Source organism: Orcinus orca, chromosome 6, assembly GCF_937001465.1.
Source record: "Orcinus orca chromosome 6, mOrcOrc1.1, whole genome shotgun sequence".
Classification (NCBI taxonomy): Eukaryota; Metazoa; Chordata; class Mammalia; order Artiodactyla; family Delphinidae; genus Orcinus; species Orcinus orca.
The window spans coordinates 33,313,800-33,602,157 of record NC_064564.1 but is presented as its reverse complement, the minus strand read 5'-3'; the positions used below and the strand labels follow the sequence as shown (position 1 = coordinate 33,602,157).

The following is a 288,358-nucleotide window of genomic DNA, read 5'->3' as shown; positions in this document are numbered from 1 at the left end:
GAGAAGATGCTCAACATCACTAACCATCAGTGAAATGTAAATCAAAACTACAATGAGCGGGCTTCCCTGGTGGCGCAGTGGTTGAGAGTCCGCCTGCCGATGCAGGGGACACGGGTTCGTGCCCCGGTCCAGGAGGATCCCACATGCCGCAGAGCGGCTGGGCCCGTGAGCCATGACCGCTGAGCCTGCGTGTCCGGAGACTGTGCTCTGCAACGGGAGAGGCCACGACAGTGAGAGGCCCACGTACCACAAAAAAAAAAAAAAAAAAAAAAAAACTACAATGAGATATCACTTCACACCCATTAGCACACCTACTACTACTACTACCAAAAAAAAAAAAAGGAAACAAGTGGTGAGGATGTGGAGAAACTGGAATCCCCGTGCACTGTTGGGAATATAAAATGGTGCAGCTGTGGTCCATGTGTTACCGTGAAAAACAAACGATGGGGTTTGGAGAGCTTCCAGTTCATGAACACACTGATGTGCTGGGAGCGGGGCACACCTGGAGGAGTCGTGAAAGCTCCAAACCATTTCCCACATACCTTGTCCTATGCATTTCTTCCCTTTGGCTGTTCCTGAGTTGTACGCTTCATAATAAACTGGCAATAGAGAGTAAAGCACTTCCCTGAGTTCTGTGAGCCATGCTAGCAAATTATTAAACCCGAGAAAGGGGGTGTGGAGACCCCAGATTGATGATTAGTTGGTCAGAAGCACCATTCACAACCTGGGACTTGGGTTTGGCATCTGAAGTAGGGGGCAGTCTTGGGGAACTAAGCCCTTAACCTGTGGGGTCTGTGCTAACTCTGGGTACTTAGAGTCTGCATTTAATTGTAGGACCCCTAGTTGGTGTCCAAAGAGTTGGAGAATCGCTTAATGTGAGGGAAAGATCCCACACATTTGGCATCAGAAGTGCTCTGTGTATAGAGGAAACAGGTTTCCTTTTACTATCTGAAAGAACTGAAAGCAGGGTCTCAAAGACATATTTGTGCACCCATGTTCATAACAGGATTATACACAAACAGCCAGGAGGTAGAAGCAATCCAAGTGTCCACTGACAGACGAATGGATAAACAAAATGCGGTATATCCATATGATGCAATATTATTTAGTCTTAAAAAGGAAAGAAATTTGGACACATGCTGCAACATGGATGAAACTTGATGATATTATCCTAAGCGAAATAAGCCAGCTACTGAAAGATAAATATTGTGGGATTCTACTTTTATGAGGTACCTACAGTAGTCACATTCACAGAGAAAGAAAGTAGAATGGTGGTTGCCAGGAGCTGGGGAAAGGGAGGAATGGGGAATTATTGTTTAATGGGTATAGAGTTTCAGTTTTGCAACATGAAAAAGTTCTGGAGATTGGCTACACAACAGTGCACATATACTTAACACTACTGAAGTGTACACTTAGAAACGGTTAAGATGGTAAATTTTATGTTATGTGTATTTTACAATTAAAATTTTTTTAATTTTAAATAAATTGAAACATGTCAACAGAATCATTCCTTCATTTGCTGCCCTGTCCATCTGGCTCAGCTTCTATAAACTTAGAAAGTCAGAGCTGGCAGGGATTTGGAGACATAGTTCCATTTTAAAGATTAAAAAATGGAGGCGACAGTGGCAAGGTGACCTGTGAAGGTCTTGGTATGTTAGCAGTGAAGACAAGACTAGAAAGAAGAGCTCCTGACTGGCCCCCTCCAGACTGGGGCCCTACCCTGCACCACGACCCCGATGGGGACAGTCCGTTTCTTGATGGAGATGATAGTAACTCTCATCCAAACCGGGGTTCCTTCCCACACACCACTGGTCTGGGGGGTCAGGCAAGCCCAGGAAAAAAATGTACCTTGGTTAAAGTCCATATGATCTGAATTTCAAAGCCCCTGAACAAACCTGGAAGGAGAAGAGGAGAGAAATACGACCAACTTAAATGCTGACAGGGCACACTGAGTATTGTTTTTTCCATTGAGTTATTTTGTAATTTTTCCCAACATGAGCCTTGAAAGGAATATTACCCTTCAAGGCAGACTGAATAAATGACCTACTGTTTTTCTGCCTGTCTACAATAATATCACAGTATGAGGTATGCATATAAATTATTTTTTATTTTACTTTGATGATTGGGAAAAGATACCAATATATAAGATCAAATCAAAGCTAGCAAATAACTCTACTGGCAGTTAAGTGGCTGATTTTATTAAAATAAAGACATGTCTGTTTAAACCAAAAAAATGTTGCCGCTGGCACTCTGCTTTGCCTGGGACCTTTGAAATTAAGGCCAAGGTGCTGATAAGCACCCTCACAGCATCGGCCTCCTTTGAAGCACTCGCAGTACCTGGAACAGCACACGGATGTGCGGTCCACGCAAGTGCCTTGGAAACAATCCCTTTCACCAGTGGTTTATTTTGAGAAGATGCACTTTCAGCTGGTAAGGCTTTGCCCGGATACATTTCTCAGGGCTGATGATGGCTCCTCGTGCAGCACATGATGTAGATTCTCTTTGCATTTTGCAGACATTCCTGTTGTGCCTTAACCAGGGGTGAGCGCCACAACCAAAACAGCTGGGAATATTCCCTCATTCCCCGCAGTCTGCAAGCCAGTCTGCAATTCTGCCCCAGGTTCTAGCCCTTCAAATCCTGAGGGATGTTTTCTTCGTCCACAGGTTGCTTAGGTTTTAACTGGCTGTTTAAAGTTAAAAAGGAATATCTCAAGCCCCCTGCCATGCTGAAAGGAGAATAAAAAAGAGTGAAAATAAATTCCATAGATGGTACAACCAACAGTTACTGAAATCTTTACAAATACAGTCAACTTAATTTTTTTTGATAACTTGGCTGTTTCTTTTTCTTTATTTTATTGAAGTATAGGTGATTTACAATGCAGTCAGCTTAATTTGAAGGGAATTATTGAGCCCCCTGTTTTACTTCCTCAAATTTGTGTATTGATCGATGAGAATTAACCCTCTTATTTACAAATCTGTGGGGGCAGAAAAAGAGCAGATCAAGTCTAATAGAGAAACTTGGAGAAAAAATAAGCCCTTGGTTATTACTTGAATAAACTATACAGTATTATCCTAAAATAGTGTCCCACCTCTGAGGCCCCAAAATGCCTTTCAAAAGTATCTTAGTCACTCCTCCCAATATCCTTAGCACATGGTGCTTCAATGGAACACAGATTTAGTGAGGCCCATTCACAAAAGGAAGACACACAACTTAAGGGCTTTTCTGAGAGGAGGAAACAGAAAACTAGATCTCAACCCTTTGAATTTTCATTACATGGCCCCATGGTCCACATGAAAGAGTATGTCATAAAAAGAGATGAACTGAATGATTTAAGTAAATTTTATCCTAGAAACTGTAAAGTCAAAACACCTCCTGCTCTTTCACTTATAACAGATTAATCAGGCTTTTAAAAATTCATATTTTACTAAAATGAGTTCATTTAAAAATCCCACTTACCAAATATTTAACCCTACAAAGTTTAATACAGAGAAAATGTAGTCTCCACCTACTAACATTCCAATGTAGGCAACGGATACGTTCTGCAGAAAAAGAGAGGATTAATGATTTTAAAAGTAAAGGCTTTAGGGGGAAAACTCATACATATAGTGAAACCTGAAACTAAATATTTTAGTTACTTTTCAAAGAGACTCGCATATAGCAGGGGTTCATGGAATATTGAATAAGTGGATAAAAACCATTACATATGGCTTTATAAAGAAAATGAAATAAACTACAGCACCATAATCACAGAAACTGCATTATCCATACCCTCTTCCAGTTAATACATAGGAAGAAGATGTAAGAGTTGGGTTGTAATCAGCTTTCCAGATTTCATCTCTTTACCATCATTGGGTAGTGAATTTTAATCATATTAGTCCTAAACTTGAACAAACTAAGACATCTGATAAATTACAAGCAGTACTCTGTCCAGTGTATTCTCAGAGGCCCTTGGGCAGCCAACACAGAAGTCTACTGTTGAAGCACTCACTCACGGTAGGAGTTCACGTGAACAGAAACACAAAGCAACTGCAGAACAGAATTTAGACCACCTCCACCCTCCTGTTCATTAGTGTGTGTTCAAATGCATGTACACACACGCAGCATACACACGAGTCCCAGAGTTAATCACCTTATAACTGAGCATAGATCTAGGCCAAAAACAGTTCTTCACAAGAATTCCCTTTCTTAGTCAGCAAGGTTCTCCCAGAAAACCAAACTGTAGATCACAAGGTATCTTAGCACAGAAATTTGGGTTTTTTTTCAGCTATTTCACTTGGTTTTCCCAGACCATCCCTTCCCACCATTCCCAATTTAAGTCATAATTTGTCTCTTCTTTTTAAATGAGCAAGTCTTCCCTCTTTTTGTGGATTAGGAGATTAGAAGACGTAAGGAGGGATTACCCAGGCACAGCTGAAAATATCACAAGCCTTCATTCTTACTACAGCACGGATAATAACAACAATAAAATCAGTCAATTCCCCAATTTGGTTGTGCATTTCAAGGCTTCAACCACTTACCTTGATGGCTCCAACCACCGCCGTCGTCAGGGCCGAATTGTAATAGCTGCACAAAAGTGTGGAGTACATCAACAGAAACCTGGGGCAACGAAGAAAACACTTGAGTGTGCCTTACTGGTCTGGGTAATAAACAGATTAAGAAGAGCCAGTAAGTGACCCACACAGGCATTTTAAACAAATAAAAAAGAAAAACACACCATAAAGATTAAAAAATACCTACATCTTAAAACATCTCAATAATTCGATATTTTCAGGAAAATGGTCCAGTCGTGCATTAGCCAAACTGTCTACCTTAGGTGTCCTTTTCATTTTGTCTGTGCATTTTCCATCAGTGTTTCCACAAAAAGGGGATAAGGACAATGAGATTCTTTTAATGATCTGAAATCTTTCGTTTAACAGATGTTACAACAGTGGGTTTCAGTCCTCTCTGTGCATCAGAATCACCTGGTGCACTTTTAACACCATGATGCCCGGCAGAGGGTCTCCAACTGGTTTGAGGTGGGGACCCAGCCATATGCCATATCAAAGCTCTATGGATGACTCTAATGTGCAGCCAGTTCTGAGAACCACTGGTGTTAGCAGGGAAAACCAGCTGAATGATTGCTAGCTTTGGACAAAGAAGATTTAAATAATGGATTCCACATGCCAGTGGTACTCCTGTACCTTATTACTAAAGTTAATCTGACAGGCATTCAACACTGACCAGTATATGGGCACTTGTCAACAAAATGACTACAGAATCATGACCAAACACCAGATAAGAAAATATACATATACACAGGAATGTAGAATTCAATCAGAGATAAAGAAATATATTCATTTCACTCAAGTAGTAACGAAAATTAGCTGTAACCTAGGTGGGGTGCAAAATTTCATCCACTGGAATCAGGTGATTAAATGTTGAAAGAGGTTACAATAAAAACTGGTTGAGAATGAGACTGGAAAGATACTGAGAGAGCGTAAGATGTATTGGATTTTAAAGCTAAACACCAGTTAGAAGGCATGAGCTTGGGAATTGTACTTTAAGAAAGGGCTCAGCCCCTAAGCATTAGGGAGACTCCCCCTGGGGCAATTTAGCACCCAGTCGCAGGTCCAGGACCAAACTTCTGATTGTTAATAACAGAATCTAGATCACAAACAGTAACCGTTTTTGTCCTGAGTTATGTTCATTACCCGGGATGATAGAGAAAAAATATTAGAGATAACATACATCAAGCTGAGGAATAAACTCAATTACAAACAAATTCTGTAATCTTCAAAATAATGTCTGTCTTTGTTATTAAGGTAATTACAATAATTTGGCAAGTTAGAGAATCCAACATCTTGGTCTTTGTGGCTTGTATTTAAAATGTGCAATTGATATTAAATTTGCAATTTTCACTTGAATGGGATAAGAAAATCTAAGTCTGTACACAGTATTCAAATGTTTAAAAGAAGCTGATTTACCACATTGCCAAGTTTGATTTATTAGATTTCAAAGAGTTGCTAGGCTTGTAAAGCAATCTGGCCTATCAGCTTCTCTAGGGCCTTATTAAGGCTTGGAATTGCTGGAAAAATCAGGTAAATTACATTTGTAAATCACATTTTAAATGTTTAATTTTTTTAAATTCACTAAGTTGTAAACAAGACTGATTTACAGTAAATTATTTAGGAGATTTCAATCAGTTAAACTTGGGTTAACAAACCATTAATCAAATAATGAAAGTAAATATTCTTATGTTAGTATAAAAATTACTAGCTTTATAAATAGAGCAAGAATATTTATAAATTGGCTTAAGAAAATCTAAGTTTTTTTAAAATTTTTACAATTTTAATAAATTCAACATTAATTCAGAGTCCCAGGGAACTATAAATAATCCAACTTATGCATAAAATGAAAAGATTAAAAAACTCAACCTGGTGTTACTTGGTGCCTGCTCTGCTGGGCCTGGGTAGTAAGAGTATATAAACCCACAGCATCTGCCCTGAAGGAGCTAAGAGTCTAATAAAATAACAGAGATCACAACTCCCAGGAGGGGCCCAACCCAATTTCCAGGACACAGAAAAGCTTCCTGCAGGCTTCCTAAACTGGAGCGCAGCCTTAAACTTAGACAGTCATGAATATCCTTTATGTCCTATTTTTGCTTAAAATTTCCTACTCCAGGGTTTCCAGTCATGCAATGTTTTCTTCATTCCACATTTTAGCGAAACCACCTTGGCCAATATCCATCTAGCATGAGTGTGGGCCACTAGGACACTCACCCACCAGCTGGGCTGAGCGAGGGGAGGAGTCCCTGTCTCCAGCCTCCTGGGGGAGTTTGAATTAGCGGCAGTCCTCCTAAGTGACAGATGGCATCTGACACAGGAACAGCCACTTTCTGCAGACAGAAAGGCTGCACTTCTTAGTATACCACCTGGGTGTCCCCAGAGAGGGTAACTATAAAATGACGAGGATCAAAGGAGTGTATTAAAACTTTTTCTAAGAAAAATGATTTATTTCTATACGCAAATATGCACCTACACTGTCCTTTGGCTAAGACCAAGGTTCTGAATTAAAAGACCCTCCATTAACTCAATGCAAAGGAAACCACTTTTAACACCAAAAATGTCAACCTCCACATGACAGTTTTGATTTTAGCATCTGTGAATTAATAAAATGTAAAGATATTTAAAAGCACTGCTGAATTCTCAGTACATTTCTGCCATTACGTACTTATAAAATCGTACTTATCATCTGTGTACATTTGAAAAATAATGGCACATACAAAAGATACACATTTATTCAGACAACAGATACCAGCTGGTGTTTTGGCTTGTAGGGCCCCAAGGGATGGAGGTACCCATGTGAAAACCCCTGAACCAGAACCCTTGCTCAAAGGTTTCTTCCTGTTTCTGAAAAATAACACAAAAAATAACTGATTAACCCAAAGTTGGACGGCACACTCGTGGGAGTCACAGGCAGAACTCAAATGGCCTTGTTTACAACTTGTTGCTGGTTACCATTCCATGTACATGCACACATAGAAGTCCAACACAAATGTTCAAATAATAAAATGTTACTTTTACACTCCTTCCACCAACCACAATTGTACCCAAGCACATGACTCTCTTATTTCAGATTTCAAAGAATTTCAAGTAATCTCATCTTGCCCATCTCTGGTAAGAACTCTCTCCTACCCCAGACCTCAGTGGTGTGCCAGGGAAGCCAAAGTCATGGGATAAATATGATCTATTTTCCTGGAGCATCGATTTTACGCTACAATGTGGTTTGTTGGGAAATGATGGAAATATCTACACTCTTTGAAGGTTCTGTCACTCCTGTGTCCAAGCAATCAGCAGAATCCTATTTTGTCTTGGACCCTACATCTTGGCAGGATCAGTGAAGGTTCAAAGAATAGAACATTTTTTATGCTGTGAGTAGGGAAAATTGATACATTTGTGTTTCTATTAAGGAATATATTACTGCTTCAGTGAGATCAAAGAGGCTGCTACTAGGGCAGAAACAGATTAGGATAATTGCCTCCAGGGCTTAGGGGCTGGTGCCAGATGCTGGTGTGAATGAACCAGAACCTGTCACTTCTCGGCAAGATTAAAAAGAACAGCAGAGCTAGCTTTTTAAAATCTAGTTTGTCAACTTAAATTTCAGTCTTATTTTACCTCTACCTGCATTAAATTATCGTGGCTCCCACAATCCAGTCTACCTGCCTGATGCAATTTCACTTCATCATATGCTTTATTTACAAACTCTTGATTACAAATAGCATTTCTTAAAGCTGAATCATTCACCATGACTCAGAAGAAAAGTCTGCTCTTTTCGCCATTCCACTGGCTTCTTAACATACAGTTCTAAAGTGTTATAATTTTTAAATTATATTTTCAACTCCGGATAGAGGGTTGGTGGTCAGAGAAAGCAAGTTTGAAATGCAAACTTGAAAGCAGTGAAAATAAGAAAGAAGCTGAGAGAGAGTTCTCTGGAGTCAAGGGTTGGAACACGCACATGTTAGTCCTGAGGCTCCCTGAGCATGAACCGAAGAGAAGGGACAGCCAGTTCCGGTTGTTCTGAAAGGCAAGGATATGCTCAGAAGCTTACAATGGTTTCTATTACTGCAAAGAAGCAAGTGACCTAATCATCGTGTCCTCTGAGTGAGAAACTGTAAGAAAGCAGGATTCTGAAAAATGCACCATGCCAAAATGGAAGTTTCCTTCTAGAGCAGTTTCAGAATTAAAACATGGTGGTTGAAGATGAAGCAGACATAACAGAAGAAAAACTATTGAAGTCATGGGCTATAGGCAGAACCAAATCTGTCTGGGGTGAAAAAGGACAGCCAAACTGAACAGGCTGGGCTCAGAAATAGAAATATTAACAACAAAAACAATAGTTAACACTTACTGAACATTTTCTATATGTCTACACTAAGGGCTCTTTACTCATTCAATCCACATAACCTTATAAATTAGCTACATTACATCATTGTTCCCATTTTAAAGATAAGGAAATTGAGGCTCAGAGAGGGTAAATAACTTGTCCAAGGGCCCAGAGCTAAAAAGTGGCAAAGCCAGGATTCAAATCTAGGCCATCTGATTCCAGAGCACAGGCACCTGTTAGAATGATGCCATGATTTTAGTGTCCTCAAAAGACCCACTTAAAAAACTGAGACCTACCTAGTTTTTACCCTTAAAGTTGTAGAATCTGAAATATTAATGTTTTCATCATTTACTGATTTATTTTTAATTACTATGCCTTTATGACATTTTTACATGCAAAATGACTACTGATAAAATACTGATTAAGAACTTTTATCAAGAGAGTATTTGTTTTCTAGGAAGCACATTATTAATTGGAAAAAAAGGCATGTAGTTGTAGATCAATAGCGTCAAGATTCTGACAAAGAAGCCCCAGAAGTGCCAGCTCAGGCACTGCCCACCCCACCACTCACTGCAGACAGCTGACGTCAAAGGGTTTACTTCTTGGGACTTCCCTGGTGGCACAGTAGTTAAGAATCCGCCTGCCAATACAGGGGGCACAGGTTCGAGCCCTGGTCCGGGAAGATCCCACATGCCGTGGAGCAACAAAGCCCATGCGCCACAACTACTGAGCCTGCGTGCCACAACTACTGAGGCCCGCGTGCTCTAGGGCCCACGTGCTGCAACTACTGAAACCCACGTGCCTAGAGCCCGTGCTCTGCAACAAGAGAAGCTACCACAATGAGAAGCCCACGCATCACAAAGAAGGGTAGCTCCCACTCACCACAACTAGAGAAAGCCCGCACATAGCAAAGAAGACCCAATGCAGCCAAAAATAAAATTTTTAAAAATAATAATTAAAAAAAAGGTTTACTTCTTGATTTCCTTCATGGAATGGTTAAATAGTAAAGTGCAAGTGAAAAAAACAGACAAAACAAAACAAAAATATTATCAAGTTTATAATGACATGAGATAAAACTAAAACTTGGCTCTGCTGTTCACAGGTGAACATGGGCTTAGGCAAGGAAACGTGCTGGTCTGAGTTTGTGTGATATGGGTTGATTTTTTTTTAATTGTAATGGGGGGAAAAGGATGATTTCACAAAGGGTAACTCACAAACACAAATTAGTAGATTTTTTTCAAAGTTATATGTTCTCAGTCAACAACTGGGAAAACTACAAATATCTTACTACACTTAGGCATCCAACAATGGCTGCCTAAGTACTGACAGCACTTAGTACTCACCCACTGCCAAACAACCAATGCCCGAAAGAACACATTATTTGAGAGACTATTGGTTTTGAAAGAGGCACAAGAGATTGCCTAATATCCCCCCTTTGGAAAAGGGAGAAACTGGGTACAGAGTGATAAGGGGATTTGAGCCAGGCAGGCATCAGAGCAGCAGACAATAGGTACAGGATCAGGGTGCTTCAGGGCAGAGGCCATTGCAAAACAGCACTGTCTGTAAACTGAGCCCTGGGCCAAACCCCAAGTGAGAAGGGACACTAGCCCACTGAGGCCAGACCCTCAAAAAGGCCAGAGTGGTCCAGGCCAGGGGCACACCTGGCTACCAACTAGACTAAAAACAATTTGTCCCTGCAGGGAAGTTTCTCAAATTCCAATTTTCAGTCCACAGGACTGATAAAGATTAAATAATATGCTCACAAATCACAGGTCACCAAATACACAAGAAAGCAAACCATAATGATACTCACAAACTACATATTTAGTCAACCAACGACATATTTAGATTCTCAAGAACTGCAGATATTGGAATCATCAGATGCAGAATACAGAATAGCTATGTGTGTAATATCTAAAGAAATAAAAGGTACAGTCTCAAAGATGACCCACAAAAGAATGTTAAGAATGAACAGACAAGTTTGAAAACAAACTGTGGAACTTTTACAAATAAAGTAAAAATTGTTAAAATCAAAAACTCCAGCAGGGAGGGGCAAGATAGGGGTAGGGGATTAAGAGGTACAAAGTACTATGTATAAAATAAGTAAGGTACAAGGATATACAGTACAACACAGGGCATATAACCAATATTTTATAATAACTCTAAATGGAATATAACCTTTAAAAACTGTGAATCACTATGTGGTATACCTGAAACACATACTACTGTACATCAGCTATACCTCAATAAAAAATAAATTTAAAAAAAACCTCCAAAAAACAGGTTAAACATTAAATCAGACACAGCTAAAGAGAGAATTACTGAACTTGAGGATATACATAAATATTTTTACTGATGTGATTACGTTACTGCAACTAAGATCAAGTTTAAGAATTGAAGAGTGTTGATCAAAGACTCATGAATTGTCTTAGTTCATTTACACACAATGAAAATTAAAGTACTAGTAATGTAAAAAAATAAGGGGGAATTCATCTTTCTTCACAGGAAAAATCTTTTGACAAATAATTCCAAGACAGTCATTCAAAAACCCTTTCTTATGGGATAAGACATAGGTGCTTGTGTATACATGGAGCCCAGTCCAGGAAGGATACTCCAAACAGCAGTTGCTTCTGGAGAGGAAAACTGCAGTGTCACAAGGCAGGGAAGAAGGGAAGGTGGCTTATGTTCCCTATGCATCCTTTTGCAGCTTTTGTATTATTTACTAGTTTTATGTATTATCTATTCATGAAAAGGACTTTACAAGTTTGGGGAACATATAAAAAGACAAACTGCATGGCCACTCAACAGGAAGCTATACCTAAGGAAAATTTTAAGAACAAAAGCCTAAAATTATTGGGCAATATAATGGCCTGGGCATCTCTCCTCAGAAAACACCCTGAATATAACAGGTACAACACTATAGAAAATGGTTATTTCCAAATATTTATGTGAGGTGAGAACCTTGGGAACCTTGGGACATTGTGACAAAGACAAAAAACACATTTGAATTTGATAGGGCTGCTGATTTTATTTCAAACTAACTTTCAGAAATCAATATGCAACATCATATTTTGCAGGTCACATTTAGCATGGGTCCCAATCCACTCCTCTGCTGCAGTGCCACTTTTCAGCAGAAGTTGGAGAAGCAAAAAGGGATTTTGACAGAGCAGACGGAATGTATATTTTGATTTGACTTGTTAAGAGATACCATAGACCAAAGCTTCTTCTTATCTATGGCTTCTTACCCCAAAAAACAGGAAAGAAGAAACTGTATGATAAATAGAACATTCTTCCATTGGTTGAATTCAGTAGCCTATTATCAAAAAGAAAGAAAACTAATGGTTAGATTAATAATACTGGTTTTACCAGTGTGTACACTCTAGTACAAATTCCAGTTTCGCAAACAGAAAATACAGTTTCAAAAATCCTGGGTAATACTAGCTGTGTGACATTGGGCTAATTATTTTTCCTCCCTGAACCTCAGGCTCATTTTACAAATGGGGATTATTTTTTTAAAAACTTCCTCAGAAGGTCAATGTGAGGATTTAATGAAATTGTTTAGAAACTTACGGGTGGCAAGAACAAAATGACAGCTATTATTGCTGTGGCTATCATTAAATCTTTACTAATTTGTAGTCATAAAATCAGCGTTGTGTTTTTAATAAATAATCTTAAAAGAAAGCTTATTATAAATTTAATAATGCTGGCAAGACTAAGAAAACTTAAAGAATTTGCACAAGAGGAAAAAAAAAGAGAATTCCCTGGCGGTCCAGTGGTTAGGACACAGAGCTTTCACTGCCAGGGACCAGTTCCATCCCTGGTTGGGGAACTAAGAGCAGCCAAAAAAAAAAAAAAATTTGCAAATGCTTAGGATGTATCATGAACAAATAAACTATTGTGTGCTATTTACAAAGCAATCAAGTAATTGGGGTAGAGGAGCTGGTAGACAGAGAAGTTTAAGACAGCTTCTGCTCTTAGGTGAGAAAATAAAAACCCTTTTCAGGTAACAATAAAAAGGAGTATTTTATTCATGATTTGTCCCTTGCCTGCGTCCAAAAATGACTTTACGGTGACTCAAGACTATATGTAAGTACATGCTGAATAACATGATTAAATATAAATTCTATTCACTTTCTATTAAGCAATACCTTGTTAGCCAAGTTTTAGTAACTTTGTAGATTTAAAACTATTTAAATCTTTCTTAAGTTTATAGTTCAAATTTTTAAACCAATTAAAATGGAATTCTCTTCTCTGATTACACTTTACTGTCACTGTTTCATTAGTAACACTTTGACCACCTCTTATGAAAAAATACGCATTAAATGTTGATAACTGCCAAACATGGTTGATGGGTACATGGGATTTGTTATACTATTCTCTTTCCTTCTGAACAGGTTTGAAAGTTTTCATAATAAAACTTTCTTTTTAACACTTACTTGTGCAATAAAAAATATAATAAATATAAATCTGTCTTACTGGCAAGCCCCAAGCTGATCAAAGGGTCATAAAACATCCAGGACAGTTTATACCAAGACAGTCAAAGATCAAAACCAAACAGAAACTTATGGAAAACATTCTGTGTCTGAAAAATTAAATAAGATTGTGAATAAGAGAAAAGCATATGCCCCAAACTTCAAACCAAAGGTAGGAAAACACTTATTTACTCAAAGAACTGGGAGTATTTATGAAAACAGTATACAAAAACTATATATTCTTGATACCACATAAACCACTGAGAGCTATGTAGTAATTTTCATAAAAATACTTGGATTCATTGCCAGCCTAAATTTTGATAGATTTTAGTTTTATTTTATTTCTTTAATAATCATGAGGCTCTGCTGGTGGCATTTTAAAAAGTCATGTGGCATGACATTTATTTGAAAACATAGAAAGTAAAGATGAGTAACAATATTAAGTACTTCCTCCTTTAGACTCACTATTGCTATGAAAATATGTTGGAGTGTGAATCTTTTTCATTTTTCATTAATGTGTTTTTTCATCAGAAAAAAGTCCTATTATTTATCCCTATTCATCAACTGCAACATGCTAAATGTACCTTGAACTTATTGCAATGATTCAAATAACTAAAGAAAGTTCACCCACTATTTTCCAGGGGCCTAATTTGTTAACAAGAGGAGCTGGCATTACTGACTTTGTCAATCACAGATAGAATCAAGGTGCTATTACCAGATCTGCTGACTGTGTTAAGTCGATGACTGTGTAAGTCCAAGGTCCAAGAGTGAACCCCCAGTACAGTGAGTCACACACACGAGTCTTAACACAATCTCTGACCCCCTACAGTCAACCGGGAATAATGACTCATCAAAGTACTCCTTCCATTAACAAGAGAAGTTAACCTTTCACTCGAATTCCTCAATTAACTTTCAATACAATCAAACCAAACTTGGCAAATAAAATGCAATTTTATATTGCAGACTAACACACCTAATTATGTAAGTTCACTACTTTTCTGTATTTGGTTCACAGTCTAAAATGGATTCAGCCATGGTTAAAAGTGACCAACTGGAAGAAATTCATAGTGATTCAATGAACACAGAGCAAAACAACATTAGTAGTGAAAAATCTTACTATTTTTTCCTACAGAGTTTTAAAAATTACTGATTACAGTGTTATCTCTTTTGGCATCTCTTATCATATAATAATTTTAAATTAGAGCCAAATTTTTAACTTTATGGTTTTCGTATCTTTGTCATCTTATAGAAAGCCTTCTCTTACAGTCTCTTACAGAAAATAAATATATTTTTCTGATTATAATTTTTCTTATAAACTTTTAAATTAAATCCATATATTTAGCTCTGATCCATCTGAAATTTCAGTGAATAGTTATCATTGCTGGGGCTCTCAGGTAACTATAGTAACTTCTGTTCGAAATCTTAAGAGACTGATCAAATGGAAGAGGCTAGATGGGTAAATACTGAGATATTCCAGCATCGAAAGCCAGAATAGGAGCATAATATTCTCCTAGAACACCAGGATTGAGTAAGTTAAGGTAAATGTTAGGCCTCTTATACTTTCTAAGCTATAAGTGATAGGTTATAGTTTTTATCATATGTGAAGGAAAGAAACAAACACTTTTCATATACTGATACAAATTAAAAAACTGAGGGGCTTCCCTGGTGGTGCAGTGGTTGGGAATCTGCCTGACAATGCAGGGGACACAGGTTCGAGCCCTGGTCCGGGAAGATCCCACATACCACAGAGCAACTAAGCCCGTGCACCACAACTACTGAGCCTGTGCTCTGGAGCCTGTGAGCCACAACTACTGAAGCCTGTGTGCCACAGCTACTGAAGCCCATGAGCCAAGAGCCAGTGGCCCGCAACAAGAGAAGCCACCGCAATGAGAAGCCTGCACACTGCAAGGAAGAATAGCCCCCGCTCACTGCAACTAGAGAAAGCCTGTGCGCAGCAACAAAGACCCAACGCAGCCAAAAATAAAAAAATAAAAATTTTTTTTTAAATTGAGATTACAGCAGATGATGTGTTTCTAGAGCCAGACAGCCTCCTGGATCAATCACTTACTGTCTTTGGAAAGTTTTTTAAACACTGTGCCCTAGATTCCTTGTCTATAAAATGGGGATAATAATAGTACCTTCTCCTCAAGCTACTGTGGGAATGCAACGAGACAGTTCATGTAGAATACTTCAAACAATGTCTGATAGAATAATTCCTCAATAATTATTAGCTATTTTTACTATTACTTGAGAAAGTATAATAATTCTGCATGGTAATCATTATAAGCAGGTGGCAACTTCTGAAAGCACCATGCTATAAGTTTGTAAGTCAACGATTTAAATGTGGACATACATATTCCTATTGAAATGCTGTTATAAATTATTAACATAATACATGTAGTCTATTTTCAAAAGGTACCTAAAATTCAGTTTCTGGTCACTACGCCATTTATAACATTGTTCCCATAGGGAAATATGCTTTTAGTTTCAATCAGGTGTTCTAAGAGTTCCTAGAAGTTTCTAGATTTCTATTTCTAGAAATAAATATATATCTGAAAGGCTATGAAGTACCAGAATCTCAGAACAGATAAACTCCAGAGACTCAAAAGAAAAACTCATTTTTATGATAATGAAAAGAGACAAGCCGGTAGGACGTTGAGGGCTCAAAATTTCACCTTGTTTATGTAATGCTGCTGACACTAAATTGGTTTAATTGATGGCAGCTGAAAAATAAATAATGTGCTTTTAAATATTCTGCCCTGTTCATCATTGCTAGAGGTATACGGGGTGCTTGCTTTAACTTCCAATATTCTGAACTAACAGTGAGGCCCAGGTTCACACACTGAGACCCCTTTAATCAAAACTGGGGTTTCTTGGTAGTTTTCAATATAAACATATGGAAATGGATGTTTACCCCTGGGGACATTGCTGCTAAGCCGGTCAACCTTTCTCTTGTTCTGAGAAAGGAACTGTACAAGGGAGAAAGTATAGTTCTGAGAAAGAACAACGAGCCCTGACATTCACCCCAGGAGTCCCCGGAATCTGAAAGCTTCTAAAGTCATTCAAACCCCTAAAAGGTGACAAATGGGATTGACGCTCAACCCGTGTGCACCACACAACCATGCTGACTGTTAAATACAGAAATGCTGTCAACGTCTGCCGCTGGGGTGGGGGCGAAGGTGGGGGACTGTGAACCCCACCCCCTGCCCAGCAACAACAACAGGGTTAATGAAGGTTAATGCCCAGCCCATAGTGTGGAGGGGGACGTCTGTGGGAGAGGCCAGAGGCCACACTAGATCAGGATTTTGCCCAGCACACCTCGTTTCTCACATGAACTTAAAGTGGTTTGTCTGGTAACTTTCTGAGCCCGCACATTTCAAGGTAGCCATGTGGATGTTATGGGGTGAACATTCACTCTTCCTAAGAGATACCCACCCCCCAACTGGGCCTCCCATCCTTCTACTAACTTATCATTTTATTTGTCTCTGACAGGTGTACAGCAGATAAGGTGAACAGGGCAAATACCTAAAGAACAAAACCTTCTCAAAATTCAAATGTAGATCCTGGAATATTTAGAGGCAAATGTCATGATGTCTGGGATTTACTTTAAAATATTCCGGGGGCGGGGGGAAAGTGAGAGCAGATGAGGATAGATGAAATAAGAAGGGTGAAACGCCAAAAAGTGTTGAAGTTGTGTGATAGGTACATGAGAGTTCATTAAATTATTCTATTTTGTGTGTATTTTTCCAAATGTCCATAACAAGGGTAATAAATAAGTAAATCCATTTTTTAAAACTATCAAAATCCCCTTCAAAGTTAACTAGCTTTCTCAGGATCCCCATGCCAACAAAGGGGAAAGTGAGACTCAAACTCAGATTTTTGTTGTTGTTTTGCAAAAAGCTTCAAGACCAGAGTTTTTTTGACTACTTCCTGCTACTCCCCACAGTTCTAAAGATAAATGCCAAGAAAAGGAAAGCGTCAAAGGTATTACTGGGCGTACCAAACATCTTGCTTTCGGAAATCCTAGTTACCTTTATACACTTTTTATTTCAGTAAGTACCACAGGTTAAATATTAAAATTTTAAACACTGCTAAGTAAGAATGAATGACTGTCATCAGCTCACCTGTCGAAGGTCTCCAGTAGAGACACTAATGATAAGAGTTGGGATAATCATGAAGCAGGCATTGTAGAAAAGCACTCCATATTTTCCTAACTCCTGCAAAAACCAAGAAAACTCCACTCAATTTCAGAAATATGAAGCATCAGACTTCCTGGAGCCATTTATTTTATTTTATTTTCCCCTGAAGCTAATTATACAACCATGTACTTATGCAGAGTTAGAACATGCATTCTGACCAGCTCTGTATTGGAATATTTTCAGCAAATTTCTGATGTAAAATGCTTCATTTCAAGTGTACTGTGATTTCCAAAAAAAAATTTGCTTTATCCAAAAAATGACAGATAAAGTGGATGGAGATGGATGGACTCCGAGGTTCCATCCATCTCTGACATTCTAATTGTTCTTTTTTTAAAAGCATGCTATTCAAAATGGGAAATGTGAAACAAAGTAAACAGCATTGACAATATTAATATAAACAGAACTCCTTAAAAACATCTGCTCTTTCTATTAAGGAACAGCAGGGTTAAAACACCAGGTATCTTGTTTTCCAAGCTTGCATAAATTTAATTTTCGTTAGAGGCTACACCCGCCACTTTCCATACAGGGTGACACACTGTGATTCTCAAAAGACAGCAAAACCAGTTTTGTAAAACTGCCACCATTAAAAACCAAATGGTAGTGCAGAAAAATACAGCGCAGATAAAAAACAGCTCATAGGAATAAGCCTGTCCATCAGAGAGAACACCCTCACTCAACACAAAGAACTTGGAACAAAGAAACATATGCCTGGCCCATCATCCAGAGCTTCCTGCACAGCCTGGGGAGGGGGCGGGGCGTGGTGAGGGCTGGGAGCTCTGACCTGAGGGCAGCCACAAGGAAGGAAAGCTCATACGCCCACCCGCCCCTCGTGACAGGACCTTATAAATTATCCATTCCAATCATCTCATTCCACAGATGAGGAAACTGAGGTTTGGAGAAGTGAAGGTTCCAGGTCACAATAACCAGTCAGCAGCAAAACTTGAATCTGTAACCCACATCTCCAGACTCTCCAACTACAGCTGCTTTCAGAATACTCCTGACTTCCCATTGGTCACTGATGATGATGGTAAAAAAACTTCTTCTAATTTTAATTTGCCTTTCGAAATAATCCCCTTTCTATATAGTATTCTGACTTTGCATCTAAAATAGTGCCCATTTTTCCCTTCCTACCTAATTTTCACCCAAACTTTGCAAGACAAGGAGTAACAAGAACCTATGCAGACGAGATAATTAAAAAGAAATTAGTAATCTGTAGATCATAACATGTAAATTAAATTACATGTCATCTTTACAAGTTCATTTTTTCATGTAATTTCAGTGGCCAGATGACAAAGCCTAAAAGCTAAAGGAGTGAAGATCTGGTACCTTTGGGTCCATTTTCTGTTTGGTATAAACACCATTCGCTGCTGTGAAGATATCATTCAGGAATACAAAAATATAGCCTTCCAAGTTAAAAGCAAGGTCAGAACTGGGAGGGAGAACACAGAGGAGTATGATTATTCAGAAACTCACAACTTGGCCTCAGACACTCTCTGTTTCATCTTTCCTAATCAAATCCATTTGTGATGCTAGTAATTACCTTTTCTCTGGCATATTTTCCCCCTGTATGGTGATGAATGGTTAATTCTTCTGCCCTGTCCCCAGACAAAAACAAAACCAGGCCTTCAAGAGGCTTAAACTTAATCACAACCGCTTAAAACCAGAGGGACATTAACCATCTTCCTTTGACTGCAAAGCCATTCTTTTGCTAACTGGTAAAGAGGAATGATTTGTTCAACCCACCTGTGGCTTACTGTAGTAAATAGGGCCTTCCCCAGAGTACAGCCCTCTGGGGACAGCTGAGCAGTGACATGGTAAAGGGGTCAAATGAGGAACTGACACCTCCATCTGGTCCCCACTCACGTCATCCACTAGCACCCCCACTATCCTGTCCATCAAAAAGGCAAGGCAGGGATCCATTCCTTCTCTGCAACTCCTCTAAGGCCCCTTTCTTCCCATTCTTTGAAGCATCTTCTCTTCAGTTTCCATTTTAAATAAATAACACTAGTATAAAAATGTTTGGGGGGAATATGGCAAAGGGAGGAGAGAGTGAACAACAGCTAAGCCCAGATGTGATGCATTCACCTGCACTTGACCTTGCAAACAGTACCACACCCATGTCCAAATTCATAAGTATATACTGTCAAGAAGGTTTCCTTTACCCTCTTTGGGTCAGTGTCTGGGGGCCTGTGAATTTAACTGACAACAGACAGAATAACGGGGGAAAAAAATACAAATTGTTTTAAATATTTTACATGTACAGGAGTTCACAGAAAAGAAATGAAACTCAAAGAAGTGGTCAGACTCTGGGGCTTAGATACCATTTTAACAAAAAAGAGGGTTTGGGTGTTAAGGAACATATAAATTGTGGGAAAGGGACTAGGAAATACATAGGGGAAACTAATGGAAGATAAGGGTTATTTTAATAAGGTTTGTTTATGCAGATTCATCTAGATGCTAACTCTCTGTCTCTGGTGATAAGAATTGCTTTCCTATTTCAAGTACAGGACCAAGGGACACCTTCACAAAGGCAAGTTTATGGTCTACTTTTAGGCAGAAAAGGGAGGGCAGAGAACTCTTCCCACATCTATTGATTCTCAATTGCCTTCAACTCAAAATAATGTTTATGCCAAAGTGGCATATATTGGAGTGGCATATCCTTATCCCCTTCAGTATCAAAATAAGATTATTTCTAACCAAAGCGAAGGAAATAGGCAAAAATTGCATCAAAATCTGAATGCAAATTAAACCAGATTTTGCTTGAGGCTTCCACTGGCATTATTTACCTACAAATATATTTGTGAGAATATAAATTAATTTTAGATCATCATAAATCATAATTCTCTGGCTCAATCACAATAGAATCTCTGAAAATAAGGGTTTTCCAGATCTTTCCTACTCACATTCAGCTCAGTGTTAAGAAGTGTCTGCCATTCCCTAAGATGGCAAAGAGATGAATGAGCAAAAAAGTGAGGTACCTTTCCATCCAGAGGAATGGAAAGGAAGTGTTACTCACTTCCTCAGGGAGCCTAAGGGGAATTCTTGGAGTTTTCAGGTCTCCTACTTGAGGGGGCCAGGAATTCCCAACATCATTTGTTTAGGCCAGTAGTGAAAGCACAGACGTTTGATAAGAATTTACTTGTGTTATAAATGGGAGCAGATTCATGGTCAACCCGTGTGATTGTCATTTAGGGCTGTTCGCAGACATTATATTTCAACTTTTGCTGGCCATGTGACTTGCTTTGGCAAATACAATGTAAGAAGAAGTAACACGTCACTTCCGGGGGAAAGCTTGGAGAGCCAGCAGACAATTCCCCACATGCCTTCTTCCCTTCTGGATGAGCAAGGAAACCCCCTTTAAGGCAGAGGTTCCATCCCCCTGGGTCCCTAAGTAGCTACAATGGGCAGAGCACTCCCACAGCATTCACTGATGTTAGTATGCATCCGGAGTGTGAGCAGAATATACCTGGTATGTTAAACAACCACGATGTAGGGGTTATTTGTTACAGCTGCCTAAACTGGCTCATCTGTTACCTGCATTTGATGAGTTAATTTGAGTGAGAGCAGAGAAGGGTGCGGTGACAGCTGGGCTGCAGCTAAGAACTGTGCTTGTTACCCACAGGGATATTTTCCATTCTGTGGGTGCTGAGGAAGGGGAAAGCCGAGAATTACTATTCCAAGCTGGCTCTTGGGTAAAAGGTAGATGTTTTGGGAAACACTACTTACCCTTTCAGCTCACTAGAGTATCACCTATGAGCTGAATTCCTACTGACTGCTTCTGGAGATGTGCTTTCATACACACAGGGTCTGACGTGCCATGCTTCATCAAAGACTTACATTTTTATAAACCAATTTTTGTACAAGTCTTCAACTGGCTCTAAGTTAGTGGTTTTCAAACTGAGCTCCAAGAAACCTAGAAGAGAGGCGTCCCTGGGGAGACCTCAGCCCTGTGGGAGGAAGGCACTTTTAACAGAGCACCTCCCTTTTTTAGCTACTTCACGCATATGTTTTGTTTGAACAAAAGTCTTCATGATCAAAACAGGCTCTAAGTGTAGCTGCTTAATGTCCGTACCAGCACCATATCAGGCATGAAACACAGCACTGAAACCAAACAGGCCAGCTTTAAGGGGGATGAGCTCAGCCACAGCTAGAATTGGAGAAGAGGAAGTTACAGATAAAAAAGGCAAATAATGAACCCTGGTCTAGGTGAGGGACGAAACACATTTATAACAATAATAAACACCATTATTATTGCTAATATCTGTCACCAGCTGGCATGCTATATCTTTAATCAATTTCTTTTGCTTATTATCTGTTTCCACCAACCTGAATGAAAGCTCCATGGAGGCAAGGATTGTTCTCGGTCTTGTTAACTGCTGGACTCCTCAGCACATAGAATGATGCCTGGCATATAGTAAATGCTTCAGCATGTTTTTGTTGAACTTGACCACGAACTAGTGTAAATCCTGGTTTATTATTATCTCATTTAATTCTCATAGTGATGCTATTAGGTGGATGATATTCTAATCTGCACTTCACGGTCAAAATAACTGGGGCACAGAGAGGTTAAATAGCTTGTCCTTGGTTATAGAGCCAGTAAGTGAGGAGACTAGAATAGGGTTCCAGACATCCTGGCTCTGTAGCCCACACCTTATTTAATTTGCAATTAATGATCCAGAACTCTTGTTTCTAAATGAGTTAATGAAACTAGTTTAACTGAAATTCCTCCAACTTTTTCTTTCTTCCTTTCATTCACATAGGTTTTTCTTTTCTATTACAGTCGTCCCTCCATATCCACGGGGGACTAGTTCCAGTACCCCACACCCCCACGCCCTCTACATGCAGGTACCCAAATCTACGGATGCTCAAGTCCCTTATATAAAATGATGTGCAGCGTCTGCATATAACCTACATACATCCTCCCATATACTTTAAATCATCTCTAGATTACTTATAACACCTAATACAAGGTAAATGCTATGTAAGTAGTTGCCAGTGCACAGCAAATCCAAGTTTTGCTTTGGGGAATCTTCTGGTATTTAAAAAATATATATTTTCGATCCATGGTTGGTTGAATCCACAGATGCAGAAGGCTTGGACACACAGGGCCAACTGTATCCTTTATACCTTATAAATGAGGAAACTGAGGCACAGAGAGGCTAAGAAATAGCTGACAGAAGTTAAGTTTCAAACCAAGGAAGGTAACTGCACACATGCTTTAACCACTATGCTATAAAAGGAGTCCGAGCGCCTGCTTTCAAATGCAAACTTGGAGTCCTTATTCCTGGTCAGGTATATTAATGAATAAGATAGTAGTCATGCACTGGTATTGGCTCATGTCCCAAACATTTAATGAGAGTATTCCATCCTTGGAAATATTGACCAATAAGGCATCACAGGATGATAAAACAAATCAGCTTACAAGGGCTTTATAAATCTGTTATTCTTCTTAGTCAAATGCCTAAGAACTTTTCAAAATTCTTTGTAAAATTTTTATATTGAAGACAAACATTCAGTAATAAAAGTATACAGTTTACTCCTTTTATGGAGAAAAGCTGTATTAATACCTTGTAATGCTCACTCTATATGTTTCTCAGAAATGTTCTGGCCAACTTGGAACCCAGTTTGACTTTCACAGGAACACATGGGGATTCCACTAACATCAACAGATTTGTCTCTTGGCTGCTCAATTCAACTGCAGCCAGATGGAAAATGAAAAATGAGGAGGGGGCCAGGCCTATTGTCAAAGACACAAAGGAGTTATTGAGCAGAAATAGTCCAAAGTCTTACCCAGCTGCTATGAAAGCACCAAGAATGATGGCAAAGACACTGACAATGATGTTCAAGGAATACTGTTTCCTGTAATAAATAAATAGTGGATGGATAGATAGGTAGGCAGACAGATGGATAGATGGATAGATAGATAGATAGATAAGGAAAGGAGGAGGAGAGGAAAAAATATAGATTATATTTTTAAATAAACTGCAAATAGACATTGTTAACAGTTTTATAGCTAAAATCTAATGGACAATGCTTTATGTAAAAAGAGTACTAAAGGTACCTTAAATGGATTAGGAAATCAGACCAAATTTACTTTATTTCTTAAGTAGTTGTCTTAATCTAATTACAAATGTATTTCTCTGTTCTCACTAGAAAGACGCTGGGACAAAATGCAGAAGAGCTCCTGCTGGTGGGTCTAGTTGGTATGTACTTTTATCAAGCATCCAAAGATTAAGATAAAATTCAATAGTAAAACTTAAAACATTGGGCCATCATCCAAATTTCATCATTAAATTGTCTCCACAGCAAAATCAAGAATCACCTTTTTAGATGTCAGCCTGAGTATCTTTATGAGAAATTTTTAAACCAACATTATAAAAATTAATTTATTCTGATGTTACATCATAATTACTGCATCAGAATGAATTTCCCTGATTTTCTGCTACTCCTATTCTATACTATATACGTGGACAACTTTTCCTCTACATTCCAAAATCAGTGTATATTCCATCTGGCTCAGGAAACAGATTTACATCTGTTTTGGGGTTGTTGGGGTTTTTTTTTTTTTTATAATTTTTGACCACACACACATTTTATTTATCTAATGTAAAATTATAATTGTTTTTAAAAAACACTCATTACATTCTTAGGGAATCATGGAAATAGGAGACTGCTTTTAAGTGAACAAACCATTTGCCCTTAAGTTATTGCTACTAGCACTTCAAATCAACTATTTGAAAAGATGACTAGATGTTGAGAATTTGCTAGGTAAAAATAATGTGGGGGTGTGGGGAGAGGACACCAGAGGAGAAGAAGAAAAACAAAAATCACCCGAGTATGATGGTTTCCAGGAGTAAAGTAAGTGGAATGGTAAATTTCCTGAGCACGGTGAACATCGGCAAGCTGTCAGGAAAAGATTCAAGTATAATATCATCAGACACCAGGTACTTTTTTAATGTCTTACATTTTTAATTAAGCCCATTAATTTTCCAAATTAAATATAAGGAATTAACCTTAATTATCACACATGCTACTAATAAGTCATATTAAATAATAAAAAGAAATGGAGATTTAATAATTTCATGCCACTTTTACTTACTAGCAATTCAAAACATCATACTATCCAACGACTACAAAGTTTGTGCTAAAAGATTATATACAATGTGAACCAATACAGCCTTTGACAAATCAGGTTGGGACTACGTACGGACAGTCATTAAACGGTCCTAACCTAGGACCTAATTACTTCTTGCTGGGAAACTTACCCTAAGATAATAACCCAAAGGAAAGAAAAAAATCGTGTGCACAAACATGTTCATTGCAGTACTGTCTTTGGGAAAAACATCAGAAACCACCTGAATATCAGACAAGGCAATGATTAAATAAATTATGATAAATCCACTTGAGGGAACATTATACATTAATTCTATAATATAAAACGTTACCACTCTTCGAAAACGAATGTTAAATAAATCAAGGAGGTGACAAAACTATGTAGAGTCTGCAACTGTAATAAAATACATTCTGTATATGGAAAAAGACTGAAAGTGAGTATTTAAAATAGTATGTTAGAGGATAAAATTATGGGTAATTTTTCCCTAAAACTTTATGTAATGAGACCACATTCATTGCCTTTCAAAAATACTTATGAACCTTTCACCCACTCTCAAAACCCAGAGATTCCAGGACACAGTTCAATGCACAGCCACAGACTGCCAGGGCTGGAAAAACCCACCTCCATCTGCTTCCAATGTGACCCTGAGAAGATGGTGACCAAAGAAAGGAAAGCCAGAACCACAGCGTCTGGGGGGTGGGGTGGGCAGCTCCTCCTGACCAGACCTGAGGAGGGGTTTCACACTACAACCAGAGAGCAGTGCAGAAAGAATTTTCAGGAACTTCACTTAAAAATGTCTTATAAGACTGGTCTGAACTGCCTTTTTCAAAGCAAGACAAAAAAAAAAAAAAAAGTCTTATTATTTTCCATTAAATTCAAAAAGTATTTTTAGATGATGCCTTTTAAAAGCAGATAAGGGGAATTCCCTGGCAGTACAGTGGTTAGGACTCTGCGCTCTCAGTGCCGAGGGCCTGAGTTCAATCCCTGGTCGGGGAACTAAGATCCCATAAGCCATGCAGCATAGCCAAGAAGAAAAAAATAATAAAAAAATAAAAGCAGACAAGGATACTTAATGGTAAAAAGCTGAATGTTCTTCCCCCTAAGATCAGGAATAAGACCACTCTCACCACTACATCTATTCCGCATGGTAGTTGAGGTTCTAGATGGGACAATTAGGCCAAAAAAAAAAAAAAGTATACAGTTTGGAAAAAAGAAAAGAAAGTTGTCTCTATTTTCAGATGATATATACAGAGAAAATCCTAGAAATCCATTAAAAAATATTATTAGAACAAATGAAGTAAGTGTGCAGGAAACAAAATGAATATACAAAAATCAACTGTACTTCCATACACTAGCAATGAGCAATCCAAAAAGGAAATTAACAATTCCATTTATGATAGCATCAAAAAGAACAAAATTCTTAGGAATAACGTAACAAAACCAGTGTAAGAATTGTAATACACTACAAACTACAAAATATTGTTAAAAGGTGAAAGAAGATTAAACAGAAAGACACTCCATGTTATGGATCAGAGGCTTAATGTTGTTAAAATGGAAATACTTCCCAAATAAATCTATAGACTCAACGCAGTCCTATCAAAATTTCAGCTGGCTTTTTTTCCCCCAGAAATTGACAAACTAATTCTATAATCAATGTGGAAATGCAAGAAAACCAGAAAGCCAAAACAATCTTGAAAAAGAAGAACAAAGTTGGTGGACCCAATTTCAAAACTCACTACAAAGCTACAATTATCAGTATTATCTAGTACTAGTTTAAAGATAAACATTTAATCAAAGCAATAAGGTTGAGAATCAAGAAATAAATCTTTCCAATTACGGTCAATTAATTTTCAACAAGGGTGCCAAGACAATACAATGGGGAAAGAACAGTCTTTTCAATAAATAATGCTGAAACAACTCAACATTCACATGCAAAAGCATGATTTTGGACCCCTACCTCACACTATATAGAAAAAATTATGTAAAAATATATCAAAGACCTAAATGTAGGAGCCAAAACTATAAAACTCTTAGATGAAAGAATAGGATTATATCTTCATGACCCTGGGTCAGGCAAAATTCTCTTAGACACAATACCAAAAGCACAAGCAACAATAACAAATATAAATATATCAGACTTCCCCAAAATGTAAAACTTTTATAAATAGATAAACAACATGTGATAGATATATACAATAGAATACTATACAGTCTTACTAAGGAATGAAATTCTGATACATGCTACAACATGGATGAAACAAAAACATTATGCTAACTGAAATAAACTGGACATAAAAGGACAAATATTGTATGATTCCATTTGTATGAAATATCTAGAACAGGCAAATTCATAGACACAGCAAGTAAAATAGAGCTTACCAGGGCCAGGGGGATGGGGGAATGGGGCATTCGGTTTAATGGGTACAGAATTTCTGTTTGGGATGATGAAAAATTTCTGGAAATAGATAGTGGTGACGGTTGCTCAAGATCGTGAATATACTTAATGACACTTAACTGTCCACTGAAAAATAGTTAAAATGGTGAGTTTTATGTTATGTATATTTTACCTTAATTATTAATTGAATTTTTAAAAACTTAGAACTTTTGTGCTTCAAAGTACACCATCAAGAGAGTAAAAAGACAATCCACAGAATAGGAGAAAATTTTGCAATCATATATATAATAAAGGACCTGTATCTAGAATACCTAAAGACTTAAAACTCAATAATTAAAAGATAAATAACCCTGTTAAAAAATGCGCAAAGGACTTGAATAGACATTACTCCAAAGAAGCTATATAAATGACCAATAAGCACATAAAAAGATGGTCAATATCATTAATCATCAGGGAAATGCAAATCAGAACCACAATAAGATACGACATCACAACCACTACGATAGCTATAATCAAAAAGATAGACAATAACAAATTTGGCAAGAATGTACAGAAATTGTAACCCTCGTACACTGCTGGTGGGAAAGTAAAATGGCACAGCCACTTTGGAAAACAACTTGGCAGTTCCTCAAAATGTTAAACACAGAATGGCCATACCCCCAGCAATCCTACTCCTAGGTATAGACCTAATCAATAGCAATTCTGTTCTTCCACTTCATCAGGCCAAAAATCATGAAGGCATCCTGGTCTTTTTCTCATACCCTACATCAGGATACTGTGTTAGCCCTTTCTTCTAAATATATCCAGCACCCAGACTATGACCTCAACCTCACACTAAAAATAACCAGGGGATCCTTGGATAAATGGCAGGAAAAGTCCAAATAAATCTGGGACATCATGTACCAGGAAGCAAGGAAGTAATCAAAGACTACTGGGCCTCTAGAACATAGGAGTCAACTCAAAGAGGCTCCCACTGACCTGAGATGATATAATTTGAACATGAAAAGAAGTATTTATATAATGAATTAAAACATTAAGTAAATGAAACAAATAGAATAATGGAACAGAATAGAGAGCCCAGAAATATACCCACACAAATATAGTCAACTAATCTTTGACGAAGGAGCAAATACAATTCAATGGAGATAGACTAGCCTTTTCAACAAATGGTGCTCAAACAACTGGACATCTACACGTAAAAAAACCTGAATCTAGACACAGGCCTTATACCTTTCACAAAAATTAAGTTCAAAATGGATCATATACCTAAATGTAAAACATAAACTTCTGGAAGATAATGTAGGAGAAAATCTAGATGGCCTTGGGTTTGGCAATGAGTTTTTAGATACAACACCAAAAGCACAATCTGTGAAAGAAAAAAATGATGGTGGAACTTCATTAAAATTAAAACTTCTGCTCTGAAAGACAGTGTTAAGAGAATGAAAAGACAAGACATAGACTGAGAGAAAATATTTGCAAAATGCACATCTCATGAGGGACTTGTTTCAAATAAATGAAAATGCATGAGTTAATAATGATGGTAAAAAACAAAACAAACAATAAACAACAACTCACTATTGAAGGTGACAGGACACTAATTTATTACTCTGAACATTTATAAATAAAGCTTTATCCTGCCTTTCCTGTTTGATATGGTGAATGAAAGTTTGTATTTATTGAGGAAGTTTAGACAATTAATGTAGAACGGGTGATATAGTTAGAAAATCATCATTTTTCAATTTGAAATGAAATAATGGATCTAGACAATGATCATCAATAGAGACTAAAACCATTAGGGGAAAAATTGATGGGAAACATTCTAATGAAGGGACCAGACTGACCCCTTAAAATCATTAAAAGTGGAACTGATCCATTAAATATCATTAAAGGTGGGATAAAACATGTATCCCATGAGGTGATGCAGTAGAAGGAACCCAACATCACCAATAAACTGATGTTGCCTGAAAAATTGAATCTGAATCTGATCAAGCCTCTAGGACCAACTACCAGTTTATGGAAAACAGGGGAGAGAGAGAAACATACTACATGACACCACGTATAAGCAATCTTCCTTCCTTCCTCCTCAGTCTCACTTGCTGAAAGCCCCCACAGCACCCAAGAAGCCTTCATCTTACCTCTTCTGCTATGCATGTAGAGAAGTGTTGAAGAACACTTGTAATAAAGATGTTTGTAAGATCACTAAAACAAGAAGGCCTCATCTGCGAGGCAGAGACCCCCAGTGCGGCTGGGCAGCTATGAGGGTAACTGAAGGCATCCCCACGCTGCAGGTGGGCTCAGAGACAGGGCAAGAGGATATGTAGCAACACAGCAATAGCACCTACCACAGGGAGTTTTAATACAAATTTAAGACAACTAAGGAAAATTGACGGTCCTAATCCCAGAAGGAAACAACAAAACAACTAAAATACGTAACTAAAAACAGTATTGGACATTTTGTTTTTCACAACAACCACAATCTGTCCTTTCCAAACAAGAGTGAAAGGCAACAGGCCTAATTTCACATTTCTCAGTTTTATATGTACTTTCTCCTTCTGGTCTACCTCCTACCTGCCACTTTTCTTCTCTCCCTATACAAACAGGTTTGCTTCCATTTCTGTCACCCTTTGGTCAGACTTTATTTTCCCATTATTCACATCTTTTTCATAAGGTTTGTCACCCTAATGTGTGTTCATTAGTCTACATATTTCACACCACGTTTTCCAATTTATAGGATGACTTGGTCTTTGTACACTTCTATTTTCATTTTTGCAGTGACTTAACAGAGTAGTCAAAGGACCATAAAATAAATGCAAATGCAGATTTCAGAAGTATATATCACATACGTGAAAATAACGTCTGTCATTTATTTTTCCTTGTACCAAGGCTGACCTACACCAAATCTGACAGAATATTCCTGCTTTTATAAAACTGTGATGAAACCAAAAGTTACACAGAACCATATTCGTATAAATGAATCTTCCTGAATAAATCAAACCTTCTCTATCTTGATTTCTATAGATCTCACATTCTATCTTCAGACTTGAACATAAAGAAAAATATATCAGCTTTTTAACATTTCTAAAGCATTATCAAATTAAATTCAAAACTCTACCTTATTTTCTTAAATTATGGAATATTATTGTCTTCTATATGTAGCCCAAGCAATATCTTGAAAAATCAAAGCTGGTCTTTGTGACACTAAAAGCAAACGAGTGAAGACTCCGATCAACCATTATCCTGCACTCTACCTTAATTTACTTGTGCTTGATAATCCACTTATGTGGTTTCCAATGTAGAGGAGAGGCAGAGGAAACAGCTTCAATGAAAAAAGAAAGAATATTTGGTTAGTACTCCAATAACATTTTCTTTCATATATAAAAATGGTGACATTCACTCCGCATCAGTAAGCAAATCATTCTGAGTTCCTTTCCTTGCAATGACTATATTTTCCAGAATCCAGAACACATCATGACTTTCTCCATGTGATCAAAAAATAGGTAGGAAGTGATATCCATAATCATGGTGGTGGTGTGGAGGCTGGATAGAAATGGAAATCTTGACTTTGCCCACATTAGTAGACTATTTCCCTAAAAGAAAGCTCTGAACAAGCACCTCTCTTAGGTGGAGACCGCCAGCCAGGTTGGTGAGTTGAGGATGGGTGTTTATCGCTTATAAACTATATAAATATAGTTTATGAATGAGATTCAGAAGGCCATTGAAAAAGTGTGCAAACTTCTGTTATCTATGCACTTTTCTGGACAAAGGCAAAGGTCTATATCCCATTGATGTGTCACACAGTTGGTGACACTTTCAAAAAGTTGTGTATACTGGCCACATTACTTTGGAGTTACTTTATTTGCTTTAAAGGCCTAGAATAATTAAATATCTACCAAGGTTAAACAATGTAGCTTGTACTTGAATTAGGTTTACCGAGCTCTGAGCTCCTGAATTATTTTCTGATTGTTAAGAGAAATATTATTCAGAACACACTGAAAAAGAGACAAAATGTAACACCTAGTCTTCCATAAACGAAAAAAAAATCCCTTCATAAGCTCATATGATAACTTTTAAGAACTTTTTAACTAATATAATACTCCATAGCTATCAAGATGAGTCCAACATTTCTTTTTCCACTAAAAAGACACTAAGCGTGCAACTCAGATATCTTTTGAAAGATTTTTTTTTTTTTTGCGGTACGCGGGCCTCTCACTGTTGTAGCTTCTCCCGTTGCGGAACACAGGCTCCGGACGCGCAGGCTCAGCAGCCATGGCTCACAGGCCCAGCCGCTCCGCGGCATGTGGGATCTTCCTGGACCAGGGCACGAATCCGTGTCCCCTGCATCGGCAGGTGGACTCTCAACCACTGAGCCACCAGGGAAGCCCCTTTTGAAAGATTTTTAAATACTATGTGTCATCTGCAAAAAAGTTACAGAATTTCTTTATTAGGAAATTTGCTCAAGAAACATAAGCAAGATAATAGATCCAGGACCTTCCCTTTTATTCATCAACATTGTAAATGAAAAATGTTTGGGCCTGCCATATCAGTAAACAAAGGATGTTGCAGCCTGATGGCTTGATAGCCACTACAGCCCCCCTGAAAGTGAGCCCTAAGGGAACTCAGGATGGAGACAAACGGGCTGCCCACTGCCAAGCCCTCACTGCCAAGCCCTCAGTCACTGCAGTCACCCCCATGGTGCACCCTGAGGAGACTCAGGATGGAAAGGAAGAGGATACTGGTCCCAGATAGCTAAGGTCACATCAAAGGAGTCATTTCAATGAGCCAAGACTCTTGCATCTTCCCATACATAGAAAAGCACTAAATTCATTAGCTTGAGATACTATCTGGCTTTCTTTAACTAACAGTAATCTTCTGAAGTTCCAACTACCTGGTCTTTTTTGCAAAAACTCCTGTATATGCTGGCCCTTCCCTCACCTCTTTAGAGCAGTCCCTCAGAGCCACCTGACCTATCTGAGAGACTGTCTCCTGGGCTTAAGTCCTTGTTTTGTCCTCAAAATAAAACATAATTCTCAACTTTTACGTTGCACATTTTTTTTTCAGTCAACAACATTCTGGTTAACAGTGTACAACTGACTCAACAATCACACAGCTGGCAATATTACAACTTTAGAGGTTCTTAGGTGTTGAAGAGAATCAGTTGCCCCTATTTCCATATACAATTCAAAATAAAGACAGTACTGACTTCTAGTTTCTGGTAACCACGGGCTAAATTATTTGTGCTAATTCCCCTGCTGATTAATCAATGCATTAATTAATCAACTTTACAATTTGATAAGTTAGATATGCCTGTTTTGAATTCCAGGGGAACACTAAAAGAACTGAAACAGAGGAGTTCCACGGTGCACAATTAAACACTATAATTCACCAGTAAGATTTAACTAATTTAAAATTTTAGGCACCTATGGGAATTCCCTGGCAGTCCAGTGGTTAGGGCTATGCAATTCCACTGCAAGGGGCACGGGTTCTATCTCTGGTCGAGAAACTAAGATCCCAAATGCTGCGAGGTGCAATAAAAAAAAAAAAATTAGGCACCTAATCATACAGCCTCAAAATACATAAAACAAAACAAAAAACCTGGCAGAAATACCAAGAGAAATAGACAAATCCATAATCAGACATAATGGCTGTAGCAATATCTCTCTTCTCACATACTCTTAAAATGTGACTTTGACACTCCCTTCCATCCAGAGGTAGTGTCTATGTCCCTACAGCAAAAGGCAACTGGAACACAGAAAAAAGGCATCTCAAAAAAACCTACAGCAAACAATACACTTCATGACGAAATATTAAAAGTTTCCCCTTTAAGATCAGACAAAAATGCCATTTCCATTTCTATCAACATTGCACTGTAGGTCCTGTGCCATACGGTATGGCAAGTAAAAGAAGTGAAAGTTAGAATGTTGCAGATACAAAGACAATATACAAAAGAAAGATAAAAATATGTACCTGAGAAGTGGAATATGTCCTGCCATATCAGTAAACAAAGGATGTCACAGTCACCAGCCATTGCAGCCACCACCTTTGCAGCCACAGCCTATGGTGAGCTGGTGAGCCCTGAGGAAACTCAGGTTATGAAAACACAGGATACTGGCCCCAGATAGCTGAGGTGCATCTCAAAGGAATGATTTCAGTGAGCCCAGACTCTTGCATCTTCCCATATATAGAAAAGCTCTAAATTCCTTAAGTTGACATATCCGGTTTTCTTTAATTAACAATAATCTTTTGATGTTCAGACCACCTGCCCTTTGTTGCAAAACTCCTATATGTCCTGGCTCCTCACCTCACCTCCTCAGAGCACTTCTCTCACAGTTACTTGAGATGCTGCCTCCCAGGCTTGAAGTACTAAAAGTTCCCGCCGTATAAAACATAACTCTCAACTTTCACATTGTGAATAATTTTTTAGTGGATATACTTCTAACTTTCCAAATAATCTGGGGGTGTTTTGGCCGTGCCACGCAGCATGCAGGATCTTAGTTCCCTGACCAGGGATCAAACCTGTGCCCCCTGCAATGGAAGCGTGGAGTCCTAACCACCGGACCGCCAGGGAATTCCCCTGTTTTTAAAAGATACATGCAATAGCAAAAAAAAAAAAAAAAAGATGTACCTCAGAACAAATCTAACAAAAACTGTTAGAACTCTATAGAGAAAATTATAAAACTTTACTGAGGGCAGTTAAAGAAGGGGTATGCATACCATGTACATGGATTGAAAGATTCAATACTTTAAAGATGTCAACTCATTCCAAATTGCTTTAGAGCTTCAATGCAATTCCAGTCAAAATCCCAAAAGGTTATTTTTCATGAAACTTGAAACCTGCTTCTAATATTCACATAAAAATGTGAAGAACCAAGAACTTAGGAGGAAAGACTTGCTCTACCAGATAGCAAGACTCTGCATAAAGCAATAGTGATTACGACTGTGAGGTAATGGTGCAGAAACACAAATAGACAAATGAAAAAGCATGGAGAGCTCAGAAATATATGTGAACAATAGTACCATGATATAAGTGGCACAATATTAAGGATAAACTTTTCAGTTGAGTCTGCGACAAATGAAAAAATAAATGAAATTGTACCATTACCTCACACCATCCACAAAAATCAACTCCAAGCAGATTAAAAACCTAACTCTGAAAAACAATATATCTTTTATCTAGAAAAATATCTTCATAACCTCAGAGTAGGGAAGAATTTCCTAAATAAGAAAAATAGTGATTAATTATTAAGGAAAAGACTGATAAAATTTAACTCTTTTAAAATTAAGATTCCTTTTCATGATAAGGAATACATGATAAAGGAATACAAGATAAATACATAATAAAGAAAATAAAAAGATATGAAACAGAGCGGGGAAATATATTTGTAATGCTGTATATAACTAACAAGAGGACTATCATTAATATATTTTTTAAAACTCCTACACAAATCAGTAAGAAAAAGACATCAACCCAACAGAAAAATGGGCAAAAGTCTTGAACAAGTATTTCACAAAAGAGGATATCCAAATGGGCACTAAAAAATGAAAAGGCTCTCAACCTCATTAATAAACAGGGAAATGCAAATAAAAGCCAAGAAGATGTCATTATGCACCCACCAGATCAGCACAATTTAAAACGACTGGCATACCAAGGATTGGCAAGAATGAGGAGCAATAGGGACCTTCATGCACTTTTGTCAGGAGTAGGAACTGGTACAACCACTTGGGGGAAGAGTTTGCCATTATCTACTCAAGTTGACAATATGCTCACCCGAGGAGTCAGCAGTTTCACTTCTTGATAAGCTTCCCAAAAAAACTCACGCACATGTGCTGTTTCGGACTGAATTGTATCTGCTCGAAATTCACATTTTGAACCCCTAGCCCCCAGGTGACTGCATGCGAAGATAGGGCCTTTAAGGAGGTAAGTAAGGTTAAATGAGGTGATAAATGTGGGGTCCTAATACAATAGGACTTGTGTCCTGATAAGAAGAGGAGGAGACACCAGGAGTGCATAGGCACAGAGTAAAGGCCACATGAGGTCACAGTGAGAAGGCAGCTATCTATATGCCAAGGAGAGAACTCTCATCAGAAACCAACCCTGTTGGCACCTTGATCTTGGACTTGCAGCCTCCGGAAGTGTGAGAAAATAAATTTCTGTTAAGCCACCTAGTCTGTGGTATTTTGTTATGGGAGCCTTAGGTGACTAATACTTGTGCACCAAGATCCAGCTATCAGTATGTTCAGAACAGTACTTTTTATTTTTCTAGGGCCCAAACTAGAAACAACCCCAACTACCATAAACAGTAAAACAGATAAATAAATTGTAATATATTTATACAATGAAAATAAAAGAATACGGCTACACACAACAATGTGGATGAATCTTACCAGCATAATATTAAGTGAAAGAAGCAACATACAAAAGAATATATAGAGTTTGATTCTCTTTATATAACATCCAAAAATAGGCAAACCTAAACGACATAATTCAAGGATACATACAAATTTAGAAAACTTACAAAGAAAGCAAGAAAATTATTAATACAAAAGTCAGAATAGTGGGTAAAGAAGGATTTTGTGATCCCATCTCATGACGTAGGTAATGATCACAAGGGTAATTAGTCATTCAACTACACAGTCATGCATGATGCCTTTTTTCCTATGTGTAGATCATATTTCACAATTGTTCAAAGTATTTAAAAATTATATCATAAGCTAAGTGTAAGCAAGCCCAACAATATTCTGATTTTACTTTTGATGACTGGGTTAATATCTTTCCTATACTTCAATATTTTGTTTTTCTCTTTTTGTGGATGTCCCTGATTATTGATGCAGTAGGCGTGTGCTTAGTCGACCTGATGAATAATCCAGAGCTAGATGCCAGGGTTTTTCCAGGCCTGAGAGACATGGCAGTGAACAAACCATGTGAGGTCCTCACTCTCTAGGAACTGCAGTCTGATTTAACCTCCCTAAATCAAAAAATGTCACCATGATCGATTTGATACCACCTGTCGTATGGGATTGCTCTAGGAATTAAATGTCTGGCCTCATGCATGTCACCCAGCAACTGTACAATAAAAGTTAGTTCCGGGCTTCCCTGGTGGCGCAGTGGTTGAGAGTCCGCCTGCCGATGCAGGGGACACGGGTTTGTGCCCCGGTCCGGGAAGATCCCACATGCCGCGGGGCGGCTGGGCCCGTGAGCCATGGGCGCTGAGCCTGTGCGTCCGGAGCCTGTACTCCGCAACGGGAGAGGCCACAACCGTGAGAGAGGCCCGCGTACCGCAAAAAAAAAAAAAAGTTCCATTCCACATTCCCAGGAAGGAATGGCAGTTCTCATGTTTCTAGTTCCACCGTGGAAAAAAAACTACGTATATCAAAATGTGTTTATTCATCATTCTACTCACAACTGTTATCAATCCAAGCTAAAAATGAAAATTTAAAACAGGGATCAACAAATTGGGAGGGGCCAAGAGATAAATCTAACCCGTCTTTTATGTATGCAAATAGTTTTATTAGAACACAACTACACCGATTCATTTATATATGTATCATCTACAGCTGCTTTCATGGTACAGAGCTGAAGAGCTGCAGCAGAGATGGTCTGGCCCACAGAGCCGAATTATTTGCTATCTGGTCGTTTACCAGATAAGCTTGCCAATTCCTATTAGAAAGCTTTGTCATTTCAGAAGACACATAGTATTTATTTAATATCAGCTAAGCACATACTTTTACTATTATTATGTTACATTAGTGGACCACTGAATGATATGAAATCTTTATTAAGAAGTTTCTACCCATTGCCAGCAGGAAGCACATGTGTATAGAAACGGACCTGTACTCTTAAGATCACTTTGTAATTCTATAGCATTTCTACGTCTTCCATCACAGCTATATGTACTTTCCATCACATACCTTAATAGGAATTTTCTTGTCAAAATCAGGGAAGTGAATTACTTTATTTAGCTTGGACACATATAGTATCATTATGGTAACTGCCATCTAAAGAAAAGGGAAGAGAAAAACTTCAGCAGAATATCTGGAAAGACTATTTGAGGTACAAACACATCATCAAAAGAAAAGAGATTCACCAAAAATATATACATATCTGAAAAGTCCATTTTCTATGTTCCAAAAAACCTATTATTCCTTGAAATATTAAAATTGTTTTTCTTGCCACCGTATAGATTGCACCAGAACTATAGGCAAAAAGTATAACATCAAATATAACGTATATATGATATCTCAAGGGGCTCAAGGAACGACAACAGTGGGAAAAAGGAACGGTGTCCCCAAAACTGACCAGAGTGACCACAGTCGGTGAGGCTGCTTGTTGATCCTAGACCATCCTTCCTATGTCCTGAGCATGTGGTCACCTTACCCCAGAAAGTAAGTGTGGGGATGAAAGGAAGGGGGAAGGGAGGCAAACTCCACACATAAACATATTTTGTAAAGTATAATATTTCTATAACACAAAAGTCAAATTAAGAGGAAAACCAACTTTAAAAGGGATTTATTTTTCTCTCCAATCTAGCCGGTGTTGCAAAAACATCTCATTCAAATGCTATTAATCTGGATTACACCAGGTATATCAGAAATACTCCAGATTATTATTATAAAATAAAAAGTTTTAATATCATCTTTCTACACACATTTTAGAACTTACTTTTCTCCACATTAGGATGCAAAAATTTAAGGTCTCCTTCAAAATGATTATCATCCTAAACCTTGAGCCTGAGTGTACAAACTTAATACTTATAATAGATTTATATAACACAAGCCCACCCTGAATTATAATTGTAGTTTGTATATATGACTTACTTTATAATTCTTACAGAAATATACCAACACTTGTTTAAAATATTCTGCAATTCAGACTTTTACAATTTGGTCTGCTGGCTTCTTCCCCCACAAATTGCAAATCATAAACGTTTTTACCTTAATTGAGTACAATCCAGTGAATTTATTTGCCTTGGGCATTACAAAGGGCACATTACCACATATTATTGATCTTTTAAAGTACTTTTTAACATATTTTCACACTGAACCATAAAGATATAAATTTTTTGACCTTAAGGAAAGATATTGTTCCCTCATGATTTTTGTCTCCCTAAAATGATGTGCAAAGAGTACCTTATTAGCAAAACATTTAACTAGAATAATGTTTAATCATATAAATTCCAGATTCACAATTTAAAATTTAGTTAACAGATACAATTTTTATAATTTTAAGTTTTTCTCCTTATAGACTAAAGGAAAACGAAAACAAAAAAACTTTGGTGCCTGTGTTACCACGTGCCTACTAGAAATCATCAGCATATGACCAAAAAAGTAAAAAAGCCACAAATTAACGGAAAATTTCAGAAACAGCCAAATGGGGTAAGTTTGAAAGTTTATCCAAGTTTATCCTTACACTTGAGAACAAACATCACAAACTTCAGGAAGGAAAGTGCAAACATGTTTTGTTTGGCCTGTAGAGAGTTTTATGAAAATATGAATCTGTTGCCACCATTTACAAATTAGGGGGTTTGATGTAAAAATTAGATTTCTCTGATCCCTAGTGGGCCTCACCTCATCTCCCTAACCTTTCTCTTCTCAGGCACAGTGGCTTAAACTGTGCACACTCATCTGTTACCCAGCAGACCTTGGAGGCTTTCAGTCTGCTGCCCCCTTGCTTTAGAGTAATTAAATTCTATTAAGGAAGTTAAAATTAGTTGCTTTTTCCTACAAATACAACTGCTCCTAAATTGTAAAATGAAATAAGATGTGTGTCACTACTTCATGTTGTTTCACCAAAAGTACCATGGTCCTCTGCCAGCTGAACAAATTCGTAAATCACAGTCTTAAACAAAAGCACTTAAAATTTCATGATGTGTACTGACAACTAATTAAGAGGGTAATTTTTTTTTTCACTTACCTGTCCAATTCCAAGAACAATTGGTGATGGGAAACTACAAAAAATATAGAATAACAAATAATATTAGCAACTGATAAAAAAAGTTGAAGACAATATACAACACATAATGATAGGAGTTATTAAAAAGTCTTAGACTTTTTTTTCAGTCTTAGTGAAATTGTCAAATTTGTTCATTTCTTTTCCATTTTTTAAACTGATCATTGCTAAACTTGGCAAACTTCTATTGCCCCTTGAGGCAGACTGTCATATTAACAAACAACACAATTGTATATGTAGAAAGCTAAAGTAATCTGGCGATAAATTACTAGAAATAATAAATAACTTTAGCAAGGTTACTGGATACAAGATGAACACACGAAAAAAATCATTTCTATGTCTATATATCATAAAAACACAAAGAACATAAAATTTTAAAGGTATTCATTTACAATAGCACCCAAAAAACATCAAATAACACTAACTGGGTATTTTATGGTAATAAGGAATTATTTTTACTTTTTTTAGGCATGAAATAATATTGGGGTGGTAGGTTTTTTTTTTAACAAAAAAGTCCCTCTTATCTTTCAGAAATTCATATTGAAATGCATATGACAATACATTTTTAATTTGCTTCAAAATAATCTTGGGGGAGAGGTTGGGATTGAGAGGAGGAGTGATATAAATTTAACAAGGTTGTTGAAACTGGATGATGGCTACATGGAGATCCATTATACGGTTTTCCTTTCTTCAAAATAATATACCCAGGTACAAATCTAATAAAAGATTTCCAAGAAATACCTCTACATAGAAAACTATAAATCAATATTTAAAAAATTAAAGAAGCCCTAAATAAATTTCATGGATTAGAATCAATATTGCCGTGAACCATTATCCACACACTGACCTATAAAATCAAATCTCTCTGTAAAAACACGAGCAGGTATTTTGTGGAAACTGACAAACTGATCCTAAGACTGAATGCAAAGGCAAAAAGCAAACATGATCCAAGATAATCCTGAAGAAAAACAAAGTTGGAGGAATGACTCTACTGGATGCCAGGATTCTTTTATTTATTTATTTTTGGCTGCACCACACTGCATGCAGGGATCCTAGTTTCCCGACCAGGGACTGAACCTGTGCCCCGCAGTGGAAGCACGGAGCCCTAACCACTGGACAACCAGTGGAGTCCCCAGGATTCATTTTAAAGTTACAATAAATGAGAGAGTGCAGTATTTGCACAATGATAGTCTAACAGGACAAAGCAAGAGAACACAGATGGGGACAGATACATAGCTTTATGGAAACCTGATTCATGACAAAGATGACCATGCAAGCAGTAGGGAAATGGCCCTAGGTAACTGGAATCAGAATCTTAACCCCTACCTCATACCATACTTAACAAGGCAGCACATCACTTCACCAGGCTCACTCATTTTCCAGCCCTTCACTGGCTCCCAGTCATTCTCTCAGGCCGCTAAAAAAGGGGGAATATCACCTAAAAAACCACCACCACCACCACCAACAGCAACACCTCAGCCCTCAATCTGTATGTCAAAGGGAAACATACCTATTTCAGATAGGGTAAGAAAAGAATAAAGAACCAACCTACCTTATCAGAGAAAACTGAATAACTGTCTGGACAGCACCACTGTGAGAATAAAATGAACTCTAATGGATGCCAGATGTGCCACCCAGACACCCTCTTCTGGACTGAAGCACTCATTCTCCAGTCGCTCAAGAGCAACCTCAGCTGAAGAAAGCTGCCTTGCCAATAGCACCCCCACTCCCTGAGAGCAGCCTGTGTTCCAAGCCTGTGTGTCTGTGCAGGGGTATAAAAGCCAGGGGCTTTCACCCCAATTCAAGACAACTCTGTAGAGCCCTTCCAGCTCCAGAGGGCCTGGGATCAGGCTTTGTTGTGATAAAGCACAGCCCAGCTTCTCCCTCTACCTAATCCTGCTTCCCTCACTCCCCAACAGGGGTGGGTCCCAAGAGCTCCACCCAGTATACTTCCCCTGTACCTGAGAGTCTCTTTGCCCAGTAATACAACCTGCAACATGAAGCAAAATAATAAAACCACAACATAAACAAACAACAACAACAAAAGGCTTACAGAAGGAAGACAAAGAGATCAGCCTAGAAGAGAATATAACACAGAGAGAGAAGGCACCCTTTGTAATTGCTTCCAGCTACGGAACACCTTAATAAGAAGATATCAATAAAACAAGAGCTCAAAATTGAGATAACAAAGCAATCAAGTGAGATGAAAAGGGGACCTACAGATCTAAGGAAAGCAACTGAGGATCAAAACAACATAACTGGGGGCTTCCCTGGTGGCGCTGTGGTTGAGAATCTGCCTGTCAATGCAGGGACACGGGTTCGAGCCCTGGTCTGGGAGGATCCCACATGCCACAGAGCAACTAGGCCCGTGAGCCACAACTACTGAGCCTGCGCGTCTGCAGCCTGTGCTCTGCAACAACAGAGGCCGCGATAGTGAGAGGCCCGTGCACTGCAATGAAGAGTGGCCCCCGCTTGCCACAACTAGAGAAAGCCCTCGCATAGAAACGAAGACCCAACACAGCAAAAATAAATTAATTAACAAACTCCTACCCTCAACATCTTCTTTAAAAAAAAAACAACATAACTGGGGGAGGACCTTCAAGATGGTGGAGGAATAAGACGTGGAGATCAACTTCCTCCCCACAAATACATCAAAAATACATCTACATGTGGAACAACTCATACAGAACACCTACTGAATGCTGGCAGAAGACCTCAGACTTCCCAAAAGGCAAGAAAATCCCCACACACCTGGGTAGGGCAAAAGAAAAAAGAAAAAACAGAGACAAAAGAATAGGGACAGGACCTGCACCAGTGGGAGGGAGCTGTGAAGGAGGAAAAGTTTCCACACACTAGGAACGACCTTCACTGGTGGGGATGGGGGGTGGGGGTGGGGGGAAGCTTCGCAGCCAGGGAGGAGAGCGCAGCAACAGGGATGCAGAGGGCAAAGCGGAGAGATTCCTGCACAGAGGATCAGGGCCGACCAGCACTCACCAGCCTGAGAGGCTTGTCTGCTCACCTGCAGGGGCGGGTGGGGGCTGAGAGCTGAGGCTCAGGATTCGGGGCTTAGATCGCAGGTAGAGGACCGGGGTTGGCGGCGTGAACACAGCCTGAAGGGGGCTAGTATGCCACGGCTAGCCAGGAGGGAGTCCGGGAAAAAGGCTGGACTTGCCTAAGAGGCAAGAGACCATTGTTTCCGGGTACGGGATTAGAGGGGATTCCCTGCCTGTCTGCCCACAGAGGGCAGAGCACCGCCTAAACAAGCTCCAGGGAAAGGCGCAAGCCACAGCTATCAGCGTGGACACCTGACACGGACATGAAACGCCAACGCTGCTACTGCAGCCACCAAGAAGCCTGTGTGCAAGCACAGGTCACTATCCACACCTCCCCTCCGGGAGCCTGTGCAGCCCACCACTGCCAGAGTAGTTACAATGTCACGCTGTTACAATGTCAAGCCGGCCTCTGCCGCTTCAGGCTCACCCCACGTTCCGTACCCCACCCTCCCCACAACCTGAGTGAGCCAGAGCCCCCTAATCAGCCGCTCCTTTAACCTCCTCCTGTCTGAGGGAAGAAAAGACGCCCTCAGATGACCTCTACGCAGAGGCGGGGCCAAATCCAAAGCTGAGCCCCAGGAGCTGTGCAAACAAAGAAGAGAAAGGGAAATCTCTCCCAGCAGCCTCAGGAGCAGCAGATTAAATCTCCACAATCAACTTGATGTACCCTGCATCTCTGGAATACCTGAATAGACAACGAATCATCCCAAAATTGAGGTGGTGGACTTTAGGAGCAACTGTACACTTGGGGTTTGCTGTATGTGAATGACTGATTTCTGATTTTTATGATTATCTTAATTTAGTTTTTAATGCTTGTTATAATTGGTGGATTTGTTTATTGGTTTGGTTGCTCTCTTTCTTTTTTTATTACCTTCTTAATTTTAATAATTTTTTATTTTAATAACTTTATTAATTTATTTTTTTCTTGATTGCTTGCTTTTTTTCCTCCCTTTTCTTCTGAGCCATGTGGCTGACACTTGGTACTCCAGCCAGGTCTCAGGACTGAGCCTCTGAGGTGGGAGAGCCAAGTTCAGGACATTGACCCACCAGAGATCTCCTGGCCCCACAGGATATCAATGGGCAAGAGCTCCCCCAGAGATCTCCATCTCAACGCAAAGACCCAGTTCCACTCAACGACTAGCAAGCTCCAGTGCTGGACACCCCATGCCAAACAACTAGCAAGACATGAACACAACCCTACCCATTAGCAGAGAGGCTGCCTAAAATCATACTAAGTTCACAGATACCCCAAAACACACCACCGGACGTGGTCCTGCCCACCAGAAAGACAAGATCCAGCCTCATCCACCAGAACACAGGCACCAGTCGCCTTCACAAGGAAGCCTCAAGGAGCCACTGAACCAACCTTACCCACTGGGGGCAGACACCAAAAACTACAGGAACTACGAAACTGCAGCCTGCAAAAAGGAGACACCAAATGCAGTAAGTTAAGCAAAATGAGAAGACAGAGAAATAGGCAGCAGATGAAGGACCGAAGTAAAAATCCACCAGACCAAACAAAGGAAGAGGAAATAGGCAGTGTACCTGAAAAAGAATTCAGAGTGATGATAGTAAATACGATCCAAAATCTTGGAAATAGAACGGAGAAAATACAAGAAACGTTTCACAAGGACCTAGAAGAAGTAAAGAGCAAACAAACAATAATGAACAACACAATAAATGAAATTAAAAACACTCTAAAAGGAATCAATAGTACAATAAGTGAGGCAGAAGAATGGATAAGTGACCTGGAAGATAAAACAATGGAAATAACTACCACAGAGCAGAATAAAGAAAAAGGAATTTAAAGAATTGAGAACAGTCTCAGAGACCTCGGAGACAACATTAAACACACCAACATTCAAATTATAGGGGCCCCAGAAGAAGAAGAGAAAAAGAAAGGGACTGAGAAAATATTTTGAAGAGATTATAGTTGAAAACTTCCCTAATATGGGAAAGGAAAGAGTCAGTCAAGTCCAGGAAGTTCAGAGAGTCCCATACAGGATAAATCCAAGGAGAAACATGCCAAGACACATATTAATCAAACCATCAAAAATTAAATACAAAGAAAAATATTAAAAGCAGCAAGGGAAAAGCAACAAATAACATACAAGGGAATCCCCATAAGGTTAACAGCTGATCGTTCAGCAGAAACTCTGCAAGCCAGAAGGGAGTGGCAGGACATATTTAAAGTGATGAAAGGGAAAAACCAACAACCAAGATTACTCTACCCAGCAAGGATCTCATTCAGATTCAATGGAGAAATTAAAACCTTTACAGACAAGCAAAAGCTAAGAGAATCAATCACCACCAAACCAGCTTTACAACAAATGCTAAAGGAACTTCTCTAGGCAGGAAACACACGAGAAGGAAAAGACCTACAAAAACAAACCCAAAACAATTAAGAAAATGGTAATAGGAATATATATACTGATAATTACCTTAAATGTAAATGGATTAAATGCTCCAACCAAAAGACATAGACCAGCTGAATGGATACAAAAACAAGATCCGTATATATGCTGTCTACAAGAGACCCACTTCAGACCTAGGGACACATACAGACTGAAAGTGAGGGGATGGAAAAAGATATTCCATGCAAATGGAAATCAAAAGAAAGGTGAAGTAGCAATACTCATATCAGATAAAATAGACTTTAAAATAAAGACTGTTACAAGACACAAGGAAGGACACTACGTAATGATCAAGGGATCATTCCAAGAAGAAGATATGAGAATTATAAATATATATGCACCCAACATAGGAGCACCTCAATACATAAGGCAAACGCTAACAGCCATAAAAGGGGAAATCGACAGTAACATACTAATAGTAGGGGACTTTAACACCCCACTTTCACCAATGGACAGATCATCCAAAATGAAAATAAAAACAGAAACACAAGCTTTAAATGACACATTAGACCAGATGGACTTAATTGATACTTATAGGACATTCCATCCAAAAACAACAGAATACACTTTCTTCTCAAGAGCACATGGAACATTCTCCAGGATAGATCATATCTTGGCTCACAAATCAAGCCTTGGTAAATTTAGGAAAACTGAAATCGTATCTAGTATCTTTTCTGACCACAATGCTGTGAGACTACATATTAATTACAGGAAAAAATCTGTAAAATATACAAACACATGGAGGCTAACAATACACTACTAAATAACCAGGAGATCACTGAAGAAATCAAGAGGAAATCAAAAAATACCTAGAAACAAGTGACAATGAAAACACGGTGACACAAAACCTATGGGATGCCGCAAAAGCAGTTCTAAGAGGGGAGTTTATAGCAATACAATCCTACCTCAAGAGACAAGAAACATCTCAAATAAACAACCTAATTTTAAACCTAAAGCAATTAGAGAAAGAAGAACAAAAAAACCCCAAAGTTAGCAAAAGGAAAGAAAACATAAAGATCAGATCAGAAATGAATGAAAAAGAAATGAAGGAAACAATAGCAAAGATCAATGAAACTACAAGCTGGTTCTTTGAGAAGATAAAGAAAATTGATAAACCATTAGCCAGATTCATCAAGAAAAACAGGGAGAAGACTCAATAGAATTAGAAATGAAAAAGGAGAAGTAACAACTGACACTGCAGAAATACAAAGGATCATGAGAGATTAGTACAAGAAACTATATGCCAATAAAATGGAAAACCTGGAAGAAATGGACAAATTCTTAGAAAAGCACAACCTTCTGAGACTGAATCAGGAAGAAATAGTAAATATGAACAGACCAATCACAAGTAATGAAATTGAAACTGTGATTAAAAATCTTCCAACAAACAAAAGCCCAGGACCAGAAGGCTTCACAGGCAAATTCTATCAAACATTTAGAGAAGAGCTAACATCTATCCTTCTCAAACTCTTTCAAAATATAGCAGAGGGCGGAACACTCCCAAACTCATTCTACAAGACCACCATCACCCTGATACCAAAAACAGACAAAGATGTCACAAAGAAAGGAAACTACAGGCCAATATCACTGATGAGATAGATGCAAAAATCCTCAACAAAATACTAGCAAACAGAATCCAACAGCACATTAAAAGGATGATCAAGTGGGGTTTATCCCAGGAATGCAAGGATTCTTCAATATACACAAATCAATCAATGTGATACACACCATAGTAACAAACTGAAGGTAAAAACCATATGATAATCTGAATAGATGCAGAAAAGGCTTTTGGCAAAATTCAACACTCATTTATGATAAAAACCATCCAGAAAGTAGGCACAGAGGGAACTTACCTCAACATAATAAAGGCCATATATGACAAACCCACAGCCAACATTGTTCTAAATGGTGAAAAAGTGAAACCATTTTCTCTAAGAGCAGGAACAAGACACGACTTCCCACTCTCACCACTATTATTCAACATAGTTTTGGAAGTTTCAGCCACAGCAATCAGAGAAGAAAAAGAAATAAAAGGAATCCAAATCAGAAAAGATGAAGCAAAGCTGTCACTGTTTGCAGATGACATGATATTATATGTAGAGAATCCTAAAGATGCTACCAGAAAACTACCTGAGCTAATCAATGAGCTTGATAAAGTAGCAGGATACAAAATTAATGCACAGAAATCTCTTGCCTTCCTATACACTGATGATGAAAACATCTGAAAGAGAAATTAAGGAAACACTTCCATTCACCATTGCAACAAAGAGAATAAAATACCTAGGAATAAACCTACCTAGGGAGACAAAGGCCTGTATGCAGAAAACTATAAGACACTGATAAAAGAAATTAAAAGTGATACAAACAGATGGAGAGATATACCATGTTCTTGGATTGGAAGAATCAACATTGTGAAAGTGACTATACTCCCCAAAGCAATCTATAGATTCAATGCAATCCCTGTCAAACTACCACTGGCATTTTGCACAGAACTAGAACAAAAAATTTCACAATTTGTATGGAAACACAAAAGACCCCAAATAACCTAAGCAATCTTGAGGAAGAAAAATAGAGATGGAGGAATCAGGCGCCTGAACCTCAGACTATACTACAAAGCTACAGTAATCAAGACAGTATGGTACTGGCACAAAAACAGAAATGTAGATCAGTCGAACAGGATAGAAAGCCCAGAGATAAACCCATGCACATATGGTCACCTTATCTTTGATAAAGGAGGCAAGAATATACAATGGAGAAAAGGCAGCCTCTTCAATAAGTGGTGCTGGGAAAACTGGACAGCTACTTGTAAAAGAATGAAATTAGAACACTCCCTAACACCGTACACAAGAATAAACTCAAAATGGATTAAAGACCTAAATGTAAGGCCAGACACTATAAAACACTTAGAGAAAAACATAGGCAGAACACTCTATGACATAAACCACAGCAAGATCCTTTTTTACCCACCTCCTAGAGTAATGGAAATAAAAACAAAAATAAACAAATGGGACCTAATGAAACTTAAAAGCTCTTGCACAGCAATGAAACCATAAACAATACAAAAAGACAACCCTCAGAATGGGAGAAAATATTTGCAAATGAAGCAACTGACAAAGGATTACTCTCCAAAATATACAAGAAGCTCATGCAGCTCAATATCAAAAAAAAAACCCAATCTATAAATGGGCAGAAGACCTAAGTAGACATTTCTCCAAAGAAGATATACAGATTGCCAACAAACACACGAAAGGATGCTCAACATCACTAATCATTGGAGAAATGCAAATCAAAACCACAGTGAGATATCATCTCACACCGGTCAGAATGGCCATCATCAAAAAATCTACAAATAAATGCTGGAGTGGATGTGGAGAAAAGGGAGCCCTCTTGCACTGTTGGTAGGAATGTAAATTCATACAGCCACTATGGAGAACAGTATAGAGGTTCCTTAAAAAACTAAAAATAGAACTACCATACAACCCAGCAATCCCACTACTGTGCCTGTACCCTGAGAATTCCATAATTCAAAAAGAGTCAAGTACCACAATGTTCACTGCAGCAGTATTTACTATAGCCAGGACATAGAAGCAACCTAAGTGTCCATCAACAGATGAATGGATAAAGAAGATGTGGCTCATATATACAATGGAATATTACTCAGCCATAAAAAGAAACGAAATTGAGTTATTTATAGTGAGGTGGATGGACCTAGAGCCTGTCATACAGAGTGAAGTAAGTCAGAAAGAGAAAAACAAATACTGTATGCTAACACATATATATGGAATCTAAAAAAAAAGGTTCTGAAGCACCTAGAGGCAGGACAGGAATAAAGACGCAGATGTAGAGAATGGACTTGAGGACACGGGGAGGGGGAAGGTTAAGCTAGGAAGAAGTGAGAGCGTGGCATGGACATATATACACTATGAAATGTAAAATAGATAGCTAGTGGGAAGCAGCCGTATAGCACAGGGAGATCAGCTCAGTGCTTTGTGACCACCTAGATGGGTGGGATAGGGAGTGTGGGAGGGAGACGCAAGAGGGTGGGGATATGGGGATATATGTATACAGATAGCTGATTCACTTTTTTATACAGCAGAAACTAACAAAACATTGTAAGGCAATTATACTCCAATAAAGATGTAAGAAAAAACACACATAACTGCCACATGAACCATTTAGAAACAACACAGAACTAAGTGGCCACTGCTTTAAACTGAATTACCAAGATGAGGTAATCACAGTGAATGAGTAGGGAAAAGACAAACTCTCAAACATAAACAGATATAGAAGATAGATACCAGCAGAGAGGGCTAATTGCTGTGCTGTTCTCTCAGTAAAGAGAGAAAATGATTAAACTATAAAAGGCAAATTTGTTTCCTTGACATGGGGAGAATAAGTAAACTCTCCAGATCTAAGAGCACACTTGTTGTAGAAAAAGCTGTTAAGAATATTCAACACAATTAATACAGCAGCCATGAACTCTCCATAAAAATACTACCATACATCAGAATCAACCAATTAGGAATCAAATCAAAATAATGAACTCTGGAATGGAGACACTGTGATAAAAGGGTGCTGACTACTGTATCCATTTAATATGGAACAGATTCAAACAACTGTGGGATTATAATTACACAATAGGATGCTACACTGTAAAAGAAGACACGGAGGGGCGGAAACATGGGAAGAAGTATGCAAACGTCATCATTCATAGCAGAGAAGCCATATATACCATCAGAAATTGAAAAATATATATATTTGAACGTCAACAATTCTTTTTGTTGAACTCTAATTTCTCTTTTCTCCATTCAGTTCAGTTAAACTACATTTCATACGTGCATGCAACTTGCAGTCCTCACCTTAAGTAAGCCTTCAAACACAGCCAGCATGACTAATGGTAGCACAGTCCCTCATATGATGCAAGCTGAAGTTTACAGGGTCGGCTATAACGTGGTCTTGCCAAAAACTGTTTAATCTGAATGTAATCAAGCCTTTAGATCTAACTTTCAGTTTAAAAAACAGAGAGTAAGTTAAGTGAGACTTCAAAAAATAAATTAGACAACCCATAATATGGGACACTTTACAACACACCTGGCCCAGGCTTTTCAAATTCAGTTTCAGGGGAAAGAGGTGGAACGGGGGACTTTTCTAGATGAAAATAAACTAAAAAGACATAACTGTGTGCGTTGCATGAATTTTGATTGGATCTTAATTCAAATGTTTAAAACAACCATAAAAACATCTTGGGGAGGGCTTCCCTGGTGGCGCAGTGGTTGAGAGTCCGCCTGCCGATGCAGGGGACACGGGTTCGTGCCCCGGCCCAGGAAGATTCCACATGCCGCGGAGCGGCTGGGCCCGTGAGCCATGGCCGCTGGGCCTGCGCGTCCGGAGCCTGTGCTCCGCAACGGGAGAGGCCACAACAGTGAGAGGCCCGCGTACCGCAAAAAAAAATAATAATAATAATAATAATCTTGGGGAATAATTGGAATGATTATAGATTTGGTAGTAGATTATTTTAGGAAATTACTGTTAAATTTGTTAAGAACAAAAAGGATACTACGTAGGAGAATATCCATATTTCAGGAGAGGCATGTTGAAATATCTGAGTGTAGTGTCATGATGTATGCAGCTTATATTCAATCATTCAGGGGAAAATGCAAATATAGCAAAATGTTAATTACTGAACCTCAGTGGTATGTGTATGGGTGTTCATTGTACTTTGCTTTCCACTTTTCTGTGTGCTTGAAACTTTTCATAATAAAAAGTGGTGGAGGGACTTAGGTGATCCTCAAAAAATTAAATAAATAAAAGCCCCCCGCACTCCATTTCCCACTCCTTTTTGGATTAAAGAAAACAATTTATAAAGAAATGAGTAAATAAGCAGCATCTATAATATATACTTTATATAAAAAGTAATTCAGTCTATTAATCTTTCTCCAATCCATCCATCTATCTAAAAAGATGTCTGAAGTTATCGCCTAATGTCAATTTAGTAATTTTTTAAATTTTACCCTAATATTTTTCTTTTGTTTGAATTCTTTATCATGATCACACAGAATGACTTTTCTTTAAAAAAATATTGATTCTAGGTAGTGGGACTATGCAATATTATTACTGTCTTCTTCGTACATTTCTGTATTTAAATAACTCCCAATTTTAACTGAATTATTTTAGGAGTGAATGCAAGGAAGTAAAGACAGTGTGTGTGCACAACTCTTTGAAGAGTCGGACTCTGAAAGGAACAGAGAAATGAGCACCCATGTGGATGGGTGGGTTAATAACCCAAGGGAGGGTTATTTTTGCTTGAGAAACCTAAACATGTTTTAAGCCGGTAGAGAGAGCTTGCTGACGCAGAATAGAGGAGGATAATGAAAGGAGCCGGCAGAAGGGGACATCCAGAAGTGGGGAGCTGGACCTTCCACAGGAACAAGAGGCTCCCTCCATCACAGCAGAAAGGGGACATCGTCTGACGGTTTCAATTTCCTCAATGAAGTGTCAGAGGAGAGTGGAGGATGGGGGTGTGGGAGGTTTCAGGGTAAAAGAGAAAGTGGGCAGGAGTCCTTTCTGTGACAAGGAAAGCAATCCCCCAGAAGAAACTAGCAGGTGGTACTAGAGCCGGTTGAAGCTTGTGATCATCAATTCAACATCAACCCAGCCAGCCCGGAAGTGTTTTTTCTCCCAGGACAGTCGGAGCTGCTCAATGCTGAAGGAAGGATGCAGAAGGTAGGCTGTGCAGGACAAGTACCAGCCAAGACGGGAGCTGGAAAGGAGCCTTGTGGCTTCCAGCGCAGGGGCCCTCCTGCTGGACCAGGAGGGAAGGGATGCCTGAAGGGTGATGTGGCAGAAATGAGCTGGGTTGCAGCGCAGAGTGTGGACATCCTGCACAGGGACTGGAGTGGCTGGCAGGGTCACACTGAGCACATGGCCCTAGGAGTGACCACGGGATGTGGGACAAGGCGGGCTGTGATGGTTCAGCGTGCGTATCCCAAAGTCCTGAAGGCTTATGCGAGTCTGGGTGGAGAGGAATACCAGGACTCCACTAAATGAGCCACAGAAGCTCAGGAGCCATTACAGAGAGGACAGAAAGTGAGTGCTGAGTCTGGACTCTCCACAGAGCAGGGGCAGTGGGAAGCTACGAGGACTCAACTCCACCTCCTGGCCACACCTGGGGTGTGACCAGGATCCAGCTCCTTTCCAGGGGTCAAATGGAACAGCATCTTCAGGAGAGAGCCGGTTTTCATCAGAGTAAGAGAAAATTAGGGTTGTTTTTGTTCTTTAATATAGACTTCCAGCACCCACCACTGGAGAATCGGATTCAATATCTTTAAAAAAAAAAAAAAAAAACTCTCCAAGTGATTCACATTACCAAGCAAGTTTGGAAACCACTGTGTGAAATGATCCTAAAGCCTTCGATTGCATAAAAGTAGACACACAGCAAATATGGAGCAAATACTTGTTGAACTGAATACAGCTAAGTTTATATTTTTTATTAAGCATCATTAGTAAATCTTCACATGTCATAGAGAACAGTATTAAAATAGCAACAAGGGCTTCCCTGGTGGCGCAGTGGTTGAGAGTCCGCCTGCCGATGCAGGGGACACGGGTTCGTGCCCCGGTCCGGGAAGATCCCACATGCCGCGGAGCGGCTGGGCCCGTAAGCCATGGCCGCTGAGCCTGCGCGTCCAGAGCCTGTGCTCCGCAACGGGAGAGGCCACAACAGTGAGAGGCCTGCGTGCTACAAAAAAAAAAAAAAAAAAGCAACAAAAATAACAACTCCAGACTGCCTGCACAACCCTCATGAATGTGATTCCGAAGAACCACTAGTGTCACCAGGTGGCCACAGATTCGTGCTTCTCCGTCTCACCCCAACAGGGTCTGACAGTCCAAGTCCTTCAAAGGCTCTCTCTGTCCAGCCAGGTAAATTTAGCATCTCAACGACCTAAAACTAACAAATAACTAAGACCACCCATCAGTCTTGTACCCCAACCAGACACAATCTACTCAAACTGTAAGAGAAAAAAACATCCCCTGAGCTACATTCCCGTAGTCCTGCAAATTAGGTGACTACAGAAAGGTCCTTCCTTCTATCCTACAACACAACATTCTGTCCTCAAACAGCTAATGATTGGATCAGATTTCTATGGTTTATTGTTATAACCAAATCACCCCAACCCTCTTCCCCTCAAAAACGTGCTCCTAAACTATTTTGAAATGAGAGAATAAACAATGTTTTTTGAACAGGGCCCTCCAACTGTATATTACATTACGGAAATGTGAAATATCTGCTTATAAGGGGCTTTGCCTTGCTGAGATAAAAACTCAACTTCCTCCTTCAATCATGGAACTCAAAATTTTAAAGATGAAAAGGCTAGAGCATGAGATGTCTCATATAAATTCTTTCTGGTCGGACACTATCCTTCATCTTCCCAGCACTTAACCAGTGTTCACTGGTCCTGCTTCCAACAAGAAGACATATGTTTTTGGAGGCACTGACTGCCGTGGTCAGCGAGCACACTACTTAGTCAAGAGCAGAAAGCAGAGACTTATCTTCAAACTTCAACTGACGTAACTGTCAACACTCCCCCAAAGCCTATAATAGCATTCTCTTGTTTTTTACGGTAGGTGTTTAAGTTTTTTCTTTCATTTGCTTGCATTGTATATGAAATGATCCATGTTTATGTATCTATTCATTCTAATTTCTTTGAGGGAGGGTTTCTGTTCCCCACGGACACCAGCAAGCATGCTGCAACACACGAATAGACCTTGTAAAGAATATCAATAGCCCTAGGAACACCAGAAACTAACCCAAATCCATCCCTTCCCTCCATATCCACTGCTACCCTCCACCCCAGTCCAAGCCACCACTTAAAATTATCTAGACTATTACAATCCATTCCTGGCTCCAATACCATCAGTTTTTCACCCACCCCAGAGCCAAAGAAATCTTGTTAATCATACAAATGATGCCATGTCACTACCCATGCTAAAACCTTCCAAGGGACTCCCAACTGCATTTAGACTAAAATGAAAACTATTTATCATGGTCTCTCTACCTCCACGCTGGTCTCCCAATATCTGCTCTCAACACAGCAGCTAGAGGGAGTTAGATCATGTTACTCCTTTGCTTGACACCTTCCAGAAGCTCCCTCAGAGCTTCCGCAGTGGCCACAAAGGCCCTACACAATCTAGTACCATTCCCACCTAAACTCCTTACTCTTCCATGCTGGAATGTTCTTCCCCCATCTCCCCCACATTATTCATCCCTTGGCTCAACTGTCACCTCCTTAATGAGACTTCACTGATCATGCTGAGACTGAAAACTCTTCCCCATGCCCATAGTCCCTAATTCCCTTTCCTTATTTTTTTCTCCTGACCACACAGCTGCATCTGACTTAATATAAATTCTACCAGTTTATTTACTGATCCACTAGAAGGCTCTGGGTATGCTCCAGGAATATGGATGGATGCTTCACGACATATGGAATTTTGATCTGCTTTGTTCACTTCTGTATCGCAAATGCCTAGAACAGTGCCTGGCATATAACAGGTGCTTAGTGAATATTACTGAATGAATGAAGGAACTGATTCTGCCTTCCCTGCCTACCTCCACGTTGTCTTTCCTACCTTCTACCACTTGCTCATTCTAGCCAGAATGACATTCTCTCTGTTCCTCCAGCAGGCGAAGCTCATGCCCACTTCAGCACATTTTCTTCTGTGTGTAATGCTCTAGCCCAAACCATTCCACCCCAGGCACTCTCATAGCATACCTGAAATCACCTTGCTTATTCATGAGCCCACCTGTTTATTTTCTGTCTCTACCGCTGATATGGAATCTCCACAGCAGGAGCTTTGCGTTTTTCACAGCTGCTTCCCTGGTGCCAGTGATGGGCTTGGCACATAGTAGGTGCTTGGTAAATATCTGTTAGAGGTGGAACCAGCCAAGCTCATGTAGGTCTCAGCTTTTGCAAGTATAAAATAAAAAGACGATACTCTTGACAGTCTCTTTGGGCTGAAGATACTCTAAGGTCTCTTTGGGCTCTTTATAAAATTCTGATTTTACATTTTTGCAGCACAGTATAGTTTACAAGGAGCCCTCACTTCTGACAGCTCGCACAGAGATCTGGGAGGTAATTCACAGAGTTGTAATTATCCAGCTTTTGCATCTGAAAAAACGACTCTGAGGCTGGCCTAAGAGGCACAGCTATTAAATGGTGGAGCTGGGTCTAAATTCACAGCTCTTTCAATGCCAATACAACGAAAGGAGAATTAAACAGGATTTTCTAGTCTTTACAAATAGGTTCAAGGAACTACAAATTTGCTGGTTTACTGCACATTCATCCAAAAAAGTATAGAATATGAATTTTTAATTGTTTTCCTCATTTTTCCATGAACATGCTGATAATCTGAGAATGGTCAAACAATGCGAATAAATTTATCCACTCAGGACTTTTCTGATGGTTGAACATCTTGATTTGTATAAAGAACAGTCACATTTGAAGAACACATTCAGATCACTTGCTCCAGCTCACCGGCACTTGTGAAAGCACTGGGAGGTAGCTCTACAAGCACAGTTGCGAGGAATGTCCTACAGCAGTAAGTGGCGGTGAGGTGTGCCCGCACTCACTGAGAGTAGAAAGACTTTGCTAGGTTGTGGTTTGGTTTTCAGAACACTCTGAAGGTCCCGACCCTGTGAAAACGTGGTCCATGTGCCGAGCACACAGCCGCCCACATTGGCACGGGAGTCAGCAGTGAGGCTCCCCGCTCGCTGTTCCCGCCCGCCCGTTGACCAGGGCGCGGCCAAGGTTCACCGAGGGCAGGGGCAGCCCCGCCGCTCTCCCCCACCCGGGGACCTCGGAGGTCGGGGCAGCTCCCGCCGGACGGCGCGGCGCCGTAACGGGAAGGTCCCGGGACAGGTCGCCGCGGAGCAGCCGGGGGCCCCCGCGGACTCCGCCCGGACCTCTGGCGCCCGCCTCACCGGTAGGTGGTCAGCAGCGCCTTGTTAACCAGCACGAGGAGGAAGGAGCAGGTCCCGTAGAAGAGTGCAGACAGTAGCTTGGCCACCCGGGAGGGCAGCCGCGCGGATGCGTGGTCCGTACCCGCACCCTCGGCCTGGCGGCCTGCCGTCATGTCCCGCAGCTGCCAGTATCTGCCGCACTCCGGCCTGCGCTGCCCCAGTTCCGTCCCCGCCCCCGCCCCCGGCCGGCGCTGGAGAGGGCGCGGCCGAAACAGGAAGGGCCACGGCGGGAACCCTGCAAGCCCGAGAGCCCTGCCGGGCGCCCCACGCTGCTGGCGCGGGAGGAGCGGGTTCGGCTGCAGTTCGTCCTCAAAAGCACCACTCTCTGTGTCTAAAAGGAGAACAGAGACGGGTTTGGGAGAGTTTAAAGACCCTACCTTCCTCCAAACTGCTGCCTTGGTGAGAAGCGTTAAGACTTAGGGTTTGTTTTGCTTTCTTTTTTTCCAATATTTTTAACTGACAATTTACATACAATGAAATGCAGATTTTACGAGTCCACAGTCGATGTTTTGACAAATGCATACACCCGTGTAACCACCCAAGTCAAAACATAGAACATTTCCATCACCCCAAAAAGTGCCCTTTGTGTCCCACTGGTCGACCCCCCCCCCATTTCATTCTGATTTCTATTACCCTAGGTTAGATTTGCCTTTTCAGAAAATTCGTATAAATGAGCATGTACTCTTTCAAGGCTCTTTTCGCTTTTATTATTTTTGTGACTCACCCATGTTCGAGTCTTTTCATTGTTGAGTAGTACCACAATTTGTCTATCCATTCACTAGGTAGGTGGTGGGCATGTTTGGTTGTTTCCAGTTTAGGGCTATTACCAAAAAAATGCTTCCATGAACATTCGTGTACAAGTTTTTTTGTGTGAACGTATATTTTCATTTATCTTCGGGAAATACCTAGGAGTGGAATGGCTAGGGGTATAGTGGGTGCAAAGTCTCCAGGCTTTTCTTGCCTCTGGGTGCTTTAAGGCAGGTTCTCCCCCTACCCATTTCTTTTCTACATGGGTGCATCTAAACATCAGGTTATTGTTCATGTTAACTGAAGGAGGGCCTCCCAGAACTGCCTACTCTGACCAGTCTACCTGGTCTAGCATTTTTTCAATTAAATGTCCCATGTTTTCATTCTAAATAATTAATTTTAAACATCTGAAATTTCAACTTTTTAGAAAAGCTAAAGATTTCAAGTTAAATAGATATTGGAGCCTAACTATATCGATGCCATGCAATGGTTTTCTTTTGGAGTCACTGAACAACCAAAAACATTTTCAGTACTGATAAGAACTAAAGCAGAACTTCTGACAAATAACTAGCACTAAAAGAGCCAGAAAGGAAGAGTCTACATTACCCAAAACAGGAAAGGAACAAACACACATAAGACTGTTTAAAATAGAAAATAAATTCATATTCAAGTTGAACCCAAAAATCTGAACTTGGAAGTCATTTTGGTTAATTGCCTCAAAAAGATCAACTATGTTTCCAGTGAGTCTCCAAATAAGTTTTGGCTGCAAAACAGTCCTGCTTCCCCCCCACCACACCACACCCCACCCCACACACACATGCTGCACAGCATGCAGGATCTTAGATCCCAGACCAGGGATCAACCAGAGCCCCCCGCATTGGAAGCTCGGAGTCTTAACCACTGGACCACCAGGGAAGTCTAAGACTATTTTAAAGTCACTTTTAAAGACAGCCTTAAACATATTTGCATTTAATTTGCTTCTATATACATACTTCCAGGAACTTAAGTCACTGTCAAAATCCCATCCTTACTTTGTTTAAACCACAACTCACACTCAAGAGTTGCTTGTGAAATTCTTTTGCACAAAGCCTGGACAGGCTGAACCTTGCCATTGCAAGTAAACAACTAAAGATCTACCAAAAATAACTAATAAAAAAATTAAATTTGCTTGACTCAGAAAAGTAATCAGGCCCTGAGTGGATTCTATGGGTTTGACCCCAGATTCAACACATCCTGGATACAAGTGAAATGAAATCCCAGTTGCTGATTACCCTAATATAAAGCCTGGGATAGAGCTGGCAATAGTTTAATACATTTTTACACCAGTATTTTTAACACTGTAATAATGAAACAGATGAGGACGTTAAATGAATATCTATATTCTAAAAGGCCATAATTTTAATGTAAGAAAAAGGAATTCACATGATGGTTCTAACTATGCTAAAATGATGCCTCGAATGAGACTGGAATGAAATATAAAATGCACCAAAATAATAATGATGGGAGAATGTATGGCTATAGTTGACATTTCTTTCCATCTTTAGATTTTTATATTATGGCTATTATATTTTTAAAAAGAAAAACAAATTGTAAAGGGTTTAAGAATGAACATGTACTTTAAACTGTAAATTAAAATAAGTTTTTATTCAAAGCATTTTTTAAAATTACAGCATGTTTATTCTTATGCTGTTAACTCTGCCAAACTACAACTTAGCCATATGAAGCATAAAACACTTCAAAAATCTGAATGTAAACCACATTTTTAAAACAAAAAGCAGTGTTAACACACCTCAAATTTTAGATGCCAATGTATTTTGTCCAAGTATACAGCTTATATCAAAAAAAGAACATTTTAAATATTTCTATAGTAAATAGTTGTAATAATTTCTTAAAACTTCCAATTATACAAATGAAAAGTTTGTGAATATAACTATTATAGTTGGCAAAAGCTGACAGGATAAACAAACAAAAACTCTTACTTTTGAAGGCCTTAAATTTTATTATCTGTGAACTGGCAAGTATTTGTATTTTTTAAATTCATACTGCACTTCCTTCTTTAGGTAAGTTCATCAAATTTTAAATTTCCCAAGACTGACGATACTTTTTATAATTCATTAAGTCATATTTGAGGGAAAAATTCTAGAGAAAAATGTTGAAACCTAAACCAAGAAAATTCAGATACTATAGTCTCTCTTACTTGCTCATAAGTGCTCCAAGTTAAAATTCTATATACCAGATTACAAACAAAATTCTTAAACCATTACAAATATAAATTCTCTTATTACAAAAAAAAAATCCCTCAAGATTTGTAATTTACTGTACAGAGGAATTACATTTTTAAAGTATGTCCTCATCATACACATTATTTGTTACTATCATCTTTCATACTTTTGCTCCATTTCAAGACATTTACATACCTCCCCTTCCCCGTGGCTACATATTTTAAACTATCTGTGTACTGCAACACATTGGGATTTTGAGATAAAGAAGCCTACATTTTAGATAATGTTTAAACTACATCTGTAGGCTACTACTTCAATACAAAAAAGAAACAAAAGGCGCTGAAGAGCCCATATTTCACTCTCTTATTCTGAAGCTTACTCCAATTAAGCAATCTATGAAATTACCATGCTATGATGTTATTTAGTTTCTGCTTAAAACAAGTTAAAATGATGGAGGCTTATGCCTACATAAAGGAGGTGAACTACTCAGCTCTTGATTTTCTCTATTCATGCTTCAGTACATAAAGTGGTGTTTAAAAACTTCATCTATTTTGGAAAAAATGATTTAAAACCACCACACAAGTTAACACACTTGCAGTTAAAACTATTCCAGAAGCCTACTTATTTGAGTTGCTAATATTTTCTGCAGTGTTTAACTGATAGCTAAATTTAGTGAACACAAAATAGCTTGGCATGTTACTCTGAAGTAAAGCAAGAAGGTGGCTTTATGCACTGAAAATATAAATAGGAGGCTTCCATTTGCTAATAATTCTAAACAAGCAGTACATTTAAATTTAGTGTTTGCTAACAAAGGATCTAAAACAGTTCATTACAAAACAACCCTGTAGATGTCCCTTTTATTAAAAAAATCCAACTTCCAAATCTCATGACAGGGCCCATAATATTTTTTAAAAATACCAATTACCAAGTTACCTAGACTTTGCAAGATTAATCATTCAATTTCAGCAAATGAGAAACATGAAATGTGCAAAAGTTCCCAAGTTAACAAGCTAAGGGTGACAAGTGCTTTCAAACCTAAATATCACAGTGAGTTGTAAAGCCTCAGAAAGATAGAATAAGACTGATTTTACTCCAATTTTGAAAATTCTGAACTACTGTTCATCTTACCAAGATCTTCAAATACCTATTTTCTTCCAAAGTCAGTAAGTTAGAAAGTCTTCCGAAATAGTCAGTTTTCCATTTCTCTAGTCTTATTAGGCACACTATTTTGCAATTTAAAAATATATATCTTACACACATCTTATACTTTCTTGCTTGTTTCAGTGTTTACAGTATTGTTAAACATACTAATATACATTGTTAAAAATGATCTTATAAATAATCTATTTAAACCTTCTTTGGCTACATGTACCATTCTTTTTCTTTTTTTCATACAAGTGTCTTATTCAGAAAGTGCTTCCTGTGAGAACTGCTTCCAATGAATGCATTAAACTTGCAAAATCTAGCTTCCCACAATACATAGTTTTCTACCCTGTACTAGAAGTCCCATATTTACAAAATATTTTAAACTTTACAAGAAATCCAATACCATATAAAAAAAGTGCAATTCTCTCTCACCCCATATTCTGGGGCAATGACATTCTTCATAAATTTCTACAGAATAGCAGCCTATGATAAGCAAATAAGGTGCTTAGCTTATGCCCAAGGGTCTACTTTTTAAGTATGCTGGGCAGTACTTTTGTACAGTGGAAAGAGTCAGTGTTCTGGCTACTGGCGGAGCGGCGCTCCCGTCAAGTTTGCGAGCTCGATGAGAGCGAGGGCTCCGTGCAGGCGCTCCCGCTGCTCCTGCAGACGCCGCTGGGCACCGCTCTTCTCATCGTCCTCCTCATCAGACTGAAGGTACTCCAGAGGGTCCTGCTGCTCCTGGTCTGCCTTCTGAACCAGCTTTCCTTTCAAGGTGGGAGTACGCTGCTCTCGTGTTTCCCAGTACCTATATGAAATGCATCTGTATTACTTATACAGTATATATAACATTCTCAAATGTTCACTTTTCTTTAAAGAAAATAAAAAGGGGGGTCTTTCCTACAGTATTATTTTGTGTTTCAGTTTATAAAGTTATAAAGTGATTTCGAATACATTACATGTTTTTCCATAACAGAGGAAAAAATTCAAGTTCAAGAAGTTGAAGGACTTGCTCAGAATAACAAAATCAACAAGTGGCAGTTCTGGGTCTTATACTCAACTCTCTAGTCACATGTTTTTGTCATTAAACTATAGCTGCCTTAAAGATCATATGTGAAATGGACTAGAATAAAATATAGAAACAGTAGAATAAGCATTAGAAACCCATTTATTCTATCCACAGAGGGATGATGGCTTCTGACAGAGTTAACTATGAGAAAGTTTAAACCCACAAAATAGGACAAATGCATTAATATGTGTAACACCTAGAGCTTACTCAAGAATTTAAGAGCACCATCATTTTCTATTACGTAGCCAACTGATAATTCACAAGAAAAAATACAAATGTTCCATCTTTTTTGATAACCAAAGAAAGGCATATTTAAATGACAGTACCATTACCTACAAAAATGTCCATTCAAAGACTTGTATATTCATGTTCATAGCAGCTTTATTTGTAAGAGCCAAAAACAACATAAAGGCCCATCAAGAGGTGAATTAATAAATAAGTGGAGGTGCATCCATATAACAGATTACTGCACAGCAATGAAAAGGAATGAAATGATACACTCAACAACATGATGACTCTCAAAATAATTATGCTGACTGAAAGAAGCCAGACGAACGAGTACATACTATATGACTCCATCTGTATAAAACTCTAGAAAATGTGAACTAACTATAGTGACAGAAAGCAGACCAGTCAGCGTCCTTTGGGGTGGAGGAGGGCAGGGAGATGCAGGGACAGTGGATTACAAAGAGACATGAGGAAGCCTGTGAAAGTGCTGGGTAAGTTCACTATCTTGATTTTGGTGATGGTTTCACAGGTGTCTACATATGTCAAAACGCATCAGATTATACACTTTAAATATGTACAATTTATTGTGTGCCAATTATACCTCAATTAAGCTGTTTTTAAAATTACATACAAAAAAAATACAATGACCAGATTTCAGGAAATCCAGACTACTCAAACTAGAAAAGTTTTGGAAATATTCAGAAGAATAAAAAGAGAAATGCAAACAGTTCAGTATCACTTGAAGGACAACTAAAAAAGGAAAATAGCAAAATAGCAAAATACCTTAGCAAGGTCAGCAAGGACTGGGTAACGAAGGGCTTTGAATGCTATAATAAAGGGCTTAGACTTAATATTGAGCATCATATTAGCATTTTAGAAAGACTCCTCTGGCAGCGGCATGGAGAATGGATTGAGAAGACTGAAGTGGCTGAATCTGATAATTGTTAAGGAAGTAGAATCCATAGGTTGGTCACTGAGTAGATGGGAGAAAAAGAAGATAAACACAAGGATGACTAATAAGTTTCTGGCTTGGGCAAAATTAGATATAATGGGGCAGTGGGGGCCAGGCAGGAGGAAGAGGGAGGAAGGAAGTGATGCAGTACTCGGGACAAACATATTCCCTGCCCTTGTGGAGCTTACGATCCAGCAGGGAAGATAGCCACTGAACAAGTAAATGTGTGAAGGAGGTTTTGAGAGGGAAAATACAATGTGTTATAAAAGCATCTATTAAGTGGATTTAACCTTGTTTGTTTGGGGGGTTAGTGGGCAGGTTAGGGAAGAACTTCCTGAAGTGGTGTTTAACCTGAGTAAGGAATGAAGGATGAGCAGAGTGGCTAAATGAAGAGGGAAGTGAGCACAAAGGCCTGGAAACAACAGCAATAGTGCTGTTGAGAGACAAGGAGCCCGGGGGGACTGGAGACAGCTGTGTTGCTAGAGGGAGGCAGAGCCACAGCAACACAATTAGGGATTCTAGACTTTATCCTCAGTACAGAGGAAGCCAGTGAAGCTAGGGAGCGGCACAGTCAGCTGCTGCCGGTGTGTATGTGATAGATGACTCCTTAAATCAAAATATCCCTAGAGAAATGTTTTTATACTGGTCCCCTTGTTGCCATTAAAAAAAATTAAACTGGGTGCTTTTTGGAATTTTACTTTAGAATAACATCTAGTCTCTATCCCTCTAATAATCAACACGTAGCTAAAACCAATATAAAGAAAATGAAGAGGGACTGCATTAATGACCAATGAAATACAATACATAAAAAACATTCTTTTCAAATGGGGTAAACTCTTGCTTTTAAAATAAATTGTGGTCTGAGCACTCAGACTAATTAATATCATATAGTAGTTTTCTATCACACAGATCCAAATAAAACTCCTAACAATTCTGTGGTTTCAGGAAACAAAGTGCCATTTCAAGTTATTTTATAAAATATGTAGAAAAGCAACTTATTTAAACTGAAAGAACTGTCAAAGTCCCCAACTTCAACCCACACACTGGGCAGTGTTCTGCAGTAGACTCCAGAGAGAGCCTTACTTTGCCAACCACTCGGCGGCAGCCTGGTTGTCCACAGCCTGGGGCTTACTGAGAGCATCTGTGGGCTCCTCTCGCTTCAGCCTGGCATAAGGGTGCTTCGGACAGTGGCGGTTTGCATGGGTGAATCTGCTTAGGCAGCCTTCAAAACACAGAAGGAAACAGTTATCAGAATCTGGACATCCAGCAGACATGGAAAATGTTCAGTTTCTCTGGTATCCGAGAAAAGTAAATTAAGATGATGAAATTTATCATTCTATAACTTGAGGAGAAAAAAAAATAACCCTCAGCTGCTATTATCAATGCCACTGAGAGGAATGTGAAGACGGTTCTTTCACCTTGGTCATCGCAATGTAAATGCATTCAACCCCACTGGAAAGTGATTTATTAGCACAAGTCATAAAAATGTTCAAAATCTCTGACCCAGGAATTTCATTCTTGGACTCTATCATAAAAAAACATCCCAAAGGTAAACAAAAGTTTAAGTAGGAAAACATGCCCCTCATGTTTGTTGATAACAAGCAAATTTTAAAAACAAATTAAATATTTAGTAACTAACATTGAGGCAATCATTGTTCATATGCTAACGCATATATATGGAATCGAAAAAAAAAATGGTACTGATGAACCTAGTTGCAGGGCAGGAATAAAGATGTAGACATAGAGAATGGACTTGAGGACACGGGATGGGAGGGGAAAGCTGGGACGAGGTGAGAGTAGCATCGACATATGTACACTACCGAATGCAAAATAGTTAGCTAGTGGGAAGCAGCAGCATAGCACAGGGATATCAGCTCGGTGCTTTGTGATGACTTAGAGGGGTGGGATAGGGAGGGTGGGAGGGAGGCTCAAGAGGGAGGGGATATGGGGCCATATGTTTACATATGGCTGACTCACTTTGGTGTACAACAGAAACTAACACAGTATTGTGAAGCAATTATACTCCAGTAAAGATCTATTAAAAAAAAAAAGAAAACCATGGAGCAACAGAAGAAAACTGTACTGAATTTCAAATATAACTGTGTAAAAATGTACATAAGAAAAACAGCTTAAGAAACTATGAAATTACCAACAGTAGCAGTGTTGAGCTGGTAAAATCCACCCCACCCCTGCTCCTCCTGGACTGAAAATTTCGACAATAATGTGCTTCTTTCAGTTTAACAGTTAAAAAGTTTAAAACCAAAGTAAAAGCCTACTCTACAGGCTGTATTTACTTGGTATAGATTTTTCTACAGCATACAACTAGATATAGCATTTTTAATTGCCCTTTAAGATTTTCACCTAAAAAGAATACTTTATTTAAAAATCAGTCATTTCCTGGAAATCGAGCATGGATCACAATTAACAAGGAAGAAAACTTATGAGGTTTGATTAAATCTTTATCAAAAATCTCGCTTCCCGGGCTTCCCTGGTGGCGCAGTGGTTGGGAGTCTGCCTGCCGATGCAGGGGACACGGGTTCGTGTCCCGGTCTGGGAGGATCCCGCATGCCGCGAAGCGGCTGGTCCCATGAGCCGTGGCCGCTGAGCCTGCGCGTCCGGAACCTGTGCTCCGCAATGGGAGAGGCCACAACAGTGAGAGGCCCGCGTACGGCAAAAAAAAAAAAAAAAAAAAAAAAAATCTCGCTTCCCAAAAATTCAAGCAAAAGATATTTTAACTCCCAACTAGCTATTCCATAAACTTAACTCCTAACACCATACCATTTTCTGAACAAACAAAAGGTTTTTCTCCGGTGTGAAGACGCTGATGGGTTTTGAGCTGTCCACTTTGAACAAAGGCTTTTCCACAGTCTGGATAGTCACACAGATAGGGTCTCTCACCTAAGTAGACAGATGTTATATATTATTTCTGAGACAATAAGGTGAGAAGGGGAAGGGGCACGGAGAGAGAATCAACCTTTATATAAGTTACGACTGCAAACAACAATAAAACATGTCACAGCCTCTGCAGAGCTGCAAGTGGAAGTGCTAAGGGCACACTTGGATGATATGAAGCATCTATCCACTTGGAAGCACAATATTTTCTTTAGGCGTTGAGCTTTTAGGTACCCAGGTTCAAATCCTTAAAGTTATCATCTTCAACTTATTCCATATTTTCGCCCCACAATCCAAATCGCTAGCTCTTGCTGATTCTTGAACATGTCTGCCACTCCTGCCTTCCCACTGCCACCTCCCCTGGTCAGACTGGTAGCCCCTCCCACCTAGAATGAACCCTGGCAGGCCTCTAGTCTCTGACCTGCACAGCACTTCCAGGATAGCTGCCAGGCAACTACCCTCTAAAATTACCCCAAATCCTACTATACTCCTTGAACAACTGAAAATTATCTGCTGACTTTTAAATGGTCCTCTAATACCTGCACTATAGCTACTAGGTTAGGGAGCAGGGTTTATCTTTACTTCCCTCTTGGAGATTCATTCCAGCCACGAGGCAGTTCCCCATCTTCTACTCTTTGAAATCCCTATCTTTTCTGCCCATTCAAATCTTCCCAATCCTGTAGTCTCAGTAAAACTCCTCCCTACCCCCCAACCCCCACCTCCAAATATTAAGCTACATATCCCTTCACTAACTTAGTGTCCTATGTTGTTTATGTATCATGGTACTCTCCCTATACAAAGATACGTAACACCTTGTACTCCATTTCATTTCCTATATACAACACAGTGCTAGGCTAAAGAAAGCGCTCAAAAAGGTTGTTTTTCAATCATAATTAAACTTATTATTTCTTGAATAAACATTCTTTGGTCAACAATTATATACTGGTTCTTCCTATATGACTCAAAGAACAGTAATGAGTCTTCCCTAAATTTCTCATTATTTAGAAACGTACTAAACAAATGTGACAGTTGGGCACAAGTTAATAAACATAGGATAAAGTAAGACAAAAGCTTTTTACAAAGCATATACTATTAGAGCTTAACTATAGCACGGAGATCTTCAGCTCCGTTCCCTGGCATACAGTGTAGTAAGCCTGGAAGTATTGGGTGACACACAATGGGTTAGTGGTAGGTCGGGACTGGGACTCAGGCACCTTTTTATGATGCCGCATGGTCTTGAATCTCGGCAACTGATTTCACACTGGCAAAATGTACTCTACAGCTGTGTACCAGTTATTTGGGGTTATTTCAGACTAAGTAGATTGAAAAAATACAAAAATTCTCAAAATCAGATATTCATTCAATAATAGTTTTCCTGAATGATACCTAAAGTCAAAACATCTTGGCCACCTTAGTTTATAATGATTCAAAATTAAAATTTTACCCTTTTTCAGGGATTTAGCTAAGAAAACTGTATTCTAGCATACCATTAAAATATATCTTTTCAAAAACGGAAAGAAAAAAGAAACAGGTGATGACCATAAACATAGTGGAACAAACAGGGGACTAAGGGTTAAAAGCCCAAGTTCTAGACCCATACTGACCAACAGAAATAGAATGAGAACCACTTATGGTAGCCACATTAACAAAGTAAAAAGAAACAGGTGAAATTAATTGATAATATACTTCATTTAACCCAATATATCTAAAATTCTATCATTTCAATTTGTAATCATTATCAAAAAATTTTAAAGATATCATTTACTCTCTTTTTTTCATACTAAGTGCATTTTAAACATCCTGCTCATCTCAATTTAGACTAGCCACATTTCACGTGCTCAACAGCCACATGTGCTACTATACTGGCCAGTGTAGTTCTAGACTTAAGGGTATGAGAAGTTGTAAGTCAGTGGTAATTGGGTGTTTTTGTGCCTCAGTTTCCTCATCTGTAAATTATTGGATATCATTATTAGAACCATATGGCTCCTTCTGGGTGGGACCAACTTTCTCTATGGAAAGAACAAGGCCCTCTTTATGTTATCTTTTTGCTCTCTATATGGCATTTTTATGGTATTTTAAATGCAAGTATAACTTCTCTACACAAATAAAGATATATGATAGTCTTGGGATAGCTACCTACAATATGCTTAATTCTGAAAAATTATACTTCACCTTAGATTTAATAGTTAGGTCAAATACCCTGAGGATTCTAGAAATTCTATTAAAAACTTAACTATAACTGATTTAGGATTTGGCCTACAAATCAGTTTTAACAACTATACAGACAACTTAAGGGCATATCAGGTAAAATTCGGGTACATAGAAGGATAGAACCAAATTTAGTAATAACATTCCTGTGACAACTACATTAATTACCATGATAACTTTAGAAATCACATGGTATCAATGTTCAGAAAACTATCCCTCCCCACCAAAAGAGAAGCTGACTATACAGTGCCTGTTTTTAAAACTTTACAATAAGGAAATGTAAGGTAACTAAAAATTAATTTATAGGCCCAAACATCAAATCAGCTTTCAGTTAAGTATCACTTTTGGCATTCTCTAAAATTTGCTCAACTTACCTGTATGAGTCCTTTTGTGAGCCTGGAGTGACTTCTCCCGTGGAAACACCCTATTACAGATGTTACAACGTATTCTGCTGGATGAATGCTCTCCTTCATTTATTAAATCCCGTACAGTATCTGCTCTGGGTCTACCACGTCGGATTCCATCCTGTTAACAATGTGCATAAACATTAATATAATTTCTTGGACTCTACTCATTAAAACAAAATATCATAATACAGGCATACCTTACTACGCTTCATTTTTTTTCAATTTTTCAATTTTATTTTTTTATACAGCAGGTCCTTATTAGTCATCAATTTTATACACATCAGTGTATACATGTTAATCCCAATCGCCCAATTCATCACACCACAACCACCACCCCCCACCACCGCTTTCCCCCATTGGTGTCCATACATTTGTTCTCTACATCTGTGTCTCAACTTCTGCACTGCAAACCGGTTCATCTGTACCATTTTTCTAGGTTCCACATATATTCATTAATATACGATATTTGTTTTTCTCTTTCTGACTTACTTCACTCTGTATGACAGTCTCTAGATCCATCCACATCTCTACAAATGACCCAATTTCGTTCCTTTTTATGGCTGAGTAATATTCCATTGTATATATGTACCACATCTTCTTTATCCATTTGTCTCTCAATGGGCATTAAGGTTGCTTCTATGACCTGGCTATTGTAAACAGTGCTGCAATGAACATTGGCGTGCATGTGTCTTTTTGAATTATGTTTTTATCTGGGTATATGCCCAGTAGTGGGATTGCTGGATCATATGGTAATTCTATTTTTAGTTTTTTAAGGAACCTCCATACTGTTCTCCATAGTGGCTGTATCAATTTACATTCCCACCAACAATGCAAGAGGGTTCCCTTTTCTCCACACCCTCGCCAGCATTTGTTGTTTGTAGATTTTCTGATGATGCCCATTCTAACTGGTGTGAGGTGATACCTCATTATAGTTTTGATTTGCATTTCTCTAATAATTAGTGATGTTGTGCAGCTTTTCATGTGCTTCATGGTCCTCTGTATGTCTTCTGTGGAGAAAGGTTTATTTAGGTCTTCTGCCCATTTTTGGATTGGGTTGTTTGTTAATATTGAGTTGCATGAGCTGTTTATATATTTTGGAGAGTAATCCTTTGTCCATTGATTCGTTTGCAAATATTTTCTCCCATTCTGAGGGTTGTCTTTTCGTCTTTTTTATGGTTTCCTTTGCTGTGCAAAAGCTTTGAAGTTTCATTAGGTCCTATTTGTTTATTTATTTATTTCCATTACTCTAGGAGGTGGATCAAAAAAGATCTTGCTGTGGTTTAAGTCAAAGAGTGTTCTTCTTGGGGCTTCCCTGGTGGCGCAGTGGTTGAGAGTCCGCCTGCCGATGCAGGGGACACGGGTTCGTGCCCCGGTCCGGGAGGGTCCCGCGTGCCACGGAGCAGCTGGGCCCGTGGGCCGTGGCTGCTGGGTCTGCGTGTCCGGAGCCTGTGCTCCGCGGCGGGAGAGGCCACAGCAGTGAGAGGCCCGCATACCGCAAAAAAAAAAAAAGAGTGTTCTTCCTATGTTTTCCCCTAAGAGTTTTATAGTGTCCGGTCTTACATTTCGGTCTCAAATCCATTTTGAGTTTATTTTTGTGTATGGTGTTAGGCAGTGTTCTAATTTCATTTTTTTAAATATAGCTGTCCAGTTTTCCCAGCACCACTTATTGAAGAGACTGTCTTCTCCATTGTATATCCTTGCTTCCTTTGTCATAGATTAGTTGACCATAGATGCGTGGGTTTATCTCTGGGCTTTCTATCTTGTTCCATTGATCTATGTTTCTCTTTTTGTGCCAGTACCATATCGTCTTGATTACTGTAGCTTTGTAGTATAGTCTGAAGCCAGGGAGTCTGATTCCTCCAGCTCCATTTTTTTCCCTCAAGACTGCTTTGGCTATTCAGGGTCTTTTCTGTCTCCATACAAATTTTAAGATTTTTTGTTCTACTTCCATAAAAAATGCCATTGGTAATTTGATAGGGATTGCATTGAATCTGTACCTTCCTTTGGGTAGTATAGTCATTTTCACAATATTGATTCTTCCAATCCAAGAACATGATATATCTCTCCATCTGTTGGTATCATCTTTAATTTCTTTCATCAGTGTCTTACAGTTTTCTGCATAGAGGTCTTCTGTCTCCCTAGGTAGGTTTATTCCTAGGTACTTTATGCTTTTTATTGCAATGGTAAATGGGAGTGTTTCCTTAATTTCTCTTTCAGATTTTTCCTCATTAGTGTATAGGAATGCAAGAGATTTCTGTGCATTAATTTTGTATCCTGCAACTTTACCAAATTCATTGATTAGCTCTAGTAGTTTTCTGGTAGCATCTTTAGGATTCTGTATGTATAGTTTCATGTCATCTGCAAACAGTGACAGTTTTACTTCTTTTCCAATTTGTATTCCTTTTATTTCTTTTTCTTCTCTGATTGCCATGGCTAGGACATCTAAAACTATGTTGAATAATAGTGGTGAGAGTGGACATCCTTGTCTTCTTCCTGATCTCAGGAAATGCTTTCAGTTTTTCACCACTTAGAATGATGTTTGCTGTGGGTTTGTCATATATGGCCTTTATTATGTTGAGGTAGGTTCACTCTATGCCCATTTTGTGGAGAGTTTTTATCATAAATGGGGGTCGAATTTTGTCAAAAGCTTTTTCTGCATCTATTGAGATGATCATATGATTTTTCTTCTTCAATTTGTTAATATGGTGTATCACATTGATTGATTTACTTATATTGAAGAATCCTTGCATCCCTGGGATAAATCCCACTTGATCATGGTGTATGATCCTTTTAATGTATTGTTGGATTCTGTTTGCTAGTATTTTGTTGAGGACTTTTGCATCTATGTTCATCAGTGATATTTGTCTGCAATTTTCTTTTTTTGTAGTATCTTTGTCTGGTTTTGGTATCAGGGTGATGGTGGCCTCATAGAATGAGTATGGGAGTGTTCCTTCCTCTGCAATTTTTTGGAAGAGTTTGAGAAGGATGGGTATCAGCTCTTCTCTAAATGTTTGATACAATTCACCTGTGAAGCCATCTGGTCCTGGACTTTTGTTTGTTGGAAGATTTTTCATCACATTTCAATTTCATTACTTGTGATTGGTATGTTCATATTTTCTATTTCTTCCAGGTTCAGTCTTGGAAGGTTATACCTTTCTAAGAATTTGTCCATTTCTTCCAGGGTGTCCATTTTATTGGCATAGAGTGGTTTGTAGTAGTCTCTTAGGATGCTTTGTATTTCTGCAGTGTCTGTTGTAACTTCTCCTTTTTCACTGACTTGAGTCCTCTCCCTCTTTTTCTTGATGAGTCTGGCTAATGGTTTATCAATTTTGTTTATCTTCTCAAAGTACCAGCTTTTAGTTTTATTGATCTTTGCTATTGTTTTCTTTGTTTCTATTTCATTTATTTCTGCTCTGATCTTTATGATTTCTTTCCTTCTGCTAACTTTGGGGTTTGTTTGTTCTTCTTTCTCTAGTTCCTTTTGGTTTAACGTTACATTGTTTGAGATTTTTCTTGTTTCTTGAGGTAGGCTTCTATAGCTATAAACTTCCCTCTTAGAACTGCTTTTGCTGCATCCCATAGGTTTTGGATCATCGTGTTTTCATTGTCATTTGTCTCTAGGTATTTTTTGATTTCCTCTTTGATTTCTTCAGTGAACTCTTAGTTTTTAGTAACATATTATTTAGCCTCCATGTGTTTGTGTTTTTTACATTTTTTCCCCTGTAATTAATTTCTAATCTCATAGCGCTGTGGTCAGAAAAGATGCTTGATATGATTTCATTTTTCTTAAATTTACTGTGGCTTGATTTGTGACCCAAGATGTGATCTATCCTGTAGAATGTTCCATGCGCACTTGAGAAGAAAGTGTAATCTGCTGGTTTTGGATGGAATTTCCTATAAATATCAAATAAATCTGTTGGGTCTCTTGTGTCATTTAAAGCTCGTGTTTCCTTATTAATTTTCTGTCTGGATGATCTGTCCATTGGTGTAAGTGAGGTGTTAAAGTCCCCCACTATTATTGTGTTACTGTCGACTTCCTCTTTTATAGCTGTTAGCAGTTGCCTTATGTATTCAGGTGCTCCTATGTTGGGTGCATATATATTTATAATTGTTATATCTTCTTCTTGGATTGATCCCTTGATCATTAAGTACTGCCCTTCCTTGTCTCTTGTAACATTCTTTATTTTAAAGTCTATTTTATCTGATATGAGTATTGCTACTCCAGCTTTCTTTTGATTTCACTTCACATGGAATATCTTTTTCCATCCCCTCACTTTCATTCTGTATGTGCCCCTAGGTCTGAAGTGGGTCTCTTGTAGACAGCATATATATGGGTCTTGTTTTTGTATCCATTCAGCAAGCCTGTGTCTTTTGGTTGGAGCATTTAATCCATTCACGTTTAAGGTAATTATCGATATGTATGCTACTATGACCATTTTCTTAATTGTTTTGGGTTTGTTTTTGTAGGTCCTTTTCTTCTCTTGTGCTTCCCACTTAGAGAATTTCCTTTAGCATTTGTTGTAGAGCTGGTTTGGTGGTGCTGAACTCTCTTAGATTTTGCTTGTCTGTAATGCTTTTGATTTCTCCATCGAATCTGAAGGAGATCCTTGCCAGGTAGAGGAATCTTGGTTGTAGGTTCTTCCCTTTCATCACTTTAAGTATAGCATGCCACTCCCTCTGGCTTGTAGAGTTTCTGCTCAGAAATCAGCTGTTAACCTTATGGGAGTTCCCTTGTATGTTATTTGTCATTTTCCCCTTGCTGCTTTCAATAATTTTTGTCTTTAATTTTTGACACTTTGATTACTATGTGTCTCAGCATGTTTCTCCTTGAGTTTATCCTGTATTCGACTCTCTGTGCTTCCTGGACTTGGGTGGCTATTTCCTTTCCCATGTTAGGGAATTTTCGACTATAATCTCTTCAAATATTTTCTTGGGTCCTTTATCTCTCTCTTCTCCTTCTGGGCCCCTATAATGCGAATGTTGTTGCGTTTAATGTTGTCCCAGAGGTCTCTTAGGCTGTCTTAATTTCTTTTCATTCTTTTTTGTTTATTCTGTTCTGCAGCAGTGAATTCCACCATTCTGTCTTCCAGGTCACTTATCCTTTCTTTTGCCTCAGTTATTCTGCTATTGATTCCTTCTAGTGTAGTTTTCATTTCAGTTATTGTATTGCTCATCTCTGTTTGTTTGTTCTTTAATTCTTCTCGGTCTTTGTTAAACATTTCTTGCATCTTCTCAATCTTTGCCTCCATTCTTTTTCCGAGGTACCATATCATCTTCACTATCATTATTCTGAATTCTTTTCCTGGAAGGTTGCCTATCTCCCCTTCATTTAGTTGTTTTTCTGGGGTTTCATCTTGTTCCTTCATCTGGTACATAGCCCTCTGCCTTTTCATCTTGTCTATCTTTCTGTGAATGTGGTTTTTGTTTCACAGGCTGCAGGATTGTAGTTCTTCTTGCTTCTGCTGTCTGCCCTCTGGTGGATGAGGCTAACTAAGAGGCTTGTGCAAGTTCCCTGATGGGAGGGACTGGTGTTGGGTAGAGCTGACTGTTGCCCAGATAATCAAGTTCTTACTTCTTTCTGCTAGCGTTGGAGGGTCTCCTGCAGAGGCGGCGGGTGGCTGTAGCTCACCGTGGGGACAAGGACACTGGCAGCAGAAGTTCTGGGAAGTGCTCCTTGGCATGAGCCCTCCCAGAGTTTCTATTACGCTTCACTTTATTGCATTTTGCAGATACTGCGTTTTTTACAAATTGAAGGTTTGTGGCAACCCTGTGTTGTCAGATGGTGATTAGCATTTTTTAAAAGTGTTTTTTTTTGTTTTTTTTTTTTGCGGTACGCGGGCCTCTCACTGTTGTGGCCTCTCCTGTTGCGAAGCACAGGCTCCGGACGCACAGGCTCAGCGGCCATGGCTCACGGGCCCAGCCTCTCCGTGGCATGTGGGATCTTCCTGGACCGGGGCACAAACCCATATGCCCTGCATCGGCAGGCGGACTCTCAACCACTGCACCACCAGGGAAGCCCTAAAAGTGTTTTTTAATTGAGGTAATTTTTAGACATAATGCTATTGCACACTTAAGAGACTACAGTATAGTGTAAACATAACTTTTTATTCACTGGGAAACAAAAGCTTGTGTGACTAGCAGTCTGGGACTAAACCCACAATATCTCAAAGGTATAACTGTAAATAATTTTTTGAAACCTTTCTTGAGTGACATCAGTGAAATGGCAGAGTAGGTAGTTCCAAGGGCCCACCCCTCCACAGATCACTAAAAAGTCAAGCAAAAACTGTTCAGAATCAGCTTTGTCACAACTCCAGAAAATGATGAGAAACTTACAGCAACTCAGAGAACAATGAATCAAGAAACAAGCAACATAAAACAGTAGGAAAGCGTTGCAGCAATTTTTACAGCCCTTGCCCCACCCCTTCACTCAGTGGTCTTTGAAGATTACTGCCTTCATTCTTAGTGTAGGAATCTAGTCCCTGGTTCAAGAAAGAACAGAGAAGACTTTACTCTGAAAGAATTTTGTTTGTCTGTTTTGCCCAGCCTGGGGGCTACCTGAAGGTCTGACACAAGATGCTTGTCTTTGTTTTGCTAACTTAGAACTCTCTCTGGGCAGAAAAGTGGCTACACAGAGGGCATCTCTCAAAAACCTTGTAAGGCCAATAACAACTTGCTGCCCCCTGGGGGAAAAGATTTCAACGAAGGCACACAAACACACCAAAAGCCTAGGAGGAAAAGCTGGGGAGAGAATTTCCTCAGGAAATTAGGGCACTGGAAAGTGCCCACATATCCTAAAGACAGGAATTTAGGAAGCCACACACTTGCCTGCCCAGCGCAGGAAGCATACTCAGAAAAAACCTGAAAAGAACATAAGTTTTCACCTCTGGCTGATCCTTAGGCTCAGCACAAGCAAGAAATGAAGGCTAAGACAGACTTGTAAACAGTCTGGCTAAGTATAGAAGGAGAGCTACAGCACAGACCATTCTGCAAAGTTAGAAGGGGGTTTTTCCCCCCTTTCTTTTCTTTTCTGTTTTTGTTTTTTGGGGTTTTTTTTTTGGGCATTCAAGATCTCTCTCAAAATATGAGATGACTAAAGCTAAAGAAACAGACTTTAAAGAACAAACACAATAAAGAATAGAGTTTACAAAAATAGTTTAGAAAAGTCACCAAACAACTACAAACCACAGCACACAACTAAAACAAACTCTGAGGAGAGAGGAGAATCTGATTTCCAGAGTTACTACTTTATAATATTCAAAACACCCAGTTTTCAACAAAATATTACAAAGCATGCAAAGAAACAAAAATATTAACTCCCATACATAGGAGTTAATTTCTCCTATGAGGAAGCAGACATTGGACTTACTAGACAAAGATGTTAAACTGTCTTAAATATGCTGAAAGAGGTAATGGAAACCATGGACAAAGAACAAAAGAAAACCAGGAGAACACTGTTTCAACAAACTGAGAATGTCAAAAAAGAAACAAATTATTATTTTTTTTTTTTTTTTTTTTTTTGCGGTACGCGGGCCTCTCACTGTTGTGGCCTCTCCTGTTGCAGAGCACAGGCTCCGGACGTGCAGACTCAGCGGCCATGGCTCACGGGCCCAGCCACTCTGCGGCATGTGGGATCTTCCCAGACCAGGGCACGAACCCATGTCCCCTGCATCGGCAGGCGGACTCTCAACCACTGCACCACCAGGGAAGCCCACAAATTATTTTTAAAAATAGAAATTCCGAAACTAAAAAATACAGTAACCAAAATGAAAAAAATTCACTACAGAGTCTTAATGGCAGATTTGAACGGTCAGGAGGAAAGAAACAGCAAATTTATAGATAGGTCAACTGAAATTATCCAGTCTGAGGAACAGAAAGAGAAAAGAATGAACAGGGCCTATGATACCAGTAGGACATCAAGTGTCTTATGGGTCCATTTGGGCTGCTAAAACTAAATACTACAGACTGGGTAACTTATAAACAACCAAAGTTTATTTCTCACAGTTCTGGCAGTTGTAAAGTCCAAGATGAAGGTGCTGGCATGGTCAGGTTAGGGACTACTTCCTGGATCATACCCAGTGCCTTCTTGCTGTGTCCTCACATGGCAAAAGGGGCAAGAGAGCTCTCCAGGGCCTCTTTCATAAAAGCACTAATTCTATTCATGAGGGCTCCACCTCCATGACCTAAGCACCTCCCAAAGACCCCCACCTCCTAACACCATCATCTTCGGGGGTCAGGATCTCAACACACGAATTCTGGGGGACACCACAGCATCAAGCATACCCACACACACACAATCGGAGATCCAGAAGGCAAGAGAGACTAGGGCAGAAAGAATATTTGAAGAAATAATGGCATAAACACAAAGAGAGATATACATGGAGATATAATCAAACTATCAAAAGACAAAGAGAGACTCTTGAGAGCAGCAAGAAAGAAGTAGTTTATCACACATACCAGTCCTCAATAGGATTAACAGCTGATTTCTCAGGAGAAACTACGCAAATCAGTGGGATGACATGTTTAAAGTGCTGAAAGGAAAAAAAAAATCAAACAATAATCTTATATTCAACAAAAATATCACTCAAAAATGAAGAAATTAAGCATTCCCAGACAAACAAAAGCTAAGAGAGTTCATTGCTAGACCTGCCCTACAATAAATCTAAAGGGAGTTAGTTCTTCAGGCAGAAATGAAGACACTAGACAATAACTCAAAGCCATACAAAGAAATAAACAACACCAGGTAACTACATAAGCCAGAAGTATTGCACTTTGGGCTTATAACTCTTCTTTTCTTTCCTATATAAAAGATAAATGCCAAGTATATTAAAAAATAATAAATCTTTGTTAATGGGAACACAATATAAGATGTAATTATGACAACAACAACAAAAAGGGAGAGGGACAGAAATATATGGGAGCATAACTTTTGTATACTATTGGTGCTAAGGTGATATTAATTCAAAAAGAAAAAACAGAAAAGGAAACAAGAAAGAAAAGAGTTCATTACAAAAAAATCAAACCCAAAAGAAGGCGGTAATCGAAGAATTGATAAACAAAATAGGTATAACACTATAGAAAACAAATAAAATGGGAGAAGTTCTTCCTTGTAAGTAATCACTTTAAATGTAAATAGATTAAATTCTGCAAACAAAAGGCAGAGATTGGCAGAATGGATTTTTTTTAAAATGAACCAACTATATGGTATCTACAAGAAACTCACTTTAGAGCCAAAAACATAAATAGGTTTAAAAGTGAAAGGATGGGGCTTCCCTGGTGGCACAGTGGTTGAGAGTCCGCCTGCTGATGCAGGGGACACGGGTTCGTACCCCGGTCCGGGAGGATCTCACATGCCGCAGAGCGGCTGGGCCCGTGAGCCATGGCCGCTGAGCCTGCGCGTCCGGAGCCTGTGCTCTGCAATGGGGGAGGCCACAACCGTGAGAGGCCCACGTACGGGGAAAAAAAAAAAAAGTGAAAGGATGGAAAAAGAGATAACAATTATAAACACATGCACACCTAACAACAGAGCTCCCAATATGTATGAAGCAAAAATTGGCAGAATTGAAAATAAAAAGACATAGTTCAAAAATAGCTGGAGACTTTCGCTTTCAATTAATGGATAGGACAACTAGACAGGTCAACAAAGATATAGAAGACTTGAACAACACTATAAACCAACTACACCTAACAGAATATGAAGAACATTCCACACAAAAACAGCAAAATATCCATTTTTTTCAAGTGCACGTGGAACATTTCCCAAGATAGACCATATGTTGGGCCCAAAGCAAGAATCAATAAATTTTAAAAGACTGAAATCATCCAAAGCATCTTCTTTGACATACTTGGAATGAAACTATAAATCAATAACAAAAAAAACTGGAAAATTCACAAATATGTGGAAATTAAACAACATTCTTAAACAGCCAATGGGTCAAAGAAGAAATCACACAGGAAATTAGAAAATACTTTGACATGAATGAAAATAAAAGCACAACATATCAAAACTTATGGGATACATTTCTAGGACTGGAAGGCTTAATATAAGATACCACTGCTACCCAAAGTGATATACAGACTCAGTGCAATCCCTATTAAAATCCCAAAGGCCTTTTTTGCAGAAATGGAAAAAGCAATCCTCTACTCATGGAATTGCAAGAGGCTCCAAGTAGACAAAACAATATTTTAAAAGAACAAAGCAGTACTCACACTTCCCTATTACAAAATTTACTGCAAAGCAATGGCAATTAAGACAGTGTAGTACTGGCATAAGGAAAGACATAGGCCAATGAAACAAAATGAGAATCAAGGCATTAACCCTTATCCTATGGCCAATTGATTTTCAACAAGGGTGCCAAGAACATGCAATGAGGAAAGAATAGCTCTTCAACAAATAGTTCTGAGAAAATTGGATTTCTACATGCAAAAGAAGGAAGTTGTACCTCACACAATATATAAAAAATTAACTCAAAATGCATCATACACCAAAATGTCAGAGCTGAAACTTTAAAACTCTTAAAAGAAAACAGGGATAAATATTCATGACCTTGGATTTGACAATGGATTCTTAGATGTGGCACCAAAAGCCTAAGCAACAAAAGGATAGATAAACTGGACTTAAAATTAAAAACATTTGTGTCACAGGACATTATCAAGAAAGTGAAAAGACAACCTACAGAATGGGATACAATACTTGCAAATCATATGTCTGATAAGGTTTTAGTATCCAGAATATATAAAGAACCTTTACAACACAACAACGAAAACTCAAATAAAATATGGGTAAAGGACTTGAATAGACATATCTCCAAAGCAGTTATATGTATGGGCAGCAAGCCCATGAAAAGATGCTCAAGATCATTAGTCATTAGGGAAATGCAAATCAAAACTACAATTGAGGTCAATTATATCTCAGTAAAGCCTGAAGGGAAAAAGATTAAACACACACACACACACACACACACACACACAGTGAGATACGACTTGACACCAACTCAGTTATACTCAAAAAAAAAAAAAAAAAACAGGAAAAAAGTAGAAATAAGGTGTTTTTTTGGTCAAGAATGTGCAGAAACTAGAAACTTCATACATTGCTGGTAGGAATGTAAAGTTTTAGCTACTGTGGAAAAGTTTGATGGTGTGATACAATGTCATATACATATGTACATATACATATACAATGGACTGTTATTCAGCCATAGAAACGATACATGCTACAAGGTGGATGAACCTCAAAAACAGTATACTAAGTAACAGAAGTCAGACACAAAAGGCCACATATTTTATGATTCCATGTAATAAAATGTCCAAAATAGGTAAAACCACAGACAGAAAACAGATTGGTGTTTTCCAGAGACTGCCTATAGAGGGGAAAAGGAAGTGACTACTTAATGAATACAGGACTTTCTTTTGGGGCGATGAAAATGTTTTGGAACTTGATATAGGTGGTGTTTTCACAATATTGTGAATGACTATCAGTGAATTATACTTCAAAATGGTTAATTTTATGCTATGTGAATTTCTGCTCAATTTTTTAAAACACTAACGAGCTCTGAACGTACTATGGACTTTAGTTAATAATGTACCAATTTGGTTCGTTAATTGTAACAAATATATCATATTAATGCAAGACGTCAGCAATAGGGGAAACTGGATATGTGGTTGATGGGAACTCCCTGTACTGTCTTAACATTTCTATGTATGTAAAACTAATCTAAAATAAGCATTTCCTTGAAGAAAAAAACTTTCTTTCCAGGTAAGTTAAATTTTTACACATATAAGTTAAATGAAAAAAAAGAAAAGAAAAACATAAAAAACACCTACATCCAAACTGAAGATGTTTTTACTGCTGTCAATATAAAAACCTAAAGCCTTCCCAAAGCTTAAAAACATCAGCCTGAAACCTTGATAATAAGCCACAGCAAAATTCCCTTCAATCAATTTTCACCTTGAAAGAAAAGCTCAATCTCAACATGGATGAGTTATCTTATAAGTCATGTCTAAAAAATTCTTAGATATTAAAACCTATTTCTGCAACAGCCAAGAGGTGGAAGCAACCTAAATGTCCCCTGACAGATGAATGGATAAAGTAAATGGGATATATACAATGAAAAATTATTCAGCCTTAAAAAAGAAGGCAATTCTGCCATATGCTACAACATGGATGAATATTAAGGGCATTATCCTAAGTAAAATAAGGCAGTCACAAAAAGACAAATACTGCATGATTCCACTTATATGCGGTATCTAAAATGGTCAAACTTAGAAACAGAAAGCAGAATAGTGGTTGCCAGGGGCCATAGAGAGGGAGAAAGGGGGAGCTCGAGATGGGTACAGTTTTGGTTTCGTAAGATGAAAAAGTTCTGGAGTTCTATTACAACAATGTTCGTATAGTTAATACTTTAAAATGGTTAAGATGGTAAATTTTACGTTATGTGTTTTCTGCCACAGAAGTATAAAAAGAAAAAAAAAAGTGAGGGTACTCCCCAGTGGTCCAGTGGTAAAGAATCTGCCTTCCAATGCAGAGCACGCAGGTTCGATCCCTGGTCAGGGAACTAAGATCCCACATGCTGGGGGTCAACTAAGCTGGAGCCACAACTATTGAGCTCACATGCCTCAACTAGAGAGCCTGTGTGCCTCAAACTACAGAGTCCACATGACCTGGAGCCCGCACGCCACAACTAGAGAGAGAAAAACCTGCAAGCCACAACTAGAGAGAAGCCCGAGCACCTAAACGAAGAGACCACGTGCCTTAATGAAAAAAGATCCCACATACCTCAACAAAGATCCCATGTGCCACAACTAAGACCCGATGCAGCCATAATAATAATAATAATAATAATAATAATAATAATAATAATAATAATGGAAAAGAATGTGAGAAAGCACTGTGGCAGATTATAATATTGTTAAAATATTCACTGCTCCTTCCGCACTGTGGGCCCCAATGAGGCCAACTTGGCCATATAACTTTGCTTTGACCAATGAAATGTGAATAGAAATCACATGTGTGACTTCTGAGCAAAAGCTCTAAAAGCCATCACAAGGTTCTACCATCTCTCTTTCCTCTCTGCCTTGAGACTCGCATGTCCCAGGTAGGGGATGTTCCTCCTGGGTCCCAGAATGAACAGGATGAAGAGCACACCTGCTGTTAACCCTCACAGGATACATAACACGAGCTTTGTTTAGGTTGACATTGACATTTTGAGGTTCATTCTGCAGCATGGTTTAGCCTAAGCTACCTGACTCAGGCACATTGTTAATAAATATTTGTTAATGGGATAAAGATCTCATCAATTCTCCACAATAATTGTATAAATTGTTGCTGGTTATGATCATACCATGAATAATTGTTTTAAATAGTTTTAAAAATGAAAAACAAACACAGCATCTATGATCCATAAAAACAGCAGATGATTTGTTCTGTTAAGAAAGAAATGGAACGTGAAATAAGGTTAATTAAAAACCTTAGTAATACAACTCCTCTGCCATGAAAGGATAATTTCCCTAATTTTTTTAATACATTTAATGTATAGTATTGCAAAGTATAGGGTCAGTGATTCTCAACAAATCTTTGTTATTTATTTATAGTTATTTTTGTCTGTGTTCGGTCTTTGTTTCTGTGCGAGGGCTTTCTCTAGTTGTCGCAAGCGGGTGCCACCCTTCATCGCGATGCGCGGGCCTCTCACTATCGCGGCCTTTCTTGTTGCGGAGCACAGGCTCCAGAAACGCAGGCTCAGTAGCTGTGGCTCACGGGCCTAGTTGCTCTGCGGCATGTGGGATCCTCCCAGACCAGGGCTCGAACCCGTGTCCCCTGCATTAGGAGGCAGACTCTCATCCACTGCGCCACCAGGGAAGTCCCCTAATTTTTTTTTTTTTTTTTTTTTTGCTGTACGCGGGCCTCTGCTGCAACCTCTCCCGCCTCGGGGCACAGGCTCTGGACGCGCAGGCCCAGCCGCCACGGCTCACGGGCCCAGCCGCTCCGCGGCACGTGGGATCCTCCCGGACCGAGGCACGAACCCGTGTCCCCCACATCGGCAGGTGGACTCTCAACCACTGCCCCACCAGGGAAGCCCCCCCCTAATATTTTTTAAATACATAAAAACATATTGTTGACTCTATTACAATTTGAAATAACTGATTTAGTATCAAATACTATTTAGTATCAAAATTTTAAGATTAGCCATTACTATTTTCTCTGTTTCTGGTTAAAAAAAAAATGATCAAGCATGTTTAATAGTGGGGGAAGTTTTTTTTTTTTAAAGTTAACTATTTGGCTGCCTCCCAGTAACTCTAAGATCTTGTTTCATCTAGAAACAAGATAATGCAAATCATACTTGCATTTTCCAAGTGAGAAATAAAGAGCTGAAAAATGCAACATAATACAACATCCCAGCCATAGACAGGTAAGACTTCACTAAGTGCATTCTTTCAACTAAGAAAATTAAACAAGGCAAGTAATCATCTAATACCCTAAATAAATGAATAAATAGCATCTTTTAACCATATATAAAAAATAAGCAGTGTCACTTAAAGAGGACCTTTTTCATTTTAGCCTTGGCAATAAGAAAACCATGTATCTATGTACATTTTGACAATAATAGAGTTAACTCATCAGCAACTAAGTGTACCTGTAGCTTAAGAGAGAAATCTTGTCAAGACTGCTTGATGATTTGCAAAAAAAAAAAAAGTAAAGTTAAAAAAGAAACTCTTAGACATCCTATTGCTATTATATGGCAACTGCTGCAAAATAAGCTACTAGAAAGAAGAAAAATGAGTAAATCGCCAAAAATGTTTGCATACTTCAGCAGGTTTAATTTTTAAAACAATCTCAGTACCTCCAGAAGATAGTGATTTTGAAAGTGTTTTCTAAAATATTTCATGGTAAATGTTTTGTTTTCAATGTCAATAACTTTAAAGTTATTTAATAAAATTGGAGTTATTTCTCAAGCCACTTAGAATAATGTACACATTTACCTAAGCTTTAGAAAAAGTTATGTTCAAACTTTATATTCATGTGATTACTAAAAAAACTAAAAGTCCTCAACACATTTTTATACAAAGTAAAATTCAAATAAATTATACAGATACAACGTGGAAGGAAAAGAAAAACAGTTCTCAGAAGGAGGTGTGTGTACCTTCTCACTTTCATGAGAAAATGTAAATAGATCTTATTTCCCTTTTCGAATTCAGATTTAGATCCGAATTTCCTATGGCTCGCATATCTGCTTCCTAACTCTATCCCCCACCTTGACCTATCTGGACCACTTTCTAAGTCTTAATTTGCATCTATCTATTGTACTGTGTGTATTCTCATGATGCACCTCAATCGAGATATAGGCAGTTATGAATAGTGTGTATTATTTCATAAGTCTACTTGCAACTTCTTTTTTTTCTTTTTTTTTGGCCATGCTGCCTGGCGGAATGTTAGTTGCCTGACCAGGGATCAAACCTATGCCCCCTACAGTGGAAGCGCAGAGTCCTAACCACTGGACCACCACCAGGGAATTCCCTACTTGCATCTTCTTAATACTAAAAATAAATAAATAAACCCCTAAAGTCAATACACACATGATAAACACAGAAGCAGTATCAGGTACAGATTAAGAGTAAGGGCTCTAAAAAGTTCCAATCAGTTCTGCCACTTATATAATGTTAACTTAATCTTGGGGACTTCTCTAATTCATCCTTTTTCATCAGGTAAACAAGGTAAATTAATTAAAGAATTCAAAACAATCAACACAGAGTCTGGTGGTTTGCTCTGCAAGGCAATAAGTAACAAATGGTGGCTACTATGTTCACGTTAACATGACGTTATGTTTAAACATGGTGGTTATCAAAAACTACTGTGTACTAATCAGCTGTTTGTAAGGCTATGTGCAGTCTAGATGTTTAAAGTGATTGGTGATAGAAAGGGGAAACAGGATAGGCAGCTGGCGGGTCCTGAAGGGTAAGTGGTATCTGAGGATGTGCAGAGAAGCCAAACTACACAGGTGCCAAAGTGGAGAAGTAACCTCATGAATGCAGTCTGAGTAAAGGGCACAAAATATGGAGGCTTGGAATATCATTTGGCAGATGAAAATTAGACCTTCTCCCTTCCTTCCCAGAATTCTACAACCTGGGAAGAGACAGTGCTAATATATAACTATATCCCAATTGTGCTAAACAATCTTGTGATGAGGGGCCAAAATAAGTTGGTATTAGATGGATGTTCTCCTCACAGGCGGGGAGGCAGTGTTGGGCAGAAACAAACAAGAAAGCAAGCAAAAGCTGACACCAGGTGTGTAGGACTCAGATGTTAACACCTCCCATGGGAAAAGTGGCATCAAAAGACAGTAAATGAACACAAAAGTTGTTCTCAAACCCAAAGCTGTTATTGCCTCTAACCCACATACTGAGCCAAGGGGGTAGAAGTTGGTGCCATGTTATTGGCACCAACTATATTACAAACTTGTCTTCCCAAAAAGTGAGCAGACTCAGCCAGCATGATTCACCCATGAGTATATGGAGATAAAAAAACTACGAGTACTTTAGAGAAGGAAAACAAAGTAAAGGAGGCTGGAATTCCCAACCTTTAGTCTAGAATGTACTGATCACAAATCAAACTAGGTAACTTCCTTAAATGAAAGTATATGCCAGACGGCACAAAATATGGAGGCTTGAGGCTCCCCCTCAAGTTGCAAAAACTAAATGAATGAATTTTTGGAGCTGTATTTGGATTGCTTCATTGATAAAAGGACACGTTAAAATCAATTTGTCTACTAATTTATGAACTAATTTATGAAACAGTTATGGTATGAAAGATGGTGAGGAGGAAAAAAGTGAAATATATAACAGCCTTTTCACTTTTAAATGTTTTTCATAACTTGTGTTATGTTTTACTTCTGAAAAGAGGAAGACAAAGTGGAAATAAAATTCAAACCTATGCATTATTAAGAATGTTTTCTAAAAGGTTTATATGAAGATAAAACTGTTTTAGCCCCCCCCCCAAAAAGTATAGATTTCACTTATCTATTATAACATTAATCTTCTTGGATAATCCAAAATTAGATTCAGTTATAATTAAGAATAAAATAACAGATGCAAAATCTTCTATAAGTAATTTGTGCATATATGACTTTATGTTGCTCAACCATATAACCTACTACATATATATTTTTTTAAGTACTAAACATGTAAATATGTTAACACGGAAAAATATCTAGGATACCCAGCCATCTTACTAAGGGCTACCTAGAGACAGCACACAGTGATTGTTCACTTCACAAACTCAGCACTAATATAAATATTTCTACTGCTTCTTCTTTCAAATTTTTACTGAAGTGCAGCTTCAAGAGTTGAAGTGTGTCAAGGCATATAGCTGTATAAATTTATAGTTCTTTAGTAACAATGCCATTAGTAACAAAGTGTATCAATTTCCTCAGGGCTCAACACAGTGTTTCAACATCTTTGCTACTGCGTGTAAAATGACGATAAAACCTGTTTCAATTTGCCAATATAGACGTACTTATCAACAAGGTGATTTACTTGTTTTATCTTTAGCAAACTGCTTATCTTATATAGCCACTTAACAAATATAATCTGAATATTAACCTTATATTAGCACCATTCATTACACAAATACTTAACTGAGCACATTTATTCAGCATTTACAGAGTATAAGGTATTAAAGTCAAATAAGTCTACCAGAGAGAAATTGTCCCGGCGCTCCTGGAGCTTACAGTCTATAGAGGTAAGTATATGTCAGCAGGGAGGCACCTCCAACACATGCTTCAGGACTAGGAGCCACAAAAACTCAACTACAGTACCAGCGTTCCCGCTACCTAGCTGTGTACCTTGGGGAGCTCCCTTCACCAATCCCTCTAAGCCTCAATTGCCTGATCCGTAAATTGTAGGTTTGAAACCTTTCCAGCTCTAATACAGTCTGAGACTCCAAGCAATTCGAGGTTGGTGACAACAGCGTCCCATTCCACTCTGAGCTCTCAGAACCTAGCAAAGTAGTACGCTGGATGCGTGAAAGGCAGCGAGGGCTCAACTCCCGGTGGGGAAGATTCCCCTAAGTCCCTTCTTGTTCTTCAGCTATCTCTACAGGGCATCTTTAGCAGGGGCGGGGTATCTGCGGTGAGGCAGAAACTGCGCAACCCCTCCCCCCGCACCCAGAAGAACAGTTCAAGGCCTGCGGTCCTTCCCGCCCTCTCCCGCCAGAAAAGACTCAGCGGTGGGCCGAACGACTGGCAGAGCGGGTTGACCGTCCCCCTCCGTGACAACAAGGCCACACTCCCGCCTACTACACCTGCTGGCCTGTGGCCTCCGGTCTGCTGTGCTGCCCCACCCCCCGGGCGGTGTCACGTGACTAAAACCTAGCCCCGCCCCCGAGGCAGTTTTTTGGCGCGCGGCAGTGACGTCAGCGTCCTGTCACCCGCCAACGCCACCGCCCCTGCCAGAGCGACCTCGCGTTTTAAACTCGGCCCCGCCCCGCCCGCCGTGTCTGCGGGCGCTGCCGGCTCCCAGGCCGCGCCGTTAACGGGCCCCGACTGCCTCAAGCCCCGCCCGCACCGCTTACCTTGAGGTGGCCGCTGTCCGGGCTGCTCGCTTCCTCCTCGTCCTCACCTCCTGAGGCGGCGGCGGCCGAAGCGGTGGGCGGGGGCGCGCCCCGGCCCCGCAGCCCTGGGTGCTCTGCGGCGGCGGCGGGCAAGGCAGCTGAGGCGGCGCCCCCGGCGGCTCCGGGGCTGAGCGTCACGTTGTGCGCGTTCTCACCCCAGCGCCACGGGTACACCATGAAGTCACTGAAGCCGGGGCTGGTGGGAATAAGCGGTGGCGGCGGCTCCGGCTCCCCTCCGCCGCTGCATGTGGGCTTGATCGGGGTCGTCCTGATGACCGACACCAGCACCCGCTTCGGGGAGTCCTGGCAGAAGATGACGGGCGGCGGCTGCGGCGGGTTGTCAGCCATCGGCGCCTCCACACCCCGGATCATTGCCCGGCCCCGATCCGCAGCTCCGGCGGCCGTGGGCCGCACTCCCTGAGCCCGGGTCTGGCCCTTTGCTCCGCTCGCCCGCGCTGCTCGGAGTCGCCGGCTCTCAGTCCCGCTGGCTCATGGCAGGCGGACGTTTCCTGGAACCCTCCTGCGCGGCGGCCAGCGAAGAAGCAGAGCCGCTCGGCCTGCACCAGGCTGCCAGGGCCGGACCCCAACCCTGGGTCAAGCCCACCCTCCACTCTTTGTGCTCCCCAACGCAGGCTGCAGCGGCGGGAAGCAGCGGGCGCCTTGCCTTGCGATGACAGGAAAGCAGGACGCGCAGCGCCGAGCCCCCGAAAATAACAACCTGCCGCCGGGGTCCCTGCTCCAGTTTTTCCCGCGTTACATTTCGCGCCTGGGCGGAACCAATCACCGCCAGTCCCCTGCCCGCTGGCCGCAGCGGCGAGTGACAGGACACGCGAGCCAATAGCTGTGCCTGGATTTCTTTCTAGCTAGAGCGGGGCGGAGCCGGACCTGCGCGCGGGTCCTTTCTGCCACGCTATTGGCCGCGGCTCTTGTATTTTTTTTCTGCCTGAAGAGCCAACAGCGTTCGAAACTCCGGGGGAGCGCGCGACGTCTGCACTCGCCCAGACACACCCTCCAGTAGCCCCGCCCCTGCCGTCCTTCCGCGCGGTTAGTCAGGGTTGGAGGCGCGCTGTGGGCGACAGGCAGGGGCGGGCGGTAAGAGAGTTGCTGATTGGAAAGTTATCAGAGAGGGGGCGGGCCAGGGGTGGTAGTTGGCCGGCGGGGTCGCTCGTCTGGCGGCCCCTCCCGCCTGTGGCTGTTGGGCTGTAGTTCCCGCGCGGCTGGGAATTTAAAGGGCTGGGGCCCGGGCTGCCCGCCCCCGTCCGTGGCTCCCGCCACCAGCTCTAGGGGGAACGAGGCCTTCTTAACTGCAGTTTCTAGTAGACACCAAAAGGTGCGTCGTTTCTTAATGGTTCCCATCTGCCCAGCTGTTGGACTCGCTGTGAGTTGACCCTCTCCGCACCCCCCCTACTCGCCCCAAGGCTGAGGTGGGCATCAGTCCCAGCCTTCGCCTCCCCGGGCCTCGGTTTCCCATTTGTGTAAAGTGGGGTAGTTAAGGAAGTCGTCTCTGAGGTCCCCGTGTGCTGTTCGCGGCTCGGAGGGGACACGAACACAGGCGTGTGTCCATTCTTACACCCGGGACGGATGCCCCAAAGACGCCAGAGGACTCCCCACCCTTCCGCCGTGGTTCCTCACCCGTCCGGGGCCGGCCCTTCATCCCCCGTCTGGAAGGGCGTTGAGCTGTGGGTGCCCCGGAGGGTTCGGGTCATTCCCAGCTCTGCCCGCCCCCGCCTCAAAGACCCCACCCCGCACCAGAGGGATCCTGAACGACCGGAGTCTAAGTCTGACAGTCACCCACCGAGGGCCAGTGTGGGCTCGGAAGGGGCAAAATGGGATGTCCAGCCTCGTATTCACTAGAATGTGAAAGAAGTGACTGTGTTTTGTTTTGTTCTTTGGTTTGTTGCCAGGGCCGAGCCTGACTCATGGTAGACTTTCAATAAATATTTGTTGAATAAATGAGTGAATATTTGGTAGTTAAAGATTAGGATTGGTAATTAGAACAGACCTGCATAATAGCTGAGTATTCTCTCTCCCCAACACACACACACACACACACACACACACACACACACCTATGCCACAAGTGTTTAAAAACAAGTTTAACTTATATGAACAACTTCTAAGATACATTTTTAAGTGATAAAAAAAAAATGGGGACTTCCCTGGTGGTCCAGTGGTTAAGACTCCTCACTCCCAATGTAGGGCCGCCTGGGTTTGATCCCTGGTCAGGGAACTAGACCCCCCCGTGCCTCAACTAAGACCCGGCACAGACAAATATTTTTTTTTTTTAATGGACTAGTATGATTTTATTCACCTTTTTAAAAAGGTGGAAAATAAACATACATTTTTGCTTTTATATATGCAAAATACTAGCAAGATACACAAGAAACTGATACATAAGTTGACCCCAAGGAGGGGAATTATATGGCTGGGAAACAGAAATTGAAAGATTTCAAAAGATACAACATATAACTCTTTGTATCTTTTGTACATTGAAACAAGTGAAAATATCTTTGCAGCAAATAAACAATAGTATGTAGCTACCATCTCCTGGAGGCCTAGTATAATAATAGCATATATCTACTAATATACAATAATATGGTTGGTAGCTTCACTTACATTCTACTGCTCTCAATTCTGTGAGGTAGTTATTACTATTCCCACTTTATAGATGAGGAAATTTCAGGCTTGTCCAAGGTCACCTAACTCGATAAAAATCTTTTGTAAGGATGGCTCTGAAAACTACCTATGGAGTATACCCCTTAGAGTCTGCTGAACAAAAGGAGGAAGTGGCTGAAAAATGGGCACCCCACATTTCTGAGACCTCTTTCTCATGTTCTAGAACTTTCAGGTTTTAGAGGTTAAAACCAATTTGATATTTTAATAAATAGCTGATGTGGAAAGTTGAAAGTTCGTCTCTCATTTTACTTAATTAAACTCATTTTGTTTTTACAATTTTATGCCAAATGACTGCACCACATACTTGTGAGTCCATTAGAAGGAAACTATAATCCATCTATTTTGTACTTGAAAAACACTGAAAAGAAAAAAGTGATATATCCATCTTGGACTCTCAAATTATGGGTTGAGTAAGATCCAACAGATTAAGCACCAATAGTTACTGTTTAACATGCCCCAGAGTTCAAAATGAGTCATTCAGAACCAAGACACTGACTTTCTGCTTCTAAAAATTACTCTTCATCAACAGTAAGCTGGCAACTCCACTTGTTCTCTGCCACAAGAGAATGAAAGACATGCCAGGAATGTATGAAGTGGGCAGAGGGTGATTCTAGGAGCAGAGCTGAGGTCATGCAAGATCTGCTTGTTTGGTTCCATTTGCATGCAACTAGGAAGCTGTCTGAAGTGTGTGGATCATATTTCTGATGTCTTTGTTCTGCCCTAGGCAGAGTCAACATCCCAGAATACTAAAACCCATCTAAGGATACTTACTATATTATTACAGTAGTCTTTCCAGTTGTTAAAAATGTAGGCCTCTTCTGATAAAGATATATACCTCAAACCCTCTTTTTAAAATATATTTTAAAGTTTCAAGATACAATCTGAGTAAAAGAAAGCAAGATTTTTTTCACTTTGAAAACAGTATCAACAAGAGCATTTGAAGCTGCTTGATTGCTACAAAATCTTCTGGTTAATGTGGGAGACTGAGCATAACATAAATCCTTTTAAGTGATTTGTCTTCAGAGCTAAAAGTGCAGATAAAACAGCTTTGCAAATAAATGTAGATGAAATGGGATAAAAGTGCCTGATCACTTCTTTTGAGATGATAAACAGGAAGATATTTTACCATAAAAATTATCCAAAATAATTTTCTCCATGTTCTGTTTGGCAGCAGACTCAAACTTGAGTTCCAAAAAGCCCTCTTACGATGAAAGAAATCTAGGAGGAAATGGTTCCCCATAGTATTTCAGTAGGAGTTTTAAGCTCTATCAACAGGAAAATATCTACATAGACCAGGCATGTTTTTCATTCAAAAGAGCTTTCCCCAAAATATTTTCCAAAAACTTTGTGCAATGAGAGTTTCATCAAGTTAAGAGTATAAGGAAACATTTTTAACATTGATTTGCCTATCTACCATCACAAATACCCAAATATCTCATTATGATGTTATTGCTAATTTTCTTAGAAATAGCTCTTTTGCTTTCAAATACGCAATCTAACTTCGGTTGCAAGTAAGAGTAAGCCTGTCAGGCCAGTTTAGAAAACGAAGACAGAATTATTAAAAGGAAACAGGGGTGTCAAATGGACTTCAAAGTCAGGATTAGAACCTGAAACTGGTCTTCAGAACCTTCTGGGGACACATGGTTTCTGGCCTCATTTCCTCCATCTGTAGGTGTGCTTCATTCTTTCCTCTCTGAAGACACGTTTCTTTGCTTTTCCAAGTAAGTGGCTAAATATACACAACGATACACCAGCCTCTGAGTTGTTTATGCTGTATTCAAGCCACCAGAAGAAACAGATTGGCATTTGCAAAGCTCAACTTCAAATTATTAAGAGGTAGAATTTGATTGTCCAGCTTGGATCAGGTAGTGCAGTCAGCAGGCACAATCCAGTAGTAAAGAGGTGGTCTGGGATCTTTATGATCTGAAGAACAGTTCTCAGAGAAGAGGGAGATGGCTTGTAGATAGTACTAGAAATGCAAAAAGTACATCTTTTCCAAAGAGATGTGTGTTTTCCATTTAACAGTAAATCATGAACGTGTATTATGTCATAAGTATTCTTTCTCAGTGATGTAAGTGACATTGTATTTAGTTGCATGGGAGCACCATAGCTTCTTGAACTATCCTCTACTTTTCAAATTGTTTTCTTAGTTTTCTGTTTTTAAAATCAATACTTTAATAACCATGCATATAGTTAAATCTTTGCCTGCATTCATGATAATTTTCTCAGGTTATATTTTTCTAAGTAGAATTGATAGGTCCAAAAGTTTGCAAAACTTTTAAGTCTTTTGATATGTATTAGAATATTATTTGATCTTATATATCCCATTTGATGGGCCCTGAATTCAGTGTACTTATGTCTTGTCTCTTTTTCATCTTCACCAGTAGCTTTCAAATTGCAGAGCATATCACAGAGGTTAAATTAATATTTGTTAGTTGACTGACTAACTTCATAAGTGTATATGTGTGATGTGGTTGGGGAACACCACATTGAAGTATATGAAATTTGTTTAACACACATATAGTGATGACAATTGGTGATTATTTAGACTGACTATAAGTTGGAATTTGATTCTCAGAAAAAGGACAAGACTCTAAAAATACAATATTTTTAGTTTTTGCATTTACCCAGTTCATGTGGTTAATCAGGGAATAAAGTACCCAATGTGCCACACTGAATCATTATTACCCTGAAACATAGCAGGAAGCTATATGTTCCTCCTTTCTGTATTCAGAAAGGAGGACCTTATGGCACTAGCTGGCTACGTATGGTCCCCTTCTTTCTTCATAATAAAATCCCTATATTTTTGATGCATCATTGTACCTAGCTAAAATTCTACATCTACCATCCTCCCTTGAAACTAGATGTGTTCCTTGTCAATTAGCTATTAAGCAGTGTTACTAGGTGGTATCTCAGGAAGCTTCTTTAGTCTTTTCACCCTTCTTCTCTCTTCCAGCCCGAATTGTGAATGTGATGTCTAGAGATTTAGCAGCCAATTTGAAAAACTGAAGCTTAGTGTTAAGAATGGTAAAGCAGAAAAACAGAAGGAATCTGAGTCCTTGATGACTTGATGCAACAGCCATACCTGCCAAGACGGCCCAGTTCTGGATATCTTTTATGTGACAGAGAAATAAACTTTGGTCTTAAGTCATTCTTATTTCTGGAATCTGTCACTAATGGCCCAAAGCCATTCCTAACTGGTAGAGTACCTATATCCAAGCTGGATTTCAACAGAATGGCTCTAATGATAGAGTGGTCCGGTGTGCCACACAACTAGATATCCACCAAAGACATGAGCTTCCTTTTCACAGTGTAGAGTTTTCCTGTAAAAGGACAGTACAGGTAGAGACTACTGTTTTGTCACTCCTTACACCTGGGTGTCACCCTGTGACTTATTCTCAGCAATGTAATATGAGCAAAATTGAGGTGTTATTTGCAGACCAGGAATGTTAAGAGGAAGATGTGCTATCTCCCGTCTGTCAGCTGGATGCAGAGAATCCAACCAAAGACTTTGAGTCCTTAGGAGATAGCAGAGCCACAATCTGAAAGGAAGAGGTGTCCCTCTATCACCACAAAGAGAGAAGCTACCAGCCATTAAGAGCATCATGGAACATTTGTTACAGCAGCCAGAATTACCTTAATTAATACAGAAATTAGTATCAGAAGTAAGATGTTGATGTTACAGAAATCTAACAATATGCAAAGCTGGGTTAATTATCAGGTGGAAGTAGCAAAGAAACTGATATCAAAGGCTGAAGAGAGAATGACCCATGTCATGCAGCCACAGGACATTTGACAAAACTGTCTAACTGGTAGGTAGGAAGGAAGACCAGAGGTCTACTGAGTAGCTTTAGAGGAAGTAGTTCGTAAGAGTTGGTATGATAGCATATGCTGATGTTTACTTTCGGCTTTTAGCAAGTTATTACCAGCAAGAGGTGGAATTCAGGGGAAAAAACTGCCCAGCCTGAGAGCAGAAATGGAATGCAATACAGAAAAAACAAACACTGGGCCTCTAGGTGTTGCAAAAGCTGTTTGCAGGCTCCAAACAGTAAGAGATAAGACCCAAAGAGGTTTAGGTACCAAAACTTATGGCTAAGGCAACAATCAGACCAAGAGTGCAGGATTCTCACCTATTGTTTCATAGGGCTTCAATGTAGTTAAGAGAGCAATAGGGGGCAAAGAAGCAGAGAAACAGATTAGGCCTCAGAATTCTGCCTAGGTTGTGGTTAGAGTCACACTGAACAGCCTGGATGCAAATAGATCAGAAGCCTACCAAGTGTCACGAAGAATTCTTGACCACAGGGGTCACAGGGAACCAAAGGGAGTTTCTTCCAGAGGCATAACCAGAATCCACTCAATGAAACCCCACCCCCACCCCATTTCAATGCCTGCCCTTCAGGATTTTGTCATTTCTGTGGACTAAGGACTGCTGTGTGTCTCCATTTCTTTCTTGTCCGAATGGGTGTTTTATCCTGTCCCTGCTCAACCATTATATTGTAGGGCAGACAGCTTTGTGGTTTATAGGTGGGAAACCATGAGGAGGCACTTTGTACTTTGCAAAGAGGACTGTGTATTACCTGGATGTAGTAAACTGGATGATCTTTGGAGGAACTGAGTATGTTCTATGTATGAGAAGAAGGGTGCTCTTGGAAATTTGGTGGTTAGAGGCCTGGGGGAGATGCATAGCTGTCCGCTGTTAAAAAGAAAATCATGGGCCCAAAATGGGCTCCCTTATGCTAAGCCATGCCATCAAACCAGGGCTTAATACCTAACCTAACTGGAGCTTCAACATCCCCCAGGAGTTTTCTGCTCAGCACCTATGAGGTGATCTGTCATATGGGCCCTCTTCATCCTACAAAGGAAGATGAGGTGTCCACCACACAGACCCCTTCTGTCCCCATGGGGAGGTTACATAAACCTGAAATAATCTTCAGTTTATGACTTCCCTGTGTTGCCTTTAAAGAACTTTCTCTTTCTATAGCCCTTTGGAGCTTCTTTCTACCTGCTAGATGGAATGCTGCCTTATTCATGAATCATCCAATAAAGCTAAATAGATCTTTAAAATGTACTCGGTTGATATTTTGTTACTTAATACCACTAAAAGTTCATTTTCTACAAAGATTCTTTTTTAGTCCAAGGAATACATTTCCTAGCCCCCTGTTATCTAGGTGGGGGTCGTGTGACAAGTTATATCATCAATTAATGTGATCAGAAGTAATGTGCTTCACTTTTAGGCCAAGGAGATTACAAAGCAGTTGACAGATCTCCTCCCTCACCTCCCCATCTCCCACTGTGATGCTGAGGATACAGCAGATGAAGCCTAGGCCTCGGGGACCAACAGCGTCAGCATCACCTGGGAACTTGATAGAAATGCAAGTGATTGGACCCCATCCCCCACCTTACCCCACCCCACCCCCAAACTACAGAATCAGAAATTGTGAGGATGAGACCCAGCCACCTATGGTTTAGCAAGCCCTCCAAGTGATTCTGATGACGCTCAGATATGAGGGCCATTGTCTTAACAGATAATGGAGCTCAGTCTCTAAGGGGCCTGAGTCCTTGTCTCCCCAAGGAAGAAAACCATCCATAAAGCAGGTATGCTTCTTTGGGGCTTTACCTGAGTGAAAAATAGTTCTTTCATGTTTGAGCCATCAAACATTTGGGAATCTACCAGTTTCAACAGCTAAAGTCACCTTAATTCACTTGAAGTGTTTGGAAAGGGGCTGAGAACCAAAACCGTACACCCCACTCACCCCGGACACTGAGAACTGAAACTACTTCACTCCCACTTACCTCATCCTCTACATTAACATCTACGTCAACATGTCTTCATTCCTCTGTCTACATTACTTTTCTGGGAGTTTCTTTCCCAGGCAAAGATTGACAGTTCATCACAGGAATTTCCTAAAAGAAACCCTTCAAAGTAAGACATCCACAGGCATTTTGTGCCCTAAGATTCTTTGAATCCCTAGCCTCAAAAACCATTCCTTGTTGTTTCTACCAATCCTGAACAGTTTTATCTGATCTTTACCCAATTCTAATCAAATCCCTACACTGAAAGACCTTTCTTAAGACAAACTTCAAATTCTCAATAAGTTCTCTCCTGAGCTTCCCCCCTTTCAGAAACTGCCAAAACTCTGAGGAGATGTGGTTCTTCCTTACCAATGTAAGCAATAAACTCAGCTCTGTCTTATCAGTAGATTGTGTTCGTGATAATTGTGAGACATCACTAGACAGGGCTGACAAAATACTACTATATCCATGAGTTAGTAAATAGGGCAAGTAGAAATCACATAGATTGAGAGCATATAATAATTTATGTGCTTATAAATAGAAGAATGAAATCACGACATCCTATCCTCCCTGGACAGAGTATGACCTTGGCCAAGAATTTAATATGAACTTATAAGTACAGCCTTAGCGAGGTCTAATATAGCTAAGGGAGCTACCTGTAAAAGGTACAGTTTTTACCTATTGGGCTAACAATAGGATTGCTTTGTTTTCCTAGAAGGCCTGAGAGGTCATAATGTGAAAACAGAGATCAAAGAAGGAGGAATGAAGGGAAGAACCAATATGTCTCATATTATAATGTCCAGCAAATAATGTACAGGACAGATTCCATTTATCAAGAAGTGGCTTATAAATTATGAGTAAGCAGGAAAATACTTCTCTTTCTCCTCATGGGTTCATTGCACTACTTCTGGAAATTAAAATTTGTCCTTGGGAGATGGCATGATGAACATGATTATGTATTGTGTGTTTTATTCAGTAGTTAGCCTAGGCAGTCCAGAGAAAAAAAGATATGTTGAACTCCCACTGGAAAGAGATCTAGAGAACCAGATTTTAAGTTACCCACAGCTATTCTAAACTGCTTCTTGAAACAGAGCACCAAAGTCTGCCCTCACTTCCATGCCCAACTGTTCTGTGGGACCGGGAGAGTCACCACCAACTCTTCTTCTCCAGGCCCTCTTCCCTGGGGTGTTATTCTAATCTAGATTGAATAACTCATACTTAAGGGCTTAAGCTGCTAAGAAAAGAAACATGGATTCAGAATAAGAGCGATTCTTACGTGTAGGGACTAGAGTTTCTTGAAAAGTAGCAGGGGAGTGGGACACCTGTATTACCAGGTTTAGAAGGAGGCAGTTCCATAAGAAAAGCATGGCCTTGATGACAGGGAAGCAAGAGATTAGGGTAGGAATGAGGAGTCCTTCTGGAGGCTTTAACTTCTTGAGAACTTTATACCTAGGACTTCAGGAAAGTGATATTCAGTGTATATTTTTGAGTTTTTCCTCTCCTGCACAACAATTCCAAGCATTCTAAAAAGCCTGATGCATCCTTAGAGGCAGATGTTGTAGTCCAATGAACAATAAAGAACAAGGTAGAAAGGGAAGTCTGGCTGGCTCCTCACTCAGTCTCCCTAGACTTGTGTAGAGAAGAACAGCATCCCATTCAAGAGTCTAGGAGTTCCAAATGGTGACTGGCAGGGCAAAAGACAGAGCTGATGGGGCAGGGAGGGACAGCTAATGGGGGAAACTCAGAAGGACTTAAGATCCCCACCTAAAATTATATACTTGTATACTTTATTTGCATGTATAACTTTGAATGTTTAGTTGAAAAAACATGTTGGTGAACAAATTACGTATTTTGTTTAAGATCAAATAAAAAGTTATTGTTTTTCAAACTTGAAAATTGGATGTTATTCACAGATGAAGACATTGTGAGTGCTCCACAAAGACCATAAATATTTTGTTGTATAAAATAAAATTGTCCTTTTTACAAATCTATAGAGACAGGAAATAGATTCGTGGTTGCCTTGGGCTAGAGGCGGAAAAAGGATTGACTGCAGTTGGGCAGAGGACTCTTCTGGGGGTAGAAGAAAAGCTCCAATTTGGATTGTAGTGATGAATGTACAATTTTGTAAACTAATTAAACTGAATTGTGCACTTAACAGGAGAATTCTGTGGTATGTGAATTATATGTCAATAAAACTGTTTTTGAACAAAATCCCAAATTGCCCTTTTCAATTAGAAGTAATATTTATTTAAAACCCTCATATCATCAACGAAACTCATGTGAACATGCATCCTAAGACTGTCTAGCCTTCAACCAGATAAGAAATTAAGAAAAAATTAATTCCAGAGCATACCATTTGAAGTGACAAATTGATGACTTAACTGAAACTATAATACACATCAACTTTTAAATAAATAAATAAATAAAATTACACCCACTTTTGCAATTGGTTATGACATATCTACTAATACAGAAAATTATCCTCAACTGTATATGTATAATATGTTGTTAAAGCTCCTCTAGAGTTAACTGTTATTATCATTATGATTTTTTTCATGCCTTGGAAAATGGCTAAAGCTGAGGATATTTTTGAAGCTATCTCAACATTTTTCAAAGCAAGTGATCTGAATTGGTTCTTGTTTATATTGCCTACCCCAGCTCCCCTGCTAAAGCTGACTGAACCATGAGCAGAATTTGGAATTGGGTCTGAGAGAGCCAGCCAGTCTATGGGCAGCTAGACCGTCAGCAGGTATGTTGAGGAGCTGTGGGGCAGCAATCAGCCACATGAATGGAGAAGTGAAGAAAAATCTGAGATGAAATCTGACCCACAGAGCCCACAGAGGAGAGATGTAGAAAGGGTACAATGAACTTCCCGACCTCTCAATGACCCTTCAACTCCCAGAGGCACAGCTGCGTTTCTGCCCAGGGTTTCCAGAAGACACCAGGTTTTCTATTTTCTGTTACTTGCAACCAAAAAGCCTTAACTGAAACAGAAATGTAATTATATGCATAGGGATATAACTGGGAGGATAGTCACCAAAATGGCAACACTGGTTCTATCTGAGCAGTGAGATTGATGGTAATGTTTTCTTCTTGTGTTTGTATAAATTATCTATAGTTACAAATTACTATTTTGTAATAAGATTACATTTTTATTGTAAAAAAAATACACATAACATAAATTTTACTGTTTTAATCATTTGACGGTGAACAATTCAGTGGCATTTAGTAAATCCACAATATTGTACAGTCATCACCACTATCTAGTTCCAGAACATTGTCATCATTCCAAAAGGAAATCTTGTACTCATGAAGCAGTTATTCTCCATTCCCCTTTCTCTCCCTAGACCCTCGAAACCACTCATCTGCTTTCTTTCTATGAACTTGCCCGTTCTAAAAGGTTATATTTACTTTTCTAAGACTGACATGCACAAAACAATAGCTGACCCCCTGAAGTCTTGTGGCTCCCTTGCTAACCTACACCCAAAGGCCTCTGACATTCAAAAGAACCTCTTTGGAAATGTCTGATCTCTTATAACATTAAATTTATCTTAGGAATTAAATATCAAAATTCTCTAATTAGAAGGCATAAAGTGAATGAATGTTACAAATAAGTTAGTTTAACTACGGGTATTTTCAAATGTGCACATGCCAAAGTAAGAAAAATTATTTCCTAAAAAGAACATCCCTGGCTCTTTTTGAATGATCTTTGTCTGTAAGGCCAGTACTTGTGTGGCTTTCATGGAGTAGAAGTTTGATGTTTAATAGGACTTATGCTATTGTCTTTTTTCTGTATCTGGGATATAAAACTATATGACAACACTGTTACTATTATTTAGTGGTTCTAAGAATTTTCTTCACGTTTAGTAGATTGATTGAAAGGGATATATATGCAATATGTAAGCTTCGAGGGGAAAAATAGAATTATTTCACAAAATTCACAATAATAAGAGGCAAAAGAGAAAACCATCTGCTTAAAGAGACCTTTACAATAAAAATTAAACCAAAGAATTCCATAAAGAGGCATGTCAATGATCAAGACATTAAAAGACACTAATTCTTCTACTTGGAAAGAGAATTTATAGATATCAATAGACACCACCATTAATTTAACTTTGAAATATGGTCTTCATGCTAGAAACTCTAAAAACTCTTATTAGCTATGTAAAGATGCAGTAGAAAATCACTGATTTTAAAAAAGAGTCAGTATGGGAATTCCCTGGTGGTCCAGTGGTTAGGACTCCGTGCTTTCAACTGCTGAGGGCGTCGGTTCCATCCCTGGTCAGAGAACTAAGATCTCACAAGCTTAAGGTTTCAGCCAAAAAAAAAAAAAAAAGTCAGTAGCTATGCACTTCAATTTATAATGACAAATCCGAAAATGCTGATTTATTTAAAGCAATCCAGCCATACTCAAAAAACATTTAAAAATGGATCTAGTGTCTACCTCATGACTGTATGAGGAATAAATGATACAAGGTGTGTGAAATTTGGTACTCAATGAATAGCTTTTAAAAATGAAATTAACCCTCTTTTCAACTCACTTCCTTACAATCTACACAACACTGAATATAGTACTCTTCAATGAACACATGTGAGTTAATTATATAAAGCATGTCAGAAAATTATGAAATAATATACAGTGTGTCATATAAGTGAGATTCTTTATGATGTCAATACATTCTGCAATTCAGAATGATTCTGCTTGCAAACTATTATATATAGAATGGATAAACAACAGGTCCTAATGTATAGCACAGAGAACTATATTCAATATTTTGTGATAAACCATAATAGGAACAAATATTAAAAAGAATATATAAATATGTATGTATAACTGAATCACTTTGCTGTTCAGCAGAAATTAACACAATAGCCCAGATACACTTCAACTTAAAAAAAGGAATGATTCTCCTGTGTAAAAAAATGCTGATTGTCTTTCTCAAATGTATTTCCTTTCATTTGTTTTTTGTTGTTGTTGTTTTGTTTTTTCTTGTTTTTTTAGTTTTTATTGTGGTAAAATATACATAACATGAAATATACCATTTTAATCATTTTTAAGTGTATAGTTCAGGGGCATTAAGTACATTCACAATTTTGTGCAACCATCAGCACTATTTGCATCATCCCAGACAGAAGCTCTGAACTCCGTTCCTCCCTCCCTCAGGCCGTTAACCCTTATTCTACTCTGTCTCTATGAGTTTTCCTATTCTAGGTACCTCACATAAGTGGAATCAACCTTTCATTTGCTTTTACCCTGAGAAAAGAAAAATAACCAATGTCTTCACCTTTGACTCCTCTTTCCTCAAAACCCAATGGATTTACAAATCCTGCAGATCCTATCTCCAGCATGTCTTCTGAATTTATCCCCTCCTTTTCATCCCTGCTGCCATTTCCCTATTTGTTTCTCCTCACACCCTTATAAAACCCTCCTCCCAAGTCTCTCTCCCTCAAGTCTCTCTCTACTTCTGTGCTTTCTCACTTCCTGGAAGTGAGCTTCCAAGTTATCTTTTCTTACCCCAGCTGAGTATGAAGCTAAGAGCTAAGGTTGTATATCTTTGTGTTCTCAGCATTTGGTATTGTGGCCAGCACATACAGTTGTCCCCCTTATTGAAACCATGCCCCATAGGGTTAACAGAAACCGGTGACTAACATAAATCCTTGAGCTTGTCTTACAGAACAGCAGATAAGGGAACAGCTTGTTTTTAAAACAAAAAACAAAAAACCCCCCACTTGTAACCTGCCTTCACTGAGCAAGCTTGCTTTAATTATTATTATTTTTTTTAATTGCATGCCCTCTAAGCTTCATATAGCCTAGAAATTTGGAGTCAGCACTTGTCCAGTTCAAGCCAGCTAAGACTGGTTGGGACCACTGACCCTAAAACTGCACAGGTGTCCAGTGAGTGACCTTTTAATGTCAGAGAAATTAAAAATAGATCTACCATATGATCCAGGGATTTCATCTCTGTGTACATACCCAAAAGAAATGAAAACAAGATTTTGATGAAATATATGCACTGTCATATTTATTACCACATTATTTACAATAACCAAGATATACAAACAACACAAATGTCCATCCATAGATGAATAGATTAAAAGGATATGGTATATTTACACAATGGAATATTATTCAGCCACAAGAAAGGAGGATATCCATCTATTTGCAACAACATGGATGGACCTTGAGCACATTATGCTAACTGAGATAAGTCAGAAAGACAAGTACTGTATGATATCACTTATGTATGGAGCCTAAAATAATTAAACCTATAAAAAACAGAGAGTAAAGTGGTGGTTACCAAGGGATGGGAGGGGGGAATGATAAGAGTGATGATGTTTAAGAGTACAAATATGTAATGTGCAGTAAATAATCCATAGATCTCTAATGCACAGTATAATGAATATAGACAATAATATTGTACTATAATTATGTAATGTGATATATATCACTACATTGACAATCATATTACAATACATACATGTATCAAAGAAACATGCTGTACACCTCAAACTTACACAATATTACAAGTTGAATTCATTCAATGAAAGTCCAGTTTTGAAGAAAAATTAAGAAACATGCAAAGAAACAAGAAAATATGGCCCATTAATGGGGGAAAAATAGAAACTGTTCCTGAAGGTGCCCAAATATTGGACTTACTAGACAAAGATTTTAAATAATCTATTTAAAATATGTTCAAAGACCTAAGGATACCCTGTCTGAGGACCTAAAGGAAAGTATGAGAAGGATGTCTCACCAAGTAGAGAAAGAGGAATTATAAGAAGGAACCAAATAGAAATTCTGGAGCTGAAAAGTAAAATAACAAATTAAAAATCCACAAGAGTGGTTCAACACTAGAAATGAGCTGGCAGAAGAAAGAATCAGTGAACTTGAAGATAGGTCAATTGAGATTATCCAGTCTAAGAAACAGAAAGAAAAAAGAACAAAAATATTAAACAGAGCCCAAGACAATTATGGGACACCATGGGACACCATCAATCATACCAACATATGCATGGTAGAGTACCAGAAAGAAATAAAGATAAAACTGGACAGAAAGAATATTTGAGGAAGTAATGGCCAATTTTATTAAAAAACATTAATCTACACATGCAAGAAACTCAATGAACTCCAGTTAAGTTTAATAGATCCCCTTCCAGACATCTCACAATTTAATTGTCAAAGGCCAAAGACAAAGAATCTTGAAAGTATCAAGAGAGAAACAAATCATCATGTGCAAGAGATACTCAATAACATTAAAGACTGATTTCTCATTAGAAACCATGGAAATCAGAAGGCAGTGGGATGACATATTCAAAGTAGTGAGATAAAAAATTGTCAACAAAGCATTCTATGTCTGACATAATGATCTTTCAAAACTTAAGAAGAGGGCTTCCCTGGTGGCACAGTGGTTGAGAGTCCGCCTGCTGATGCAGGGGACAAGGGTTCGTGCCCCGGTCCGGGAAGATCCCACATGCCGCGGAGCGGCTGGGCCCGTGAGCCATGGCCAGTGAGCCTGCGCGTCTGGAGCCTGTGCTCTGCAACAGGAGAGGCCACAACAGTGAGAGGCCCGCGTACCACAAAAAAAAAAAAAAAAAAAACTTAAGAAATTAAGACATCCTCAAATAAACAAAAATTGAGAGAGCTCGTCACTAGCAGACCTACACTACAAGAAGTACTCAAGAGAGTAGAATGGGGCTTCCCTCATGGCGCTGTGGTTGAGAGTCCGCCTGCCAATGCGGGGGACAGGGGTTCGTGCCCCGGTCTGGAAAGATCCCACATGCCACGGAGCGGCTGGGCCCGTGAGCCATGGCCACTGAGCCTGTGCAATGGGAGAGGCCGCAGCAGTGAGAGGCCCGCGTACCACAAAAAAAAAAAAAAGAAAGAGTAGAATGTATTATCTTGCAACTGCTTTTTTCCTGCCTGATTTAAAAGTCAGCTTTACAAAGCAATAATTATAAATCTATGTTGATGGACACATAATATACAAAGATATAATTTTTGACAACAATATCCTAAAGGGGGAGGGACAGAGTTGTACAGGAGCATATTTTTCCTATAGTTTTGAAATTAAGGAAGTATCAGTTAAAACTAGATTTTTCTAAATTAAGATGTTAATGCTAATCCCCAGAGCAACCAATTAAAAAAACTCAAAATATATAGTAAAAGAAATGACAAGGGAATCGAGTTGATATACTAGAAACTGTTTAACACAAAAAGCAGTAATTGAGGATTTGAGGAACAGAGAAGATATAAGACATATACAAAAAAAATCAAAATGGCAGATGAAAATTTTACCTTATCAAATAATTACATTAAATCTAAATGAATTAATTTTTCCAATTAAAATGTAGAGGTCTGCAGAATACATTTTAAAATGCTATTCAACTATATGCTGTCTAAAATTGACTCCTTTAAGATTCCTCAACATAATACTATCAAGCTAAATGTAGCAACATATAAAAAGGATTATACACAAATATCAAGTGGAACTTAATCCAGGAATGCAAGGAAAGAAAAGAAAATCACATGATCAGATTTTTGATAGACACAGAAATGGCATTTGACAAAATCCAGCACCCATTCATGGTTAAACGACAACAACAATCAAATAAACAAAAAAACCTTGACAAACTAGGAATGGAAGGGAACTTTCTCAACCTGATAAAGGTCATCTATGAAAAACCCACAGCTAACATCATACTTAATGATGAAATACTGAAAGTGTTCCCCCTAAGTCCAGGAATAAGACATGAACATTCACTCTTCCCATTTCTATTAAACATTATACTAGAGGTTCTAGCCAGAGCAATTATACAAGAAAAAGAAGATTGGAAAGGAAGAAGTATAACTACCTCCATTTCAGATGACATAATCTTATATATAGAAAACACTAAATAATCCACACACAAAAAACACCAAAACTGTTAACATTAATTAAAAAGTTCAGCAGTGTTGCAGGATAAAAGTTAAATATGCAAAAATAAGTTGGTTTTCTATACTCTAGCAATGAACAAAGTATGAAATTAAGAAAATAATTCCATTTGCAATAGCATCAAAAGGATTAAAACAATTAAATTTAATCAAGGAAGTCCAAAACTTGTACATTGAAAACTATAAACCTTTTTTGCAACAGCATTATTGTTCACATATTATAAAATTCATCCATTTAAAATGTGCAATTCCATGATTTTTACTATAATTACAGAGTTATGTATTACCACAATCAATTTTAGAATATTTTAATAACCTCAAAAAATAAACACCATCCCCTTTACTTATCAACCCAACCTCTATCCTATCTCCACTCCCCAATTCTAAGCAACCACTAATCTACTTTCTGCTTCTATGGATTTACCTATACTGAATATTTCATATAAATGGAATCATATAATATGTGATTTTTTGTGACTGACTTCTTTCATTTAGTATAATCTTTCAAGGTTTATTCATGTACAGTCAGCCCTCTGTATACACAGGTTCCACATCTGCAGATTCAACCAACTGCGGATTGAAGATATCTGAAAACAATTCCCTAAAGTTCCAAAGAGCAAAACTTGAATTTGCCACCCACCAGAAATACTTACATAGCATTTACATAGTATTAAGTATTATAAGTAATCTATAGATGATTTAAAGTGTACAGGAGGATGTGCACAGGTTATGTGCAAATGTTTGTGTAAAGGACTTGAGCGTTGTGGATTTTTTTATTCATAAGGTGGGTCCTGAAGCCAATATCCCTCAGATACCTAGGGATGACTGTATAGCATGTATCAGTACTTCATTCCTTTTTATGGATGACTAGTAACCCATTTTATGTACATACCACATTTTGTTTATCCATCAGTTGACAGACATTTAGGTTGTTTCTACTTTTTGGCTATTATGAATAATGCCTCTATGAACATTCATGTGTAAGACTGCGTGGACATATGTATTCATTTCTCTTGGGTATATACCTAGGAGTTAAATTGCTGGGTCAAATGGTAATTTTGTGTTTAAGTTTTTGAGAAACTGATAGGCTGTTTCCCAAAGAGGCTGCACCATTTTACATTCTCAACAAAAATGTGTGAGGGTTCCAATTTCTCCACACCTCGCTAACACTTGTTATTATCTACATTTTTTACTATAGTCATCCTAGTGGATATGAAGTGATAGCTCATTGTTGCTATCAGTGATAGCTTCCAATTCCCTGTTGACTAACAATATTTAGTTTATTTTCCCATGCTATATCCCCTTTGGAGAAATGTCTATTCAGACACTTTAACATTTTAAAATAGTTACTTATCTTCTATTATTAGTTGTAAGAGTTCTTAGTATATTCTATATATATGTCCATCAATAGATATATAATTTGTAAATATTTTCTCCCATGCTGTGGGTTGTCTTTAACTTTCTTGATAGTGTCTATTGAAGAACAAAAGTTTTCAATTTTGAAGTCTAATTTATCTATTTATTTTTGTTGTTGTTGTTTGTGCTTTTGGTGTTACATCTAAGAATCCACCGGCAAATTCAAAGTCATGAAGATTTACCTCTATGTTTTCCTTTTTAACTAGGGTAAAATGTACATAACATAAAATTTACCATATTAATCATTTTTAAGTGTACAGTTCAGTAGTATTAAGTACATTCACATTGTTGTACAACCAATCTGTAGAACTATTTTCATCTTGCAAAACTGAAACCCTATACACATTAAACAACAACTCCTAATTCTCCCCTCTTCTCAGCCTCTGGCAACCACCATTCTACCAGCTGAGTCCATGAACTTGACTATTCTAGGTACTTCATTTAACGGGAATTGTACAATATTTGCCTTTTTATGACTGGCTTATTTCACATAGCATACCCCCAAGGTTCACTCATGTTGTAGCATGTATTAGAATTTCCTAACTTTTTTTCTTTTTGGCCCTGCCACGTGGCATGTGGGATCTTAGTTCCCTGACCAAGGACCAAACCGCACCCCCTGCATTGGAAGCACGAAGTCCTAACCACGGGACCGCCAGGGAAGTTCCTAGAATTTCCTAAATTTTTAAGGATGAATATTCTATTGTGTGTATACAGATATATACATACGTATGTATTTATATCACGTGTTTATTTATTTATCCACCAATGTACACTTAGGTTGCTTCCACATTTTGGCTATTGTGAATAGTGTTGCTATGAATGTGGATGTACAAATATCTCTTGAAGTTCTTGCTTTCAATTCTTTTGAGTATATACCCTGAAGTGGAATTGCTGGATCATATAGTAATTCTTTTTTTTTAATTTTTAAGAAATCTCTATGCTGTTTTCCATAGTGGCAGCATTATTTTACATTCCAATCAATAGTGCCAAAGGGTTCCAATTTCTCCACATCCTCACCAATACACGTTATTTCCTGTATGGCTATCCTAATGGGTGTGAGGATGTATCTCATGGTGGTTTTAATTTGCATTTCCCTAATGGTTAGTGATGTTGGGTATCTTTCCATGTATTTGTTGACCATTTGCATATCTTCCCTGGAGAAACGTCTAAGTCCTTTCCCCCCTTTTTAATGGGTTTTTTTGGGTTTTGTTGTTGATGATGAGTAGTGAAGTTCTTCACATATTCTGAATATTAACTTCTTTCATATACATGATTTGCAAATATTCCCTCCCATTTCATAGGTTGCCTTTTCGATGTTGATTGTGTCCTTCAATGTACAGAAGTTTTAAATGTTGATGTAGTCCAATTTATCTATTTTTATTTTTGTATGGTTATAATCTCTAGGTCCATCCATGTTGCTGCAAATGGTATTATTTCATTCTTTTTTATGGCTGAGTAATATTCCATCGTATATATGTACCACATCTTCTTTATCCACTCTTCTGTCGATGGACATTTAGGTTGCTTCCATGTCTTGGCTATTATTGTAAATAGTGCTGCAATGAACATTGGGGTGCACGTATCTTTTCAAATTACAGCTTTCTCCAGATATATGCCCAGGAATGGGAGTGCTGGATCATATGGTAGCTCTATTTTTAGTTTTTTAAAGAACCTCCATACTGTTCTCCACAGTGGCTGTACCAATTTACATTCCAACCAACATTGTAGGAGGGTTCTCTCTTCCCATCTCTTAACAGCATATTTTGAAAAAGTTCATAATTTTATGTCCAACTTATCAATTTGTCATTTTATGAATTGTGCTTTTGGTGTTATAACCAAAACTTTTTTCCCTAACCCATGATCACAAAGATTTTCTTTGTTCATATCTAGAAATTTCATTGATATTCTCTATTGGCTTTCTAATATTTTAATGTCATTGATTTCTGCTTCAATCTTTATTATTTTCTTTCTTCTGCTTATGTTGGGTTTCATTTGCTTTTCTTGTTCTAGTTTCTTAAGGTGGAAGCTGTGGTCATGAAGGTTCAGTCCCCAAATTTAGAGTTGGAAAGCTTAGTTTTTGATACTTTACTAAGACCAATTCTACTACTAACAACATTATCTCTCTGTGTGTATACCAAGTAATTGCACCCCCTGCTCACATCCACTCTTTATGTTTTTCGTAAAAGAAGAGGGAAGACTTCAGAGAGATAAAAGTAATAAATCTCTTTGCAAGTCTATTTAATAACATACAAGGTCTTATTATTTGAGAGATTTTTTTTTTATCATTCATCAGTTGTTGCACATTTGGGTTGTTTCTACTTTTTAGCTATTGTGAATAGTGCTATGAAGATTCATAAACAAGCTTTTGAGTGAACATGTGTTTTCAGTTCTCTTGGGTATATGCCTCAGAGTGGAATTGCTGGGTCATATGGTAACTTTATGGTTAAATTTTTGAGGAACTGCCAAACTGTTTTCCACAGTATGTGGAAATGTAGAATGGTGTAGTATGTTAACAGTATGTGAGCATTCCAATTTTTTCATATCCTCACCAATACTTTTTTCTTTTTTTAATTATAGCCCTCCTAGTAGGTGTGATGTAGCATCTAGTGATTTTAATTTGCATTTCCTTGATGGCTAATGACATTGAGCATCTCTTCCTGTGCTCATCTTCTTGGTATGCCATATTTCTTAGTAATGGTAGCTCTTTTCCTCGCAATACATTAGGTAATAAATACCTAGTGCTGAAACAACTTTTATACTGTGAATTAAACCCTGTATGATGTTTTTGCTGAGCTAGAAGTAAGAAAAGGCTGTATGATGAACACATTAGTTGGCAGACAGAAACAAAGATCCGTTACAAAGAGAATAATTATTATATTGAAGTCCCTTGCAGCTTCCTCCAAATAAATCATGTATTAGTTCAGCAAGAGCCTGCTGTGGGTTATGGAGAAAACACAGATAGGTCAGATTTACAGGGCCAGCACTAGACAGACCTGGGTAGAACTGGTGGTGAGCCCTGCAGAATCAGCTCTGCTGAGAAGAGCTCAGTATACTGCAGGAGTAAAAACAGAAAGTTGGGTGTCTTGAGCCCTCAGCAGCTACCTTTGGGAGGGAAGCTAGCTAGAAAACCAGCTTATAATGTGTGTGTATTTGTGTATGTGTGTTGTCCACTCATTCATTTATTTGTTCATACCTGGGTATGAACTCAGAAAACTTCTGTGTTTCTCCTTTACTCCCACACTACTATTACGCTCACAACATTTCTGACACCTGATGCGTGTGTGTATGTGGGGAGGGTGTTTCCTTCAGCAAGCAATTCTGCAACACCAGCTAGCTGCCCTACAGTTTAAGTCAATTTATCTCCAAGTAGTGTCAGATCCCACAAGTTAAGGGCTCCGTCCCACAAGACTGTCCCCCCTAACTCATTTCAGATGACAATCCAAAGTCCAGGGTGCCACCTGTTCTTCTGACCAACTGGCTATAAATCAGAGGTTCCCACAACCCCCCCACCTTGGGTTCAGTTAATTAGCCAGAGTGGCTCACAGAACTCAGGGAAATAGTTCACTAACTGTTTACCAGTTTATTGTAAAAAGATATGATAAAAGATACAGACGAACGTCCAGATGAAGGGATATGTAGGGCAAGGTATGTGAAAAGGGGCACAGAGCTTCCATGCCCTCTCTCGGCCTGCCACTCTTCCAGTACTTCCACACATACACAAGCCTGGAAAACTCCTGAACCCCGTATTATTGGAATTTTAATGGAAGCTTCATCATGCACGCATAATCAATTACTAACTCCATTTCCAGCCCTCTGCACTCTTTGAAGAATGGGTGGGGGACTGAAAATTCCAAGCTTATAATCATAGTGTGGTCTTGCTGGTGACCAGCCCCCATCCAGGAGCCCACCAGAAGTCACTTCATTAGAACAAATGACACTGCTATTGCCCAGGAAATTCCAAGGGATTTGAGAAAGCTGTGTAGGTACAGACAAATACTGTTTTATTCCATTTATACAAGATCCGTAGAATAGTCAAATTCATAGAGTCAGAAAATACATTGGTAGATGCCAGGGGCAGGGGTGTGGGGGTGTGGGGAGGGGGAATGGGGAGTTAGTGTTTATGGGGACAGGGTTTCAGTTTAGGAAGGTGAAAAATTAGAGAGATGGATGATGGTGAGAGTTGCACAACAATGTGAATGTACTTAGTGCCACTGAACTGTATAGTTAAATATGGTTAAAATAGTATGTTTTATATTATGTGACTTTTACCACAATAAAAAAAATTTTTTTAAAAGAACCAGGGTCAAAGACCAAATATGAGAACAAATGGTTCTGCTAGCACCCCTATTTGCAAGGATTTTAGAGACTTTGTGTCAGGAACCAGGAGCAGAGACTAATATACATATTTTTTAAAATTTCACAATACCTTGCCAAAAAGAATTATCTCAGGTGGCAGACAGAAATCGATTGGTAAGGAGTTAAACTTCCCAAATAAAATACCATCAACAAGGATTTGTAACAATTTTTATAACTTCCGAATTCTTGGACTCAAGATTTTTGATACTTTTCTATGCAAACATTTCTTTCTCTTCACTAATTTTCTTCAACGGCAAGATGAAGTCAACCCAGGACTCCCTGTCCACCAACCCAGACCAACTGTAACATGCTGACACACAGGCAAAGTCTGAGCCTCAAATACTCCTCATACTCATCCTGAATTCCGACTGCAATCTAGTTCAGGCATCCCTTTATCCTCAAACATCACCAGCTGGTCTACTGAGCTCGCCTACACCACCAAGCCTCTCCCTTCTGTGCCTTGTGTTCTTTGTACATTTCTATTCCATTTTCTCTTGGACTTTGCATCTTGGTTCTTTCTGTGCTCATTTCCACTTCCCACTTCCCTCCATTCATTCACTTCTTCATTTCTGGTCTCACAACTCCCATGAGACTTGATCTTCCAAAGTCATCAGTAATGTCCCAGTAGCAAAATCCAATGGCTTCTTTTAAATTCAGTTCCCATACCCATACTCAGACATAACCTTCGTTGTCAGTTAAGTCGCATCATTCTAGGCCTTTATAAATGCACTTATAAACATGTACATATAAAGATGCATGGTATATTTTGTGGTTTTCTTAAAAACACAGAGATTAAACTGTTCCTTTTGCTCTGTGACTTGCATTTTCACTTCAAAAAATATGTCCTGGAGATCTTTCTATGTTGTACATTGATCTTTGCCTCAGCCTTCATATTTACTGCATAGTATTCTGTGGTATATAAAAGCATAGTTTATCCGACAATATTATTTCATATTATTCTTCTACCCTATGGACATTTCAATTGTTTAACTTTTTTCTAATATTTTAAACAATAATGCAATGAACATTTTTAGTTAGGCCACCCTATGCCCATGTGCAAAAATGTTGCTGGGTTGAAAAATTACTGGGTTGAAAACTATAGAAAATTTTAACTGGTAAATGTAGGCAAATTGCTCTTCAAAATGCTATGACAATTTACATTCCTACCAGTAGTATAAAAGAATAACTCTTTTTTCACATTACCGGTAATACTGAACATTATCTTTTTTTATTGTTGCTAAGCTGTTGGGCAAAAATCATTTGTTATACATTTATTTATTTATTTATTTTAATTTTTACTGGAGTATAGTTGATTTACAATGTTGTGTTAGTTTCAGGTGTACAGTAAAGTGAATCAGTTATACATATACATATATCCACTCTTTTTTAGATTCTTTTCCCATATAGGTCATTACAGAGTATTGGGTAGTGTTCCCTGTGCTACACAGTAGGTCCTTATTAGTTATCTATTTTGTATATAATAGTGTGTATATGTCAATCCCAATCTCCCAGTTTATCCCTCCCCCCCACCTTTCCCCTTTGGTAACCATAAGTTTGTTTTCTACATCTGTGACTATTTCTGTTTAGTAAATAAGGTCATTTTTTCCATTCTTTTTTTTTTTTTTTTTCCAGTACACGGGCCTCTCACTGTTGTGGCCTCTCCCGTTGCGGAGCACAGGCTCCGGATGCACAGGCCCAGCAGCCATAGCTCACGCGCCCAGCTGCTCTGTGGCATGTGGGATCCTCCCGGACTGGGGCACGAACCCATGTCCCCTGCATCGGCAGGCGGACTCTCAACCACTGCACCACCAGGGAAGCCCTTTTCCATTCTTTTTGATTCCACATATAAGTGATATACGATACTTGTCTTTCTCTGTCTGACTTACTTCACTCAGTATGACAGTCTCTAGCTTCATCCATGTTGCTGCAAATAGCATTATTTCATTCTTTTTTATGCTGAATAATATTCCATTGTATACATGTACCACATCTTCTTTATCAACTCCTCTGTTGATGGACATTTAGGTCACTTCTGTATCTTGGCTATTGTAAATAGTGCTGCAATGAACATTGTGGTGCATGTATCTTTCTGAATTACGGTTTTCTCCAGATATATGCTCAGGAGTAGAATTGCTGGATCATACGGTAGTTCTATTTTTAGTTTTTTAAGGAACCTCCATACTGTTCTTCATAATGGTTGTACCAATTTACATTCCCACCAACAGTGTAAGAGAGTTCCCTTTTCTCCACACCCTCTCCAGCATTCATTGTTCGTAGACTTTTTAATGATGGCCATTCTGACCAGTGTGAGGTGGTGCCTCATTGTAGTTTTGATTTGCATTTTTCTAATAATTAGTGATGTTGAGCATCTTTTCATATGCTTTTTGGTCATCTTTGGAGAAAGAGATCTTCTTTGGAGAAATGTCTATTTGGATCTTCTGCCCATTTCTTGATTGGGTTGCTTGTTTTTTTGATATTCAGCTCCATGAGCTGTTTGTGTATTTTGGAGATTAATCCCTTGTTGGTCGCTTCATTTGAAAATACTTTATCTTATTCTGTGGGTTGCCTTTTCATTTTGTTTATGATTTTCTTTGCTGTGCAAAAGCTTTAAGTTTAATTAGGTACCATATGTTTTTGTTTTTATTTTCATTACTCTAAGAGGTGTATTTAAAAAGATATTGCTGCGATTTATGTCAGAGAGTATTCTGGCTATGTTTTCCTCTAGGAGTTTTATAGTATCCAGCCTTATATTTAGGTCTTTAATCCATTTGAGTTTATTTTTGTGTATGGTGTTAGAGAATGTTCTACTTTCATTCTTTTACATGTGGCTGTACAGTTTTTGCAGCACCACTTATTGAAGAGACTGTCTTTTCTCCATTGTATATTCTTGCCTCCTTTGTCATAGAATAGTTGACTGTAGGTGTGTGGGTTTATCTCTGGACCTTCTATCCAGTTCCATGGATCTATATTAGTGTTTTTGTGCCAGTACCAAACTCTTTTGATTAAAAAAATCATTTGTTATTTAAATTTACATTTCCTTGATTATGTTGCATTTGAGCACCCATTCATATGTTTGCTATTTGATATTTTTCCTCAGAAAATTTCCTGTTCATATCCTTGTTGTATTTTTCCACTGAGTTATCTTTTCTCAATGATTTGTAAAAATATTTGTGTACTCTACAAATTTATCTGTTGTCAGTTATACATATTGTAAATGTTTTCTTTCAATCTGTTACTTTCTTTACCTTGTTTACATTATCTTTTGATATTTAGATGCTTTCAGTTTTTTTAAATTGAATTATAGTTGATTTACAATGTTATGTTAGTTTCAGATGTACAGAAAAGTGACTCAGTTATATCTATATAATATATATATTATATATAATATTTTCATATTCTTTTTCACTATGGTCTATTACAGGATACTGGATATAGCTCCCTATGCTATAGAGTAGGACCTTGTTGTTTATCTATTTTATATATAGTAGTTTGTATCTGCTAATCCTAAACTCCTAATTTATCCCTCTCCCACACCCTTTCCCCTTTGGTAACCATAAGTTTGCTTTCTATATCTGTGAGTCTGTTTCTGTTTCCTGAATAAGTTCATCTGTGTCATATTTTAGATTCCACGTATAAGTGATATCATATGGTATTTGTCTTTCTCTTTCTGACTTACTTCACTTAGTATGATAATCTCTAGGTCCATCCACGTTGCTGCAAATGGCACTATTTCATTCTTTTTAATGGTTGAGTAACATTCCATTGTATATATGTACCACATCCTCTTTATCCATTCATCTGTTGATGGACATTTAGGTTGCTTCCGTGTCTCAGCTATTGTAAATAGTGCTGCAGTGAACATTGGAGGTCCATGTATCTTTTCGAATTATGGTTTTCTCTGGATATATGCTCAGGAGTGGAATCGCTGGATCATATGTTAGTTCTATTTTTAGTTTTTTTAAGGAACCTCCATACTGTTCTCCATAATGGTTGTACTAATTTACATTCCCACCAACAGTGTAAGAGAGTTCCCTTTTCTCCACACCCTCTCCAGCATTTATTGTTCGTAGACTTTTTAATGATGGCCATTCTGACCAGTGTGAGGTGGTGCCTCACTGTAGCTTTGATTTGCATTTCTCTAATAATTAGTGATGTTGAGCATCTTTTCATATGCCTATTGGCCATATGTATGTCTTCTTTTAGAGAAATGTCTCTTTGGGTCTTCTGCCCATTTTTTTCATTGGGTTGTTTGTTTCTTTTGTTATTGAGTTCTATGAGTTGTTTGTATATTTGGGAAATTAAGCTCGTTTGTTGCATCCTTTGCAAATATTTTCTCCCAATCCATATGTTGTCTTTTCGTTTTGTTTATGGTTTCCTTTGCTTGCAAAAGCTTGTAAGTTTGATGAGGTCCCATTTGTTTATTTTTGCTTTTATTTCTATTGTAAAAGCTATTGGTTTTTATATATTAATGTTATATTCTGCTGCTTCACTGAATTCTTTTAATATTTAAATTAATTTTATCATTGATTTTTTGAGGGGGTTTTCAGGTATACTATCATATCATCTGCAAATATAGATGTTTTTACTTCTTCTTTACCCATTCTGATGCCTCTAATTTATTTCTCTTGTCTAATTGTATTGGCTAATACCTCTAGTACAATGTTGAATAGTAATGGATAATGCACATACTTGTTTCCAATCCTAGAAGAATTGCCTATAATGTTTGCCCATTAGCTTCTTTGAAGGTAATACTATGATCCTTTTTCTTAGATTTATTAATGTTAGGTATGATACTAATTGATTTCTAAATATTTAACCAGATTTGCATTTCTGGAATATAACCCACTTTGTCATTGTGTATTATTTACTTAATGTGGTATTTACTTAATATTTTGTTTAGAATTTTGTATCAGTATTCTTGAATTATATCGGCCAATAGTTTTCTTTCTTTGTACCCTATTTAGTTTAATATCAGTGTTATACTTTCCTCATAGAAAAAAATGAGTAAGATTTCTTTCCTTTTTAATGGAAATAAATTTAATAAATGGTTTGGTAGAATTCCCCTGGGAAATTATCCATGTCTTGTGCTTTTCCCTGAGGTAGTTATTTAATAATTTTCTTTGTTTCTCCTGTGGAAATTGGTCTCTTTAAGCTTTCTAACGCTAATGAGCTCAATTTTGCTAATCTGAATTTCCCTAGGAAATTATCAATTTGCTCTAGGTTTTCAAATGTATTTGCATAGAAGTCTGCAAAGAAGTCCCATATGCTTTTTTAAGATTTCTCTTGGGACTTCCCTGGTGGCCCAGCAGTTAAGATTCCATGCTCCCCAATCTTGAGAAAGAAAAACAGAGCTGGAGGAATCAGGCTCCCTTACTTCAGACTATACTACAAAGCTACAGTAATCAAGACAGTATGGTACTGGCACAAAAACAGAAATATAGATCAATGGAACAGGATAGAAAGCCCAGAGATAAACCCACACACATATGGTCACCTTATCTCTGATAAAGGAGGCAAGAATATACAGTGGAGAAAAGACAGCCTCTTCAATAAGTGGTGCTGGGAAAACTGGACAGCTACATGTAAAAGAATGAAATTAGAACACTGTCTAACACCATACACAGAAATAAACTCAAGATGGATTACAGACCTAAATGTAAGGCCAGACACCATCTAATTCTTAGAGGAAAACATAGGCAGGACACTCTATGACATAAATCACAGCAAGATCCTTTTTGACCCACCTCCTAGAGAAATGGAAATAAAACCGAAAATAAACAAATGGGACCTAATGAAACTTCAAAGCTTTTGCACAGCAAAGGAAACCATAAACAAGACAAAAAGACAACCCTTAGAATGGGAGAAAATATTTGCAAATGAAGCAACTGACAAAGGAGTAATCTCCAAAACATACAAGCAACTCATGCAGCTCAATATCAAAAAAACAAACAACCCATCCCAAAAATGGACAAAAGACCTAAATAGACATTTCTTCAAAGAAGATATACAGATTGCCAACAAACACATGAAAGAATGTTCAACATTATTAATCATTAGAGAAATGCAAATTAAAACTACAACCAGATATCATCTCACACCAGTCAGAATGGCCATTATCAAAAAATCTAGAAACAATAAATGCTGGAGAGGGTGTGGAGAAAAGGGAACCCTCTTGCACTGTTGGTGGGAATATAAATTGATACAGTCACTATGTAGAGCAGTATGGCGGTTCCTTAAAAAACTAAAAATAGAACTACCATACGACCCAGCAATCCCACTACTGGGCATATACCCTGAGAAAACCATAATTCAAAAAGAGTCATGTACCAAAATGTTCATTGCAGCTCTTTTTACAATAGCCAGGACATGGAAGCAACCTAAGTGTCCATCAACAGATGAATGGATAAAGAAGATGTGGCACATATATACAATGGAATATTACTCAGCCATAAAAAGGAACAAAACTGAGTTATTTGTAGTGAGGTGGATGGACCTAGAGACTGTCATACAGAGTAAAGTAAGTCAGAAAGAGAAAAACAAATACCGTATGCTAACACATATATGTGGAATCTAAAAAAAGAAAAAAAGAAAAAAAATGATCAGAAGAACCTAGGGGCAAGATGGGAATAAAGATGCAGACCTACTTGAGAATGGACTTGAGGATACGGGGAGGGGGAAGGGTAAGCTGGGACAAAGTGAGACAGTGGCATGGACATATATACACTACCAAACGTAAAATAGATAGCTAGTGGGAAGCAGCCGCATAGCACAGGGAGATCAGCTCGGTGCTTTGTGACCACCTAGAGGGGTGGGATAGGGAGGGTGCGAGGGAGCGAGATGCAAGAGGGAAGAGATATGGGGACATGTGTATATGTATAACTGATTCACTTTGTTATAAAGCAGAAACTAACACACCATTGTAAAGCAATTATACTCCAATAAAGATGTTAAAAAAAAAAAAAAAGACTCCATGCTCCCAATGCAGGGGGCCCTGGTTCAATCTCTGGCCAAGGAATTAGATCCCACATTGCCACAACTAAAGATCCCATGTACCACAACTAAGACCCAGCACAGTCAAATAAATAAATATATTTTTTAAAGATTTCTCTGGTTATTGTCCCTTGTTGATATTCAATTAAAATGTGTCTTAAGAGAAACCTAATATGATGGGTGAAGAAATGAAAGGAGACTTTCTTGGTTTTCTTGGTGTGTTTTTATATTCCTTTTCTTTTTCAGTGGAAATATTCATGTATTCCTTATATAATTTTTTGAAAAGCAATATGGACAAAAGAATGAAGCCTGAAATGGACATAGACATACATGCATGCATGCATGCATGCACACAGAGGGGTGATCTCTAACTGGTAAGTGTCTACTATGTGGAGTCTATGGCTCCATCATCCTCCTTGATAGAAATTAACATGTCAAGATACAATCTGAGTCAGCCAATTCCTTTAAAAATTATATTTGTATCCAAGGCACATTTTGGAAATGATTGCATTATTAGTTAGTTGAGCACATTTTCAATGTGCCTACAGCCCCTCATCCCTCCAACTCAATGGAAAGCATCTGTGAACTTAGATGCAGATTTCTCCCATAATATAGGCAGAGTCTCCTGGTTATATCCAGTGCCAAAAGTTGATGACTGATTATTACTTTGACATGATAATACCTTACATTTTCATGATGCTTCTCTGACATTCAAAGCACTTCTACATATTTTCTTATTTGACCCTCAAATACCTCTCTTAGGTAGACTTGGCAGGGTGTCTTCATTTTACAGTCAAAGAAAAAGTCCCAAAGAGATTAAGTGGCTTTGCTAAGGCCATCTGGCTGACAAGGGTAGGGGGTAGGACTGGCACCAATTTCACTCCTCTTCTCTTTACGCTGCAGTGCTCATCACAGCCTGACTTCTCCTACGCTGTGTTTTAATGGTATGCCCCATCTCAGTGCTTGCTAAATGATGTCACAAACAGCAATGTTATGTAGGCAAAACAATTTAGCAATTGTGTTTTTAAATGCTCACTCAGACTTAAGAGGGTAATTATATAGTGACTTAGGAAACCCAGCCATTTTAAAAGACTTTCTACAATGGCAGCAATAATCTTTGATGTTAAGCAAAGGAATCAAGTACACTGTATTGCTTAGCATTTCTATTTAGCTGAAAGTACGTTTTTAGACATTCCACTCCAATTCATTCAACAAATATTTATTGAGTGTCAATCCCAGTTCTCAGCAATGAGGATACGCAGTGGAGAAAACAAAGTCTCTGTTCTCAGAGCTCACACTCTAGTGGAGGGAGAAGGACAACAAGCAAATGAATGTACTGTGGAAGATGCTGTGGAGGAATATACAGTGGGAAATGGGGGCTTAAAATGGGCTGGTCAGGGAAAGTGTCTCTGATATGAAGACGTCTGAGCAGGGATGTAAAAGAATTTATGGAGTGAGTCTTACTGGAGAAACAGCTCCAAACAGAAAGGCCCTAGAGCAGGAGAGGAAATTCTGTCATTCTTTTCTATTTCAATTTTTAATTGAAATATAGTTAATGTACAATATTTCATAAGTTACAGGTGTGCAACATAGTGATTCACTATTTTTAGAGGTTATATTCCATTTATAGTTGTTACAAAATACTGGCTATATTCCTTGTGCTGTACAATACCTCCTTGTAGCTTATTTATTTTATACATAATTGTATCTCTTAATCCCCCCTACCCATATCTTGCCCCTCCTTCCTTTCCTCTCTCCACTGGTAACCACTAGTTTGTTCTCTATATCTGTGAGTCTATTTCTTTTTTGCTATATTCACTAATTTGTTTTATTTTTTAGATTCCACATGTAAATGATACCATACAGTATATGTATTTGTCTGTCTGACATTTCACTTAGCATGGACCCTCCAAGTCCATCCATGTTGTTGCAAATGGCAAAATTTTATCCCTTTTTATGACTGAGTAGTATTCCATTATGTATATGTATATACCACATCTTCTTTATCCATTCTTCTGTTGATGGATACAGGCTGCTTCTATGTCTTGTCAGTTATAAACAATGCTGCATGAACATTGGGATGTATGTATCTTTTTGAATTAGTGTTTTCTTTTTTTTTCAGATATATATATAGCCAGGAGTGGAATTTGCTGGATTATGTGATACTTTTATTTTTAGTTTTTTGAGAAACTTCCATACTGTTTTCCATAGTGGCTACACTAGTTTACATTCCCACCAACAGTGTACAAGAGTTCCCTTTTCTCCACATCTTCACCAACATTTGTTATTTGTGTTCTTTTTGATGGTAGCCATTCTGACGGGTGTAAGGTTCTCTGTCATTCTTAAACATGTAGAAGAGAGAACTAATTCTCTCCTCCCTAAATGATCCATAGAGGGCCTTCAGAGCTCAAATTTTTCCCCATGGTTGGAGAATTAGTACAAACAGTGTCTTGTATTTAAAATAAAAAATTAATAAATAGTAAAACCTAAGCCTCTGTTGCCTAAACAGTGTCAAGTATTTTAAAAAAGAAAATACTGACCATTTTATTTATTCATCTATTTTTATCTTCATGTCTTCACCACATAGACACTGTCTTTAGTCTTTGTTTCCTAAAAAATTGCATTTTTACCTAAAGAGCTTATGTAAGCTATACATCATGAGGCTTTTGAAAATTTTAGTTGACCTGGGAAAACAACCAGAAGAGGTGTCTTTTTATGTGGACATTTGTTGTGCTGAACTGCCCTTTGTGTTACAAAAACCACACTTCTTGCTCAGGATGCTTATGTACCTTCCTCTTATATTTTTCTCTATGCTAGGGAAATATCTAGGATATTTGGTATCTTTGTGTTACTGAACTCACAGTCTAATGATCTCCAAGCTCAAAACTCAATGACTTAAAACAACAACCATGTTATTATCTTATGATTCTGTGGGTTGACTGAACTCAATTGGGCAGTTCTGCTGGTCTTGTCTGATGTATCTCAGGCAGTTGCAGTCACATAGTAGGTGGGGTTAAAGTCATCTGGAAGCTTGCTGGTGATGCAGGAATGGCTGAGTTTTCCTCCTTCTCCATCTGGTCTTAGGGCTTCTCTTATCCATGTGGCTTTTCCACATGGGTGCTTGGGCTTCCTCACAGCATGGCAGCTAGATTCCAAGAAGGAGAGTTCCAAGAAGGAAATGGAAGCTGCCATTCTTCTTAACGGCTAGGCCCAGAATTGGCACAGCATTAGTTCTACTTTATTCTGTTACCTAATAGTCACAGCCAGTCCAGATTCAATGAGGGAGGTGGCTTGTGCAAGTGCGTGAATACTGGCAAGTGATGTTCATTGAGAGCCATCTTTGGAGACGAGTTATAACACCTTCTCATCCTGCATTATCATTCTGTGTGTTTACTTTTGTTAGATAACCAAATAGAAAGGCTATAAGATATGGCAGTACAAAGTGTTATACAATCACAGAAAAAGGAATGACCAATGCTTTCTGGTAGGGAATAAACAACCTTGAAAGAAAGGAGACTTCAAAGCTAAATGTTGAATGATGAATGGTCTCCTTGGGCAGCTCAGGTAGGGCAGATTAGGCAGAGGAAATAGCACGTGTGAGGTCACTGATGCATGAAGAAGCCAGGGATGTTTGGGGAACAAAATATGTTAAGGAGCATATGAGAAGGTACAGGAGGTGGCAGGAAAAAAATGGAGAGGAAAGCTGGAGTTTGATCAAGAAAGTATAGGTTCTACCTGCAAATGAGTTAGCCAAGTTTTAAGGAGTTTAAGGGCATCTCCAGACTGCCAAGTCTGCCCATCTCTGACACCAACTGCAATGAGTTTGCCAAAGTGCAAAGTCAGAGGAAACAGTCCCCACAAGACTGCTTTCACTTCAGACACTGGCCACAAGTTTGGAGGTCTTCAGGGCCATCCTCCTTTCAGACTACCTGACTACAAATTTGGGGGTTCTCACAACTCAGGCTTGATAACTCACTAGAATGACTCACTGAGCTCAGGAAAATGCTTTATTTATCATTAGAGTTTTATTATAGTGAAAGGGTACAAATTAGAACCAGTCAAAGGAAGAGACTCGTAGAACAGAATCTGTGGAGGAGGATCAAAACGTAAGCTTCCATAGCCTCAGGAACATGTTACCCTCCTGGCATCACCGTGTGGCAATACACATGGAATACTGTCAACCCAGGAAGCTCACCTGAGCCTTGGTGTCCAGAGTTTTACTGGGGCTTGATCACATACTACTTGTGTGGCTGACCTGTAGTCTCCAACTCCTCTGGAGGTCAGAACTCTTATGGCCTGTACAAAGCACCTCACCATTTATCACATTATTAGATTGTCTGATGGGCAAAGCTCACAGGCAAACAATGACACTTATCAGGCAGGACATTCCAGGGAGAACCTCCAAGCAAGTCAGAGGCCAGACCTCTCTTCAGGGAAAGTTAATTCCTCAGCACACACTACACTATCTGTACTTTGGAATACATGTTTGCCAAGGTTTGTCTGCCCCATGTGCTTGTCGTTGTCGTGCACTATTTATAAATATATTGGTTCGCTTCTCTTTCTGGACACAATGTGGGATTGTGCTTCCTTACCCCCTTTGTAGATAGGTATGGCCTTATGACTTGTCTTAGTTGAAGAAATGCAAGTGGAAGTGGTGAGCAGGCAGAAGCTTTAGAAGTCAATGTGAGATTCATCACATACCCCTTCTCCCACCTCAGGAACTGTGGAAACACGTGTTGAGATGGAGGCTCCATCTGCCTGGGCCCCCGAGTGCCTATAGGAAGAACAAGTGCTTTGTCCCCAAACCTTGTTGGACTTGAAGTGTGAGTGAGAAGTAAATCTTTGTTGTGTTACACTGCTGAGATTCGGGGATTATTTGTCACCACGATACATCTTGCTCTATCCTGATATTATACCATGGGTGATCTTGGGCAATTTATTTAGCTTCCCTGTGCCTTAGTTTCTTCCTATAAATGAGGATAATAATACCTACCTCTCCAGGTTATGAAGAGAATAAGTGAGTTACACATTGTATTACTTTGCTAGAGCTGCCATAACAAAGTACCACAGTCTGAGTAAACTTACACAACACAAATTTCTCTTCTCATACTTCTGGAGGCTGGAAGTCCAAGATCAAGGTGTGGGCAGGATTAGGTTCTTCCAAGGCCTGTCTCCTTGGCTTGTGATGGCTGTCTGTTCCCTCTGTCTTCACAAGGTCTTCCCTCCATGCATGTCTATGTTCTAATCTCTTCTTCTTACAAGAACACCAGTCATATTGGATTAGGGCCAACCCTAATGACCTCATTTTAACTTAATTACCCCTTTAAAGGACCTATCTCCAAATACAGTAACATTCTGAGGTCTTAGGACTTCAAGAAATGAATATGGGGGGGGGACACAATTCAGCCCATAATACAGATGGAAACATTTACAGTGGAACAATACATAGCACATAGTTAATATTCAATAAACTTAACTATTATTATTACTACTACCGTTATCTTTTATATACACTGATAATAAAATATACTGAAGGCATAGTGTTACCTGAAGAAAGTTGCTAAATCATAAACAATATGTTATTATCCTTATTTATTTAATTAATTAATAAGTAAGCAAGCAAATAATATTGTGTACAAAGGGAAAACAATCTAAAAAAATATGTCCGTTTGAAAAGGCTACATACTGTATGATTCCAACTATCTGACATTCTGAAAAGAAGAGTGTAAAAAGATCAGTAGTTGTCATGGGTTAAGGGGGAAGGAGGGATGAATAGGTGGAGAACAGAGGATTTTTAGAGCAGTGAAACTATTCAGTATGATGATGTCATTATACATTTGTGTGAATACATAAAATTTACACCATCAAGAGTGAACCTAATGTAAACTATGGACTTTGGGAGATAATGATGTGTCAATGTAGGTTCACTGATTCATAGACTACATTTTGTACACTGCATTTATAGGGTAACAAATAAAACACTCTAATGGGGGATCTTGACAGTAGTGGAGGTTGTACTTGGTTGGGGGAGGGAGTATATGGGAAATCTCTGTACCTTCTGCTCAATTTTGCTGTGAATCTAAAATTGGTATAAAAAATTGTCTACTGAGATGGCAGACAGCAGAAGCAAGAAGAACTACAATCCTGCAGCCTGTGAAACAAAAACCACATTCACAGAAAGACAGACAAGATGAAAAGGCAGAGGGCTATATACCAGATGAAGGAACAAGATAAAACCCAGATAAATAACTAATGAAGTGGAGATAGGCAACCTTCCAGAAAAAGAATTCAGAATAATGATAATGAAGATGATCCAGGACCTCGGAAAAAGAATGGAGGCAAAGACGGAGAAGATGCAAGAAATGTTTAACAAAGACCTAGAAGAATTAAAGAACAAACACCCAGAAGAATTAAAGAACAAACAAACAGAGATGAACAATACAATAACTGAAATGAAAACTACACTAGAAAGAATCAATAGCAGAATAACTGAGGCAGAAGAAAGGATAAGTGACCTGGAAGACAGAATGGTGGAATTCACTGCTGAGGAACAGAATAAAGACAAAAGACTGAAAAGAAATGAAGACAGCCTAAGAGACTTCTGGGACAACATTAAATGCAACAACATTTGCATTATAGGGGTCCCAGAAGGAGAAGAGAGAGAGAAAGGACCTGAGAAAACATTTGAAGAGATTATAGTTGAAAACGTCCCTAACATGGGAAAGGAAATAGCCACCCAAGTCCAGGAAGTGCAGAGAGTCCCAGGCAGGATAAACGCAAGGAGAAACATGCTGAGACACATAGTAATCAAATTGGCAAAAATTAAAGACAAAGAAAAATTATTGAAAGCAACAAGGGAAAAAGGCCAAATAACATATAAGGAAACTCCCATAGGTTAAAAGCTGATTTCTCAGCAGAAACTCTACAAGCCAGAAGGGAGTGGCAGGATATATTTAAAGTGATGAAAGGGAAGAAACTACAACCAAGATTACTTTACCCATCAAGGATCTCATTCAGATTCGATGGAGAAATCAAAAGTTTTACAGACAAACCAGCTCTACAACAAATGCTAAAGGAACTTCTCTAAGTGGGAGACACAAGAGAAGAAAAGGACCTACAAAAACAAACCCAAAACAATTAAGAAAATGGTCATAGGAGCATACATATCGATAATTACCTTAAACGTGAATGGATTAAGTGCTCCAACCAAAAGACACAGGCTCGCTGAATGGATACAAAAACAAGACCCGTATATATGCTGTCTACAAGAGACCCACTTCAGACCTAGGGAAACATACAGAATGAAAGTGAGGGGATGGAAAAAGATATTCCATGCAAATGGAAATCAAAAGGAAGCTGGAGGAGCAATACTCATATCAGATAAAATAGACTTTAAAAAAAAGAATGTTACAAGAGACAAGGAAGGACACTACATAATGATCAAGGGATCAATCCAAGAAGAAGATATAACAATTATAAATATATATGCACCCAACATAGGAGCACCTCAATACATAAGGCAACTGCTAAGAGCTCTAAAAGAGGAAATCGACAGTAACACAATAATAGTGGGGGACTTTAACACCTCACTTACACCAATGGACAGATCATCCAAACAGAAAATTAATAAGGAAACACAAGCTTTAAATGACACAATAGGCCAGATAGATTTAATTGATATTTATAGGACATTCCATCCAAACAGCAGATTACACTTTCTTCTCAAGCACACACAGAACATTCTCCAGGATAAATCACATCTTGGGTCACATATCAAGCCTCAGTAAATTTAAGAAAATTGAAATCATATCAAGCATCTTTTCTGACCACAATGCTATGAGATTAGAAATCAATTACAGGGGAAAAAAAGGAAAAAACACAAACACATGGAGGTTAAACAATACGTTACTAAATAACCAAGAGATCCCTGAAGAAATCAAAGAGGAAATCAAAAAATACCTAGAGGGGCTTCCCTGCTGGCACAGTGGTTAAGGATCCGCCTGCCAATGCAGGGAACATGGGTTTGAGCCCTGGTCCGGAAAGATCCCACATGCTGCAGAGCAACTAAGCCTGTGAGCCACAACCACTGAGCCTGCTCTCTAGTGGCCGTGAGCCACAACTACTGAAGCCTGCGCACCTGGAGTCTGTGCTCCGCAACAAGAGAAGCCACAGCAATGAGAAGCCCGCACACCACAACAAAGAGTAGCCCCCACTCACTGCAACTAGAGAAATCCCACGTGCAGCAACAAAGATCCAACTCAGCCAAAACAAAAACAAAAACAAAAACCTAGAGACAAATTACAATGAAAACATGACGTTCCAAAACCTATGGGATGCAACAAAAGCAGTTCTAAGAGGGAAGTTTATAGCAATACAAGCCTACCTCAAGAAATAAGAAAAATCTCAAATAAACAATCTAACCTTACACCTAAAGGAACTAGAGAAAGAAGAACATACAAAACCCAAAGTTAGTAGAAGGAAAGAAATCATAAAGATCAGAGCAGAAATAAATATAATAGAAACAAAGAAAACAATAGCAAAGATCAGTAAAACTAAAAGCTGGTTCCTTGAGAAGATAAACAAAATCGATAAACCATTAGCCAGACTCATCAAGAAAAAGAGGGAGAGGACTCAAATCAATAAAATTAGAAATGAAAAAGGAGAAGTCACAACAGACACCACAGAAATACAAAGCATCCTAAGAGACTACTACAAGCAACTCTCTGCCAATAAAATGGACAACCTGGAAGAAATGGACAAATTCTTAGAAAGGTATAACCTTCCAAGACTGAACCTGGAAGAAATAGAAAATATGAACATACCGATCACAAGTAATGAAATTGAAACTGTGATGAAAAATCTTCCAACAAACAAAAGTCCAGGACCAGAAGGCTTCACAGGTGAATTCTATCAAACATTTAGAGAAGAGCTAACACCTGTCCTTCTCAAACTCTTCCAAAATATAGCAGAGGGAGGAACACTCCCAAACTCATTCTATGAGGCCACCATCATCCTGATACCAAAACCAGACAAAGATACAACAACAAAAGAAAATTACAGACCAATACCACTCATGAATACAGATGCAAAAATCCTCAACAAAATACTAGCAAACGGAATCCAACAGCACATTAAAAGGATCATACACCATGATCACGTGGAATTTATCCCAGGGATGCAAGGATTCTTCAATATATGCAAATCAATCGATGTGATACACCATATTAACAAATTGAAGAATAAAAACCATATGAAAAAAACTGTCTACTAAAATTTTTTAAAATACAAATGCTGAACTGTTAATAGTGATTTTTTCCACTCATTTTATTTCACTTGTTAAACCATTTTTTGAGGTATGAGCGACATAGAAAAAGTTGTACAGATTTAATATAAAAATGTGATGAGTTCAGAGAGAAGTATACACCCATGACTCCATCACCACATCTATGCCATTAACATACCCATCACCTCCAAAAGTTTCTTCCTGCACTCTTTATTTATTACCATAAAAAAATTATTTTTTTGGCTGTGCTGCATGGCACATGGGATCTCAGTTCCCCAGCCAGGCACTAAACCTGGGCCATGACTGTGAAACCCTGGAATCCTAACCATTAGGCCACCAGGGAACTCCCTTTTCATGTTTTTAATTTTTTTTCCAGTTTTATTGAGATATAATTGACATACAGCACTGTATAAGTTTAAGGTGTACAGCATAATAATTTGACTTACATACATCTAATAACGACTTTTTTTGGAAAAGGGTGGGAGGTTGATGGACAAATTATGAGAATTTTTGTCACATATTTTGGTGATGTTTGAGTTTTATAAATTTTCTGTGTCCATAAATTTATAATCAGAAAAAAGTATGTATGAAAAACAAAAATAAAGGATGGCCAAAATCTTTGGGATGAATAATCAAAGACAAAGGTGGCAGAATCCACACCCTGCACTTCTGTCTCACGGCAGGCCTGACACACAGATGATGCTCAGTAAAAGCTGGTCGAATCTTCACTGCTCGTTAATAGTCTCAGGCAGCATAAAGTCTCTGGGAAATACTCTACAACGGAAGTGCCCATCCTCTCAGAAAGAACCACTGCCCCTTTGCCAGTAACCCCTGGCTAGGACTGAGAACTCCAAAAGAGAGGACGGTGACTTTGAGAAGCAAAGACCTCTGCGGGTGTATGGAAAGGTGTTCAGATATCCACAGGAAGAGCCTCTGGAGGACAGCCAGCCACCAGGGCCAGAACAGGCAGGGCAGGGACTTCTGTTAGGGTCTTGGGAAACCATGAGGTAGGGTGAGCCTCTTTGAGCCAATATAGAAGATAGCAAACCTACTGGGCTTTTTCCCTTTGGGGTAATTATATTTTTTCTAAAATATGAAAGCAGCTTGGACTTGGACTTGAGGGCTGGTTTCAAATTCCAGCTTTACGACTTGTTACCTCTGTGACATCAGACAGACCTTTTAGTTTTTTCACTATAATTTCCTCATGGTTAAAATGGTGATAATAACACCTATCTTTCAAGATCCTTCTAAGGATTCCCAGTCATAATATGATTGCTCAGCTGATTAATGTATTGAAGTATGTCTACAAGAAGTGAACACCAATAGGGTGAATTTGAGGGATTTCTAAGTAGGAACTGGGGGGTACAGGGGGTGGGGGAAATTAGGACAAGCCTTCCATGTAGTAGACTGGGTCCTAGAGGGTTTTTAGTTCTATTTATACACATCTATAAATGTGGAGTCTAATACAACAAATTTAAAAATATTCCCAAGGAGAATAAGCTAATCTCCTAAGAGGGAAAAATGGACTCCTCAGGTGCCAAGTAAAGAAGGAGCTGAGGGCTTCCCTGGTGGTACAGTGGTTAAGAATCCGCCTGCCAAAGCAGGGGACACGGGTTCGAGCCCTGGTCTGGGAAGATCCTATGTGCCGCGGAGCAACTAAGCCCGAGTGCCACAACTACTGAACCTGCACTCTAGAGCCTGGGAGCCACAACTACTGAGCCCGTGTGCCACAACTGCTGAAGCACACACGCCTAGAGTCCATGCTCCACAACAAGAGAAGCCACTGCAATGAGAAGCCTGCTCACTACAACAAAGAGTAACCCCCACACGCCGCAACTAAAGAAAGCCCACATGCAGCAATGAAGACCCAACACAGCCACAAATAAATAAATAAAATTAATAAATTAATAAAAAAACAAAAAATCACTTCTTTAAAAAAAAATTAAAGAAAAAGAAGGAGCTGAAAGAGCTCTGGTGGTCCTAGGGGTGGCAGGACAGAGGTCTGTTACACTGGGAGAGGCCTCAATGGCTCAGAGCTTGGGCTTGGATGACAATTTAGAGATGGGAGATGAGGCTTCGGTGTATGAAGACTTCTTAAATAGTTCTCTCTGGTAGCTATAGTGATGCTTAGAAAAGTAGCTGTGCCAACTCCAGAGGAAGCCCCTCATCACCTCTGAGTGATCCAGGCAGCAGCTGATTTCCACAGCATTTCCATAAGCCAACTGTAGCTTTGATTGACTAATCCAAGAATGGGATGTAAAGCTCATGTCCAACTCCTCAATTTAAAACTCTCTTCTAATAATTACTTGAGTGTGAGAATATGTGTATCTAGAGTCTTACATGCCAGCATTATTGAAAATGGTGAAGCATAGGAAACACCAAAATACCCATGAATAGAAAACTGGTTCAGTACACTGTAGTATGCTAGTTATTGATTTATTATCTCACATCTGCCAATTCATCCTTCATTGCCTGCTCCACAAAAATGGATCTAGGTCCTTTAAATCATTTTCCTTTGCCAGTGGAAGGTGTCAGACTCTGGTAGTAGCAGGTGCTGAAAGGACACTGGAAGAGAAAGAGCTTTTCTTTTCCTTGTTCTGCGGTACATTGTCACCAGGCTCCTGCAGAGCATGCTTCTTTCTCCACTAACTCCAAGTGTTTTTTTCTGTACTGTTTGCGGGGCTTCTGCTCTTCCCAGCTGTCAACATGGACAGTTAGCCAGGAGCCTCAGAATGCGTGGGCCTGTGTCTCAGCCCAGGTGACTGCTCCTGGCACCCTCTTCTCTGCCTCCTGTGTGTACACACTAGAGCCCCATAAGGCTAGCCATCTAACGGGCCAGTCAGCCAAACTTTGTTTCATGCAGTGTCCAGAGTCTCCTCAGCCCAAGCGACACACAGGAGTGCGCTGGGTTCCTACAGAGTGTGATTGCCCCAGCTTCTGGTTCCAGCAGTGTCAACAGTGGCACCTGACTCCCTTTATGCACCCCCCTACCCCATAAGCCTTTAGTCACCTAGGCCCTGGGGTGCTGCTCCTGCTTTCCCAGTGATTGTGGACCATCTATGACCCAGAAAACTTCTCAGCCATCCAATGGGCTATAACCAACACCTTCCTCAGTGACGTCTGAACTCCCTTCCAACTTTATCCTTCCTTGGATACCCTTCCTCAGTCCTAGGGTACCTTTTAGAATTCTTTTTCTAACCTTATAGTTACTCTCCTATCATAAGTTAATAATTCTTTATGTTAAGCTTCCCTGTTTAAATTACTGCGTGTTTCTGTCTTTTGATTGGACCCAGATCACATACAGTGTAATATTTTATGGCCATTAAAATGATGACATTGAGGGGCTTCCCTGGTGGCGCAGTGGTTGAGGGTCCGCCTGCCGATACAGGGGACACGGGTTCGTGCCCCGGTCCAGGAAGATCCCACATGCCGCGGAGCGGCTGGGCCTGTGAGCCATGGCCGCTGAACCTGCGCGTCCGGAGCCTGTGCTCCGCAATGGGAGAGGCCACAACAGTGAGACGCCTGCGTACTGCAAAAAAAAAAAAAAAAAAGATGACATTGATGTATTTATTGACACAGAACTACGTCTCTGACATTGTGGAGTGAAAAAAGCAGATATGTAAAATTATATGTATGTTTACATACATGAAGAAGACTAGAAGGATGCTTAGAAAATGTGAGCAGTGATAATTTGTGGGTGGTGGTATTTCAGATGAGTTTTACTTTCTTTGTGCTTTTCATAGTTTTAATTTCTTTCAGTGAGCATGTATAATTTCACACAAGCAATAAAGTTTATTTCTCCCAATCCTCAGAAAACTCTGGTGATACACCCTAAATTTAAAAGATAAAGTCCAAACTCCTTACCACGGCACATAAAGTAATTCAGGGTATGGCCCCCTCTTGTTGGTATAGCCCCATATTTTACCATTCTACACAGAAATTCTAGTTAATCCAAAGCTCCCAATTTTATACCTATGGGTGTTTGCACATGTAATTCTCCCTGGAATGGCTTAATCATTCATCAAAGCCCTCCTTTCTAGAGCCTTTCCCAATTCATTCCCCTTAACCTTGTGTTAAGGCATTAAGTTCATCAAAGGACATGTAGCTAGAGGACTTTGCAGTGGAAGAGGTGGTCCGAGCCTCTGCTGGTGCAGGATCTCTGTCCTTCCTTGGTGGTCAGACTCTTTTTCATTGTGTGCCTGGGTCCCAGGCTGAGCACCTCAAACTCACCAGCTGCCAGATAAGACTAAACTAGTCAACAACAAATGATGACCAGGCTTCCATCAGGTGGTACTAACAGATCCCATTGCTGGCTTTGTATTTTTACTTTAGCTTAGTGCTTCCCAAATTCTACTGTGCACAGACACTTCTTAGGGATATTGTAAAATGCAGATTCAGATTCAGTAGCTCTGTGGTGGGCCTGAGATTGTGCATTTCTAAAAAGCTCCTGGGTGATTTGCAGTTGCTGGCCCACAGATCATCCTTAGAGAGTTAAGATGTGAGCTTATTTTTAAAACATTTCTGAAATATAATCTAAGCAGAAGAGCAGCCCTATTTCAACATCTTAGTCAATTCAAACTTAGCACGAACACACTATAGCTTTCATTCCACAAAATTATATTTTTAGGGATCTAAATATACCACTTCCCCCACTAGGGTCTCAGTGAGCACTCCCTAACATAATTCTATTGGTGATATAATTACAGACCCTTAGGTCTCTTCTGAGAACTGTGCCTTATGTGCACAATGTCTGCCCCCACCTTGCATAGCTCTTTAAGGAGAGAAGCCATGTCCTGCTCACACCAAAGCTGTTAGCTCAGTACTTAGCAGGAAAGCATTATGGTTAGGAGTGTAGACTCAAGTTCATGATCCCAGCTCTACCACTTACTGAGGCACTCACCTCATGGCACTGTAACACGGGGACAGTAGAAGCATCTACCTCTTCAGGTTGTTGTAAGGACTAAACAAACAGAAAATGCTTAGAATGATGGCTAGCACCTAGTAAGCCCTATATAAAATTCAGCTATGATTATTAGCAAATGTGTAGAATAATGAATCTTTCAGAAAAAAGAAACAGTATCACATCCATTTAATCATGTAAATGTATTAATTAACTTACACACATTAATTCGTTTGTTGCATTTTTACTTTGTAACACATGCAAAATTTTCAGGAGCACATGCATACAAAGAAGAAACTCATTTATTCACACAACAAATATCTCCTGGATGAAAAGCACTTTTGCAGGCACTGAAGATGAAGCCAAAAAGAAGGGAAGGAGGGGACGGAAAAATGAATTAGATATGACTTCTGGTCTTAGGGAGGAGAAGTAAGGAGAAAGAATTATAATGCAGGGCACAGCAAATCCAGTACTACAAGAGGGGTGCCAATAACATGTTCATGCTAATCATCACCTGTGGGGAATTCTGTTTGTTACCTACCCGGCCATCCATTCCTATCTGCTGGTGTTGGAAACCTTATCTTCCTTGGGGACTTGCTCCCTCCACTCAGCCCCGGTTGAGGGGGCTGACTCCAGCTTGACCTGGTGAACTAGGCCGGCTGATCAGAGAATCAAATGCCCTTCGCTATAGCAACTGGTTCAAAGGTGTACTCATGACCCAAGAAAGGCAATGATTCAATTCTGGGATTCCTATGCTAACGTTGCCAGAAAGGCCCTTTCTTTTCCTGCTGGCCTTACAACTATAAGGGCTTAAATATGGTACTACTGGGACCATCTACAAAGTGAAACTGATAAAAGGGAAGCCAAGACAGAAGAAAATATAGCAAAGAGATGGCAAGGGGCAGAGAGAGAGATGAGGTCCTGGTATGGTTTATCCCTGACCCAGCTATGCCTGATTCAATCACGGACTTTTTTCTTGAGCCAACAAATCCTTTGTTTTAATTTTAGGTTTTCTGTTGCTCACAACTGGAAGGATCCAGAATAAATGTAGAATTTAAAAGTTCTAAAATAAATTATTTTATTCAGGCTTGATTAACGTTACAACCAAGACCAACATTTTAATAGTAGGAATTTTGAGAGAATAAAAAACTCTTCTATTGGCATGAGTGCCTTGAGGATATAAAGCACTGTGGTAGCCAGTAACATCTTGACATAAGAAAGCTGGAAAGAGGACTTCCCTGGTGGCGCAATGGATAAGAATCCTCCTGCCAATGCAGGGGACCCGGGTTCGATCTCTGGTCTGGGAAGATCCCACATGCCGCGGAGCAACTAAGCCTGCGCACCACAACTGCTGAAGCCCACGTGCCCTAGAGCCCATGCTCCAGAACAGGAGAAGCCATTGCAAGGAGAAGCCACCACAAGGAGAAGCCCGTGCACCACAACGAAGAGTAGTCCCTGCTGGCTACAACTAGAGAAAGCCCGTGCGCAGAAACAAAGACCCAATGCAGCCAAAAATAAATAAATTTTAAAAAAAGCTGGAAAGAACCTCAGTGACAACAAGAATACAAATATTAGTAGGCTGGGTACAGGTCCTTTCCTGGTTTAAATATTCTGTTTCTGGTCGTCATAAATGGAATTTGGCTTGCTGGAAGTTCTCCTGCAGCATCCTGATTGTTAATGATTTACGGTTCTTTAACCCCTAACTTTGAGACTGTGTAGTTGCTTTATTTATTTGCTGTGGGAAACTGAATTTAAATTCACTTCCACCTGGTAACAACTAAACCAGGACCTATAATTTCACTGATCTTATCACAATTGACTCAACTGGCACAAAAGACAGATGAGATCCTCTTAGAGTTAGGAAAAATATTTTTGTTCTTGCATATATTATTCAAATAGAAACAACTGTAAAATAATGTGAAATTTTTGAACCTTTTAAAATTTACTTCTTTCGTTTTATCTTCCCATCAACCATATGCGGAACACAGGACCAATTTTAATCATCCTAGTTTTATAGAGGAGAAAGGTAAGCAAAGAGGGAGTAATAATTCAGTGGCAAAACAGAGTATATGGAATGATGATTCACAAAAACTCACACCCTTTATAGCCTGACTGATCCCTCCGCCTTGGCCCTCACCCAGGTGTTGCTCTTTGCATGTAATCAAAGGTAACAAAGCTACATGCTTGTAAATTCTCTAACTTTCTGTGAATTTTAAGTCAATCTGGAAGATTTTAGTATATTTTATTTTATGATTCCTAGTGGAATTTGCCTATTAATTAACTCAAGGCAATTTACATTTTGTATGTAGTTAAACTTCACTGCATTTCCACTGGTGCCAATAAGTAACTGCTATGGAAGGGCTGGTGGTATCGTTCAGCATCCACACTTCACTGCTTTTTGGGTATGCTTTATTTTCTGAGTTGTATGGTTGTGTGCATGTTTTGTTTTTTTTCTCTTTGGTATCATAATTACTATCAAATAACTTTTACTGAGGATCTACTCTGTGCCGGGTATGGTGATGAACACTTCATATGCATGATTGGACCCAGTTCTCACAATAACCCTCTGAAGCAGGTACCATTATTTTCTCTGTTTTACAGATGAGAAAACTGAGGCACAAGAATAAGGAATATGTCCAAGGTTACAAAGTCAGTTAGTGGCATAGCTGGGATTCAAATCATGGTCTAACTCCAAAATATAAGCTTTAAAAAAATGGTGGCCAAATACACATAAAATTTACTATTTTCGCCATTATACAATTCAGTGGTATTTAACCGTCACCACTATTTAGTTCCAGAAAAATTTCATCACTCTAAAAGGCAACCTCATGCCCTTTAAGCAGTCAATCCCCATTCTTTCTCCCCTGAGCCCCTGGCAACCACTAATCTGCTTTCTATCTCTATGGATTTGCCAATTCTGGACATTTCATATAAATGAAATCATACAATTTGTGACCTTTTGTGTCTGGTTTCTTCCACTTTGCATAATGTTTTCAAGGTTCATCCATGCTGTAGCAGGTATTAGTACTTCACTCCCTTTTCTGACCAAATATTAATCCATTGCACCACATTTTGTTTATCCATTCATCAGCTGATGTGCATTTGGTGGTTTCTACCTTTTGGCTCTTGCGAGTAGTGCTGCTATAAACACTCAGGTACAAGTTTTTGTCTGAACACCTGCTCTCAAGTCTTTTGGATAAAAAGTATAGGCTTTTTTTTTTTTTTTTTTTTTTTGCGGTACACGGGCCTCTCACTGTTGTGGCCTCTCCCGTTGCGGAGCACAGGCTCCGGACGCGCAGGCTCAGCGGCCATGGCTCACGGGCCCAGCCACTCCGCGGCATGTGGGATCTTCCCGAACCCGGGCACGAACCCGTGTCCCCTGCATCGGCAGGCAGACTCTCAACCGCTGCGCCACCAGGGAAGCCCAAGTATAGGCTTTTGATCATAAGCCTCTGTTGACTCCAAGAAGGAGAAGACCAGATATCTTAAAATCTTCATTCAACGAATATTTACTGAGAACCTACAGTACAGCTACCTAGAATGCTAAGCACTGGGAATATGTTGTAATAATGAATAGGACAGACATCATCCCTGTTCTCTTCCTCGGGAATGACAGAAAGTTGAATAAGTGAATAAAACACAGACCTGGCAACAGTTAAGATTAAGGGCTCCTTTTCCATTTGCTATTAAAGCAAAGTAAAAGTTGGTACTGATGTATCTGAGCAAGATGCTGTAACAGAATGCTTTTGATGCAAGAAACACGTACAACTAAGACTAGTTTAAACAATAATGGCATTTATTGTCTTACATAATAATAAGTCTGAGGCAGGAAGTTTCCCGATTGTGGCAAGTCAGCAGCTCCACATCATCAAGGAACTAGGTTTTCTCCATCCTTCTTCTCTGCCATCCTCATAGTCACAATAAGGGCCAGCACTCTAGGCATCATGTCCTCCTCACATAACAAGGACCAAAGAACAGAAGTGGAAAGTTAGAAGATCCTGTCACAATCCCTTTTTAGGTACAAGAAGAATGATCCCTCCAAGAAATCCTGCAAAATACTTTCCCTCAGGTCTGTTCGGCCAGATTTGCACCAGAAGCCTATTCCTACACCAATCATTGGTAGGGGAATGAAATTACAATGGGTGATTTAAGATTAATCAAGTTTGAGGCTGGAAAAAGGCGCAGTTCCCCCCGGGGCAAACAGCTCCCTGACGCCCTAACAAAATACAGATTTTGGGAAAGTGTAAGAGGGAAAGGAAGGGCTGTAGTATAGGCAGCCAAGAGTGTCTCCACCAGTGCCTAGGCAAGAATTCCTGGAGAAAGTCCAATTCACAGTTCTTCTCTGAACTTCAAGCCCTCAGTTGAATAAAACAAGCAACGAACCAAACAAACAAACAAAACACCCAAACCCTAAACTTCAACATGTCCAAGACTGAACTTATGATTCTCATCAAAGTGGTCTATAAATGCTCTGTTTCTTTGTGAATAGCATCACCATTCCAGTTGCAAGAGCCAGAAAAATAGGAGTCATCATACTCTCCTCCTTTTTCCTCACCACCCATATCTAGTGCATCACTGAGTCCTGTTGATATAACCTCCAAAATAGCTCTTGGATCTACTACTCTCTTCACCTCCACCGACAGTATCCACCATCCAAGGATAGTGATCACCACCTTTTCCCTGGAGCTCTGCAGCAATCTTCAGCTTGGTCTCCCTGCATCCATTTTGACCTCCCTCTAACCTAGTCCTTCACATTACAGCTAGAGTGGCCTTTTCAAACACATGCTCATGCTTAAAATTTGCTTGCCGCTGCTCCCAGAATAAAGACCAAAATAAGGCCTTCCTCCAACTCTCAGCAATCCATTTCCTTGAGCTTGAATGGGCTGTGCTCCACCCCAACTCAAGACTTGTGCACTTGCCGTTACTCACGGCCCTTGTCATCCTTCAGATCTCAGCTTAACCGTCATTCCCTGGGAAAGCCTCTCCAAACTTCCTAATTAGGTCAAGTCCCTCTGCTATAGGATCATAGAGAAGTCTGTGCCTTTTCTTCAGGGCACTTTTCTGCCTATAGGCTGTAAGATCTACTAAAACAGAGAGCTAGTATCTCCTACAACATAACGCCAGGCACATAATAAGTGTACACTATACAGTTGTTGAATGGCTCAATCAATGTGTAAACTTCAAAGAAGTATGGCCGATGATGAATGTGGACCCAGTCCCAGAGAGAACATAAATTATGGCCGTGACCCACCTGCAGGGTCCAGCAGCCTGGACCGCAACGTTCCTTGCTCCTCCCAGTAGCTCCGCCCTTTGGGTCCAGCCCCTCCCTGCCGAATCGTGGGGAGGGGCATAGAGGTCGCATGACGTGACAGCAGCCGATCGCTGATTGGGTTTCCAGGCGTGCTGGCTAGGAAAGGGGGCGAGTCCGCGTGCGCTGATTGGCTGGCGGGAAGCGGCTGGACGGGCGGTGGCGGCGGCGCGGGGGCGGGCGCTGGTAGGGATGGGACTGGGCTGGGGCGGGAGGGCGGTAGCTGCGGGTAGGATGGGTCCTTGCTGCCGGCTTCGCTGAGACTCGCTCGCGTGGACTGCCCGCGGCGGGCCCGCAGTGGCGGCGGCGGCATGAAGGGCGCTCTGGGGAGTCCTGTGGCCGCGGCCGCCGCAGGCGCCGCGATGCAGGAGAGTTTCGGCTGTGTCGTGGCCAACCGCTTCCACCAGCTGCTAGACGACGAGTCGGACCCGTTCGACATCCTGCGCGAGGCCGAGCGCCGACGCCAGCAGCAGCTGCAGCGCAAGAGGCGCGACGAAGCGGCGGGGGCGGCGGCCGGGGCCGGCAACCGCGGCGGCAGGAGCCCGGCTGGGGCCTCGGGCCACAGACCCGGCGCGGGCGGCGGCCGGAGGGAGTCTCAGAAGGAGCGCAAGAGCCTCCCGGCCCCCGGCGCGCAGCAGCCAGACAGCCCAGGGGGCGGCCCTCAGCCGCCCGGTACGCGCGCTCCGCCCGGCACCTAGATGCCCCGGGGTGGGCGCGGTGGGCGGGAGGGGAAGGAGAATGGGGTCATGGAGGTCACCTCTCCTCAGCAGCCCCACGACCTCCTACTACGAGACTGGGATCACTGGAATCTGTTCCAGAAAGGGGAGGGGGCTCTGGGAAGAGTTGGCTGGAGTTGAGGGTCCCTGTGGCCGAGGAGGGTGGGAAAAGAGGACGGGGTGTAGGGTGTCACGCCCCTTCTGGCCTTTCCCAGTCCCTTCTGGGGGCGAAGGAGAGTGCAGGCTTGGGGTAGGGGGTTTCAGAACGCTGAAACAGCCTTTACAAGTTGGGCAAAGTTGAGGGATATTTCTGGGTTGGTGTGTGGGGGCGAACACTGAGGTCGCTGACCCGGGGCTCTCAGATCTAGAACTAGCAGGGACCTTCTCCATCCTCCAGCCCAACCTCTGCAAGATTCGCGTCGGGAGGCAAAAAGTAGCGTGGTGGGAAGGAGGGAGGGGAGCGCCTTTTAGGGAGAGTGGAGGAGGGTGCACCCGGACCCTGGGGGTGGCGGCGAGAGCCCGGGGTGTGTGAAGGATCGCCGGGGTGAGGGGCTGGGGCCTCTGTGATGGAGGGAAGTCCTGGGTGACCTCGGGGGCGGGCTGTGACGTCAGGGCCGCGAGCAGAATGCGGCGGGGGTGGACGCGGGGTCCCCGGCGCCTTCCAAGCTCTGTGCCTTCATCCATCCATCCCCCTTACGGAGCTTCCAGCAGTCATCCCGCACGGGTTTTCAATGTAGCAGGCAGCATTGATGGGTTGTGTAACTTGTCATTAACTCAAGCTGCTTTAAGAAAAGCGTTTTTAATTAACCTTTTCAACAAGAATATTCAAAGTTCCCCACTCCCTGCTTAGCCAGAACGGCAAGTACAAAGCTTGGTGTACTACTGTCTGCATCTAGGGGCGGAGGACGCTTAAGAGTCTTCTCACCTGAACTGCATCAGTGGCAAAGCCTCCAAGTTTCCACCTGTGTTTCCTCTGTTTTTCAAAAATGAGACAGTGGTCCTAAAGTTTCCATAAAAAGAATGTTAAGATGTATAATTCGACCACTCCAGCCAATGTTTGGCAGTGTATTCAACTTGGCTTTACTGGCTTGGTCCTTGCTTGATAAAAATCGTGCAGCCCAGCCCTGAGAGAATAACACCTGATTTGAGTGTTGGGGCTTTGACTCCTGCAACTAGGTAATGTTTACCTTTATCTGTGGAAAGTTCAATCCAGCATTATCTCTTGAAAATCAGAAAATTAAGTCACTATAATAAAAATATTGAAAATTATTTTAAATGCTATTGGATATCCCAAGACTTCTTGGTAGGCCGGTACAGTTATGAGCCTATTTAAACAGTGAGTGAGACTTGAGATAATTTGTACATTTTGCATTATGTTCTATCTTTTCTTTTAAATCTATTTAGATAAATATAGTTGTTCTATCTTTTCTTTTAAATCTATTTAGATAAATATAGTAATAAGAATTGGGAAAGGCTAAGCTTTATTTTTTAACAAGTGAAAATATGTATTTTAGTGTGAAACTGAATTTAGTTTTCTATGTCAATGTATTGCTTTTTAACCTTTTTACTATTAAAAATGTACATTTTTGTTATAAAAATTTTAAACAATTCAAAAGTGTATGAAGTATAGTGAAAATCCTGTATTTTTCTTATTTTAACACCTTGCATTTACATACATAAATGCACAGAGCTGCTTCTTTTTTTCTAAATTTACATGATATAAACTGGGTTGCAACCTGCATTTAGCGTTATGATCTAGTACAGTTAAAACTTGCTAAACTAATAAACTTCGCACTGTAGTCTAGTACATTTATAACTTTTTTTTCTGTCAATTGTTTATGATCCAAGTGATCTGGCTTTTGAGATCTATATTAAAGAACTTTAGTTAGTTTTGTAGTTAAAATGGAAATTTTATAATTCTAGTTCTTTTTCAAGTATGTTATTTCAGGAGCAAACAGCTCATTAATTTCCGTTTATGTAGTTACTGTGCTAAATTTATCTGTAATGGGTGTTAGAGAGCTACTCTCTCAAGGTTTTATAGCCCTAATTGATATGGACTGTACTTTTCTAACACTCAAAATTTTTAATTTAGTTAGAATATTATAAATGAATGCTTAGTGTAGACAAGAATCAAAGTCAAAACAAGTTTGACATATAACGGAAACATTAATCTCAAAAGGATGTGGAAATCATAAGATTTTCCCAAAGAAATAGGTTTTTAATGGCCTTCACTATTTAACAATATACATAGACCTTTGGATGAGCCTTGCTCAAAAAAATTTGTTCTTGAAGTCTTCACAGGCTGTTTCAGCTTTGCTTTTCCTGGCCTTTCAGAACTAATCTCTGAGTCAAAGCTCAAATTTATTTGGGGGAAATCTCACTGTAAATTTGATTGTATTCTGTCCCTTCATGTGGGCTTGGGTTTACATCAGTGATGAGACTGCATATGCCAGCCTTTTATTGGAAAGGGCTAGTAAAATTCAATGTTTGCATATTCACTTGGAGCCGCTGATCTAGCACAGAAAAGCTAGGTTCAGTTGCATTCTTTTTTTTGTTGTTGTTGCGGTACGCGGGCCTCTCACTGTTGTGGACTCTCCCGTCCCGGAGCACAGGCTCCGGATGCGCAGGCTCAGCGGCCATGGCTCACGGGCCTAGCCGCTCCGCAGCATGTGGGATCTTCCTGGACCGGGGCACGAACCCGTGTCCCCTGCATCGGCAGGCGGACTCTCAACCACTGCGCCACCAGGGAAGCCCTCAATTGCATTCCTGATCCTTTAGTAGTAAATTGTGGGAAAAACTGGACCCCTATTATCTTTGTTTTTTGGATTTTGGGAGGAAAAGGAAATGTTTGCAGGGTATTGATAATTATTCTAATAAGTTGCCAGTTATATTTAATGGTTTTCAACTTATACACAGAAGCTTTGGAAGAAGCTTTAGTATAAAGTATACAGCAAATGTCATTTTAAATTTTGAATGATGAATTCCAAATTTAATTGATACAATTTTTTAAATAACCTTGAAAGCAGAAAGAAGGTGGGAATCAGCTAAGTAATTCTGTAGTTGAGTGAAGATATTTAGTTGTTGTTTTTTTTTAATTACAGGTTATGAATAGGAAATTGGAAACTATTAAAATAACTTTTCATATTGAGGGAAAAGTATTGAAAAGTATTGTTACTGTTGATGTTCTTGCTGTTATGTCATGGTCTATTATAGTTTTCAACTTGTTAGATAGTTAATTTTCACAATAACATTTTCTACCTTACATTTTCAATGCCTCTTCCAAATTTGATCTCTCTTAGTAACGTGTATGCGCTCGGATCTGACACTGCATACTCCTGGGCAATTGGACACCAGTGTCAGTCTCTCTTTCTGCAATAAAAGCATAATGCTCTGTTTATGATAACATCTTCCCTATATCCTAAACATGTCACAAGCTCAGACTGGGGCTTCAGGAAGCAAATCAGATTTAAGCATTTCCTAGGTCATGGGACATTAACTTAAGATTGAACTTAGGTCTGTTGTGCAATATTTCACATTTCAAAAAAATACTTCGTTAGCTAACAAGTAATAAATAGCACAGTTTTGTGTTAGTGGTGTCACGACATGATTTTTGCTTTAAAATGAGATTAGTAACATATTGGAAATATGTTAATGTTTACATGCGCCTAGTTTATAAAGCTTAGATAGAAAATATTAAGTGGGAAAATAGGAGAATACATGTAAACATATATTTCTTAAGAATCACGAGTATCTGCCTAAGTAGAAGAGGAACCCGGTAGTTTAAAAAAATACCCATTAATTCAAGTACATTTAATATTTTTATAGCCATACAATAAATGTGGAGGGTGACATATGAAGAAAAATCTAAAATTTTCTACTAAAATGAAAATTGTACATAATGTTTGAGATGGAGACCTATTAAGTGTATACAAAGAAAAGATAAACACATTTTTGGAAGAAGATTTAAGAAGTAACAAAGTTCTTCACAATATATTCACCAAATATTAGTTGCCTTAAGACATAGACCCTGCTGAAAATTTTTAAAGCATCAAAACCTAGAGGAGTAAAAAGAGAACAGAGAAGGCTGGAGTGCCCCAGCCCCTACCTCCTCAGTGCTGGCCTCTCCATGGACGGGAGATGCCCCTTCAAGTGCTGGCCAGACCTTGCACGAGTTGGCAAATACCAGCTTGGCCTTATATTTGAGAAGTGTGATCATAAATGTATAAATCCCATCAAAGACCAGGAAAATCTGTTTTCAAATGAGAAAGATACAATGGTACAAGCTATTTAAAAATGAAAACTTTATTAGCCAATGAATGATAAACTATAGTTGGGATTCTAAAAATATGTTCTGAAATACAGGGTATTTATCCTTTAATTTTCTGGAAGGAACTTAGCTACCATGTTTTGATAAAGCTGCTGTTGTGAAATGTAGTTGATAATATATCTCCGTTGCTATCACAGAGTCATTGTAAAATATTTGTAATTGTAAGTGAGTTGGTATAGTTTATCTTATCATAATTTCTAGGACATAAGGGATTCAATAGTAATGTCAAAGTTTTATTAAAAGACGACTCTGGGCAGTAGTAGTATCAGCAACCTTTTTTCTTCTCTGAACTTTTCCAAACTTCCCAAATTTTCCTATGGCATTGATTTCTAGAAAAGTAAAATTTAAAAGTACATGTAATAACGTGCTGCTGCAGACCTTGTGTTCTAGCTCTCCCCTTTGATTCCTCCCTGTCAGGCCAGAAACGAACTTCCAGAAGAGGGGAGCAGCAAGGATGGAGTGAGAGCCGGGGGACAGAGGTGACGCTTGATAGAGCAGAGCGGAGATCCTACAGGGAATATCGACCCTATGAGACGGAGAGACAGGCAGACTTTACACCTGAGAAGTTTACAGATGAAAGGTAAGTACTGCAGACCTTGGCCTGGAGGGTTGGGGGAACCAGAAGGATTTTCAGAGGACTACCAGCCTTTGGAACCTTTTTGTGGTGCCAGTCCTGGGAATATTTTGCCAATTTAAGTACCAAATTTAAGTACCAAATCATACTACCTTAGGTAACACGTGAAGCACCTTCCATTTATCTCATAGATGACCTTAACTCTTGGTTCAGGAAATCATTACACAATGAAAAATGGATTACTTATTGGTAACTCTGAAAAGCATTCTTATAACAAACTATATAGGAGTATGCTAAACTGATTAAATTTTCTTTTGAAATTTAGGCCAGAGATATAATTATGTTCTTGATTTAGCAGTACTAATTTGGGCTACTAATGAATTTAAACAAATTCCTAGCCCCATGTCAGGTCAATAGGTTATCATGATGAAATTGGACAAAAAACCTGATAAAATATGTGACACCAGTTTAAGGCTCCCATGCCTTCTCTAGAAAGTGCTCTGATGTGGAAGATGATCTCAGGCTGGTGCAGCCTGACACCCTTCTGAGTAATGTGGCAGCATGTGGGCTATCATGCCCACCTATACACGGGAAGCAGTTCTTAGTGTCTTATGCTTGGCACTAACAAGATGAATGCTTGCTGCCTCAAGTGTTTAATTATTAAACTTGCATAGCACTGGGTTTAGATTAAAACAAAACAACTTGTGACTCACATTTAAAGGAAAAGAAAGTTAAAAAGGCTAAAAGAGACTAGAATAGTGTACAGTTGAATGTCAAGGGAGCCGTTATTCCCAAAGTCTTTCAACTTCTTGACTACCTATTCCACTACACATTCAAAACAGATGGTATATCTGCCACCATGTTAGAGGATGAGGGCCAGAGAAAGGCTTAATTCTGCTTTTTTTGGGTGATTAGTTCAAATTTGCTATGTAACAGCCGCAGTCTGCTTGCTTACAGAAAGCCTTCTGGATCAGAGCTGCTTATTTTGGGAAGCATTTGTGTATTTTTTTCCTTCACTGCAGGGATTTATTCTGTGGAAATACGGAAATTATAACTCATGTTTCCAGCTTTTTTAGTAGCAAAATTATGAGTTTTTTTAAAAGGATAAGTCTTTATATGTTACCATGAAAAAAACTGCCTATTAAGGGATGCCTATTTTGGATACAGGAAGTTTTAAGAATTATATAAGGAATTCCCATATACCCTCATCCAGATTCTCCAATAACATTTTACCACATTTGCTTTATCATACCCCTCCCTCACTCTCTCCCTCTCTTTCTCCTCTCTCTCTCTCTCTCTCTCTGTCTCTCTGTCTCTCTCTCTCTCTCTCTCTCTCTCTCTCTCTCACACACACACACACACACACACACACACACACACACACACACACCCCTCTTTTTTCCTTGGCATTTGAGAGTAAGCTACAGGAATGTCTCTTTATCCCTAAATACTTTAAATATATTTCCTAAACACATGGTACAATTATCAAACTCATTAACATTGATGCAATACTATTATCTAATTCTCTAAATTATATAATCTACAGACTACTCAAATTGCACCAATTGTCCTAATAATATCCTTCTAGCAGAAGAAAAACAATTTTGGTTCAGGATCGAGTCCAGGAATGTGCATTGCATTTAGTCTTCTTTAATTTAAAACAGCTCTTTAGTCTTTCATTTATTTATGCATTTGACATTTTTTAAGAGTATGGACCAGTTATTTTGTAGAAGAGCCCAGAATTTGAGTTTGCCTGCTCAAATTCTTAATACTCACCAACCTATTAAAAAAGAGGATAAGCTACATGTAAAAGAATGAAATTAGAACACTACCTGACACCATACACAAAAGTAAACTCCAAATTGATTAAAGACCTAAATGTAAGACCAGACGCTATAAAACTCTTAGAGGAAAACAGAGGAAAAACACTCTTTGACATAAACCACAGCAAGATCTTTTTTGACCCACCTCCTAGAGTAATGGAAATAAAAACAAAAATAAACAAATGGGACTTAGTTAAACTTAAAAGCTTTTGCACAGCCAAGGAAACCATAAACAAGATGAAAAGACAACCCTCAGAATGGGAGAAAATATTTGCAAATGAAACAACAAAGGATTAATCTCCAAAATATACAAACAGCTCATGGAGCTTAATATCAAAAAAACAAACAATCCAATTAAAAAATGGCTGGAAGACCTAAATAGACATTTCATCAAGGAAGACATACAGATGGCCAAGAGGCACGTGAAAAGATGCTCAACATCACTAATTACTAGAGAAATGCAGATCAAAACTACAATGAGGTATCACCTCATGTGGTCAGAATGGCTATTATCCAAAAATCTAGAAACAATAAATGCTGGAAAAGGTGTGGTGAAAAGGGAACCCTCCTGCACTTTGGCGGGAATGTAAATTGATACCACCACTATGGAAAACAGTATGGAGGATCATTAAAAAACTAAAAATAGAACTACCGAATGACCCAGCAGTCCCACTACTGGGCATATACCCTGAGAAGACCATAATTCAAAAAGAGACATGGGGCTTCCCTGGTGGTGCAGTGGTTGAGAGTCCACCTGCCGATGCAGGGGACACAGGTTCGTGCCCCGGTCCGGGAAGATCCCACATGCCGCGGAGCGGCTGGGCCTGTGAGCCATGGCCTCAGAGCTTGTGCGTCCGGAGCCTGTGCTCCGCAACGGGAGAGGCCACACAGTGAGAGGCCCACATACCGCAAAAAAAAAAAAAGAGACATGTACCACAATGTTCATTGCAGCACTATTTAAGATAGCCAGGACATAGAGGCAACCTAAATGTCCATCGACAGATGAATGGATAAAGAAGATGTGACACATATATACAATGGAATATTACTCAGCCATAAAAAGAAACGAAATTGAGTTATTTGTAGTGAAGTGCATGGACCTAGAGTCTGTCATACAGATTGAAGTAAGTCAGAAAGAAAAACAAATACCATATTCTAACGCATATATACGGAATCTAAAAAAAAAAAAATGGTACTGACAAACCTAGTTGCAGGACAGGAATAAAGATGTAGACATAGAGAACAGACTTGAGGACATGGGGTGGGAGGGGAAGCTGGGGCGAAGTGAGAGTAGCATTGATATATATACACTACTGAATGTGAAATAGTTAACTAGTGGGAAGCAGCAGCATAGCACAGGGAGATCAGCTCTGTGCTTTGTGATGACCTAGAAGGGTGGGATAGGGAGGGTGGGAGGGAGGCCCAAGCAGGAGGGGATATGGGGCCATATGTTTACATATGGCTGATTCACTTTGGTGTGCAACAGAAACTAACACAGTACTGTGAAGCAATTATACTCCAATAAAGATCTATTAAAAAAAAAAAGAATGTATTTTATAAGAAGGGGATTATAAAGAAGCAATTGAGAATATATTTAATTGGGGGTGGGGTAAACCTGTGGGATAAAGAAAAATGATTTAAGGGATTAAAATAGACTAGAACACACAGGGTTATTTTTAGGGTCAGCTTCAGTTACTATTATATTATTAATGAATTCGTTATTTTATCAGTATCTGATCTAAAGTTCATGTAAATTTAGACCCGATTTTGACTATTGGCATTATTTTCCATATAGAGTTTTATGCTTCATTTCTTCTCAGTTTTTAGGTAGACTTCTTTTATGGCACTGTCCAACTTCCTGGTTAAGAACTTACTGTTACTTTTCATTTGTCATTGTTTTAGAACTCTGCTTTAGATATTTACTGTAATGTGGAATCAGATTCTACAACAGTCTCTATTTAAAATTTTGGTTTTGGCCTGGGGAGGTGGGAGACAGAAAAGCCAGCTTGGAGAATTGATTTAGGATGATGTTTCTTGAAAGAGACTGGCATAAAGTTAATGATTGGTGCTTCTGTATTTCTTTATCTTTTTGAGTAAGGAGAATTGTGAGTTTTGTATCTTTTTATCGGTGATTGTATAGTAGCTTTTTAATGTAACATTTTCAGCCTGTTTCAGTAGACTGGAACACACCTCTAGTTCTGGTGTTTGAGCCACTAATGTCACTAAATTTCAATAAGTAATTTGTTGCTTTAAATGTTTTTAAAAGCCTTGACAAATTAAAAAATATAATTTCTTATTAAACTAGGATTTAACAATGAAAAAGATGAGGCCCTTCCTGCAGAAGCTTTGAGTCTGGTGGAGGAGAGACAAGTCCTCATAAAAAGTGACAGTGACCAGATGGTAGCAGAGAATGGATGTGAGGAGAAGCGGGCGGTCAGGCCCTGGATCCAGTGGGTGTGGCAGGGAAAGAGTGAGAAAAGGGAGTTTCTTGGCTTGGACACTTCCATGTTGTGAGTTAGGGACCGTAGTAGGAGCAAGGGGTCAGTGTTGGTCATGTATCTTCAGGGCCATGGGGTGACATAGGGGGATGTCCAGGAAGTAACTGGCTTTGTGGCCTGAAATCAGAGAGACCCCCAAATGAGAGACACAGGGTCACGTGAAGGGGCCATGTAGCATTAGCATAGGGACGAGGACGATGTGTACAGGAGGTAGGGAGTCAGGAATGCTGGTGCTCTTAAGGACAAATGTGTAGGTATCCAGAAGATGGGATATTCAAGACATGTTCCATGAAAAAGGCAAGGTGTAGAACCTTTCCCTATATGTGACTCTGCAGTTTCTGCCTTTGAGAAGTGGAATTGTGTGGCCAAGAAGCAAGAGGAGTACCTTGTGAATGTTTGGGTATTACCTGTGTCAAAAATCATTTTATAAGGATGAGCAGGGAAAGAGAAGCCAGAAAGGGCAGAGGAAAATTAGTGGTTGGCAGTGTCAAATGATGCATAAGGGTCAGATGACCTAGACACAAAAGTTGCTATTGGATTTAACAACAAAGACGTCATCTTCAGCTATCTTCCTCATCTGTGGGCACTAGTTGTAATTAAATGACTGTACGTGAAGGGCTCAGAACAGTGCTAGAGATAGTATGTGCTCAGTAAATTTAACTATTAATTTTTTTATTCAAGATACACGATTCTTTCCAATATACTGTAGCCATAATGTCCTTCTAGAATTTTTTTTAATCAAAATAAGCGTTAGCTCTTTAATCCAATTCACCGCTTTTTATTATACTCATCTCTTCCAAGACCAGTTGACAGGTTTGATCGAGAAAGACCACTGAGAGGACGTGGATGCCCAAGAGGGGGCATGCGAAGCAGAGGCAGAGGTGGTCCTGGGAACAGAGCTTTTGACGGTTTTGACCAGAGAGGGAAACGAGAATTTGAGAGATACAGTGGGAATGATAAAATGTAAGTTTCATTGTAAATGCTATTCTCCCTTTAAGATCTTGGTGTGAATCTGTTGTGTTTTAATATTTAGTTGACTTTATATTAGTATGCAGTTATTCCTAAGGGAGCTGATCCTGGGACAGTTTTTATGATCAGCTTTTCTGATTTGGAGATTGACTGGACACCAGCTTCCAGTTTAAGGGAATATTCTTTCGTTTTCTAGAGCAATCAGGACTGAAGACAACATGGGTGGATATGGAGTTCGCACCTGGGGATCAGGTAAAGATACCAGGTATGGTGCAAATGTGTACCTTCTGTGAACCTACAATTAAGTGGAAATATCTGGATCTTTATTTGCCTGTCTTGAAAATTATGTCCTCTGTGTTATGCTTGCCATGTCTTTATACTTGTGTGCTTTACGTAGCGATTGAATTTAGGTTTTTGTTTCATGAGATAACTTTTTTAAACAGTTTTGCTATGTTGTGGTTAGATTTGAAACTGCTTTCAAAATTCTTTTATCTTATTTTAGCCAAGGAAATTGTATATTTGCTGACACCCCAAGCACATGGCGCTGTATATTTGCATATGCCTCAGAATGCTTTTTAAATTCCTGGATATTCTGTACTTTATTTTTCTGTGACCTTCCAAAGTTTTTGTATACATTGCATCTTTTTTTTTTAAATAAGTTTATTTATTTATTCATTTTTGGCTGCTTTGGGTCTTCGTTGCTGCGCACAGTCTTTTTCTAGTTGTGGTGAGTGGGGGCTACTCTTTGTTGCAGTGCACGGGCTTTTCATTGTGGCTTCTCTTGTTGCGAAGCATGGGCTCTAGGTGCACGGGCTTCAGTAGTTGTGGCACACGGGCTCAGTAGTTATGGCTCGTGGGCTCTAGAGCACAGGCTCAGTAGTTGTGGCGCATGGGCTTTGTTGCTTCGCAGCATGTGGGATCTTCCCGGACTAGGGATCAAACCCGTGTCCCCTGCATTGGCAGGCGGATTCTTAACCACTGCGCCACCAAGGAAGTCCCTGCCTCTTGATTTTATAAAATCATTTGCAGATCAAAGCTCAATGACAAGTTTCACCTGAGGTTCAAATTTGACATTTCTCAGGCTTTATGATATCTCAGATCTGTGCCAGTTTTGCTACTTAGGGGAGGTACTTGGTTCTGCTATTTCTGTCATTTCAGGGCTGCAGGGAAGTACGAGGAATGGGTTGCGACAGGATGTGTTGCAGGGAAGACTTTACACAAGTTTGAAGGCTTGAGGGGATCCAGACTTCCACTTTTTTTTCTTTTGAAGAATATAAGCTCTTTACATAAACTTATTTTTCTTAAATTTTTATCCTTAAAAACAAATGTACAGGGCTTCCCTGGTGGTGGTGCAGTGGTTGAGAGTCCGCCTGCCGATGCAGGGGACACGGGTTCGTGCCCCGGTCTGGGAAGATCCCACATGCCGCGGAGCGGCTGGGCCCGTGAGCCATGGCCACTGAGCCTGCGTGTCCGGAGCCTGTGCTCCGCAATGGGAGAGGCCACAACAGTGAGAGGCCCGTGTAACGCAAAACAAACAAACAAACAAAAAAAAAATGTAGAAAATAAGATCAAATCTAAGATTAAATTTACTACCATTGCACATCTGTGTTGTCTTTGAAAAGAAACTTGTTGAATGTTTAGGTTTCTCAATCTAGGCTTCTATAGAATCTCAAATACAGACCTTTTCATTTTGTTTTATTTTACTGTAATAGTATATTTTTAAAAAGTAATACAGGCACTTTCTGCATCATCTGATTTACTAGCTTATTTAATACTACCACCCCATTTCAGTTTGCATTTGAGTTTAAAATCATTTTGGCTCCAAGTGTTTACTTACTCTAAGAGGTAATTATTGACCTTGGAACATGAAGAAGTGACCACATGTGCTTCTGGCAGATGGTATGTCCCAATGTTAAAATGAAACGTGCCCCATGGCACTCATTTTGGATTGTTTTGTGAGTTATAAAGTCAAAGCTCTTAGGTGGTAATAATGTGTAATTGAAAGTTTTTTTGTAGAATAAGACTTTAATTTCTTATTTAATACATTGAGATTTTGATTTGCCACCATGGTATAGTGCAGCTGAGTTATGATTAATGAGAAAACAGCAGAGGTGAGCCTAACAATAAGTGATGTGTTCGTGGCTGACAAGGGCGAGTGCTGCACCATGCATTGGAGGTGTGAGGGTTTTGCTGTAGTTTAGTATTCCTGTTTGAAGACATTGACAGTATAACTAGATCTAAGGGCAAGATGCTTTCAAAATGGTGTGACTGAGCCATTTCCATTGTTACTGGTTTTCTTCAAGAGTTTGACTGTTAGTACCTGTGCTGAAAATAGAATTTTCTCCATTTGTAATAATTTTAAAAGTGTAATATCAGATATTATTTTCTTGTTCCTAACTGGGATAGACACCCACAAATGCAGTTTTTAATAATACTGCCTTCCAACTTTTATTGTAAAGAGCCAAGACAGTTTTATGTAGTAATCAAGCAACACTGGATTAAATCTGTTCACTGTCATAGATTTGGTTAAGTATGAAGTCTGATTGAATTTGAACTAGTTAACAAAGCCTTGAGGTTTTTAAAATTGTTTTGTAACCATACTTGTGCAAACAGGCATTTTCTACGTTAGTATAACTGAAGTCAAAATATAGACATGGGCCCTGGAGCTTTATCTTTCTTCTAATAAATCCAACATTGGTGATTTACTTTCAACAAAATAATAAAATTTGCCAAAATAAATTGGTGCTAATCTTGAGACTTACTTGTTTTGTAGTTTTCATCATATGGTTCTATAAGCTATGGTTCTGTTGAGCTATAAGCACAAAATTAGTTTTATGTTTATTCATAAAATAATTTAGGTCAATACAGGAGGGAGGTCTGTGATTTTTCTTCTAAATTGATTGACAGGTTTAAGAATTGCTAGTCTCTTTGTTTTGTATTCTGCTTCTTTTTTCTTCCCCTATATTGTTATAGGCCTTTTATGATTTTTAATTGTTGAAAGCTATGAACTGTCAGTTCATATTTGTTTTGTATTCTGCTTCTTTTTTCTTCCCCTATATCGTTATAGCCCTTTTATGATTTTTAATTGTTGAAAGCTATGAACTGTCAGTTCATATTTGTTTTGTATTCTGCTTCTTTTTTCTTCCCTTATATCGTTATAGCCCTTTTATGATTTTTAATTGTTGAAAGCTATGAACTGTCAGTGAATCCATGTTTTTATCCCCTTGGTTTATGACATGGCCAAGGGAATAAAGAGAAAGTTGGAGTAATACAGCACTGCCACTGCTGCTAGACTCCTGGATGCTAAAAACTCCCATGACCCACGAGGGTCATGCTGATGTGTAGAGGCTGCTTTTGTTAAAGGACTTCTGCCAGGCAGAGCAGCAGGGATGTCCTTCCAAACAGGGAGAACATTTGATTTCGGACCTTTTTTAAAAGTAAAAATTATTTATTCAAATTTTGTGTTGGAAAACTGAGTTTTTTAAAAAGTTGATAACAATGGCTTTGAGTTGAGAATTAAAATACTTTTAATGTAAAAACTCTATTTCATTATAGTTCAATTTCTGTTTGTTTATTTTTAAAATTTATTTATTTATTTTTTGCGATACGCGGGCCTCTCACTGTTGTGGCCTCTCCCGTTGCGGAGCACAGGCTCCTGACACGCAGGCTCAGTGGCCATGGCTCACGGGCCCAGCCGCTCCGCGGCATGTGGGATCTTCCCGGACCAGGCAGGAACCCGTGTCCCCTGCATCGGCAGATGGACTCTCAACCACTGCGCCACCAGGGAAGCCCAATTTATGTTTATTTAAAAAAAAAACTAATTTTATGAAGATTTTTCCTGAACTGGGGATGAAAAAGTGCTGGGTTCTGAATGTACAGTGTAAAATATTTCTATTATATTGACCAATTTTAGCATTTTCCTGAGAATGAAATTTCTTTTGCTGGTACTTTTTTAAAAGTAATGTTCAGATAGGATTAATATCAACATAAAAGATTTAAGATTATGTATTTAAAATTCAAAGTGTTTTTCACTGTGCTGTAATTTCTAATCTGTAGATTATGTATTTAGATGTGATGGTATGTAAATTGATGTTTCAAAGCCTTATTTTTCTGGTATGGTTATCACCAGCTTGTTTGTAATCCTACACATTCCTTTTTGTGGAATGTTTCCACTTTCTTGCCATTTTCTAAAGTTTGCAATGGCATATTCTTATCTATTTTAAGTCATTTAACACAGGTTGAAAATTTTTATGGCCCCTGTTAATATTTGGAATTTCCTAGTATAATAAGAGTTTGAATAATTGTTCTGGTCCTTTACAATCTGTTTTTAATTTTAGGCCATTCATGGAAACTTGTATTTCTCAAAGTACTTTTCACACTTTTGAAATAATTTATATGGATTAGCAATTAAGAGCATTTTTCTTCCTCTTTTTTATTTTGATGTGGATTACCTGTATGTACATGTTAATTCCTTGAGGGATGTTTACTTAAGAAAAAGGACATTGAAATGTGTTTTTTTCTGTCTTGAATATGTAAGGGCATTGATGTAAACAGATTTGTGTGACTAGAGTGGTTCTTGCTGCTTTGCAGTGACATGGACCCGACTGCCCCCATGGAAGAGACCACAGTGGTGGAGGAGTCCCTGGGCCCCCTGGAGGAGGAATCGCCAGCCAAGTGGGTATTTCATTCATTTTCCCCATTGGGTTGTTGGTCTTTTTCTTAAAGATTTATAAGAGGTCTTCATAGAAGAGGAAGCTCAGCCTTTCGTCATATCACAGAGGGTTATCTTCTTAACGTGTTAATGAATAATCAAACTAATTAATAGTTCAAATCATCTAATGAATGATTATTAATGATAATTAATGGGTTGCATTCAAGTATTCTGTCCTGTGCCTACAACTTGTTTTCCATCAGAAGCCTGTACTGTGACTAGTCTCTCTTTCCTCAGGACCCCTATCTTTTGTCCCTTTATTCTCTCCCGGTCCCTCCTTCCTCTTTTCTTCATGGAGCTTAGTTCCCTGGTCCATCTGTAGCACCCTTGCCAAGGCTTTAAACTCCCTTGCCCCTTGGGTCTATGAGTACCTTGCTAGCAAATGCACCCACCTCCTGGACAACCGGTAGCCATCTGCCTTCTTTCTGCCTGCATCCACAGGCTGAGCACTGCAAGATACTCAGCAGGGCTGATGGGAACCCCTGTAAATTCCCCATCACCACATTCTGAAATGAGCTCTCAACACTGCCCAGCAATGCCCATTTCTTGGATTCGCTCTTCCCCCCCCCCCCCCCATTACAATCACTGGTTCAGTGCTTCTTGTCCCTTCAGAGCCCTGACATTGCCCTCCACTTTCCCCTTCTTCCATCCTTCTGACACCCACACCTCCTCTTTCATTTTCTGGGTACAACTTGGCCTCCTTTGTCACAGAGAAATTACACCACTCTCAAAGGTACAAACCTGCCTGCACCTGCCTCCTGGGCTTCTTCCCTTGTGGTAAAATAGAGGCCCCATCCCTCCACCAGCCTCTCCAGTGTTTGGATCCCATTTCCTACTGACTTCAGAGAAATCTCACTATCAGTTAGCTCCTTCATTTTTAGGCATACTCACTTCCTTCCTCCCAGCTCTGGTCTTCTTATCAACATTTTATCTGCGCTCAATCTCTCCTGTTAAAAGCCTCTCGTTGCCCCTACATTCACATTCAGCTGCCTTTTTCGGGGTTATGTGCATTCTTTCTTCATTTCCTCCCCTTCACTTCATCCTCACTTCACTCCAGGTCTGGCTTTGTCCTCATTGCCCTTCTGAAACAGTCACCACATGTCTCCAGACCTAACAGATGTTTCGGTCTGCATCTTCCTTGACCTCTCAGAACATTTGACTTTACAGGCATACCTCAGAGATATTGTGGGTTTGATTCCAGACCACCTCAATAAAGTGAATATCACAATAAAGTGAATCACATGATTTTTTTGGTTTCCCAGTACATATAAAAGTTATGTTTAGACTGTACTGTAGTCTATTAAGTGTGCAATAGCATTATGTCTAAAAAAAGCAGTATACATACCTTAATTTAAAAATACTTTATGGCTAAAGACACTAACCTTTTTAACATATTTATCATCTCAGCCTTCAATGAGTCATAATCTTCTTGCTGGTGGAGGGTCTTGCCTTGATGATGACTGCTGACTGATGAGGGTGGTGGTTGCTAAAGGTTGGGGTGACTGTGCAGTTTCTTAAAATAAAGACAGCAATGAAGTTTGCCATATTGACTGACTCTTCCTTTCATTTGAACACTGAGAGGCCATTATAGGGTTATTAACTGGCCTAATGTCAATACTGTTGTGTCTCAGGGAATAGGGAGGCCCCAGAAGAGGGACAGAGATGGGAAGGCCAGTTAGTGGAGCAGTCAGAACACATACAACATTTATTGATTATGTTCACTGTCTTATGTGGGTGCAGTTAGTGGCAACCCAAAACAATTACAATAGTAACATCTTTGTATCATTGGTCACAGATCACCATGACAAATATAATAATAATGAAAAAGTTTGAAATATTTCGAGAATTACCAAAATGTGACACAGAGACGTCAAGTGAGCAAATGCTGTTGGGAAAATGGTGCTGCTAGACTTGCCCAACGCAGGGCTGCCACAGATATTCAATATGTTAAAAAGGCAGAATCTGTGAAGTTCAATACCACAAGGTATGCCTGTGTTGATTTCCTCTTAACCACAACCTCCCATTGGTTTCTGCATTCTTCTGGCTTGCTTTCTGCTGCTCAGTTCCTCCTTTGCAGACTCATCCTTGCCTTTCCGCTCTTTTAAAATGTTGAGTTCTTCAGGGCTCTGCCTTAGGCCCTCTTCTCCGTGTCTAGTGTCTCTTTATAGGGTCTCATGCACTCCTGCAGCTTGAATTATCATTTATCCCCTGACTCCAGAATATATACCTCTGGCTCCAACCTTCAACATGGACTCCAGGCCCATGTGTCCATCTGCCTCCTAGACACCTCCCCGTGGGCATCCCAAATGCACCTCATGCTCAGTGTGGCCAGGACTGAGGTCCACAAGCCCCCACCCTCATTAGGTGTTTCTGTTTTGCGGAACAGCATCGCCATTCATCCAGTTGCACAAACCAGAAACCTAGGAGTCATTCTTGAGATTTCCTTCTTCTTGACCCACTGTCTCCTCAAAATCCAATCTGTCACCATGCCCTGAGGATTTGTACTCTTTTATATCTGCCATCTCCACTCACCATCATAGTCTCTGCTACTGCTATCTGCTCTCTCACCAGAGCTCCTAATGGGGTTCCTTGCATTCTCACATTCTACCAACCCACCCGTTTCACACCAAAGTGGCTTTCACACTGCCATTCTGATCATCGTGCCCCCACCCCTCGAGTAAGACCCTCCCCCCAGTGGCTTTCTGTCCTTTTTCTGTCCCTTGCCCTGACCTGCACAGTCCTGCATGGTCTGGCCCATGAAGAGCCCTCAAGTTCAACCACTCCTGTGCCTTCTCCAGGTTCACCATGTGGCCCTTATTTCATGTCCCCAAGCACCTTTCTCCAGCTCCTATGCCACACCTGCCAAAGAGCTTTTGCAAGTGCTGTATTCTTGTGTTTCTGTACCTCTCCTCCACACTCCCTTCACCCTTCACCTATTTATTTAACTCTTACTCATCCTTCAGCTGAGAAGAGGCAATGCTTAAGAGCAGAGACTCTGAGCCAGTGTTCTGGGTTCAAATCCCAGCTCTTCCATTTACTAGTTTGGCTAAGTTATTTAATCTTTCTGTGCCTCAGTTCTCTTCATCTGTAAAATGGGGATAATAATAACACCTACATCAGAAGGCTGTTATAAGGATTGGTTGGGTGTGCGTGTGTTTCATGTAGAGTGGGGCCTGGCATGTAGTTAGCGCTGTATAAATACCTACTATTATTATTGTTACTTATTACAAGAGTAAAGTGCTACGATTGATGATTGTGAAAGCTGTTACTTTACTATTCAAAACAACTAAGTAATGTATTTAATTAAAGAAATAGATTAATATGAACATTTAGACAGTAAGTTAACTAAGAAAATAGATCAACAGTGTATATGAATGTTAAGAAGTGAGTTAACTAGATACCTTCAGGAAAAATTGGATCCTTTTTGAGCCAGTAAACCATTTATCCAAATTCAGGTAATATAAAGCAGAATAATAGAGAGTAAATTATAGCATAATTATAATCTTTGGAATTGATTGAGGTACTCTAGCATTCATAATATTAGACAAAATAATTCTTTCAATTAATCAGTTATTTTGAAAGACAAAATAATACTTGATGATTTCGTTGGCCGTCTCATTGTCTGCAGTATCCTAGTGGAGCTAGTCAGCAAATCTCTCTCCCTCTGCTGAACGTGCTGAACAGTGAGCATCCAGTTAAAATTGCAGGAGCTGCAGTGCACCGCAGCTGCAGTCTAGTGACCAACCGCACTGAGAAGTTCTTGTTTCTGCACTGCCTTGTCACATTTTAAAATTATTACTCACATTTCTAGTAATACAATTACAGTTTTTTATAATTTCAAAATTAGGCTTGTATATGCATTCTAGGACGGAGATGCCCTCTGATCTTGGCTTTGTCGGGATATTGATCTAACACCCAAGCTTTCGGCGTTCAGCCAGAATGCATATTTAGTGCAACTCTTGGTTTAGAACTTCTTGGTAGGTGAATTTAATGTACCCTTGCTTATTTTCAAACCTGCAACCCAAAGTACATACATTTTCCTCAAATTGGACACATTTTGTCGACAGTTACATGTGCTATGCCCTTCCTTCTTCGTTTCATTACAGAAGTATTACATGTTTCTTGTCACGTGGTGTTCTAATGTCCAAGAATACCTGTGACCGTTTCCTGTTTTGCTTTAAGAGTAAGTCTAACATTTATTGAGCATTTCTTGTGTGCCAGGAACTGTTCTAAATGAGTCTATGGCTTAACTCATTTAACCCTTTGCTGCCTGGGAAGGAGAAGGTACTGTTCCTATTCTAATGCTGAGACATACAGGTTAAACAACTTGTAGTAAGTGTCAGAGCCAGAATTTGAACCAGGTATTGTGGCACAGACATTCATGTTGTTAACTGTACTGAATGGTAGGAATGTTTAAAAGTGCCATTTAGACTAACTTGCTATTAAGAACTGCAAATGGGAGAAGGTGGTTCTGTAATCAGGGGAAGAGCTGCCGGGATCACTGAGGATTTCCTATTAAGTAACATAGATCAGCAACTCCCTTCCATCCTTAAAAATTTAACTCTATGAAAAGAGAATGGTGAGGAAGCATTATTAAAAAATATCTGCAATGAAATATTTTGCACTTTGTTTCCAAGGGTATTTGCTTAGACAATGAAGATTGTTATGTACTGAGTCTTCTTAAAGCAGGACCACAGCTCTTTAAAATTTTTATTGCAAATTTATGAGGAGCTCCAAGTTTATCATGAAATTCACTTCCCTTTCAGTACTTTTTTTCTTTTATTACTTTTTTGGCTGCGTAGGGTCTTAGTTGCAGCACGTGGGATCTTTCATTGTGGTGCATGGTCTCTTCGTTGCAGCGCTCGAACTTCTCTCTAGTTGAGGCACTTGGGTTTTCTCTCTAGTTGTGGTGCACGGGCTCCAGGGCACATGGGCTCTGTAGTTGTGGCGCACGGGTTCCAGAATGTGTGGGCTCTGTAATTTGCGGCACACGGGCTCTCTCCTTGAGGTGCACAAGCTTAGTAGTTGTGGTGCGCGGGCTTAGTTGCCCTGTGGCATGTGGGATCTTAGTTCCCTGACCAGGGATCAAACCCACATCCCCTGCATTGGAAGGCGGATTCTTTACCACTGGACCACCAGGGAAGTCACCCTTTCAGTACTTTGGAAGGAAGTAGGAGGTATTATTTACATGTTAGGTTAGATCCACTTGCCGCAGTTAAGTATTCAGTGAGTAAAGTTTTATTTCTAGAACCCACTTTCCTTGATTCACTGCACATTTTCATTCAGGTGAAAAAGTATTGCCTGAATGGAAGTTTGGACATTTGAATTGATGATTTGTATGCTTCCTCTGTCCATATCTTGACTATCTTCCATCTAAGCATTTTTTCTGCCATCTTATTCCCTAAATAGCACAGAGGTTAAATGCGGGCTTTGGAGGTAGAATGAATGGATATGAAATTTGGCTCTTTCATTTATTTGTTAGTTGTATAACCTGTCTCCTTGATTTTCTTACCTGTAAAATGGAGCTGTTAATTTTTTTTTTTTTTTTGCGGTACACGGGCCTCTCACTGCTGCGGCCTCTTCCGTTGCGGAGCACAGGCTCCGGACACGCAGGCTCAGCAGCCATGGCTCACGGGCCCAGCCACTCTGCGGCATGTGGGATCTTCCCGGACCGGGGCATGAACCCGTGTCCCCAGCATCGGCAGGCAGACTCTCAACCACTGTGCCACCAGGGAAGCCCAGAGCTGTTAATTTTAACTAACTTGTGGCATTAATTATCATGAGCAAATTAATGTAAAGCACTTTGAATAGCATCTGGCACCTAGTAAACATACAGTAAATATTAGCATTATTATCCCATTTATTTCTACATAAAGATAACTGTTGCTAAAACTGTTGTTAAAAAAGATAACTGTTGTTAAAATTTCTTCTGTAATTTTACTCATTTAGAAACAAAATGTATAATTATCAAATCTGCGTACAGCATTGTTCACATTACAAGTCATAGATTTGATGACTTATACCTATGAGCAGTTTTGATGAAAAATTCTCTCCAAAAATTTTTTATCATATTGGGTGGGCCAAAAGTTTCATTTGGTTTCTTCTGTAAGATGGCTCTAGTAGCACTTAGTTGTCTTTAACTTCACTGGAAACAATTTTGTTACATTGTATGTGACAGCTGTCATATCAGCATACATTTAAAAAAGACATAAAAATTGGTGAATTTTTGTGTAGCCTTTTTAATACTGAATATGGAAGAAAAACAACATTTTCGGCATATTATACTTTATTCTTTCAAGAAAGGTAAAAACGCAACTGAAATGCACAAAAAGATTTGTGCAGTGTATGGAGAAGGTGCTGTGACTGATCAAATGTGTCAAAAGTGGTTTGCAAAGTTTCGTGCTGGAGATTTCTCGCTGGACAAAGCTCCACAGTTCGGTAGACCAGTTGAAATTGATAGCGATCAAATCAAAACAATAATTGAGAGCAATCAATGTTATGCCACGTGGGAGATAGCCGACATACTTAAAGAATCCAAATCAAACGTTGAAAATCATTTGCACCAGCTTGATTATGTGAATCACTTTGACGTTTGGATTCCACATAAACGAGAAAAACCTTCCTGACCCTATTTCTGCATGCGATTCTCTACTGAAATGTAATGAAAACACTCCGTTTTTAAAACAAATTGTTGGGGACTTCCCTGGTGGCACAGTGGTTAAGAACCCACCTGCCAATGTAGGGGACACGGGTTCAAGCCCTGGTCTGGGAAGATCCCACATGCCGCGGAGCAACTAAGCCAGTGCACCACAACTACTGAGCCTGTGCTCTAGAGCCCGCGAGCCACAACTACTGCAGCCCGTGTGCCTAGAGCCTGTGCTCCGCAGCAAGAGAAGCCACCGCAATGAGAAGCCCGTGCACTGCAATGAAGAGTAGCCCCCGCTCGCTGCAACTAGAGAAGGCCTGCACCCAACAGCAACGAAGACACAACGCAGCCAAAAATAAATTAATTAATTAAAAAAAAATTGTGACAGGAGATGAAAAGTGTATACTGTACAACAATGTGGAATGGAAGAGATCGTGGGGCACACAAAATGAACTACCACCAACCACCAAAGGCCGGTCTTCATCGAAAGAAGGTGATGTTGTGTATATTGTGGGATCAGAAGGGAGTCCTCTATTATGAACTTCCAGAAAACCAAACGATTAATTCCAACAAATACTGCTCCCAATTAGACCAACTGAAAGCTGCACCCAGTTGAAAAGCGTCCAGAATTAGTCAACAGAAAACGCATAATCTTCCATCAGTATAACTCAAGACCACATGTTTCTTTGATGACCAGGCAAAAACTGTTACAGCTTGTCTGGGAAGTTCTGATTCATCCGCTATATTCACCAGACATTACACCTTCGCATTTCCATCTATTTTGGTCTTTACAAAATTCTCTTAATGGAAAAAAATTCAATTCCCTGGAAGACTATAAAAGGCACCTGGAACAGTTCTTTGCGCAAAGAGATAAAAAGTTTTGGACTTATGAAATTGCCTGGAAAATGGCAGAAAGTAGTGGAACAAAAGCGTGAATACGTTGTTCAATAAAGTTCTTGGGGAAAATGAAAAATGTGTCTTTTATTTTTACTTAAAATACCAAAGGCACTCTTTGGCCCACCTGATAAACCAAGAACTGTAAAGGTCTTTGAATTACTCAAAAGGGAATTGTTAAATTTAGAGTGATAGCAGTTATGTTGCTTTTATAACTGTTAGAAATATACTTGCATTAGTCCTTCCTGGAACTGAGAATTAGCTATATCTCTTCCTGTTGAATATCCAGTCTTTGCTAAAACGGCAGTAAAAACTACGTTCAGAGCTGATTCAAATGGGAAATGGAATCTGCCTTACAGAACTGTCATAGAATGTGTTTTGTTTGTTTAGAGTGTGTTTTTTATAATTATTTTTGGTCAATAGGCAATGAAATTAAGGAGCCTGTCCTTGGTGATTTTATACTGCTCCCAAAATGGCTTGTTGAAATGGCAGGTGATAAAGGAGAATGCATGGGGGCATCTGTAAGAACACCTTCAAATGAGGCACATCTGAGTAAAGGGTGTCAGGCTGATCACTTTCATGGATGGAATCACTTGTGGCAGATTCTCTATTCTGAACTGCACTATTTGCTTTATTTTGGGTGGCTGTGTCACTTCAGGGCTGCATTTCTTACATGCCTTCTACTTTTTCTAGTTGTTTATGTTTATATATATATAAAGCCCTAGATATATTTTTTAAGAAAACAAGCAGACAAAAAGTACTTCTTTTGTGGTCTTAACACAAAATCTGTTCTTATTGAACTTTTTGGAATTTATTAACTTCTATTAGGTTATCTTAGTTAAGAAAGAATCAAATTCATAGCATCGGTGCCACAGATTTCTTAATTCTATCACAAGCAGGCTACAGAAACCCTCATGATTCCTTAATATTTCTTTATTTTTAGCTCTTTTTGTTAAAAGTTACAGAAAAAATGTATATAAAATAAGAATAGTATATTGAAACTCCAAGTAAGTTATTCAGCTAAACTGTTATCAAATCATGGTCATTCTTGTTTCATATATTTCTCTACCCACTTCCTCTACCTCCAGGATATATTATATATTATCCAAAAATGTTTCAGAATGTTATATCTAAAAGACTTCCTTTAAAAAAACCATAACTGGGGGCTTCCCTGGTGGCACAGTGGTTGAGAGTCCGCCTGCCGATGCAGGGGACACGGGTTCGTGCCCCGGTTCGGGAAGATCCCACATGCCGCAGAGCGGCTGGGCCCGTGAGCCATTGCCGCTGAGCCTGTGCGTCCGGAGCCCGTGCTCCGCAATGGGAGAGGCCACAACAGTGAGAGGCCCACGTACCGCAAAAAAAAAAAAAAACATAACTGGAATATCATTATCCCATCTAAAATTTTTTAACAATTCCTTATCATTAAATATCTAGGCAGTTTGTCAGTTTCCCTGATTATCTCAAAATCTTTTTTTAAAACAACTTATTTGTTTGAATTAATATTGAAATATACATTTTAATTTTTATGTTTCTTACATCTCTTTTAAAAACAGTTTTATTGAGATACAATCCAAATCCAATAAACAGCACATATTTGGAATGTACAGTTTTACAAGTTTGAAATCCATAAACAATAAAAATAATGAGCACATCTATCAACCCAAACAGTTTCCTTGTGTCCCTTTGTAATCCCTCCATCCCGCCCCTTTCCCCCAGGCAACCAGTGATCTACTTTTTTGTCATTAAAGATTAGTTTGCAATTGCTATAATTTTATATAAATGGAAGCATACAGCATGTATTCTTTTTGTATTCTTTTTTTGTCTATATTCTTTCACTGAGCATGCATATTTTAAGATTCATTCAGGTTGTTGAGTGTTTCAGTAGTTCCTTCCTATTTATTGTTGAGCAATATTCCATTTTACAGATAGACCACTATTTGTTTATCCATCTGCCTGATGATGATCATGTGGGTTTACAGTTTTTGCTATTATAAATAAAGCTACTATGAACATTTCTGTGTGTGCCTTTCTGTAGATATATATTTTCATTTCTCCTGAGTGAAATGGCAGGTGTTTATGTAACTTTTCTAGAAACTGCCAAACTCATTTTCAAAGTGGTTGTTCCAGTTTTTAATTTTTCGGCCTTATAATAGGTGTATATCTCATTGTGGTTTTAATTTACATTTCCCTAATGACTAATGATGTTGAGCCTCTCTTCACGGGTTATTTGCCATCTGTATGTCTTCTTTAGTAGTCTGTTTAAATCATTTGCTCATTTTATAATTGGTTTGTTTTCTTATTACTGAGTTTTGAGAGTTCTTCGTATATTCTGCATTCAAGTCCTCTATCAGATACATGATTTGCAAATATTTTCTCCAAATCTGTGGCCTGATTTTTTATTCTCTTGACAGTGTCATTTTGTTTTTTAAATGATGACCACCCATTTTCTTTTTCTTTTTTAAAAAATATTTATTTATTTATTTTGGCTGTGCCAGGTCTTAGTTGCGGCACATGGGATCTTCGTTGCAGCATGTGGGATCTTTAGTTGCGGCCTGCAGGCTTCTTAGTTGCAGCTTGCGTGCTGGATCTAGTTCCCCGACCAGGGATCAAACCCATGCCCCCTCCATTGGGAGCATGGAGTCTTACCCTCTGGACCACCCAGGAAGTCCCCTCTTGACAGTGTCTTTTGAAGAACAGAAGTTTTTAATTTTGAGGAAGTTCAATTTATCAGTTCTTTCATTGATCATGATTTTGGTGTGAAATCTTTTCCTAACCTAATACCACAAATGTTTTCTCCTATAAGTTTTATAATTTTGGGTTTTATATTTAGGTCTATGATCCATTTTTAAAAATTAACATTTGGTCCATTTTGAGTTGACTTTTATATACAATGTGAGGTATGGATAGACGTTCCCTCCTTTTTTTTTTTGCATATGCATGTCTAGTTATTCCAGCATACTGAAAACCATTATTTGAAAATCAATCGCCCATGTATGTGTGGGCCTATTTCTCTATAGTCTGTTCCATTGTTCTGCCAATATCAAACTATCTTGATTACCCTTAAGTCGCTTTCAATCTACGTGTCTTCTTTTTTATTAATTTTCTTGCAATTTATTTGTTGAAAAAGCTGGGTCATTTGTCCAAATAGTTTCTCAGAGTCAGAATTGTATTGATTGCATCCCTGTAATCAGTGGTGTGCTGGTAAATATTTAACATCTGGTTCTCTGGCATGAAAAAGCCTGGATCTATTGCACTTGCTAGTTTCTGTGGTGTAAATATTCCTACCATGGCTGATTTAAAACCACCAAAGCAACATCATTGAACACAGAGTGGGAAAAGATGTGCGGTAGTACATCGTTGCATAGTATATCCACTCTACACATAAAATAGAGATAAATAACTTCAAGTGCATAGGAAAAGGCAAAATGTAGTGAAATAATTAGGGAATGATGAGTTGTGAGGATTTATTACCTTTGTTTTAACATTTAAACATGTTTTAACATTTAATTATGTGTTTCTATAATTTAATTTTTAACAACTGTATTTCACAGCCAACTCGCAAAATTCCTGAGAATTTAACAATTGGCTGTTACGACTTGGTGCAAGCCAGTCCCAGCATGGCATTGTAGAGTAGTCCAACATGTTTCTCTGTTCTTCATATTTTTAAAAAAATTTCCTGAATATTAATAATGAGAGGCAGAGGTTTGATTAAATTCAGGTTCAACTTTTTGGCAAGATTGTTTCATAGGTTATGGAAGGCTGCTGATTATCATTGCCTTTATCCATTAATTCATTAGGGCTGCAAATTAGTGATAGTCTAATTATCATTCTTTCTTCAGTTAAGTAGCTGGGATGATCTGTAAAGAAAAGCTTACCTAGAACTAGTTGATTAAACTGAGTGTAAGTTTGTTTAGGAAATGAAGGATGCATAAAAGGCGTGTTTTACTTTTAATTTACTCATTTTCAGAATAATGAGTTGGTTCCCTCATATCCTTCAAAGGTGCCAGTGACTTTTTTTAAGTGTCCTTGTGAACTTAGAGATTTAAACATATCTGATGTGTTTCAATACACTGAGTTTTTATGCTTATTGGTGCTTAAACTGATCCATTTTTTGACTGAAGGGGGCCTCTTCAAGTTGATTCTTGATCCTTTTTACACACATTCAGTGGTCTTTGATAGCTTCCTTGCTTTCTGGTAAGACATGTTTCAGACTCATCATCTATACTTCACGTCTCATACTGAGTCATTTTTCCAGGGAGCCAGAGTCCTTTAATAGAATATGGTATTTAGAACCATATGATATCACTTATATGTGGAGTCTAAAATATGACATAAATAAACTTATCTATGAAACAGAAACAGACTCACAGACATAGAGAACAGACTTGTGTTTGCCAAGGTGAAGTGGATGTCGGGGAAGGATGGATTGGGAGTTTGGGATTAGTAGATACAAACTATTTTACATAGAATGGATAAACAAGGTCCTACTGTTGTATAGCACAGGGAACTCTACTCAATATTCTGTAATAAACCATAATGGAAAAGAATATGAAAAAGAATGTATATCTATGTATAACTGAATCACTTTGCTGTACAGTATAAATCAACTGTACTTCAGTAAAATAAATTAAAAGAAAATAGAATATGGTATTTAGAGACCATAGTCTAGGCACTAGGGTTACTTACTGCTACTAGGTTCTTAACTGTTTCTAGGACATTTAAGTGGACAGAGCTGAGGAATACACACACACACACACACACACACACACACACACACACACACATTTTTAAGCTAAAATATATTATGAGTTCATTCAATATTTCCATTTGAAATTTAGGAGTACAAAATTTTTAGCTAAACTTTTTTAAGTTTGTTTCTCTTTTTCTTCCATGCTGAAAATCCCAGTTGTCAATAACATCATACTATTACTCATTTGCTGCACACACGACAGTAACAAATACTATTACCAACACTACCTCCAATAATATGATTATTAAAAAGTTATATACAGAGAGATGAATAATTATAAATTTGTATTTAAAGGCACTTTAAATAGCTTTTTTCTGATGCTTTTATCACCAACTTGATAAACAATTAGGCTAATTTGATTAATTTTGCTTCCAAATTTTAGAGATTGAATTTTAATTTAAATCTGTTTTATAGATTTATTTATTTATGTAAAATATTTAAATGTTTCCAAAGTACAATCTGTTAAAACATGATATTTTCCAAATAGCTGCTATCCCTGTTCTTTCCCTGGTTTATACTATGATTTTTTTTAAACCTATATGTATATATATTTGTGTGTCTCCTTGTTTCTTGGGTGAATGGTGACAGACACCCCACCTTGCTTTTTCATCAGTATATCCAGGAGGTGCTCCACAGCAATTTATGTATTTCTCATTTCTTTTTAGCTGCTTAATATTCATATTTGATATACATAATTTTTCCAACAAATTCCTCTCCAGATGATTTTGGGTTGTTTCCAGTATTTGGCATTACAAAATTTACTGTCTTTTTATATTTTTGCCAATGTATGTTTGGGATATGTTTTAATATAAGTATTTTTCCAGCATTTTATTATGAAAAATTTCAAACACAGCCAAGTTTAAAGAATTTTACAGTGAACACCTGTACCCACCACCTAAACTGATATAAAATTTATTTATTGTGAAATGTACAAAAATAAGTGTACATTCATTGTTTTGACAAATGCACATTTTTTAGTTGCATCATTTAGTTTTTTGAGTTATGAGTCCTTTATGTATTCTAGATCTAAGTCTCTTATTAGATATATATATGATTTGCAAATATTTTCTCTCATTCTACGAGTTGTCTCTTCACTTTCTTGATGGTGTCCTTTTGCAGCACAAAAATTTTCAGTTTTGGTGATGTCCAGTTTATTTACTTTTTCTTTTGTTGCTTGTGCTTTTGATGTCATATGTAAGATACCATTGCTTAATCCAAGGTTTATGCCTCTGTTTTCTTCTAAGAGTTTTATACTTTTAGCTCTTATATTTATGGTGTGAGAAGTCCAACTTAATTCAAAGGAGAAAGAACAGTCTTTTCAACAAACGGGGCTGGGAAAACTAAATATCCAAGTGCAAAAGAATGGTCTTTGGCACCCTGATCAAAAAAATTAATTGCTCATAAATGTGAGGGCTTATTTCTGGACTTTGAATTCTATTCCATTGTTCTATATGTCTGTCTTCTGTTTTAAGAATTCATGAATTTAAGGAGGATATTTACAAAAGTACATATTTGTGACCCATTGTTTATAGCCTCTGTTCATGGTTTCCTTATATGTGTTTTGTCTGTTACTTCTCCCATTTGTTTCTACAATTGCCTATCTCATTTTGTGTGTAATGTCATAGGGGAAGGGAGTGCCTGGTGGTGAAGTGTAATATTAATGTCATTGGGATGGTGATGCTCCCATTTTTCAAAGACTGCTTTGAACACAGACAGGAATTACCTTCAGTTGGCAATGGTGGCATAAAATGATGAAAATAAAATAAAGAAGCTTATGGTTCAAAGATTTTCTTACCTTATTTAAATTTAAGATACAGAACCATGAAAGTACGTTAAACTAATGGTTATGACTTTCTCTTTGAGAAAGTAGACATTTCAGACCTATCAGAAATAATTCTTTATGATTATACTTCTTTATAGAGTTCCTGAGTTGGAGGTAGAAGAAGAAACTCAAGTTCAAGAGATGACCCTAGATGAGTGGAAAAATCTTCAAGAACAGACCAGACCAAAGCCTGAATTTAACATCCGGAAACCTGAGTCCACTGTCCCTTCCAAAGCAGTGGTGATACACAAGTCTAAATATAGAGATGATGTAAGCATGATGTTTTGTTTCTAGAGGTAATCTTCACTGTTACCTTATTGGAAACGAAATGGGCTTTTCCACTTCTATTTTAAAAATGGAACATTAGTAGTTGACATTCTAGTTTCAACCTAAGAGTAATCAGAGATTATGTGTGCCTAATTTTACTGTATTTTTATTGTTTATTACGAAAAAAATTGAAAAAGAATTGACCTATTAATACTTAATCCAAAGCAGTTATAGTGACAGTGCACTTTCTGCTCCCTCCAGAACTGTGCAAAGACTGTGCACATGCTGTATGTTTTAGCTGCATGTCAATTTTGTGTCAGAAGAGAGGTACAGAATGTTTCCTGAATCCATTTCAGAGGATAACTACTCTGCATTTTCGTGATTAGATTACCTTCAGTTCTAATTCTTTTGTTTTTTTTTTAAGTTTAAGTATAGTTGATTTACAATATTTTATTAGTTTCAGGGGTATAGCAAAGTGATTCAGTGGGGTTTTTTTCACAGTTCTAATTCTTAATAAGAGCATTTAGTTGGAACTAGTTGATCATCTTTAACTGGTCAGGGTTGGGTGAAGCCTTTTCTGTGTTATTGTAGCAGCTTTGCTCCCTCTGCAGAAACTCAGCAGAGGAGCCCTGAAGCACCTGGCAGCACCGTCGGGCACTGCTGCTGTGGCCAGCTATCCTGTTGGAACTGCTTGTGCGTTCCTCTGTCTTTTGTGGTCCTGATTTTACAAGGTTTATGTTCAGCTCTTCATTGGCAGCTTCAGCTTTGAAAGTATCTTCCAGCAGATATTGATAAGGCTGGTCAGAGAGTTATTTAATCCCATTCTATTTAAGCTGCTGAACTTAAGGAAGGGTACACTGAATCATTCTAATTTTAAACTTTAGAGTTTGTTTCATTCCGTCACAGCTATTTATCTTGATACCAGTCTCTGTGTCGATGACGGTAGTGAGCACCCTTCCTGTCTGCTGGATATTCACTGATTTTCCATTTGAAACTCAGGAGTTTTGTACTATGTAGATTTGTCTGTGTTCCCATTTACACTTCGGTTAGTTATATTCTTTGAATGAATAGTTTCCCTAGGGGGTCATTTATGATACAGGATCCCCTCGTAACTCCTGTTTCAGTCAGTCCAAGCTCTTGGAGTCTAGTACGTTTTGGTTTTTTTTTTTTTTTTTTGGCGGTACGCGGGTCTCTCACTGTTGTGGCCTCTCCCGTTGCGGAGCACAGGCTCCGGACGCGCAGGCTCAGCGGCCATGGCTCACGGGCCTAGCCGCTCCGCGGCATGTGGGATCTTCCTGGACCAGGGCACGAACCCGTGTCCCCTGTGTGGGCAGGCGGACTCTCAACTACTGCGCCACCAGGGAAGCCCGAGTCTAATAAGTTTTTAGCTTTTCCACTAGAAATGGCTTTTTGTACACATACGAGTGAGGCCTTTTTACAAGTCCATCAGCTAGTTGTTGTTTTTTTTTTTCTATCCATTTTCTTCTTTTTTGTTCTGGGGCACTGTAAATAAAGCTTTGCCTAAAACAATTGTGCTGTCAGGATTTGAAATGTGCAGCTGACATGTTAGGTAAAAATAGAAGCTGCTCTTCCTTAATCCACACCAGATTCATCCTCCCTGGCTCCAGAGAGAGGTCTCCTGGAATCTTTGAAGCAACTGTGTTAGCTGCTGAGTCATCGAGCTTGGTCTCAGTAAAGCACACATCTTTGGTACTTATTAATCTTGTGGCGTTGACGATTTTAGCCAGGAATTTTTCTTAAAGCAACAGAAGCCAAATCACTAGTCCCGGAAGTGATTGGTGTCACTTACTTTGTTCTGAGTACCCTAAGAGACAAAAGCATTAGAATAACACCTCTTGTTTGCATGGAGCTCTGTTCTTTGCAAGGTTCAGACCAAACAGTAGCCTATGAAGAGAGCTGGGACCTTAAAGCACCTTGGCCTGACTATTCGCTCACTTTGCTTCCATTGCAAGTTGCCCCTTCTTACCGGGAAGGCTGCCGTGTCTCTGCTGAGGCACACTGACAGCCAGTTGTTTTCTAAACCAGGCCGTAGTTATCATTTTGCCTCTTATATTTTTTGTGTTTATCTTGTTGCCAGAGTGCCATTGTTCCTGAATTGTTCTTTCCTTCATCTTTTTAGCTTTGAGAGCCCATCTAAGGCCTTTGATTTATTTTAATCTGAAACTTCGAAGGGGACACAAGTGTTAAATGTGAAACCTGAAATGAACGTATGGCCAAAAGGGACTGATGTGCTCAGGGAAATTTGATTCCATTTTCTGGACAAGCTGTAGGGATGTTTAACCTTACAGCACTTGGGAGAGCCTCATCTACGATCACTGGCATATTTTCTGTAGGTTTATATTTTACTTAAAAGTGAGAGTTCTTCTTTGTTTCATTCATGGTTAGGAATTGAAGCCAAATCAAATTTGAAGGAGTTTTATTTAATACAGTGTTCTTTTAACAAGAGGTAGAACTTATTTGACCTCTTACAGTAAAATGTACTTTCTCAAAGAATTTGAACTAGAGCAGTTCTTGAAAAGCAGCTTGAGTTCTTTATGCAGCCTTGGTAGCAACCCTCAGATAAATCATACTGTTGTTCTATCCTTTCCATATATTTTGAGTCAGAGTTGTTTATTGTATATCATCCAGTTTTTAACATACGGTATTTGTACAGTCAGCACCCATGTTGAAAGAAGTTTCTCCATCAAACTCTATTCTAGGAAGGTGATTTTCCTTATTTATCAGAGTAGCATTTGTGAAGAAATAAAACAAAAGGCAGAAACTAAAACTTTTCAATCTCAGCAAAATACACTTATTCGATATAAAACATTTAAATGATTACTGTTAGTCATGTCAAATCTTACATCTTAACCTACTAAACTGATAGAAATTTGGTCTCACTTGAAGTAACGGTAAGTTCAAAAATGTTTGAATTAAGACTGTGAGACACTACTATGTATAAAATGGACAACTAATAAGAACCTACCTTGTAGCACAGGGAACTCTGTTCGATACTCTGTGAAGACCCATTGGGAATAGAGTCTAAAAAAATAGTGGATATATGTATATGTATAGCTGACTGACTTTGCTGTTACAGCAGAAACTAACACAGCATTGTAAATCAACTATACTCCAATTCAAAAAAGAAGGACTGTGAGTATGAGAACGTGTGGCTTCAAAAATGTGCAGAACCCACCTGGCTGGAAGCAGAGCAGCAGCATCTTCCCCTGCCCAGAGCCCGGCCCAGTGAGTGTCCATGGAGACGGCCATGTGTATGTTCTGTGTTTGATGCTGTAACTGTGTTTCAGTTGGTAAAGGATGACTATGAGGATGATGCCCACGTTTTCCGGAAAGCGGCCAATGACATCACATCCCAGCTGGAGATTAATTTTGGTAACCTCCCTCGTCCCGGGCGCGGAGCCAGAGGTGGCACACGGGGAGGCCGGGGAAGGATCAGAAGGGCAGAAAACTATGGACCCAGAGCAGAAGTGGTGGTAAGTGTTTATATTCTATTTTTTTTTTTATGGTGCGTGGGCCTCTCACTGTTGTGGCCTCTCCCGCCGCGGAGCACAGGCTCCGGACGCGCAGGCTCAGCGGCCATGGCTCACGGGCCTAGCCGCTCTGCAGCATGTGGGATCTTCCCGGACCGGGGCACGAACCCGTGTCCCCTGCATCGGCAGGCGGACTCTCAACCACTGCACCACCAGGGAAGCCCAGTGTTTATATTCTAAACCCTGATGGTCTTCTGAAGTGAGAGGATGAAGATGCCCTGGGCCTACATAGTCTAATTTTGGAAGATCATCAGGTTCTGCCTCGTCTAGACAGAGGAGGTTCTTCCTCCTCTGTCTAGTGTGGGTCTGATGTTGGAGTGTTTGGAACGGTCATGGTAGCATGATGGACATCAGTTGGATACAGACCATTGTGTAGCCCTGGCCTCCAGGGTCTCCAGGGAAGTTCGATGTCTGCCATGAATGCACGTTCAGAGCTGGAGAAAAATTCACACATCTGCATCAGATAAGATCCCCAGGCTTGGGATTGAATTAGATCAACTGACGGTTGCTTACCATGGTCTGATCATCTGCCCTGGGCCCTGATGCTTTCAGGGTAGACAAAATCCTTCCTACAGCTTCAAGGCCACCTTTTCACTTCAAACCATTCTTTCCCACTCTTCAGCCAACACTGCTCTACTTCTAGAACAGACAAGCATGTTCCTTACCCCACGGGGCCTTTGCACCTGCTGGCCCTTCTCCCACCCCTTTGCCTGTTTACCTAGAATAGATCCTCCAACCTCCCTTTCTCAGAGAAGTCTTCCAGACCAGGTCAGAGTCCTTATTTTCTTTGAAGCACCATCTGCATTTGTAATTGTATTCTCGCTGGTGCAGTTGCTGATCAGTGTCTGCTGTCTCCAGGGGACATGATGGTTTCCCCAGTGCCTAGCGCAATGTAAGCTGTAGTAGGTGCTTCATAAATGTTTTTTGAACAAACACCTGTTGAGTGGGAGTTGGGCACAAGGCCCGGTGGCCAGCACAGGCCCCCGTGCCGCCCTTGTGACGATGGAAGAGGAGCAGCCCCTTCTCCGTGGCTGGTCTGGGAAATGTTCCTTTTGCTGCCTGACTCCCTTACTCCAGGGAGCAGCCCCTGGGAGGAGAAACTAGTCTGTTATACTTAAACAAGAGCAAAAACACAACATTGTTTTTTCTGGGCACATTTGAGGCCATGTTGGAAAAAGGAACTATTCTGGGAATAGAAAATATACATCCACTCCTTTCCCATAGCACAGCTCTGCCACCGCGTGTGCAGTGTGGTGACCCGGTCCTCGAACCTGCCACCCACCTGGGCTCTTCCAGCTTCTAACAGCCTTCACGCTCGCATTGTTGCGGGATTCTGTTCTTTTTGCTCATTCATTGAGGCTTATCTCTGGGAGAACCTTCTCTTCTAGAAAACATTACTTGACTGTGATGTGTACTTGGCCACCAAATTGCATTGGATGCCCTGACTGTGGGCCCCCATTCCCAGGCCATCTGTGACTGAACTTACCAGTATGTTTCTCCCCCAACTTTGTGAGCTCCCCGAGGGCAGGACTGTCTTTAATCATCCTTATATCTCCATGTAGCAAATTTTTTTTTTGCTACATGGAGCAAATTTATCCAATAAATATCCTCCATATTTATTGGATGAAGGAAGGATCTGTAAGATCAGTAAGGATCTGTGGGAGGGAGGGCCGGGGGTGGCCAGTAGGCACTGCCAGCCGTTCTGCAACAGGGACGGGAGCGGGTCAGAGGAGGGAGAGGCACCCTTCCATGTCCCCTCTTCGGGGTCTGCGCAGCACTTGGCTGCAGCTCAGAGCAGGGCCTCACTCAGAGTGACCCTGCCACTCTTCTCTTCCCACTGCGACCCTCTCTCCCTCGATGTTTGGGCCGCTATCCCTACCCCATTAGCTCCTCCCCTGAGGGACAGTGGGCACCGTGTTTCACACAGCTCTGCACCCAGGTGGGAATGGGTGAAGTGACAGTTGCTTTCAAAACTTTTCTTTTTCAGACACAAGATGTTGCTCCAAACCCAGATGACCCTGAAGATTTTCCTGCTCTGGCTTGAGAGAGCCCTATTTCCCTGGCAAATTAAAGCAGCACTGGCATACCTATAAAGAGACTTTTCTTGCTGTGGGGAAGATAAGAACAATAGATGTTGCTTTTTCCCATGTAGTTTGAATTCATTGCACTTTTTTGGCCTGGGGGTGGTGTGGGAATAAGGATTTCTCCAGATGCTAGAGAGCAGCAGTGCTGGTCAGGCGTTAGTCTGGCACTTTCCCGAGAAGGTGGAGAATGGTGATTATTTTTTTATTTAAGGAATTCCAAATGTAGTTCAGAAATAATGTTTAAAATATGTACATAGAGATTGTATTGAATCTTCCACAAAAGCATGGAGAGTAAAGCAAGTTGTAAAATAGAATCTATTGAGGCTACTTAGTAAGTTGTATAGATACCGGAAGGCTATGTCCCTTCTGTATTAAAGGAAATACATATAACTTGGACCATTAATTTAAAGCGGTCACAGCCTAGTTTTCCGAGACCAAGAAATTAAAATACAGTTGTATTTACTATTTACTTGTAAATGTTATATTCTCCTGGAAGTTTTTGGCTTTCATTTAACCAATAATTTTACGTAGCTATCGCGCAATCACTGGTTGCCACTCTGCGGCGGAGAATTAGGGGAAGTATTGATGTTTTCACGGTGATCCCAACTACCTCGTGGTTTCTGCGTGTATGTACACACACACACGCGCGCGCTTAGTATAAATGTGCATATATAGTGTTTGGGTGGGTTTTAGGATGAGTATGAAGTAAGTGATTTTTTAAATAATGTTATTTATCCCACCAATCAAATGAAAAGGGGTCCAGGCAAGAGTGTTGCAACTTACCACCCCATGCTTTTCTCCCTCAGAGCTAGCGTCAGAATTCAACACCTGTGACAGAGGCCCTCCATCCCTGTCCTGGGCAAGACTTATAAATAACTAATATTTATTGAACACCTATGTTTAGTTTTTCTCACTTAGCCCTTGCACCAGTTCGAGTTCCTATTTCTTGCCTTTGGAGAATTTCGGGGTTAGGGGCTTCCTCAGAGGTTCAATAGCTCCCCGAGTCCCACCCTAACCAGCAGGGCCGAGACCTGGAGGCCCATGTTCTCTCAGCCCAGCTGCCTGCAGGGTGGTGCCCAGGGTGGCAGCTGGGGCAGCTGTAACGGCCGCTGGAAGCTGGGGTGACACTCTTCCCACTTTACTGAAGAAACTGGGTAACATTTGCTGGTTGTCACACGGTTAATATGCTTATGTGGGAATCTGAACCTTGGTCTCAGAATCTGTGCTTTTTTTTGCCTTGCTATACTAAGATGGCAGTTCTGAACTTGAACCCAAGTGTAAATAAAGGTTGGTATTCCCTCGTCTGTGTATAGAGAGCTGAATCCTTTTGGTGACACCCAGGTCAAGAGAGAACAATGTGGGAAAAGGCCACAGCGGAAAGAGTCATTTCATATTTTGTTGAATAATCAGCACTGAACCCTCGGCCACGTTAAGCCAGTTAAGGACCTTCCCTGTGGTTGACAGCCTACTTCTGGATTCTTGTTATTAATCTGAGTACTAAGGTAATCATTTGACTCCCTCTCCCTGGAAAAGACACAGTGAACGTGAGTACATGACCTGAGAAGTCTTGTGAGAGTGCATGTCGTGTTCAGCCGTGATAATCAGCGGGTGCAGCGTGAAGATGTGTCACTGCTCGTCAGGCTTGAGCTGTGTCACATTAAGTCCTTTTGCCTTGCCCTGGCTTTGAAGATGGGCAAAACAGATCCTTCTCAAGAAGATCCCCTTTAGTGTTGTGAATAACAATGGAAAAGCCCATTGCGCTGGATTTAATGTATTTGCAAACACTGCATCCTTCCCAAACACATTGAGGATGCCTGTACCACGGAGCAGTCTCGGGTCTTGTGGTCAGAAAAAGTTTGGGGGAATAGGGGACGGTTTCTGAGCCCGCTAGAGGTCTTCATTTGCTCACCAGGACTACCTCTTGCCAATCTGGTGGGGCAGATGAATGTCAGGCTTTTGTCATGTGGTTGTCCACAGTCCGGCCCCAGAGAAGACAGAGCAGAAGCAAAGGGCAGGGGAAATCCATGATGTGCTGTAGGGAAACTCAGGAGGCAGGATTGTGTATTCGGACCTATATACAAGGCAGAGCCTTCCACGTGACAGTGCCTTGCGAGACTCCTTTGAGGTGCTTGGGTGTAGACGTGTTGTCATGAGGCAGGACACGTTTCTGGCTGGTAACCTTAATACTAAGCAAACTAACCCCATTAAAGAAAACGTGTGAGCCTAACAGACTCTCTTGGAAAGTGGGAGGTCAAGCATGTTTGAATTCCAAGGGCAGGTGTACCAGCCCCAAGCCTGACTTGGATCCCTTCTGATACAGGCGCTCCCTGCCGGGGCTCCTGAGGATGAGCTGGTCCCAGGACCTGCATCAGTAGGAGGAGGTGTGACCCCTGACAGGTTTTGGTGCCCTGCTTCGACTGGAATGAAAACCTAAGTCACACAGCTGACAGGGTCTGGGAAGAGGCGGACTCACTGCAGAAGCTGCTCCTGGCTGGGAACCTTGCACTGGATGGTTTGAACGTCTGGCCAGGCTACTTTGAAAAGTACATCCTTAGCCTAATGTTACTGATAAGCATTTGACATCTTCATCCCGTGCAAGGCAGGCTCCTCAGAACCACAGAAGCCGCAGCAAGCACCCCGTTTTCTAGTGCTGGTTTCTAGTTGAGGTCCTTTCCTTCTCTGTTCCCTCGCTCCTCCGTGCCAGCCCAGGGCATAGGTGTTTCATAGGTGAAGGCATTGTTTCTCCTTTGGAACCACACCATGTGTGGTGTTGGCAAGGCCTACGGAGCAGCAGGACCCGGGTCTCAGAAGCTGGGAAAGGGCAGCCCTCAAAGTGAAAACAACTACCATCTTCTAAGCTATTCAGGAGACAGCCACGCTGCCCTCCCTCTCAGCAGAGCATGACCCAGCAGGACAAGCAGAGGTTCACTTTGAGAAAAAAATCTGCCCACTTCCCTTTCACTGCTGCTGCTGCTGCCACCCTCAGCCTCCATGGGGATCACACGCTGAACAGTTTGCAGGGTCCTGCCCTCCTCACCTCCACATCCTCCCGACATCGGCCTGAAGTCGGGTACTTGGGTTGCCGGCACCACTGCCCACAACGTGTCCCAAGTGTAAGGCTCTGCCTGGCTCTCTGTATTTACGCAGTAAGGAGAATGAGGAAGGAAAAAAGCAGAAAATAAAGAAATCTTTATTGTAAAATACAACACGGATAAAAGTGCAAAAACTTTGTTGTAACCACCACCTAAGCAAGGAGCCAACTCCAGAAGCCTGTCCACGCGACCATGCCCATCACAGCCTCCCCTCCTTCTGAAAGGAGCCGCTCTCCTGACTTAGAGGAAGCACGGCCCAAGGATGCAGCCCTAACAATACGGCTCTGCCCTTCGCCTGAATGGCCTTTAAGTCTGAAGGATCCCCCTCCACCCTCTTTGCAGAGCCTGGGTAACCTGAGGAAACAAGCATTTCTTGAGCAACTGCTATGTGCTGGTCTGTAATTGTCTCATCACTTTTCAGTCAGGGAACAGGAAGGGACATTCGTCTTCCTTGCTCCCTAGCTAGTGTTTGGGCAGGGATGGGGTGAGAAGATGATTCGGTGCCCAAGCTGTGTTCTTTCTACACACTCCTGAAATTTCCAGTTAATTGATTAGTCCCTCTGACAAAGCTTCCGAGAGAGACAGGGAAAGGCCAGAGGACACATGGACCTCTGTGGGGGCCCGAAGGACCACATGGGGCTGTGTGCTGCCGTGCTTAGCCACTCCCTGTGGTGAGGTGGTGCTCAGGGCAATGCCACACTGTGACACGTTCTCCGGAAAACATTTGCAGTGCTCTTAGAAAGCTTTATTAGGTCTCCTGCACAGGTGGAGATGCCAAGACTTGAGAGGCCAGAGACCAGGTTCAAGGCTGCCGGCAAGGCGCTGGTGGAGACAGGAGCAGAAGCTGGGCTCTCCCAGGGGCCTCATGGAGCCTGAGGTCCGAAGCACTCCAGGGGCCTCCGCTGGCCCAGGCGGCCTCTGCCCATCTCCTGCTGCTCTGGGAAAGCCTTTTCCTTGGCCATGGGTTTCCCATGACTCCAAGGCAATAGGACTTTCCCCAACCAAACCACAAAGGTTCTCTAACCCATCGCAGCTTTACCACGGGCAAAAGTGGCCCCATAGTGTGGGGAGAGCACCAGCTGCCTTGTTTCTTCGCAAAATGTGGCCCCATTTCAGAAGACTGACTTGGAAGCACAGTCATATATGAGTTGGGAAACGCCTGTCATGAGAATGGAGTGGCATCAACTTACACATAAGTCCCTCAGGGGGCTCTGAGAGTTCTCAAATGTTCTCAGAAAATAGGAAAACTATTTTCTCGAGAACAGCCACCCTGCCAGAGGCATCGAGGATACCTCCAGAGAGGTGTGCACTGCCCAGCCCCCGGGGACCTCACTCACCTTGATGAACCACCCGCATAACTGTGCTGGGGGCTCTGGTCTGCACTTCACGCACCTGCTCAGATAGGAGCAGCATTAGAGCAACAGGGAGGAAAACTTAAAGTACCTGAGGTGAGGCCTACATTCTTGGCAATGCAAAATGATCAGAACCTACCTGTTCTGGTGGTGAGGGGAAGTGAGAGTGGAAGTGAGCGGGGACGCCAGAGAAGTGTTCAGTAAGAGGGAGAGGACGGTGGGTAGAACGGAAGCAGGAGAAAGGCAGAGCCCAGGTGGCCCAGCGAAGGAAGTGGCAACCCAGGGTCCTGTGACCAGGGTGGAAAGACATCCTTCAGGGGTTTTCACCGAGGATCCTGAAGGCCCAGAAGGGGGCGTTGGGATGACTGGTGAATAGGCTCCTTCATGGCACACGTCTAGGGGGCACCCTTCACACTGCACCTGTGTGAACAGCACCTCTGGATGCTGTGATGCCATGGAGGGCCTGTCTATGAAGTCTCCAAAATTTTGCTTTTGGGGGGGGCCATAGGGACCAACTCCCATCAGATAGTCACAAGGACCTCTAACGTAAGAAAGTTCAAGGAATGCTGTTGACCTGGACTCGGGATTGCACCACTACCAGAGGGGGTGCCAGCCTGGTCATGTCCCCAACCCAGTCCTCCCCCCAGGTCACCTACAGGAAGTCCCAGCTCTGGCTTTGGGCTGAAATCTCCAAACCCAGTGGAAGAACGAGGCAAAAACTCCTTTGCTGTGGCTGAGGCACGGGCCTGAGGAAACAGGTTTAAACTGCACCTTGAGAACATCTCTGATGGTGAGCGCTGTGGTGTCCAGGAGAAACCGCTGAAGATCTAGTCCCTGCGGATCCCGAGCCAGATTAAAAGTCGGTCTAGAAAGGTTACAGCCCAGGACATCCAACCATCGCTGGAAAAGGTGGGAGACACACAGAGTTGGACTTACAACACCAGAACCTGTCTTAGGGGGGTTACTAGTTTATTATGCTGTCTGGAGAAAAGACCCCAGGGTTCATCCTCTAAACTCCCTGGTTAACCGCAAGGCAAATCTGGGGCTGGCCAGAGAGAACGGCTCAACAGCAGGAGTGAGCTAGGGTGGCCAGCAGCCATCACGCTCCCTGCCCTCACGCCTGTCCTGCCAATGTGGAGGGAACGCTCAGCTGCAGCTTAAGGACGTGCCAATCACTGGTCTGCCTAGGGTACTCCGTGTGTTGTCCAGCTGTCACAACAGACCCGTCACAGGGATGGAGACAACAGGATGGGCAACCTCCCCACGGCTGCTACACTGATAAGCCAGGGCCAGGCAGGAAGGCCCCGCCTAAAATCTCAGGGTCCCCCAGTCTCATGAATACTCGTGAGCCCTATACCCAGGGTTAGCCTCTGCTGCCTCCTATACAGATGAAACCTTTTCTCCGACCCCTTCCTCTGCCAGCTGGGGCTTGGGCCAGAGCAGAACGAGGCAGGAGAACCATATTCACTTTACAGGGTCCCAAGAGCATCTGCTGCTGTTTCTGTGACATCACAAGTAAAACTGTGAACCTAATCAGCAGTTCCCAACCGGGGGCAGCACTGCCTCCTGAGGGTGGCTGAAACTATGCTGGTGGGGGGGGGGGGGGGCGGGGGGTTGGATTACTCAACAGCTGGGACATGACTGGCATTGAGTAGGTTGGTGGGGGGTAGGTTTGCAAGGAATGCCAGACTGGCTGCATTCTCTGGAGTCCTACACAAGGAAGAACTGTCTGCCTGAAAAATCATCTTGCTTTACACAGGGAAGCAAACCCACGATGAAGAGAAACCATTGTCTTTCTACAAGTAAAACGACGCACAAACCTCACTACCTCCCCCACTCTTTCTATTCCCACCCAAAGGCTCTCCTCATTTAACCTATGATATTTGGCCATTTTAAGAATCAGAGGGGCCAAGGCCAGGCTCCCGACCTGCAGGAGGCCTCCTTACCTGGGCACCTCAGTGTGGATAGAGCGCCCGTCATCCGGAAGCATGTCAAAGTCATGCAGACTTTCTAGCAAAGAAATGAGACACAGTTAGAGACAAGGCAAGGAGACCAGACATGCTTCAGGGGCAGCGCAGAAGGATCTCCATTGCACACGGACTGGGCCAGCTTCCCCATTGAGGGAGTTGGGGTTATCTGCAGAGGAATCTGAAAGGGGATCCCAGAGTCCACGTGCTTCTCCCATAAGCTGAGAAAATGGTGAGACTATATATAACATAGGGGCGTACTATGCCAACCACTTAGAAGACAAAATGCCCCGAATCTGAATAATGGGGCAGCTGAAAGGTAGGACAATATATAGCAGGGAGTGATGGTGACCACGACCCATGGCCCTAGGGCCAGTGTCCTCCTGTTAATGAACCAGCTCAGCAGTGTCACAACAACTGCTGATGGGGGACAGAGGGAGCACAGAATGTATCATAGTCCTTTTGAAGAGCATTAAGGTACTATTTTAATTTTTAAATTAAACATAATAGATATGGCTCTTAGTATGTACCAGGTGCTTGTTCTAAGTAATTAGCAAATATCAAATCATTTAATCCTCATACAACCATATTAGATATTGTCACTCTGGCCCAAATCACACAGCTAACAAGCAGCAGAGCAAAGGTTTACACCCAGTCTGGGTCCAGAATCCGTGTTCCAAACAATGACACCAAGCTCCTTTTTGATGCACTGTACAATGAAAGCTATAAACTTTTGCATATCCCTGACCTAGAAATGCCTTTTTAAAGAATTTATCCCAAGAAAATAAGCAGCACCACCCGGGAAGAATTTACATATGGGAATATTCAAGCAGTGGTATAAAGGTAAGAGGTTGGAAACTACCTACATGGGCAACAATGGGGAGAGAACGGTTATTGAAGTCATGGCATATTGCAGAGAAGGTAAAAATCACATTTGTGGAGAATTCCTCCCACTACACGGCTTTCCAATGCACCCACAGCTGCACTGAAGACCCACGGGCAGAAGAAGAGAAAGCAGTGGTGGATGTTATGCTCCACGCTGGCACCGGGCCCCATACTATGCCACAATCGCGTACTTTGGTCTCTCTTAATCCAAACACTACGCGTTTATTGGTCCAATTTTACGGATGAACAAAGGGAGGGCCAAGAGGCAGATAAAGGATCCCCAAGTCACAGAATAAGTGGCAGAGCTCATTTTAGAACGCACCTTGCTAATTGCTCTTTCCATTATCAACTTGCTATTTAAGTAAACTCGTGGGGCCTCAGGAAGGGGCCTTTTCTACTTAACTATGCCCCTGCTCTGCCTTGAACAAACCACTCTCAAGAGACTCAGAAGTCGAAACAGTCTGACCTCTTTAAAAACTTACACCATGATACTTCCATGGAATTATGCTACAGGTACCAAAAATAGTGGATACTGAGGGACCATAATCTGCTATCAAAAAATTGGTCTTTACCTAATTATCTAGAGAAAATTACCTTAAATGTATGAAAAAATTAATTTATTGAAAGCTGTGTGCCAAATGCTGTTTTAAGCACTTTCCAAATGCTGCATTATCTCATTTAATTCTCCTTATAACTGTTAAGGTGGGAATTCTCTTTATTCCCATTTTACTTGAGAAACAGAAGCAGAGGGATTTAGCAAATTGTCCACGTGGTAAATGAAAACTGGACAGTGGTCAACAACAGAGAAGGAGACCAAGAATCTACAGGGCCGGGGTCTCAGAGGCTGGTTGCCCACACTGCACAGTCCTGGAAGCCACAGCTGCTCCCACGAGAAACAGACACGCCCTATGGTTTCATCCAGAGCCTTGCAAGCCTCAGAGCCTTGCTGCCAAGCCTGCCCCTTTCACACTCTCATGTACCTTGAGTTGCTTGGCCCATGCCAACTGAGCTCCAATGGGTCAGCAGGAGGGCACACGATTCAGCACGGGTCTCAGGGTAAACCACAGAGGGGCAGGCAGACGCTGCAGAGCCTGGAAATCGCTCTTTGCGAGTAGTGGTGTGCAGGAGGAGTTTGGATAGGGGTGAGAAGACAGATCCCTTTGCTTCGTACTTTGAAAACTCATATCCTAGCACAAATCAAAGCTAAGTTCCTTGGGGGAACTGGACAGCACTCCTTGACAGACTCCTACAACCTAGACACAACCTCTGCATGATGGTGTGGGCAGCTAGGTCTTTTAGGATTCCGCCCTGCAAGAGACCAACAGGGAAGGCAGGTGATTAACACTGTGGATGCCATCCTGGGTTATACATTGGGATGTGAAGTGCTCTAGCACTGGTCCTGCCCTTTACTCAGCACTTTAATCCTGACCTTGGCAGGCAAAATGAAGGGGCTACGGTGCACATAACCTACAAGACTCTAAGGGCCTGACTTACTTGTGTCTTATCCTTAGCAGTTTCCAGAAAAGTCAAACCTTTGCATGCCTGAGCTGGTTAGTGGGTGTGTGTGAATGCGTTCTTAGCAGGAGCCCCCTCACTTGCTTACTGTCTTATCCTGGGGAAGATGTCATGGACTAAACTGTATACCCCCAAATTCTTAAGTTGGAGCCCTTCCACCACTACCTCAGAATGTAACTAACTGTATCTGGGGACACTGGCTTTAAAGAGGTAATTAAGTTAAAATGAGGTCATTAGGATAGATCCTAATCCAACCTGACTCGTATTATAAGAAACGGAGGACAGACAGAGGGACACCAGGGACTGGAGGGCACAGAGAAAAGGCCAAGGAGAGAGGCATCGGAAGAAACCAACCCTGCTGACACCCTGATCTTGGATTTCCAGCCTCCAGAACTATAAGAAAATGAATTTCTGTTGTTGAAGCCTCCCAGATCACAGTATTTTGGTATATAGCAGTCCTAGCAAACTAATACTACAGAGGGTTACATCCACTTTATACTGCCTACCATGATTCAGAATGATAAGTGAATTAAAAACTCAAAAGGCTGTTTGGTTAATACTTTTAATTACATGATTATAATTATACAATTTCCACTATTCAACATTTCGTATAAAACCAGTTACAATACACAAATGTGACAATATGTATCAAACTATATAGATATGCAAAGTTTACACGCCATTATGAAGCTTTATCTTAAAAATACCTTCAGGAAAATAAACATTCAACTAGTTCTCTCAGCTTTATAAAATATGATTAGAAATATACATTTTAATTAAAAAAAATCAAGACAATGATTGATCCAATACTGATTAATCAGTCACATTTTAAAAGTTTTAATAATCTATACATGAGTGCAGGTTAGATAAAAGTCTGCAAATCATTAATATAAAACTGCAGTAATATAATCAGATGAATATATCTGCTGACAGTTAATTCTACTGGGCAATTAAGGAGGTAATTTCCTACACAGATTAGGTGAACTGTCCAGTCAATTAAACACATCTGTAGTATTTCCACTTAGTGACATGGCGAATACTCAGATTTAGGAGAAAAGGAAAAGCAGCAGCTAGCCCCACAAGGACAGTTTCGGTGGGAAAGAACTAGGAAAGAATGAAAACATGTTTTTAAAGTTGTTTGTGATGAGCACTGCTTTCCAAAATGCAATCATCACTTTAAAAACTGTATGAAGAGAAGCAGCTCAGCCACTTTCTGACAAACATCAAAGGAACGCAAGGCCCACTGGTCAAGCAAGGGAAGGGCTCCCGGAGCTCTTGGCATGACGCGGCCCAGAACACCAGATGGTCCAAACAGTTCACCCAAGGGGAGACACTTGGGGACTCATGAGAACACTTGGGGACTCCTTCAATCTTGTCAGGGCCCAAGAGGTAGAAATCACCCCTGTGAGAGGCGGAGGAGGGCAGGGAAGGAAGTGGGTGGGGGACAGGCTCAGAGGATCGAGTTCACAGCAGAAAAATTCTGGAGACTAGAAGAGTGGCGGGCCGCTTAGATGCAGCTACATCTTGACAAGTAAGGCTGCTTGTTTTAGTGAGGCACTGCTCAGGATCCGTCCCTCTTCACCGACAGGTTAGAGGGATTTCTAGTTTTTCTGTAGCATTACATAATGGAAGTCTGTCTATATGTCTAGGTACCCAGTTTGGCAGACCACCCTTCTTTTGGACCGTCCCTAACTCTTGATAGTTTGAGTCCCCAGAAAGCTTCAAGGGCACCTAAAAATATTCATTTCTAATTTTAATTCCAATGGAAACTGTCTTGGTGTACTTTCAAAGTTATTTAAGGCTCTGAAGTTAAAGAAATCTCTCCATCTGACATGCCCTGTTTCATATTCCATAGCAACAAGATCTTCTATAACAAATTAAAAATGAGAATCTCAGAAGATTCTTGGGTATGTTAAAGTTTCAGTTGGGGGCCGGGGGAAGAGTCTACTTTTATTCACAGCAGGAAGAACTTTCCATCAATCAGATGCAGAGACTTCCTAGATTCTAGATGTCCCCAGTACATTTAACACCGTGCTATATACGATCCATCTGAAGCACTATCCCAAACTGTGTTTTCCAAGGAAGGCTTCTTTAACAAATGACTAGTTTGCGATGACTAATTTCAGTGAGCCCGTCAAATACAAGGATTTTTAGAAAGAACCACAGTGACAGCAATTCTAGCTGGACACTTGAGCAGCCACACAAAAAGGCAATTTGTAAAACAAAAGGTACATTGAAGCCCAAGAGACACCAAATGGCTTATTCACTGTGAGGGTGACGGCACGTTTACTTGTCCTGACCAGCAAGAACGGTTCAGACGGAAGTTTGATTTTCACAACTACCGGGATTGTTTATGCAGGAGATGGCCTTTCAAAGTATAAAGGGAAGAAGAGTTGCCCTGAGAATTCAGTGTTTAATGCCTGGGCACAGCTTCAATATTTAGTATCATCTCCCAGACCAACACAGCAAACAGAAGGTTTCCCCTCCCACTCAAAGCTTGATGAAGAGCTGTCTTCCCTCAGGTAAGTAGGTCTTTATATTTATGAACTTCCAGGGATAGAAAAACACTGTTTTTCTGAGGTCTAGTCCTCAGAAAAAAGCTGGCATGGCCCTCATGGTGCCCAATGAGGAGCACCTCAAACAAATGCTCGTTTGGCCAAAAACAATGGCATCTTCCATCTCCCCTCAAAACTAGGCAACCTTACAATTTACTCCAAGAGAGTAAATACCAAAATAGATCCACCGGCTTCTAATTACTTTCTGCATTAGCAGACTTTAATCTGTTTATTCCAACCATTCCTTATTCTTCATATTTGTATTAAAAAGGCAGCTTTTTAAAAATGGAATGGCCTACTGACCTGATTCATTCATCTTATAACGTGAAGGCATTTTGCCTTTTAATATTGTATCATCTCCCCATTCTCCAGACTAGGACAGGCAATCACTGGTTAGCAATAACTAAACTATTCACTTCTTATGGAGGTAACCAAGATGATTACAAATGTTTTTTTCTTTTGGGACCCACTTTTTTTTTTTTTTTAGCAGCAAATAAATTCTGTTTTGTGATTGTTTTTACAGACTCTGCTGTGTTTCTTTGGGGTTGAGGGGAGAAGGCACTCTGCAAAGAGTTATTAGTTGTATTCCCTAACCAAAGGCAACAGTGAGTTTCTTATTTACAAACTACTGAAATCCAGATACGAATAACTGTCACTGAAACCAAAGGGTGTGTGAATGGCCTTAGGTCATTCACATAACAAAAAAAATCCACAATGCTACAGAGAAAGACCCTAACAAAGTAACTTTTTAAAAAAGTCACCATTATTTGGGATCACTGTTTCCAGGGGAAACACCAACAGTGTGGGGTTTTTTCCTGCATGGAAGGAAATATGATTTTAATTTGTATGACTGGGCAACCAAATAGTGGGCAGCCTTGGCATTCTTCAGTCCCGAAATGACAAACGAATGACTTAACAACAGTCTTCCAACTCTGAAGCCAGTTTCTCCTCCTGAGTCTTCTAAAGCTACTATTAACATTCTCTTGAAAGTTTTAGGTTACCAAAGTACCGCAACATGCAACAGCCTTCAAATGTGGTTTTCACAGATTCTTGTTAGTAAAGCACTCTTTGGTGGAAGACAAGCAGCTTGGGTACTTGACAGAGTTAACATTATAACAGTATTACAAATACTAAAGTGAAGATGATTAAACCAAATAGTATCAAATTACAGAAAGTACCATTTCAGTAATGCTTGTTTTATCTTTATAAATTTTGACACAGGGTGAACAGCAAATAAATAAGTAAAAAACCTCCATCAGACCCTCAATTCTTCTGAAGGCCAGCAGCTAAACTGATTGCCATCACAGGGACACACGTGCACCACACAGACTAGTCAGCTCTCCTGATAACAGAGGGCTTTGATATTTACACCTGAGACTAATTTACAACAGCTTTTTTTGTTAAAGACATTTCTATAGAAGGAGAGTTGGGCCCTCTTCAAGTCATTCACTTGTACCCAAACTCATGTATTTAAATTCAGTTATTTAAATTCCAGTGGACATTTTCTTCATTGAATAAACTTCTTAGGTGGAAAGCAGCTAAGGCTTTTGCAATTCTGTTTTGTTTCCAAATAAATTGTGCTAAAGTCCCGTTGTAGTTTTCTGTTCCTAGAGTCTTCCTTCAAGTTCTGGTCACAGGTTTTTACTTAACGCAAGACTGTTTTAGTCCTTGAAATGGAGGGACTACAGGGGAAAAAAAAAAGGATTTTACCATGAAGGCTTTTAAGTGTCCCATATGTAGTTATCAAAGACAAGGAAGGCAACATAATAAAAATATTGACATGCTAAAAAGTATACACTTTGTATAATTCTTCAATGACAGATACTTTGGAAAAGACAGTACAATATCAACCATAAAGTAAAGACAAACAGGAGAGAAGAGGCAGAGCAGAAAAAGGTTCAGTTCTGCAAAAAATTAAAAAACAATAGAAAAACAATAAAAAAAGAAGGGAGTGCAAAAGCGGCCGAGCAATGAGAGTACCATAATGCCATGAAGGGCATTTGTTGCAAAGCATTCCTTTTCCTTCTTTCCCTCTGAGGAATCAGGCTGTGGGAAAAGTGGAAAGAATGAAAAGATAAAGAAGTGTTACTTGATTATTTCCAAAGCCAGAAGTCGGTCACAGAAAAAGCTGGGGCACAGCACGCAGTTTCCAGTTTAGCAGAGCGCAGCAGGCACCCCGCACCTGCTCCCACCTTGCTCCGCACTGCTGCACAGCTGCAAGGGGACAGCCGCCGACCCTCTTCTGTTCGTGAATAATGGACCTACATTGAGCTTCACCCTACCTCCTTTCTTTCCTTCCCCAACTGATCACTTTAACTTTCAACTAAATAGCAACTTTCAGAGAACAACTAAAGCAAAAGAAAAGAGAGAAACCAATTCCAATCTGGAGGTGACCCTCACTTGGATGATGGTAACGGTGCTCTATCAGAGCAGCTCATCCGAATCAAACATTTAGTTTTCCGAGACCCCAATAGAGAACTGAGTATAAAGGTCCAGGTTAGTTGGTGGAGCCAAGAGGGAAAGTATCTGAAATTTCAAAGGGAGATTAATATTTTAAAGGAACAGAGGTAACCAGCATAAAAGAGTACTTAGATACAACATTCTGGGGCTTCGACAGTGATATAGTTTTTAAACATAATGGCAATGACAAAGAACTAAAGCCCAGAGGTGATGGAACAGACACTGAGATCTGAGACTCTAAGGAAGAAGAAGCAGTGACAGGTATGATGATGGCAAACGTCACAAATGAGAAGACTTAAAAAGCCAAAGTCCTAAATGTAGTTACGCCAACTGAAGGGCTTGTGAAGAGACTCCTGGTTTCAGAGGCTGAAGAGCGAGCCTGAGCGTTTATCTTCCTCCAAACTATGAATAATTAGGTACAAAATGCCCCAAAGCAATGAACATTGTTTGGTTTGGCAGGTGGAGCAGAAAGTGATGGTTCCCAATGATGCAACTTGGAATAAAAAAGGCACTTATACATGACAGTTTTCTTAGAAAACAAATGAAGTTATATATTTTTTAAAAAAAGAAACAAAAGACTGCCCCAAAGAAACAGTATAAGCTTACAGAAACATGCACTCAATGGGTGAGCAGGGTACAGACATGAACCGAATTGAATGACATCAAATGAGGTGGCTACAGGTTCTCAATCGGGGGCTCGATGATGAAATGTTCGAGACTCATTCTCAGGGAGCCCTTCAGAGTTGATACAACAACACTGAAAAATGGGCCAATTCTATTTAGCTGGTTCTTCAGTGGATTAATTATTAAAACAGAAACATTAAAATGGGTTTCTAGCTCTAACAGGAAGTGGGAGGTGTAGAAGCCCATTAATTTACTTCTCTGGACTGAAGAAAGGGGATGAGGAAGGTGCTACACAGGCTCCTCTCAGCACCCCATCCGCCACCAGACACTCCAGTGTTTCCGTGCCCGAACTGCCACAGCTGTGCCAGAGCAGAGCTTGTCACCCACGATTTAAGCTTAGATGTGGCTAATGTTCAATGGATACATGGGAGAATAATCAGTCACCTGCCATGAGAGAAACATGGTGGCAATTCTTCCCCACAACTCATATTTTTTCAGTCTCCAAATAACTGCTCTTTTAACATGTTTGTGGAAAAGTTCTTCCAAGATGTAAAGCCTCTCAGTAAACTGTCAAAAATCAAAGAGCCAAATCAATGGAAAGTGAATGTTGGTGAGGTCTTCATCCTGGAAAGCCTCAAAGAGTAGAATAGAACATGGAAATGAAAGGTCAAGCTCTATGGGTCAATAGAGATGATGATGATGACGTACAAACAACATCAACCTGCAAGAGAGAAGGCCTCACAAATGGGAATAACAGCAGACTGGCAACCCTGGCGCCTTGCAAGTGTTTATGAATGTACACGGAAATGGTGCAAAAATGGTGTACTATTTTGTGTGTGCGCGTGTGCGTGTGTGTGTGTGTGTACTGCGGTTCAAAGAAAAGATTTCTATTCAATACTTTAAAATTACTCAACAATCTTAGCTCATATTATTTTGTCCTGAATCAGATTATGTACAATTGTGTTAATTCTCTCACTACCCTCCAACCACAAATGAATACTATCCCATAGGACAAAAACTTCAGGCTACAGCTTGGGTGCTGACTCCCGTTATTTCCTAGAAGCAGGGAATGGGACCTGTGCATAACGTATTTGCCTTTCTCTGGTGAGCTGTATGTGGTCACAGTTAAGGTGATGCCAATACAGGTCAAAGCCCAGAAAGAGGTAAAGGAGACCCGGCATGGAGGGCATGGTTAAAAGCACTGTGAAGCCCAATTAACTCTCGTTGTTTTACTTCTTCGCCCCTCCAAATCTCTGAAAGTCCATTTCAGAATTTAAAAGAAGTTTTTTTTGGTTTTCAGCACTATCCCGAATGCCTGAAAACTGCTTTCTTTGGGCCATTTCAATATTTGGTCAAGCTATTCAGTCTGAACTCTACTTTAGAGCCCTCAAAGCAACAAGTCCAGGGACCTCAGGCAGATGCTCACCGCAATCAGGAACCACCTCTGCTGAGAAGCACAAGTTTAGATCACTAGACAAGACCTAGGTGGAAAAACTGCCATACGGCCACACCCTAAGAGAAACGTGGTATGACCAGGCAAGTGCAGTCCCGGCTCCAGGACTCTAGCCAACTCCTCTGAAACCTGCAGAGCGCCATCCAGAAAAGCAGAGAGCAGAATTAAATGTGCAAAACACACCCGGCTGTGATAAAAGTCTGAAAAGAATATGTCCATTCAAAACATGTCTAACTATCATCAACAGCAGGCCCTTTATTTGAATTTTTAATAATTTAATTTCTATAAACGTGTCAAAGTTAAAAAAACTCGCATTTCCCCTCATTTACTGTAGAAAAGTTAGAAAAAAAGAAAATGACAGAAAAAAAGAAAAAAAATCCCCAAATGCCCTACCAACCGGAAGAGCTGTTAGTGTTACGGCATATTTTTCCTTTATCTTACTTCTCTACATATATATTGGATTGGCCACAAAGTTCTTTTGGGTGTTTTGGTAAGATGTTACGGAAAAACCCGAACGCACTTTTTGGCCAACCCAACAGAAATGTCCACATCTATAAATATTTAAGCTTATAAATATTTACACACCTATACACTTTTACACACACACACATATATATAAAGTCTATTTTACATTTACAAAATTAGAGCAATACTTCATAATTTTTACGTGTAGCCCTTTTCACTTATTGCTCCGTGAGCCATTAACCCAGGTCATTAACTTTCCTTTGAAAACATGACTCGCAATTCATTTGGCAGAATTCATCAATCATTTCCGATTTCTTACTATTATAAATAACATTTCTGATATTATGTTATAATGTACCTAAATCTGACTTTGTCAGTATTTCTCTAATATTCTTCTCAGTGAATGAGAGTACAAAGAGTATGAATATTTGATACCTTTCTAATGAAAAGTTTTAAACCCTAAAATCAGGAGTCAGTGCCCAATTCTCAAATACTTGTATTGAGGCACTATCACGTTCTCTGACACGTAAAAGATTGTAGTAAAACTGTACAAAAGAATCAGCAAAGAAGGAGAGTGGCGGAATGGAACAGTTCCTTACAAAAGCTAAACACACAGAGCTCTCTAGATTGTCAGTGAGTCCCTCAGGACACACAGGCTGCCGTGGGACTGCACCGGAGACTACCTTAGCACTGAAGGTCAACGCAGGCCCAAAGCCTCAAAGATCTGAGGGCATGGAAGCCAAAAAGAAGCAAGGAAAACTGTGAAGGACGTTTTAAAGTCTGGTTCAGATTATCTTCAGCTTGCTCGTGGTCTCTATAAGACAACACTGTGCCCTGAGCACGGTACTGTCATGCTCAGGACCGCACGGGTTGCCAGCTCAAGGCAAAGATACACAAACACAAAAAAGGTGCCTGCCTGCCTATGCCTCCTGAGATGATAGGAAGTGGGCAAACTGCTCTCCCCTAAATGGGGATCTGTTTTTGGAATATGTTAAAAATGAAATGTCTCAGTTCATGATAAACATCCAAAAACAATGGTGAGTAATGGATTTGGTCACAGAACATGTCCAATTTTTTGTGAAAGCCTCTATTAATGAAGGAAGTGAAAGATGCTGGGCCAGAAAGTGAAAAGGCTAGCGCCCTTGGGTATATAGAGACTGTGGCCAAGAGGATAGTCGCTAGGTAAAGAAGGATCCCAAACTCACGGGAGTTCTCATTTTTCCACCATCACACTTATTTACAACTAATTCTCCAACAATTATGATGGATCTGATATACAGACAGAAAGATTTCCTCCAAGTCCTGACAGAGAGCTTTGGAAGTTCTTAATTTAAGAACTTAGAAGTACAGCATTCTCAACTTTCCCATATCATGACCCAGAGACCACATTTCCAGTGTTGAGAATCACCTCTGTAAACAAAACAAAACAAAACCCCAAATTAAAATGGTCCAGATTTTCTTAGATGATGAACAAGTGAAACATTTTTGATTAATTTCCTACCACAGGGACTCTGCTTTCTCCTGTCTTCATTTCTATCTCCAGAAGATTAAACTGGAAAACCAATGCTTAGAACATTTCAGAAGAGTAGGATTCTTTTCTCACCTTTTAAAACTGCTTTTTCTTGAAGCAGATCTGGTGGTTCTTTTAGTAATGCCTGCACTGCCAGAAATGTTAGGTTCAGATGTTTTACAGCTCTGAACACTGGACTGAAGAATTACTCTGAAAACAGTTGGAAAAAGATAACATTATATTCACTGAAGCGATTTGCAAATACTTGACAGAGGAAGGCATTTTTGCACTTTAGTGCAAACTATTTTCTTGAGAACGGACAGGATTTTCCATAAGCACATTTGCCAAAAAAAAAAATCTGAAACACACTTTTACATCAAAGTCTTTTGAAATAAAGCATCTCATTTCCCTATGAAGGTTTACACAAAGATAAACAAAGAACTTTGCTTTTGGAAAATGAAATGACCTGGCATGTCAAGCGATTCCCACACCAAAGAAATCAATCAGTAAGACAAATTTTTGTGCCCCAAAGTAAAAATAAATTCTCAGAATTCTAGTCATGAAAACAAGAAATAATTTAAAAACCCCAAATTCTAAAGACTATGAATATAAATATATATACAGTATTCACTCTTCAGAGCTGGAAGTACAAGCAATTGACATCAAATCAACAGTAATTTTTTATAACATTTCAAATTTTAAAAGTATGTTCAAACAGAATTTTTTGGGCTGGCTTACAACCACTTACAAAGTCACCCAGTACCATTAAAGTGAAGCTGTTTAAATTTTGTAAAACTTGATTTCATTAAACTCTAGATATCTCAAGGAACTGAGACCTATGGGAGTAGACTGCCCAGGAGGCAAATTCATGAATCAGAAAGAGCACCCTCAGATAAAGCCCACACAGAATACCTGTTCATAAGTAGAGGGTGTTTTAAAATTCCTCACTGAATTGTCAGAGGGACAACAGCAGAAAACACCAACAAATTTTACAAGCAATTCTTTTCTTCAAGAGATAATGACTAAAACACTGAACTGCATACATACACAGTTACATATACTCAACTTTTATTTATCTGTGAGAGAAAATACTTTAAAAAGCTTTCTCCTCTCATATCCAAACATAAAGGTGAGATAGCCAACAACAACTTATGAGAACCCAGCTCATGCGTAAAAAGAAACCATTACAACGAACTAGCAGCCAGTCCTACCTCCTATGCCTGTGTTAACACCACATTAGTTAATAACCAAAGCCAGGTCCTTAAAATGTAGTAAATTCTTATAATCTTAATATTACTCAAACCATAGGATGTTCAACATTTAGTAAAATACTAACTTCTCATCATTAAAAAAACAATGGGTTGTACTGCACCAGAGCAGAAGTCTGGAGGTCAGTAGTTTTCGAGCCATCTGGGGGAGAGGAGTAGAAGGCTGAGGGAGGGGAACTCCTAGCCTAGCTGTTTCTCTTTATCCAAGAAACATTTCTGAAAGCCTTATGAATCAGGCCTTCAATCTCACTGAGGGAAACTGATCCTGGGTAAATGAGCCAATGCTTGATTCAGGATTTCTGATAAAGTTTTATCATCCTAAATGCTGACTGTTTTAACAAAATAGACAATGTATATGCAGACATAATTATATTATCGAAGAGGTAGTACCAACTGCCCCGGCATATAAATTCTCTCCTTGAAAACAAGGATTTATTTTTAAATTCTTTCTGATTGTGTAAAGTGAAGAGGAAATATTTAGTTGTCTTTGTTAAGAATGTGAATCTAGAATTTTTCATTTAAAAAAACAAAACAAAACGGAAACCAACTGCAATGCTTCCATGGCTATTTCTAAGGCCCAGGCCCAGGGCTTGGTGCTGCCACTGCTGTCCCCAGGGCTCTCACCCACTCAGTGAGGCTCATGAATTTTATCTCCATTTTTTACAAATGGAGAAAATGAGACTCCTGTTGGCTTTTTTTTTTGAAATACAAAAACTACTTTTCAAATAATTTGAGGCCACTTAGGGTCAAAAGTATCAACCATCACACTGTAAAATCATTAATATGAGGGAAAAAACAAGAGCCAATATACATTGCCTGCTTAGGAAATTTACCTCCTGATTTCTTAAGTTAGCTATTATGTTTAAATACTATTCAAAACAAGAAATTACTGCTAAATCATATTTTAGGCTGATAGGAAACATCTTTTTAAAAGTACTTATTTCTCTATAAAATTAGTATAAACAATTCATGTGAAGTAATATACTATTAATAGCTAATAATTTAGGTGCAATTTTGAAAATGAGAGCATGCTAGAAATTTGGAATGCATTAATCTCATCAGTAAAGATTCAGGTCACCAGTTATTTACATTAAAAACAGAGCAGTTATTACATCTGTAGGTTATGCATCAATAAAGTGCGAAGGAAACACAGCAACTACACTTAGTTATTACCTGAGATATCCTACAAGTTAACACCCTAAGGTGGGTGAAGCTAGTAAACGTGTGAAGTATTCACTCTGCCACAGGGATGTGGGAGCTCACCACCCCCCACCTTCCACACTAGGCCAATCACACGGCTCTGCAGGACAACATTTAGCAAATGTCATTTCTCCTTTCCATCTTTTCCTGATAGAACCCTCAGTCCTACCTTCTATCTCTTGCCCATACTAGAGTTCGTTTTCTTCTCTGCAGTATCTTTTGAGGCCCAATATTTTCCGATTTTGGATACAAAGATAGCTGCAACTTGAGGCAAAGCAAAAAATGGAAAAGCCAGGTCTCTCACCTATCAAGTCACAGAGTACTTTGAAAATAAATGTTCATTCCAAGAAGAGAAGCCATCAGCGCAGCCATGCACTATTTACGCTGGTTGTCCACCACTGATACAAAAAGAGCCTGCAACATGATGGGCCTGAGGCCCTGCAACCTGCAGAGATGCTTTTCCCACTGTCTAAAAGGTCTGAAGCAGCGTGTGAAGTGCTGTTATAGGGAAGCTCTCCAGGCATGCCAGGAAACAACCTATCAGGTGACGCTACATCATCAGCCAATAGAGGTGAACGTCAACAACAGTGCCCATGAGTAGTCACCTCAAAGGATAATTCTAAGGATTATATCTGTTCACATTATTGTTATTGTTGAAAGCTTTTGTTTCTGTAAATTCCAAATTAATCAGGGCAGGCTAAAGTGAATACTCTGCTTTGGGCTAGAAATACAATGGCAAATGTCAGTAATAACAAAAAACGTTATGTCTTACATAGAATATTAAAAAGAAAAGAGCCTGATAGAGACCATTTTTTAAACTTACCCTGCAAAAAATAATACAATCATGAAGCACCTAAACATTATTAGCAATGACCCCGCCTGTTTGAAATTGCCACTCGGAATAGTTTGAGAAGGATAAATCTATGCAGTGTGTGATGGCCCTGAGTCCAAATGTGTGACATCTAGGCTCGGTAAAAGAAGTAAACGAACAAAACACCTAAAGGGATAATCCGTATCAGAAACACAGTATATGTGCCTATGTAATAAGCTTGTTATTAATAAGATTTTTTTTAAATGTCATATATAGGTTCATGTTAAGCAGCTTTTCCTTAATTTTGAAAAGAATGGCATCTGCTAGTTTTTTAAATCTTTTCTAGCCATTTGAAAACATTCAATGAACCACAAAGTACTAGAGTTGGTTGCAATGGAGTTTTACTTTGGAGGAGATCCTAGAAGGCACTTTTGTATTCCTTTATAACCTCCAAGTCCAAGTTGGAACAAGACAAGAAATTCTTAAAATTTGAGCTAAAGAAAATGTTTCAGAGAAAAAAAGAATGCAGCCTAGACATAAGAGGGTAATGGTGAACCACAGTCTCACAGGATACACCCTCCTTTCTGTGCTCTTGGTCTTAACATGATGTTCCCGGGAAAGCTTCTTGTCACATTCTTCTGCAGAAAAGGAGTCTCTTCACTGTGAAGGTATTCATTTAATGATGAAAGATATCAAGAGAATACAAATTCTGCCTCTATTAACCTAATAAAAGCATTCTGGTTACTTTTGGGAAAGGAGGAAAGTGGGAAGGAAAAAGGAGCACAGTGACTGTCATGTGGAAACACAAACATAAACAAAGGACTCCAGTTTTCTCTGCTTTCCTATTTTCATTCAACACCAAGTGTTGAAAACTATACTTAACTGTATTCCCTAAAGGGGAGGAAGTGAAACAAGGAAGAGGAGAAAATTCTGCATATTCAAGACAGAATATTTATTAGGGAAGCAGGTGCCTGCTGAGAGAGCACCGTGTACAATGGCAGAATCAGAGGTGAAAAAGGATGCAATGCTCACTAGACCTCATGGCTACAAAATAAAGTCTTTACTAACAGCAGAAAACCAGCGGGAAAATTCTTTTTGCTAGATTGGAAAGGATATATTAACAATATTTACTCTAGAAAACAGGAAAGTTGTACAGACAACTGACTGAAAGAAAACCACCCCAATTACCCCAAACTAACTATACATTTTTGATAAGAAAAAGAAACTACGTCATTGTCATCATAAATCGCTATTTCAAAAAATCTGTTAAGAGTAAGCACATCTCAAACGAAGCGTGTTACTTTTAATATCCCTGATATGAAAGTAACAGAGAAGACTTCCTTCCCTGCCACCAACCCATGAAGTGCAAAGATTCAGAATAAGAACCTTTGAAAAAAGGCAAATCAACAAAGCTAGAAGAGCTGATAGTGAGAAAAACATGCATCATGAGAAACACACTGGACACCAGAGGTGAGCGCTAGTAGAGAAGTGGAATGGGACACTTACACAGTGGCTATCTGTCAAGGGTCCTGATGGCTACTGTGTTCTTAAACCATCGAGACAGAATAGCAGGATGGGGAGAATGTAGTCACAAACAATCCACCAGATGACAACACTACACAGAGCAGAGGTCAGCACAGCTAGGGAACATCTGGAAAGGGGTGAAGGGGAAAGAACAGATGTTCAAATTGGGAAGCCAAAATAAATAAAATAATAAATAAATAAAGCCACGTGTGAAATTTAGATACCCTGCGATGCAAAGGAGCAGGAAACAGGGATCAAATTTTGCCATTTTACGTTGGAAAAAAATGCTGTCTTCAGTTTTAAACCGATTTGATATTTGGTAAAGAAAGACTAGATCCAATCTCTAGTTGGATAACTACCCCACGTTAACTTAATTGTATGATACTGAAATTAGAGTCATAGCTATGCGATTGAAATTCTTCAAAAAGCGTAATATGCACACAGAAAAGCAAATCACAGAGAAAAAGGAGGCAAAACCAACCAGACAAACAAACAAAAAAAGCCCTGAACTGACACAGGCATGTGTCTGCTTTATAGATTTTCATTTGTTCCTCTAGTAAAGCTCCTGGCGTGAGAATTATTTTTCAATGATGAAACACACCCACCTACACTGTACTGTTAAAGGTGGTTTTAAGGGATTTTCAAGGCTAACTATATCTGTATTTTTACCTGTTCCCATAGGATGCGCTTCCACTCTTCATGCATCATTTCCTTTGTCCCTAATAAACCTAGCAGAAATCATCAGCACAATGCAGAAAAATAGGCAGCATGGATGAAGTTACAAAATCTACCCAATCTGTTTTGGCACAGACAATAATATACTTGCCATCATGTCCTGAAGATCACTTCAAGATCATGGTGCTACATAATTTCCTGTCCTCATGATAGTCAGGATCAGACAAGCTCTCTGACAAAATTACTAATTTTACTGGGCTTCCCTGGTGGTGCAGTGGTTGGGAGTCCGCCTGCCGATGCAGGGGACGCGGGTTCGTGCCCCGGTCTGGGAAGATCCCACATGCCGCGCAGTGGCTGGGCCCGTGAGCCATGGCCGCTAAGCCTGCGCGTCCAGAGCCTGTGCTCCCCAACGGGAGAGGCCACAACAGTGAGAGGCCCGCGTACCGCAAAAAAAAAAAATTACTAATTTTACAATTTCTAACACTTAATTCTCCCCAAATATTGACTGTAAAACAGACACCAATGACTGGATTACTTTATGTACTATAACTTTCTTTTAAGAATCACCAGTACTCATATATTTTTCATTAACTTTCCCTCTTAACATTTTCATTTGGCTAAGTACCAACAGTGAAGCAAAATAACATGTCCATGCTGACAGATGGGTCAAAATCAGGAGGCAGGAATTGAATTTAGATTTTTCAACCCAAGCTGCTGCTGTAAACTCTCTCTCAGGGGACTTTTAAATATTTCTAAAATCACAACAAACACTTGGGAAGGAAAGGAAATCTCCAGTTGACCTCCTCTTCTAGGGCCAAAAGAGCTACAAATAAGAGCAAAAATGAGAAGATTGTAACAGCAAAGAGGGTCTGAAAAAGCAGGAAGGGATAAGGAAGGAGAAGGAAGGAAAATCTGCTGTGACTAATCTTAAATCTCTCAGGGTGTTCACGCATAATTGTGTGTATGGGAAGAGGGTGGTTTGGGGACTATTCTATTGTTTGGGGGATTACAATTACAATTAAAGGGAATCCGGAGCTAGCTTTTTTTTTTTTCTTTTAAGTTTTACCAAGTAAAAGGTTGTTTTAGGGAATTCCCTGGCAGTCCCAGTGGTTAGGAATATGCTTTCACTGCTGAGGACCCAGGTTCGACCCCTGATAGGGGAACTAAGATCCCACAAGCCGCAAGGCGTGGCCAAAAAAAAAAAAAAAGAAAGATTGTTTTAACACATGCCAAGAATGCCAAGAGTGCTTCAGAGCAAAGGGCCAGTGTTCTTTACTCCTTTTAGGGTAAGGTGGGGTGTAAATAGATAACTAAGCAAATGGAGAGCACAAAGGCTGGTCTTTCCTCCACTGGTCTTTGCTAGTTACTATCATTTAGCCATCCATCAACTACCATCCCAGGGAACCTCACATACCAAGAAAAATGTCATAGCATCTAGTGTCATCTTCTGATTTCCAACAATATTTCTAATTTTAGTCTACATTTATTGTTTTCTTTTATGTTTCCACAAATCCATGAGCTATGGAAGAGACTTTTATAGTCTCATTTTTCTAGAAAGGAGCATCAAATGATTTGAACTCTTATAAAACATATTCACAAGATAGAGACTCAGAGTAACTAAAGAAAATTTCCTATAAGCCCTATCGAACTCCAGAACCTTTGACTAAGCAGAATTCCCATCCCTGACTCCCAGCTTGACTTTTGAACAGAAGGCAACAAGCTATTGAGAAATAAACTGATGCTGAAGATTCTTAAAAACAGAACAAAAAACCTGGACATGACTAAAAGCAGCCCACAAAATCATCCACCTTCTAGGGCTTGTGATTCCAAGTGTGGTCCCTGGACCAGTAGCATCTTTTAACACCTGGAAGCTTGCCAGAAATGCAGAATCAGATGGTACCGAAGACCCACTGATCATTATCTGCATTTTAACAAGCTTCCCAGGAGACTCAAATGCACACTGAAGTTTGAGAAGCACTGCTCTAAGGCACTAGCTGTTTCCTCCTGTCTAAAATTGGGTTCAGAATGATTATTTGGAGGGACCATACTATTTCTAAATAGAAAGAACCATTAAGGGCTTCCCTGGTGGCGCAGTGGTTAAGAATCCGCTTGCCAATGCAGGGGACACGGGTTTGAGCCCTGCTCCAGGAAGATCCCACATGCCGTGGAGCAACTATGCCCGTGCGCCACAACTACTGAGCCCGTGTGCCACAACTACTGAAGCCCGTGCGCCTAGAGCCCGTGCACCGCAAGGAAGAGTAGCCCCCGCTTGCCGCAACTAGAGAAAGCCCACGTGCAACAATGAAGACCCAACACGGTCAAAGATAAAATAAATTAAAAATAAACTAATTTAAAAAATAGTAACTAAAAAAATAAAGAACATTAAGACCTTAAATGAAGACTTATAATGAAATTAAAAACAAAATGGCATTTGGAATTAAATAAATTATTTAAAGCATCCTAGTTGATTGAATGCACAACTAAACAGCAAAGAGAATGCTTAATTAATGCCTATATCAATACTGATGCCTTTCATTCACATGCCATTTTATTTTGGAAAACTCATTCCTTTACTTTGGGTCTTTTAAGAATCTCCCAAGGTAGTGGTCCATGATGACACATCCCTTAAGTGTAATTCTACTTTGGATTTTAAGATTATGAGAAGATACCAGTGAAGAACTACTTTTAATTAAAAAGGCCTGTTCTTCCCTGCCATAACCATTTACTATGTCATAGTTCCCTGCCATATTACAAGATGCTTACTGAATACTAAGATGACCTATCTCCATCACCAAAAAAGGGGGGCGGTGCAAAATTTGACATCCACCCCACAATGAAAGGTACTAGAAGGAAAGAATCCATTGGTATAGGTGGGAGCATCTACTAAAGAATACCCTAGAGGGCTTCCCTGGTGGCGCAGTGGTTGAGAGTCCGCCTGCCGATCCAGGGGACACGGGTTCGTGCCCCGGTCCGGGAAGATCCCACATGCCGTGGAGCGGCTGGGCCCGTGAGCCATGGCCGCTGAGCCTGCGTGTCCGGAGCCTGTGCTCCGCAATGGGAGAGGCCACAACAGTGAGAGGCCTGTGTACCAGCACCGCCCCCCCGCAAAAAAAAGTACAATGGTCAAGTTTTTGATTCTACATATCTTTCTAACAACCCTGTACATTCCATGAGATTGAATCCCAACTAACACTTACAGAAGCAAGTATAAGTGGACACACACACAACCCAATAACTATAAAACTTCCTAACTCCATACTAAACCTACTTCTGTAACTTGAAAAATTCCTCCAATGAAAAATTAATACAAAAATATAGTTTAATCAATTCATTGTTGACTTAAAATAACGACATTAAGCCCCCATGTCACCACTAATTAAAGTTTACCATATCAAAACAAATTATGTGTAATATGGTAGTAAATTTAAAGAAATTAACAATTTTAATAACTCTGGACAAATCTACAGTTATTCTACAGTTTATATCTTCTGTTACTCTCTTGAGGATGTAACATGTTTATGAGAAATGGAATACTGTGTGTCATATCAGTAAACAAAGGATGTCACGGTCATCAGTGATTATAGCCACAAGCCAACAATGAGCTGGTGAGCCCTGAGGGAACTCAGGAAGGAAGGAACACCTGCCATCTAGCAGCCATCAGACTGCAGCCACTCCCACTCCCCATGGTGAGCCCTGAGGAAACTCAGCATGGATACTGGCCCCAGAGAGCTGAGGTGCATATCAAAGGAAGGATTTCAGTGAGCCCAGACTCTTGCATCTTCCCATACATAGAAAAGCGCTAAATTCCTTAACTTGGGATATCTGTTTTCTCTTATTAACAGTAATCTTTTGACATTCAGACTACCTTTGCTGCAAAACTCCTATATATCCTGGCTCCCTCCTCGCCTCCTTGGAGCAGTTCTCTCACGGTAACTTGAGATGCTGCCTCCCAGGCTTCTTCAAGTTCTAAAAATTTCCTCCAAATGAAACATAACTCTCAACTTTTAGGCTGTGAATATTTTTTTAGCCGACAGTTATTATCCATGGAGAAAAATCACTCGGCATAGTGCTTTCCTATCTATACGAGCTAGCGAGGTTGCAACACAAGACAGAGATAAACAAAGGATAGTTAAGAGCTTCTTAGGCAACACCCTTAGATTTTAAATAAAGTAGATATTCATTTCAAAGTGGCATAATGGGCATGCAACCATGGAGAAAATGTACAGGAAAAATTGCTCATGAAGGACCTTATACATACACAAATTAAATAACTACAACCACACGAAGGAAATCAGACTCACGTGAGGGGAATAGCGTTTGTTTTTGATTGTCTTCTGCTTTTCAGGGCCCGAAGTCTATCACCTTGTGTCACTGCATTGATTTCGTCATCATCACTGTACTGTGTAAGTAGAAAAACACTGAGCTAATGATTTAAGCTGTACTTGTTAATGCAGCGAAGCATTGCAGCTACATTTACCCATACAGATCATACACAGACACACATAAATATACTTCAACATTCTGATGAACTCTAAAATATTTTGCTGCTTTCAAAATAAAGGTACAGGACACAATTCAAGACAACCAAAAGTTGACTTTCATAGACAAAGAACCCAATAGCACTCTTGTTATAAAACATTTTGACAGTGAAGAGGCATAATGGGTTTTCAGTATTGAAAACACTCTCTTTTAAATTCCACAATCTACTTACCACCACTTAATATAGTACTGCTACCCCCTAAACTCTTGGTTCTTTAAAGTTCCCATCTGAGAACAATGGGTTCCCTAAATCAGCTACCATGAAATAGGAAAAAAATGGGGGAAACGGGTGTCACGAGGTCCATCTAAAGAGTGTATTTCACATACCTCTTTTTATCACCAGTGCCTTGTGAGTAAACAAAAAATAAACTTTAGTTTTAAGGACACATAACCTTGTTTTAACTATTTTGACTAAAAAGTTTCTACAGAGGGCAATAAGTACAAAAAATGTGTGATGATAATCCCTCAAAATGTGCTTTATTATTTGTATCTACAGTTTTCTCCATGCCCTAAAAAGTTCTCAGCAGCATCTAAAGCAATGACAACAGTGTGATGGGGGTGGTTCGATTACCAGTTCATGTTCTTGCTTGTCTTCATTCTCGACCCCATTGATTGAAATGTCATCAACAGCCAAGAGGAGTTTTGAGACAGCTGCTCTGTGTCTTCCATTCTCCTGACCCTTTAACTTTTGACGAAAATAGTCACCTTCCATCCAGAGGCTTGCCTGTTTCCTACAGTATTTAAGTAACAAGATCAAAATACAGCCTTCCGGAAAGATACATACAAACAACTTTCTCCTACTAGACTATCTGCTGTTACTGGAGCCTAAGGAAAATTCTACTTCCCATCACTTTCCAGACCCGTGCGTTCCCGAGGAATTACAAAAGCTCTCCATCCACTTACATCATCAAAAATTGTTGCTGAGGTCCAATCACTGAGCCAGGTCTGCAGATTCTGACCCAAGCAATGGCCTCGGTTGCTGTCATCCTGTAATGCTTCATGATGTAGCAGGCTATCAAAGTGCCTGTTCGTCCAAGGCCAGCTAGGAAAAGAAACAAACCAATGAGACCTGGTGTCATGTGCTCCAGAATTTTGTTGGGCAGGTAGGATTTTTTTAAAAAAGCTTCCCATGATTCTGCTCCCCTCAACAGTGGTTCTCATGTTTTGATGCACAGTACAATCAACTGGAGAGTTTTTTTGTTTGTTTTTATTATTATTTATTTATTTTAGGCTGCATTGGGTCTTTGTTACTGTGTGCGGGCTTTCTCTAGTTGTGGTGAGCGGGGGCTACTCTTCGTTGCAGTGCAAGGGCTTCTCACTGAGGTGGCTTCTCTTGTTGCAGAGCACGGGCTCTAGTCGCCAGGGCTTCAGGAGTTGTGGCTCGTGGGCTCTGGAGCGCAGACTCAGTAGTTGTGGCGCACAGGCTTAGTTGCTCCGCAGCATGTGGGATCTTCCCGGACGAGGGCTTGAACCTTGTGTCCCCTGCACTGGCAGGCGGATTCTTAACCACTGTGCCACCAGGGAAGCCCAACTGGAGAGTTTTAACTGGTATGTGATGCAGCCTGGACACAGAGATTCCTAAAATCCCTCACATGATTCTACGTTTAGCCAAGATTGAAAATCACTTTCTAAGCGATGATTCTCAGTAAATGCAGCGTTTTATACTCTGGGTTTTCAGTTAATGGAACCACCATCTTTCCAAAAATACAGGCTTAAAATCTTGTACTTTCTCCCTCATCCAACTGTTTTTTCTACTCTACTTTTATACCTATTTGCACGTGGACTTTTTTTCCCACTCTATTCCTGCTGTCTTCCTTTACTCTTGTCTAGACTAGTATCATTACCTCCTGTGATGGTTAATTTTATCTGTCAACCTGGCAGGTGTATTTGGATGAAATTGGTAGACTTTGAGTAAGCCAACTGCCCTCCGTAATGTGTGTGGGCCTCATCCAATCAGTTGAAAGTCTGAACAGAACAAAAATACTTGCCTCCCAGAGTTAGAGGGAATATTCTACCAGACAGCCTTTGGACTTCAACTGCACCATTGGCTCTCCTGGGTCTCCAGCCTGCCAGTCCACACTGCAGGTTTTATGCTCACCAGCCTATATAGTCACATAAGCCAATTCCTTATAATAAATCTCCTTCTCTCTATATATACATCCTACTAGTTGTTTCTCTGGAAAAATCCCACTAATACAGATTTTGTGAAGTGGCATGCTACTGAAACATTATGTAAAAATGTGGAAGTGACTTTGGCATTGGAATTCTAAAGGCTGGGAGAGTTTTAAGGCACATGTTAGAAAAAACCTAGATAAATACACCATTGTAAAGCAATTATACTCCAATAAAGATGCTCAATAAAAAAAAAAAAAGAGAAAAAACCTAGATTGCCTTGAAGGGGCTGTTAGTAGGAGGAATACAGACGTTAATGGTGATTCCAGTGGACTCACATGGAAACTGGAAGAAAGGCAATCCTTGTTAGAAAGTGGCAAAAAAACCCTGGCTGAATTGTGTTCTAGTGCTTTGTGGAAGGTAGAACTTCTGCGTGACAACCTTGGATAATTAGCAAAGGAGATTTAAATTCATAAGCAAAGTGTTAAAGGTGCAGCCTGGTTTCTCCTGACTGATGTGAGACGAGAGAGATGAATTGAAGAAGTAATTGTTAAGCAAAAAGGAACGAGAAACTAAACGTTTAGAAAATTCTAGGCCTATTCATTTTGAAAAAAATGAGAAACTGTGTTCTGGATACCAAGGGTATGATTGAAAAATCAGCTCCATAAAGATATTACCCATGGATTTAATCAGCCATCTCGGCACAAGCTAAAAATACTGATGGGATTACACTGGAAGACTGCCAGTTTGGACTAAAGGGGACAGAAACAGGATGAAATAAAGGAAGGCTTTTACGTTTCAGGGATCCTACAGGACTGGACAACAGAGGTAACTGGTTGCAAACATGGCTCATCCTTCAAAAGAAGGTTAGTATGACCCTGAGGGTGATGCAGAGATCAGCTTCCACTGCAGGGGGCACAGGTTCAATCCCTGATCAGGGATCCTTGCCTGCCATGTGATGAACAACAACAACAAAAGACAGTTGTTTTAATGTCTTTGTCTAGTAAGTCTACCATCTGGTCTTTCTTTGGGACAGTTTCTGTTGATTCATTTTTTTCCTTTGAATGATCTATCCTTTCCTGTTTCTTTGTATTCCTTGAGATTTTTTGGTGAAAACTGGACATTTGAATCTTATAATGTGTGAATTCTCAGGATTAGATTTCTGACATTCCCCAGGTTTGCTGTTTAGTTTTTCTTCTCCCCAGTGTTGGATTTTTCTTAACAAAAATGTATCCCTTGCCTTCTTAGTTAACTAACAAAAGGAGAAAAGTTAAATAAATCCTAGTATATTCATACAATGTGTTATTACACATTCATTCAATAAATATTTATTAAGTGCCAAGCATTGTTCTAGTTGCTGAAAGCCTAGCAACTTGTTAGAATATAAAGTCCAAAAGATAAGCTCTTGGAGTCTGCTCTGCTCACTGACATATGCCAGAACCTACCAAAGTAGGCACTGAATAGATATTTGATGAATAAATGAATGTGATAAGCCTTTGTAGTATTACCCATGAATACAACTTAATTTACTGAACTTTCCATATGAAATTAGGGTTTTAAAAGCATTCTTTATATGTACAGCCTTTTTATGCCAGTCATACCTCCATAAAGTGGTTTTAAGAAAAAAAAGTAAATCACAAAAGGAAAAAAAAGCACTCTATAAAAAACAAAGGCATCTTCATGTCTCCTTGCATATAATCTAAACGAGTATGGTATGTTTCTACACACATATACATTCACGTCCACCATTTCTTAACCAACACTAGAAACATACCTTTACAGTGTACTGCAATGGCACCCTCTGCATTTTCACAAACATCCAGAAATTCTTTAACAATGGCATCAGTAGGCGTGCTGCCATCCGCAAAGAAAAGATCATAGTGATCGAAACCAGCGTTCGTAAAGCGTTTGGCATCATACATCCTTTTATTCAGACGAATAATGGTAGTAACGTTGTGATTCTTAAAATACGGAATATAAGCCTCAGGAGAATGTTGGTGGTAACCTATATAAAGAAATTCACCAGATGCTGTAAAATGCAGAAAGAAAACAATGGATAACAATTTCACTTGTAACTGGGTGGAAACAGTATCTGGACTGGGGATTGAATACCAGTTTGATTATAACTGTGAAAAAAATAAATTTAAAAAGTTAAAATTCAGGCAGAATGATGTGCTAAAATGTCCAAGTACACTTAATTAAGACAGTCGAGCTTTGGCCTCTTTTAAAAGAAAATACTGGATGGATACTTTTAATAACAAAACTATACTGGTCCCATGTATTTGCATACCACTTTCAAGTCTGGTTCTTGAATGAGGTCCACAGAAGGCAAGAAATCGGTCTGGTATTATCCAATTTAAATCTCCATTTTCTGCTTTCTGCAAAGGGAAGACCAAAACAAGATCAATGTATGTGTATGTACACGTGTACCTAAGAACAGGTAAGAAATAAATCAAGAGTTCCCTTAAGATCTATAGGCCAGGCAAGTAACCCAAAACTGATTTATTTGACGTAATTATCAGCCAAGGGAATGGATGAGTTCATTCCATGCTAAAAGATGTAAGCAGGAATGAGGACGACTATTGCCACATGTTCTGATTTTGAAGTAAAACCAGAAGTTTGGAATTTTTAATGAGAAATGTGTGATAGATTTCATTGAATCACAGGCATCATAGATTGTAAGATATATCCTGAATTCAGAGAATTCCTATTCAAAACAGGATAAAATGGGCATCGTGGAATCAATGAAAAACACTAATCCAAAATTTCTAAAAATACTTATAGAGACTAAACAAAGCTACCAGGGTGGTGTGTAGCTACCCTGTGTCTCAATGCAGTTTCACTGAAAGTAAAAGACATTTGTGGGTGACCCTGCTACTCTCCCGCAATGCTACAATTTCCGCATTAGCGAGAGGGAAGCTAATTAGCACCTATATTACTCCTTAGTAAAAAACACATAAAGGCATCACTGTGCTACACTGAAGGAATACCAACTGGTGTTTTTCTTAGTTTTGCTTATCTAAAAAGAGAAAGTATATTTTATTTTAAATGTTTAATTTTATAAGGAGAAGCACAAAAAATGGTGTTAATAATTCAATTATATTCAGTAGTTAAGATGGTAAATAAATATTGATGTGTATTGTACTTTATAAATGTACTGCTATTACAGAGAAGTAAAGGCAGGGTTGGCCTAATGAATCACACAATATGCTTTTATATGTTTGGTACATCACAGTAATGACTAGTAGTAACTATGAACCCAATTTATCAATAAAATAGTTGTTATACTTAGGAGTTTAAAATAATAGTTATTTTAAAAATTGATTGTGAAAGAACAGTTATCTGAGGATTCAAGATACTGCTGAATAAAATGCTGTCTGTGGAATCATTCCAATATTAGTGAGACTGTCTGCTCAAGATAACTATAGCAGGATAAAAAAAACAAGACTCCACAAGTATTCTTGGCTGGAAAAGACCTTTAGCATAACATCTTACTCATTATCTACTTGGAAGGTAGAATGGTAGAATCAAATTACACATTAAAAAAATACACTACATTAAAAAACATAGAGGACACCTGTGGTTTTTGCCTGCCTGGATTCTCTCCTCTCTGTGCCCCCCGACCCCACCTTTCTTGGTCTGTATGATTTGACAGGGCTGACCCGATTCCACTGCTGTGATGGCCAAAGTATTCTATACCTACTCATCCCCCACACTCACCAAAAACACAACCTAGTTCAGGGCTAGAGACATGATCTAAGCCAGGCCAAGGAGAGGAGTTCGAGAGTCTTCTGCTGGAGCTATGAATTTTCTTTTCCAATGAGTTGGGTTAATCAAACAGGTAAGTCAAAGCTGTTGGTAGCCATCTTTATCCCAACTGGGGAGAACTGACCTTGGAACAAAGCTAGCTTCAGCCCAATTTCTGGTAAGTGCTTGAGTACCTGAATCTGGTCATGAGTGAAGTTACACTAGCTCCTGGACTTTTTATTTACGTAAATCAATAAATTTTCCCCACTTTATTTAAGCCATTTGTGTTTACTTTTTGTAATTTGCATCCAAAAGTGTCTTGACTTCACAGAAACAATAGGTTCTGACAAAAACAAATATTTTCCAGAGTTAATTAGATGTATAATGGCTATTCATTTCATCAGCTCCTATGCTAAGGGTTTAACAAACATTATCTCATTTAATCACTGTATGAAAGTCATCAATAATAAAAAAAAATTTAAACTAAAAATTAAAGAAAAATGCCAGAGCACACTCATTCACTCTGGAAAGATGTATCAAATGCAAAAATCAATATGAACTAGGACTGCAGAAATAGGAATAAGAGAAAAAAAGACGAGTTTTTTTCACTCTACACACATCTAAATTGTTTGATTTTTCAAAAAATAAGAATACTACTTCTGGAAGTAAAACATGCATAAAAGAGTTAAAAACAATATCTTTGAAAACTTACTTCATAGTATTCATATTCATCGAGGTTAAATGAGTTGAAATTAAGGAAGCCATACTGCATTGCCTAAAATCCAAAGGAAAGCTTTTAATAACAAAGATGCAAATAAGGAAACAGTTTCCAATCCAATTTCTTAATAATAAGTATCAGGAGGCACCCCAGAAAAACATTCTTATATTTAGATTATGTTCCATTGAGTAGTTTTCAAAGGAGGTGGGCTATGTCTTTTAAATGCTTCCATTATCAGGAAAATTAGTTATAACAGTATTTATTTTAATGAAATTTTATTTTTTATTTTCCTTCATCAGTCATCCTATCCATGCAAGATCTAAATAATCAAGCCTTCAAAGTAATCCTACTCGTTTATTAGATCAACATCATTCAGGCTTCAAATATAATGCATAACCCAATAGTTGCTAAATAAATAATACAAAGGAAAGAAACCATGGGTTAGTTTATATCAAACAAATCCCACATATTTCATAAACATCTTCACTTTCAAATTCTGAACAGTCTTGAATTAAAAGATTAATGTTCCCTATACTAAAGACAGCCCAGAGATCAACACTAAAATGCAAAATTTTGAGGGAAAAAACCCTTGTTTCAATAAGGAAAAATATATGAATTTTCTCTTCTACTCTGTAGCCTCACTCTGAGTTGCAATGGGCAGAGCATCATGCTAAGCAAAATAAGCACAATATCTATTTTCTGAGACAAGGACAAGCTGGCAGCCTCTGACAACTGTTCTCCCAGCTTACTGAGCCAGACAGTATGTAAGCAACAATTCTTGATCAAGAAGGTATTCTTGGTTCAAAAGGGGTGATTCTGCAAACCCAGTGTGCAAAATGTAAACTACTGAAATATGAATGAGAAATAAGAAGGCTATAACACCAAACAAAAAAACCCTCATTTTATAAAATATAGTGGCTTAAGTCCTAACTCCAAGACCAAATCCACGATGAATTTTATTTCTTTGAATTTGGAGTACCCAATATATGTCATATTTGGACTAGAATGATACATAATAATACAACAACAGAGTGACACAATAAAATAACAGAATGATACCATAAAATGTATCAGTTTGCAGGGAATTTCTATTATTTGAATTTCATAAGGAGACCCTATTAGAAGTAGCACTTAAAAAAAAGCACTACTAAAATCAAGACATAATTATTGATACATTCATAAAAATTTCAAATATACAATAATATTCAAAATCAGTCACAAACAGAAAATGTTTAAATGTAAAATCAGAAGCTGTTGTCTCTTGAATAAAATTAAATGTAGCATGAAAAAAGCAATCTTTGATCTATAGTTATAGCTAATTAAACTTTGGATATAACATCTGATAAAAACAAAGCCAATGTTATAGTAGACCATCTCCAAGGCCCTCATAAGTGTTTCTTCTTCTTCTTTTCTTTCTTTTTTTTTAAAGGTGCTGGGAGCAGAGAGAAGGGAGCCCTAGGGTCAAGGACAAGGATGCCTGGCTACGTCAGCAGTTCCCTGGGGTCCATCTGGCAAGGACTGTAACTGTAACTAGAAGGGGTCATCTATACCTACTGTCTCCCCATCTCCTGATCACCTCCTCTGCCCATGACCTGCCTAAACTGTGGCCTCATGGAGCTGTCTCAGAGCCTGCAGCAACTACCTCCATCAGCTCCATACACCACAGAGTTGCTGGGCTCAGTCCCAAAATTAAGGTCCATCCTTATTGCCTTATATAGGAAAAAAGATATAATAATTAATCTCTGAAGTTGTACTAATTAAGTCTCTCAGTTTAACCCCTAAAATTTCTGTCAAAATTCTCAGAAAGCCACCATGTTCCATTATACAAGAAAGTAAACCTGGGTTCCTTGTGCCTCTGAAAATACAAGTCACACAAACTTGAGATGTTTTCGAAGGCTTATTTGATCCAAGGGCTACTGACTGACAATTCTAGTTTCTTGCACGGCCCTGATGTTCAAGAAATATACCTAAGGGAGTGAGTGTTATAACCAGGGTCTGCTGCATCACATGACTCCAGGGGACCCTGTTTATTTAGAACGTGGTATGACGGTTGTCCCCTGGAGTCAAAGACAGCAAGTAGCCCTGGTTATAAAACACAGGAGTTATTTTTAAATAGCTTTGACAAAGCAGTAGTGACCTATACTTAGTATTATATAAAACCTAGTAACAAACTAATGGGCTACTCAAATACTTCTGTTGAACTAGAAATTGAATGCTTGAAGATACAAAAACAAAGTATTTGACAGTTACTGTGTTATAGAAATGTCTGTTGTAAACAGAATCGATGGGAATCAGACCCATAAAATACATAAATCAAAGAGAACTTAGAAACCAGTAACCTATTTACTTCTTGTTTTTCTTTGAAATCATAACACATTCAAAACGAATTCTGAATTTAGAAGCTAATTACAAAACTGTTTCTTATTGTTCCCTGTGTTCAAGTGGCTTTTCCCCCAACTCGTGCACAGAAGCACTCAGATTCAGAATAATCTGTTTTCTAGTTTAGTGTCATTCTAATGTTGGCAGGGAAATGGGATACCTTTCACATCATATACATCTTGGAAGATCTTTGAGGAAGAAGGCCTGTCTTCCTTGAACTGTACTTCAGTTCTCCAGCACAACACTGGGTGTATCCTACGAGTCACTTACCTTCTTTACTGCATAAAAACAGTCAAGAAGTGTAATGTAGAAATTGCAACTCCCATAGGCAGCATCTCTGAAATTCCAAAAGTATTGAAATACATAGCTCAGTTAATTTAATTTTCTGCTGTACACTTATCTCAAGACAAAGTTGATTAGAATTTAAAATCAAACACATACTCAGGATCAGTCTCAAAAAAAAAAAAGGATTCTTGCCTTTTGGTTTTTAAATAAAGGATAAGTCACTGTTATACAGTTCATTGTAATTTCTACCTATTCCAGTAGATACTGTTTTACAGATGTGGATCAATAATGACCACATCTTAAATTTCAAATGATCTGTCTAGACTGTTTTTGGCTTTAATAGTTGAGCTTCAAAAGTTCCTTCTTGAGTTCAACTTCTCAATAGTATGTACTCCTCCCCTCAAAAGGGAAAGGCATTTGATCTTTTTCTTCCAACTGGAGAATACTGTGTCAAACTGTTAGCAGGAAAGACTGCTTTTTGATTCTGTATATGCATGTTGTGTGCGCATGTGTGTGTGTGTTTATCTCCATCCACGTAGCAAAAAAAAATTTGGAAAGCAAGATAATATTTGAAATAATAGGTGCAAGCTAAAAAGCATTTTGCTCCTCTCATTATGCTCTTATACTTTTTAACAATTTAACTGGATAACTTCTTTCTGGTTCTTAAAGGACAACAGTACCAATAAAACCACAGAAACTAAGGAGTCAACTACTGTCAGGAGAATCACTCTACATTGGAGAAGTGCTTAAAATTAAGTTAGACAGCCCCACCCAACACTGCATCAACACCTGTTAGTAATCTTACTACAAATGTCTTATGTCAGTTAAGATTTTGTCCAGAAAAATAAGGTACTCCTCCATTCCCACCTGCTTCTCCTTTTTGGCTAACTTGAGTCATTTCATTACAAAGTGAAAATTTTAAGAATTAGGCAAGATAAAAATGAATTTTATTATGATCATTCTAGGCATGCCAAGCAACTGTGACTATCAGAATGGTACTCATTTGGTCCCTATGTGGAACCAGGCTGCTACTGGAGCCATAATTAATTGCCCGCCGTGGTTGGGCTTTCACATTGTAATTCACTTACCTGAAAAATTAAGGCATGTTTAAAATGTTTAGTTCTTGTACAAACTTTAAGAATATAGATTATTATAGCAACATTAACATCAAAGAAAAGGGCATCCTTTTTAGCTAAGACACTTTTAGACATTACTGTCTGAATTGGTTAGATTTACTTCAGTATATGTTAGGCTTCATGAGGACTGGACGCAAGGCCTTACAACGTGCCATTTTTGTTCTGCAAGCTTTTGAATTTAAATGCTGCTCTTCCAAAAGCTAGGAAAGGTCTCAATGCAACCGAGAAAATGATTTTTACCAATAGCTTACTGGCAATATTCAGGAAGGAGGAAAATAAAATGACCTGCACCATTACTTCTCAGAATATACTCCCTGGGCAAGAAGCACCAACATGCACCCCACTTGCTGGAAATGCTAATTCTCAAGCTCCAACCCAGACCAGTTCTAGGGGTGGGGCTGGGTCCTCCAGGTTCTTGTGATACACGTTCAAGTTTAAGAACCACTGACTTACAGGATCATCACAAATAATGTTTTGTACAAGTAACTGTTTCATGCAATAAGGAAGGTTTCTAAGATAAAGAAGCTAAGGTAGGAAAATGAAGTAGTTTAGTCTAAGTCAAAATGATCAGTGGAAAGACGATGAACTCTCAAATTGCATCCCAATGTTTTCACCACGTCTCCTCAGTTAGCTATGATTATTATCTTCTTAACCTATGATAATTCTTTTCCAATCAAGTTAAAGCCATGTTGATTCAGTTTTTGTGACAACTTGATGCATTTATTCAATGCATAACTTGGAATAAACCTACTGTGGGCCAAGCCCTGCTCTAGTCAAGCTTTGATCTGAGCTTGGATAAAGTTTTGCCACATTATCTGAAGAGACAAGAATCTTTCTTTATTCACTCATGTTTATTTCATTAACACCTCCAACTTTAAACACATCCACACCTCCTTCCTCCCACCCAAGCAATCAGACTTCTTCAAAATAGCAGCTATGAATCTGGATATAAGCCTTTGTGAGGGGGAAAACCTTGTCACAGATCATTTAACAAACTTGGAAAAGCAGATGAGAATCAATAAAGGAATACTGCTTAGAAACTGCAAAACAATGTCAAATACTAGTTTAAAAAAATAACAGTTTTCAGAGCAGCTTGCATTCATAACAGCCTAAAACTACAAATAACCCAAGTGTCCATCAAAAGGATAATGGACAAATAAACTGTGGTATATTCATAGAATGGAATGCTACAAAAGCAATAAAAAATAGGACAAACTATTGATACTAACACCTGCCATCACATGGATAAATCTCACAGACATTATATATTTAAAACACTAGATCCCAGCTCTCCAAAAATGTATACTGTATGATTCCATTTATATGACATTAAAAGAAAAGAAAAACTTTTAGAAAGGGGGTAGAAGAGAATCTTCACGGAGGCTGACAATTTTCTGTATCTTGAACTGGATGGTAGTTACATGTAAATATGTAGGAGTTTATTGTTCTGTACACATAGGAGTTAGAGTTGTTAATTGTGTCTAAGTTATACATGGTTTTTAAAAGGAAAAAACCATGAATGTTTAACAAATGTTATCTAAGGATCAGCCACCAAGTGTTTCATAAGCAGGATGTTACTTAATCCTCACACCTCATTAGGGTGATCCTACTATCATTCCCACTTATAGACTAAGAGACCAAGGCTCACATTTGTAAAGAACCACGGAGATATTAGTGGCAGAACGGAGAGTCAAACTCCCATCTGTCTGATGTCAATAGCCAAGCTATTAGCAGCTCTGCAATACTACCTCTCAAGAAAATAAAGAACAGAGGCCTCCCCCCAAAAAAACCCAAAAAAACACACACACAAAAAAACAATTAAGAAGCAAGGAGTATTATAGGTAATACCAAAGAACAGAAGTATATGCTCTTCATATAACAATGATCCAAAAGTATCAAGAAAATGTTGAACTATATTTTATACTGTTTTTTCAGGTAGACAGGTAGAGAAATATCTAATATAATTCATTAAGAAATCATATATATATATATATATATATAGTTTTTTAAAACTCAGTGGTTGAAGAATTATATGTAACTTAAATTACATCTAATTAAATATTGCTAGGAGCCTAAAAGGAGTTATTAAAGACAAGTGAACACTATTCTTGCACAATCCCTTGTTAGCAGTTATATTTATTCTATGCTCTTGAATTGGCAAAGATAAAAGACTATAGTGTAATTTCTGTCAAAATATTATCAGGTTTTATTAATCCTGATTTGCCTACTTTCTTTTTTTTTTTTTAATATTTATTTATTTATTTGGCTGTGCCCGGTCTTAGTTGTAGCACGCGGGATCCTTGTTGTGGCATGCAGGATCTTCAGTTGTGGCATACAGGATCTTTTAGTTGCGGCATGCAGGATCTAGTTCCCTGACCAGGGATTGAACCTGGGCCCCCTGCATTGGGAGTGTGGAGTCTTCACCACTGCACCACCAGGGAACCACTGGACCACCCGCCTACTCTCAATTAGTAAGTTCTCCAGAACAGTAAAATGTGGTGAAGCACAGATTTTTAAATCTGTCAAAGGCTGATACTTTTGTAAAATACAATAATATTTGTACTATTACATACCCACAATAATGCAATAATCTTATTTTGTAAGTAAAAATGAATTATTAGAAAAATGAAAGGAAAAAACACATAAATACAAGCTTAAATTCTTCTATTATTTGATTCCACAGACATAAAAATAGTCTATTAAATTGCTAAAAAGTCTGTAAAATCTTACTCGCAATTCCTGTACTTATCACAAGCTGGTAACAAAAAGTTCACAGACTGGCACTAGTTCACAGGCCACACTTGGAGGATCATTAAATGTCTGGCATCTATGACTAAAGAGATTCAAATTTCACAAACCTGAACTGCTTCTAGCTAAGTCCTGTTTTTTAGAAAATTAATGATTTTTGTTCCTGGAACCAGAAGCAACTAACTACATTTTTCAGTGCCAAACTTTAAGAATTTAAACATGGGTACGGCAGTAGACAACATTTATTCTATTTTTGATGCCTGTATTTAAATTAACACAAAACTTCTCTTACATTAATAATGCTTCATGGATCCTTACTTAGATTATGTGAAATGTGTAAGCTTATCCCTGTTTCAGGACCTTGCGGTATAAACTTTAAGAATGGCACTATTATAAAGGATTACTATTATAAAAGAAGAGTTCTGCAGAACAAAATTATCACTACAGCAATGTGCCTATGACTCAGGGACCACAAACACAATCACTTCTTCTGAAGGAAGTATACGGTTGCTGTTATAAGTTGAGAAGAAAAATGGAGCACTCTCCAGTTTAGAAAATAACCTTCATCCCTTCCTACCCACCACAAAGAATACTTAAGATGATCTCTGAGCTAGGAAGAAAGGCAGAGTGATACAGGGTCCAAAGCAATTCTTCTAATTGGCTAAATCACTAATATACATGCAGTCTTTAGTGCAATACATAACTGAACTCTGCAGACTATCCTAACAAAAATCTCTAATTCATGGAGTACATCCATGGACAGTCCTACAGAGTTATTTACGAAGGAGACAGATTCTGCATAAGGTTAGGGACACTCACCCCAAAACTTGTCCACAATTAAGTCAGGTTCATAACCTCCCCTTTAAAGGCAAGCCCACGTCTTCAAAATCAGGCATTTGAGGTATATGCAACAATTCTAAAACTAAGTTTAACTAATTTGCAGGCGGAAGAATAATGCAATATTTGAAATTCTCAATACAGTATGCAATGAGTAAAATCACTTCACACACTTATTATACTTAAGCACCATACAAGTATTTAATTATACAGCTAAGTCAAGTGTTTTGATAAACAGGAAGAGCAACTTTTAGAACTTCATTTGATTTTTAAAAAAAGAAAAAAAAACACAAGTTTTTGGGTTTTTTTTTTCCCAAAGTATCTTCAACACAATCACCTGGTAACTTTGACATAAGGATGAGGATGTCATTAACTTATATAAAGACATTACTTATCTACCACCTCTATGACACAGCCGTTTTGGTTTTTCAAGTAGTGGTGCTATATTAGCAACCTCACCCACTATTTCTGCTGGCTGTGTCCCTAGGAAAAGGGGGTTCGTTTCTGCCCCAGAAGTAACTCCTGATTATTGGGAAAAACTTATTTCTTAACTCCTCAGGACCAAAACTCCGCAGTACTGGAAAACGGTAGTTTGTCATACTATAACTCCAGGATTCTCATCTGATTACAAAGCACAGTTTCCATCAGTGAGAGTGGTTCTGACTTCTCATGTCGGAGCGATTCACCACCACTACCCCTAGCACCACCACAGACATCTGGCAATGTCTGGAGACATTTTTGGCTTTCACAGTTAATTTTCTGGGGTGAAGGTGTTACTGACATCTAGTGGGCAGAGGCCAGTGATGCTGTCAAACATCCTGCAGTACACAGGACAACCACCCCCCGACAAAATGTCAATAGCATCACTGTTGAGTAACCTAGATCTATGGTGTTATTTGCACCCACCTCAAAATAACTATTTATGAGGTCTTCTTTTTTCAGAAACAACTACACCAAGATATTTCTGGCAAGGGCCTGATTAAATGAATCTACCATAACATTCTTATATTTACCTGAAAGGAATATAGGATGTATCTCCAAACATTAATATTCTATATGCTTCTTCTGGAGTTTTCCCCAAATATATAACCTACATTTGAAGAGAGAAGAAAAAGACAATTTACTTCTAAATAAAGATATAGTACTGTCACTGAGAAGTAAGCTTTGTACAATCTTTAGCCAATCAACTGAGCCTGATTCTCTAGCCTTCCCAAGAATCCTATGAGTTGCCCACTACCCAGTCAGTGAATTCCCCTTTTGTTTAAATCTGCTGTCACAGCTGGTTTCTGCTGCTTGCGGAGCCCTGACCAGCAACTTTCTACAACAGCCTTTTGTGGTAAGAAGTAGAGCATTTCAAGAACAGATTTTCTAAATCAAGATGTTAGACTGAGCACATGCTTTGACCTCATGTCCTTTCTAAAAATACACCGAAATGATAGTAAAGAAGTGTGTGGGAGATGGGGATAGGGGATGGACTGGGACTGGGACTGGGGGGAGGATGAGAGCAACATAGAATCAGGACAAACATTTTTATTAACTCCATCCATTTAGATTTAACAACGTACAATATTGTACGGGTTTCCTATAAAACTTCATTTGTTTACTATTGTCATTTGCTTCTTTTATCTTCAGAACTACGTTATGCTTCCATTTTTATCTGGTAGAATACTTCAAGTGGGTTCTTCAGCATTTGAGGTCCACAGCTGGTGGACCTTTTTGTAGTTCCAAAGTATCTTGTTTTCTGCCCTGACACTGGACTATGTATATGGTTTCAGGTCTGCAGTCCTTTTCTCTCAACAGTTCATAGATGTTGTGCCACTGTCTTCTCACTTCCAGTATTGCAGAAGTATTTTACTGGTCTCATTCTCTTCTCCCCCTCCCTCTTCCTCACAAGCAACCTGTTCTAGAAACTTGCAGCTTGAGAATGTCCACTGGCATCCCTCTAAATAAGTCATCCCCCTAAATAAGTCATCCCCCAGCCCCAATTAAGTTTGCCTCGGACTTTCTGACCCTCACTCTATCCGAAGGCACATCTTTTTCCAACTCAGAATCTTCTGGCAGGACATTTTCCACCCATACATGAAGGCAAGGGGTGAGAGAGGCCACAAGCATTAGATTTGGCACACGTATTATTACCCAAATTCAATTCAATTCTTAAGCTTACTTTGGGAGAAAATACACTTTAAATTTTGACCAGTAAAAATAAATAACTAAAAAATTTAATTACAAACTTTTTATCTCCATTACTTAAATTTATATAAATGAGCTGTTTCTTCAACAAAATTCTGAAGTAAGAACCCATGTCTTATGTTTCATTGTAACTCCAGATTCATATTGGGTTGGCCAAAAAGTTCATTCAGCTTTTCCATCCCATCTTACGGAACAACCAAATGAACTTTTTGGCCAACCCAATACCTTTTATATGGACTCAGATTCGATCCTTAATTCATTGAACTTAAATCTACTTATAATAGGATATTTTAAAATAATTGATAAAAAGTTAATACAAATATATCATTGGATTAAGAAAAATTATAAAAATCAAAGACCAGCACGAATCTTTGAAACTTAGAGAAGGATATATCTTAAAACAAGTCAGCTTCCAGAGGGCATTTTACCAATTTTGTTTTAAGACTCATAAATGGAAATGTTTACCCTGTTTCTGAAAATGATTTTATCCCATTTACTCTAATAATACAGAACTATAATTAACTATACAGAATCTTCTAACATTTATCTATAGCAGCATACAAACCCTCAAAGAACAATCAATCCCAAGAACAAAAGAATGCCTTCTTACCTAGTATCAAACAAATTTTCAAAGTACAATATTACTGACTCAGAGAAGGTTGTAATTTATCATGAATTAACTAATCAAAATCATCTATAATTGCACTCAACATTATATTTATCTATATATTACTTATTTAGATCTTTTAAGGATCAATCTATCAATTGACTTTCTATTGTCTTACTATTTATTTGGAAATAGAGCATACCAGTTCCTTTAAGAAAAACTAAAAAGTCTTTTAAATCTAGTGCCCCCCCGCCCCGTTCTCTACATTTACTCCTTCTCTTCTAGTCTCCAACCTGCTTCCTTTCTCTTCTAAGACTTAATGAATAACTTTAGGAAAGCCTTTTCATTTCTCCATTCTATTTTAGGTCTTCCTAGCAGGACTCCTCCAAAAAATTTCCTCTAAAAAACAACAACAAAAACACAAAACAAAACCAAATAAAAAAATACCTTGAGGCCAATGAGGGTAAGAATAGGATTTGATTCACTGATGTACGTATATACATACATAACTTAAATAAATTAATTAAATGAAATCCAGAAACCTCATTCAGATTTTCCCTAAATTTCTAATACGAAATTCTCTCAAATTATATAAACTTTTTCTTAAGCACCAGGTGAAAGATAATTCCTCCAACTCAAGATTGCAGTTTCTTGGTTTCTTTAATTACTAAAATTGCAATGGTATTATTTCCTTCTAACTTTCAAAACAGAAATAGTCTCTAATACATTAAATAATTGTGGGTTAGCCTTGGAATACAAATTCAGTTCAAAGAACCCAAGAAAAATGTAATATTTTTTCCTATGGAGAAACAAAACCTATATTCCTAGTGATGAACTTTTAAAAAACATAACCTTTAAACCCAACTGGGGAATGCTTATACGTAGAGATTTTAGGTACAATGTAATAAGTTGAAGGAAATTTACAGATTCAGAATAAGTTTTTTACATGATGCTATGGTCCAAATGTTTCTGTCCCATCCAAAATTCATATGTTGAAATCCTAACCTCCCAAAAGTGATGGTAGTAGGAGATGGGGCCTTTGGGAGACAGCCATTAGAGTGAAACCCTCGTGAATGGGATTAGTGTCTTAGAAGAGGGATTCCAGAGAGATCCCTAGGCCCTTCCACCATGTGACAGCCCTCACTGGACCATGCTGTCACCCTGATCTCGGACTCCCAGGCTCCAGAACTGTGAGAGATAAACTTCTGGTGTTTATAAGCCTCTGGTATTTTGTTATAGCAGCCCAAAAGGACTAAGACATATAACAATCAAAGAAATGTCTGCTAACAATCTATAATTCTTAATTTTACACCCACTCATCTTCTCTAGTCAAAAGCCCTTCCCCATTAAAATTATTATAAATTTGTTACTTGAGAAGAATCCTTAAAATGGCTCCTATATTAGTTCTCAAATTAGTAAACTCTAAATCAATGAGATTTTATGATGTATCCGTGTGATCCCAGCAACTTGGAAGCTATGTGCTTCTCAAATTTTTTTAGTGTATTTTCATGAAAAGCTATATATATAGAATGGCCACTCTAACTGCACATTGCTGTCCAAAAATAGAAAACAGCAAGAGTTGAACAAGAGAGATACTAAATAGCTGTGGTAGCCAGCTTCCAAGACAGCCCCAACGATGCTCATCTTCTGGTATTTCCACCCTCAATGAATAGGTCACCATTGTGTAAACAATAGGATACTGCATTAATGGTAGAGTGTGACACCTGAAGCTAGATCACAAGGACGTTGTGGCTTTTGCCTTGCTTTCTTTAGGACTCCTCACTCCAAGAAAATCAGGTTCTTGTTTTGTGAGCGCAGCCCACGTGGCGAGGAACTGAGGCTCCTTGCCAACAACCAGTGCAAACTTGCTGGGCATGTGAATGGGCCATTTGAGCAGTGGACCCTCCAGCCCCAGTCAAGCCTTCAGATGACTGCAGCCCAGCCAGATCCAGAAGCAGACCCACCCAAGTTAGCCAATCTCAAATACATTCCCCACAGAAACTGTTTCAGAGAACATTAATTGTTGTTTGAAGTCACTAAGTGTTGGTGTAATCTGTAAGGCAGCAATAGATAATACAGCAAGTAACACAGTAAAGAGTGAGCAATTGATCATTTCAGTTTGTTGAAAGTAGATAAAGTTTTTAAAAATGTGACAAGTGCAGAGATGTAAAAGTAAGGAAGCCCCGTGGCTTAGGAAACATGAGTAAGGAGAACGTGCTGTCTCTCTCCAGGGTAAGGAATCTCTCTGAAGGAGCAAAAGGCAATCTCACAGGAAAAATAAAATACTGGGATAGAAAATACTTAGGAAGTTGGTAGTGCTTTTCAAAGTCATGACACAAACTTTCTTGGTTTTGTTTTTTGTGGGGTTTTTTGTTTGTTTTGTTTTTTTGCTGAACAATATTGCAGCCATTAGAATTCCACTGCCCCCATTTAAAAAGTTACCATCTGCCTAACCCAGCCCTGTGAAAACTTCTGATCTTGAATTGCTGATCAATGTTTCAAAACCTAGGAGAGCCTCAAGTAGCAATGGATAAATTAGTGGACTGAAACAAAAAGATCACAACTTGATCATGTATAGTTTTAATCTTGACAATTCAGGTCTCAAAATAATAAAGCCCAGTTATTTAGACATGTACTTCTCATTTCTATTCTCCCACAGAACATTTTGAAGTTTAATCTATGTACTTAGAGAAGCCTGTGGTAGAGTTTAAAAATCCAAAACATTGAGGGGGACCTTCAAGATGTTGGACGAGTAAGACATGGAGATCACCTTCCTCTCCACAAATACATCAAAAATACATCTACATATGAAACAACTCCTACAGAACACCAACTGAACACTGGCAGAAGACCTCAGACTTCCCAAAAGGCAAGAAACTCCCCACGTACCTGGGTAGGGCAAAAGAAAAAACAGAGACAAAAGAATAGGGACAGGACCTGCACCTCTGGGAGGGAGCTGTGAAGGAGGAAAAGTTTCCACACACTGGGAAGCCACTTCACTGGTGGAGACGGGGGTGGGCTGGGGGGAAGCTTCGGAGCCTAGAAGGACAGACAGCATAGCAACAGGGGTGCAGAGGGCAAAGCGGAGAGATACCCACACAGAGGATTGGTGCCGACCAGCACTCACCAGCCTGAAGCATGTCTGCTCACCCACCGGGGCGGGTGGGGGCTGGGAGCTGAGGCTCGGGCTTCAGAGGTCACACCCCAGGGAGAGGACTGGGGTTGGCTGCATGAACACAGCCTGAAGGGGGCTAGTGCGCCACAGCTAGCCGTGAGGGAGTCCAGAAGAAAGTCTGGAACTGACTAAGAGGCAAGAGACCATTGCTTCGGGGTGCGCAAGGAGAGGGGATTCCTTCCCTGTCTGCCCACAGTAGGCAGGGCACCGCCTAAACGAGCTCCAGAGATGGGCACGAGCCACAAATATCAGCTCAGACCCCAGAGACGGGCATGAAATGCTAACGCTGCTGCTGAGGCCACCAAGAATCCTGTGTGCAAGCACGGGTCACTATCCACATGCCCCCCCACCCCACCCCGACCCAGAGCCTGTGCAGCCCGCCACTGCCAGGGTCCTGTGATCCAGGGACAACTTCCCCAGGAGAACACACGGCACACCTCAGGCTGTTGCAACATCACTCTGGCCTCTGCCGCCACAGGCTCGCCCTGCATTCCAGTTATAACTACCATACCCCTCCCTCCCCCGGCATGAGTGAGCCAGAGCTCCCTAATCAGCCGCTGCTTCAATCCCACCCTGTCTGGGTGGGAACAGAAGCCTTAGGGCAACCTACACGCAGACATGGGGCCAAAACCAAAGCTGAGCCCCAGGAGCTGTGCGAACAAAGAAGAGAAAGGGAAATCTCTCCATGCAGCCTCAGGAGCAGTGAATTAAATCCCCACAATCAACTTGAGGTACCCTGCATCTGTGGAATACCTGAACAGACAACGAATCATCCCAAAATTGAGGCAGTGGACTTTGGGTGCAACTGGGGTATGCTGTCTGCGACTGACTTCTTTCTGATTTTTACGTATATATTAGTACAGATTTTAGCGCTTCTTATCATTGGTGGATTTGCTTATTGGTGTGGATGCTCTCTTTTTTTAAAAATTACTTTTACATTTTTATTTGTTTAATTTTTTTTACTTTCATAATTTTATTTATTTTTTAATTATTTTTTTCTTTCCTTTTTTCTCCCTTTTCTTCTGAGATGTATGGCTGACAAGGTCTTGGTGCTCTGGCCTATGTGTCAGGCCCAAGCCTTTGAGGTGAGAGAGCCAAATTCAGGATACTGGACCACCAGAGACTTCCTGGCCCCACATAATATCAATCAGCGAGAACTCTCCCAGACAACTCTGTCTCAACGCTAAGACCCAGCTCCATCCAATGGCCAGCAAGCTCCAGTGTTGGACGCCCCATGCCAAATAACAAGCAAAACAGGAACACAACCCCATCCATTAGCAAGGAGGCTGCCTAAAATCATACTAAGTACACAGATACCCCAAAACACACCACTGGACACAGCCCTGCCCACCAGAAAGACAAGATCCAGCCCCACCCACCAGAATATAGACACCAGTCCCCTCCACCAGGAAGTCTACACAACCCATTGAACCAACCTCACCCACTGGGGGCAGACACCAAAAACAAGAGGAACTATGAACCTGCAGCCTGCAAAAAGGAGACCCCAAACACAGTATGTTAAGCAAATTGAGAACACAGAGAAATATGCAGCAGATGAAGGCGCAACATAAAAACCCACCAGACCAAACAAATGAAGAGGAAATAGGCAGTCTACCTGAAGAAGAATTCAGAGTAATTATAGTAAAGATGATCCAAAATCTTGGAAATACAATGGAGAAAATACAAGAAACGTTTAACAAGGACCTAGAAGAAGTAAAGAGCAAACAAACAATGATGAACAACACAATAAATGAAATAAAAATTCTCTAGAAGGAATCAATAGCAGAATAGCTGAGGCAGAAGAACGGATAAGTGACCTGGAAGATAAAATAGTGAAAATAACTACCGCAGAGCAGAAAAAAGAAAAAAGAATGAAAAGAATTGAGGACAGTCTCACAGACCTCTGGGACAACATTAAATGCACCAACATTCGAATGATAGGGGTCCCAGAAGAAGAGAAAAAGAAAGGGTCTGAGAAAATATTTGAAGAGATTATAGTTGAAAACTTCCCTAACATGGGAAAGGAAATAGTCAATCAAGTCCAGGAGGCACAGAGAGTCCCGTACAGGATAAATCCAAGGAGAAACACGCCAAGACACATATTAAACAAACTATCAAAAATTAAATACAAAGAAAAAATATTAAAAGCAGCAAGGGAAAAGCAACAAATAACATACAAGGGAATCCCCACAAGGTTAACAGCTGATCTTTCAGTAGAAACTCTGCAAGCCAGAAGGGAGTGTCAGGACATATTTAAAGTGATGAAAGGGAAAAACCTATAACCAAGATTACTCTACCCAGCAAGGATCTCATTCAGATTCGAAGGAGAAATTAAAACCTTTACAGACAAGCAAAAGCTAAGACAATTCAGCACCCCCAAACCAGCTTTACAACAAATGCTAAAGGAACTTCTCTAGGCAGGAAACACACGAGAAGGAAAAGACCTACAATAACAAACCCAAAACAATTAAGAAAATGGTAATAGGAACATACATATCGATAATTACCTTAAATGTAAATGGATTAAATGCTCCAACCAAAAGACATAGACTGGCTGAATGGATACAAAGACAAGACCCGTATATATGCTGTCTACAGGAGACCCACTTCAGACCTAGAGATACATACATACTGAAAGAGAGGGGATGGAAAAAGATACTCCATACAAATGGAAATCAAAAGAAAGCTGGAGTAGCAATTCTCGTATCAGACAAAATAGACTTTAAAATAAAGACTATTACAAGAGACAAAGAAGGACACTACATAATGATCAAGGGATCAATCCAAGAAGATATAACAATTGTAAATATTTATGCACCCAACATAGGAGCACCTCAATACATAAGGCAAATACTAACACCCATAAAAGGGGAAATCGACAGTAACACAATCATAGTAGGAGACTTTAACACCCCACTTTCACCAATGGACAGATCATCCAAAATGAAAATAAATAAGGAAACACAAGCTTTAAATGACACACTAGACAAGATGGACTTAAGTGATATTTATAGGACATTCCATCCAAAAACAACAGAATACACTTTCTTCTCAAGTGCTCATGGAACATTCTCCAGGATAGATCATATCTTGGGTCACAAATCAAGCCTTGGTAAATTTAAGAAAACTGAAATTGTATCAAGTATCTTTTCTGACCACAACACTATGAGACTAGATATCAAGTACAGGAAAAACACTGTAAAAAATACAAACATATGGAGGCTAGACAATACGCTACTAAATAACCAAGAGATCACTGAAGAAATCAAAGAGGAAATCCAAAAATACCTAGAAATAAATGACAATGAAAACACGATGACCCAAAACCTATGGGATGCAGTAAAAGCAGTTCTAAGAGGGAAGTTTATAGCAATACAATCCTACCACAAAAAAACAAGAAAAATCTCAAATAAACAACCTAATCTTACACGTAAAGCAACTAGAGAAAGAAGAACAAAAAAACCCCCCAAATTTAGCAGAAGGAAAGAAATCATAAAAATCAGATCAGAAATAAATGAAAAAGAAATGAAGGAAACAATAGCAAAGATCAATAAAACTAAAAGCCGGTTCTTTGAGAAGGTAAACAAAACTGATTAGCCAGTAGCCAGACTCATCAAGAAAAAAGGGAGAAGACTCAAATCAACAGAATTGGAAGTGAAAAGGGAGAAGTAACATCTGACACTGCAGAAATACAAAGGATCATGAGAGACTCCTACAAGCAACCATATGCCAATAAAATGGACAAATTCTTAGAAAAGCACAACCTTTAGAAAAGCACAACCTTGTGAGACTGAACCAGGAAGAAATAGAAAATATAAACAGACAAATCACAAGCACTAAAATTGAAACTGTGTTTAAAAATTTCCCAACAAACAGAGCCCAGGACCAGATGGCTTCACAGGTGAATTCTATCAAACATTCAGAGAAGAGCTAACACCTATCCTTCTCAAACACTTCCAAAATATAGCAGAGGGAGGATACTCCCAAACTCATTCTACAAGGCCACCATCACCCTGATACCAAAACCAGACAAAGATGTCACAAAAAAAGAAGACTACAGGCCAATATCACTGATGAACATAGATGTAAAAATCCTCAACAAAACACTAGCAAACAGAATCCAACAGCACATTAGAAGGATCATACACCATGATCAAGGGGGTTTATCCCAGGAATGCAAGGATTCTTCAATATATGCAAATCAATCAATGTGATACACCATATTAACATACTGAAGGATAAAAACCATACAATAATCTCTATAGATGCAGAAAAAGCTTTCGACAAAATTCAACACCCATTTATGATAAAAACCCTCCAGAAAGTAGACATAGAGGGAACTTACCTCAACATAATAAAGGCCATATATGACAAACCCACTGCCAACATTGTTCTCAATGGTGAAAAACTGAAACCATTACCCCTAATATCAGGAACGAGACACAGATGCCCACTCTCACCACTATTCTGGAAGTTCTAGCCACAGCAATCAGAGAAGCAAAAGAAATAAAAGGAATCCAAATCAGAAAAGAAGAAGTAAAACTGTCACTGTTTGCAGACGACATGATATTATACATAGAGAATCCAAAAGATGCTACCAGAAAACTACTAGAGCTATTCAATGAATTTGGTAAAGTACCAGGATACAAAATCAATGCACAGAAATCTCTTGCGTTCCTATATATTAATGATGAAAAATCTGAAAGAGAAATTAAGGAAACACTTCCATTTACCACTGAAACAAAAATAATAAAATATCTAGGAATAAACCTACCTAAGGAGACAAAAGAGCTGTATGCAGAAAACTATAAGACACTATGAAAGACATTTAATATGACTGAAACAGATGGAGAGATATACCATGTTCTTGGATTGGAAGAATCAATATTGTGAAAATGACTGTACTTCTCAAAGCAAACTACAGATTCAGTGCAATCCCTGTCAAACTACCAATGGCATTTTTCACAGAACAAGAACAAAAAATTTCACAATTTGCATGGAAACACAAAAGACCCCGAATAGCCAAAGCAATCTTGAGAAAGAAAAACAGAGCTGGAGGAATCAGACTCCCTGACTTCAGACTATACTACAAAGCTACAGTAATCAAGACAGTATGGTACTGGCACAAAACCAGAAATATAGATTAATGGAACAGGAAAGAAAGCCCAGAGATAAACCCATGCACATATGGTCATCTTATCTTTGATAAAGGAGGCAAGACTATACAATGGAGAAAAGAGAGCCTCTTCAATAAGTGGTGCTGGGAAAACTGGACAGCTACATGTAAAAGACTGAAATTAGAACACTTCCTAACACAATACACAAAACTAAACTCAAAATGGATTAAAGACCTAAATGTAATACGGCCAAACGCTATAAAACTCTTAGAGGAAAACATAGGCAGAACACTCTATCACATAAATCACAGCAAGATATTTTTTGACGCACCTCCTAGAGAAATGGAAATAAAAACAAAAATAAACAAATGGGACCTAATAAAACTTAAAACCTTTGCATAGCTAAGGAAACCATAAGACAAAAAGATGGCCCTCAGAATGGGAGAAAGTATTTGCAAACAAAGCAACTGACAAAGGATTAATCTCCAAAATATATAAACAGCTCATGCAGCTCAATATCAAAAAAACGAACAACCCAATTAAAAAGTGGCCGGAAGACCTAAATAGACATTTCTCCAAAGAAGACGTACGGATGGCCAAGAGGCACATCTATTAAGATGCTCAACATCACTAATCATTAGAGAAATGCAAATTAAAACTACAGTGCGGTATCACCTCACATGGGTCAGAATGGCCATCATCAAAAAATCTACAAACAATAAATGCTGGAGAGGGTGTGGAGAAAAGGGAACCCTCTTGCACTGTTGGTGGGAATGTAAATTGATACAGCCACTATGGAGAACAGTATGGAGGTTCCTTAAAATACTAAAAACAGAACTAGCATACAACCCAGCAATCCCACTACTGGGCATAAACCCTGAGAAAACCATAATTCAGATAAGAGTCATGTACCACAATGCTCATTGCAGCTCTATTTAAAATAGACAGGACATGGAAGCAACCTAAGTGTCATCAACAGATGAATGGCTGAAGAAGATGTGGCACATATATACAATGGAATATTACTCAGACATAAAAAGAAACGAAATTGAATTATTTGTAGTGAGGTGGATGGACGTAGAGTGTGTCATACAGAGTGAAGTAAGCCAGAAAGAGAAAAATAAATACCGTATGCTAACACATATATATGGAATCTTAAAAAAAAAAAGTTCTGATCAACCTAGGGGCAGGACAGGAATAAAGATGCAGATATGGAGAATGGACTTGAGGACATGCGGAGGGGGAAGGGTAAGCTGGGACGAAGTGAGAGAGTGGCATTGACATACATACACTACCAAATGTAAAATAGCTAGCTAGTGGGAAGCAGCTGCATGGCACAGAGAAATTAGCTCAGTGCTTTGTTACCACCTAGAGAGGTGGCATGGGGCAGGTGGGAGGGAGGAGATATGGGGATATATGTATACATATAGCTGATTCACTTTGTTATACAGCAGAAAGCAACACAACATTGTAAAGCAATTATACTCCAGTAAAAATGTTTTTAAAAAATTACACAAGTCGGGCTTCCCCGGTGGCGCAGTGGTTGAGAATCTGCCTGCCAATGCAGGGGACACGGGTTCGAGCCCTGGTCTGGGAAGATCCCACATGCCGCGGAGCACCTGGGCCCGTGAGCCACAACTACTGAGCCTGCGCGTCTGGAGCCTGTTCCGCAACAAGAGAGGCCACGATAGTGAGAGGCCCGCGCACCGCGATGAAGAGTGGCCCCCACTCGCCGCAACTAGAGAAAGCCCTCGCACAGAAATGAAGACCCAACACAGCCAAAAATAATAAATTAATTAAAAAAAAAATTACACAAGTCATCATATCTCAGAGTTAAGTATAACAAAGGATATTTAAATTCCAACCCAATAAACCAGTAAACTAGTTTTTTGACAGAATTTTCAGAATTTTTATTTTTTAACATCTTTATTGGAGTATAATTGCTTTACAATGGTGTGTTAGTTTCTGCTTTATAACAAAGTGAATCAGTTATACATACACATATGTTCCCATATCTCTTCCCTCTTGCGTCTCCCTCCCTCACACACCCCCCATCCCACCCCTCTAGGTGGTCACAAAGCACGGAGCTGATATCCCTGTGCTATGTGGCTGCTTCCCACTAGCTACCTATTTTACGTTTGGTAGTGTATATATGTCCATGCCACTCTCTCACTTCAGTAAACTATTTTCAATTATTCTTCATGGAGAAATGTCACAACGTTTCCCATATTTAATTATTTTCACATCAGCCAGATGACACAGTCATCCCAATGCCAAGAACTTGATTGATCTTTTTTTAAAAAAATCACTCTATCCAGATTAACACAGAATTTTCATGAATCTATGCAAATTGGAAACAGGCTTAAAGATTCAACTGCTGAATAAAAAAGGTGAACAGGGAAAAGATTATATATAATAAGCAATTTTATGTGATAAAGTAAGTAAATAAGATAAAATCACTCTCACAGCTCCTGCACAAATACCAGTAAGAAAAAAAAAGCATAAATCTCTCTAAACAATTCAGATGGCCTTATATTTCAATAGTTTTAACTTCTCAAATTACTTTTATTTGTATGTATAGTATGCTGGTATAATGATGATCAATTTAGATAAAAGGAAACTGGAACTCTAGAGTAGCAAACACATCTTTACCAAGGCCAGACTAATAAATGTGAGGGAATTGGCCTTGGGTATAAGCACACATGGATATATTCTATGTGAGTGGCAGGGACTTTTTTAAGACAAAGCAAAAATCTTGAATATTTAAAATAAAGGCACCTCATTTGTAAACATTGGCAAAAACAAACTACTAATTATAAATACTCTGAGTTATATAAAGCTGGCAGGCTACTACTTTCTAACCTCTGGTGTTAACTGCTCACCCAAGATCACACTGCTTGTTTTTGATGGAAGAGGGCCTACTGCTCAAGCCTTATTTAAAGATAAGAAACCACACTGTGTAAAAGAAGTACTGAAACAAGAATAGGATCCAAAATTACACAGAACTTAACAGATCTGCAATCAAAGATCATAAATGGTCAGAGGGGCCATTTCTCTTTACTCTTTCCCAAGACTTGTTAGCCCCTAGCAAGTCTCACAGGCAGCTGAAATATCAGATAGGCTCAGTAAGGTGAAAAGGGAAGTAAAGTTCTGATGAATGATGGGGACGACAGCCAGCTGCCTCCACCACAGGGCCTTTTCCTATGGCACAGGGACATGCTGGCCCCTTTCTGTGGCTCTGGTGCACCTCACACTGCCTGGTGTCTGGTTGCTATTTACCTCTGCCTGGTTGCTGTTTGCTCTGCCTTTCACAGGTACCCAGGAAGGGTGTTTGCCCAGGGATGGGTGTTTACAAAGACTTTGGCCATCCCACCGGGTTCTGTCTTCCAGTCTCTGTTGCCCTGTCTAGACTGCTATTTGCTGAACTGGATTCCCACCCACTGCTTCCAGATCCTCTCCCCTCAGCATTCCTTGTCTTAAGTTCTTGTCTAATGCCTTCACCCTGTAGCTACCTTAACCCAGCACTGAGTACTCTGAGTCCAAAATAATTAAATCATTAAGAAAAATGGACAACAGGTTCAAAAGATCATCGTTAAGTAACAAATGAAGCCCCTGAGCTCTTATTACAACTGTTGAAGCAATCTCAAATTCAATGCAATTTAGGATTCTACTCAGATTGCTGAGTTAATATATTCCTAGAATTTAATTAGTATCACAGTTTTTAGTATAAGTGTTTACAAGGTAAACCATTCTGAAGGCTATAAAAATTGCTTAAAATAAAAATATAATACAGTGATACATTTTAAACAGGGAATCTATGTTACCACAATTAGCTCTACCAAAGTAATCTACTGAACATTATAGGAGGGCAAATTTTCAAATTATGTACCAACAGTTTGCTTGTGTCATTTATTTTACACTCAGGATGCTTTAACCACAGAAAACTGTTAGAAACAATGGTTAATTTCCCAGGCAAGCCCTCAAAAGTACATTTAACCTATAGAAGAACTAAGTACTATGTATCTATAGGAAAATATAAATGCTGGGGCAGTAAGATGTAACCAAAGTTGATAATCAGTAAGATACAATGGTAACTTTCTTGTTTTTTAATATAAAAAGCAGATTTAAGGTGTAATAATGGTAGACAGAACCAAAAAAAGAGAAAGAGAATGACGTCTAGTAAATGCTTAATTTGTGCCAGAGAGTCTACCAAACTGAAATTAAAAGCTAGCTCAATCTGAACTTAAATCCCTAAACTTCATCCCCTATACAATGGCCTCTTCCAAATAACTGTTCGCAACTAGGTATTAATGTTTGCACCTACTGGCGCAGTGGTTAAGAATCCACCTGCCAATGCAGGGGACACGGGTTCAATCCCTGGTCCGGGAAGATGCCACATGCCGCGGAGCAACTAAGCCTGTGCACCACAACTACTGAGCCTGTGCTCTGCAGCCTGTGAGCCACAACTACTGAAGCCTGCATGCCTAGAGCCGGTGCTCTGCAAGAGAAGCCACTGCAATGAGAAGCCCGCTCACAGCAACGAATAGTAGCCCCCACTCGCCGCAACTAGAGGAAGCCCGCACACAGCAACGAAGACCCAAAGCAGCCAAAAATAAAATAAATATATAAAAATAAATGAAAGTCTAGTTGTAAGTTCAGCTATTTCAATTCTTGATTTTAATGGCTGCTGTAACTAAAAAAGATACATTACCATGATACGTAAATGCAAATGCAGGAATGATTACACTTACTTTTTTAATCCCATTCAGCAATGATGTGCATTTGGTTAGTAAATGTCCAACTTCCCAAATGCTAATCAGGTGTTGGGAAAGTGCTGCACATTTTTAAAATGTTTAGCAAATGAGTTCAAAACCCAATGAAACATTATTTAAATGACTTTAAATAGGGTTTTAAAATTTTGTTTTGTGGCTATTCATGTAATACTTCAAAAACTGGTGATTAAAGGGAAACGGCCACTCTATCTGCCTTCTCGGTAGGAAAATTTGTTTCAGGGTAACCAAAGAGCCCCAACTGAATGAGGGAAAGCTCAATTTCCATAAAAGTAAGCCAGCTAATAAGTGAAGGAGGAATGAAATAATTAGAAAAACGTTATACTGAAACCCTAATAAAATTATTGATTCAGGCAAGTATGATCAATTGTTGTTTAAAACACCAACATGCACGGTTGATGGGGAACTGAATATACAAACAGTTCCAAAATAACACCACACAGAATGCTTAAATCATAAGGAGAAAACAATATATTGAAGGGCTTTGACAGTTGGCACCTAATCCAGTGGTGCCGTTTTTAGCACCACTAATGGTAATTTAGGTATTACGTGTCTTCTTAGGGGATACAACATACACTACTAATGCGCAAGCCTATAGGTAAAACTTCCAGTTCACAAGAAATACAAAGAATGGAGGAACAAGTTAAAAAATACCACAAAGAAGAACCAGAGAAATTCAAAAGGTGGAACTTTCTACAAGAAAATAGGTCCGGCCTCTTTATAAAAATCAGTGTTAGCAAAAAAAGGACCATGTGTGAGAGAGATTAAGGACACTACCACCACATGCAATGTGTGGTCCTGGATGAAATATTGGTTTGGACACTTTGGATCAATTGAGAAAGACGAATACAATCTGGGTATAAAGATGATAAAACATGTACTAAAGTGAAAGAACAGATCACTAACTAAAAAAATCAGGTGATAAAATTATACTGGTGAACATATCCTGCTTCTATAAATAAATATAAAAGTATTTTTTAAAGGAAGTTTTTCTAAATTTCTCAAGGGTCCAAATATGGGTTTTGCACATGACATTTTTTTATAGCAAAATGACCAAGTTTCAAACTTTTATTTTAGAAATACACTCTCAATCGTGAATTTGTTTTGAAAAGCACTTACTTTGCCACTTAGAATTTCACCTTTACTTGAAATGACAGGTTAAGTACCGCCACCCCAAAATCTGGCTAGGAAACAGCCACTGACTTATCACAACAGGGTAGCAAACTTATTATTTTGTAAAATGATATGGTTCACTTACCTTTTTGTTAAAAAAAAAAAAAAACCAAAAAATCCAGTTATCTTTTATGTCCCTCAACTCTTTTATGGTGAGTGGTACAAAAAAATTTTTAGTTGTACCCTAATTTGTTACCCAAGAATCTACCATTTCAGATAGTCGGCAAATCCATTTGCCAGGCCACATAAACTGTAATATTTAGAAATACAATGTATTTGAAAAGTATGGGCATGTCAATCCTATTTTAAGTATTTGAGTATTTTAAGTATTTATAAAGCCTAACCTCTTCTGTTTTTAAGGTAAAATAATAAATATAATTACTAACACTTTATTCTCTCACTCTCTCCACATCCCCTATTAGGTCCTTTTGAGTACACAAGAATGAAGGGAGAATGATTCCTTTCAGAGGTCCAGAGTTTAAAAGGACAGAGTCAGTCCTTTTAAATAGAATCAGTCCATTTGGAATACTTCCATCCTGTCTGTACTTCCTCCAGACTTTGTTTTTGTTTTAATATTACCACACCATCCTCTAAGTCAGTCATTAAAAAGACTTATTATCTCCAAAATTCCTCAAACAACTCCAGAAAAGGTCATCAGGCCTGAAGATCAATTTTGGGGGAATTCTCACTCATCTCTACAAATCTTTAATCAGAGGATCCAACAGACTTCAACCAGATTAAACCTACACCACTTACTTACTTTTGATGTTTAATCTTTTGGGGTATCCATATCACGTCTTGACACTCCTTTCCTCCTATTAATAAACCTCCTCTTCTTAGAAGTTTTTCTCCCGTTTCCCCACCTAGCATCATTACAGCTCCAAGCTCCTACTTTAGCCAGCCAGTCATGGTGCAAAGACATTTACTACAGCCAAGAGCTGTAAACCTGCCAACCTGGCTTCTAACTGAACAGAGGAATGAGCTCAAGTTCATTCCTTGAGTCCCAATCGCTTACCTGGCACTTTCCTAACCAATCAAATCAGTGCTGACCTGGGAGCGTAAAATCCTGGAAGGATTTCTAAATGTAAAATATATTAACTGTAGAAAAATAAACTTCTGCATGCCAAAATACAACCATAAACAAAGTCAAAAGGCCAACACCAAACTAGGAACAAGCATGCTAACACACTTTCAATCAGTATGCCAAGGGGTTACTGCTTTTTCACTAGCTATAAAAAAACAACAGCAACAAGATCTAAAAAGAGAGATTTCTTATCTGTAAAATTATCAAGTGTTTTGTTTCTAAGACAATGCTTGGTTTGCAGGATGCCCACAGCTACCCTCTAAGGGGTTCTTTCACACTGAACTTACCATATCTGGCTACTCAAGACCCCACCGTTTTAGGGACATCTCATCTAACGAAGAAAGACAAATGACTGACTCCAGTGCAGCCCAGGCAAGCTCTGTGTGCTCTGATCAGGAGAACATTCTCTTAAGTGGAACTGCTTCCGCCATCCAGATTTTCTCCTGGGCAGTGTAATGACTTTTACTGTTACACCAGGGCCATTTCTCCACGGTTTCCTTTAATACTTTATGAACACCAAGAATTCTGGCTGTGTCCCTTTTCCTGTAAAGCTGTCACAATTTACTCTAATCCATGGCATTCCTCTCCCCAGTGACTGGCCAAGTAATGGGACCAATTACCCCAGTGAAAACAGCTACCTTCTCCATTCTTTTTCTTGGGACCCTGCAGAGGCTCTTTCCACCCACCCTCCCGCCTCAGGATTTTTGCTGCTAAGTACAATAAACATCAGGAGAGATGACAAAAGCCAAAAAACAAACAAAAGTCCTTATCTGGGTAAGCTTAAAAAAATCAATTTTTAAGAGATATAATCTACAACCTGTGTTTCATACAGAGATGATAATAAAACTTAGTTACCTCAGAAACATTTCTCTCAGCTACTTTTGTGAGCACAAATATAAAAACAAAACCCAAAAAAGCCTTAGTCATTGTTAATGATGTACCTTAAACGTAGAAAAGGAAACTACCCAACTTTGAGGTGCAATTTCAACTAGTACCACCAAATTTTGGTCTTATCATTGTAAATTCCAGACGTTCAAACTACATGTCAGAAAATTTTAAAAGAAAGCATGACAGAACCAAGTAGCAACCTGGGACAAGAACTTACCTCAAGAACTCCAACACCAATCCTTTTTTTTTTTTTTTGCGGTACTCGGGCCTCTCACTGCCGTGGCCTCTCCTGTTGCGGAGCACAGGCTCCGGAGGCGCAGGCCCAGCGGCCATGGCTCACAGGGCCCAGCCGCTCCGCGGCATGTGGGATCCTCCCGGACCGGGGCACGAAACCGTGTTCCCTGAATTGGCAGGCGGACTCCCAACCATTGCGCCACCAGGGAAGCCCACCAATCCTTTTTTATCTGGAATAACTACTCGATATTCTTCTCCACTGAGTAGAACAGCTAGCTTCCACACCACCAAAAACATGAGGACCACCACTCTGGAGGACCTCTTAGCTTATTCAGGAAAACCTGTTACTTAGGTACTCCTGAAGATGAATGCAGGCACTAGATAAAATCTGCCTCTAAATAACCACTTTCCATGATATTTACAAATAAATGAAATTCATAACTCATGAAATACTGGCTATTCCAAAGCATACTTCCAATGACCCAAAAAGACCAACCACTCAATGTTGTATGTAATCTACACAGTATGTTACCCATTTTCCTACAGTACCGACATGCCATGTCCTTATGGCATGTTTTGGTGCGTTTAGAATCACACCTATTTAGGAAAACATTGCCTGTATTCAAATTATACAGCACTCTTACCTCATGTGATACACTTTTGATGTTTTTTGTTTTTGTTTTGTTTTAAATCAATTATTGGTCCTGATTCCACCTTCACAACTTTACTAAATGGATCATGAGTTAATAAAAACACAGATTTGGGGCATTATTTTCTAACCTTAAGTGCCGTAACACATAAAAAGGTTTTCACACTAGTTGGTCAATTTTTTTAAAAATAGACTTTTTTAGAGCAGTTTTAGGTTCAGAACAGCAAAACTGAGTATAAGGTACAGAGATCTCCCATATACCCCTTCCCCCCTCCATAGCCTTTCCCAGTTGGTCAATTTTTATAAAGCAAAACATGTTCTTTCTGGAAAGAAATCAAGATGTCTAAGAAAAAGTAATTTCAAAATTTCAACCACTGTTGTATGTATTTTCACTAATACGTTAGAAAAGTAGTTAAATACTTACCATATAACATCCAACAAGGAAAGCAGCATTTGCCTGTTTTCTCTGATCAGGGCCAGTAAAATGAATAATTTTCTTCCTCATCATTGTAATGGACTGCATAAAGATAAACAGCTGTTAGTACTTCCTTTCTAATTTCAAGTTTTCTAAAACTTTATTTTGTGATTAAAATAAATTCCAAACCTCATAATGTTGAAGCATTCATATTAGCAAGACTTAAAAAGATAAACTTTGATACCCAAAAATACCATGTACCTTCCCATAGAAGACATACCCTTGGAGTAGAACAAATGTACAATTAAAGGGTGGGAGAGGAGAAACCTGAAACTAATACGATATCATAAATCAGCTACACTTCAATTTTTTAAAAAGGTAGGAGAGGAGCTACGAACAGATACACTTTAAGTATAGACTACCTCTGAAAGAATACATAAAAAGCTGGAAAAGGTAGTAGGAGAGACCTTTTCTTTCCTTTTCCTACTGTCTGACTTTTTTTGTTAATCTCTCCCCAAAACCTTTAAATTAACATCAAAGGGTATAAGAACGGGCAAAAATAATTCATTCTGTTAGAAATCAGGATAGTGAATGGGGTAGGGAGGGGTGGAGTGAGGAGGGTGGTACAGAGGTAACCAAGAGAGCACAAGTGGGCTCTTCTGGGGTGTTGCTAATGTTCTGTTCTTGTTCTGATGATCCAGATGACTATCCATGTATATTCAGTTTGTAAAATTCATTGAGCTGTATATTCATGATCTATACCTATTTCTGTATATACATTGTGCTTCAATAAAAAGTTAAAAATAAAAAGGATATGGAATTTAAAAACCAAAGGAATACATGATTTATTAGCTCTTCCTCACCTGTACTTCACTAACGCGAGTAGACACGTTTCAAGTAAGGGTAAGAAACAGGATATATTCGGTTGAATAAGCACAGTATTCTTTTGCTTCTGTGAGCCGATGTTTGGGTATTTCAATGATGAATGTTACATATTTTCTTTTAGTTGTTTACATAGAGTAAGAAATCCAAGTTGATTTAAAGAAAAACAACAACCCAACCAGCCCTCAAGCAGCATACACACAAGACACTCTTAATACAAATTCTCAACACACTTTTACCTCTATTAATTGAATAGGAATTAAGTTTCAGTCAGGTGGGATGGTCAACACTGCAAGCTGTTCTGGTAAATAATTTTTTTTTAAAGTTTGAAAAAAGGACAAATATGTTCTTGGTTGACCCAAAGGATAAAAGGATGGCCAAGTATGTTTAAAACAAACAAAAAACTTTCAAAATTAAAGTAAAGGAACACCAGTAGGGGAAAAGGAAATTATTTTTAGCTTCTCAGCCCTGTATGAAACAAAAAACCTGCCACTGGCAACTGGAAAAACGGGATGAGGGGAACATAAATACCCAAGGCCACAAATGCTTATATTCCTGTTCCAGGGAGGAATAAAGTCCAGAAAGAAGAGTCTCCATCTCTGTATACATCTCTAGTGAATACAAATTTAATAGAAAAAAGAGAAAGCAACGCTGCAACTTCCTTTTTACATATTAGTAACTTCTGACAGATGCTTCTAGCATTTATGGTGTGGAATTTTAAGTTTGATGTTCAAGGGGAAATAGATCTGCCTTACTCACCCATAAATTTTTAGTATAATTTAATTTTTAATTGAAAATGAATTTTATTTCTGTGTAGTAGTTTAATAAATAATCAGCTGAATAAACTTTTTTTAAAAAGCACCTGCCCCCCCAAATCCAGTATTTCTACTTGAGAATACACAGTGACTCTTAGAATTGCTAGCAGTATATGAACACCTTTTATTGTACATGACCAACAATTCAGAGTTTTTTTAAATAAATGAATAAGGTCTAAGTTCAAACTAATAGTAATATACTCTTACAATTCAGTGATACAGTCTTAAAGACTGTATGCTGTCTGCCCTTGCTTCTCTGCTCCTTAATCATATGCGTAAAGGGTCATAGTGAAGAGTCACAAGTAGTACGATATCATGCGAGATTCAAGGCATAATGACATAAAGTAAGATGAATCCAATTTCTCTTAGTTTTCCTAACACCCCCTATCAAAGTGAAGGCAGAAAGAACAATGACCAAAGGAAGGAAAGCTCCTCTTGTTAGGTGACAGCTCCACTGGCTCAGACAATAAGAGGTTCACTTTATTGACCATCTGAACTTTGGCTTTTCAAGTATATGAGCATCACCAATCCAAACCAGAACCAAATGACCCAAACTTAAGCCATTCATCAAAACTCTGGAAAACAAATAGATATACTATGACTTTATAAAACAATAAACCACATGTATGTCTCAAACACCACTCCAGTGAAAAACATGACATTTCCTTTTCAAAAACAGATTTCCCTTCCTCCCTGCAAGATGAGGCTAATAATGATTACTTAAGTGAAATCTTCCGTAAGGAATACTTTACCTTTAATTTCTTATTAATCTTGCAGCAATATCTGTAAACCATTGCTAGATTGAGTGGTCCAAAATCTGCGTAGAAGCTGCAAAAATGAAAAACAAAAATGTGTATGTATATTCCAGATGCTTTGAATATAAATGCCTTTTTGTAGCTACAACATCAAAATAAAGCAAGAAAGCACACACCAAATTATTATAGGTCACACAACTTAAAGGTACTGCCTTACTAACGGAAGAAATACTCTGGTAAAAGATGACTATTAAAATACCTGACAAGTGTTAAAATGCCTAAATCTAACCCCAAATAACAAATAAAAACACTTTCTGAATAAAAAAGCTGTTTTTCCACACATTTTTTTCCACTGGCAAAAACACAACATCTTAGTACTCTAGTTTATATCTCATTATACTGTAAACTGTTAGAATTTCAAATGTAAATTGTTAAATTTAGGAAGGTTCTTTCATTCTGATTTTTTTCCCTAAGGATCTATTTTATTACCAAGGGTTAAAGCAAAAAGTATACTGCAACTAACAGTCAACAGATTTGTAATGTTCCAATTTTATAAACATACCTTTAGATTCTTCAAAATAAAAAAACGTTACTAACAATCTTTGAAAAAGCAATACTTACTTTTCATATTCAAGTTCATTATCTATGCTGAAATAATGTACATTTGATGAACTCTTTGGTCTGCTGTAGAGAATGGCAAAACAAAGGCGATCTGAAATGGAAAAATTGTAATGTTCCTTCCTTCACATCATTAAAAAACGTTCCATATATCATGTTGCAACTCTTTTCAGATGAAGTCAAATTTTTATTTTTTTCCCATGCATGTTTCAGATGGTAAGGTTATCAGTGAGTAACTTCAAAATGTTCTGGCTATTTTGGTGGGTAATAATAAGTAAGCAATTTTTAAAAAGGAGAAATTGCCTTCAATATAAGTTTCAACAGCAGTAAATGACTTTTCATACAGCGATACGGCTTGATTTCTGGAAAACTTTACCCTGGACTAAGAAATTTCGGTAAATGGCAGCATGCATTTGATAGCTAGACCACCAGCCTGGATGACTTTCCCTATGTTTCGCTATGTTTTCAAGACATCCTGAAAAGTCATTTCAATAAGAAACTATGTTTTAAGTAGAGAGAAAACGCTTTCAAAATTGCTTCAAAATTAGTTTAAAGCTATAACACACAAAACAAACCACATGTTTATCCAATGTTCTTAGGGGTCGCTACTTATTTTTTGATTCGGAATCACTACTTTTGTAATGATTTTTACAATCGGACCATTATAGCAGAGGCAAATGAGAGTATTCTGCAGGATGAGTATGAGATGAACCTGCGTTGCATAAAAGCAGTTAGGCTGCTGTGAGGTTTAGCAAGAATGGTAACAGGGTAAGGTTCAGAGGCGCCACCCTTCCTCTCCTGCCCCACCCCAAAAGGAATTGCCTAAAAATCCTTGGTGAAGCAAAGTCATCCTTAATACCTAGCAGTAGTAATACTAGTAATAGTGCTAGTAGAATACTTAGATTCAAATTGTGGCAAAATTAAGTACAGCCCTTAAAATAGTAAGGAACAAAGGACGCCAGCTGGCATCCTTTCCCCAAATAGTAATTTAAACAATTTTTATAATAGTAATTTAAACAATTCAGTACACACAATTGCTGTATTTATTTCCCTATAAACGCCTCAACTTAAATGTCCTGCAACCACAGACACCCAAACGGATGACGGGGCTGACTCCTTTTCAACCAAAAATGACCCTTGATCCCCATGCAGTGACTACGGATTTTGCTCCCTGAGGTGGAGAGCCCACCAGCCATGGTGTAAGGACACAAGGGTCCGAACTGCACACATCTGTGCGGATTCGCCCCAAGGCAGGACCACGCCTGGTGACTAGGAGTCCCAGGAGGCCACCCACTCCCAAGAGACAGCATCGGCCCTGGCACCGAAGCTTAAAGGCACATCTTGGTCATCAATGGGGGCCTCCTCGACCCCCGTGCACTGCCCGATGCCCTCTAAATAGGGGGTGTCCCGAGGGCGCGCCCTCCACACTAACCTTTGATCACCTCGGTCACCAGAAGGGTCCCTGCGCCCTTCAGGCTCATGATCCACAGCATCTGGACGGCGGGGCGGAGGGAAGGACCGGGTGGCCAGGGAGCAACTCGCAGAGAGAGGAGGGCCGTGACTACACCCCCGAAGTTTAAAAAACAAAAAAGTTTAAAGGGACACGCCCAAACACTGGGCACAGCGACGCCCTTCGGCTGGCCACCACACCGCAAGCCCGGGAGAGCCAACCCGGAAGTTCAAAACTTCTCAAACTCCCCAGACGGGGTAACGAGGGAGCGGGGCGCCGGGGCTGAGCTTCGCCCCGCCTCGGGGACACCTGGCGGTCGTCTGCAGCGCCAGGGCGCTCTAGCGCCGCAATTCTGCGCTCAAAGTCGGCGTGTGCGGCAAAGGGTCAGACAGGCAAATGCGAAGAAAGCGGCTCCCAAAGCGACTAAAAGGATTTCTCGGAAGAGAAGGGTTCAGCGGTGGATCTGACCGTCAGCCTCGTGCTTGGCCGCCCTTGCCTCCGCCACCAGGGGGCACTGCAGCCAGGCTGGGCTGAGAGGCCAGCGGCCAGGCTCAAGGACCCCGGCCGGCCTGGAGCTCCGTCCTCTCTGGAGTCGAAACCCGCTGAATGTCGGGCTCGCCTGAGTGCTGGTGTCTCATTGAAAATGCAGCACTTTAAAACTGTTCAAAATTTAAAGGTATGCCTAAAGCCGAGGTCATTCATTCCTTTAAGGGCCTCAGATTTCGCCTCAGAAAAATATTAGGATGGTTGAAAAAAATTCTGACACCATGGTAAACGACAACTTATTTTCTAAACCTAAGTTCCTATGTTAGTATCAAGTGAGAAAAAAATAAGTTGCAGTATGAGTACGGTCCCAATTTTGTTATATATAATATGGTAGTGGGATTATGGTTGATTTTTATTCCCTCCTGTATTCTTCTAAATTTCCTACAGAAAAGTGTTACTTTAATAATCCGTGAAAAAAATTTTCAATGACTCTCCCTTAAAACGAACAAGCAATACAGTAACAACTCTTTCCCAAGAATTACACTTTATTTATCATCTCAATACAATATACACATTATATATCACAATATATACATTTTTGCCTCAAAAGTAAAGCTGCATACCTACTACCCTTATTTAAACTTCCAGATCAAAGACTTTAAATGTAAAAAAAACAAAACCATTAATTATTTTTTAATAAAGAATGCCTTTCTAAATGAAACAAAATCTAAAAGCCATGAGAATCTGTTAAACTAATAAGCATTTTTTAAATGGTCTTCATGGCAATAAACACAAATTCAAGGGATAAACTGGAAAAATATTTCAAGTACATCTCAAGAAGATGCCCAACTTCAATTTTATGTTATGGCAAAAATGCAAATTTAAACTACAAGGTACTACTTTTCCTTCAGACTGGCAAAAATGAAAGGAGTTTGATAAGGCACTGTGTTGGTGAGGTGGGGAAACAGGTACTCTCACTGCCTGTGGGTTAGAACATAAACTGGGACAACCTCCATGAAGGGCAACAAAGGGCAATTTGGCAGAAATTTCCAAGACTGAAAATTGAACACGGGCAAGATTGCCAAGATGGACAGCATTATAGGTGTTTACAGGCTGGATGATTTATAGGTGTGTATTTAAAACACAAATGTATATGATTGTATACGAAATCTTGCATATCTCTGGAAGGAAACACAAGAAACTGGTGTTTGCCTTTATAAGGGGAAACTGAGTATCTGTATATAGGGAAGGGTAAGAAAGATTTATTCGTTTTTGTAACTTTTGAATTTTGTAACATATATTACCTATTCAAAATTATGAAGCTTTTGAAAAGTGAACCTGTGGGCTAAAAGTGTTTTCCCAAGGCTGACTCTTCATCAAGATATGAAGCATTCAGTAAACGTAGTATAAGACAATATGGAAAATGTCCTTTGCACACATTTAAATAACAGAACTTCTTAGTAACCTCTTGCTTGCTACCATCTCTTGAAATCCAGTTTCTTTTAACAAACCCAAATAAAACTGGAAGGAAATGGGGAGGGGTTTTCCCTCCAAGTCCAAACCTGAAATTCAGTTCCCTAGGAAATATTTTATATATTACAGGTCGGGGAGGAATCACTGATATTTTATGTCCAATTATCTCTGCACAATATATTCTCAAAATTCTATTGTTAGAGTCATATTGTGATAAACCACAACAGAGGCTAGAGTGCTGGGATGAGAGCTATTTATTAGAAACCTGAAGCTAGAAAACAGGTCTCTTTACATTTTGCTTAAAAGTTCGTGATTAGGGCTTCCCTGGTGGCACAGTGGTTGAGAGTCCGCCTACTGATGCAGGGGACGCAGGTTCGTGCCCTGGTCTGGGAAGATCCCACATGCCGCAGAGCGGCTGGGCCCGTGAGCCATGGCCGCTGAGCCTGCGCGTCCGGAGCCTGTGCTCCGCAACGGGAGAGGCCACAACGGTGAGAAGCCCGCGTACCGCAAAATAAATAAATAAATAAATAAAAGTTCATGATTAAACTTATAATCCTATTGTAAACACACGTATCCTCCCTTTAATGTGTTTGTTGTCCTCCCTTTTACCACTGAAGTGGTAAACTCTCTTCCCTCTATATCCCATCACATAATGTCACCATTCCTGCTTCTTTGATATAATACAGTAGAAAGAAATGAAATCTCATGGTTTTAAAATACTGACAAAAACATTCAAAATCCATCCTTGTGCCAAATTTGTCTACAGTTCTGATTTGGCTTTTGGGCCTCCAGTTTACTACTTCTTTCTTTAATAAATATTTGTTAAATAAATGAATAACATTTTCCTGCATAACAACTAGCTATCTGGGGGACAGTTAATCATAAAACAGAGAGAGGTATGTTCTAAACCAGGGGTCCCCAACCCCCAGGCCATGGACCAGTACTGGTCCGTGGCCTGTTAGGAACCGGGTGGAACAGCAGGAGGTGAACAGCGGGCAAGAAAGCAAAGCTTCATCTGTATTTACAGCCGCTCCCCATTGCTGGCATTACCACCTGAGCTCTACCTCCTATCAGATCAGCGGTGGCATTAGATTCTCATAGGAGCGTGAACCCTACTGTGAACTGCGCGTGGGAGGGATCTAGGCTGCTCGCTCCTTATGAGAATCTAACGCCTGATCATCTGAGGTGGAGCTGATGCAGTGAGCTGGGAAGCGGCTGCAAATACAGATTATCATTAGCAGAGTGGTTTGACTGCACAGAGACCATAATAAATCAATGTGCTTGAATCATCCTGAAACCATTCCCTCCCTCCCCCGCCCCATCCTTGGAAAAACTGTCTTCCACGAAACTGGTGCCTGGTGCCAAAAAGGTTGGGGACCACTGTTCTAAACCAACTGAGAAATATATATAGCAGTCAGGTGGCAATGATAATACAGTATCTACGTTTTAGTAGAAATGATTAAAATAACTCTACTATGGACACAATGAACTTCTCACTATTTCTGTTCCCCCCTGGAACTAGACTGACTTCACAAGTCCTGGCAGAGGAAATGGAGAAGTGCAAGGCTTCTCTATTGGATAGGGAAGTCTGCCCTTGGTGAGCTAACTGTAAGAAAAGCAGAAGAGAGAATCACACCCCTCGGGAACAAGAGAGAACAGGCCAAAGAACAGGCTCCACCTGAACGGTGACTGTCCCTCAGAGAGGGTCAATAGCCATCGCTCTCATCTATTATTAGTCCCTCATTCTTTGAGATAAGTAGTGACCAAGGGGAGCAGAAGAAGAAATGTTCATAAAACTACTGATTAATAAAAAGAAGCAGTATCCCCTAAAACAATGGCAGCTAACAATTATTGAGAGTTTAGTGCCAGGTATTATATTAATAAGCTCATTACAACCTACAAAGCAAATACTACTACAACTATCAATATTTTCCCAGAAAGGAAACCTAACCTTAAAGAGGCAAAATGACTAACCTGAGCAGAGTCACAAAACTTGTACAGTAGCAGAATTAGGATCCGAACACAGACTATTTGGGTGAAGCCTGAGATTTTTAAATTCCTGCCTCAGAGACTTGCCTTAATATAAAGCAAGAGTAATTAAAACAATACTATTTTAGCACAGCAACACAGAAACATGAACCAAGGCATATATGAAAACCTAGTATATGAGAAAACTGGTTTTTCAAATCAGTCACGAAGAAAGCCATATTCAATAAGGGACAAATGTCAAAGTATGAAAAGAAAATGAGGTTCCAATCTCACATACTATATAAAACAAATACCAGTTGAAATAAGTTTTTAAAATCTTTCAGGTAACTATAAAATTATAGCAAATAATTTTACAATTTAAATGGGGTTTTTAAGCATGACACAAAACTCAAAAGTTATAAAGGAAAAAAAGCAACAGAAACTTACAGAAAATATATAATAAAGGGCTAATCATCACAACTGATAAAAAGTATCTGTAAAGCAATATAACAACCCAACAGAAAATAAAAATCTATAAACGCTACGAACACTCAATTTAGAAAAGAAATACAAATAGCCAATAGCATATTAAAAGAAAATTAATCTTACCAGTGGCTCAACATTAAAAAGTCCAACATCATGAATAGATTACAGAAGAAAGCCACATAATTACGTCATTAACTACAGAAGTCATTAAAATCAACTCATTCCCAATTAAGCCTTTATACAATGGGACTAAAAGAGAACTTCCTTAAACTGATAGATTATCTTCCAAATACCTCTAGCAAAATATAATACTTCATGCCTTAACTTTGTCAGTATCTCCCTGAAATGAAAAACAAGAAAAAAATTCCTACTACCATTACTCCTATTTAATAATGTAATAACTGGAAATACTCACTGATGCCAAGATAAGAAAAAGAAATAAGAGAGAAGACTTAGAAAGGAAGAAACAAAATTGTCCTTATTTACAGACGATTGTCTGCCTAGAAATTACAAAAGAATCTGCAGACAAACTATTAGAATGAATAAATAAATGTTTGTAAACATTTATTTATTTCTGGATATAGATGATTAACACAAAAATCAGGAGTTTTTCTATATACGACTTGTAATAACTAATTTATGAAATATAAGTGCTTAATTATTTATGGACATATGGAAAGATAAAGCAGGGTTTTTCTAAAATTTTATTTTATTTATTTTTTTATACAGCAGGTTCTTATTAGCCATTTTATATGTATTAGTTTATATATGTCAATCCCAATCTCCCAATTCATCACACACACACCCCATAAAGCAGGTTTTTAATGGGAAGATTCAATGTCACAAAGATGGTAATTTCCCTCAAACTAAATGCAACTCTTATCAAAATCTCAACAGAGCTTTCCACAGAACCTAACAAGCTGATCCCAAAATTGATCTAGAAGACCACAGGGCCAAGAAGAACCGAGACCATTTTGAAAACAAACAAGAAGGGAGCCCTTGCCCTACCAAATATTAAAACTTACAATAATTTAGGCTTATAGAATTGGAACAGATATACTAGATCTTTATCTGTTACATACAACAGCCCAGTAAGAGACTACACATACACAGAAACTTCCCTTATGACACGCATTACACATCAATGGGAAAAGTAAGAATGCTCAACACACATGGTGTGGTGACAATTGGTTGTCCATATTGTCTGGGGTGGAAGGAGGGGGGAAATTCACGATCCTTATCTCATACCACAGGCCACCAACCCCCAAAGAAGAAAAAAATCTCAGGTGGATTAAAAGCCTAGCTATGAGAAGAAAATCTTCGCCAAGTCTTAGAATATAGAAAAATAACTCATAACAGTGGAGTAGGGATGGATTTTTTTTTTAAACAAGACTTAAAAAGCCCAAACTATAAAGCAAAAAGATTGAGAAATTTGATTATATGAATATGTAATGTTTCTGCTCAACATAAGACCCCAAAAACAAAATTTAAAAAGATAACTCACAGACTAGGAAGATAGGTACAATGCATAAAAGCAACAAGGATTAGTATTCAGAATTTACAAAGAACTATGAATCAAAGAGAAAAAAGCTAACACCCCAACAAATAAATGGGCAGAGGATGGGAGTAAGAAATTCACAAAAGAAGAAACCTAATTGTCCCACCTTGCTCCTCTTTTTCCAATCTACCTACAGTGAGTATGGTTTTGGTCTACTCTATGTCCTGTGATGAACTGAGTTTATCAGTCAGAGTAAGGTATGGCAAAAATAACCCTGAAATCTTAGTGATTTAATTTACAACAGAGGCTATTTCTTGCTGGGGGGCTATGTTCAGCCCAAGGATCCAAGATGATGGAGGCTCCACCAGTTTGCAGATGCACCATCTGGATTTATCCCTGGGGTTGCCAGTGACTGCTTGTGTAAGTAATTCCACTTGCCTACAGATCTAAATGTACACAGGTATAAACCAAGCCCCATAATGTTATCAGTAATAAAGCTTACATTTTAATCTTTATCTGTTTAACTCTTATGTTCCTCAAAGAATTAGTACAGAATTAAGGTGGGGAAAAGAGTAATCTTGTCTAAAGATGCTCCAGACATCCTCCCTCCAAATTATGTTAGTCTCCATATTCACCTATATTTCTAAAACATTTTAAAAATGAATTTTTAAACGGGAGCCACTAGAAGAATGTTAATAGTTTTTATACCTTTCCAATCACTGGAGCCAGTGAAAAAATAAAACTAAGAAAATGTGATCAAGGCACCAAACAGCAAGAAGAAGCATGGCAAAGAGAAAACAAAATAAGTCCAAACATATCAGTAAAAATAAAACATGCAAAATATTTAAATTCACCTATTAAATTTTTTTTCAAATTGAGTTAAAAAAAATTCAACCTATATATTGTTTAATAGAGATAATTAAAACAAAACCATATAAAAATATTTAAATCAAAGGATAGAAAATGGTATGCTATACAGTTGCCAGGAAAAAGAGCAGGTATATTAATATCAACAGCAGATGAAATAGAATTCACAGCAAATAACAATAAAGACAAAGATGTTTCACGATTATGTAATCTAACAAGAGATTACAACCATCACACACCTTATGACAAAAGATTTTAAATCTATAACACAAAAACTAGTGAAAATAGGAAAAATTAGTAAACCTATAATAATAGAAGGTTAACACACCTCCAAAAAATAAAATAAGTAATTAGAAGCCTGATCTAGTAAATACAGAGAACCATTTTCAACAGAGAGCACAAACTTTTCAAAACATAGGATATTCACTGAAGTCATCACATATTACGTCACAAGGAAATCACAACAAATTCAGGAAAGCAAAGATCATACATACAGATCATACAGTTAACACAATACAAAATTTGAAATTCATTGATGAAAATACAACAAGCAAAAATCTATCAACATGCAAATGTTTAAAACTCATTTCTAAATAACTTGTAAGAAAGGGAAATTAAAAGAGAATTCAACAGGGCTTCCCTGGTGGCACAGTGGGTAAGAATCTGCCTGCCAATGCAGGGGACATGGGTTTGAGCCCTGGTCCAGGAAGATCCCACATGCTGCGGAGCAACTAAGCCTATGCGCCACAACTACTGAGCCGGTGCTCTAGAGCCCACAAGCCACAACTACTGAGCCCACGCGCCTAGAGCCCAAGCTCTGCAACAAGAGAAGCCACCACAATGAGAAGCCCGCGCACCGCAACGAAGAGCAGCCCCCGCTCGCCTCAACTAGAGAAAGCCCACACAGCAACAAAGACCCAACACAGCGCCCCCCCAAAATTAATAAAACAATTCATCACAAATTATTTTAAAATTAATCTCAATAAGAATTCATGTTAAAATCTGTGGAATATGCTTAAACAAAAATCTGAAGAAAATCATCTGCTTAAAAAAGGCCCCCTCTGTCACACCATTCACAAACAAAAATAAATTCTACCTGGATTAAAAAGCTGAACATAATAGTTCTGGTTCTCTACATTCCAGGCCATGGTAGGATTGTCCTGACTCCTCTGAGATTAAATGAGTAGAGGTAAAATATATGACTTCCAGGCCTGCCCATTTAATTGATGGTACAAAACCCTATAGAACTCTCTTTCCCTCTGACCAGCAGCAATCGAGATAATAGCTGAGGGCTTCCCTGGTGGCGCAGTGGTTGAGAGTCTGCCTGCCGATGCAGGGGACACCGGTTCATGCCCCGGTCCGGGAAGATCCCACATGCCGCGCAGCGGCTAGGCCCGTGAGCCATGGCCGCTGAGCCTGAGCGTCTGGAGCCTGTGCTCCGCAACGGAGAGGCCACAACAGTGAGAGGCCCGCGTACCGCAAAAAAAAAAAAAAAAAAAGAAAGGTACAAACAGTGGTTTATAGAATCATTATTTGTAATAGCCAAAAATTGAAAACAAATCAAATGTCTAGAAATGGTAGACTGAAACACTGTGGTACTTTCTCACAGTTGAATATTATATACCAGTAAGAATGAGTGAATGAACTTTGACCATGCACAACATCATGGATGACTCTCAATAACACACTGTAGTGAAAGAAGCCAAACAAGAGTATGGCTTCATCACACAGTCTGACTCCATTCAGATAGATTTCAAAGGCAGACAAATCTATGGCAATTAAAAATTATGATAGTGTTTATTCTTGGTAGGGGAGTGACTGTGAAAGAGCACGAAGGAGTAGTTTCTAGGGTATAGTGATATTCTCTTTCTCAATCTCTCTGCTAGTTACTTACCCATGATGTACAAAGCTGTCAATCAAGTTCACTTTGTGCGCATTTCTGTGTATGTATGAATCATTACAACACATTACAGAGATCTGTGTATATTATAAAATAAATTAGACTTCAGTTATGTTATACTGAATTAAAAGTTATATGTGTAGTAGTTATGCTCCACTAGCTGGGTCACAAAAGTAAGAAGATTTATAACAGTTCTTACTAACCAGTGATAGACATGTGTCATGAATAAAAAATAAACCTTTACTTGTTACATGCCACTAAGATGTTGGGGTTGTCATCACAGCATAACCTAGCCTATCCTGAATGTTACATATCTTTAGATATTTAAGTCTTAAACTAAGACACAAAATGCAAAAGCTATAAAAAGAAAGGATTTGATAAATTTACAAAAGACACCATTAAAATATTTTTAGAAAGGGGGTGGGAAGAAAGTAGAATACAGGATTCAACCTGAAAAAACTCCCAACAGCCAAAGCTGGAACAATTTGAGCAATGAAGTAAGTATATAATATTGGATTATAACTGAAAGTATAAAATAAACATGAGGACTTCCCTGGTGGTCCAGTGGTTAAGACTTTGCCTTCCAATGCAGGGGGTTCGGGTTTGATCCCTGGTCAGAGAGCTGAGATCCCACATGCCTTGTGGCCAAAAAGACCAAAACATAAAACAGAAGCAATATTTTAACAAATTCAGTGAAGACTTTAAAAATGGTCCACATCAAAAAAAAATAATCTTTAAAAATTTTTTTAAATAAATAAATATGCATGAATATATGCTGATATAAAAAAGTGATTGAATAAATAAATGAAGAGACCAATCTTCCTTATACAAGAATTCCAAGTAATATATACAGATACTTCCCTCTAAGAGGTAGAGCTTAACTCTCCTCAACTTCGAGTATGGGTTGGACTTAGTGACTTGCTTCCAAAGAATATACTGAGTTGGCCAAAAAGTTCGTTCGTTTCCCCCATATCTTGTGAAAAACCCGAATGAACTTTTTGGCCAGCCCAACAGTATGGAAAGGAAAAGATAGTAACTTTACAGAGGAGAAACCTGGCCAACACTACTTTAACCAAGTGTTCATAATTCATCAGTGATGTTATGTGGATGTCATGTACCCCCAGATGTGATCCAACAAGAAGGGTGCTTCTCCTGTGTGGTATTTTATTCCAAAAATTCAGTCTAGTCATTAGAAAATATCAAACAAAATTTGAGGGACATTCTACAAAATACCTGACCAATACTCATCAAAACTGTCAATATCATGAAAAACATAACTGAGAAATTCTCATGAACCTTAGTGGCTAAGGAGATGACAACTAAATGCAAGGTGGTATCCTAGATTAAATGCTGGAATAGAAAAAGGACATTAATGGGAAAACTGGGGAAACATGAATAAAGTCTGGAGTATATGTAACAGTAACATACCAACCAGTGTTGGTTTCTTAATGCCACATGGTAATGCAGGATGATGTTATGAACCGAATTGTGCCTCCCCTCCCCACAAATTCACATGTTGAAGCCCTAGCCCTCAGTGTGCCTGTATTTAGCGATAGGGCCTTTAAAGCGGTAATTAAGGTTAAATGAGATCATAAGGGTGGGGCCCTAATCCAATAGGACTGGTGTCCTTATAAGAAGAGGAAAAGACGCCAGGAATGCATAGCACAGAGTAAAGGCCGCATGAGGTCACAGCAAGAAGGCAGCTGTCTCACCAGAAACCAATCCTGCTGGCACCTTGATCTTGGAATTCCAACCTCAAGAATTGTGAGAAAATAAATTTCTGTTGTTTAAGCCAATAAGCATGTATATCTTATTATGGCAACCTGAGCAAACTAATACAAATGATAACATTCAATGAAACTAAAACTGGGTGAAGAATATACAGAAACTCTCTGTAGTATCTTTGTAATGTTTCTGCAAATCTAAGTTATTTAACCTAGAAGGAAATGGACAAATTCTTAGAAAGGTACAATCTTCCAAGACTGAACCAGGAAGAAATAGAAAATACAAAGAGACCAATCACAAGTACTGAAATTGAAACTGTGATTAAGAACTTCCAACAAACAAAATTCCAGGACCAGATGGCTTCACAAGTGACTTCTATCAAACATTTAGAGAAGAGTTAACACCTATCCTTCTGAAACTGTTCCAAAAAATTGCAGAGGAAGGAAAACTCCCAAGCTCATTCTATGAGGCCACTACCTCATACCAAAAAAACTCCCAAGCTCATTCTATGAGGCCACTACCTGATACCAAAACCAGACAAATATACAAAAAAAAAGAGGAAAATTACAGGCCAGTATCACTGATGAACATAGATGCAAAAATCCTTAACAAAATACTAGCAAACCAGATCCAACAATACATTAAAAGGATCATACACCATCATCAAGTGGGATTTATCCCCAAAAGGTAAGAATTTTCAGGGACTTCCCTGGTGGTGCAGTGGTTAAGAATCCGCCTGCCAATGCAGGGGACACAGGTTCGAGCCCTGGTCTGGAGAGATCCCACATGCCGCAGAGCAACTAGGCCTGTGCCCCACAGCTACTGAGCCTGCACTCTAGAGCCCACAAGCCACAACTACTGAGCCCACGTGCCACAACTACTGAAGCTCACGCACCTAGAGCCTGTGCTCCGCAATAAAAGAAGCCACCACAATGAGAAGCCCATGCACTGCAATGAAGAGTAGCCCCACTCACCGCAACTAGAGAAAGCCCACGTGCAGCAACGAAGACCCAATGCAGCCAAAAATAAATAAATAATAATTTTTTTAAAAAAAGAATTTTTCAATATCCGCAAATCAATCAGTGAGATATGCCACATTAACAAACTGAAGAATAAAAACTATATGATCATCTCAAGAGATGCAGAAAAAGCTTCTGATAAAATTCAACACCCATTTATGATAAAAACTCTCCAGAGAGCCTCCCTGGTGGCACAGTGGTTGAGAGTCCGCCTGCCCATGCAGGGGACATGGGTTCGTGCCCTGGTCCAGGAAGATCCCACATGCCGCGGAGCAGCTGGGCCCGTGAGCCATGGCCGCTGAGCCTGCGCGTCTGGAGCCTGTGCTCTGCAACGGGAGAGGCCACAACAGTGAGAGGCCTGTGTACCTCATAAAAAAACAAACAAACAAACAAACCTCTCCAGAAAGTAGGCATAAAGGGAACCTACCTCAACATAATAAAGGCCATATACAACAAACCCTCAGCTAACATCATACTCAACGGTGAGTAGCTGAAAGCATTTCCTCCAAGATCAGGAAGCCCACTCTTGCCACTTTTATTCAACACAGTTCTGGAAGTCCCAGCCACGGCAATCAGAGAAAAAAAAGAAATAAAAGGAATCAAAATTGGAAAAGAAAAAGAAAACTGTCTCTATTTGCAGATAATATGATACTATACATAGAAAATCCTGAAGATGGTATCAGAAGACTACTAGAACTCATCAATGAATTTGGTAAAGTTGCAGAATACAAAATTAATACACAGATATCCCTCACATTTCTATACACTAACAACAAAAGCTCAGAAAGAGATATTAGGGAAACAATCCCATTTACCATCGCATCAAAAAGACTAAAATATTTAGGAATAAACCTAAGGAGGCAAAAAACCTGTACTCTGAAAACTATAAGACGCCAATGAAAGAAATCGAAGATGACACAGATGGAAAGATATACCATTTTCTTGGATTGGAAGTATCAATATTGTCAAAATGACTATACGACGCAAGGCAATCTACAGATTCAATGCAATCCCTATCAAATTACCAATGGCATTTTTCACAGAACTAGAACAAAAACTTTTAAAATTTGTATGGAAATACAGAAGACCCCTGAATAGCCAAAGTAATCGTGAGAAAGAAAAATGGAGCTGGAGGAATCAGGCTCCCTGACTTCAGACTATACTACAAAGCTACAGTCATCAAAACAGTATGGTACTGGCACAAAAACAGAAAAGTATATCAATGGAACAGGATAGAAAGCCCAGAAATAAACCCACGCACCTATGGTCAATTAATCTACAACAAAGGAGCAAATAATATACAATGGAGAAAAGACAGTCTCTTCAGTAAGTGGTGCCAGGAAAATGGGACAGCTACATGTAAAAGAATGAAATTCAATATTCAAAAATAAACTCAAAATGGATTAAAAACCTAATGTAAGACTGAAAACTCTTAGAGGAAAATATAGGCAAAACACTCTCTAACATAAATCGCAGAAATATCTTTTTGGATTCACCTCCTACAGTAATGAAAATGAAAACAAAAATAAACAAATGGGACCTAGTTAAACTTAAAAGCATTTGCACAGCAAAGGAAACCATAAACAAGATGAAAAGACAACCCTCAGAATGGGAGAAAATATTTGCAAATGAAAGAACTGACATGGGATTAATCTCAAAATATACAAACAGCTCATACAGCTCAATAACCAAAAAAAAAAGAAAAGAAAAGAAAAGAAAAACCACAATCAATAAACGGGCAGAAGACCTAAACAGAAATTTCTCCAAAGAAGATATACAGATGGCCAGAGGCACATGAAAAGGTGCTCAACATTGCTAACTATTAGAGAAGTGCAAATCAAAACTACAATGAGGTATCACCTCACACCGGTCAGAATGGCCATCATCAAAAAATCTACAAACAATAAATGCTGGAGAGGGTGTGGAGAAAAGGGAGCCCTCATGCATTCTTGATGGGAATGTAAATTGATAGAGCCACTCTGGAGAACAGTATGGAGATTCCTTTAAAAATTAAATATAGAACTGCCATATGATCCAGCAATCCCACTCCTGGGCATATACCTGGAGAAAACCGTAATTCAAAAAGATACATGCACCCCGATGTTCATTGCAGCACTATTTACAATAGCCAAGACATGGGAGCAACCTAACTTCGCATCAACAGAGTTGATAAAGAAGACATGGCACATATATACGATGGATTACTCAGCCATAAAAAGAATGAAATAATGCCATTTGCAGCAACATGGATGGACCTAGACATTATCATACTAAGTGGAGTAAGTCAAAGAAAAACAAATATTATATGATATCACTTATAGGTGGAATCTAAAAATATGATACAAATGAACTTATTTACAAAACAGAAACAGACCCACAGACTTCAAAAACAAACTTATGGTTACCAAAGGGGAAAGGTGGGGGGGAGGGATAAATTAGGCATTTGGGATTAACATATATACACTACTATATATATAATAGATAATCAACAAGGACCTACTGTATAGCACAGGGAACTCTATGCAATATTCTGTAATAACCTATATGGGAAAAAATCTGAAAAAGAATGGATATATGTACATGTATAATGGAATCACTTTGCTGTACACCTGAAACACAACACTGTAAATCAACTATACTCCAGTATAAAAATTAAATTAAAAAAATAAATAAAAGTTATTTTAAAAAAGCAACTGACTGGGAGAAAATATTTGTAACTTATATAACAAAAAATATACATATTATACAAATATTTTTTAATTCCTATGAAATATCTTTAAATTGCAAACAGTCCCATAGAATATTGAGTCAGGTATAGCAAAGGTAAGTCAGAAAAATAGAAATGACAAAAAAAGGTGAGATGTTTAAACTAACTAGTAAACAGAAAAATAAAAAGTATAAACAATGACATTGTATTTCACACCACCAAACTGGAAAAAAATTTAACAGTGCTATCAGTTAGGGAAAGGTTGTGGGGAAATTGTTACCTTTATACAAGGAAGATGGGACTGAAAATTGGTAGAGGTGTTCTGGAGAGCAAGCTGGCAGAATCTGTTATGCATGTATCCCTTGACCCAGCCAGTCCCCCTTCTTCACATCTACCTCAGAGAAAAAGTAGCATATGACAAGTAAGAAGCTGTAAGGATGTTTACTGTAGCACTGTCTGCAGTAAAAGTAAACTGAACTAACTGTTAGCAATAGAGGAATAATTACATAAAACTGTGGCAGTCATAAAATTAATGAGGTAGATCTTAAAATTAACTTAAAATCAACTTAAAATTAATGAGGTAGATCAATATGAAATATTTCCACAGTAATACAAAGACAAATTATTTTTTTAAAAACTAGTTGTTCAACAGATACATGTAAAAATGATAAAACAAATTTAAGCCACAGGCAAATTTATTTGAATGTAAATAAACAGAAAAGTAACTGAAACAATACCCCTACCAAACTGCTTATGGAGATGGCACTGGGATTGGGGGATGGTGAAGGAAATTTTCACTTTATCAGTATTTACTTGGGTTTTTAGAACATCTCGGTGTTCATTTATAATTGAAAATATACTCTTCTGGAGAGTAAGGGAGGGATGGGGAATGAAGTTTTTCAAGACTGTCCTCCCCTCAACCTGGGTACCCTACTTCCCTGATAATACGTGTGGGAAAACAACAGCTATTTCCAACCAGGACAAGATCTATCACCACAGTGCAGACAGTTTAAATAAAGCATCAGCAGCTAGTATTTTGTTTTTTGTTTTTTGTTTTTTTTTTGCGGTACGCGGGCCTCTCACTGCTGTGGCCTCTCCCGTTGCGGAGCACAGGCTCCAGACGCGCAGGCTCAAAGGCCATGGCTCACGGGCCCAGCCACTCTGCGGCATGTGGGATCTTCCCGGACCGGGGCACGAACCCGTGTCCCCTGCATCGGCAGGCGGTCTCTCAACCACTGCGCCACCCGGGGAAGCCCAGCAGCTAGTATTCTTAAATGGAAAGATGAGTTAATAATCCCAGCCAGTCACCTTTCACGATCCTTCCTTATCTTGGTCTATCCTTCATCCCTGGACAGGAGATTCAAAGTTGTTTGACTCTCAGTACACTTTAAGGGGAGTAACTGAGGAGTGGGAACTGAGGAGTGGGAACTGAGGAGTGGGAACTGAGGAGTGGGAACAGTAAGAGAGCTGTAGCAGGAGTGGGAACAGTAAGAGAGCTGTAGCAGCTGTTTGGCCCTTCTCTTTTAAAACAAGAGTGAAATCTTCCTGTTGAAAAAAATCATAAAGTACTGGGACTTCCTCGGCGGAGAAGTGGATAAGACTCCACGCTCCCAATGCAGGGGGCCTGGGTTTGATCCCTGGTCAGGTAACTAGATACCACATGCCACAACTAAGAGCCTGCACGTCACAACTAAAAGATCTCACATGCCGCAGCTAAGACCTGGTGCAGCCAAATAAATTAATTAATATATTTAAAAAATCACAAAGTACTAAATATTCTGATGAAATTTACAACTGGTAAGTATATTTTATCGTTTTTGTTTAAATCGAATGGATATGTGCAAGCATTCTCCTTATGCTTAATCACACAACCTAAATTTTCTAAACAATTCTAATTTCAAACATTCTGTTCCATTCCTAAGAGTAACCCTTATAACTGTCAGATGCATTTATTTGCTTAAAATACAGGTAAAACATTCTCTGAAATCTGGATTCTTGATCTCCAAGAGCTTAATCAATTCCAGGAAGAAATACCTACACAAATAACAATACTAAGATTAGTTTGAAATAGAAGTAGATGTGAAACTGAGTTTTTTACAACCATAAATTCCTTTTGTGATCTTTTGATCACAGCATAAAACAGCATAAAATTTATCATCTTAACCATTTTTGAGTGTAGTGTTAACCATATATATATACCTTGTTGTGCAACAGATCTCTAGAATTTTTCATCTTGAAAAACTGAAACTCCCCCCAATCAAGATAGATATTTTCATTACCACCACCATTTATTTTCTGTTTCCAGGCAATTGGCTACTTTAGATATGTCATAATTGGAATCACACATTATTTGTCTTTTTGTGACTGGCTTATTTCACTTAGCATAATGTCCTCAAGGTTCATCCACGTTGTAGCATAGGACAGGGTTGCTCTTTTTTTCTTTAAGACTGAATAATATTCTACTCTACATATATACCACATTTTCTTTATCCATTCATCTGTCAATAGACATTCTACCTCTTGGCTATTGTGAAAAATGCTGCAATGAACATGAGTGTGCAACTATCTCTTCAAGAGCCTGTTTTCACTTCTTTTGGATAAATACCCAGAAGTGGGACTGCTGAATCATATGGAAGTTCTATTTTTAATTTTTTAAGAAACCTCTATACCCTTTTCCATAGCAGCTGCACTATTTTCCATTTCCATCAACAGTACAGAAGGGTTCCAATTTTTCCACATCCTTGCCAACACTTGTTACTTTGTGCATGTGTTGGAGGTTTTTTTGTTTTTGATAGTGGCCATCCCAACAGGTATGAGATACCTTATGGTGGTTTTGATTTGCATTTCCCTAGTAATAGTGATGTTGAGCATCTTTTTCATATGCTTGTGTGAGATCTTAAAAAAATTATATCAATATATGTGTGTGTATATTTAGATATACACAGATATATATATCTGCCGCCAGTTTTTGGCACAGTTCCTAAAACTCTTGCAATTTCTTAAGTGATGAGAACACTAGGAGTGTCTTTGATTCTAATATTTGGTCTCTGACCCTGGTTCCTGACACCAAGATACCAAATCCCTTAGAATTTCCTGGGTAGCAGGAGAGTCTCTTGTTCTAATGAGGTGACTCTGGTGGGCTCCAGGATGTGTATGGTCCCCAGAAAGACCAAGTCATATTAGAAGCTTGAAGTTTCAGCCCTGCCTCAAATTCTCTAGGAGAGAAGGGCTGGAAATGAAATTGATAACTGATCATACCTAAGTCAGGAAGCCTACATAAAAATCCTAATAGTATGGGGTTCAGGGAGCTTCCAGATTGGTGAACACAGAGGTGTTGGAAGAGTGGTGGGCCCAGAGAGGATGAAAAAGTTCTGTGCCCCTTTCCACATACCTGCCTTCTGCATCTCTTCCATGTGGATATTTGTCTATATCCTATGTTACATCCTTTTATAATAAACTGGCAAAGAGTAAGTAAACTATTTCCTAAGTTCTGCGAGCCACTCTAGCAAATTAATCAAACATGAGGCAGGATCATGGGAACCTCTGATTTATAGCTGATTGGTCAAAGCACAGGTAACAACATGGATTTTCGACTGGCATCTGAAGGTGGGGTGGGTAGCCTTGTGGGACTGAGCACTAACCTGTGAGATCTGACACTATCTCCAGATAGATAATGTCAGAATTAAATTGTAGAACACCCAGCCGGTGCCACAGAATTGCTTGGTGTGGGGAAAATCAGAAAGGTCAGAAGTACAGTGTTCTGTGTGAGAGTAAAGGAGACAACACACGAGGGAACACTGGGAAATATCTTCCCAATACAATCTGTTGGCCATTTGTATATCTTCTTTGGAGAAATGTCTATTCAAGTTTTGCCCATTTTTTTTTAACATCTTTATTGGAGCATAATTGCTTTACAATGGTGTTAGTTTCTGCTGTATAACAAAGTGAATCAGCTCTACATATCCATATATCCCCATATCCCCTCCCTTTTGCGTCTCCCTCCCATTGGACTGTTTTTCTGTTGTTGACTTGTAGGCGCTATTTATATATTCTGGATATTTAACCCCTTATATTAACTCATTTATCAAATACGTGGTTTGCAAATATTTTTCCGATTCCATAGGTTGCCTTTCACTCTATTGATTCTGTCCTTTGATGAGCAGAAGTTTTTAAGTTTGATATAGTCTCATTTGTCTGTTTTTGCTTTTGTTGCCTGTGCTTTGGTACCATATCCAAGAAATCACTGCCAAGTCCAGTGTCATGAAGCTTTTTCCCCATGTTTTCTTCTAGGAGTTTTATAGTTTTTGGTCTTAACTTTAATTAATTCTGAGTTAATTTTTGTATATGATGTAAGGTAAGAGTCCAACTTCATTCTTCTGCATGTGAATATCCAGTTTTCCCATTACTATTGTTGAAGAGACTATCCTTTCCCTATTGTGTAACCTTGGCACCTTAGTTAAAAAGCATTTGACCATACCCATGATGGTTTATTTCTGGGCTCTATTCTGTTCCATTGGTCTATGTCTGTCTTTAAGCTAGTATAATACTAGTTTGGTTTTTTTGTTTGTTTGTTTGTTTTTACTTTTTAAAATAGCTTTATTGAGATATAATTTATGTACAACAAAGTGCACATATTTAAAATCAACTTTGACATACATATACACAATGAATCAAGATAGATATTTTCATTACCACCAAGTTTCTTCTTGCTCCTTTGTAATCCATCCCTCCTTCCATTTCCATCCCCAGGCAACCACTTATTTATATTTTGCCACTTCAGAACAGTTTGAAGATTTTTAGAATTTTATATAAATGGAATCTTAAGAGTATGTGCTTCTTGGTGGAGTTCGTGTCTCCCCACAACTAGGGCACCTGCCAGATGCTGGTGGGGAACCTCGATGCCCAAGGAGACGGGAGGAATCCCCAAGTGACTGGGTAGGATGTGGTGGAGAGGCAGAGGGAAGGAGAAGTGGGGGCCGGGCAGGACCAGCACCCCTGAGGGGTGGCTGGGAGAGGGGAGGGGTTCCCATGCCTGGAGGGACCCTAGAGGGCTCAGAGGATCAAGGGGGAGTGCAGCTAGCATTTCCCCTGCCCAATCAAGCCTTGGGAAACCTGATGAGCCCCTGGGCCGGGTCCTCCGACCTCGGAGCCCCCTCCAGCCTCATTGGTCCCAGGGGTGTAGGAGGGAGGTGGGGGATAAGAGGAGAGGCAGACCGGGAAGGGCCCTCCAGGATCAGAGGATCAGGGGAGAGCGTGCCTAGCATTTCCCCTACCAACTCAGGCTGGGGGAGCCGGCTGGGGTCCCAGGCCTGGTCCTCCACCCTCCAAGGCCAGAGGCACTCCTGGGCCCCTCCTGCCCTGCTGGGCCTAAGCCCCACCCCCACCGCCACCCCAGGGCTTTTTCCAGCCCTGTGGGTCCTAAGCATAGGCCCCACCCCCACCTAAACCCCGCCCCTGCCTAAGCCCCACCCCCCACAGCCAAGCCCTTTTCCGCCCTTTTTTTCTTTTTCCTCTTTTTTGCTACTGTGGTTCTGTTTTACCTTCTGGTTGTTGTTTCACCTACATTTTTATTTTTTTCTAACATATCTGTTAGTTTTCTAACCTTATTTTATTTTTTACTCTCTTATTGTTCTGCTACTTTTTTTCTTTTTGCAGCCCTGCACAGCTTGCAGCATCTTGGTTTGCGAGCTGGAGGTCAGGCCTGAGCTCCTGCGGTGGGAGTTCCAAGTCCAAACCACGGGAAAAACAGAGAACCTCAGACCCCAGGGAATATTCATCAGAGTAAGGTCTCCCGAAGGTCCTCATCTCGGCACCAAGACCCACCTCTACCCAACAGTGTACAAATTCCAGTGCTGGAAGCCTCAAGCCAAACTGTTCCCGTCCAGTAAGACAAGAAAACAATCCAAACCATCAAAAAAAAAGAAAAAAAAGAGAGGACAAAAAAAATATGTCACAGATAAGGGAGCAAGGTAAAAACCTAAATAACCAAATAAATGAAGAGGAAGTAGGCAACCTACCTGAAAAAGAATTCAGAGTAAGGATACTAAAGATGAGCCAGAATCTCGGAAACAGAATGCAGGCACAGATCGAAAAAATACAAGAAATGTTTAACAAAGATCTAGAAAACAGAAGAACAAACAAACAGAGATGAACAACACAATAACTGAAATGAAAAATACATGAGAAGGAATCAGTAACAGAATAACTAAGGCAGAAGAATGAATAAGTGGGCTGGAAGACAGAATGGTGGAAATAACTGCTGAAGAGCAGAATAAAGGAAAAAGAATGAAAAGAAATGAAGACAATCTCAGAGACATCTGGGAAAACACTAAATGCACCAACATTCAAATTATAGGGGTCCCAGAAGGAGAGAAAAAGAAAGGGTCTGAGAAAATGTTTGAAGAGATTATAGTGGAAAACTTTCCTAACATGGGAAAGGAAACAGCCACCCAAGTGCAGGAAGCGTAGAGCATCCCATACAGGATAAACCCTAGGAGAAAGACACCAAGACACATATTAATTAAACTAACAAAAATTAAATTCAAAGAAAAAATATTAAAAGCAGCAAGGGAAAAGCAACAAATAACATACAAAGGGATCCCCATAAAGTTATCAGCTGATTTTTCAGCAGAAACTCTGCAGGCCAGAAGGGAGTGGCAGGATATACTTAAAGTGATGAAAGAGAAAAGCCTACAACCAAGGTTACTCTCCCTAGCAAGGATCTCGTCCAGATTCGACAGAGAAATCAAAAGTTTTACAGACAAGCAAAAGCTAAGACAATTCAGCACCACCAAACCAGCTTTACAACAAATGCTAAAGGAACTTCTCTAGGCAGGAAACACAAAAGAAGAAAAAGACCTACAAAAACAAACCCAAAACAGTTAAGAAAATGGTAATAGCAACATACATATCAATAATAATCTTGAATGTAAATGGAATAATGCTCCAACCAAAAGACACAGATTGGCTGAATGGATACAAAAACAAGACCCATGTATATACTGTCTACAAGAGACCCACTTCAGACCTAGGGACACACACAGACTGAAAGTGAAAGGATGGAAAAAGATATTCCATTCAAATGGAAATCGAAAGCTGGAGTAGCAATACTCATATCAGAAAAAATGGACTTTAAAATAAAGGCTGTTACAAGAGATAAGGAAGGACACTACATAATGATCAAGGGATCAACCCAAGAACAAGATATAACAATTATAAATATTTATGCACCCAACATAGGAGCACATCAATACATAAGGCAAATGCTAACAGCCATAAAAGGGGAAATCGACAGTAACACACTAATAGTAGGGGACTTTAACACCACACTTTCACCAATGGACAGATCATCCAAAATGAAAATAAATAAGGAGACACAAGCTTCAAATGACACATTAGACCAGATGGATTTAATTGATATTGATAGGACATTCCACTCGAAAGTGGCAGAATACACTTTCTTCTCAAGTACACACAGAACATTCTCCAGGGGAGATCACATCTTGGGTCACAAATCAAGCCTTGGAAAATTCAAGAAAATTGAAATCGTATCAAGCATCTTTTCTGACCACAACGCTGTGAGATTAGATTAGACTTTTTCAATTGTGGGGAAAAAAACTGTAAAAAACACAAATACATGCAGGCTAAACAGTGCACTACTAAATAACCAAGAGATCACTGAAGAAATCAAAGAGGGAAAAAAAATACATAGAAACAAATGAAAATAAAAACACGATGACTCAAAACCTACGGGACGCAGCAAAATCAGTTCGAAGAGGGAAGTTTATAGTAATTCAATCTCACCTCAAGAAACAAGAAAAATCTCAAATAAACAATCTAACCTTACGCCTAAAGCAACTAGAGAAAGAAGAACAAAGAAAACCCAAAGTCAGTAGAAGGAAAGAAATCATAAAGATCAGAGAAGAAATAAATGAAACAGAAACAAAGAAAACAACAGAAAGATTAATAAAACTAAAAGTTGGTTCTTGAGAATATAAACAAAATTGACAAACCTTTAGCCAGACTAATCAAGAAAAAAAGGGAGGATGCAAATCAATAAAATTAGAAATGAAAAAGGAGAAATCACAACTGACACTGTAGAAATACAAAGCATCATAAGAGACTACTACAAACAACTATATGCCAATAAAATGGACAACCTCGAAGAAATGGACAAATTCTTGGAAAGGTAAGATTTTCCAAGACTGAACCAGGAAGAATTAGAAAATATAAACAGACCTATCACAAGTAATGAAATTGAAACTGTAATTAAAAATCTTCCAGCAAACAAAAGTACAGGACCAAATGGCTTCACAGGAGAATTCTATCAAATATTTAGAGAAGAGCTAACACCCATCCTTCTCAAAATCTCCCCAAAAATTGCAGAGGGAAGAACACTCCCAAATTCGTTCTACGAGGCCACCATCACCCTGATACCAAAACCAGACAAAGGTATCACAAAAAAAGAAAATTGCAGACCAATATCACTGATGAACATAGATGCAAAAATCCTCAACAAAATATTAGCAAACAGAATCCAACAATACATTAAAAGGATCATACACCATGATCAAGTGGGATTTATCCCAGGAATACAAGGATTCTTCAACATATGCAAATCAATCAATGTGATAGACCATATTAACAAATTAAGGAATAAAAACCATATGGTCATCTGAAGAGATGCTGAAAAAATTTTGACAAAATTCAACACCCATTTATGATAAAAAAAAAAAAACTCCCCAGAAAGTAGGCATAGAGGGAACCTACCTCAACATAATAAAGACCATATATGACAAACCCACAGTAAATACCATTCTCAATGGTGAAAAACTGAAACCATTTCCACTAAGATCAGGAACAAGACAAGGTTACCCACTCTCACCACTATTATTCAACATAGTTTTGGAAGTTTTAGCCACAGCAATCAGAGAAGAAAAAGAAATAAAAGGAATACAAACTGGAAAAGAAGAAGTAAAACTGTCACTGTTCACAGATGACATGATACTATACATAGAGAATCCTAAAGATGCCACCAGAAAACTACTAGAGCTAATCAATGAATGTGGTAAAGTTTCAGGTTACAAAATTAATGCACAGAAATCTCTTGCATTCCTATTCACTAACAACAAAAGATCAGAAAGATAAATTAGGGAAACAATCCCATTCACCATTGCAGCAAAAAGAATAAAATACCTAGGAATAAACCTACCTAAGGAGGTAAAAGACCTGTACTTAGAAAACTACAAGACAGTGATAAAAGAACTCAAAGATGACACAGATGGAGAGATAGATATACCATGTTCTTGGATTGGAAGAATCAATATTGTGAAAATGACTACACTACCCAAAGCAATCTACAGATTCAATGCAATCCCTATCAAATTACCAATGGCAATCTTCACAGAATTAGAACAGAAAATTTTACAATTTGTATGGAAACACAAAAGACCCAGAAAACCAAAGCAATTTTGAGAAATAAAAATGGAGCTGGAGGAATCAGGCTCCCCATGTTAAACTATATGACAAAGGTACAGTAATCAAGACAGGATGGTACTGGCACAAAAACAGAAGTAAAGCTCAATCGTACAGGATAGAAACCCAGAGATAAACCCACGCACATATGGCCACCTAATTTATGACAAAGGAGGCAAGGACATACAATGGAGAGAAGGCAGCCTCTTCAATAAGTGGTGCTGGGAAAACTGGACAGCTACATATAAAAAGATGAAATTAGAACACTATCTAACACCATACACAATAATAAACTCAAAATGGATTAAAGACCTAAATGTAAGACCAGACACTATAAAACTCTTAGAGGAAAACATAGGAAAAACACTCTTGACATAAACCACAGCAAGATCTTTTTTGACCCACCTCCTAGAGTAATGAAAATAAAAACAAAAATAAATAAATGGGACCTAATTAAACTTAAAAGCTTTTGCACAACAAAGGAAACCATAAACAAGACAAAAAGACAACTCTCAGAATGGGAGAAAATATTTGCAAACGAAGCAATGGACAACGGATTAATCTCCAAAATATGCAAACAGCTCATGTAGCTCAATAGCAAAAATACAAACAACCCAATTAAAAAATGGCCGGAAGACCTGATTAGACATTTTTCCAAAGAAGACGTACGGATGGCCAAGAGGCACATGAAAAGATGCTTAACATCACTAAATTATTAGAGAAATGCAAATCAAAACTACGATGTGTCACCTCACACCGGTCAGAATGGCCACCATCAAAAAGCCTACAAACAATAAATGCTGGAGAATGCTTTTGTACTGGGAACCCTTCTGTACTGTTGGTGGGAACATAAATTGATACAGCCACTCTGGAGAATAGTATGGAGGTTCCTTAAAAAACGACAATTAGAACTACCATATGACCGAGCAATCGCACTACTGGGCATATACCTTGAGAAAACCATAATTCAAAAAGAGTCATGTACCACAATGTTCATTGCAGCACTATTTACAATAGCCAGGACATGGAAGCAACCTAAGTGTCCATCGACAGATGAATGGATAAAGAAGATATGGTACATATATACAATGGAATATTACTCAACCATAAAAAGGAAAGAAACTGGGTCATCTGTAGAGATGTGGATGGACCTAGAGTCTGTCATACAGAGAAAAGTAAGCCAGAAAGAGAAAAACAAATATTATATATCAATGCATATATGTGGAATCTAGAAAAATGGTACAGATGATCCTCTCTGCAGGACAGGAATAGAGACATAGACGTAGAGAACGGATATGTGGACACAGTGGGGGAAGGGGAGGGTGGGATGAATTGGGAGATCAGGATTGACATATATACACTACCATGCATAAAATAGATAGCTAGCGGGAACATGCTATAAAGCACAGGGGTCTCAGCTTGGTGCTCTGTGACGACCTACATGGTTTGGATGGAGGTGGGTGGGAGGGAGATCCAACAGGGAAGGGATATAGGTACACATATAGCTGATCCACTTCACTGTACAGCAGAAACTAACACAACATTGTAAAGCAAGTATACTCCAATTAAAAAAAAACAACAAAAAAAGAGTATGTTTGTCTTTTTACCAGTGTTCTTTCACTCCACCTAATGATTTCAAGGTCCATATGGTTTGTTGCATTTATCAATAGTTCTCTCCTTTATATTGCTGAGTAGTATTATTCCATTGTATGGATATATGAAAATTTGATAATCCATTCATCTGGTCATGGACATTTATGTGGTTTCCAATTTTTGCCTATTACAAAGAAAGCTGCTTTGAACATTCATGTATAAGTCTGTGTGAATATGTGTTACCTTTTCCCTTTGGTAAATACATAAGAGTGGGATCACTGGGATATGTATGTTTAGCTTTCTAAGCAACTGACAAACTGGTTTCCATGGTGGTTGTATCATTTCACACTCCTTATGGCAGGGTATGAGAGTTCTAAATGCTCCACATCCTCCCCAACACTTGGTATGGGGAGTTTTTAAATTTTTTGCCTTTTTTATTGGTGAGTACCACACTGTTTTGATTACTGTAGCTTTGTAGTATGTTTTGAAATCAGAAGTGTGAGGTCTTAGCTTTGTCTTCCTATATGAATTTTAGGATGTTTTTTCAATTTCTACAAATATGCCATTGGGACTTTGATAGGGACTGACTGAATCTGCAGGTCGCTTTGGACACTATGGACATTTTAACAATATTAAGTCTTCCAATTCACAAACATGGAATGTCTTTCCGTTTATTTGTGTCTTTGCTTTAATTTCTTACAGCAGCATAAAACCCTAAGTTTTTTTTATGTTTTAGCTCCACAGAGTTTGTTTTTATTAATTTATTTATTCATTTATTTTTGGCTGCGTTGGGTCTTCGTTGATGCACTCCAGCTTTCTCTAGTTGCAGCGAGCAGGGGCTACTCTTTGTTGCGGTGCGCGGTCTTCTCATGCAGTGGCTTCTCTTGTTGCGGAGCATGGGCTCTAGGTGCACAGGCTTCAGTAGTTGTGGTGCGTGGGCTCAGCAGCTCCGTGGCATGTGGGATCTTCCCAGACCAGGGCTTGAACCCATGTCCCCTGCACTGGCAGGCAGATTCTTAACCACTGCGCCACCAGGGAAGTCCAACCCGAAGTTTTTAAAAGACCATTTTGCTTCTCAAGCAAATTCCTACTCACTTATCAAATAAAAAAATCTATTCACTGAATACAATCACTATTAGCCATACTAACTTACTCTACATAGTTCAAAAACAGGTAGCTAAACAAGGATATTAATAGAGTCTTATTTACAAGGGGTAAATAAGAAAATAGCAACAAGATCAAAATGATCAATCCCTAAACTTTAATAATTAAAAACAAAGCCATGAGGTAATCATCTACACTGTAAATGTAGTATTAATGTAGTTACAGTAACTCCTCAGTCTTTATTCTAACATCTAAACATTGAACTGCCACTTCTACTTTCCAAACCCTTTGGTAGGTGCTGTGGAGTCAAAGTTAAATAAAATTAAAATATTTTCCATAAAGAGTTCAGCTAATTGTTCAGAGAATTGTTAATATGTGAAATAAACAGAAGAGAAAAAAAATCACATTCGTAATAGTAACAACAAAGATTAAAGTACCTAAGAAAAAGTTTAACAAGTAAAGTGTAAGACATTGTATGGTATGAAATCTTAACACATTACTGAGCTACCGAAAAGAAGACTTAAGCAAACAAAAAGATATACCATGTTTGTGGACAGAAGAGCCATCATCCTAAAGATTATTTTTCTCCAGGTTAATTCATGTAAGAACTAGCAGGATTTTTTGTTTGTTTATGGAATAGACAAGTTGCTCCTAAAATTCATATGGAAAAATATGTAAGAATAAACAAACAGGAATAGCTGGAGGAAAAAAAATTTTTAAATGAATTCTAAGAAGGAGCTAGCACTACCAGATTATTACTCCATTACTAATACAGAGTGTTCCTAGTGTCTGATAGACATATATACAACAGAAGTTCTGAAACAGACCCAGCCATATACAGGAACTTAATGCTTGATAAAGATGATAAATCAAACCAGATGTCGAGTAAATAAATGGTATTAGGTAGCCATCTGAAAAAGTAAATAAAAGTGCTCCCATGACCTTACAGCAGAATAAATTTCAAATGGAGAAAATATTTAAATGTAAGAAAATGAAACATAAAATATATAAGAAAACACATGATTTCCACTGCTAGCCAAGATAGAATAACAGGGACCAGATTTACCATTCCTCCTAAAAAAAATTTTTTTAAACAGACAAAATACATTAAATAATGGTTTTCAGGACTCTGGATATCAGGCAATGGAGGACAGTGATCCCCAAGACACAGTAAACAAAAAAAGGCGAGTCCCGCAATTACCCCAACTTACAGCCACTGCACAGAGAGGGTAAACCAAGGCAGAACCCAGCAGACTCCATGTTGAGATGAAGCTGAATCCAGGGAAACCAAGCAGCAAAAGTTCATAGTACAGAGTACCAAAGAGAAGGAACTTGCACAGAGAGGGAACCCTGGAGATTTGTAAAAACTCTCAAGTATTTGCGCGTACAGAACACGCATGTTAGGAAACCACTGGAGCCCACCTGAAAGGATTACAGCAATCAGTGTCTGGCATTCACACAGGCTGGGAGAGCACTTGTTTTCCAGGCCATTTTGTGAAAACTCCTAAGTTACAGGGCATTGGATAAAACTCAGGAAGGTCTTGCCTCAATAATGAATAATTAGTCCTCAAATGAATACCGATCCAGGCCCACCTAATAAATCATAAAAGCAAGAACTGAAAGTATGAAACTAGTAACTTAACTGCATCCCTGAACAAAACTCAAGAAGATTTATAGAAATACAAAAATAGGGCTTCCCTGGTGGCGCAGTGGTTGAGAGTCCGCCTGCTGTTGCAGGGGACACAGGTTCATGCCCCGGTCCGGGAAGATCCCACATGCCGCGGAGCGGCTAGGCCTGTGAGCCATGGCCGCTGAGCCTGCGCGTCCGGAGCCTGTGCTCTGCAACAGGAGAGGTCACAACAGTGAGAGGCCCGTGTACCGCAAAAAAAAAAAAAAAAAAAAAAAATCCAGCGTCCACTAAGGTAAAATTCAGCATTGGAAGATTGCCAGGCATGCAAGGAAGCAGAAAAGCATGACCCATTATGAAGAGACTACTCAGTGAATCAAAATAGACTCAGAACTGATGCACAAGTTAGAATTAGCAGAGAAAAACATTAAAAGTTATCATAAAAAAAAAAAAAAAAAAAAAAAAGTTATCATAACTGCATTCATATGTTGTTAGTAGATGAAAATATATGTCCACATAAAATATATATCCACCTAAAGTTATATATACACACATATAAGTTTAATGTGATCTAGTCATACAGTGGAATATTATTCAGCCATAAAAAGGAATGTAGTATGATACATGTTACAACATGGATGAACCTCAAACATTATGCTAAGTGAAAGAAACTACTCACAAAATATCAATAATAGTATAATCCCATTTATATGAAATGTCCAAAATAAAAAATCTATAGTGACAGAAAGTAGATTAGTGGTTGCCCAGGGCTGGGATGGAAGAGAAGGTGAAGGGAATGGGGAATAACTGCTATTAGGAACAAAGTTTCTTTCTTGGATAATGAAAACGTTCTAAAATTAGATTATGAGGATAGTTGCACAACTCTGTAAATATACTATTTATCCCCCCCAAAATACTATTTTTAAAATATTTAGTATTTCAATACTACATAAAATATACTATTACAAAAAAATAAGCCACTGAAATGTACACTTTAAATGGGTGGATTATATGATATGTGAATTACATCTCAAAGGGCTATTATTTTTTAAATACAGTAAAAAAATGTAGACATGGAAGATATAAAAAACGCCCAAATCGAGCTTTTCTAAAAATGAAAACTACAATCTGAGATGAAGAATACATTGGATTTGATTAATGGCTGATAAGAAAATAGAAGAAAATAGTAGTGAATTTGAAGGCATAGCAGTAAACCTATCCAAATGAAAGTGAGGGAGAGAAGGAAAAAAAATCCAACAAAACTGAAAAGACCATCTGTGAGCTCTTGGACAGCTTAAAATGGCCTAATATACAGGTAATTGTATATTAAGGAGGGGGAATGGGCAGAAAAAAAAATTTTAAGAAATAATGGTTGAAAATTTCCTGAACTGATAAACTCTTTAAACACACAGCTCCAAGAAATTCAAGTCCTGAGCACAATGTGAAGAAAAATATGCCATAATCAAATTCTCAAAACCAGTGAGAAAGAGAAAATCTTAAAAGCAGCCAGAGGAAAAAGTACATATTACATACAGAGAAACAAAGATAAGGACATCAGATTTCTTGTAGGAACCAATGTAAGTGATAAGACAATAGAACAATGTCTTTACAAGTACAGAAAGAAAAATGCCAAACTTGAATTCCATAATAAGCAAGAACGTTTCAAAAATGAAGGCATTTTTAAACATTCAAAATGTTTTTTACCTTTTTTACCTTTTTTACAAAAAAGGTAAAAGAGACCCGACTATAAGAAATGTTAAAAGACAGAAACAAAACAAAAAAAACACCATCCTTCAGGCAGAAGGAAAATGATACCTTTTGGAACTCTGGATCTACACAAAGGAATGAAGGGCACTAGCAATGGTAACTACATGGGTAAATATATAAGGTTTTTCTCAATTGTATCTCTTTAAAAGATGATTGTTTTAACAAAAGTAATAACAATATATTGGGTTGGCCAAAAAGTTCATTCGGGTTTCGGTAGCACGTTACGGAAAAACCCGAACGAACTTTTTGGCCAAAGCAATATTGTGGGGTTTATAATATATGATATGTGTGAGTAAAATGCTTAAGAACAACAGCATGCAGGCCAGTGCAGGAGAAATTAAACACATGAGAATTCCTTAATAGCTTTGTTGAGATCAACTATGACTTAAAATCCAGAAGCCATAAGAGGAATGATTAGCAGGTTCACCTACAAACTTTGCATGGTAAACACACGTCACAACCACAACTATAAGATAATCAAAAGGCAAATGACAAATAGAAAACACATTTGTAAATCATCACAGATAATAATTTCCCTAATAATATACACAGGGCTCCTGGAACCAATCCCCGACAGATACTGCGGGACAACTGTATTTACCTATACAAAATATCAAGTTTATGGGAATTCCCTGGTGGTCCACTGGTTAGGACTCCATGCTTTCACTGCCAAGGGTCCGGGTTCAATCCCTGGTCAGGGAACTAAGATCCCACAAGCCTCGCGGTGTGGCCAAAAACAAAAAACAATACAAAATATCAAGTTAAAAAAATTATAAAACGGTACTTCATGAGGGGACAAAGGGGATGAAGAGAGGTTATTCTAAATAGCACTTATATTTACAACCTAGAGACCATGATAGGAATCCAATGCTTGGCTGGGGAGGGTCTACAACCTCTAAATATTTCTACCAATTTTATGGAAATGAAGGTACATTTTCCTTAGGAGAGGAGCCACAAGGAAATACATTATTATATAGGCATATAATAGAATAATATGCATCCAAAAGAGATACATATTTAGACACATACTTAGGACAATGAAAGATTCTGCTATAACATATGAAGTGGAAAAAAGTAATGATAAAATTACTTAGTGTTTATCTTATTGATATAAAAATACATCTCTCTATCGAGATATCTATGTATACAAATATACACTGAACAATCTAAAAGGCTAACTGTGGTACTCATTAATGCTGTTCACCTAACAGGCACATTCCTGTCCCTCTGTGGTTGGGTGGGACCACATGGTTAATTCTGGCCAATGAACTATGACGAAAATGAGCATTTAATTGTTGATCATGACCCTCCACAGCATTCTTTTCCCCTCTGGCACAGGGACCAGCAATATTAGAGACCATTGCTACTTATAAGCCTAGGTCCCCAAACAATTACAGGAAGCAGAAACCCCTGCCAACCCACAGTGGCTGTGAAACAGAAACAAGAATTAAATCTTTATGTTAAACTGCTGAGATTGGGAGGGGGCTTGCTATTACAGTATAACCAAGCCTAAACTAACTGATAGAGAAAACACCCTTGCTAGTAGCATCACTGATCTTTTTCTTTTCTTTATGTGTTGTCTTTTTAAAAAATAATGAGCACCTATATCTTAGAAACTTTATTGGAGGTGGAGGACAGACACAGGTTTTAGCATGGACCTTAACATGGAGCATACACGGACTAACCCAGAGGCTATTATCATCACATCTTAATCTAGAGCATCTTGAAAGCATGGCCCACTAGGATCCTCCAGCTCACTTTATTCCAACTCTGGGCTCAATGAGCAACCTAAGAGCAGTGAAAAAAAGCAAGATAGAGATCAGTGGGAATAATGGACAATAATTTGTATGAGAGGATACAAACACACAGACATCTGTATACACATATATACATATATTTGTAAATACATAGAAAACCTCTGGTAAGACACAAGAGGTCAGCTTTGTCAACTGATTCTGAAGAGGGGAAATAGGCAGCTAGGTGACAGGTGAAAGTGGGAATCTTACTCTGTGCTGTTTACTCTTTTGTATCTTTTAAATTGTGAACCATGTGCATGTGTTATCTATTCAAAAAATAAAGAAAAGAAAAAACATAAAAGAAAAACAAGCAACTCTAGTTGAAGAGTATACTGAGTGTTGTTTAGTGGGCCGTATTTCAGAAACAGAAAGACTAATAAAGGGGCTTGCACGGACCAATGATAAACGTGTCAGGAACCCAGGATCAGGAATGCACCTCAAGAACATGGAACAGGATTATAGGGCAGGAAACATCACCAGCACTAGTTTTTCTAATAAGTTCTAAAAGCTGCCCACTCATATTTAGGAAAATGATGAAAAACTATTTCTAATGTCTCCGAAGTCAAGGCTTTTATTACTGAATCTTGATCCCCTGTGAAAGCTTCAGCATTGTTAAAGTCTACCTCTCACAAGATTAGCAGTATGACTATTTTCCCCCTCTGTTAAAGAGACTGAATTATTGTTTCCAAAGAAAAATGAAAAGGGACTATGCAAAGCTTTAATAATATGGAAAAAGCATCCAAAAGGCAGGAAAATAACTCTTACTTACACAAGGTAAACTGTGATTTCCCTACTTTGTGTAACACTTTGTACACGCATATGATACATTGATTATAAACTCCTGAGCAATTAAATCAGTAGATTTATTTATCTTGAACCACTCACAAGAGTACCTAATGCTTGTTATCTGGCCTTATTGGAAATAAATGACATAAGGTGGCTGACTTCACATGTATGCATAAACTCCAGTTAGCTGGGGGTGAGGAGTTCTTGGAAATGGTACTTGCACGGAATCCAGAGTGTCCAAGGAGATCAGTCCTGGCATTCTACATTGGCAATGGCTCAGCTCCTTCCAGTCACTTCACATTTACTGAAGTCAGGATTGTCTCTGGCCATAATTCTTCTAGATGCTAATCACAACTGTTAGTTAAATCTCCAAGCTACAGGGATCTTTATAAAGCCTTTCATAAAAATCAAAGAACTTCCAACTATCCTTAACTGCACACACATCTTTACCTAGTTTCCTTAAACAATTCCTTGCAAATGGTTCATTAAGCTCGCATCATAAACATCCAGCTTAGTACTCTCCCACTGGTTCTTTCTAACAAACCCGCCCTGTCACGTGTGTGCCTTCTCCCAACATTTGCTATCAAAATTGCCTCACCAGGACACAGCACAGTGACAATAACACACTCAACTTGGGATAATGGTTGAGGGCTAAATAGCTAAAAAAATACTAATAGCACTAAGAGCTCACAGAAAAAATTTAACCATACTATGAGCGACTGCAGGAGTCACCGCTCCCACCCTCCCCTTCTCAGCACACATTGCAATTATACCAACATTTCTTTCAGGACTTTCACCCACCTGCAGAGCCCATTTGGGCTGCCCTCACAGCACTTCAAAATTATCACTCACCCTCTGAGTTACTAGTGTACAAATATCCCAGCCCCCTTCCATCCGCACTTGTTCTACACTGGCTCCCAGATTTCCCCTGTGGGATCAAACTACAGCTACCACAGTAAGTAACTTGCTTGCTAATGAGCGGTCTAAGGCCTGCACCTCCTGATCCTCTCACTTACCTACTTCACTTTGAGAGTTGCCTGGGACCATCTCCTAAAGAAAGTGCTTGCCTTGGAATCCTTGACTCAGTCTGTTCTGGGGGAATCCGAAACAAGACATTGACTGCAGTTTTATATATGCCTATTTTATTCTTAGTAAAATGTTTTGAAGACAATATAATTACAACAAAGCAGCACTGCATATAGTTATGTTAAATGGGGTGTGTAAAAGGTACACAAAAGAAATTGGCATTATTTAAAAACTGCTTCTGTGGCATAAAACAAAATTTATTAATCCTTTTCATAAATCTCTATATTAGAATAATACTTGTTTTCTGAAATCATTTTAAAATACAGTCCTTAATCCAAAGCATGGATGTTTTTTAAAAATCCAAGTTTATTGCTTAACCTTTGGAATAGCCAACATTTTTATTTTGGAAATTTGCAAGTGTTCCACAAGAAAAAAAAAAATTCCTTTAGCACTGTGCCTGGAAATGATTGTCTTCTGAATCCACAAATTTAGCCTCTAAAAATGTATTTGTTCAAAATAATCTGAATAGGTCCTATTAAATAAAAAATGTTTTAAGGTTTATCTTCCTTTTCCTGCCCTCTTGAGTAAGAGAGATTTCACTAAATAAAGTATTTTTCCATTTTGGAGCAAAGTTATTATTTAATTCAGGTTAACTGCTGAATACAAGAACAGGACAGGTCGGGGAGGGGGGGTATCCCATGCTGGGATAGAGTCTATCCCCAATCCCAGTAATCACCCTTCACACATACAAATGCCACCACAGTAGTAGCAATGGTATTGTCAGGAGGAAGGAGAAAGCAGAGACTACTGTGTGTTACTGTGATCAAGAACAGTTCCTGCTGGTTCTGCAGGGGAATATAAGAGAATCTTTTAAAACATAGCTCAAGCCTCCTTTCCAAGGATCACATTCATTCAGAGGCATCTATCTTTGAGTGTCCATGATATTCACAGATAAGTTCCTCTATGTGATACAGAAGATATATAGATATCACCCAGTTCCATGTACTAGTGTCACTTTCCAGAGATCCGGGGTCAACTATGAAATCTCTATCGCAGCTCTTGCAGCACCCGTTGCAAGGATGAGACTATAATACGCACTCAAACATATCCTGAATGGATATGTTTTTACTTCAAGCCCTTTTAGTCACAATAGTTTAAAATTAGAATATAATAGTGGAGTTAAAATCCCAACCTCAGTTGTGTTTGCGCGCTAAATTCTAAGCTTTTTTGACAGTACACTGTCAAAAAGGAAATAAATGAATGTTAAGATGCTTGTTTCATGTATTAGGTGCTTCCAGAAAGCTATCTAATGACAGCAGTACAATAAAAAAATTCTAAGAGCAGATTGAGAACAGCTCCCCAAAATGTAAAACCATAATGTTAATTCTGCTACACATTCGTGTCAAAGCAATTCTTCCTCAGCACCTATAAAAGAATGTGAAAATCAGAATGCTTTTCAGTTTAAAAGTCACACATACCAAATATAGTTCTTAAAATATTTAGCCATCTTTAGTGCCTCCAATTTAAGAAGCAATACTCAACTTAAAAGGTGCTCTATAATTACTTCTTCCCAATAAATAAGGTATTCTTAAAAATAAAACAAAGTATCTCATTTTAAGTTATGTCCTGTGGGATACTTTGACATTCAAATTAGTGATACAGAATTAATTGGAATTCAGACCTTTCACTTTGGCTCTGTGTTAGTAGAGGGATAGTTTCCAGGATATTATTAACTGTATGCATATATTCATATCATACATATATATGATTAGTTATATACCAAAATGAAGCTTTTTCTCATCTTTTAAAGGTTAAAACATACACGCACACACACACACACACACATACACGAGAAAGACACCATAAGACAGGTCATTTTGACCACATATTGAAAAAAATAACTCACTTTGTGTAGGAATTATCAAGTAACATTTCCATCACAAATTTCTCTCAAACTGACACTGTTTAAATTAAGAGAGCAAAATTACATAATGACTGATTCCTTCACTGCCTGTCTTCATTGAGATGATGACTTAAGAGTGTATGCCTTCTCAATCTTTCAGTGATAATGAGCATGTTGTTATTAAATCTTCATATCCCCTCCTCCCTTCCTCAGTAATACTTGGCCCACTGCCTTGTTCAAAGTAGTTGCTCAATAAATATTTGTTGAATAAATTCCATAGCACAATTCATACGAATACAAATGAGGATAAATGAGCAAAATGCAGAGAATGATTCAGCTGAGATGGTCCTAAAATAGAGGACTTTGCAGAATTCATAATCTGTAATGATATTATAGCATTACGGATTGGGTATAAAAAGATCAATGTCATAAATTGCATAGCAGTGCCAAGAAAGTAATTTTACTGTCAAATTAGAACTTGAAGGAACAACAAATATCACTGACATCAGGAACAAGATGTTTTTCTCTTTTGTGAAAAGTGTACTGTCGACCAAATTTTAATGGTGTAAAAGTAAACTACCTGAGAAATGAAATCAATATGTGATATTATGCAATTAGAATGAATTTACCCTGCCTAGCTTCCTCAGCTTTTCAGCCTCAAAGACAATGGGACCAAACCTTTGAACTGACTGGTGAATAAAGGACTCTTAAGAGAATTGCTCCTCTAGAATATAAATGATACTAAAAATTAAAGGAGCTGAATAAAAGATGAAGAGGATAAAGTCAGAAAATTTTCAATTGAAAATAATAAGTATATGGGGCCATTCAGATTTGTTCTTTTGGTAAATGGCCTTGGTTGAGGAGCCTGAAAATCAAAGGGAATCAGAATATTAAAAAAAAATTTTTTTTAATAGGATACAAAAGAACTCCCCTGTTCCCAAAGTTCAGGTTGGCATTTCATGAGATTTCCCTCTTACCAAACACAGTAAGTGAGATATATGCCTGTCCACTAAGCAAAGAAATGCCTAGAAATAACTAAAGTAACGGGGGGTGGGGGGGTGGGGATCAAGAACAGCTGTCGTAACAACTCATTCTAAGTATCCTTTCGGCAAGTGCTTACAAAAGTGAGATTTAATTAAAATAAAAACTTAGTATTACCAAAAATATCCACCATACAAAACATAGCATTCATAATTAACCCCATAAAATATCACAGAAACTACTTCCAGCATTACCTGTACACAGAAACCAACAGAACTTTTCATATAAAGACAGATTTCAACTTAAGTCGTAAACATATGAAAGATACTCTACAGTTATAGAAAACTAAAACTGCTACCTAAGACTAAAATTAAGACAAGCAAACAGGAAGAGACGGAACCAAGAATCACAACTAACAGATTAAATCTACAGTTTTAAAATCATCAAAGAACTGCAAAGTAGAGTCAATGATCTGAATACCTTTGTTGGAGCAGTATCCATGAAAAGCTATAGAAAAAAAGAGAGAGAGAGAAGGGCGTAAAACTTTCAAATAAACTAGAGAATTCAGATGAGATGTACAAATTCCAGTTAAATAACCTTGTGTTGCAGAAGTTAAAATCAATTTTATTTTGGAAATTGTTTTCTAAGGTAATCCCTGGCTAATACGGTAGTCAGCACTTCTACAAATTAAGTGACTAACCAACCCTGGAAGCTAAAAATCAAAAAATGTAAAGAAACAGTATTTGAAAATTGGTTAGCTCCTGCCGCACCACTTTCTTTGTCTCCATACAATCTCTCCACTTTTGGCCCAGAATAACCCCTGGACCTACTTACCTCACTCATAATGGTACCTGGCCTAAGTGAGGACTGGCTTTTAAATACTCAGATAAACCAATCTACCCATGTTTTCATTTCTTTTTAAAGACAATTATAAAAGTAATTTTAGTGTGAAGGACCTTAAAGGACTTACTAAGATTAAAATAAAAATATTCTGTAGCTAGGATGGGAAGAAAAACAAAATACTGGCTACTAAAATTATTTTTTCCCAGTGTAATAAAGAAAATAGATTTAAAGATATCATTTCTTATTTATCTTATTTTCTAATTCCCACCCCTTCCAAATAAATTGGGTCTCTGTGCCACACATTAAACATTAGAAAGGCCTTTTGAAAGGTAATTTGTTTTACCCAAAACAAACACCCTGTCTGCCAATAATATGCACCACCAGTGTCAAAGCTTTTGGATCTGTGAAATACTCTTTTAAAACGGATGTACTAGGGCACAGTCATGCTTTAAGTTAGCCACTCTGAAAAATTTGTATTTTATCAGTAAATAACTTAACACACTTTTTAAAAATAATCTTCTACCTGAGGCTCTCCCATGAGGACTTTGCATTTTTATGAAGAACCACCCCCCATAAACTTAGCTGCAATTTAATAGTAGCAACATACAAACTCTTCAGTATAATAAAAGCATGTAATAATAGCCTCCGAAGAGTTTTGGTTTATTCTTCCTCTTACAAGAAATCTTTAAAGTGAAACTGTAACGTTTTTCCCAAGGCAGAAAAGATTATCAACACGGCGCCAAACCTCCTCCACGTCTCTGACAAATGCTGAGCCAGCCTCATCTGCAGCGTTTCTGCCCTGAAGATTACATTCAGAAGCAGGGAGAGGAACACACTGCATTTTCACTGTTTTGATTCACCGAACCTTTTGTGCAAGTACACGTATGGGGGAAATGTTTGCTTCTGAGCCTGAAACCCTCCCAACCATGATGACTCAGTGTGCCCTCTGTACCCCCCGGGCTTGCCCACTGCTGGCACACTTGTAATACCAGAGATCATTTATGGAGCCCCGGTTGTCAGCGAGGCACCAAGCCAGGCACTTAACATGCATCCCCTTCATTTCATCCTCCCAACAACTCTGCAGACTTTTTATTTTTAAACAGATGAGAGAATCCAGGCTCCAAAAGGTTATTAAATCTGGCTGTGTTCAGCCCCTGTGTGGGGAGACACCAGCTTTCCCTGGTGTCCTCGAGCCTAACTACCAGAATTAGCTCTTCAAAAACGCTACCATCAAAGTTTTTCTTCCCCAAAGATTTCAACCAAGATATGGTTCCTCTTCAGATTAGTTCTCCTTCAAACCCTCCAAGTTTTATTTTCTCAAGTAAAGCAGAGAACATAACCTCTACGAGAGCAGGGACTATCTCCCAGCAGTGACCTATTTTATGCACTTGAAGGAGGAAAAAAAAAAGGCTGGCAGAATAGATATTCATTACATGTTTGCTGAAGAAATGAAATATCTGGAAGATCAGGGGTGTAATGATGGCCAACTTGGAAAATAGCATGAGCTCTGAAAGACCTGAATTGTGTAGTTTGCTCATTTTTCCAAATTCACTAGATAATTATTCATCTCTCTAAATTCAACTTCATAGATACTACTTATGGAGCATCTACTATGACATCATCTACTAGCCAAAGTAGCAAAGGACTAACTAGTAGATGTTCAAGAAATCATTTATGTATAACTGTGAAGCAGCTTTATCTGTCAGAAAGAATAAAAGGCAGGTGATCATGACTTTCCCAAAAAGAAACTGCATTAATTTGCAGTTTGCAAATTTGCAAACTTATTGTACAAATTTGCAAAATTACTTATCTCTGGTCTTGGCTTCTTCACAGGGAAAAATGGACAACTGTGAAATTCCTAGGGGATTTCTTAAAAGTCTTTCAAAAAATACCAGGTCCATCAATTCAGAGTTCCCAGGAGACTATCTCAGAAATTTCCAAGAAATGTCATTGGTATGTGCCAGTGCCTTCTTTCCATCCTAAAAATCCACAAAGTGGTTTCATTCCAGCTCTCCCCAACCCCAACAAAATTTGGAGAAATTCATTCCCATTCTAAGGCACAGCGCAGTTAATTTGTGCTGTCAACTCCTGGCATTAATACCATCTCTGTGGGACTTCCCTGGTGCTCCAGTGGTTAAGACTTCGCAGTCCCAATGCAGGGGGCCCAGGTTCAATCCCTGGTCAGGCAACTAGATCCCGCATGCCTCAATGAGGATCCCACATGCCGCAACTAAGCCCAGTGCAGCCAAATAAATAAAGAAATATTAAAAAAAAAAAAAACTATCTGTGTAACCCAGTTATTCCACCTCCCCCTCATCTTTATGCCCAAACACTCTTTATGTGGCAGCAACACTGAAACTGTGTTAAGTTTTTGCCTTTTTATTGGTGCCTAAGGAATGAGACTCAAAGCAGATGACTAACATAATGCCATCAGAAGTAAAGATGTTGAAGAATTAAGCGAGCACATAAATCAAGAAAGTAAATTCACATTACGCAGAGAGTAAGTATAGACATAAGTCATAAGTAAGAAGAAAAATGAACACTACAGACTTTGATGAGTTTCAGTTACTGAAACTCAATCTACTACATGAAACCATTGAAGAAAAATTAATTTATTTCCTCCTTGAATCAGTGCCCCAGGTTAACAGCATTCCTTTTCTATCAAGAAAAATATATTTCTATCACTGCAAACAATGAATACACATGACTATTTTACATAGTAAGCATTCAAAAATACTTCAATTAATGAATAAATTTTCCCTGTCTAATGATGTCTAGCGTGATTTTTAAAATCCTAAAAAGAAGGGGGGAGGAGTAGTGCTGTATCTGTTTCATTTTATTTGATGAGTATCCAATACACCATTAATCAATGCTTTTAAATAACAATCCTGACCTCAATTAGAGCTTCTCCAATAAAATTAGTTACTGTTATAATATAGACACTCTTTAAAAGGTAGAACATAATGGCAGACACTGAAAAAAAGTATTTTTCAATTTAAGACAAACCACCAAGAATATTTTTAAGCCAACAGTTATTGACAATTTTTGTTACTAGTCAGAAATTAAAAAAAAAAAAGTAAAATAAATTGAACTTCTGTACCAACTATTAAATCCTATAAATTATCAAAAACAGATTATGCAGTCATGTTATAGCCTTTAATTTTTTTTCTATATTAATAAAGAGGAAAGGAAAATGTGCAATGTCATTTACAGAGGGCCCTATTTAAGGGACAGGAATGTATAGAGATCAAAAAGATTCAGACTTCTGGCCACAAGGAGGTTCATAGGAAAATCAAAAACCTGACTGTGGGGAATTTCCTGGTGGTCCAGTGGTTAGGACTCCGCTCTTTCATTGCCAAGGTCCCAGGTTAGGGAACTAAGATCCCACAAGCCGCATGGGCAAAAAAAAAAAAACCAAAACCAAACAAACAACAACAACAAAACCTGACTGTGTCCAACATTTTTTCCCTTGGTATTTCTCTCATCTAGATACCTAGCTCCAAATCCAACTGAAAGCCCTCCTCGCTTCCCTTCTTCCCCCTGCTACCTGACTGATAACTCGTTAGGATCTTATCTTTACTCAGTTACCTCTTTAGCATTAACATATACAGTTTATACTGTATTTATAACCTTTCTTTCACATGGTGCACTGGAACTGCACCAGGAATACAGGTAAAATTCCATGTCATTGCATATGGCAAGAACTGAATGAATGGTCAATGAGAGGTTGATGGGGTCTGCTTAGGAATAAAACCTGGGTCAGTCTGCTCCTAGTAAGAGTAGTGTCCAGTATATCGGGGTGGCAGGATAGACAATAAATAATGACCACATAACAAAAGAGAGAGGAACAAAAATAGGAATTAAGCCTCCTATGTTAAATGTACACACATGAAATACCCTGGGATCTATGGGAATTCAACCTATAGATAAAATAGACTGTAATAAAAATGTGAAGGGACCAAAGTTTAAAAAAAAAAAAAAAGTAATGTATTTAAAGGCAGAGTGGGCAGAAGTAATAATGTTTACAAACCAACCCCACTGGGAAAGAATCTTCACAATCCTATAACAATGTTGGTGAGAATGTGGAATAATCCATACATTGCTAGTGAGAATGCTGGTGGTACAGCTGCTTTGGAAAAAAGCCTGGCAGTTACCATGTGATCCAGCAGTTCTACTCCTAGGTATATACCCAAAGGAATTCTACTCCTTGGTATATACCCAAAAACTTGTACGTGAACGTTCATAGCAGCATTATTCATAATTGCCCCAAAAGTCCACTCACAAATGGATAAACCTATATATACTTTGGCCTGGCCTCTTCACTTCAAGTTTACACAGTCACACGTGTAGGTAGACATGTACACTGATGCTACTGCAGCCATTTGCAGTAGGGATTGGAAAACCCCCAAATAACCATTTATTTATTAGCATTAAATAAATCACAATTCAGCCATACAATGCCACAACATGCAGCCATTAAAAAGAGGACCGCTCTTACTGGTATAGTACAATTTGTAGAAACTTGAATATGAGTAGAAAACTGAAGGGAAAGAAAATATTACCAGGCAAGGGGGACTAACTATATTTATATATCTCCTTTAGTAATGTTTGACATTAAAAATGCGCATGCACTGCTTTTAGAAAACAATAACTGAGGGAAAAACAAGTTGGGAAGGATGCTACCAGGTTGCCATTTGCTGAGGATGAGGCCTCAAGCGTTTCCTACAAGCCCAGTAAAAAGAAATCCTCACCTTGCATCCAAAGTTACTTTGTCTTGTATATCACACCAATCAAACTGATTAAGTATTATTATTCCCAGGAATACAAGACTGTCACTAAGGGACATCTGGAGAAATTGTAGGGGAAGTTGATTTCCTTAACTCCCCTGGAGTGATCTTACACTGAGATTGGACCCTTCCATTATCTGGGCTTGTCATCTAAATACGAGTATTATGATTTTATATAGTGCACCAACTATTTCCTCAATATTCTGCTTGGTGACGTTTTCTGAAATTAATTCATTGATCACTACCTCAGGAAAGCCAGCCACATTGCATCTTTTTTTCCATAAAGAAGCAAGATTTACCCCAATGACTTTGCTGTCAGACTCTTCCTTTTTGATTGGAGACAAGTGTCTCCAATAGGGAACTGTCTAAACAAGTCATAAAACATACACATATATATAAACAAGTCATAAAACATATACATATACATTTAAATCCACATACACCATTTTATGGTTTTATACTTTTAAACCATATCTATTTTGGCAGAAGCAGTAATTAAAACCAAATGAGGCAGTTCTGCATGTACTAATACAGAACAGTCTTTCTGCTAAGAAATACTGTGAAAACAATGTGCAAAACAACGTATTGTATGCTGCCGTGCTTATGTACGGTAGAGAATGTATACGTGTAACCATGCAGTCTATTTCTGTAAGGATTCACAAGAAACTAGGAACATAAGTTGCCTCTGGGGAAAAACACCCGGTGGCTGAGACCAACTTTTCACTATATATAATACTCCTCTTTACCTTTGTAATTAAGAATTCTGTACCAAGTAAGTGTGTTACTTGCCCCCAAATTAAATGCTATTCAACAAGGTCCTTCGAAGAGGTATACATAACAAGGCATAAGGCCTGTGTGGGTCCTGCACCCGCGGCCCTCCTCTGCGGGGCCATCTCCCCGGGAGCACACAATGTGGTGGGATCTGGTCTCAGCCTCAGCAAGTGGGCTTTACCTCCTAAAGCGCCAGGCGCTACGGTGGACCTGGGCTGGTGCCAGCCGGAGACAGGTACTTAAGGCAACCCCTTCCTGCCTACCTCCTCTGTCGCCAAGGTCCATCCACTCAACGCCGAGATACCTTCCGCTCTACTCTCAACTTTCTGTGAAATGGACCTTAGTTCCAAAACAACTATCCATCGACCTAGAAAATAATTTCTACTAAATTTCTGTGTTTGAGCATCTTCTTAATTAATGTTCTGACCACTCCAGCTTACCTGGTTTATCAATGGGCGGGAAACAGTTTATAAAAATCCAACACACCGAGGTTTACACACTCTGCGCCACAGAAAACAGACTGAAAAATCCCTCAAAATTGTAGACAAAGCGTTTCCACAAACATTATCTCATTTAATGCCTTCACACGCTTCAGTGTCAATCCTGGCAAACCCAACGGCTCCCAAATTGGATTTATAAAGTCTTCAAGAATTGTAGAATAGGCACTAATAATAAAGCAGTTATCAAACGGCTGCTTTTCTACCTGTGATTTCTCAAAAGTGACAACTCTGGGCATTCATCAAGCTGACCGGTTCAAATGCCATCTAAGTGACATTCCGGAAGCAAGGCAGGGAAATTATCCCTAGGAGGTCTGGGGCGTGCTCATACGCGCGCTGGGGAGGGGGCGAGAGCAATGAGGACCAGGGCAAGGATCTGGCTTCCGCGCCGGGCCGGGGAACGCCGCCCCAGGCGGGAGGGACTCCATTTCCCACAGAGCAGCGGAGGTTTGGCAAACGCCAAATAAACACTGCAGCTCCCGCGCCGGCGTGTTCAGCGCGCTCGGGGAATCCTTTGGAGTGATTCGGAGGTTCATACTCCTTAAGGGCCAACCGAGCTTGCAACCCGGGAGGCGGTATCAACTCGAATTTAGGAAAATCCCGAGGCGCCGAGCAGACGCCCGCAATTTAGAAAGGTGACCCCTGGGGCCATCTTGCTGGGGTAGGAGGGTGCAAAACGGATAAAGTTACAGCTTGCAACAAACGCAGAAGAAAACTCGGGGTAGGGGGGCGCTCCCAGGGCCCGGATCCTGAAGGGGGTGTGGCCGGCTCTGGCTTTTATGGGGGTGGGGGTGGAGGCGTGTCAGTCTGGCCCGGGGAGGCGCCTCTACTGCCCCGGGTGGGTGGGCTAGGACCCCCGCGCCGGGTGCCGCGTGTCCGGGGTGCCCCGCCATGCGATCGCTCGCCGGCTCACCGGTGATGTCCAGGTACAGGTCGTCCTGCCGGTCCAGGTGGTGCAGTTCCTGCGACGTGGAGCTGCGGCTCTTCTTCACTCCCGGCGAGGACGACGAGCACCGCCGCGAGCAGGGGGGCGCGGCGGCCCAGTTCGGCCGCCGCTCGCTCTTCCGCTTCATGGAGGCGGCCGCGGCCCGTCAGGGGACCACGACCATGGCCTCGCGCGCCCGGTAGCCCGCCGAAGCCCCCGCTGGCCCCGCGCGCGGGCGCTCAGGGCTGCGGGCGCGGAGCGGCGCTGCGCCGACTGCAGGCGCCGGCGGAGCCCGGCGGGAGGTGGCCGCGCAGGAGCCGGAGGAGGGGCCTGGCCCACCGCGGCTGTCCCGCTCCCTCCTGCGGCCGCCGCGGGACCCGCGCCACAGCCCTCGCTACAGCGCCTCCTGCCGCTGCCGGCGACCCCCAGCCCGCCCCCAGGTGCCTGCAGCCCGCTGGCGCGGCAGAGGCGACGGTGCTGCCGCCGGCGCCTGGGGCTGCCCGGAGTAACCGTGCGCGCCCACCGCAGCCGCGGACGCTGCCGCCGAGGCGCCCGAGCACAAGGGCCGCGGCTCCCGGGGACTCCCGGAGGGTTGGTCCGTAAAGCTTCATTCACAAAAAGGGGCCCACAACCCTCCTCGGGGCCCGCAGACTGAGGCCTTTTATTGGTCAGTGAGGCGTGACGTCACAGACACGGAGCTTTTCTACAGGCAGGTAGCCGGTGACGCCATAAAGAAAAGTCTGAGTGATTCCGCCAATCAAAGATAAAAGTGTGCTCGCCACCCTACGCAAGACCCACAACTTTTCTGTTTCTTCTGTGTTCCCCTAGTGCCAAGACCCCAGTTCACAACTTCATTTAGTGAGTCACCAAAGCTTTACACAGCCCTACCCTAGTAACTTAACTCCAGTTCTTTGGCCTGTATATTTTTTTAAGTATTTCTTGGTTTTCCCTGTAATAGCGCCAAGTGAAAGGGACTCTTGCCATGGCTGCTGGCTTGGAAGAATATGGACTTCTTAAATTGTCTGCTGTTATATAGACTTAAGGTAGAGTTGATGTCAGAATTTAGGAACTATCTAAATCAGCTACGGTCTTTTTATTGACCTATGCCCAGGATTCAAATAGACCAAGCAAAGGCTTCTTAAGGAGTCAATAAAACTACCGTGGAAACACGATATAATGTAAAGGTTTGCACCTCGAAGTTCTTCATCTCGGAATCCTATGCCCGAATTGACTCAGTAGTTTTATACACCAGTTGCTATGTTTTTCTTACCTAAGGTATCAACAGGTCCAATTATTGAAATATTGAAGCAAGTGGCGAATTTAATCCTTTAACTTTTATCTTGCAAACTGTATAATCATATTTCTTTTTTTTTTTTCCTACTGGGTTAAAATAATGCCTGATCTTTCTAGAACTTCACCAAAACTGTCATTCTGGAAGGCTTTTAAATGAATTTCCATGGTGGCATAGAAAAGGGTGTTAAGACTGGAGGGCAGTATTTAGATTTCATACCCCAAAATTCTACATCTTGCAAGCTCTTCCTAATTTTTCACCAGTATTTTAACGTTTTACCCTGCAGTTCCGCAGTTACTGCCAACCTCTAGAAGAAAAAGATGAATTTGAGTCAGTCACCCAGGAAGCCTCTCAGAAATGCACATTTCAATGGAGTACCTGGAGGGGGCGGGAGGCTGTTTGACTTCTATTGTTGAAGGCCTTTACCTTAACACTACCAATTAAGGAGGAATGGGGGCTGGGGGAAAGAGGGCTCTGCATGACAGTGGCATTTGAACAGTCTGGAACTAGAGATCTGACACTTAGACCAGAAATTTAGTAATCATGTTCATTCTTCCCATTTCCCATAAGGAAATCAGTCAGTGAAGGCCTTAAATTAAAAATGGCAAAAAAAAAGAGGCCTACGTGTTGTCTGTAAGGGCAGCAAAGAAGCAAGAGACTTGGGAGGCTGTGAAGTGCTGTGCAAATGAGTCTAGGTAAGCAGAAACCTACCCATCCCAGGTCCTCTGTTCTGACCGAGAAGAGGAGGCCTTTCACACTGGCCTAGAGGCTCAGCGGTAGAAAGGCTGCCATTTCCCGGACTATCTGGCATTTTACAAGAGTAGGTCTTGGTTTTTGTTTTGCTGTGTTGAGGTATAATTGACATATAACATTATATTAGTTTCAGTTGTACAACATAGTGATTTGATATCTGTATATACTGCAAAATGATCAAAATAAATCTAGTTAACACTGAGTAGGTCTTGTTTTGAATAGATAATACTTGAGTGTTGTCCACTTGTCTCCTTAGATTAAAGAAATTCAAGTACGCTTTGACATTGTATTTGAGAGTGACTTATCTAAATGTCGGACTAAGACTAAAGCGCCAAGAAGTTCACCTATATCAGTTTGTTTTCTCTCACCTTCAAATACAATGTTTGGGCTAGAAATTCTAATGAAATGTATATGATTTAAATAAAAGAAAAAGTGTTATAAATACAGATAACTATACTGTTAAGTATTTTCACATTTCAAAAACATTAAAATTTTATGGTTTTGTTAGTATAACATCATTAGGAGAGAAGTTATATGATTACACTTTGAAATTATGCAGAAATATCTTCCATTTTGGGGAATAGATAGTCCATATGCTAAGTATACATATTGAAGTTTAAAACCTTATTTATATTTTGGTTTTAGGTCGTGTTTAGATAGTGGCAGAAAAGTGCTATTTCTTACTGATACTTGTTTTGTGTGTAGCATGTCTTTTGAACAAATTGACTCTTCCCACTATTCAATAAGCTGACCTCTGGGCTCCTGGGCTCTGAGAATTTGGCCACAGGAAATGTAGTTTAGTTTGCTTGGTTGGTTGGCTAGTTTGTTGTTCAGACTGACCATTGATCATAGAATTTTAGAGCTTGAAAGCACCTTAGACAATATTTGGCGCAAGGCTGTTCTTTTACAGTCAGGACATGGGGACCCACCTAAGTGGCATTGGCAGCCCTGGGGCCAGAATCCAGACACTCTCCAGGATTCTGATTGTCTTTTGGTTGTTTCCTCAACATCATGGGCAACACGGTGAAAAGCTAAATAAAAAGGGAAGGGAGGGGTTCTCTAAAATAGTCCTTTCTACTAGGTAAATTGACCCTGAAAGGAAAACAATTATGGAACATTTTCTTATACATTTTAGGTAACTCGTATTCTGAAGAATGTAAATCTTGCCCTAAAATTAGTAAAAACTGGTGGGTATATATATGATGCTAAAGTTTCAAATGATAATATAAATATCAGAATCAGTGAATTACAGCTTTAATTATGTGAAGATAATTTGTTTAAAGTCAAATTTCCGTAAAAACTAGAGGGTTTAGGTAGCAGGCATATGGGAAAACACACTAAAATCCTCACTAGCATATTTAAGAAGAGTTGGTTTTATATTTCATTGGCTATTCTGGTAATCTCAGTGTTAATCTGAAATCCCCTATGTTCCCGACCCTGAGACTGAAAATCTCTTAGAACTGCAAAAAAGGAAGAAAATGAATATATATATATATATATATATATATATATATATATATATATATATATATATATATATATATAGCTACCACCACATGCTGGCCACAGTGCTAAGGGCTTCACACAAATGCCCTGTTTGATGGTATTGTTCTTATTTTATTGGTGAGAAATCCCTCATTTGACAGGTCAAAGCAGTCATCCCACCCACCTTCTGCTTGAGTTTGGTTTGAAAACCCATGGCTCTTTCTTGGGGCCAGCATCGTGCATCACAGGTTGAGAACAGAGTTTGAAGGGATCTTTCCTTGTAGGTAGGTTTCTGAAATGGAATAACCTCTATAGTTGTGTAAATATTGTAAATTTTGATTCATTTTTTGGACCTCAGATCAGACCCTAACATTGTGGATTTTTAAAACAATATTCCTGATGGTAATTTGGATTTTTTGGTCATGTACGCTTCTTCCCACCAAATAATAATAATAGTAATAATAATGGAATAATGGAATGCTGGGGTGGAGGTGGGGTAGAAAATGAGGAGAATTCTGGTTATTGTGAGTCTTGTGATCAAGTATGACTGAGGATGCTTTCACCGCAAAGCCAAAGAGCCCTGTCCCTAGGGGGCTGAGTGAGCAGTACCAAACTCTTTCTCTCACATTACCTTTCGAAACATGCTGACATGCCTTTGACATACTGTCAGATATTCAGTATGTCAGTAGAGTAGAATTTAGTAATTTGGAAAAAACGGAAAATGATACATGTTAATCAGCACATTCATGCGCTCCTTGACTAAACACTTCTACCAAGACTGAATGAACATACATGCTCAATATTAGCTTCTTAAATCTAGGTCTTATTTTGTGATAGTGGCTTTTTACCTCAAAGATTTTTTAGTAAGGAGTTTTTCTTTCTCCTTGATTTTATAGCATATGACCAAATAATGCATGAACATGTGGTTGTATTTTTTTTAATTTAAATGAGAAGCAGAAATATATATATATATGTATATATATGTACATACATATATGAAAGTTCTCCTTCACACCTCAATCCTACCTTCCTACATAACCACCTTTAACAGTCTATATTTAGATTTAAAAGATTTGTAAAAATAAATTGGTTTATACTGTGCATATTGTTCTGTGAACTTATTGTTTTCACTTAATACTGCGTCTTGAAAATTATGTCAGTCCTTATGGACAATTTCATCCACTCTGATGGTTGCATAGGCTTCCCTGTGTTTTCCATATTTATATTCCTATAGATAGACACTTAGGTTGTGTTGTGGGGGGTGCTATTACAAACAGTCCTACAATGAATATCCTAACATATGTAATCCACAGGAGACAGAATTGCTGAATCAAAAGGTATTCACTTTTAGAATTTAATAGATACCAACAATATTTTGGGTGTTTCCCCACACCCGCACCCTGAATCACTGGATATAATTAATATTTTTAAGTTTGAGGATAAAAATGATATCGGTTATTTTCATTGAATTTCCCTGATTGCTAGTGAAGCTAAGCATATTATAAAGTGCTTATTAGATGTTTACAGTATAGTTTCTAAGAATTTCTTATTTATGTCCTTTGCTCGTTTCTCTGTTTGTTTTCACTTTCTTTTAAATTTATATATTATGGGTATCATCCCTTCAATCTTGGTTGATATTACCTGTCTATTCTTTGTCATATTACTCTCTTCATGTTGCTACAAAAGTTTTGTGTTTTAATGTCAAATCAATTTTACCAATCTTTTTAAGGCTTCTAGATGTTGTATCTTGTTTGTCCCATCCCAATATTTTAAAAGCATTCTTTATTTTCTTCTATTTTTTTAGAGATGTTATTATATTTCGGTCTTTAATCCACCTGGATTTTATTTGGAGGATGTAGGATAAAGTAGGCATCTATTTTTTTCCCCAACATTTCTTATGATATAGTCCATCTTTTCTCCAGTGATTTGAAATGCTACCCTTTTGTATGTATAGTTTTCATATATACTGTGGCCTGATTCTAATCTCTGTTCTTTTTTATTGATCTTTTTTGGCTATTTCTGTGTCTATGCACACTATTTAGATTACTGTAGCTTTATAGAATGGTTTGGTGTCCAATGCGATTAGTTCCTCCTTACAGTTTTTCTTTTCCAAAAATATTTTTATAAAACTATCACCACTTTAAACCAAGTGTTAAATGTTGCCTCTCTAAGACTGAGCCAAAGAGAGATGATGTGCCTCTTGATGAACACAGCATCACCAATGAAGTATTAGAGCCAAAAATGTTTACCCTGAATCTAATCAAGTTTTGAGATCTAATTTCAGTTTACAGGAAATATAGGGGGTAGAGGAACAAGTTAAATGACTTATAAGGAAACAATCTAACAAATCCTGAATGTGGGACTTTCTACAAACTGTTTCTTCAACAAGCAAATGTTGGGGGAAAAAAACTGGAGTCTACTGAGTGAGGGGATCTGTGGTAAATGAAAAGAGCCTTAAGAAGCATAACAACCAAATGCAATGCATATACTCTCCAGCTGTAAATGACATGTTTAGGACAACTGGAGACATCTGTATATGGATTGGGCACTAGGTGATATTAGGAAAATGTTGTATGTTTGGGGTATGATAATAATAATATGGTTATGTAGGAGAATGGTCTTATTCTGGTGGTATGGACTGAATTGTGTCTCCTCAAAATTCATATTTTGAAATCCTAACCCCCAGTGTGATGGTGTTAGGAGATGGGGCCTTTGGGAGGTATTTACGTTTAGAGGAGGTCAAGAGGGTGTGGCCCTCATGTTGTGATTAGCACCCTTATAAGAAGAGGAAGAAAGTGAGGACACATCTAGAAGGTGGCTGTCTGCAAACCAGGAGGAGAGTCATCACCAGCAATCGAATCCACCAGCACCTTTGATCTCGAGGAGATAGCAGTGAGCAGT

At 39.3% G+C, this 288,358-nt stretch overlaps 4 protein-coding genes and 1 long non-coding RNA gene across 18 annotated transcripts; 1 reads left to right on the top strand and 4 right to left on the bottom strand.

The window, feature by feature from the left end:
- Window positions 1–2,086: 2,086 nt before the first annotated feature.
- On the bottom strand, window positions 2,087–55,688 carry SLC35D2 (solute carrier family 35 member D2). 3 transcript variants are annotated; one of them, XM_033411377.2, is made up of 12 exons: window positions 55,430–55,688; window positions 38,952–38,985; window positions 36,950–37,036; window positions 30,292–30,359; window positions 24,366–24,437; window positions 23,325–23,393; window positions 18,861–18,963; window positions 17,460–17,552; window positions 12,109–12,176; window positions 4,519–4,637; window positions 3,458–3,540; window positions 2,087–2,726 (listed from the first exon to the last, which is right to left on the bottom strand). In XM_033411377.2, exons 1-12 carry the CDS (start codon window positions 55,579–55,581, stop codon window positions 2,670–2,672), a joined length of 1,005 nt encoding a protein of 334 aa, XP_033267268.1. In that variant the 5' UTR covers window positions 55,582–55,688; the 3' UTR covers window positions 2,087–2,669. The 3 variants fall into 3 exon arrangements, with proteins under 3 accessions (XP_033267268.1, XP_004283077.1, XP_033267269.1); XM_004283029.3 differs by having other exon boundaries at window positions 4,519–4,597; window positions 55,430–55,676; XM_033411378.2 differs by lacking the exon at window positions 23,325–23,393 and having other exon boundaries at window positions 4,519–4,597; window positions 55,430–55,678.
- A 2,150-nt stretch (window positions 55,689–57,838) lies between these two features.
- On the bottom strand, window positions 57,839–86,684 carry ZNF367 (zinc finger protein 367). 2 transcript variants are annotated; one of them, XR_007478133.1, is made up of 6 exons: window positions 85,896–86,684; window positions 67,304–67,454; window positions 64,608–64,727; window positions 62,913–63,051; window positions 61,661–61,850; window positions 60,263–60,388 (listed from the first exon to the last, which is right to left on the bottom strand). XR_007478133.1 is itself a non-coding variant. In XM_004283028.3 (5 exons), the coding sequence occupies exons 1-5, from the start codon at window positions 86,304–86,306 to the stop codon at window positions 60,166–60,168; spliced, it is 1,044 nt and encodes a 347-aa protein (XP_004283076.1). In that variant the 5' UTR covers window positions 86,307–86,677; the 3' UTR covers window positions 57,839–60,165. The 2 variants fall into 2 exon arrangements, 1 of the variants encoding a protein (XP_004283076.1); XM_004283028.3 differs by lacking the exon at window positions 61,661–61,850 and having other exon boundaries at window positions 57,839–60,388; window positions 85,896–86,677.
- A 41,115-nt stretch (window positions 86,685–127,799) lies between these two features.
- On the bottom strand, window positions 127,800–135,603 carry LOC125964863 (uncharacterized). Its single transcript, XR_007478146.1, has 3 exons — window positions 135,532–135,603; window positions 130,281–130,340; window positions 127,800–127,945 (listed from the first exon to the last, which is right to left on the bottom strand). It is a non-coding gene; the product is annotated as an uncharacterized LOC125964863 (long non-coding RNA).
- A 185-nt stretch (window positions 135,604–135,788) lies between these two features.
- Window positions 135,789–172,524, top strand: HABP4 (hyaluronan binding protein 4). Its single transcript, XM_004283027.4, has 8 exons — window positions 135,789–136,260; window positions 141,049–141,211; window positions 146,328–146,489; window positions 146,692–146,760; window positions 151,086–151,169; window positions 165,417–165,588; window positions 168,894–169,079; window positions 171,124–172,524. The coding sequence occupies exons 1-8, from the start codon at window positions 135,900–135,902 to the stop codon at window positions 171,178–171,180; spliced, it is 1,254 nt and encodes a 417-aa protein (XP_004283075.1). The 5' UTR covers window positions 135,789–135,899; the 3' UTR covers window positions 171,181–172,524.
- A 1,876-nt stretch (window positions 172,525–174,400) lies between these two features.
- On the bottom strand, window positions 174,401–282,102 carry CDC14B (cell division cycle 14B). Of its 11 annotated transcripts, none has more exons than XM_049711517.1 (15): window positions 281,917–282,102; window positions 274,586–274,612; window positions 236,473–236,563; window positions 235,849–235,924; window positions 233,409–233,501; window positions 214,091–214,167; window positions 208,342–208,408; window positions 205,687–205,749; window positions 203,518–203,605; window positions 203,002–203,232; window positions 200,019–200,157; window positions 199,687–199,846; window positions 198,878–198,975; window positions 177,611–177,670; window positions 174,401–176,564 (listed from the first exon to the last, which is right to left on the bottom strand). In XM_049711517.1, the coding sequence occupies exons 1-15, from the start codon at window positions 282,074–282,076 to the stop codon at window positions 176,492–176,494; spliced, it is 1,503 nt and encodes a 500-aa protein (XP_049567474.1). In that variant the 5' UTR covers window positions 282,077–282,102; the 3' UTR covers window positions 174,401–176,491. The 11 variants fall into 11 exon arrangements, with proteins under 11 accessions (XP_049567474.1, XP_049567476.1, XP_049567472.1 ...); XM_049711515.1 differs by lacking the exons at window positions 174,401–176,564; window positions 177,611–177,670 and adding exons at window positions 180,578–184,632; window positions 189,192–189,308; XM_049711516.1 differs by lacking the exons at window positions 174,401–176,564; window positions 177,611–177,670 and adding exons at window positions 180,578–184,268; window positions 189,192–189,308.
- Window positions 282,103–288,358: the final 6,256 nt, after the last annotated feature.

Excerpts from the sequence above, each read along its gene's own strand:
- SLC35D2 (XM_004283029.3), bottom strand. The coding sequence starts at position 55,581 with ATGACGGCAGGCCGCCAGGCCGAGGGTGCGGGTACGGACCACGCATCC. Across the intron at positions 37,037-38,951 it reads TTGTTCTTGGAATTGGACAG|ATGGCAGTTACCATAATGAT; the intron begins GTAAGTGAAAAA and ends CCTTTTCTTTAG. Across the intron at positions 17,553-18,860 it reads AACAGAAAATGGACCCAAAG|GAGTTAGGAAAATATGGAGT; the intron begins GTACCAGATCTT and ends TGGTTTTTGCAG.
- ZNF367 (XM_004283028.3), bottom strand. The coding sequence starts at position 86,306 with ATGATCCGGGGTGTGGAGGCGCCGATGGCTGACAACCCGCCGCAGCCG. Across the intron at positions 64,728-67,303 it reads TCACAAAAGGACTCATACAG|GTGAGAGACCCTATCTGTGT; the intron begins GTAAGTTGAGCA and ends CTGTCTACTTAG. Across the intron at positions 63,052-64,607 it reads TTTTGTTTGTTCAGAAAATG|GCTGCCTAAGCAGATTCACC; the intron begins GTATGGTGTTAG and ends TGTGTTTTGAAG.
- HABP4 (XM_004283027.4), top strand. The coding sequence starts at position 135,900 with ATGAAGGGCGCTCTGGGGAGTCCTGTGGCCGCGGCCGCCGCAGGCGCC. Across the intron at positions 136,261-141,048 it reads GGGCGGCCCTCAGCCGCCCG|GCCAGAAACGAACTTCCAGA; the intron begins GTACGCGCGCTC and ends CCTCCCTGTCAG. Across the intron at positions 146,490-146,691 it reads TACAGTGGGAATGATAAAAT|AGCAATCAGGACTGAAGACA; the intron begins GTAAGTTTCATT and ends TTCGTTTTCTAG.
- CDC14B (XM_049711515.1), bottom strand. The coding sequence starts at position 282,076 with ATGAAGCGGAAGAGCGAGCGGCGGCCGAACTGGGCCGCCGCGCCCCCC. Across the intron at positions 236,564-274,585 it reads TGGATACTGCTCCAACAAAG|ATCGCCTTTGTTTTGCCATT; the intron begins GTATTCAGATCA and ends TTTCCATTTCAG. Across the intron at positions 199,847-200,018 it reads CAGCAACAATTTTTGATGAT|GAAACAGGCAAGCCTCTGGA; the intron begins GTAAGTGGATGG and ends TAAATACTGTAG.